We start from the raw sequence: 288358 nt of genomic DNA on the forward strand, positions 1-288358 counted from the left end.
ATAGAAACCCGATCTTACGTGGTTTCTGGTCTAATACACAGTCGAATATCACTGAAATAGTCCATCGCATGATAATTACAGAGGCCGCAAATCAGAGGTCCCTGTGATGTGGACGGTTAGCCAACCTCTAAGTGGTACAGCAGATCTCCCAAATATTAAACCACTACCTTGCTTTTCCATCCTGGGCTATCTGTGTGTAGTGATGGGAAACACAGTGTTGTATCAGTGTGACTCTCGCCTGCTCATGAAGAAGCCAACAAGCAGACTCACACTCTTCCACAGTTTAGCTCACCAAACACTCTCCATCTTCACTGATGTGGGGACAGGGATAATGATTATTAGACGTATAGAAATATAATGGCTGGTTGTATTTGTACCATACATTCCAAGAACGGGGGCAAAATGTACTGTAACCTCTAACAATCATGGAGAAGCACAGCCAAGCAGTGGTTGCATCTGAACTGAAAGTAATGGCTGCGTGTCCACAGATGTTAGCTGGAATATTAGGCTCTTGTCGAGGGCAAACTGTGACAGGAAAATTAATTTTGAATCTGTTGTGAGAATTTCCAGGCAAATGTTAATAGCTTTGTTGCTATTTTCCCAGAGTTTACTTAGAAGATGCATTAGTAAACGAAAGACGTGAGAATCGTTTTTTCCAGAGCTACAAATTGTCCAAATGAGTAAAATATCGTAACAAATGTTTTTATGTGGCATCAAGTCGAATTTTCCACTTTTATTTTCATTATGAAATGTAATTGGATTTAACAAATGTACCTTCTTGAACATATGTTTATAGTCAAATGCATTAATATTAATATTTAGTCTGATTGTTCTGAATGAGGCAGAAATCCATTGACTAGAATACTGTATATCTACAATGAACGGCCTATTTACATTCTTTTCAGTTCACCCTGCTTTACTCTCTAACAAATCTTCTCTGTCAAGGGTGAACTTGAATGATGAAACAAAGGTAAACATCTGTTTCAGTCTGAGCACTTTAACTGGATCTCACAGTACACTGTGAAGAGATGTTTTTTTTACTCCTTTTTGGCTGCTTGCACCTGTTTTACTGTTAAACTTACCATGCATAACATGGTATTTTGATCTTAAATTTCTGCCGTTGGATGTGTCATAGCTTCAGACCTCTTTTTCTAAGAACCGTAAGCATGCTTATATAGAAATGTCCCAGATTTATAGATATATTTCAGTTTAAATAAATGCGTTCAGGAAAAAACACATTTATAGATTTGGCAAACAAAAAGCAATTCCAGCGCATTCATGGTACAGTTTATCAGTGTGTTCCCTGTAAATCAGAAGACTTTGGACAATTGCTCCATTTCTTTTACTGTTATTCTTAAAAAACAGATGAGTGATCTCAATCTCATAAATAAATGACGTGTCCTTATATTTGACCTGTTTTGGGAGCCAAGTCACCCTGGAGTCCAGCAGACCGTTGAGTTATCACATTTTCAAAATTGCTCTTGACCAAAATCCAGCACCATTTCAAGTTTCACGTTGTTTTTCAAAAGCATACGTTTCTTTTTAAAGTAATTTTGATTGTTCTCACAATACTGCCTATCCCAAAATAATAATAATAATAATAATTGGTTGTTGTCGTTACCTATTTTGTCAGGGTTCTGCCCTGGCAGTCTTGTCTGTTTTGTCTTTGTTTAAAGGTGCCCTATGATGAAAAATTAAATTAACCTTGCCATAGTGAAATAATAAGAGTTCAGTACATGGACATCACATACTGTGAGTCTCAAACACCATTGCGTCCTACTTCATGTAAATCTTGTGCATGAAAAACGCCACGAAAAATAAATGAATCTCAACATCTCAATGTGATGCAATCGCTGGCGATCATTTATATGCACGCCCCCAACATTTGCATCTGCCCAAACATGTTCACTGTCAGGCGGAACTGACGGAGCCGAATCATCGGGATCTGCAGATAAACAAGTGACACTCGAGGATAGCAAAAACGGCAGCTCTCATGGACACACATCATGTACCAGGCTGTGCAGGGGACGTGAGGACTTTTCTACCCTTCCCACAGATAAAAAATGTCAACAGTCATGGTTGATGTTTATTATAATCGGATACCGCAACAATTTAATTCAAAATCGTTTGTTTTTTCGGCCCATTTCAAGCAAGCTTCGCTCATAGTCTTAAACTGAAGAAAGTGGCAATTACAACTGAATTCCTGCAAGCAGTAAGTAGTGATTTATCCACTTTGTTTAAACAATTTCTGATTAAATTGAACGTTTCTTAGAGACAGCTTTGTCTAGATAACGCAAGATGCTAGTACAGTAACAAAGTACCATATATAACCAAAACACCGGATAGTATACTGGTTTTGGTTTTGTCGGAGGGAAAGAAAAGCGTTTGTGCGGTTGCCAGATTTCAGTAATTTAAATCCCCCAATACCTGACATATTTACATGATTAGTTATTGTTACATTAAGTGTGTGTAAGCGACCTGCTTTCGTGTTGCAAACAGACTTCCATTCACTAAGCCACTGACGATACCACAGCGACGTGTCTTTTTTGGTTCATGACCAAATCATCAGACGGTTAACGACCAAGCAAGTAATTGTATTGTTTTTAAAATGTTTGAAACAGAGATATCCATTTGGGGATTGTGCTCCCTTCTGGAGCTTGTCCTGGGGACAGGTTGCCTGGGGGAGGTCGCTGCTTGTGCGTAACATGAGAGTGAACCTCATTGGTTCTCGCTGAAGCTCAAACGTTCTGTGTAACATGAGAGTGAACCTCATTGGTTCTCGCTGAAGCTCAAACGTTCTGTGTAACATGAGAGTGAACCTCATTGGTTCTCGCTGAAGCTCAAACGTTCTGTGTAACATGAGAATGAACCTCATTGGTTCTCACTGAAGCTGAAACGTTCTGTGTAACATGAGAATGAACCTCATTGGTTCTCGCTGAAGCTGAAACGTTCTGCGTAACACGAGAATGAACCTCATTGGTTCTCGCTGAAGCTGAAACGTTCTGTGTAACATAAGAATGAACCTCATTGGTTCTCGCTGAAGCTGAAACGTTCTGTGTAACATAAGAATGAACCTCATTGGTTCTCGCTGAAGCTCAAACGTTCTGTGTAACATGAGAATGAACCTCATTGGTTCTCGCTGAAGCTCAAACGTTCTGTGTAACATGAGAATGAACCTCATTGGTTCTCGCTGAAGCTCAAACGTTCTGCGTAACACGAGAATGAACCTCATTGGTTCTCGCTGAAGCTGAAACATTCTGTGTAACATGAGAATGAACCTCATTGGTTCTTGCTGAAGCTCAAACGTTCTGCGTAACACAAGAATGAACCTCATTGGTTCTCACACATCAAGCAAACATGCTTGATCTTCCGTTTACCACAACTGATGTGTAAGTTGATGAATATTTAAATGTGATCAAAAGCCTCAAATCAATCTGTTCAACATATAAAGTGATCAAGACTCTTCAGAAAATTTTTACTAAATCGCTTGATTTATATGGATTCGTTTTACGATCTCTTTATAAACTTTTTGAAGCGTTGAAATAGTAGTTGCTTGGACTGTCAATGGAGGGACAGAAAGCTTTTTGATTTCTGATTTTTCATTTGTGTTTTGAAGATGAATTAAAGTCTTAGGGGTTTACATGAGGGTGAGTAATTAATGACAGAATTTTCATTTTTGGTTGAACTAACCACTAACCAATAGTACTATAAAAGCAGCCTTATAATCACTATATGAGAATTTGAATCTAACAAGTGTTCATGTGCAGGACAGAGAAAACCCTCCATGCACTGTCCAACACAAATGTTCTTCACTTCTTTCAAGTTTTCCGTCCGAACAGATACTCTCACTGAGACTACCGCATGGATCACACATCCTTCCTGAAGTTCAAAGGCCAGGCATTACTGTCGGAAATGGATGAGCTGAATGATTTGGCCTCCTGCATGAACGGAAGCTCTAGCAGAATCATTTCCACCATTCTTGGGGTCGAAGGACAAACATCTTTATCACCGAGGCACAACAATCTGCATAACAATAAACAGGAAACAGGTGAGATAACCATTTGCGTATTTTCTGGCAAATGACCTTCCCATCTTTTTGAGTCATTCTTCATTTAAAGTGCCAAAGCTGAGAGAATGGCTGAGGTGGAGGATGACTTTAGCAATGCTGATTGCTTTTTCAGGAGATGCTAAAATCTCATTTATATGCCATAATGGCAAGAAAAGGCTCATAAAAGAGGGGAAATAAGGGCCCATGGAAATGACCCCTGCGTGTGACCTTGCAAGACCTTGTAGAGTCTGGATCTGCTTCTTTGTTTCACTCTTGGACTGATAAGAAGCGATTAATGCTGATAAGAAAAAAGCAACACAATACTAGAAGGGTGAGCTTTTAGCGTATGATGCCAAAACTGCATGCAGTCTTTGTGTTCACGATACACACATCCACCTCTTTGCTCACACACAATCCGTAATCCTGCCATCCCATCAACACACATTTCTCACACGCATACTGAACATGCACAAACATACACTCATACAGAATAATATGCTAGTCTGAAGCTGTGGTGCTTGTTCTAGCGTAATGTGGAGTGACTAGGCACAATGCAGAGGAAAGGCCAAGTGTTGTCCAGAGTTTCTTTCTTTCCCACGATGCTTTACACAGTCAGGGCACCACAAGGAAGGAAGCTGACGGTGAGGTTTGTCGCCTTGGCAGTGGCGGCCATGTTGTTCTCCTTAGGCACACTGTTGGACATAAAATAACTCATAGGAAGTTCTCAGGATTTTGCACTTCCTGTTTTCAAAAAGGCCGTTTTGACATACAATACAGGGCAGTACAGTGATTTCAAAGACTTGCTTACGAAATGCTTCACTAATTTAACATTTACATGCAAGTTGTGTACACTAAAAGTTTGTTTTTTCTTTTTAAAGAAATCAATACTTTTATTTAGCAAAGATGTGTTAAATTGATAAAAATGTAAAGAATTTCACATTATTATTATTCTTTTAATTTTTCAAATAAATATTTTTTTGTTGCTTTCTATTCATCAAATAATCCTAAAATATTAAACAGCTTAAAAATATTAAACAGCTCAACTGTTTTCAATAATGATAATAATAATAGATATTTATTGAGCACTGAAATTGAAATTTTTTAAATTGTAATAATATTTCACAATATATATTCAGAGAAAGAGAGCACGATAAAGAGAGTCAGAGAGAGATGTATATCATTTAGATATGATAAAATACTTAATCATAAAACCAATGTTTATGAAGTTAAACTTTAGCCACATGAAGAATCTCACATTATTCAATCCTCAAACCACAAACACCATAAACTATGAGTGGATACACACAACCATAACTACTTATCCATCAATATTTCTGCACAGGAGTGAGAAACGGATACAAATGAAATCCAAAGTCAATGCACAAATATCCGCAGTGTAGTGTATCTTGGACTGACAGAATCTCCCATGAGTATATCTCTTCAAGAGATCTGTGATTTAAAAGCTGCTGTTTAATAAAATCTGTCAGTATCTGCACAATGGAACAAATATCTTTACATTTTTTTCAACCCGAGCAAATCTGATCCACATTGTACACATCTATAAAAAGCCTACTGAATAACTGAACAATTGCTCGAGTATTATTTCTGGATTGTGAAGATGCTACATTGAATTCTTCATAAACCCTTTATGCTTACTGTAGTCTTTATTACATCAGACTCCTTTCGATCCCTTTAGACCTTGAACATCTTCTAGCGGTTAAAGGGGTCATGAACTGCACTGTTATTGTTTTATAATGTTTCATGTGCTGCACATATAATGGTATATATTTTTTTACCTAAAAAAATTCATCATTTTGAAATAAAGGCATTTTTCCAACCCTGATTTTAGTCTCTGATTTGAACGCTCTGTTTGAACATCTGACATCTTTGCAAATAAAATAGATAGCATTACACGCGGAACTCTCTCGAAAACAAGTTGGTGCCAGATGGGCCGGTCTGAGAATTTCATAATCTGAGGTCAGAGGAGAATGGGCCGACTCATTCAAGCTGATAGAAGAGCAACTTTGACTGAAATAACCACTCGTTACAACCGAGGTATGCAGCAAAACATTTGTGAATCCACAACACGCACAACCTTGAGGCGGATGGGCTACAACAGCAGAAGACCCCACCGGGTACAATTCATCTCTACTACAAATAGGAAAAAGAGGCTACAATTTGCACAAGCTCACCAAAATTGGACAGTTGAAGACTGGAAGAATGTTGCCTGGTCTGATGAGTCTCGATTTCTGTTGAGACATTTAGATGGTAGAGTAAGAACTTGCCGTAAACAGAATGAGAACATCGATCCATCATGCCTTGTCCACTGTGCAGGCTGGTGGTGGTGGTGTAATGGTGTGGTTTCTTGGCACAAGCCCCTTTTTTATGCCCCTTAGAGCCAATTGGGCATTGTTTAAATGCCACGGCCTACCTGAGCATTGTTTCTGACCATGTCCATCCCTTTATGACCACCATGTACCCATCCTCTGGTGGATATTTCCAGCAGGATAATGCACCATGTCACAAAGCTTGAATCATTTCAAATTGGTTTCTTGAACATGACAATGAGTTCACCGTACTAAAATGGCCCCCACAGTCACCAGATCTCAACCCAATAGAGCATCTTTGGGATGTGGTGGAACAGGAGCTTCATGCCCTGGATGTGCATCCCACAAATCTCCATCAACTGCAAGATGCTATCCTGTCAATATGGGCCAACATTTCTAAAGAATGCTTTCAGCACCTTGAATCAGTGCCAGGTAGAATTAAGGCAGTTCTGAAGGCAAAAGAGGGGCCAAATGCAATATTAGTATGGTGTTCCTAATAATCCTTTAGGTGAGTGTATATAGTTCTATGGCATTATATTTTGATCGTGGCATTAAAGGTTGAAGTGATGAACATTGTATCTGATCACACACTCAATTTCTACACACTAACTAATGCTTTCATCATAACTAGCAGTGCAATAACATTATAAGCCCATATATTCCATCCTGGTTAGTGTTATCTCACTAACACGCCAGTTATAAAGTTATAATGATGAAGTTTATAGTTCTGAAACTTACAGGATATTCTTGACGACCTCTCATAAGTCAAAAGCTCAAGGAAAATTGTATTTCTCAGTTCATGACCCCACACAGCCAAGCCCTAATTGCATCATATCTCCCAAATTATAAGCAATAAGAGAGAGAGAAAAAAACACCAATGAAGAGCTCATGCTTTGAATTTGATTCTTTTTATCAGCATATTCACACACACATCCACACAGATTCAAAACAATTTGCCCAAAGGCTGAAAAGACATTGTCAGAACTCAGATGAAAACCTATTCGAGTTGACAGATAAGACACAAATGTCTTCCTGATTTCCTGCCTGACATAGCCATGAAGTTTGCATAACATTGTGCTAAAATAAATCTTTCAGGATTTGATGAAAAACAACTGTCAAAGACTGAATTTATTGGACTTGTCAAAATCTGTGAAGCTGGTGAAATTCCAAGGTTTCGGGAACACACTAAATGTGCATATTAAACCCATTAATAGATTATGAGAAGTAAATGATAACATGTGGCGAGGCTACAGTAAAAGCCTTGAGTTTGTTATATTTTGCCAATCAAAAATAAACGCATACTCTGACTTGAGCTTAATGGTGCGTTCAGTTCCTTCTGGCGAGTTTGTATTAATGAGTCAGGACGTCCTACAATGTCATGTGCGTTCAATGAATAATGAATGAATGATGAATAAAGAATATGCATCAGGTTTTTATTCAATTTATGAAGTAAACTGAATCATATATTGTACAATTTTTGGGCATTGATTTACACGATAATAGCATTTAGGCGGCCTGATAATCTATTTTTTAAAAACTAAATGTTAAAATGGGGTAATGTTATGATAATGTTAAAATGGGATTCAAAGTAAATGTTTTTGAAAACAACACTTTTATCATCTCTGTGCATAAACTGCAAAAAATGGGAATTTGTGAAACAATCTGTAGGCGCTTAGTTTTTCTTTATAAAGAGACATCGCCAACTACTGGCCTATCATGCAAAATACAGCATTTGGAGTCGTTTTCGCTGATCTGTGAAACTCTCGCTGATCTGTGAAAAAGGAAAAACGTTTCTGTTTTTAGTACATCGTTGTCATGTACTGTGTGTGTGTGTGTGTGTGTGTGTGTGTGTAGGGGGGGGGGGGGGGTAGGCTTAAAGCCTATTCATTAAAAATTAAACTTGTAAATACAATCTCTCTATAACTTGAATGCACCATAACTTAAGGGACACTTAAAGTCCGATATCTGACCTGTAGTAGAGAATAACTCTAAAGGCTGTTATGACATCATTTCCTCTCCTAACATTTCGGAGAGTTACCTCATCCTTTATGTTTTAGGGAAGAAAGTGTGAACTGGAATTGTACCAGAGTTTTGGCAAGAGTAATGCTGATTGACAGAATAAGGAAGTTATTCAGAGTTTGAATAAATGTTTCCATAAAAACATACTGTTACTAAAATGTTTTAAATGTCCACAATTTCAAGTATCACATATATCAATAATGGCCAGTGAAAAGTCTGTTCGGACAGCCAAACTCAGCCTGTGTAAATGGTGCTGGCACCTTAGAAAGAAACCCTTATTAACTCTAAATGAGCCATGACAAAATGACCTCATATTGATTGGACTCACCATAGCTGGGACATTAAACTCAAAGATTAAGATGGTTTGAGCAGGGGGCTGTCACAAAGTTTCAGGTACTCGTGTCTCATTTCTCCAAAAGATAACAATAGCATTGGTGGGAAATCAGCAATGGAAAACTTCAAACGCAACATAGAGTACAGCTTCACATGCGTAGGTTTAATGCTGTGAGATTACATTAAAATGAGTGTGTGTGTTTAAGTTTGGCTGGGAATTTACATGCGTCTCTATTGGCGAAATTGGAATGCATCTAGATATAAAATCAGAGAAATATTAAGGGTGATATCTGAAGGTTATGAACAGAAGCCAAGTATATCCCAAACCTTGTGGGGAGCCTCTCCCCAAACGCTCGCACACGAGAAACGCAACTTCACCATCTGCTAACGCTTAGGAGCGTGTACCGTGAGTTCTGCGGTAAAGCTGTTTTACAACAGAATGGCACAGCAAAAAAAATTACATATAAGATTTCAACTCAAGGTTGATAAAGAACCTTAATATTTATGTACAATATTCAGATTATAACTGGAGAAAATTAATTATTCATTAATGGAGACCAATTAATGTGATATTTACAGTAACACTCATGGATAACACAAATTGCACCTTTTATATTCAAGGGTTTGAGTTGTTTAACACAGAAAGACTGTTCTCTTTTGTAGGTTTGTATTCAGGCAGCAACCTATCCTCTACTTAACGCTTGGGTGCAGTTGGAGGGGGGTTGACCTGAAACCCAGGTTGATAAATGACCTTGCTGTCACACCGATTCTCCTGGTGCTGGTGTGCACTTAAGACTCCATCGGTCTGCGGGGTGTACGCCCACGCTCCCTATACTACAAATAATGTCCAGCAAGGCATAGTAGACATTTTTTGATGTCTACTCACAGACATTAAATAATGTGCAATACTAATTCATTCTAAATCATTAAAAGAATCTCTACAACCATCAATGAATTGTAGGCTTTCACATTCCCAACGTTTTTTGTACGCCCACAGCCCCAAACCACAAACCAAACATGTTCCTAAATTGTGACCACTGACAGGTGAAGGGAATAACACTGATTATCTCTTTATCATGGCACCTGTTAGTGGGTGAGACATATTAGGCAGCAACTTTTGTCCTCAAAGTTGATGTGTTAGATGCAGGAAAATTGGCAAGCGTAAGAATTTGAGCAAGTCTGACAAGGGCCGAATTATGATGGCTAGTCGACTGGGTCAGAGCATCTCCAAAACTGCAGCTCTTGTGGGGTGTTCCCGGTCTGCAGTGGTCAAGATCTATCAAATTTCACACTGATTATAATGTGATAATATAATAATAATAATAATAATAATATATATATATATATATATATATATATATATATATATATATATATATATATATATATATATATAGATACCAATTAATTATTAAATAACAAAAAATACTAAGCTGTGTAAGTTATATCTTCCGTATTTAATTTTTATATTTCTATAACACTTAATATTCATACAAAATTGTATATGCAAACATATTTTGTAACTACACATAAGTCTTGAATCTGGTTCTTTGTCTTAAAACCACTTCTCCAAGGTATAGCATGGTGGCACTACAGTCTACACGAACTAGTCTGGTCTTTTCCTCAGTCCTCCTCTTTTCTTCCAGTGCTCCCCCTTTTGTACCGCTCCCCACGTGTCGAATATATTAGCAACCCAAATTAGGAGAGGCCGGGCCTGATGTGGGTGTCGGATTTCACTCGCGGAGGTGCGGTGTATCCACAGAGCGTCCAGTCCATGCAGCAGTGGATGCTGAGGTGACCGTTATACGGAGGTGCGCTTTACCGATAAAGACACAGAGGCGATCGTACGATATTCTGGTCCCGTTTGGCGAATGGAATAGTGAACGCGGACTCACACACACCTGAGAAGCTAGGCTATTATTTGCCGGTGAAAGCAAGGAGTATCTGCTTGAGAATTGAATCTATTTCCCATGGATTTAATGCTGAAGTATTTTTCTTAAACAATAAAACGATCCTCTCGCGGTTGGGAACGGGCTGGATACATCTGCATACAAATTGGATTTGAGTGAGACAACGGATGCTCACAGACAGCGGCGGAGCTCGTTCAGATGAATGTAAGAATCAATGTCGTTATCCTATCTCTCAACATGACTCAAGACAGTCTGCTTAACATTAATTCTGACACCTCAAGCATTTGCTGAGGAGAAAACGTTGGGGTGCTGCACGATTTAGCCACATTTTATTGATTATTTCACTCATTCATATCTGTGTCAGCAAAACCAATCGCTTCTTTGTGTGTGCAAGTGTGTGGTTTCATTCATTCTCTTTTACCCCGCTGAAGTGATTGTGTTCGTCCGCGTATTTCATATCAGCTGGTTAAAGCATGCATGCAGCCTGAAGGCGTTTACAGCAAGACCATTAATGGTTCCTAAATGGACCGACACGTAACTCATAAGAGACCGCCACTAGAAGCAATTTAAGAAGAAACCAAATTAGAACAAATTATCTAGAAATAATTAATGTTAAGAATTTAGAGTTGAGAATTCATGTTCTGTTCAGGTGTATTCTCGCAGGCAGGGGTAAATGGGGGGTGGGGTAGTTATGGTAATCGGGTATTTATAGGGGTGAATGTTGATTGGGACACATTTTTCCATTCATTTCATTGGCAAAAATTGTCCCAGTCAGCCCGAATTCACCCTACCTTTTTAAAGTAGGCCTATATTCGACAGTTAGACAGATATTTTTACTCCATAAGGATGACTTTTTCAAAAAACTTTCCATTAACAACAGAAATCAAATTTCCACCAGCAAAAAATACATAAAAAAAAAAAGTGTTGATACATAATTACAGTAGGTGTTTTTTGTTGTTGTTGTTGCTGCAAAGCAATTAGGTCTGCTGTAATGAATCACTTCATTAAACATGAACATATCACAGGATAGGTTATAGCCTTAAAACAAGACACGATTTGAATGATTGAGCTCCAAAACCCCTTGTCAAAAAATCCTTAAGGATTTTTAATGGAAATCTGTACAGGATTCCATTAAAAATTTCTATCATATTTTGGAACCGTTCCTATAGGATTCCGTTAGAAATAATCTTATAGGATAATTTATGTCTTGTCCTTTAAGATTCTTATCTGATTCCTATAGGATTCCGTTAGAAATAATCTTATAGGATAATTTATGTCTTGTCCTTTAAGATTCTTATCTGATTCCTATAGGATTTTTTGGGAATTGTCTTATAAGATAATACATAAATATCCCGTAGGATAAATCCTAAAGGATTCCAATAAGATTCCAAATGTAATCTGATTCCTACTGGATTCTGTGAGAATTGTCTTATAAGACAATACATTTATATTCTGTAGGACAATTTCAACAGGATTTTATTGGTTGGATCCAATTGGGTCTTTCTCTCTCTCTCTCGCTCTCACACACACACACACACACACACACACACACACACACACACACACACACACACACACACACACACACAAACAAACACACACACACACACACACACACGTGCGCACACACGTGCGCACACACAGACACGGTTTTGCTATCTTTGCTTTTTACATGGTAGGGAAGGCATATTCGGACACAGCAAAGATAGCAAAGTGTACCAAGGCTACTATGTCTGAATACTTGGTACACTGTAAGAAAGAAAGAAAAGTAGAATTAGACCCTTTTTACATTTTCGGGTTTCTCAGAGCGAAAGTCGTCATAGTTAGGTTAACTTCCCTTACGAAAAAGAACTATGGTTTTACTATAGTAAAACTGTAGTTTAACTATGACTGTAGTAACCATGGTATTTTGGTGCGAAACCATGGTTTTTAAAAAACATGGTTTTACTACAGTTATATTGTAGTAATACTATAGTAAAACTGTAGTTTGAATTACTGTAGTAACTGGTATTTTTAACAACCATGGTTTTAATACCATGGTTTTACTACAGTTATATTGTAGTAATACTACAGTAAAACCATTGTAACCATGACTGCAGCAACCATGGTTTTTGCAGTAAACATGGTTTTATAAAACATGGATCATATGCCATAAATTGGTTGTATTACCACAGTGCAGCCATGGTTTTACTAAATGATCTTGAAGTACATTTAAGTAATTAAGTTACAACAAACATCTAAATAATAACAACAGAAAGAAGTTACCATTCTATGATACAAACTTTATTACAGAAATTACATAATCTGAACAAAAATATAAACTTTCATGTGTTCTCATGTGACATAAAAAAGTGGTAAATTATGGGTGATAAAGTGGTGCTGTGCAATTGTTAAAACATTCAGTTGCTAATTTAAAAATAAAAAAATAGCAATTTGTTCCACTGTAATAATGATTTATATACAAAAATAACATTGTACAAATAAAAATGACTTAAAACACCTTTAAATACACAGCATCTTCCTCCTCTAAAATGTCTATAACCTGCAAACATGTGCCCAATACAAGCATACGTTTGCAGTTTATACTGTACATAAATTAACAGGATTATAACAACATTACTTAACAATTAATTACTTTATTACTTAAAAACATTACTAAAATGTTATTTTCTTTTTAAGAAAAAATACATATACTACACAATAAAAATGAGAAGAAATTAGTGTTTTTTTAAAATAATGTTTAAAATGATATCCACTCACAATAGATGAAGACATGAAGTCTCCTGGTGGGGGACGAATACATTCTAGGTGGAAAAATGTTCAAAAGCATGTGATGCAGCATCCATGCCAGCAGCTGTCAGTGTGAAGTCTGTCGTATAGGCCGGCAGGTTACAGGCCAGCTTTGGTTTGGTTCTGTCTTGACCTTCAGCCCAAAAGGATGTAGGATCTAAAATGAGAAGAATACACACCACATTAACACACGGCTTGCTGGAATTCTTAACTGTACTATCGAGTAGCCATTTAATAATGCCCAAGTGCAATGATGTCTATTCATTCAGTGTTTTCACAACCCATAAATTATTATGGCTCCAAAAGTAAAGCAGAAAGAATGTACATTAAAGGATTAGTTCACCCCAAAATGATAATTCCTATTCTTTTACTCACCCCAATGCCATCCAAGATGTTCATGTCTTTCTTCTTCAGTAGAAAATAAATAAACATGTATATATTTTTTAACCTCAAATGCTCGACTTTGATGATGTAAGGCTTTGTGGCGTCATTACGTTGGAAAGGTCAGGCGTGTGACGTATGTGGAAGTACCGTCCCAGTGTTAAAACCAACGTGCAAAGACTAAATCAAACACCCTTTACAAAAATAAAAGGTAAAACAACAATGTCGGACAATTTTAAAGTTAGAGGAGAACATGAGATGGAGTTTTTCGGCACTGGGTCAGCACTGACCTTTCCGGCGTAATACGCAGTGGGAAAACAACATCAAAGTCGTGCATTTGAGGTAAAAGGTATATAAATGCATTTTTTTTTTTTTTTAGAAAATGACCGATGGAAATTATCAGGAGATTTTAATTTTGGGGTGAACTAATTCTTTAACAATACAGAACACGATTTTAGATTAAAATTCAATTTCTATTTGTTATAAATCTGCCAGGTTCTCACACCAGCCAATCACAGCGCACTCCCTCTCCCGAATACTGATTACTCACACCTGAACCTCATCACACTCATCTCCACTATAGATAAAACTCAATAGTTTTGTGACCTGTTTTAATATAAACAGGGTTTGTGTTTTTAGGTTTACTTGTTAATTTAATATTGCTCATACAGTGTCACTTATGTTTTGAATGTCAAAGCCTTCTTAATATGTATAATTTTGTTAAAGAAAATAACTAAAATCATGCGGATATTATGTCAAATATTATGTGAAATACATGTATATAAAATTACCTTCCTCAGTTCACCCGTTTCTTACAGCTCTGTCAGCAGCTTCCTCCAGAAATGTTGGAATCTTCCCCTCTGTTGTAGATGGGTTATTTTGTCCCTCCTGAAATCACAGAACATTTTAACAATATTTGTTTACCAGTTTGCAGCTAATTTTCGCGCTCCATGTAACTGACATCATCGATGAACAGTAATGTTACAGTGTATACGTTTAGATTTTTGATACGTACCATTGACAAATTAGCAGCAAAACCTTAACAAAACTATCAAAACATTTAAGTTTCACATAAAGATTTATTTAAAAGCTCAAGTTCTCATAAACAAGGGCTCAATCGATCAAATCGATAGAGTTAGCTTAAGTTACCCTCTTGTGAAAACGGTTGAGATGACTTTTCCCGAAGACACTAAACCATTTCTATCAAGTAAATATTCAACAGAAGTGTGTCAGTTAACGTAAGAAAGGTGTCAGGAACAGTTGTGTGTATAATTTGTGTGGTTTTAGGGACTAAACTCACCTGAAACGAGTGAAAACAGCGTCTGAGGAAGTGCTGCTCGTTTGACTCCCCGTTTCCATGGCAACTCTGCTCCAGTGTGGTTTGAAGAACGCGAATCGAATGTCCAACGCGCATGCGCATTAAAACGCCACAGTCACACATTATTTACATGATAAATAACCATATAGATTTAAAACATTACATAAATAAAAATCTCATTGATATTAAATCATGAATTTAAAATTAATTTAGTCATATGAGCCATTCATAGGTGCAAAATGCCACCCCTGCACTAGATAGTGAGACAAAATGGCACTTTTATATATATTTTATATTATTTTGTATTATTATAGGAACACTCAACCTAATTATTTAATTTGAAAGTGTGATTGTTTTTCTATGCAAACGCTTTGCTTTGGTTATATAACAATATTAAGCCAATCTCTGTGTTTTTTCATTGAAAAGTGAAATTCCATTAAAATAAATCAGATTGTCCTATAGGATTCTAAGAATCCAAGAAGATCCAACAGGACAAAGTGAAATTCCATTAAAATAAATCAGATTGTCCTATAGGATTCTAAGAATCCAAGAAGATCCTACAGGACAAAGTGAAATTCCATTAAAATAAATCAGAATGTCCAATAGGATTCTAACAATCCAAGAAGATCCTATAGGACAAAGTGAAATTCCATTAAAATAAATCAGAATGTCCAATAGGATTCTAACAATCCAAGAAGATCCTACAGGACAAAGTGAAATTCCATTAAAATAAATCAGAATGTCCAATAGGATTCTAACAATCCAAGAAGATCCTACAGGACAAAGTGAAATACCATTAAAATAAATCAGATTGTCCTATAAGATTCTAAGAATCCAATAAGATCCTATAGGACAAAGTGAAATTCCAATAAAATAAATCAGATTGTCCTATAGGATTCTAAGAATCCAATAAGATCCTATAGGACAAAGTGAAAATCCAATAGGATTTTTTGACAAGGGACTTGTATACTGTAGGCCTATAGAAATGTGGCTAGGCATACTAGGAAATAGTTGACTCTGAAAGTCACTTTATAATTCACACTCAGCAGGTGTATCAACATCCACATTCATAGATGTTCATTGATTGTAGGCTACTGTGGGCACAGAATCGTTCCTACCTTCACCCAACCAAGGATCCTACACTGAGATACTTACATCTTCCCAAAGCATGATTGCCACTATCTATTCCTCTCAAAAACTGCACATACGGAGATCGGGTTCTTCTTAAGCGACAAGGCGTGCATTCTCTGAAAACAGACTCCCATTTTTAACAAGAGACATATGTTTGAGTTTTTGTAGGATTACCATATTTTTTGCTCTCTTTCATCGGCAACTGTGGCTACCGGACGCGTAGATAGTATGTGCCTGCACGCAACGTAACTGCACGCACCTCACAGCATCAGAGCATGCCTATTATTTAGGTCCCTCATTCAAACTACGGAGGCTGTAATTAAGTATCATGAGCATGCAGTTAAAAGAGAAGAGAGCAGTTCACTCACTCATGTGTGAAAGGCATAACAGTGGTGGAACTGACAGAAGTAGCTCTGAAGGGTTGTGTGCACTCCACAAGTACAGGGAAGTAGACGCTAGGCTACTGCAGATGTGTATGTGTAAGAACTTACCAATTGTGCTATGGGACCCTACTGTTGAGTTCTGTGGTGATTGCTTCAAGACTGCACTGCTTTAAAGTCCCCCAATGGAGAAAATCTAATTTGTAAAGTTGTGTATAGGTGTTTTTTTTAAATACGCTTTAAGATATCATAAGTCAACACCATTGCTAAGTTTTTCCTTTAGATCCGCAGTAAAGACAGTTTCAAAAACGCAGTTTAAAATTGCTGCACTGTAAAAAAATATTTAAAAAAAAGTAACATGGTCGCCTTAAAATTTCAAGTTAATTGAAATTAAAAACTTGAGTTAATACAATGAACATTTTTGAGAATCGACAACCTTTATTCAAATATTTTTAAAAGATTTTGTAAGTTGAGGAATTGTGTTTTTTTTTGTTTGTGATGATGCAGTGAAACGTGCTATTTTCATGATTTATGAAATTTTTTATGTGGTTCAGATAAATAATATTTTGAGTTTCTATTTATTAAACCAATTTCCTTCATTGTAGGGGTGACCCCGAATAGTCGAAGATTCAATGCATCGATATGCGGAGCCTGATTCGACCACCGTTCTCACGGTCAAATCTTCGCGGGTGTTATGAAACGAGGATCATACCATTTTGGCAATATGGGGGTGCTCAATATTTTAAAGACGTGTCGTGGCGCTGAGCTGAGCATCGGTGTGCGACCCCTTTAAGGGCGCTGAGCTTCGCACCGCGCCTTTAAAATTAGAACACGTTCAATGAGTGTACACACACCGGCGGCAGCATTCAGCGCCTGTCCGCGGCCACTCGGGAAGTTGTTTAAAATCCCGCTGCACCACAGAGCGCTTTCGTGCAGCTCATCTGTCAGTCAATTCAAAATTGAGCTCGTATGTATTTAATGTGCGCGTCAGGTGGCGGTGTGAGATCCTGAGGCGCGCGGACTGAGCTTCGCGTACGTCTTCACTCGCTTTAGGTACAATCGGCTTCAGAACGTGCATGTAAACGCACTCAAAGTGTTCTTTTCCTCTCTAGGCAGGTATTTTTTTAAGGTTTATTTATCAAAATGTTCTTTTATATATTTGTATGATGTTCTGTATTTCGATCACGGCTTTAACATGTTATGAGAAAACGGTTTATGAATGTTTATCCACCACATTACCTTTTAGGCTATTTAAACCTAAATAAGAAAGCCTTTGTCAGTTCGTCTGTCAGTTGGCAGGCAGTTTTGGTCGCTTTAAGTTGTTGCTGTGTGCGAGGTGTAAAGGAAAATAAAAATAGTTTTACCCTTCTGCTGACAAGTGTCGTGCCCCTCCCAACCCATTCACACACACATAGATGATTCGACTATCAGTCGACCATAGAGAGATTCGACAATTCTGATTCGATTGTCTAAATCCTTAGTCGAGGACAGCCCTACTTCATTGTTTCAATTTTTAATTTCAATAAACTCAAAATTTTAAGGCAACCAGGTTACTTACTTTTTTAAGTTAAACCAACAATTTTTTTTTTACAGTGTGGTGTTTCTTACGTCACAAACTACTTTCTAACCAATCATGTGAACCTGTGAGCGGGCTTTAGCATATCATTTACTATTGTGCGAAGCAGGGGAGTCTCAAGAGAAGACAGGTTATCCAGGTATATTTTTCTGTTGATATGAAAATTCGGGTAGACTATATAGCAGAATATAGCTGGTGTATGATGCATATTACGATGTTATAATGAACTATACCTTTCTCCATTGACATTTTAAGTTGTTCAAAGCATTTTTTTAGGATACTGATAGTTAGAAGGCAGTTGATTGATGCTGAGATGGAGAACGAGAAAATGGTTTGTTTTTACATTAGCCACACATGATTAGCTGTTTGATAACGCAGTCAAGCAAAAGGCTAATCATTAATTACAGTTATGTGTCTGACGTTGTGGAGACAATTACCATTGTGCAGCGTTTACTACAGTAACTTGAGTAAAAGTTGAGCGAGTGGATCTCTGAGCTGGTGTGAGTTAGTGGAGGCGGGGCTGATTTGCATATTAATGGTTCTGCATATAAATAAAGCAAAGGTGCAGAGTTACATTCAAGCTATTCAAGTTGTCAGATCTGTTCTAGTTACCAAAGCTGCAGCTACATGCGTTCCTGCTGATCCTGCAGCCTATCTGGCAACCTCGAGTCAGGGGGAGGGGGAAAGGGGATACACCGCTCTAGTCATTTGAAAGTGATTGCAGTACCAGTTTTTGGCCACAATCTTACATACACTTCCTTTAAGGCATGAATAATTTTTTTTCCCACCAGAAAAAAACATTAATATGCCATTTTGGTGATCAAAGATTGATTTTTAAGGGATAAAATGATTGACTACAGCGAGACTTTAAGTCCAATTTTTTGCAGTGCTTAAAGAGTGATGAGACAGAATACAGAACTGGGACTTTTTACTGTTTACTGTTTTAATGGAGCAAAGATTGATATTCAATGGACTTGGTTTCTAAAGCATATAGGTTTCCATTACATGTTTGCGCAAAACTTTTTGCAATATTTTCTGAATGGCGATAAACAACTAAAAATGAAATGAAAACGTTTCCATTAACTGATGTTATGTGATGTTATGCATCATCTTTAAAGAATGATTATGTGACTTTTACGTACGGCAGGTGACCCGTACATGCGAAAAAACGTTTGCAGTTTTGCCAAATATTCCTTTTTTGAAATGCCTGAAAAAGCCACCTCATGAGAGCGTAAAAACTTTCTTACGATATATGGGATTTTTTGCGAAATTGACGTTTCCATTGGCCTCATTTCAGTTTGCTCAATTTGAAGGGTAATGAAAACACAGCTACTGTTGTTTGGTACACTTGGATGCCGTGCATTCATAAGTGCTGTTTGTATTGTAAGAAACATTGGCCTGTCATCTTAATACAATTCTTTATCATTAGCAAAAAAATGAGAAAAGTGATCATGACTGCTCTGGAGCCTTTTTTCCTGCATCGCGGCTCATAGCTGATGTCGGGAGCGCAGGGCACATGTGCGGCCTCAGCGTGAGACGCGTTATAAGGCAATAAAAGAAAGCCATACCCAGTGAGGGGGAGTCTGTTCAAACTGTTGCCCATCAACACTTGGAAAGTGATCAGAGGGAACACATGGGGGGAGAGGAGCTGTTTGATTTAATTAGAATAAGCCAAGAGAATATGGTGCGTGTTTCTGTAGGAGGGGATTTAAAACCACTCGTGACCAGCACATATTGCTCGAGGATCATTTGTGCAGCTTATGTACTTTGTATTTTGTTGAATGATTGCTATTTAATGTGAATATGTATTTGCTACTCTTTTTTTTTGGAACTCTAAGATTAGAAGTAAGGTCTGACCTCTTTGTTGGTCTAGGGAAACCACGATTAATCTGTTTCCTGCAAACACCGCAGTCAGAAAGAGGAGAAATAGCCCCTTTGCTGAGTGATTTCCCTGTCTAGATGTAAGATCTCAAGGGTGTATATCCATTTCTCTTTCCTTATGCTCTTAATTGAAGCCTTGTAATCATCCCAGAATTGTTCTTTAGAGGAAACAGTTTGCGTATGATTTTATACACTTGCCATATCTAACATTGTATGAAAACATTTAATTTTTGAAGTTATTCTTGAATGTGCCACAGATCAAATCTCCCTCCCTCTTTTGAATGGACGACAAATATTCAACCCAGACTCATTGGAAATACACACCTCTACTTGCTATTTGATCAAAACTTCAAAAACACCTACAATTCATTACGTTTCCAGCTGAAATGAACTCTAGTTGAAGTAAAACTGCAATAACTTTATTCATTTTCATAGCAATTATGAATACAGGGGCAGATTATCAATTAATAAATATATTTTCATGCAGTTCCTTGCACAATAGTATGTTAAAGTCCCCCTATTATGCTATTACATTTTTCTCTCCTAAGTCTCCTACAGGTTAACATGCATCAAAGGTCAAAAAGGTTTAATTTTCTCATTATATACATTGCACATCACCACATTTTTAAATGCTTCTCAAACAAATCGTTTGATGAATCAGTCTCCCTAAATTGCTCCTTTTATAGAACTTACTCTTGTCTGATTGGTCAGACAGCCCTGTTACGATTGGTCTACTGCTTCGCAAGCTAAATATCCATTACCATAACTCAACTTCAGCTCGGGAGGCTTCATAAAGCTCAGAGATTGCACACACTGTAAAGACAGTAATGATGACGTTGATTTTACCATATCAACCCGAGCGGGAATTATTTAACCCGAATATTCATCGCAAGGACGACTTGAGCAGGATGTTTCTCAGTGATACGCTACTCATTTTGATGTACATTATAAGATGCTGCAACTGTATTTCCTCACCTTCACCATTAACAAGTGTGTTTAACAAACCCATGTGTATATTTCGACATTTATTGCGGTGCACATGCAGGAACTGTATCAACAACAGTGCATGCGTTAGCCTAGCACTAATTTGAATGACTAATGTGACAATCGTTTGTAAAACAAATCTTTCTCCATCATTCATCATTACTCAAAATAGCAAGAATGACTGAATCTGCATTAATAAAAAAAGTTTTAGGTAATAGTGTCCCACTGCTGATTTGCTGAAGAATTTCAGTTTGACATAATTGGAGGTAGCCAGTTAGCTGGAAACTTACACAATATAAAACACAAAATTATGAATTTTGAACACCTGGTAGAAAATTAGGAACATCAATAATGAATCATACTTACAGGTTGGGATTCTGAGGAGCTAGTTGGTGATGTAGAACAGTCACACAGTGGGTTCAGAGTTGATTCTTTCTTTTGGGAGACATTAACTTTACTGTAACTGCAGATTGTTTACATTCCCAAATAGCTATATTACACACTGCATGAAAGGGGATTTTCGAAAAACCATAATAGGGGCACTTGAAGACTTCTAAACGCTTAGTGCATGATTTGTAAACGAATACAAGTTTGCATCACATTACCCGCTCCAGTTGTACGGCTATTCTGACTTGGTAAACTTGCTCAGTAGCTCACCTGGTACAGCATCGCACTTGCGATGTGGAGCGTTGCTGTACAAGTCCTATGAAAAACGAGTCATGATTAAAAAGCTCAAAGACTTTTAAAAAATACTAATGGCATAGTTACTTCAGTAGACATTTTTTTTTTCCTTCTCACTTTTGCTTTTGTTAACTAATGGTTTATGTTATTTTCAAATGCAATTGAGCATGAACTTTTTAGCACTATAGATTTCATTTCCAAACTGCCGTGATGTGTACAACCACCAACGTAATAACATGTCACTAGATTCACATTTCAAATGAAACTGCACTTCTCACTCACTGGACTTTACACTGAAAGTGTTATAAAACTGGCAGGACGCATGGGTTGCAGATATTATAAAAACAAGACCTTTTTTCTTTTACATTTAAACGCTATTCTAACTTCTCTTACATTCTAAGATAAGTAACAAAATCTACCTAAAACACTTTGTGTCTGTGTGCAAATGTTCTGTTTTTAATTAGCTTACCTAACGGTCTCTATTGTTAAATTTTGGAATCGGCTCCCTGGCACTTTGGTTAGAGCCAAGCCATTACATCTAAGTGTTCCAGTGACTTTCTCCTGGGAAAGGTTTCTTTTTCCATCTATGGAGCATGTTCTTGCTAAGTCATTTGACCAGGTGTGACAGCATATTTATTCAGACTGCAAACTTCAGCATGGTGGCACTGTGGCTTTGTGCTGTTTTTTCCCCCACTCATGACCAGTAATGGTAGTTGTTCTCAAGCATCAGCACTGTCAAATGGACTGGAAACATGCATTTTTGTAGATAAGGTCCGAGTTTGGACAAGTCGGTGTACAATTCTACTGAGGCAGAGTTCCTTTTCCTTAATAGAAAGGTACCACAGCCGGTGGTGCTTGCTCTGGGTGTAGGCCCTCTGTAATTCTAATTTAGACAAGCATCTGTTTTATACATTTTAGCATTAACTACCCCATTAACGTCTAAGAAGTACAAATATTTTGGTAGTTTGTATTGGTCACGTAATTTCTTATGAAATTGACACATTTTAATATGTTATTAAATCTGGTATTAAAATATTCCATGCAAGCATACAGAATATTTTTTAAAACGGCAGTTATTTTTTCCTTTCTTTTCTTACTCATTTGGTTTTATTATCTGCATTAAGTTATACAAAAATACATAATTTCATATTTTAATTATTCACAAATGTTAAACTTTTTAGATTCAATTGATTTATTCTTCAATATTTATTAATTATTTATTTTTATGTGAATGTAAAATGGCAGTGCATATACAGGATAGTGTTACATTGATTTAACTAATATATGTCCGGAATAGATGTAATTTTTTTTTTTTTAAATGTCATAGACATTTTATCTCCAGAAGTCTAGTACCCAGTTTAGTGTGTATAGTGGGATAGTGTGCTGTAACCTGGGTGACATGGCACATGGGAACCTGAGATGTGGTATCTCAATGTTCAGCGTTTGTTAAACAGTTCGTCACTGCTTATTAATAATTCAGGGAGCTTGTCTCTCGCCCAATCTCTCTTTTCCTGTTACATCCCATTCCTCTGGAAAGAGCATGCCGTACACCCGACCCTGATCATAACAGGGAGACCGCAGCTTTCTCTTTCTTAGAGAACAGAGTGTGCTTGGCAGGAATAGGCACAAATAATGCTAATCTGATAATTTAATTTTAAATTTAAACATGGCAAATCACTCAGGGAAGTGGTAGCCTAAATAGCAATTTTTTATTTATTTTAACTTGTGTTGGCATAATATGGTCTCTTTTCTGAGAGTTAAAATCTTCATTAAAACTGAATGTCGTGATATATATACCTGAGTGAAACTTCTGGAATGAGAAAAAAAAAAATAGGGTGGGATTTGATAGAAAAGTATTAGATGACATCCATCCATCCATCCATCCATCCATCCATCCATCCATCCATCCATCCATCCATCCATCCATCCATCCATCCATCCATCCATCCATCCATCCATCCATCCATCCATCCATCCATCCATCCATCCATCCATCCATCCATCCATCCATCCATCCAAATTTCACTGCTTTAGCCCAAACCTTGTTTTTTCTGGACTTGCCTCTGATTGGAGAAGGACATTTGAAAAGTTGGACATTACTAACTGAATGGAGTAGGATCTGAATGTCAGTTTGCCATCAGTTGTGAAGGATACTCTGCCAAGACATGCGTAATGAAGAGAACAGATGGCACAGATAAATCATTTATAATAAACACTGAAACATTCTCCATCTATTACTGTACCATCCATCCATCCATCCATCCATCCATCCATCCATCCATCCATCCATCCATCCATCCATCCATCCATCCATCCATCCATCCATCCATCCATCCAAATGTTGTTAATTATACAATAATAATAAAATATAAGCTAATAATAAAATAAATAAAATGATAAATAATATGTAGTATTACTATATTATATATTAATTATATTAAATTATATATTTTCTCATATATTTATCCTATTATAATATGTAATTATACTGCATACATTTTTTAAAAATTGAAAATTGTGTAGCTTTCACTATAGGGTTTACTGATGAGGATGATGATGAAGGGAACCTGTGTGTTTCTGGGGTGGCTAGCATGAGATATGTTTCACCTGGACTTGTGTGGTCACTGCTTTAGCCCAAACCTTGTTTTTTCTGGACTTGCCTCTGATTGGAGAAGGAAATTTGGAAACATTTCTTCCTTGCATTTTTTTTTTTTTTTTTTTTTTTTTTTTTTTTTGCCATAGTGACAGACTCCATATTTCCAGTTACTTTCTCAGGAAACCACATATCCTATAAAACCTGTGCCACAGTGAGACCATAAAAAACCAAACTAGTTTTGTGTGGAGGGAAATGTCCAGAAAGCTATATTACACCAGTTTCTTAGGATTACATCATTGTTGTCCTAACTGGGGGACAAACTTTTCATTCACTCACCTGATGATGGAGGTTGATTTTACTCATGAGATCTTTCCTCAGCAGCCCATGTTAGTGTGAGAGATTTATCTTTTCCTGGGGCTGGCGAATTCTCTTTAAGATATTTAGAGTGGACATTGGTTTCAACCTTGAACTCACTCTTGATGTCTTAAGCTGTTTTGTTTAAGTGCTCTGAGGGTCTTTACACGCTGAAGAAATTAGCAGTAATTGCCCTCAGAAGTGTAATCTCTGCCTTTATTCAAACGCGGTACAGATGACAGCTAAAAAGCGTGTGTTGGCTACTATGATCTCAGTGAGTCACTGGTAAAGCACGCTGATAAGGGTTTTTATTGGATCTCATATCTTTAGGGTTCTGCAAATGTACTGTATGAATGGGTATCTTTGTAGAGAATTGAGTTCTCTTTGAGATATAGAGCTTTACAAGTCTAGTGTTTCTCAATCATGGTTTTCAACTGATTTGCTTTAGGATTTAACATTGGACATTTTATGGCAAAATATTTAATGCTTTTTCTCCTCCCTTTTTATTGATTGTATATATTAATCAGATCAAATTTATTATACTGCTCCAGTATTTTTGCTGTTTTTTTTCCTCCTCCAACTAGTCCAATAAGAAAATATGTTTTCATCCAAATAACCCCCATATTTATTTGACTAAATTACTTGGACCTTTTGGCAATGTTCTAAAGCATGAGCATCTGTATACTCATTGCTCAGTGACCTGATCCTTCTTTGCTCATCTGTCACCTGCTTCCTCAGTCGTAGCACAGCTCAACTGCCATAAAAACCAACTAAGCCAGTCTGGTATCAGTTGGGATCTTTTACTAAGACCCGCCTGCCACCTTCACCGTTAAATCAACCAACTCCAGCCTTTTGACGACAGCTGGACGGCTAAAAGCAGAAAGCCCAAGGAGGTCTGGCACTGTGGTTGTCTAAATACTGAAAACTGAGCGGGAGTGAATTCCATACCCATTTAGCCTGCGGAAACTGTGGCAACTGCTCATCCGCATTCAGTCATTTCAGAACCATCATAAGCATGGGTTTTGGTGGAAGATTCCTCATTCATCCCTCAAACAGAGCCAAGTCTCTTAAACTGATATATCCTACCCTGCAATGGTTTCTGCATCATTTTCACAGTGAAACATGAACGTAATCGCTCTCAGTTTGAGTGTTCCAGTGTCTAACTAAAGTAATTAGGCTATCAAATAAGTTTGAATCTACTAAGGAAGATTCTCAAATCTCTGCGGTCTAACATGGCGGTGAGCTTCGGCTCTGTGCTGCTGCAGAAACGTTGAATAGGACCGCCGGCCCCCCACAAGGTTCCCTCAGACGCCTCTGTCAATCACTCAGTCTGGCCTCTGTTTATTCAGAGAGACTGTGATGGAGAAACCGTCAGCTCCACCGGCCCCCTCGACAACCATTTTATGCTATGTATTTTAATAAGCCGTTAAATATAAAAATGAGACGCATTGTGTGGCAATGCATCGTTGGTCTCCATGATCTGTTTAAATTGGCTCAAAGTGGCCCCCAAGTGCCCCACAATCTCTGCTATTTTCATTATTGGGCCCACCACTCTCCACACAAATACCTATAGGGGGTCCTCTGGTCCTAGAATTGTAGGTTTGAGGTTTTAACCCCAGAGACAACAGTTTTTAAGTCTTATAATGATTGCTTAAATTGTTTCGATTCAATGTGTGTGACTCAAGATTTGCAAACAGAGGATCATTGCTGTGCTTGTCCTAGATGTCCTTGGACATGAGATTTGTGTGTTATTGTGCCTCTTTACACGTCAGGCTAAGGCCGTATTAGAAATCCCATATTAGTGAAGGTCTCAGATAGTTGATTAGGACAGACCGCATGGAGCCCTGTCAGTCAGCTGCATTTGTGAGGTTTGGAAATGCCTACCATTAGAGGAACAAAACCACTTGGATGTGTCATACACACAGGACAGTTGATTCAGACCAGGGTTGTAGCCATGCCTTGGACATTGGGGCAACCAACGTTGTTTTTTTTTTTTTTTTTTAAGGATTAAAATAGATTTAATGGAATAAATAAGGACTAAGAACAGTAAAATAAGTTATGGGTCTAATTATAGCTGATCTAGTTGTGGAGTAATCCAGTTAAACTCTTTGCAAATAATATTTTATTTAAAAAATATGCACTCATTCACTCTTGTTTGTATGTCTAATAGGTAAAAAATATTTAAAAATGTTTCTAGTCTTATTACATTTAGTTATGAATGACAATTTAGATAATTGCATATTTTAAAATCAAAATGGTGAAATTACATTAAAAAGGTTGAGTATTTTGCATAAATTTGTTACTGTGGGTCATTAAATATATATATTGTAAAACAGTTGTCAAATAATAAATGTTTAGATACTTATATTTTACCACACACACACTCTTTCACTGGAAAAACTAAAAGCGTGGTGTTGGAATTTACTCATCTTCATTGAACATTAAGCCCCGCCTTCTTTGACCGCTTTTACCTCTTAGGCAGACCAGCCTAACATTTTTATTTTTTAAACTGTCTGCCATCCTAACAACGAACTGGAGGCTGAGCTGGATTAAAAATATCAAATATTGGAGGGACAACATTTACAATTTCTGGTGGTGACATGTTCTCCTCAATGTCTATGCTGGTTACGGCTCTGGTTCAGACACTGTTAATATTTTTAATGAACAAAGGTAAAGCATTATTTTTCTTCTACCTCTTTCATAATCCTGTTGACTCATTGTGGCCACTAGAGGGAGCCTACTTGAAAAGCCTTGTAATGAATGAAAACATTCATGTGGTTTCATCTGGAGGGCTTCTTCCTTGTTAAAAAATGACACTGAAGTCCAGATTCAATATTTCTTTTCGTCCTTCAGTGAGTTCTGTGTATCTCACGGGAGAAAGCTTTAACAAAACTGACAAGGACAAATTGCATTTGTAATCCACTTATGTATAGAGACCACAACAGCCCGCAGTGATGATTTGCCATCATTATGGATTGAGGTTTGGATAATACAGACTTTACCAACAGATACTCTACTCAGCGCAAGTGCAAAGACTCCTGAGGTTTGTTGTGAGTCCAGCCAAAGTAGTATAATTTTCTAATTGTGCGAGAGTACTTCTTTAGCGGCGTATAAAATATCATCCCAATTCTGACCATCTGTAGCAGATTGCTTCACAGAGGACTCAGCCTTCACACATATGACAAGAGAAGAGATGCTTTCCAAACAAATGCTCCAAACTCCTGTCTGGCCTTTTTGTCTGAGTAATGTCTTTCTGTCTGCTCAAAATTAGTGGCTAACTTTTCCTCTTTAACATGGCTTTAAAAAAGACAAGCATTTTCTTAAAACACAACTACTTTAACGGCTTGTTTTAGCTTGAACAGACTGTATTTAAAGGATAAAGAACCTGCTAAATGAATAAATGTACTCAAAGAATATTATCTCAACATCCTAAACTAAATGTTCTTAAATGTGTTCACTAGGCGGCCATATTCGTAACATCCTGGGAAGCTATTTACCGTACAGTTATGCAAGTACAGCTATTACATTCCAAAAACATCTCAAATCTGGAATAAAGTATCATAAATTGTGCTTTTTTACCTAAGTTGTCATATAAAAAAAGTCTGATCCTGATCCTGCTAATGGTCATATGAGTTATAGTGGAAGCAAATGTGATTGGATCTTTTAATAGAAAGGCAGAACTACAGCCACCAGGTTAAGTGTAAATATCTGCTACAAGTTCTCCCACTCATCTTAATATGTTTGGAAAGAACATATTTTCCATTTATTATAGGAAGCAAAAAAGGATGTATTGCTCTTTTATGTAAAAACTATTTCACGAGTTCACACTTACATATAATTTATAGATAGTACATTTAAAATGCATATTTGGCGTGATGTCCGGGGGGGGGGATGGATGGGGGGGGGGGGGGGGGGCTTCGAGCTCGGACTTTGGCCCGAACTCAGAGTACCCCCCCGTATGTAAGTAGGGATTTGGAACTAAAAAGAGCAAAATGTAGAGAAGGGGTGGTGAAGGGATGATAAACTGTCAACAAAATGGAGGTAAGACAACAACGTATACACCTCTTTTGTTGATTAGCTGAGTACTCTCCACCTGTGTCAATTATCTGAACGAGGTCCTCCCAAACCTTGTTTAATAAAACATCATTTAAAAGCAATGTCTTGATTACAATAGTTATATTTTTTGACTTTTTTACATTATTAAAGCAGTTAGGACCATCTGACAGCATTTTACTGTAAATCAATGGGAAATATATGCATGTCGAGTGTATTTTGAAAAGGCATAGTGCATGAATAAGAGCATCTACAACGTCTGCGTATGTTTTTACTGTCCTGGTTGGGGAGCCTCTCCTTTTTGATGCAAACGCACCCCTTTCTCATGCATTCCAGCTGTTTGTGAGAGACACTGAGGGAATTTGCACTGATCTTGGTATCTATGTCATAGAGGTGTGACGAGACACTTAGCTCATGGGACGAGACACAAGATTAGGTTCACGAGAATGAGACAAAAATTTTGCACAGTATAAGAAAACTCATGACTGGAAAATGGTCCGCAGGTATATTTTACAATGATTTAACTAATCATCTTGTAATAAATGTCATTTCTGTTCTACTTTCTGACCATGAATTATCATATGCATTGAAAGTACAATATACAACTATTATACAACTACACAGCCTAGCCTCAGATAGGTTTGATATTGGGAGACTATTATATGTAGCCTAATTTGCGCGCATCAGGGAGCTCGCGGTTTACTCTTTTTCAAATTTGCAATCGCACATACTCTGTGTACAAGGAGCTACAGTGCGCATCCTACAAGACATTAGACATAAGACTAATTTCGACACTTAGGCTCTGTTGCTCAACGAATCCTCCACAATGGTCGTCAGTCATCTCACCTTACTCTTGTCATGTGATCAGTGAAATGTGATTCCTGCTGTACTGTGTGCAACTCTGCAGCGCATGCTGGATGAGCAGAGCAGACGTTTACAATAGTTTACAATCAAAGCGACTGTTATCCAAATGAATTATATCGTTTTTATCGCTATAAAAAACCAAAACGACGGTAGCGATGGTATAGTCTATGCTAATTTCACCCTCAAGCTCCATCATGGCGATATTGCGAGACGATTTTACTATATCTTGGCATGAGATCTCATCACACCCCTACTATGTCATAATATTGTGCAGTGTTGTGTTACTGTGATTGTGACAATCTGCTTCACTCCTGTTTTGCAGGTGTGAAGAAACCTTGGCACGATGACTCTGTTTAATGGCTTTGGGAAAAACACATGTAGACCATTCCGGATGTGGGTATTCTGGAGGCTAAGGGTGCTTTTGGTGCTTTGTGTAATAGTAGAACTATTAACAGTAATGGTCGGTGGAGAGGACACATCAAGTTTTTTAGAGCTCCAATTAGATGAGGAGCAACCGGCAGGGACGATAGTGGGTGACATTAGTGCTGGTTTACAACCTGGAGTTACAGCCTCTGTATACTTCATCTCTGATCACGGAGGTGTCTCCATTAGTAATGATCTCCGCATCGATGAAACCACAGGCATCATCAAGACCGCCAGGCGACTTGACCGAGAGGAAAGAGACCATTACAGTTTTACAGCTGTCACTATGACAGGGTTCACAATTACGGTCTCCATCATTGTAAATGATATCAATGACCATGCCCCTGCATTCCCCAAGAAGAAAGCCTCTTTGAAGATCCCAGAGCAAACAGCGGTGGGAACTAAGTTCTCTCTTGAGCCAGCCACCGATGCGGATAAGGATCAGCTTACCGTGCAAGGATATCAGATCAAAGAAGGCAATGTAGGACAAGTGTTCCGACTCGAGACCAAAAGAGCGGCAAACAAAGTCCTTTACCTCGACTTGGTGGTCAACGGAGTCTTGGACCGAGAGAAAAGGTCCTCCTACTCTTTGGTGTTGGAAGCCTTTGACGGTGGATCACCAAGGAAGACTGGACAAATGACACTTGACGTCTTGGTGCAGGATATCAATGATCACGCTCCGATTTTCAACCAGAGTCGTTATAATGCTATTATCTCTGAAAGCCTTCCTCAGGGCAGCAACATCCTGCAAGTTTTTGCATCCGATTCTGACGAAGGAGACAATGGCCTTGTATTGTATGAGATAAACCGACGGCAAAGCGACCCTGATCGCTACTTCGCCATCGACCCTCGCTCTGGAATCATTACACTCAATAAGCTTCTAGACTACGAGGTGAGGAAGGTTCATGAGCTGGTAGTGCAAGCCAGAGATAATGCGACCCATCCAGAGATCACCAATGCCTTTGTTACAATACACGTTAGAGACTACAACGATAACCAGCCAACAATGACCATCATTTTTCTCAGTGAGGACGGCTCACCCCAAATCTCTGAAGGTGCTCAGCCGGGCCAATACGTTGCAAGAATCTCTGTCTCGGACCCTGATTATGGGGAGTACTCCAATGTGAACGTGTCTCTTGAGGGAGGGGATGGGAAATTTGCCCTGACCACTAAAGACAGCATCATCTACCTCATCTACGTAGATCAGATTTTGGATCGGGAAGAGAGGGATTCTTATGAGCTTCGTGTCATGGCTACTGATTCTGGAACGCCGCCACTTCACGCAGAGTCCTCGTTTACGATTCACGTCACCGATGTAAATGACAACCCGCCTCTCTTTGACCAACAAGCATATAAGCAGACCATACCAGAAGTAGTCTACCCAGGTAGCTTTGTGCTGCAAGTGACCGCAAGGGACAAAGATCAAGGTCCCAATGGTGATGTCCGCTACAGCATCTTACCAGACAAGAAAACACATGCCAGTTGGTTCACCATTGACCCCATCACAGGTATCATAACCACTGCAAACAAGCTGGATTATGAGACAGACCCAAAGCCAAGTATCAAAGTAGTGGCCACTGATGGAGGACGACCCCCACTCTCCTCCACTGCTCTGGTAGAAATAGACCTCCAGGATGGTAACGATAATGGGCCAGTGTTTGAAAGCAGCATCTACAATGTTTCCATCAAGGAGAACACATCAGCAGGGACCTGCTTCCTTGAGGTAGGAATGATTATGTTTTCCTTTTATGTTTTGCACCTTGTTCACCTGCTACCAATTTCCTGATTCATTTGAATTCCAGTTCGATTGATGTGGATACATGTCAGTTATAATTACTATTTTGCTTTATATGTGATAGCTTCTAATGCTGTAAAATATACAGGTGAGTCATTTGTTGCGTGAATTTGGCTACGGTATTGGTCGCATATTTTTGATTTCAGCTGTTGTTGAGTTAATTTAATCTCACTCGAAAGATCTATGGTAGTTGTGGAGCAATAAAAACTTGTAATTTCACTCACCAAGACAATTTGTAATTATGACATATGATTAGCAGATGTTATCCTCTCATAGGGAATTGCAGAAAAAGCTGCTTGCCAGATACTAAAATTATGCTTTGTTGTTCTTTTGAAATGTTGGTTTTAGTCTGTTGCCATGATAATTGTTGTCACCATGTGGCAACTGTGTTCTCAAGCTGTAACCCCCCCGGAAAAGAAATGAAAATGGCTTTTTTCCTCAGATTTTTTTATATTTTTTTTGCCCAATAGTAAGCAGTTCCAGACTTCAAAAGACCTCCATAATGTCCATTTACAACAGAAGCATCTGTTTAAAAATACCCTCCAGAACAAACTTTTTAGATAAATACTGGAATTCCACATTGTTGCTGGTTCATTAAACATATATTTGGAAAGAGCTGCTGGTTGGTGTTCGAAGGAATTTGGTGGGTTTGCAGTATGAAGAAGAAGTAGGAGAGCGAGTGAAAGAGACGGAGAGAGAGAGAGAGAGAGAGAGAGAGAGAGAGAGAGAGAGAGAGAGAGAGAGAGAGAGAGAGAGAGAGAGAGAGAGAGAGAGAGAGAGAGAGAGAGAGAGAGAGAGAGAGAGAGCGGCTTTGCCACACACAGAGTGGAAGCTGGAAGTGAACAATATACTGATCTGTAAATCTCTGAATGAAGGGGTTCTCAAAGCATTATTTATCTATTTTTGTCACTCAACACAAATTACAAGAAAAAATGCAGCTGTTTTCTCATTAGTCAACATTCTTTTAACTCATTTCAGGGCACACATCAGCACAGTTAATTATTCAATACCCTTGTAGTAACTTTCATTCCAGCATAATTCCCTTGGGTCTTACTGGACCAGGTTAGGGCACTAGGATGGGTGCTATTTTTTATTCTTCCTCATGTATACCACCAAACCAGCAGTGGTCACTGGTTCTGATCCACTAAGAAAATAGACTTGGCTTGCCTTAGTGGTAGACTTTCAGTATTTTTATAAATCTTTATTTGTCCCATTCATATTTTTATACAATTTGGAACTTCAGAGTGGGCCACAAATCAGGTAGGCTAATTTATTAATAAGACAGAGGGGTGAAATCACTAAACAGTGATGTTTTTTTGCACAAAAATGTACATCTTTATTTACATACAGTCCAGCTTAACCAGGCACCAAATGCATTAAAATAACACTATCATCCTTCAGTGCAAAACCATCTCCTTTTTATGAAAATTAGGCTCATAATAGATTTTGCCTTAGCTCTAATTGTGTGGCACAGTTATAGTCATGCTATTAGGTGTTAAACCAAATTATCTCTTCGTGAATTTGCCTTTCACAAAGAAAGGATTTATTTTTAAGCAATGTTTGGATTACAAACTGCTGTTACATGAGACAATTTTAGCACACTTCAGAATAAACATGCATTTTAAGACACTGATTATTAGTCTTGAATGACAGATTGGATTGATTGAATGTATATTTTTAATAGTTTAAATTTCAACCACTATTCCCCAAACACAAACACTCACTGCTAGTCCAGTCATTTCCTCCGAAAACATGCCTGTTTTACTAAGCTTATCTATAGAATAGAATGGTGTATTATTTACACACTGCTGAAAGAGAAAGCTGCCTTTTATTTGTATTTCGGTTTCCTTTCTTCTCCCGAGAGTAATTTCTCATGGAAGCAGTCTGCTCTAGTTTTCTGTTCATTGTTCTAGTGATCCGACAGATTTCGTGAGTAGGGCGCTCAAACCAAACCCTGTTTGGGACAGTCCCTGTTATAGCATGTTTGGATAAAAATTACCATTGTATATGTACTGGAAAGAGGTCTCTCCACCCAATGCGCTCATTTATCGACCGCTGGGCTTTTCCATTAGTACCATTCCACTTGCACTTTTATGCTGATCTCAGAGCAGATTTTATTTCTGTTGTATGATTCCAAAGTGTAAGAATCTGATCCTAAGCCAGTGTACATCGTCCACCCGTTGCTAAGGCCAGAGATCAATTCCCTCCTGTTCACATCTGATAATAAGTCCGTCACTGTTTGGTCTGATGCATTTAAAGTGTCTCTTATACGGTGGTCTGGAACATATAAGTTTAATTCAGAACAAATGAGAGAGAAATGGTCTTACACCCACTCAGGACAAAATACAGACAAACAAATCTCAGAGTGTCATCAAGAGCATATCATTCTTTCAGTATTGGTTACTGTCACATTTAAGAGAAACCACAGTGGTTATATTCTCTTCGCAAAGCGAAAAAGATCTTTTCCTGAATCGTGCCTTGGCAGCTCAGGGTCATGTTGAACTGGACAGCTCATCAGTGCTTAAAAAACATTCATTTGTATAATATGGATTTATTGTGTAGTACGTATTTCTTTTTGGCAGGGTTGTGTGTTTATGTTCACAGGTGCAGCTAGTGTTACATCCCCCACATTAAACTGTAGAAAACGCTTTTCCTCACCTGTTGAAGCAATTGAACGCACCATGGCATTTTGTCCTAAAAACTAATCACATTTAATAAACCGGGCATTGGAGCACATCTGGACTGATGCTTGTAGAGGAAGCTACCTGGGGAACAACTTCCTGTAACATAAGAACGGCCCCCTGCTGGGGTCACATTATAAAGTGCCCCAACGGAAACAGGATCCAGACTGTGACTACCTACACATAATCTGTGTCATTTGCAGTAGAGCACACAACCCCTTTTTGTAGTCGGTAAATGATGATAAATGTTTTGAATAACCATGAGAGTTTCCTAAGCACTTGATAAATCCTCCTTAAAGGGTACATAACACACAGTTTCTCATGTTAATCTTGAGTACCTATAGGAGTATTGCATCCTTAATATCTCCGAAGAGTCTTTAGTTTTTATCCTATTTGTAAAGGACAGATACGCTGTACCGATTCTTTCCGAAAACAGCCGAACTCAAGGAGGCGTGCAGTGGGAGGAGCTAAAGAGTCACAAGCACACACACATCATCGCATTATCCCAACTTTCAATTCACTATACATTCGTGTTTTTAAATTTATATGCATTTTCGCGCTGACTACCACCTGTGGTTTTCGACTCGTGACCAAAACAAACTGCATCCACTGTTTCCTTAACTCTGGGTAATTTGGGAAGCCTCACAACCAGAAACACACATAGTTGATTTCGTGGTCTAAAAACAAAATGACAGCGCTGCCGACGGCTTCCGTTGAACTCAAACTCAAGCTCGTTGATAGGCGTGCTCTTGCTCTCGCTCTGGTTGATTTGCGCACGCGCTCATCCGTTATAAAGTGCCCATACAAGCAATTCCACCTTTTATGTCATACATGGCCATACTCGAGAAAGAACTTTGAATTCTGAAGGAGGGGATATGGCACAGAAATATTCTGTTAAATGTCCAATTAGTTTTTTGACATTTTGGCCATATTTAGCATGAGAATCTAAACTCCTTAACTGTACTCTTTGTAAGTCAGAATGCATGAAATAGCTTAACACCCCCCCCCATCTCAATAAAGGCACAAAATTTAGTAAAGTCATTAAACAAACAATTCACAAGTTTAAAAAATTTTCTTAATCTTAAATATGGTTTGAAATCTCAGTCTTATGAACGTGGGGTGCCAACATGCCTCATTTGTTTGAGTTCTCACCCCATATGGCCTGTGGCTGTAGCCTTTTCTTCATTTCCTCTACTCTGTTTTTCCAGCATTGCTTTGTATTATGCAATATTATGGTTCCCTTCACCCTCTTTTTAGTGAAATACTTGCATAATCCTGTTTATTTTTCTGCTCTTTGGGATGTTTGATTCTGATTGGTCAATTGCAGCATCCAGCAGGCAATGCTATCTGTTATCATATTGGTTATTGGCTGTTAATATTAGATATTTCATTGCCTTATGTTGGTTATTGGTTGCTAATAGTGTCCCACTGACAGCCTAGAGCTGGCATCTGCAAAAGGATCTGAACAAATTGTTAAACAGGTGCTATGTTTATATAAGTTTATATGAGTCACATATTTGAGGTCTCAATCTAAAAAACTACATTACGTGACACAATTGCAGTAGTATAGTACAAAAAAATATGGTGCCCGCAATGACAGTCGCTGCAAGCAAGTGATACGAATGGTGAAACGGTACCAGTGCTGATACTGGGAGAATATTGTAAGACTCTCAACCGATCAGATTTGAAAACCAGAAAGAACTGTTGTATAAGTAAGCATAATAGGATATACCTTTGAGTGTATGTATGTGTTGAGTATGTGTGCTCTGTTGAAACTTAAAATCCCTTTTTTTTTTAAACATTTAACACAATTTAGTGGTCATAAAAAAAAATATTTCTCTCCATATTGTTTGCATTTCCTACTACTCATGTGGCTGTTCGACCTTCTCTCGTTTGCGAGCCTGATGTCCACTGCTGTTGTCTCAGAGTAAAGCAGAGCAGCTGTGCCTGTATCTGGTGACAGTGTTGAGACTGGCAAGCTCAGAGGTTTCTGGGGGCAGTGATGCTGTTTAAGATCAGCTAATTGAATTTCATGATGTGTTGAGATGACTATTACCATGTATGAATCCTTAGGGTCCAAAACGTTGCTGTTGGGGAGTTGCTTCATGGGACAGCAGGTGGTTGATGGCTTTAGGTGATGGTTCCTTTGAGCGGTGAGCTCAGCACTGGGATCATTTTCCCAGAGTGTCATATCTGATATAATAAGAGATAAAGTTGAAAAGCAGAGATGGCCCAACATGACTGTAGGTACGTGGAGGCCATCTGGTCTTTATCTGTAGATGGTTAGATCCAGAATATTCTCATAAGATATTAAAGACATAAAGCTGTCATCTGAGAGAACAAACAAACACAGCAGTAACAGGATACACAAGTTTGTTTAGCGTCTCAAAAATGTAAATCTGTTTAAACACTCATATTTTTCCATTTCTCATTTGTCTCATCAGTATTACAAATGTTCACAAAATCTGAAATGTAGACAACCACAATTTTCCACTGTTGTGTCTTGGCCTCGTTTTGTCTCGCATGTATTATTCTTTGTGGTCAAAAGGAGATTTCAAAGCAGCATTTCTCAAAGTGTCAGGGCCACAAAGACCATATCAGACGAATGATTTCGATAATTTACCAAGTAAGAATATTTAAATGCAATTTCAAACTTGAATAAAAGCAGACTGCAATCCTAATAATGTTTTTCATGTTTCACATTAAGGAAATGGTTTAGAGTGGGGGATTTTTATTAAGTTTAGTTTAGTTTAAAATTGTAGATTCATTGCTTACCGGCAAAATGAAGAGAAAGTTCCTGTAGATTTAGCTTTAAACTTTGCAGTTTTTTCAGCTGTGAACTCCAACATTCATGAAGCAGTGCTCAAACAACATACTGTATATATATTGGACTATTTTGCAATAAACAATTCGTTTTTTACTGTAGCTTCATTTTTTTAATTTTTTTTTTTTTTACGTCATTCACATTGCTTTACGTGTAGTTAATTGCCTCATGAAATATGTCAAGTACACACTGTGATGTGTAGCCTACCTTTTGAGATTTTGAAAAATTTTAAGTATCCTGGAGAAAATTAATGAGAAAAATACTTTTGGAACCAAGATTTGCAGAATTTAGTTTTTGTTTGTCTATCAAACTGAAATCTGTTGATCAGAACTGATATACTTTTGAGTATTGTTAAGAGTATAATACTATTGATAATAAAACTAGAAGACACTGATAATGGTTAAAATTGTAAGAAGGGAGCAATACTGTCTAAAGGCCTGATCACACCAAGGGACAGATTTACTAAACGGGGCCAATTAGCTTGAGCGCAATTCTAGAAAACTGCCAATAGGAGTGGAAAGTTATGTGCGTGATCGACTAATGACGCGCAAATGAACGAACACAGACGCAGCCGGATCATTTCTATGATGACTAACACAATCTACCTGGAGCAGCGTAAATTATCATCTGGTTTAAGACTCACTTTTTTGGGTGGTAAATAATGGCGCAAATACCAGGAAATTGATGAGTGTGAACCTTGGTAAATCACCTTGCATGATTGATTTCAATACTCTCCTCCCATACATTTTTCATCTAAAAGGGAAACTCCTAAAATTGCGTATGCAATAAGGTTAGCCGCAAAAATACCTCTGCCCACGGCTTTTCAGCGTTAGTTTATCACTACGTGTCTTTAATAAATCCTGTCAGTAGTTTTTAACACCAAAAGGGGCATTAGCAATCGCTCCAGCCGCCTCATTCCTCCCCAACGGCTTTCAGCCCCACCCTGCTTCATACTACAGTAACAGTAATAAATCTTTAATACATTAGCTCATCCATGAATATGATTTCTGCCTGAGTCCCTTCGGCTTCCTTTCCACCGGCTGTAGAAGTGAAGACGACGACTTCCATGATTTCGCGAAATCAAGGCGTCATCAAGCTACGCCTTTGTTTTGAATAACCGACCTCTAGCGGGAAAAAATTACATATTGTGCCTTTAAAGGGTTAGTTCACCCAAAAATGAAATTTGTGTCATTAATGACTCACCCTAATGTCGTTCCACACCGTAAGACCTCCATTCATCTTCAGAACACAGTTTAAGATATTTTATATTTATTCAGAGAGCTTATCCAAGCGTATGCACACTATACTGTCCATGTCCAGAAAGGGAATGAAAACATCATCATGTGACATCAGTGGGTTAATTAGAATCTCTTAAAGCATCGCAAATACATTTTGGTCCAAAAATAGCAAAAACTACGACTTTAATCATCATTGTCTTCTCTTCCGCGTTTGTTTTCAACCCTCAAATAAAGATTAAAACGGTAATGAATCAGAGTATTGATTCATGATTCGGATCGCATGTCAAACTGCCAAACTGCTGAAATCATGTGACATTGGCGATCCGAATCATGAATCAATATGCTGATTCATGACAGTTTGAATCTTTACTTTGATGGTGTTTTTATTCACTTTCTGGACATGGACAGTATAGTGTGCATACACTTGGATACGCTCTTGGACTAAATATCTTAAACTGTGTTCCGAAGAGGAACGGAGGTCTTACGGGTGTGGAACGACATCAGGGTCATTAATGACATCAATTAAATTTTTGGGTGAACTAACCCTTTATACATGTTTTCAACAAACACCAGCTAGTGTAGATATCAGTGCTGTGCAGCACAGAGGCTAAACTGGATCCAGTCAAAGAGCCTAATGGGGCTTGAATAAAAGCGATTATAGTTTAGTGAAAGAGCAAATTAGGAGAGGTGACTAGAGATGGGTGATTGCACTCTTCTGCTCTTATTTCACACATTACTCACATTCACTTTTTTTCACCATGTGTCACTCCTTCCCCCTCAAACTTTACTTTCTATTTCAGACCTATTTCATTTCAGTGGTGTCCGTCCTCCAAAATAAGCACGTCTTTCCCTCCCTTTTTTTAAAGTTTTCCCATAAAAGTTAAATGAAATTTAATTACAAAGCTACTGTGTGCACCAGACGCAGCCAGTAATAATACCTGCTGTATTGATTTAATGAACAGTCCAATGCGGCGAACAGTCCATTAAAGCTGGCGGACCTTGAACCACAGCATGGCGGCTGTAATCTCTATAATCCTCTGCTCACTCCACCTTTACGTTTCTAAACAACTGCCTTTATAAGCCGATGTGCCAATAAACGGGGCACATATACACACTGTGCCATTAATTGCGGTCTTTCTATCCCATCCTTGCTTTTGCAGACTGTCAGGCACCTAGATTATCCCTCCAACACACCCAGTAATCTTGCCGTCACCCTGGTGGTCTCTTCTCTGACCTCCATCCCGCACGGTTGATGCTCTGCCAGCTCGCCTTTGTGAGATCTCGCCTCTTCCTGCTACTCATCGAACCCTCTGGCCTTCGCCCTCACTCGCAGGACTGTCATTTTCCTCCATGTGTTGCCATTACATAATGCCCTGTCAGTATTTTTAAGGTTTGTTTGCATTACTTTTAAGAGGCTGTACATTAACCTGAGGTTTCTGTTTGATGGGAAAAGGAGCTTACTGCATTTTTCCAAACCTCACGCTGAGTTGATTCATCTACCCTTGGCAGGGTTTGGGTAAACTTGTTTGAGTTGGCATCCGAGCGCGGTTCTGCGAGATTTAACTTCGTGGAACAGACTCTGCAAGCCGAGGAGAAAGATATGGAGGTGCTTCCACTCAAAATTCACACATTGGACTTGTTTTATTCCCCCTAAGCTGTCATACTTGCTTAGAGTGACTCATAATCAAGCCAAGGTCTTGTATTCAGGCCAAATCAACTCTTAAGTACAAGTGATTTAAGTGCAGTGACTATCCAAATGATCTTTTGTAAAGTTAATTGCTTCTTATTTTACTTGTCTCCTTCATAAAGCCATAGAAGCATAGAAATGTTTGGAAGTTCATCCATCTGTCAGTTTTTTTCAGCTGATTTGATGCTAAAGTATTTTTACACTGGCTACACTGGCTTTTTAATCCTTCTGTGGCCAATAAAGTTCTTGGACTGCTTGCATAGTCGTCCAAATTCGTAGTGTAGCGTAGCATACAGTATAAACTTTACTCAGAGTAGTGTGACACAAATGTTACAATGTGTTTCTTATCCCACTGTTCAAAGCATTTTCAGTTGGCATGGTCCCTTCTTTTCCAGTCCACGTTTGTTTCAGATCAAGAATGGACGGCCTCTGTTGGCCTATTGAAAATACCTTGGGCTGCAGAGCCTGGAAAAATAAGATTTCGACCTCACTGTCTCTGTCAGCCTGATCAAACATGTGCGGGACACTTAAAAGTATTATAGTGAATAGGGGAGTGAGTTTCAGTAGCTGCGATTGGTCTGTGTGCACCAGGCTTTGTGTCTTGAAGAGACATGCTTTTTAAAATGGAGCCCTTGATTCCTCTGGCAAGCCCTCTTGCAACTACTAACTAACTTACTAACTTAATGCAGGTTGTTCCAAAGGGATGTTGAAACTTAAAATGATATTGGGTTCAGTACAAGCATGAAATGAATGGTGAGGTGCTTGCATTTATGGGGCCAATTTTTGGATTTGTTTAAAAACAGAAAAGTGAAGTTTGCATTAGCCTTCAAAACGATGGGGTCAGTATGTTTAAGAAATTAATACTTTTATTTAACAACGGCACACTGAATTGATTAAATATGACAGTAAAGGGGTCATAGGTTTTTTTTTTTTTGTGCTAGTTTCAGCCTGACGACACAGTTATAATTTTCATGTCCAGCTATTTTTTTTTTTTTTTTTTTTTATGGCATTACATTATTTGGAGCATAAAAAACAAATGGATATTTAGACAAAAACATTTTTTTTTTGTTATGCTATATCCTCTGCTCTGTAGAGGACACCAGAACTATTTATTGAGAATATTAAAAGACATTAATAGACAAAAACAATGGGATTTATTTTCCATTCAACAATCAATTTTTATGCTTCAAGCTTTAAAAAAAAATCCAAACTATGCATAAAGATGGTTCTTAATGTTATGAATTACCATAAATGTAATTCCCATACTATGCAATGCATCTATATTTGCATATAAATGTGTTTTGGGACAATATGTCATGTAGACAACAAGACTTTTAATAACATTTTCATAAAAATGTGTCATATTTCATAAGAATATCCATACTCAAAACTGTGTTGTCAGAGAAATTTGCTAAATAGAGGCAAAACCTCTATTCTGGGTCAGGAAGTGCATTTATATTTAAATGTCAGTTCCGAAAGTTTGCAGCATGTAATTGGCATTCGGCCCTCTTAGCAACTATAGTTTTATAGTCGTTCTCCTAGTTTTAGGGTTCCAGGATTACGTTATCTTGGCAACAAAGCTGTAAAATTTGATATACTTTTAGAAGGTTAGTAAGTGTTTGTCCACACTAATATCATGTTGATGCACATATTGCATCTTGTGGCTGTATATTTGAAATAGTCCCATTGACTTCCATTTGTACTGTAGGTAGCTCACTGCAACCCAGATTTTTGCTCTTTTTTTTTTTTAAAGAATAGAAGGACAACTTGAAATTAGAATTTTTTTGTGAGCAACGCTAGCCTAGAAATCTAGACGCACTCTAGCAGCAGCAAATCGAATTTGCAGCCAGGGTTGTCTAGCAACTCTCTGTTGGCTTACGAGCTGGAACAACCAAAATCTGGTCAGGCCAATCACATTGTGTATAGAGTGGGTGGGCGGGCTTAACATAATGACAGCAAAGTTGCGATAGCTGAGAAGCTGGCGAACGGCGGTCTTTCGAATCAGCTTTGGCCGCGGCTCTGGAAGACTTGGAGTTAAGCTTTTGTCTGAGAAAAGAACAAAGAACGGCACTGAAGTCATTCTTAAAAAAAAGTTTTGCCGACCGGATACGGCAAAAGTTTGATCTGTCAACTAGCTCCGCTTCACCTTCTTAGTAGCTCTGATTGGTTGAAGCGCTATCCAATTACATGCAGAGGGACTTTGAAAGACAACCGTTCATCCCGCCCCCCGGATTAAGCCCCTGCAGCGGTGTGTTCCCAGACCCAACTTCATCTTGATGCGGGTCTGGCTTTTCAGGCAAGAGCAACACAACATTATCCCAAAATTGCTTTTGATTGAGTTTGTACAGAACCTGAAATATTCTTTTAACATGGTCTCATTCTGTGGAAAGACATTCCCCCAGCTGTAGTCTGATCACGATTGTCTTCTACACTCCAGGTGAGGATTTTGACCCTATAGTTCAATGTCGTCTATGCCGTGCAGAACCATTCATCATTGTTCCAGTAGCACGCACAGCTCTGAGCTCAAGTGTTTTGCCTCGGGATGAGTTTACCCCTGGAATGCAGTGCTCTCGTTGCTTACACAGAGAAAGCGGATATAAGGGCGCTCCGTGATTGCAGTAGAACTTGACCGGATCATCTGGCTCAACCTGCTCCACCTGCAAGCAGAGATTATTGACTTATAATAAAGAGGCCTGCACCCCTCATAATGAGGTGGGAGATGTTTCTTTTCTCCTAAAGATTGGGTAAATGGGCCAGTGCTGATCAAACAGAAACATCCGATAAGATCTCTGGACTCTTGAATGTTCAATAAAAGCTCTCAGCTGTCTTGCAGAGAGGCTCTGCCCTTATTGGATGGTTTCCAACTAATCAATTCATATACAGGAATCAAACATGGATCATTCAGATCCAGGTGCTGAAAAATAGCAGCAACGCGTCCCTGGATAACCCTGAATCTGCACCGACTGCCAGATGGTTGTCCCTGAGCTGTTCAAGAGTGTGCTCGTCTTATGAGAGCTCTTATGAGTAGAAGTAACCAGAAGAGCAATGATGCAGTTAAAGGCAACTGTTTGTGAGAGAAGTCGATCAGGGAGTTTTGTTTTGGTTGGCTGTTTACACTTTCGTACAGTTCGTACATGCACTTATACCCATGAATTACAACCCCATTATCGGCATAGTTGGATGTGTGTTTACAGCAACAAATAATGATAAATCAGACAATCTGGGAGGCTTTCACTCGTGGTTCAGATTTTCTGGGTCAATGACATTTAAGAGAATCTGCGGTTTAAAAAAAGATTTAAAAAATGTAGTGTAAAACACATGCATATTTCTTGAACTATTGTACTATTTGTATTGTCTAGCTATCACCAGACCAAGCTCAATTTAAAATTGAACATTGGTCCGGGGAGTCTGTTGTGTATTTTCTACAGCACAAGAGGCGTGATCAATGAGCATAATTCAAATGACTCTTTACCAAATTGGATTGTCCTTCAGCCAATCAGAGCACAAGAGGCGTTATCAACAGGCAACCACAATCTGACCCTAACTCTCTATCTGTCATCGTGTTAAACCCGCCAAAAGCACGCCAGTTGGATACGCCAGTCTGCGATTGGTTCCCACAGAAGTGTAACAGAAGCAGTAGAAATGAATGCACCGTTTTCCAGACTGAGCTCAAATCGCCGGCAGATCAGCCCTGGTTTACCCAGTCTACTATTTGTATTCATGTTGGTTTACAGTTTAATGGATCTAATTTCAAAATTAACATTTTCCTTACAAACTGAATATATGTGAGTGTACACTAAATTATTATTTTCCAAAATGTTTTTACTAATACATAAGTATACTTTTACAATCTGAACGAACCTTCATATAGATTATCTGATATATTAAGATCTTACAATTATTTCTGAGAAATAGTAATAAAAGTTTGTGCCAAGCTATTTAAAGATTTATTTTCAAGAATGTACTAATATAATATTTATATTATAATACCTTATAATTCCAGTCTTTTTAATCATTGTGATATTAGGACAGTTGTATCACCCTGACATTATGCTCCCCCACAAAAAATCTAAATTAATTTTAACTGATAAATTAAAAACATACTTAATATAGCAGTACTGCATGCATGTACATTATACATGTATGTGTGTATGAGAGAGAGAGATATATAGAGAGAGAAGGAAGGGAGATGTCAGCATGTGGTGTGAGTTATTAGCAAGGAATGGTGCCAGTAGTCATGGTTACCATGACAATCCGACGGCGAGGAGGAGGAGGGTGGTGGTGTATGTCTGTGGTGTGTGTGTGTGTGTGTGTGTGTGTGTGTGTGTGTGTGTGTGTGTGTGTGTGTGTGTGTGCGCGTGCGTGTCGGTTTGTGTGTAGGGGTAGTAATTTGCTTTCGGCTGATGGTCTGGTTGGCAATGGTCCCTTTTGTCCTTTTTTAGACATTTCTATGTTATATGCTTTTTTAAGTGTGTGTCTGCAGGTCTGCTTTATGTCTGCCCAGGCTCCCCTCAAGGACATGAGAAGTGGGTTAATAAATTATAAGTGTGATCCTTTGAAAGTAAAACTTGCGCACACACACACACACACACACACACACACACACACACACACACACACACACACACACACACACACACACACACACACACACACACACACAACAACGATAAATAGCCTTTCGGTGTGGAAACAAAACCACTCCCTACCCTCTAACATATCTTCTTGTGTACTCTGTCTCATAAAATACTACACACTCTTATCGGTCCGCCTAAACCAGAGAATTACTTGACAAAAGAGAGTAAAATGGAAGCAGACAGTCTGTGGGCAGTGAGCCATGCTGGTATCACACTGGTAAAGAATAACACCAGCTCTCCCCAGAGAGCTCCTCTCTACTAGAACAAAGAGCTGTCCCTTCCTCCAGAGCTCCTTCACACACAGCCCGCCTCTCCACTGCCCATCATCTGTCTCTCCTGATTTGAGGAATCATTTTGAGAAGAAAATAGATCTTTGGCTGGAATGTAAAACATTTAAAAATGCAATTCTGCACAAGTTAGTAATTTTGTGATGTTGAAATTCAAATTCCATAGCCATATGGTAATCTTTCATGTGGATATTCTTTTAAATGTTATGTTGCAATAGATATTGGTCATAATTGTGATTGGTGTCATGTTATTACACTGTGAGTCTACTGCAAATGTATAAATTGTGACATTATATAGGTGTGAAACTGACTTAATTGCGACTGTGCCTTACATAATTATTTATTGGCTCGACTCGTCAAGACTTTTTTCAAGATGGCTGCTGTACCTATACACGTAATGGACTGTCTTTATAAAGTATTTTCTTATTAAACTGTTTGTACACTTACAAAGTTCTCAATGCTTCGGTTTGCATGTAGGGACCCTCCGTGCTAGTGTGAGGCTATTTTGAGCCTTATTAGTGGTATTAACTAGCGATTTAATTTGGACTTACTCTGTGCCCCATAGACAAGCGTTAATGCTAATCTGTTTTTTAGAGATACAACTCTTTACATTCGATTTTCAAGAAAACGCATCCCAGAGGAGGATCTACTCGGTAACCATATGTTAATTACCCCTTGGTTCTTTTTTCATCGAAGTTGTCCTTTAAAATACTCCATGTGAATCCAGTGTTTCAACCTTAATGTTATGAAGAGATGAGAATACTTTTTGTGCACAAAACAAACAAACAAAACGACTCTGTTCAAATTTCAAATGTAAAAAACATGTACCTTAAATGCAATGTAAGTCGCTTTAGAAAAAAGTGTCTGCCAAACGCATAAATGTAATGTTCAACAGAATTTATCGGAATTATTTCATATTCGGTACAGGGCTTGATGTCCAAATTCAATCTTAAACAGTCGGCTTGTTTTTATGCGTGGAACATACTTCAGTCCGAGTTCCCACATGAAAATAATAAGTATTCTGTCCATTTTGTCACAAAATTCGAAATGATAAATACCGTTTTGACGCTCTTTAATGTTATGTGACAGATCACTGTATATGCACGTCAGTTCAAGCAGCGTCGCGCCAGGGGAGTGAACGTCATACTCTCTTCGAAGAATAAGCATGAATCAACATCTGAAGATATGTTGAGGATACATTACAACTTACTGAAACATCATATGTCATGTAATCGCTCAATCAGTGTTTCAACAGCGGAAAGACGTCAATAAAACAGCTTGTATACAATGTCATGTAGCATCTAATATACCTCAGAAGTCATTCAGTGTCCACAGCTGTTAGTTCACCAGCGAAATTCACTCTTGTGCTAAATTATACACTATATTAGCCCATTAGCCCATATATTCTCTACCTAACCTGTAACTGATATCTTGATTATTTATTATGTTTAAATAAATCTGTCATGATAATTAACTGTGTATAAAGGATTAGCCTATATTTCAACAATGAATTGGAGTAAAAACATAATTTCATAATTAGATTTAGAAGTTAATGTATAAGTTAATTTACATGTTTGCATACTATATGTTATATGAGTGTTGATGATTTTATCTAAAAGTAAATAGCAACTGAATTTAGGCTAGTTTGGGCTCTGATGTTAACCTTTAATATAGTAATAGGCTCCCTATATAGTATACACTTTACAGCATTAGCAGATATAATATTTTATCTTTAAGAAACTTTTTGTTATAAATGAATTAATTTAAAGGACAGACACAATTAGTTCCACCGTTTAATTTATATATAATTATGTAAATAGTTTTGATCGTACATATGTTCCTTTTAATACAATAAATATTTAATTTCTTAAAATATATTTTATTTTATGTACTAATATAACTATACTTAATATTACTAATATTTATTTGATATTATTAATTAATTATTTATATAAAACTTAAATATTTATAAAATCAAACGATGGAAAAATAAATCAAATGTACAATTTAAATCTGTACAACATTAGCTAGCATTTGCACCCTTGCTCTTCACATCTGTATCTGAAATGTATAACCCATATTGCAACCACTATTATCCAGAACTTCTAACTTCACATCTGTATGTTTCTGTAATGTCTTTATGCAATTCTCTCTGGTCATCATTCATAGACCATAGACAGCCCCTAGAGTCATTAACACTTTACTCCTGCATGCATTTTCACTGTATCAAGGTCATATTAAAATAGGCCGTGTTCCACCATCCTCTGGCTGCTAATGTGTCTCCTGATGATCAGACATATGATTGTGTTTTTGAGTAAAGTAAATGGGTGCCTTGTTAATTATTCTGGATTTGGTGTTGGTTTTGTTTGACAGCATGCGTCTGTTCCTCCGTGGATCTCATGGATTTTTGATCTGTAAGGGTAGCGGAGTGTAACGTCTGGGGTGATGTCTGTTGTCTACCAACCATTTTTGAATGAGTGGCTAGGAGAAAGAAGAAGGGGAAGGAAAAAAGGATAAATGGGACCATTAGCTAGGTTTAGCACCATTGTTTCTATGGTAACCGACACACATGGGATGGCAGGTGTAGGGAAAGAAAACTGATGCAAGCTTAGGACAAACAGGATGTCGGAATGAAGGGTGATGGACTGACGTGCATTTGTGTTGTTTTAGTAGACCTTCATCAAGAGCACCATCTGGACAAATGTGCACTTTTATTCAACTGTTTATGCATGTATGTCACCTCATGCACATGCATGCTATTTCATTGTTTATGAAACATCATGTCACATGGCGCCTGGAAGGTTTTTGATTGTTCATAATGATTTAAAGGGTTAGTTCACCTAAAAATGAAATTGATGTCATTAATGACTCACCCTAATGTCGTTCCACACCCGTAAGACCTCCGTTCATCTTCAGAACACAGTTTAAGATATTTTATATTTATTCAGAGAGCTTATCCAAGTGTATGCACACTATACTGTCCATGTCCAGAAAGGGAATGAAAACATCATCATGTGACATCAGTGGGTTAATTAGAATCTCTTGAAGCATCGCAAATACATTTTGGTCCAAAAATAACAAAAACTACGACTTTATTCAGCAGTTACTTCTCTTCCGCGTTTGTTTTCAAACCTCAAATAAAGATTTGAACGGTTATGAATGAGCTTATTGATTCATGATTCAGATCGCGTGTCAAACTGCTGAAATCACGTGACATTGGTGTTCAAATCTTTATTTGAGGATTGAAAACAAACAGGGAAGAGAAGACAATGCTGAATAAAGTCGTAGTTTTTGTTATTTTTGGACCAAAATGTATTTGCGATGCTTCAAGAGATTCTAATTAACCCACTGATGTCACATGATGATGTTTTCATTCCCTTTCTGGACATGGACAGTATAGTGTGCATACACTTAGATACACTCTCTGAATAAATATAAAATATCTTAAACTGTGTTCTGAAGATGAACGGAGGTCTTACGGGTGTGAAACGACATTAGGGTGAGTCATTAATGACATACATTTCATTTTTGGGTGAACTAACCCTTTAAAACTGGTTATTCAGACAACAACTCCTTTGCGTCAGCACCACTCTGTGATCCTACTTTTGGCGTAATCAAAACCCGTAGAAATTGTTCGACAAACTAAAGGAACCCATAAACCCATTTTTATTTACCACAAGGGAAATTGGTCTTAATCCTCGGCAGCCTTATTTTCCACCGTATGAAATCTACGGAGGGATCACTGTACCTCCTGCCACACAGATGCAAACCATTATGAACAGCTAAAGAGAGGGCAAATCACTCCACCGCAACCTGCAGCGCAAAAAAAAACAATGGAAGCATGTAGACACTCTGAGCGATACTACAGTAAGTCCCTCCACTTTCCATAATCAAAAGAAGTTTGAGTTAACAGTCATTCTGAGAGCAAAGCGCCTCATCTCTCCCACCCCACCCTGTCTCAGAGCTGTGACGTGATCTAATACAAAGCCCTTTGTCTGGGCGGATAATGATCAAACAGTCGGAGGGGATTTCTTACAGGATTGGTCTCTGTTATATTTTTACCCAGACCCAATTAAAACACACACGCTGTATGATCCGTGAGATGGTGTAATGGGAAAATCCAGTCTCCTGTTGGAGAACGCGACTTCCTTACTTTCATCTGAATGTTCGGTTCTTCAAAAAGCAGCCACTGAAGCTTCACTTGAATTTTCATCTGTTCTGACTGAACTATGTAGGGATGTCCAATACAGGGATACTCCTCAAAACATTCGTTTCATACACACTGCGGAGCTGTGCCGATGCACAACCCACGTAAAGATGGTAATGCTGCAAATAACTGCAGTTGCATGTATTAAACAGAGATGGTGACAAAGAGGCAAAACTTTCGGACTGCAGCTTTAAAGTATTCTTTATAATCACTAATAATTAAATTTAAATATTGCAATGCTATGTCATCTTTAGCTAAATTTTAATGAAATGTGCATTTTTAATACTGTATGATATAATGTTGATGATTTAGTGCTTTAAATGTGTTAAAATATATGTAAATGTTTATTATGAATGTATAAATGTAAAATATAAATATAAATATTTTACATATAAATGTAAAACTATGTATATATTATGTATATTATATTCATATTAAATAAGAATACAATTGAAAATTGTATAAAATGCATAAAAAATATAATACTTCTAAGTTTGAGTCTGGCAAGCTTAGAAGGTATTCAAAACGAAGGGAATGTAAAACTTTGTTGATTGCTAACATACTAAATCCCGATAGGAAAACGTACAGACTTTGATGTTTTTATCAACATATGTGTAATGGTTTCAGACTTTTAGCTTGTTCTAATCTGAATAATGGCTCTATCACAGCAAGGCTGATTCTAAATGGAGCGGTGGATGCCAGTGAAGTCAGATGGTGCCGTAATTTTCGAACTGTATTACCTCATCTGTTAAGGAATCACTTCCTTCCTATTGAGATCTCGGAGCAGGAAGCTAACACCTCATGCTGATCAGAGATATGCCGTCTGGACCACAGTGCTATTTCGATGCTTATCAGTAATCAAAAAAATTAGCATTCCTAATAGGAACATGCATTGTTATACCACAAACAACATAATACGGGAACTTATGAGGTGAAACTGGGAGCTCACCACCATCTGGATAGTGTTTGGTGGGAAAATATTTTTGTAGCTGTTCGAAATTTTATATTATGAGTGGATTAATTTTTTCCCGGCCTCTCCTGTAAAAGAAATCTGCAGATGGTTATTTTTGTATTTTTTTTACAGGCTGCCATTTTTATCTCTCTCAAATGCATTTGTCACTGTTGCGCTGCAGGGGAGAGAAATAGAGGAGACGAGACGGGAAGAGTGGCGAGGAGAAGAAAGAAAAGGGAATGAGGGGGATTGCAGTGTAATCGTTCATTTGTCTTTTGGTTTCTAACCTCCTGGCTCTGCAGATAATTGAGCTGAACAAAGGCGCAATATGAGGATGCACCATTAGAAATTTGTTGTTATTTTTTCAGTGCAACCAGATCCAGACTAAGACATTATGCTTCCCATAGGGAAAGGCATTATGAGCAACTAGTCCCTACTGGTTTCAACTAACAACAAGTTGATCATTGAGGTTAAGTAGTTTTAGATTTCCATCTCGGGAGTCCTGCATTAAGTTCTGTTCCGTTGCACTTCGTCCTGCTGTTTTTGAATGCAAGAACATTCTCTGCATTACATGCGATGTAATTATCCTTCAGTAATCAGATTGGGGGTCAACCGGACTGAAAAGCTTTCATGTAATCACCTCGGATCGGATTGGGCTTGGCCCGATCGGATTAAAAGGGGTGTAGAAGATCTGAAATAATCAGATGAATGGGAAAAATGAGGCATGTAAACTCTTAAATCTGACTATTTTCTCAATCATATTCAAAAATACTTGATGCATATGCTTAGTCCAGTGGTACTCCAATGCACTTCCACAGAAGTTTTGTTCTGAATGTATACAATGTACATTTATATGAATATTTGAATCGGATTGTTATGTTTATGGAACATAAACATATCTGCAATTGGAATGAATTCATTCAAATGGGTGCATATTAACATATTTATAGTCTAGTAAGGTGAACCCAAAACTAGCCTAATCATCCAGGGTTATCAGAAGACTGGTTATTCAGGCAACATTCTAACTAGTTGATTTTAAAAATGCCGTTTTGCCCTAGTTTTCTGACTCAGACACAGTCCGAGGTCACCTTTATGTGTTCCCATAAAGGTCTTGAGAGCAACTCCATGAGACTCTAATTCTAACCCCTAAACTGTTTATCCAGCCTTTTTTTTACAAAGTGATGACAGCAGCATCCAGAGTTGTTAGAATGAGTTTAACCCTGAGCCACTTTAGATCTTTGACCTCTGAAACGAAACTTCTGCTGGTTGAGTGTAGGGAACTTCAAACTGAATGTAGAGGTCAAACCAGAGCAGAGTCCCCGGGTATTTGCAGCTTTTTAAGTAGCAGTAATATGACCACTGACATAATATAGCAAGCGTTAGTAAAATGATGGATCAGGCTGCTGAGGAACTTGGGAAATATTGTATAGTCACACAATAGCCTCGCTCCCTGGAGTATATGCAGGTCTTAACAGAGTTGGTGAGGCAGCGAAATGCCAAATTGTCCTCTTATCCGTAGATTCGATAAATTGTGGGATAACATTAGTCGACAATAAAACGGCACATCATATCAAATCAATGTTATTCTCGGAATCTCCTCCAGACATTCTCCTCTTTCTTGAATCCTAATATATGTAGAACTATATTCATAAAGGGCCCTATGATTTTTGTGATGCGGAAAACATGGACAGAATCGCGGAATCCAGTCATTTTACTGTTTAAGGCGGAATCTCAGGGAATTTGTCAAATCATGGATAAATCAAAAGTAGGTCAGTACAATTAAATCAAATCACCGTATAGGCTAGTATCTGTTAATATTAATCTGCAAAAATACTATGTAAATATGAATCCGGCTTGTTCTGTGTGTGTAGAGGAATGGTGCGAGAAATGAAATGAAATAGTATTGATTTGTGAAATAATTGGTCAAATTAAATCAAATTGTTAAATCTTATTATCAAAAACCAGAAAACTTAAAACAGAAGACATAGAATTTGGTAAAAAATGAAAAAAATATTTGAGAATTTTTTTAAGTTAAATTGTATGCGTTTCATGATGTCATTGATTTAATCTAACCATTAAAATAGGTGCCAAAAAAAATGTAATGGGAAAAAAACAGAATCTGTTCAGAAATTTAAACTGAAAAGATGGAATTTGGAAAAAAGTAAAACTGAATTTGGGAGCAAAAAAAAACTGATTTTATAGGGCCCTAGTCATGGAAAAAAAGACTGTTCCAGACTGTTCCTGGCTGCTGTGAACCCTTGTGATATTTTTCTCACAAACCTCTCCCATCTCCAGCCTAAACAAGTCAGATCTATAGAGTCATTTGCGCCCTTTTTTAGCTCTTTGATGTCGCTGGGCACTTGTGATTTATTTTAGGCAGGGCTCTGAATTAGACAATTTCAACATCCCTTAAGCACATAATGTCTCCGGTGGGAAATCTGGCGAGAAATGCCTCCGACATAACACATCTTGAAGTGTCGCTCAGTCCCTACCCGCGCAGCACACGACGAACACCTGGATGTTAGTGAGACCGCTTTCATCAAGTAAACATCGCAACCTTTGTCTAAAACACTGCTGACGGTTAAACCCTCGTCATATGGTAACAATCTTTTCGCAAGCTGTTCACATGCCACCAAAGTCATATTCATCCTAAACTGTCTTTGAAATATTAAGAGGGTGGGTGGCTGCCCCGAGCTCAACGTTTCCCTAAAATGGAAAAATGCCACATGACCTTCTTTTCAAAGTAATTAGTCTTCTCTATTTATTTGCACAATGGACTACCAGGTCCATGGCAAATTTACGTTTTATACATCAGACTCCCCTTTTGTCTCATGGACGTGGGCTCCGGCGGGTTAGATTGAGTGCCGGACCCAAGCCCAGAACGCCTCTCGGATCCCTGGCCGTTACTCCACAATAGTGCTCTTGATGTCAACCGGTGAAAATGGCTCTTAAGTGGAATGGCTTTTTTGTTTGTTCTTAAACTGAATTCGTTTTTATGTTGAACTGAAAAGAGAACCGTTTCAAGTGTAATAGTGATTGTTCTGGTTTCGTGAAGTGATGTATGGAGCGAGGCTTCAGTGTGTGGCAGAGCTTAATTTATGTGCCCTGTCTGCTGGTAACAATGTGAGCTGGAAAGACTTCCATCCTTCACTTTCCCTTCCAGGGTCTGGGTTTAAAGATTAGGAGTAACATTCATCTAGGTGTTGAGGCAAAACTTTCTTCCTTGTTTTCTTTCTTGCTGGCTCGCCTCCTTATGTCCATCTGTCTTTCTGTCTGCCTTATTGTATCGGTCTGTCTGTCCTTATTCTGTCTTTTCTTTCTTTTCTTCCCATTGTTTTTCTTACAGATCTTATGTTTATTTCTCTGCTTGTGCGTCTGTTCTGACTGTCCTTTTGTTTGGCCTTCCCTTCATCTATCTTTCTTTGTCCTTCCTTCTATCCCTCCTCTTTCAGTTTGTCTATTTCTCTTTCTTTCTTGCTTTCTGTCTTTTCTTTCTGTCCTTTTCTCATTCTGTCCTGCTGCATGTTTCTTTCTTTTGGTTTGCCTGTCTGTCTTTTTTCTTTCTGTCCATCTATCCATCTGTCCGGTCATCTATTCTTCTTTCAGTCTTTTTGTTTTTCTTTCTGTTTTTCTTTCTTTGTCTGTGCGTCTTCGATTTCTCTTTTTCTCCTTCTGAATGTGCAGTTCTCCATCTGCCTATGTTTAATCCAATACTTCATAGTTTTGGTTTCGCGACCGGTGCCACTCCACATCTGGCCGTGAGGACGCTGGCCGTGGAAACGACAGTTTGGAGTAGGCCAGCGGGCCCCAGGGGATTGTGGGATGCTGAATGTCTCCCCTTAGCAGGAGGAAATGAGGAGTGTCTAAATAAAGCCAGTTTAAATGAGTCATTGAGTGTGGCATTGTGAGATATAGCCCCAGTAAACCCTGCAGATCAGACACAGGAGCACCATGGTTGCTCAGGAGTCCAGACAGACACTTTAAGACTTCCTTTATCTGTGTAAAATGAAAGTCCAGAAAGTTCTCTTCTCAACTCTAGCTGACGGTTAGGTGTAAACGTATGTTTCCGTGCATTAGTCTCCAGTGATCTAATCTGGCCTAATTCTTGGCATGATGGGTGAAAGGCAAAATATATTTGCTTTTGTTGGAATATATGTTTGAAACATATGCTGCAGTGATATTTAGGGTTTGCAGTACAGCGCTGTATGCATGTGCTGCCAAAACAGAGTCCTGGGATTTGAGTCAGGGACTATTTTAAGGTCAAACACTGGCGATGAAGAGAAGCTTGGCAGCTAGGCATTATCAGGTCAGCGTTTGATTTAGGAGGAAACTGTTGGGACTGGAGTTTTAACTTACCTGTTTGTGCACCAGCGGAAACATTTTCGGTCTCTAAATTACATAAATGTTACACTTTTAAATGCAATCTTAAAGGGATAGTTCCATGATTTACTAACCCTCAAGCTATCCTAGGTGCATAATAGCCACATTTCCACCGAAATTACAGTTTGTCCCAGGACCTTTTTCCCCCCCCCAGGCCTGTTGCTGTCTGCGTTTCCATCTCAATCTAAAGTACTGTGAAGATTAGGCAAATCAGTCAGGTGACCTAGGACTATGCTCGACTTTGCAGTTCCCGCTGGATTTCATCCTCTGCATATAAGCAGAGGTGGACAGTAAAAAATTTAATGACTCCAATTGAAAATCTTCTAGTGACTGATCACATCTAAATTTTTCAGTTGACCAAATTGAATTTCTGTGAGTTGATGCAATTTAATTCACAGAAATTCAATTTGGCCAACTGAAAAATGTAGATGTGATCAGTCACTAGAAATTTTCAATTGGAGACTTTTTTACAGTGTAAGTACATTTTACTGGAGTACCGTACTTAAGTACACTTTCTGAGTATCTGTACTTTACTGGAGTATTATTTTTTCTGGAAACTTATGATTTTAACTTCTACATTTGAAAGACAAATATTGTACTTTTTACTCCATTACATTTCTATCAAGGTCCTCAAAGTTGAAAGTCGTTGAAAGTTTGAAAGTCAGCGGAGGATATTTTTTTCTTCTTTAAAAGGTGTTTGGGTTTTTGCAGAAAGCCTATCAGGAATCACTCCTGTAGGGTCACGGGAAGTTCAATGATTTCCCAGCATTTTTTGAACACTGATTAGTTTATAGCAAAATGGAACAAGGCGGATGCCAAAATGCCAAAGTTGATTATGTCTAAAGTGAAGGTAAAAAATTGGGATAATATCTGATGTGTATCAGTGTATTGGATCTGTGCATTCTGCCTTAAAGTGAAAGCAGCTTTGTAAAGAGCTTTGTAACTTTTATACAAGTATTTAAATTAGCTTAAGACTTAAACCACGATGGGATAATGTGCATTTATACAACAATAATAAAATAATAATTCATTGACATAAAAAAAGGATTTTATTTTGATACTTAAGTACTTTTGAAGACAAATACTTCTGTACTTTTATTGTAAGTAAAAATCTGTTTGCAACTTTTACTTGTAATGGAGTAATATTTGACCAGTAGTACTTTTACTTTTACTCAAGTAATGAAATTGTGTACTTTGTCCATATAACTTAATAAAGCCTGAACCTCATTGTCTGTCCATCTGTAATTATTTTAAAGACAGATGTTGATTTGAATAACAACATGATGATGCACAGGGCAACTTTTGAGCAATTTTGCAGAGAGATGTTGCTGTGTGCCCTTTCTCATTTGGAATGGGCAATACATTTCTATCTGAATATCCAGATAGACATTTGATAGACATTCTCAATGGGAAAGTGCCCAAGCAACATTTCTTTGTATAATCACTTACTGCACGTAGTCTACCGCAAAATAATTTTAAAAATTGTGGTTGAGATAAAACGCTGCATGGAGTTAACCAATTAGCATGTTCAACGACCAAGTCCCACCCCTGAAAATTCTTGAAGTTTGAAAAAGTACTACCTCGTGAGTAGGGACTTTCTGAGGGGGAATTTATTTACCCATAAATTCATTTAAACCCTGGTCCCTGCGGTCCCAGTACCACCCCAAAGGCCATAGTTCCTGGAGAAAGTTGCTGTGGTGGAAAAGCGGCTTATGACTTATGAGTTATATTCAAAAAATATCATTGCTCTTCCAAGCTTTATAATGGCAGAATGTCTTATTGAAGTTTTGAAGTTCTGTTTTAAAGTTTTAAATATGGATATTTTTCTCACACAAACACATCGCTTCGGTTCAGAAGGCCTTTATGGAGTTACTTTTATGATGGATGGAACCCCCCTTCACTGCCATTATGAAGCTAGGAAGAGCCTTCTTGAAGAGAGATGTTCATCATTCATTTTTATAATGTTTTCAACTCTCTTCTAGCATTTGAAACTATTGAACTAGTGTTTTATTTTTCCTTTATTTTGATATGTTTTGAGTGTTTTAAAAGGAAACATGTTTCTATGGTGTAGACGCTCAGATCTTCTGAAACAAGAATATTATTCCTCGTTTTCCATGGTGTGGATGTTTTACTGGCGTTGTTTTAGGGAGGCAGATTGAAGAGATCTATACTGATCTGAAACTTTCTGGTTGAGTTGAGTTTGGCTCAGTTATCCTGGACAGACCACAGCTTTCAAGGTAGGAAAGGAGAAACGTTTCCAAGCGGTAACTGAGTATTTATGGAGCAACTCTTTCCCTTAATGTATCCTTAATGTAGTGAAGACTTTGTGTCTTTAGGCAAAGGACCGTTTTGGGATCGTTTCTTGAGTCTCTCTAACCATGCAACTTGTATTGACCATGGTGGTCCGAATCGGAAAGAGAGTGCTGAGTTACGTGTCAGTCAACACTGATGGGAATAAAAGTGAGCAATCCAAAATAGTGCCAAAAGTGGGAATATGGATTTTTTTCTTATAAAGCAGATCAATTACTTCTCTTTCTCTGTCATTACTCAAACACAAAAATAAGCTTATTTTGTTTTATATCAGCTCCACAACAGCTTCACATCACTGAAACATGCCACGACAGTCATTGCCTCAAGCATGGCATAGCAATCTCAGATTTCCTCTTTTGGGAAACGATTCCGATCGGTCCAGTTTGTCATCAGCAAAGAAGGAAAACTGGCCGTTAGACTGGACAGAGGCCAGGTGCCCAAGATCTGGGCAGTGTTACTCAAGACATTTAGCAGCCGGCTTTAAGTTATAACTCTACCTGACAGCTTTATCCTATGGGCCTCTTTCACTTTTTCCCCTCCACATCTCTCTTTTGCTCCACATACAGTGTTCATTTGTCTCTTTTTGTCTGTCAGGGAATTTCAGGTGTGATGGTTTCTTTGGCACACCATTGCTGGTGCTCCTTTTAATCAGTTCTTCCACTCCTCCTTTCTCCGGCCTCCTCATTCATTATTCCTTCGAGTGAGAATGAGTCAGGCAGCTGTTTCGGGGGTGGAAATAAGGCTTTGAGATCTGCGTGAAGGTGAGAAATGACTAAATGTTGTGCCTAGTTACTTCCCAGAGGGACTATCCTCTTTAAACTGAACCCTGCTCAGGGAGAGTGGTCAGTTTCTTTAGCCACAGGGAGTGTCTATCTTGTTCTCTCTCTCTTTTTCTCTCCCGTTATTTCTTTTTCACACAAGAGGATACCATGATGGTTGATTAGGACTGAAAAGAACTGAGCGTGACTATGGATTCTTTTTTTTCTTTTTCAGAGGTAACCTTAGAACTAAAGTATTCCATGAAAAGAGATCCTGCCTGCTTCAGTGCTTCATCAGTGTTGATCTGATTTGATTTCAAAGAGTTTTTATGGTGATTTACAATTCTCTACTGTGAAGCTATGGTTCTCTACTTATTTTTCTTCAGGATATTGATTTTACTCTTTTACAATGGGCAGAAAAGGGCAAATCTTCTGCCAAATCAATAAGCAGACTACTCTGTTTTCATAATGTCTACCTGATCAACAGATTGCTTTGAAAGCTGGATATTAATGCTGTTTAATACACCCGTTATTTTTGAACCATTGCAAGACATATGTGAGGTTTCTGTAATGAAATGCACATGCTAGTTCCTGACCTTTCAGCTTTTATGGGCCGTGCATCACGTGCAGCGTCTTACTAAATGATTTGACATGCAGGTCACAGCATTTCTTACATTAAGCAGATATTTGCTGGTGTAATCCAGCTGGTGACTGATACATTTAGATGGTTAGCTTATATTCATTTTGTAATCAGCCTGAGGAAAATAACAACAGACTGGTCACAAACATATTTTATACGTTGCCTAGCTTAAGATTTCTTGGTCAACCAGCTTCACCAACTAAGTTAACACAATAGCTATGCTGGTCCAGACTTGCACCAAATCAGCATGCATTGCAAACTTCACTTATACATATGCATAGTGAAGCATCTCAGTGTTGAGATGTTAAGACAAATCTGTTTAACATGTTAAATGTGTTCACCTGTTTGCAATATCCCGTGGATGTACTAAAAAGCACTAATATGCAATGTACCTGACAGGGATTGCATATCAAGGTTGTGATATAAATATATTATTATATTACATTACATTACATTTTTTGTACTAGACAACTGTACTAGAGCCTGACAGATATGTTTTTTGGGGGGCCATGGCCGATACTGATAGGGAGTAAAAAAAGTTAGATATCTATATATACTGGCCAATATTTTTATGTGTGTATTATAGTACAGCAATTTCCATTGGTGTTTCCAAACTTTAGACTTGTACTGTATATAGATGTTAGCCTGACAAGCCAGACCCACATCAAGTTGTTTGGTCTGGAAACTCACCATTGGCAGGGCTCAATCTGAGCGGTGGGATAAACGGTTGCCTTTCAAACTCCCTCTGCACGCGATAGGATAGCGCTACAACCAACCAGAGCAACGAAGGTGAAGCAGAGCTAGTTGACAGATTAAACTTTCGCCGTATCCGGTCGGCAAAACTCTGAACACATCTTCCCTTCTTAAGAATGACTTCAGTGCCGTTCTTTTCTCAGAGAAAAGCTTAACTCCAAGTCTTCCAGAGTCGCGGTCAAAGCTGATTCGAAAGACCGCCGTTCGGCAGTTTCTGTGTTTACTAGTAGCGCACAAGCGCAACTCTGCCGTCATCATGTTAAGCCCCACCCACCGACTCTATACACGATGTGATTGGCCCGACCAGAGTTTGGTGTTTACAGCTCAGAAGTGTATTGCGAGTTGCTAGACGACACTCGCGGCAGATTAGATTTGCTGCCGCTAGGGTGCGTCTATATTTCTAGGCTATATAGATGTTATACTATACTATGATGATACTCAACAAAACAGGCATTTTGACATAATTCTGTGTGAATATTCATGCGTTTTTGATCATTTTCACAAAAATGTCATGGCCCCCAGGATATTTTGTTGTATGAATATCTGAACATGCAATATATCAAACAAAATAACAGACCCTCTGCTTTTAAACAAACAATAAAACTCCATGAAATAGCTTCATGCATTCTTTCTTTTTTTTATCAACACTTGTATGTGGGTCTTTTTAATAATAAAAAAGCAACATTTTGAGAAAATCACACTTTTGTCAAAGACTGCATCTGCATCAGATTCAGAATGATAATCAAAACATAAATGGATTAGATAAATTCCATCAACACCTCCAAAGATTCACTGTCCCATACCTCGTCCTGGGTTGGCATTTTTATCCAGTAACATTAGGCAGTTTTGATTTATATGCTGTTTAATGTTGATGATCACGTTATTTTACACATGCATATTATTATATATGAGATTGCTTGTTTCTGCTTCTTCTTCACATGTGTTTTGATCAGGAGATTCAGTACTCTTTTAAAAGATGTGTAATAGCGCCCCTATCGTATAACAGTGAAAACACGAAAAGACAAATAAAATGTCAATGGCAGGCAAAGGGTTATTCAGGTTTTTTTTTCATCTTCAATTTGGACATATATACCTTAAATTATGTGCGGTTTACTGTAATTAAGTCCATTCATTTTTAGATTGAATGTCACGCCTTGCCTGTTGAATCTGATACTGTGAACATCACGGGTAGATTTTAGGTTATAATCTTGAAAAGTATACCCCATGCTTTACCTCCCTGTAGCAGGGCAGCTGTCACCCTGCCCTGCCTGAATTCTGTCACCCGCTTCAACACGCCAGGTGGAGAGATCCCTGTCTCTATCGAACACTTGGAGGTACATTTAGTGCTAGTGCAACTGCTGTCTGCCCAGCATGCTGAGCCAAAACTAATGACAATAGATTCAAATATCTAGAGGTATTTGAGTGCCTTCTTTTGTAATTGTAGGGTTCATAAATCCATAATCGCTGAAATGTAGATCCATTTGGCCCATTGGACCCATTCTCCTCAATCAAACGAAGGACATTTTCCATTAATTCTCCACTGGCAACATCACGTAATGGGAAAATGTGGATTATTAACAGCAATGATCTCATTCCAACAAGCTTTTTATGCATCTGGTCTATTGGTTAATTTGTTTTCTCTGGGATATTTGAGAAAATTGTTTTAATTGCTACCCTTGCTTAACGGAGTGAGAGCTTGAGAAACGCATGTTAAACAGAAAGGGAACAGGGGACGGGGTGAGGGGGGACTTCAGGGCCTCTACTGTTTCTCTAGAGAGGGTCTCTCTTGGCAGACATGTGTAAATATCTTTACGTGTCTGTTTTATCAATCTGAGGCTCTCCTCACGCGAGGCGCTGATTGGAGACCCAAGGCCATCTGTCAAGCCTGGATTTCAACAATTGGATTTTGTAAACAAGTCCGCTGGGCGCTAAACACTCTCGCTCCCAAACGTCAGGTACTGGTACATACGCAGAGATCTGTAGCTTAAACATAGCAAAGAAATGAGAATTCATCAAGAAAAATAGGTTAACTCCAAAAATTGATGGCCTGGGGTTTGATTTAGGGTTAAGTGTTTCACCTCTCGGGTCGGCAAATGGCAAGAGATAGCAGCTATACGCTCCTGTCTGCTGATCGAATTACAATCACAGTTTCAAGGTCAAAGGTTAGAGGTCAGAAAGTGAGCGCAGGAATGCAAAACTATGCCAAAAGAGTCAGTTTAACTTTACCCATTCCCAATACCAAGCCACAAATCAGTACCAAAGGCCTTTTTTTTGCTAAAAGCCTTTCAATCATTTAGTTAGCATGAGTTACACAGTATTCTTGGGTCAGAAGATGCCATTCAGAAATGTCTCCCTGCTGCTAACATGTCTTTTAACATGGCTAATCCTAATAAGGACCAATCTTTCAGCAAACAGTTTTGGCTTGGCTCAAACTCTCTCTGTCCCTATAACTGGGAATGGCAGAAGGAACTCAAGCCTGGCCTGAAATAAATCTGTTTTTGTTGCTTGTTCATGTACAGATGGCGTCTGGAAGCGATCCCTGTTTTGAAATATAAGATTTGAGTACTGGATTGACACTGCTGTCTTGTTTCTTTTATGTGCAGCGCTCATCTCTTTTTTTCATCCTCCGTATGGCATCATTATCATCCCATAGCGAAGGTTTTGCTCTTTAAGAGGGACCCATGAATCTTGGACGCGTCTTAAACGGAACAGTGTCGGGCTCAGCTGTCATAACTTTGTGACTAATGTAAACTGGAATGCCGCAGCTGAGCCATAAGCGAGTGGAGTGGAGAAAAAAACAAAAACAGAACAAAGTAAAAATTAAACAAACAGATGTAGAGAGAGACAGAGAGCATACAAATGCCGGCATCATCGGGCAGTCCCTGAAAATCAATCAAGACGTTTATGGCCCACATGAAATGATTTAATTTAATTAATGTGGAAGGTCATAAAAGGGTTCCTTGATGTCTATAGTGCTACTCCGAATGCATTTCAGCCTTTTAGCGTAGAAAGAATGTTTTCCTGCTGGTTTTAACATTATGTACAGTGAGAATGTTAGCAAAAGCAACCAAAAAAAAGAGAGAGCCATGGTACCCAAATGCTGAGATATAGGATTTTACAGTAACACTTTAGTATGGTGAACACATATTCACTATTAACTATGACATTTGCCTCAATAAACTCCTAATTTACTGCTTATTAATAGTTAGTGAGGCAGTTTTTGTAACATTTACGTTTAGGTATTGGGCAGGATTAAAGGATGTAGAATAAGGTCATGTAGAATAAGGCATTAATATGTGCTTTATAAGTACTAATAAAATGCCAATATCCTAGTAATATGCATGCTAATAAGCAACTAGTTAATAGTTATTAACTGAACCTTCGGAATATGAACTATTCGAACTATTCAGAATATGGATGGAGACTCGCTATAGATAGCTAATGATACTAATTTCTCAATCTTCCCAGTCGACCCAGTCAACGGCCTCATTGTGTGTTTGGCTTCTCACCTTTTGATGGGCCTTGACTGCTGACAGCTCAGACATCTTGTGTGAGTGTGACCGGGGCCTGGGAGGAAAATTAAAAAGCATGTGATTGATTAAACTTTATTCCTGGAAAGAGCCCTTCTCGGACAAATACACAGTCCACTGACTCGTTTTCAAGCTCGAGCGTTCCAGTCACTCCTTTTTTTCTCATTTTACTGCCTCTGTGAAGGCACCTCATCAGCAGAAACCTGAAGAGCTGTGCTGAGCTGATGTCATTGATTTAGCACTTCGAGTGCTGCCCGTGCACTTCTAAAACACATCCTCGATCAGTTTCTCGAGGTAACACGAGGATAGCGTTTGTTGTTTTTTGGGGGGTTGTTTGCGTTGGTGTTGTGGTGGTGGGTTTGGACTGAGGTGTTTGCTCAGAAAGTAATTTGAGGGCACATTTAACATCATGAAAACAAAGTAACCACAAATTGTCAAATGTAGAGAACCGTTATGAATGTTACACTATGGAAATGATGGCTTTGACCAGTCTATATTTTCCATCTATGGCTTTATTGACCACATTACAGGCTGATGTCATACATTCAATCACTCGTTTTCAAAGGTCTGCTTTCAGATGCCGCCACATCCACCCTTTAACCTCCAGAATTTGAAGGAAGCCAGATGTGTTTGCAGCGGCAGCTGCCGCATGACTTGCGCCATTACCTGTAGCACAAAGCACTGACTTTATTTGTCTCATCAGTTTCTCTATTCATGTTTGCAGTCTCCACGTCTCTGTGAACACAGTTTTTTTTTTTTTTTCCAACCATGTGAAGGTTATTTCCCCTCCCGCCATGTCAACACCATTACACAAAGGCGAGGCCTGGACATAAGATCAGCAGAAGGGTAAACATACTCAAAACTGCAGACTCTCTGGAAGCCCGAAGAGCTAAACAAATAGACTATACTCTTCAACACACCATCCCAGCCCTGCCTCTGCTCACGTGTCCTAGTGTGTTCTTGAGTCTGTGTACGTCTTCATTTATAAGCATGTATTAATCATCACGTGTGAATGTTTATGTGCAGAAAGTCTTGTGATGTATAATACACAAATTAATTTCTTTATCGCAGCACCTATCTTGATGCTGACATCATGCTTGGATAAGCAAGTATGTAAACTGTTTGGAGAAGTACTCTGATGGTTTAGCCTCATAGATTCTCTTCCCTCTTGGGACATTTTTTGCCGGTTTATCTGTCCACTATAAATGCAGTCAGGTTTGGGCATCACTGAGGCAGCACATTATGCTGCTGACGGTATCTGTTCATGGTATCCTGTCCGGGGATAACGGTCTCCTAGGGTACGGTTTCAGTCAAACACTTCAATAATTAATTGCTCTTCTTGAGAGCCAACGTTGAAACATTCAGGAGTCCATAGATTTTGTGTCTTGAGAATGCAAAAAATTGCTGTAATGAGCTTTGCCTTTACAGTTTGTTTCTACACTTTGTGAGCGGGTGATTTCATTGGAAGCCCATGATCTAATGCAGATCTGATTCTGTTGTGTATCTCTGTGGAGCCGAGTACATCCAAAATGCTTTTTACTGTAATGTGATTCTGCTTTGGACTGGATTAAAGGCAGGCCCCAGAATTTTCTAAAACTGGAAGGATGTTCGGTTATGACACCAACAAGCAAAACAATACCATATTTTCTGATCTTATCTCTAGTGTGTGGGTGAATCTCACAGAACCTGTCAAGAATGTGTCCAGGTCAGGTTTTACTTAAAAAGCAAAAGGATAGAGGGCCTAAAATTAACACTCGCAAAGCACCAAATATTAGTACAAATTGACGTTGGCGACTACATAAAGCAGTGCCAATCAACAGTCGGCTGGTAACATTTCGATCAATTCTAAGTTACCTTCTTAATATAATGTTGGTCCCCTATTTGCTGCAAAAACAGCCCTAACCATTTGAGGCTTGGACTCCACTAGACCCCTAAAGGTGTGCTTTGGCACCAAGATGTTAGCAGCAGATCCTCTAAGTCCTGTAAGTTGTGAGGTCAGGCCTCCATGGATCAGACTTGTTTGTTCAGCACATCCCACAGATGCTCGATTGGATTGAGATCTAGGGAATTTGGAGGCCAAGTCAACCCCTCAATCTTGTGCTCCTCAGATCCTTCTTGAACCATTTTTGCTTTGTGGCAGGGCACATTATCCTCCTGAAAGAGCCCACAGCCACCAGGGAATACCATTTCCATAAAAGGGTCTACATGGTCTGCAACAATGCTTAGATGGGTGGTACATGGGGTAACATGGATGGCAGGATCCAAGGTTTCCCAGCAGAACATTGCCCAAAGCATCACACTGCCTCCACTGGCTTGCCTTCTTCCCATAGTGCATCCTGGTGCCACGTGTTCCTCAGGTAAGCGACACACATGCACAAATGCATAAAAGAAAACCTGATTCCTCAGACCAGACCACCTTCTTCTATTGGTGGTCCAGTTCTGATGCTCACATGCCCACTGTTGACACTTTCGGCGGTGGACAGGGGTCAGCATGGGCACCCTGACTAGTCTGCGGCTACGCAGCCCCATATGCAACAAACTTCGATCCACCGTGTATTCTAGCACCTTTCTATCAGAACCAACCTTAACTTCAAGAGCATAATTTGAGCTTGTCTGATAGCTTGTAGCTTGTCTGTTCACACCACACAGGCTGGCCTTTGCTCCCCACGTGCATCAATGAGCCTTGGTCGCCCATGACCCTGCCGCCGGTTCACTGCCGGGCCTTCCTTGAACTATTTTTGATTGATACTGACACTGCAGACCGGGAACACCCCACAAGAGCTGCAGTTTTGGAGATGCTCTGACCCAGTCGTCTAGCCATCACAATTCGGCCCTTGTCAAGCTTACTGAAATTCTTATGCTTGCCCATTTTTCCTCCTTCTAACACATAAACTTTGAGGACAACATGTTTATGTACATGTACAAATAATTAAATTAAATTAAAACATTAATTGATCTGGACGTTTCTGAAACTAGATGTTTTCTTGAAATGTATGTGACAAAAACAAGCATGTTACTCATCAAGTTAGTTGCATTAACCTCTCATACTTGTGTGCCTGAATCCTTCTTGAGGTGTATGAACCCCATGTGCTGGTGATTAGGTATGAGATTGCACTCCGACCGAGGGTGAAGGGGTCAAGTGTGCTGCAGGAGTCATGGCTTAACTGCTGCATTCGTTCTGCTCTCCGGCAACTGATAAATCCAATAGCGCTGACCCTCAGCTAACGTGATTGATTGGAAAGTGTCATGCCGCGTGAAATGATCTTCCTTTGCAATGGCAATCTAGAGTTCCATCCTTCACGCTGATAGATGCATTTACACATCAACAGGCTCCGTAGGCATCTTGACACCACAGGTATAGGAATGCCGCACTCATATCAGTTTTGCTTTTACTACAATTTCACATCGCCCCCACTGATAAATTGTCAGATACTTTTACCTATTGCTCTTAGGTTGGTTGATGACCCAGCACATTTCAAATCCCTGCAGCGTAAAGAAAGGAATTAGTTGTTGAGGTGCTGTAAAGGGAACCCTAAGGTCACATTGAAAGGCTGTACTAGTACTGGAAGATCTCTCTGTAACATTCCAGTGACCTTAAAACTCACATTCTGGAAGCCATTACCTAAAATTACCTCAGTATCAAAGGCTTTTCTGTCTTTTTTTTTTGGTCTCTTGTCTGCTTTTTTTTTTTAGTGCTAACAGCACTCCCCAGTCGGCATAGACGCAGCACTGAAACTATCGCCTTTGGATCTTCTCTACTCAGTGCTCGGTTCAGTGATTCGAATCAAGTGCACAAACGCAAGTGGAAAGGAACAATAAGGGTGGTTAAGGTAATTAGGCTGTACGAAACAATAGTGCTTTTCCTGTTTTTGAAAGCCAAAAACTTCAATTGAACATGTTTTACTATTGCAAAGTGATGTATTTCCAATTATATAGGCTACTACAAGGCTAAAAACCTATCCACCTACACTCTTAAAAATAATGGTTCTTAAATGTTTTTTTGGCAGGGTGTATGGTTCCATGAAGAACCTTTAATTTCCAAAGAACATTTCCATTCCACAAAAGGTTCTTTGTAGTTCAAAAAGGTTCTTTAGAGTATTAAATGGTTAGGAAAAAAAGGGCTCTTTAAAGAACCTTTCACAAAACGGTTCTTTGGGGAACCAAAACTGGTTCTTCGATGGCATCACACCCCATTTTTGGTTCTTCCTGGCAGCTTTATTTTTTAAAACTACACTATTGTAACTTTTTTAGTTTATTCATAGCTAAAAACACTTAGTTCTTTCAAAAATATATGTGGTCATTAATGTATATTTACTTCTTTCAAGTAATAAGTTTATAATATGCCATTGAAAATACACACGGGTGAGGGGTTCGAATGCCGGTCGCCATGTTGCCCCTCCATCTTGAAAGTGCATTAGCCAAAGAGGGACATACCCGTAAATTCAGGCTTCGCCTTTCGCGTTTTAACACTCGATGGCACCGTGTCGAATGTTAAGAGGGGGATTGCCATGTTAATCTTGGACTAAATCGGCCACCGTAGGAGTTAAAATGGTGGTCCTTTATGTGAAGTTAATAAACGTAATTTCGGGAGGAGTACGCCCATCTAATCTTTCAATTAATACCAATGTATAAAACCAGCAGCTTACCTCTTCCCCTTTTTGGTTCCTGAAGCATCCCTCCTCCTCCCCTGCTCCTCCTTTTGTACACCACATTGGTGGTGGTTGAGGAGAGATCTCTGACACGAGTGTAAAGCGCTTTGGGTGTACAGTAGTACATATGAAAGCGCTATATAAATGACTCATTCATTCATTAGTTTATTCATTCAATTTGCCTGTTATAGGGGGGCAATCGGAGCTCGGGTAGAATATCCTCTCCGAGCCCCTCTATAGCAGACGGCAAGCCAAATCTGTTTACCACTTTCACTAAGATTATATGGGCACACACACTCGTGAAATACCTTTTCAACGCCAGATGGGGGAAAATATCACACAGTGTAGCTTTAAAGGTGTATTTTTAACACACCTATAGCATTCATATAGCGTACAGTAAAATTGTAAAATGTTACAATTTAAAAAACGATAATTTATAATATTTTCTATTTTAATATCCATAATATAGTTTATTCACGTGATGTCAAAGCTGAATTTTCAGCATCATTACTCCAGTCTTCAGTGTTAGATGATCCTTTAGAAATCATTCTAATATAATGATTTGCTGCTCAAGAAACGTTACTTTTATGTTTTTATAGATGATTAGAAAGTAAAAACAAAACAGTATTTATTTGAAATAAAAACTTTTGTTATATTATAAATCTCTTTACTGTCACCCTTCAACTATTTCTTGTGTCCTTAGTGAATACAATTATTAATTTCTTATTCACATTCAGATTTGTTTGTGGTTTCACTGGTTATTTTAATGCCTCTAAAAAGCAAAGTTCTTTTCTTTGTGAAGTTATGAAGTTTTTGGTATTCACAGTTTCAAAAATGCTTTTAAAGCTAGCACTCAGTGCTGTTAAAACTTGTTCAGTGAACTGCTCTGCTACATGTTGTATTAATTATAGACGTATTTAACATTTTATAACACATGGCAGGACGTTACTTCACAACACACTGAGAAATGTTGAGGTAAATTAAGTTTTGATAGATTTAGATTTCACTTTGGAAAAAAAGTTCAATCATGCAGACAGCATTCTTTGTTCGTTTGTGTTCTCGTGTCTAATATTTGATGTTCAGAGACAGTTCCTGTCATTCAAAGCAATGTGGTTTCATTGCCAGCCTCCACATGGATGTCGTCAAAACAAGTTATTGAAATCATTACTGTCAATCATCTCAGAGACACAGGCCAACACTGACACATATACGCACAGTCCTTAATACCATATTTACACCCTATCAAGAAATCAAAATTACATGAATTTTTAATCCCTCATTACGTTTTACTTCTTGTATTTAGATTTTCTGGTGCTGGTAATCATCTCTGACTCATTCACGTCAATCCTAGTGGCTTATCCAATCAAAGTGACACCCATAGTAGTAACAGCCTTAGCACTTGGCAAGCTCGCATGGAAGAAACCATAATATGCCAAACCCAGAGGAGAACAGTTGTGCTGTAAAACGTCCTTTCACCCACACAAAGCACTGTACTTACACCAATTACATGTTGCTTTTATACACTAGTCTGAAGCAGCAGATTGTAAAATAATTAGCATTTTTTAGTGAATATTCACGTCTACTCTGTGAATCTACTTGTGTGAATTTTTTTATGAAAAGACCATTGTGGGTTAAGACAAATTTCAAATATTCTTAAAAGATACATTTGCCCTGCCTTTTCTTTCAGTTTCTCTGAGCCATGGGTTTTTTTGTTAGTAAGTACGTTAACATTTACTCAAACATGGCCGTCGTGTTGATCCTAAAATGCCACTATATTTGCTTAAAAGTAATCACGTTAGCATCTACTTGTTGGTTGGTAAAGTCTGAAGTTTGAAGCTCCGGTTGCTATAGAAACAGGCAGTGTTCTGAGACGCACGTTTAGGATTGTGCATGTTTTTGCTTTGTCCAGGCTAAAAATGCAGTTCTCTTTCAGTCAGTCACTTTCTGTTACATCAGAACAACTGACGAATGGGCTCGTGAGAGAGACCCCATTCGTCAGTCTTTCTAACGTAACGTAGAACGTGACTGACTGAAAGGGAACGAGGTTTACATAGGCATAACCAGTCAGTCACCCTCAACGTTACGTCAGAGCGACTGACAAATGGGCAGTTCTTGTCATATTTCATTGGTTTCATTTCAAATATGCCCAAATATCCCCATTCAAATAAATAGGAGCTGCACTTGCATGCCCAAGAGGTGTTACAAAGATGGCCGCCCAGTGAAATGACTTGTCTTAAAGGGACTTTGACTGAGACCCACCTTTTCTGTGGTGCGGTTTGACTGAAATATGAGCGCAACATGGATCAAAGACGTCTATAAATGAGCCAAAAACAGGATGTTACAAGATAAAACTCTTAAAAGGACATAATGCTAAAGGATACGTTGCCCATCACAGTTCGGTGAAATACATTTCATAAAAGCTGTTTTTCGTTTTGTATCTTTAGGTTCGGTGTTAAAAATGACAGTAGGTGAACCAGGACTTAATGTATCGTTTTGTTTTTGGTCCAGACCAAAAGAACCAAGAGAACTGATCTACAAGTGGGAACACACCTTGAGGTTTTTAGGCAAGTAAAGCTTTGAAACAGTAATCTCAAACATATTGAGCCATGGTTGGCATGTTGTGATTATTTTTACAGCATCAAACGACGAAATTCCCGATATTATTCCGAGTTATGAGGAAAACTGACGTCTGGACACATTGTTTCTTTTGTTTTATGATACTTTTTTTGACTGGCAACAAACGTTGACGGTTTGCCACTCAGGTAATATGTCTTTGCCTTTGAAGTTTATTGTGTTCGCAACACATGAGCTCAGTGTTTCCGCATTGTTAAACTGATATTTGTAGGGAGCCAAACGTAATCTTGGCTATATTAACTGCATTACAACAATGATTTTGCCATCTGTGCTGTTTGCTCTTACAGAACAGCAGCTGTTCTTCGCTGCCAGGGGAAAATATGAAGAAGAAAAAAGAAGGGAAGCCTATTGCATTATGAGATAGTGTAACCTACCGGTTATTAAAAATAGATGTTGGAGAAGATATAAGTGAAAAGTTAATGTCTTCTCAGTACAGTATGGAAAGAAAACAGCCTTGGTGCTGCAAATGAAGCCAGTATCGCATTAGCAAAGCTTCCGTTCTCTCTCCACCAACAATAGACACCTTTTCCTGGTTTATTACAGAATTTCCTCCAAGGTCACAGACTGCATTTTTTCCCCTTCTTCAATGTTTCTGAAGTACCGGTTCTTGTGTTGTTGTAAAGAAGTCAATTTCTGCATTGCACTTTTAAAAGCAAAGGCTCCAGGGTGAATTCACACCTGGTGGCTCACTTTTATTTTGTAGAGATGTTTTATGTGCGATTCATTTTTTATTTCAGTTTTTTCGTCAATTTTATTTTCCATCAATTTTTTTTCCACCAGCATCCTTTTTTCAATCTTAAAATTAAAAACTGTCTATATTCAAAACAGAAAACATCAGAATAAAAAAAAATCTCAGGCTGTTTTCAGGGCATTGTCTGATACTGCTTATGTTGATCTGGAAGGAGGTATGCGTGTATATTTTGTTGGACAGACAGGAAGCGAGAGGTGGTAGAAGAGGTAGAGATATACTTTGCTGAGACGGAAACAGGAGAATGTCGCCTGGCGGCCCCACGTTCCTCTAGGACTCTCGCAATCACACTCCACAGGTCCTGGTAAAACACGCAGGAGTGATAAGTGAAACTCTGACACACATGGGTAGTGACTCACACTTAACAACTGGGTGGACAAACTGGCACCGTTGTACTCAGACTGAACTTCTTGCTTGTGCCAACGCGACAAATCGCTTAAGTATTCTGTAGTCGGTAATGAGCGGTGTTCAGAATCAATATATAGACTGAAAAAACAACACCAATTATCCCTCAAATTTCTCAAATAATTACAAAGAATCATCAAGTAACACACTGAATTAAATGAGACATTTAGAAGTAGATAGACTGAAATAATATTGTCTTGTAAAACATACTTTAATAATCTTTATTTTATTTACAACTTTTAAAAATCTGTTGTTCCCTTTCGGGGAACTCGAGCTGCGTCGAAACGCTGTGAGAACGCCTCTGCGTTAATGCGTCGTGAAGCGCCTGTAGAACCATTCCATCGGAAAAAAGATCGATCGTCGCCGACGTGATGACGTCGCCGACGTGATGACGTCATCAACCGGAGACTATAAAAGGTCCGCGAACACAAACAGGAACTAGCTTCTGTGCCTTCAGTAAGCGATCTGTGTGAACCTGTCTGTCTATTTGGTGTTTTTGTCTGTCTATTATCAGAGATTTTCCACCCTTTTGTTAAATATTTCATATATTAACAGAAAAAAGAGAAAATAAAATAGATAGAAATGGCGAGTGAAAGCAGCAATTTCAGAAAGTGTGTTCCTCCCTGCCCACGCTACATCACGGGCGGGGACACACATCTTCTCTGTGTTGCATGCTTGGGAGCGCAGCATGCCCAGGCAGCCCTCGAGGGGGCTGCTTGCGAGCACTGTGAGCGTATGCCACTGAGAACGCTGCGCTCCCGCCGGGCACTCTTCGAGGAGGGTGCCTCGGCTCGTGTTCCCCGCGGCTCTGGTCCCGCTGCTGCCGAGGCAGAGCGGAGGCTGCAGTCGTGGGGTTCACAATTGGATGTTGCAGAGGGGTTTGAGACGGGCACTGCCTTATCTCTGCCCTCACCTGCTCCATCCAGCGGTTCTTCTCGGGGCTTGGAAGCACGCATTGCGGTTTCTTCCCCCCCGAGAGAGCCGCCGGTGCTCCAACTATCCAGCTCCGAGGAGGTGGACGTTGAGAGCATCGCGACTGAAGATTCGCCACTTCAGTCCCCTGCGAGTGAAAAAGAGGGAGCTCGTTGAGGTTCTAACGCGAGCCGTGGCCAGATTAAATATTGACTGGCCCGTAGAGAGATCTGAGGCAGGAAAGAAAAGATCTAGTAAATTAGATGAGAGATTCCTGCCCGCTCGCGCTTCAGAACCTCAGCGGCGGGGCCTGCCATTCTTCCATGATTTGCACACCGAGGTGGCAACATCATGGAGGAGACCGGCATCATACCGTGTGAAAAAAAAAAAATTCAGCCCTCAGACTTCGGTCTATAGAAAAAAAAAAAAAAAAGTGGACTTTACAGAGGGGTTTGAGACGGGCCCAGCCTTATCTCAGCCCTCACCTGTATCGTCCAGTGTCTCGTCTCGGGGTTTGGAAGCCCGCTCTGCGGTCTCTTCCTCCCTGGGCGGGGCACCGGTGCTCCAACTATCCAGCTCTGAGGAGGTGGACGTTGAGAGCATCGCGACTGAAGACTCGCCACTTCAGTCACCCGCTAGTGAGTTGAGGTTCTCACGAGAGCTGTGGCCAGGTTAAATATAAAAATAAGAAATGACTGGCTGGCTGAAATATCTGAATCCCATCGAAATCAGAGAGAACGAAATTAGATGAGCGATTCCTGCCCTCTCGTGTAAAGCATCAACGTCCTGCCATTCTTCCCTGACCTGCACACCGAGGTGTCTAGGTCATGGAGGAAACAAGCGGTATCATATAGAGTGTTCAGCCCACATACATCTGCATATAGTAATATATTTGGGCTGAGACACTATGGTTATGGGGCGATGCCGAAGATCGAAGAGACGCTTGCGAGCTATCTCTCGCCTTCAGCTGCATCGTCCCTGGCATTTCCCCTCCGAAGGAAATCGGTGCTTACCTCAGCACACGGTACCCGTCTTCCTTCGGTGCCCACAGGGGGCCGCGCTGCTAACCCCGCCGCAATGTCAGGGCGCAGAGGGTCTCCGCGGGCCACCTGAGGGTGGTCCGCCCCCTCCTCGGAGGGCATGCGAGCAGTCAGGTCAGGTGTTCCCTGCCGGTTCGCCGTTTCAGGGCACTGCACTCGCTGCTCAAATTACACCAGAGGCCAGCCTCGAGAGGCTGGTTCCCTTAGTTTCCCCTCCGTGGGAAGACGGTGCTTACCTCAGCATACGGTACCCGTCTTCCTTCGGTACCCTCAAGGGGCCGCGCTGCCAACCCCGCCGCAATGTCGGGGCGCAGAGGGTCTCCGCGGGCCACCTGAGGGTGGTCCGCCCCCTCCTCGGAGGGCAGGGGAAACAAAAGGACGCTGAGGGTAGTCCCCTCCGAAGGGAAACGGTGTTTACCTCTGCCTACGGTACCCGTTGTCCTGCAGCGCCCTCTGGGGGCCGCGCTGCCAACCCCGCCGCAATGCCGGGGCGCAGACGGTCCCCGCGGGCCACTCGAGGGTGGTCCGCTCCCCCTTCGGGGGGCTCCCGAGCAGTCAAGTCAGTCGTTCCCTGCCGGTCCGCCGCTTCAGGGCACTGTGCTTGTTGCTCAAAATACACCAGAGGCCAGCCTCGAGAGGCTGGTTCCCTTAGTAGATTTTCTAGACGAGTGGAAACGTCTATCGAATATATCTCAGTGGGTCCTGCAGATAATAGAAAAGGGGTACGCCATTCAGTTCAGAAGTCGGCCACCTCCTTTCTGCGGTGTCCTACCTACAGAGGTGGGCCCGGAGCAGGCTCTGGTAATGGCACAGGAAGTAGAGACACTCCTGCAAAAAGGGGCTATAGAGAGGGTTCCCCCTCCCAGCAGGGAGTCTGGCTTTTATAGCCGTTACTTCATCGTGCCGAAGAAGGATGGGGGCTTACGCCCGATATTAGATCTGCGGCTATTGAATCGCTCGGTGGCCAAGCTCAAATTCAAGATGCTTACACTCAGACAGATTGTAGCGCAGGTCAAATCGGAGGATTGGTTTGTCACCATAGACCTCAAAGATGCGTATTTTCATGTCTCCATCCTTCCACATCACAGGAAGTTCCTGAGGTTTGCCTTCGGGGGAGAGGCATACCAATATCGTGTACTTCCCTTCGGTCTAGCACTGTCACCCCGCACGTTCACCAAGTGTGTGGATGCAGCTCTGGCGCCGCTGCGTCTACAGGGCATCCGCATACTGAACTATATCGACGACTGGCTGATTCTAGCGAATACAGAGCAGATGGCGGTTCAGCATCGAGATGCTGTTCTCGCCCATATGTCGAAGCTGGGGTTGAGGCTGAACGCCAAGAAGAGTGTGCTTTCTCCGGCTCAGAGAACCACTTTTCTAGGTGTGAACTGGGACTCGGTAATTATGCGGGCGCAATTATCGCCAACACGCATAGCATCGATCCTGGCAGCCGCCAAAGAACAGAAGCTAGGCCGAGCCGTCACTGTGAAACGGTTCCAGAAACTGTTAGGTCTCATGGCAGCAGCGTCCAACGTGATATCTTTTGGCCTACTGTACATGAGGCCACTGCAGTGGTGGCTCAAAACAAAAGGGTTCTCCCCGAGGGGAAATCCGCCCCGCACGATCAAAGTCACGCGGCGATGCCTACGTGCTCTGGTCATGTGGAAAAACCCGCTCAGGGTCCCGTGTTGGGGGCTCATGTTCGTCGCGTAACGCTAACGACAGATGCCTCTCTCACGGGCTGGGGGGGCGACCATGAGTGGTCGCTCATCCCAGGGTCTATGGCAGGAACATCAGCGGCACTGGCACGTAAATCGGCTAGAGATGCTCGCAGTGTTTCTTGCATTGAAACAGTTCCTGCCCGACCTCAAGGGGCCACCATGTGCAGACAACACATCGGTGGTCGTCTATATAAATCACCAGGGGGGTCTGAGGTCCCGTCCGTTGGACAATTGGCACATCGGATCCTCCTGTGGGCCCAAGGGAAATTGCTGTCAGTCAGAGCAGTATATATCCCGGGGGTCCTGAATCAGGAAGCAGACAGCCTGTCGAGGCAGGGGCCGAGGCCCGGGGAATGGAGACTCCACCCAGAAGTGGTGGAGCTCCTATGGAAGGTATATGGGAGCTATTTGCTTCGGCGGAGAGTTCTCACTGCCCGCAGTGGTTTCTCTGACCCATCCAGCCCCGCTGGGGTGGATGCCATGGTACAGGGGTGGCCGAGGCTACCTCTGTACGCCTTCCCCCCGATTGTCTTGCTTCCAGGAGTTCTGCCTGATATCTTTCCTGGAAGGCTCTCCGATGGAGATTCCGACCAGGAGGGATCTACTCTCTCAGGCGGGCGGGAGATTCCTGCACCCACGCCCAGAGATGTGGAAACTGTGGGCCTGGCCTCTGAGGGGGCTAGGCTCATAGAGGAAGGTCTCTCGGCCGAGGTCGTAGAGACCATCCTTCACTCCAGAGCTCCGTCCACGAGGAAACTGTACGCTCTGAAAGGGAAACTTTTCTCAGCATGGTGCAGAGAACGCCAGTGGGACCCAGTTAACTGCCCGGTTGGTACAGTGCTGGAGTTTCTGCAGGCAAGGTTCTCGGCAGGGTTGACCCCCTCCACAATAGAGGCGTACGTGGCGGCCTTGGGTGCCGTCCACGTCCCTTTGGGTGGAGTGTCTTGGGAAGACACCCTCTGATTACACGTTTCCTCCGTGGCACTTTAAGGTTGAGGCCTGTTATGCACTCATGTCTAGAGTTTGCGCCGGGGTTTTCTCATCCCAGGCCGGGTTATGTCCCCAAGGTTCCTACGAGCCCACGGGGCCCCATTACTCTTCAAGCATTCTGTCCTCCTCCTTTCACGACATCAGACCAGGAAGATTAATCTGCTGTGCCCTGTTAGAGCACTAGATACTATGTCCACAGAGCTGCTCTGTGGAGGAAAACTGATCAGCTGTTTGTCTGTTTCGGGCCCCCTAAGAAGGGGCCCCAGTATCTAAGCAGAGGATGAGCAAGTGAGTGGTCGAGGCCATCTCACTTGCTTATGAGGCGGCCGGGCAGCAGTCTCCACTGGCTGTCCGGACGCATTCAACCAGGGGTATGGCTGCTTCTTAAGCACTTTTGTCGGGGGCGTCCCTCCACGATATTTGTAAACGCGGCCGGATGGTCGTCTCCTTTTACTTTCGTCAGGTTCTATGAACTAGACCTGGCATCTACAGTTGGGGCACAGGTACTCTCGTAACCGTGTGCGCTTCGGCTTCACACATACGAGACACTTGGTCCTATGGCGATGTGGGTATAAGCGTTCTCACAGCGTTTCGACGCAGCTCGAGTTCCCCGAAAGGGAACGTCTCAGGTTACGTATGTAACCCTAGTTCCCTGAGGGAACGAGACGCTGCGTCGCTCTGCCATACTCCCGGCGTGTCCGTGATCACTTACTTCAGGCTTTATCAGAAGCTAGTTCCTGTTTGTGTTCGCGGACCTTTTATAGTCTCCGGTTGATGACGTCATCACGTCGGCGACGTCATCACGTCGGCGACGATCGATCTTTTTTCCGATGGAATGGTTCTACAGGCGCTTCACGACGCATTAACGCAGAGGCGTTCTCACAGCGTTTCGACGCAGCGTCTCGTTCCCTCAGGGAACTAGGGTTACATACGTAACCTGAGACGTTTTTTTACTGTCTAGTGCACTATATAAGTGTTGATCATTTTGAATTTTGTTGTCCGAATTCTGGATTTAAAAGTTTCTATATGTAGTTAATGCGCTTATTAAAAACAAAGGTGTAGCTTGATGACGCCTTGATTTCACGGAATCATGGGAGTTGTTGTCTTCATCTCTACAGCTGCTGGAAAAGAATCCGACGGGACTTGTGCAGAAATCATATTCATGGATGAGCTAATGTATTAAAGATTTATTAACATTACTGTAGTATGAAGCAGGGTGGGGCTGAAAGCCGCTGGAGCGGAACGAGGCGCTGGAGCGATTGCTTATGAGAGACAAACGCGACATGGCTTGAGAACAGCGCAGCTTTTATTATTATGATTTTATTATTAAGCTTCTGCTCATGTGTATGTGGGCTAACACAATGATGTTTTATCATATTAGATACATTTGAGTGTGTGGAAAGTTGTTATAATGATACTCTGATTTTGATTTTAGGCATTGTAAAACATGGTCATCGCTTTAAAACACCAGATGAACCCACTCTCGTTTCGTTTTAACTTAGTAATATTCTTTTATAAATGCCCAAGTTGTTTGAGTGACGTTTGTAGGGTAGATATGTTTGCGTCTTTTGCAAAACTGCTCCATGGATGTGTTTATTGTTCCATGAGAGAATGATGAATAACGCAAGTCTGTGATTCTGTCTCGGATAAGGAGAGGTCAGAGAGTTGCTTGGCCAAGGCTACACATGAGCTTAAACAAACTTGCTGTGTTGATCTGTTTATACCTTGACTGTTCATCTACAACACAAAGGTTGCTGGGTTGATAACGGACTGGGCCTGGCAGGAATATTGCGCCTCATTATGAGAGAAGTATTCCCAGAGTGCTCCGTGGAAAATACTTGGTAGAACACCAACAATTAAATACATTTTTGTGAAGAAAATGTAAGCCATTATTTGATAGAAATCTTTTCCTTTTGACATATGCATATATTCAAATATACCGCATGAAGACACATCAAGCCATGTTTGACATCAATTGTGCTGAATGTTATTGGGTCTAATGTGTCAAATGGCCAGCATTTATAATCATGACTTTTTTATCCACAAAAAAATTAAAAAGAGAGTGCATTTTGTGAGTTCAACAGGTAATTCTGCAACTATATACTTTAGCAAATGCGCTAACATCTTGGTTATTGAAAACTTATACTTATATTTGATTGCAGACACTGTTTATGGGCTAAGCCGTGTCAATATGTGCAAAATGAGAAAAAAGTGTGCGTGTGTTGTGCTTAGAGAGAGAGAAGATGGCTGGGGTATTAACTAACCTCATGCACATAGAGACCATTGTGCGCTCTGGATTTGGTGGATAACCCAATCTGACGGCCCGGTTTAGAATAGGCCTACAGGGAACCAAGTGTTTAAGGTAGAAATTTACAAGGCTGTGTTGTTTCTACATCCTATGCTAGCCCGTCTCTCTGGAGAGAGATGTTGAAGCTTCCCCTCCACACCCCCACCCCGTCTTCATAAACGTCAGTCTGCTCAATCTCACATCCACTGCAGTAAATGTAAAAGTTGTGAAGTTCACAGAAGTTGGCAGCTATTTCCTCAACATTGTTTTATTTGACTGTAGCGACGTGAGAGCCGACTGAAAGTGTCATTCAGAGTTAAATTATTGCTGAGATATATTGTTTTGAGCATTTCCTATTGAGATCAATGGATTAACTAGTGGAATGTGTTCACATTTATTGTCTTCAAAGGGATGGTGGTGTGTTCGACCCCCTCACGCTATCCTTTCTGGGACAGGTATGCATTAGTTAAACATGCATACTTATTGTCACCCTTCTCCAGAGGTCAGCAGGTCAGACCATGTAACTGGTAGCTATGCATCTTCAATTTCAGAAAGGTTTAGGGGTTCTGGGTAACTCCTTGCTTAAAATTAGTAATCTTTGCACATATTTAGTTGTGGAAATGTGATTAATAAGCCTGCAATAAGATGTAGTAAGCATCTTTTAATACATTAATGATTAGTGTTACTTAAAGGTGCAGTGTGTGAATTTTAGTGGCATCTAGTGGTAAGGTTGGGAATTGCAATCACCCAACGCTCACCCCTCCCCTTCGAAGCACATAGAGAGGCTAAGGAGGCTGACACAGGACAAAAATGTTGTCGTCTAGCGACTAGCGCTCCGTATAGAAGTTTGTCCGTTTAGGGCTACTGTAGAAACATGACAGCGCCAAATGGCGATTTCACTGTAAGGAGACTCGCGGTGTATGAAGAAAGAAATGACTCATTCTAAGGAAGAAAAAAATAACGGTTCATTACGGTTGTAAGGTCTTTATACTCCACTGAAAACATAGTTATGTATATTATGTATATTATAGTTATGTATATTACACTTAACAGTTTAATTTAGATTAGTCAATGTAATTATCATGAACAAATATATATAATTTTTTTATTGTAATACAACATTTATTAATCTAGTTTAATGCTAATTTAATTGTATATACATACGCACAACATTTAAATGTATTATGGGCAAACATGAATTAACAATGAACAATATTTATAAATCACCATTAATGTAGATTTATAAATGTTGTTATAAATGGTTGTTCATTGCTAGTTTGTGATATCTATGAATTAGCTGTATGTTAGCAAACTGAACCTTATTGTAAAGTGTTAGCAAATAATTCATTTAGAATTTTAATTCCTCATAAGTCAGATCTGTATGGGGTTGTGCCGGTATAGTACTTTGCTCAAGCTAAAGAAAGAACATTAGGGTGTCTCATCATAAATTATGTCTCTCTCACACACTTTTTTTCTGCCTTTTATCTCACACCCAGTGCTGAGCTGAGCTGAACATGACCCTGCAATAGACTGCCAGCTAAGCTTGATTATTGGATCTCTGTCTCTTATCTGGGGACTCTGTAGGATAAAGAGAGATGGCAGGAGTCAGAGAGAATGTATAAGAGTTTTGCAGTAATGTCCTTGTAGAGGTCAGAGAGCCGGTGTTTCAGAGAGCTGGTTTCTGCAGCGTGACAGACCGCAGAGGGTTTTGTTTGGGAATAGACAATTACAGAGTATCATTCTTAATCTTAAGAGAAAAATACATTAGCTTGATTATGACCGAAATCATTCAAGTGCAATTCATAAAAGTGAGGTAAATACCTAGACACGATTCACACGAACATGCTGACCAACACACGCAGACACTCCCAAAGGGTCATCCTAGGATTGAAATACGTGCTGCTTGGGAGTCAATGAAAGGGCAGACGGAACAGTCAATTCCGGGTTTTTTCCGGGGACAGGATAAGAGGTTCACAGAATGTACAGAGACACTCTTGGAAGGAAGCATTCATTTGAAACATGCTGCTTTGTATTCGGCTTTTAAGCTAAATATTAGGGAGACGCAGAGCTATTCCTATTCACAGTAGCTTTGTTTTCACAGGCGGAACACCGAGCCAAACAGCCATAACATGCAGTTTTGGAACAATACCATCAGAGCCATTTCTTATCACTCTGTATTTGGCCTGTGAGTGCAGATGCTGGGCTTAAAGACTAATAATGCCTTTTTACAACTTTTTATTTTGTTTAGCAGCAAGATTTAAGAAATGATACAAATCCAATATGTACAATCACTTGGTAATGAATGATTTGTTTCATTGATCTTGGACAGGAGTACGTTTGAATTTTTTTTAATAGCAATTGTTGCTGTGAATTACAAAAAAATCATTTTTCTTAAAGGTGTACTATGTAACTTTTCCATCCTCTAGAGGTCGCCTATTCAAAACAAAGGCGCAGCTTTATGACGCCAAGTTTGGGCTCAGAATCTTGGGACATGTGGTCTTCTCCTCACAGCCGGTGGAAAATAATCAGGATAGGACTCGGCAGGAAATCATGTTCATGGATGTGATTATTAACGTTACTGTAGTGTGAAGCAGAGCAGGACCGAGTGTTGTGGAGCTGAGCAAGGCCGCTGGAGCGAATGTTAACAAGATGAACGCAACAAGCAGCTCGCGAGCAGCGGGACTTTTATTATGCCACAGTCACTGGCGCCATTTCCTCTTTTCTGGTCATGAGTATGACTTAACGCAGCTCTGTTTATCATATCAGATATATCTGAGTGTGTTGAAAATGATGTCATGACGTTACTCTGTGCGTTCGCTCTGCGGCTGATGTGACACTTGTTACACAGTGCAGTGAGAGTAAAGCGAATTTTTGCATTGATTTAGTTAACATATTCATATATCGTTTTAAAAACAAGATTATTTTTTTTGAGAAGCAAAACAGCATGAGATATATAAAGACTTTTTTAAAGAAGGTATTTTTGTTTACTTAAACAAGAAACAACTATGGGCAATTAATAATTATTATTATTATTATTATATGTAATATTGTATGCCTTTATGATATAGTCTGCATGTCTGTATGTGAGTCTGTTTGAGACTGTATGATATTAATTATATACAGCTCTGGAAAAAATTAAGAAACCAAATATATGCAGGTCCTTCTAAAAAAAATTGCATATGTGATAAAAGTTCATTATTTTGCATAATGTAATGATAAAAATTAAACTTTCATATATTTTAGATTCATATATACTGAAGCATTGCACTTGAAGGTCCAGCTGATCTGTTCAGGGCCCACCCTGAAACCAAAATCCATTTTAGAGGGCTTTGATCAGCTAATCACCTTCCTGCTAGCCCCGTTTGACCGCACATATCATGTGATGAGAGCTTTGCACCCTGACTAGAAGTCTTTTATTTTGCTGGCACTTCAGAGGCCCAGAGGCCCAGTGATTTAAAGATAATCTCATCCTTCTCGGCTTATATTGGCACACAGAACAGCTCTACTCTCTCTCATTTTTCCAAAACATATTCCTTAACTCCTTGCATGTATCCCATGTGTGGGAATGTGTGTGAGATTTGTGTCAATCCATGCGCATCTCCTACCTCAATAACACGTCATCTCCTCTGTGAATGTCAGTAACGGGTTCAGTTAAACCGGCTGTGGCGGCGCTGCGGGGAGCCAGCAGGTGCGAGAAAGGAACATCCACCCAGTATGGGTCCCGTCCCGGGAGGTGACTGCAGAGGGGGTCCGTGTTATGTCTACAGGGTTTGAAGTGATGGCTGGCTCTGTTTGCAGTGTTGTAACAGATGTGTTTTGTTATAATGGGACTCATAAAGTAACAGTTTTGGGAAAGGATTAATTCTGAGGTAATTTAGTTCTGCTCTCTGTGCAAACCATATGAAGAAAAACTTCAGCGTGAAGAGGGTTTCAATGGAAACGACACGGGCAGCACTAACCCTAATGAGAGCAGGGGACGTTACACGTACTTCAGAACTGAAACAATATAGGACTTGTGGCGCCAATTATTCATGCCTGTCATACCACAAATATGGCAGTTAAATGCATAAGGTTATTTCAAATCTATAAGGAATTTATTGGTTCAGAATTGTGGGTGTGATGTACTGAGATGGTATCTTTTGAGTTAATCATAAATGTAAGAAAACAGACAGTGTGAGAGTCTCAAAGGCATCTCTTGTAATTGAGGTCATGATGATGTCATGCTCCTTGTCTCTTTTATGAGACACTGACTTTATAGACGGTCTACAGCTGGAGAATTTAAGAGCTCTTCTCTCATCTCCAACTTCCATTTTCCTTCATTGGTAAAAAACATCAAAAGACGATCAAATTCCCATTATGTAAAGAAAAAGAAATAAATGTTATATTTAAAGCACAAAAAAAAGCCTTTAATGTGGATAATTCACAAATGACATTCAAGCACGTTTTTACAAAATTTCTCATTTCAGTGATGAAAAACGTCATATTTCATTCTGTCTGAATATTTCAACACTATTTCTAAACACAGGCAGTTCATTTCGTCTGTAAAATAATTTATATAAATATGAAAATAATATATTATATAATATTGTGAGGACATCGGATGCCTGTCAGATCCAGGACCGTGCCATGTGCTTCAGATCTTAAAGTGACAGCAGCCTTATAAACCCACTGGAATGTCTGTCATTAAAGGTAGGGTAAGAGTTATTTCAAAACCGTTTTAGAAAAAGGACTCGGGCCGAGTGGAATAACAAACTTGTAGCCAATCAGCAGGTAAGGGGCGTGTCTATGGTGAGACGAGAGCCTCAGTGCGCGTCATTATTCAAAACACACGAGTCACACAGGACGGACAGTAGCCAAGACAGAACTAATATATGCTGGCTTTTGCTTGAATATGCTCGCGTGTTATGTTTGCTTGTTTGTCCATTCATGATCGTATTGTCGCTCACTTCAGCGATGATAAAGACCCGTTCAAATCCACACCGTATGGAGCATCTAAATCCCCTCAGTGTTTCAAGGTTTCAAGCGTCAGCTCACAAAATGTGTCCGACAGGTAAGATACTATACTCCTAATATATGTTTGTTTCCTTTTTTCATGATCGATATAACCCTTTTCCTTTCATAATTGTAATATGTCATCAGCTGGACTATCAAGCTTGTATACTAACGTTATCGAGTTGTTCATGAGAACGGTTTGTGTTTTTGTGATCGCTATAACTCTAATCTGGTCATAATTGTAATATGTCGTCCGTGTACTATCGAGTTGTTCATGAGAACGGTTTGTTTTTGTAATCGCTGTAACTCTAATCTGTTCATAATTGTAATATGTCATTAGTTGGACTGTCGTGCTCGTGTACTATCGAGTTGTTCATGAGAACGGTTTGTGTTTTTGTGTTTTTGTGATGGAAGGGATGACTTTTTCATTGAATATTCGACCTGGATTAGTTACACACAGATTCTGCCATAGTCGCTGTCTGGGTTACGTATATGTGGGGCGGAGCTATCAAAATAGGGACTCTTTTTGGGGGTAGGGTCATGTTTGTTTTGGTGATTTGAAATATTAACAACGGTTACCAGATAGCACTTACCCCACCTTTAATGTAACTTTAAGAACAAAAGAGAAAATTACTCACTACTCTTGACTGAACTTTTTTTTTTGCTTTAATAAGGAATAATCTATATTAAATTGATCATTTATGCAGTGAAGACCCACCTGTTACAATATAAAACAAATCTAAAAAACATTAATGTTATTTACGATTAATCGCGATTAATTGCAGAATGATGTGTGATCAAGTCAATTTTTTTTTCGAGTGACAGCACTAATATATATATATATATATGGTGTACATGTATGTGTTGTGAAACAAAATGTATATGTGGATTTATTATATGTGTTGAAAATGAAACTTCTGTAATGTATAGAAATGCATTCATTTCTTTGTGGGTTTTTGGTATTTCTTTGGTAATAAGAGTTGGCAGTCGAGGGATCACTTTGTGGTTGGGTCCTCAGGGGACGCTTCCAATTAGACTGATGTCAAACACTGGTCGGATAAAAGCTTCCTCTCTGGTCCTGATTTCTAATAACCATTTGCAAAGAGAGAAGACATCTCAATAAAACAAATCAGACTGCTTTAAAATAGTTGAGAATTACACCATTTATTTAGCTTGAATTACTCCCTGCAATATGCAGGCACCACTTGGATCAGTCCGCTTTAAGCTTGAGCGATCCTGTGAGGACAAGGCCTTGATTTAACGTTCCCTCGGACGTTTTGTGCACCCGCTCGCACATACAAACACACGTGCGCTTGTGCGTGCTACTCATCTATCCCGGCCCGACTCTCTACGTCCCAGCTGGAGCCTCACAACCTTTGACCCGTGCGCTATCTCGCGCTCAGCCGGCGTGTTTTTCTTGGCCATTCCCTGAGCGTTAGGTAGCCAAAAGTGAAGAAAATAGAGTGCAAGTGGGACCAAGCTGGTGTGCGCTGTCTGGAGGATGTTTGTGTGTGTAGGAGGGTGTGCGTCTATGCCTGCGAGTGCTTTATAATATGTGTGTGTACGTCTTGTAAGTTTTGCTATGGATGCATATGGGTGCGCAGGAAGTGCTGTACCATTCAGATAATTTATGAGCCGTTTTCCACAAGGGAGAGACTTAATTATCTGCTGAGCATGTGGTGTAAACCATCGTGGTTTGCTTTGATCGCGTCCGTCCGTGTCCAGAGGCTGTGACTAGGCTGGTTCTTCCTAGACGAGCGAGGTTGTAACGGTTACATCCGGACAGCGGGGATTCGCTGACAGCTTTATTTCGGTTTGTGTGTCCCTGCTAAGCTCCTCGGAAATCTTTTCTCAACAACAACAGGGCACCCCTGAGGTAACAGGTGCTAAAGTATGACTTCTCCCTCGAACCCCCCTTCGGAGCCTATAAGAGGAGCATGTGTGAGGAGGTGGGGATTGATTGGTGAGCATGTGTGCATTTGGGTGGGGTGGGGTTCTAAATGCTTAAATCTAATTATAATTTATAGCCAGAGAGAAAATGAGTTCACATTACTCTATAAAATCGATTGAGTGTAGAGAGAAAGTGATTTTACTGCTCAAAGGATTTAGGCCCGTGTGTCCACCAAAGCGTTTTTAGCCAGCTGAAAACACTAGGCGCTCTGCTGAAAACGCCTCGCTATAAGCGTGTCTTGGCAGGCAGCGTTTTTTTTCAGTTGAGACTCTTTGCTTGTTATGATACTAATTTCACAGGTAGTTTGTTTCTGTATTGATTCTATATAAAATTGCAGATACAATGTAAAGTATTTGCTCTGGCTCTTGTTTTAAATAATTTTGTTTCATTATTATTGCTTGTTGTCATCTGTTGACATTGTAGAATGCAGAATGTGGCAGTTGGTCTGCGTTGTAATTGTCCCGCCCCTCCTCCACTGTGATTGGACAGCTGGGTGAAGAGTGACAGTGATGAAAACAATTGAAAACGCCAGCCAGCAGCGTGAAAAAATTATTTAGTGGACACAGCCTTAATTCAGTTTTCAGTATTAGAGGTTTCTCCTGAAAAATTGACATGAATGAATCAATAGTTAACATACAGTAAAGGTCTGTTCAAAGAGCGGTAATTATAGATATTACTGAGTATACACCAGCGGATGATATTGTTCTGTTCATTCTAGGTGCTCACTGCAGTTTTGTTGTCTGCTGTTTTAAATGCTCGAGCTCTTTGAAACATTCATTCAGCGCGAAAAGTGATTCCAATCATATTGTTTCTCTGTGCCCTTATTGTATATATTTAGAATGATTTTTAGTATATTGATATAGTTATCATCCTTAGTGTGGATGGGCCTTGAGGGTATATAGATATAACATTGTTTAGCTAGGGAGAAACAGTATATTATTGGATTTTTTTTTAAAGTTTAATATGTAAAATAGGCTGATGTATTTAAGCAGCCTGCCTGTTTTTTTAAAACAAAACATACAATTATTATAAAATGTATAATATTACAAATAAAATATGAAATTAAAATAATTCTAACAATTTTGATATCAATTTTGATGAACTTAAAATTTCAAATTTAGAATAAAATAAAAAATAAATGCTATCATATATGTCCATCCATCCATTTAACCCTCATCCTTCCGAAGCCCTAAAATTATATATTTTTTTGTTGTTGTTGTCCAGAAAACTTATTTCATTTCATTTTTAAATTTGTTTGATGATTTTTATTATTTTATTTACCTTAAGATTACTACATTTTATCAACAAATAATAATTCTAGCACATTAGTCACATTCTTTCAACATAAATTCAAAAGAACGTCATGTATAACGCTTTAAAATCAGCTCAAAATATCTTACATTGGGTGCGTTGCAGCTGTTCTGCTGGATCCTAAAGTCATTTCTTGAGTTTATCTCTTCAATAATTATTTTTTGGTAAAGTGTTAGCATTTTTAGTTTTTTTTTTTAATTATTGTACTGAAGTATTCCTGTACCCTAGAAATCTAGAAGAAACCAAGCGACAGCAGAGTTGCGTGCTACTTGTAAACAACGAAGCTGGCGAATGGCGGTCTTTCGAATCAGCTTAGACCGCGACTCTGGAAGACTTGGAGTTAAGCTTTTCTTTGAGAAAAGAACAAAGACCGACGCTGAAGATTCTTAAAAAAGGAAGATGTGTTCTGAGTTTTGCCGATCAGATACGGCGAAAGTTTAATCTATCAACAAGCTCTTCACGTTGCTCTAGTTGGTTGTAGCGCTATCCCATCACGTGCAGAGGGAGTTTGAAAGGCAACCATTTATCCCGCCCCTCGGATTGAGCCCTGTCTATGGTGAGTTTCCAGACCAAACATCTTGATGTGGGTCTGGCTTGTCAGGCTAGTATTCTTGGCATACCATTCATTCCTATGGGGGTCAAATTGACCCGTGAGGGAAGGATTTGTTACTCTTGAATCTCAATCACAGAACTCCTCCAATCCAGTAAAAAAAAAGTTGTGTATTAGCGGTTCAGGTGCATCAAAAGTCCTGGAGTCTTGGACCACTCCGATGAACAATTCAAGTGAAATAACCCAAGGGAAGGATTTGTTCAATGATTGAAGAACAAGAGGATAAGACTTGCCTGAGTTCTAAATTCTCTTGACTGGGCTCTTGGCAAACACAAGCAGAACATTATTGGGACTACTGAAACTCTCCATTTAATCTTATTGCTCTCACTGAAAAACAGCTGATATTAGAAATCTATTTGTTTTGTTTTTCTTCTATCCTATGGGGAACCTTGACCTTCTTGGAATGTTCTCTAAATAAACTGCGTCTGGTTTTCTCTCGCCGTACCATCTCTGATTCCATAACTCTCTCTCTCTCTCCGTAACTCCTTTCTGGTATGAGATAGTTCGAATAAATAATGCCTTGTTCCACAATCAGTGCAATACCTTATAGTTTGACATTGTTTCAAGACATCTTCCATCTCTTCATCTGTCCTTCTCTCCTTTAATCACTGCACCCCAAACTGTCTGTCCTCCATTAATTCACGTCCTCCAGTTAATGTTCCCTGGGGTACTGATCATTGATTCCCATTCACACAGCTCCTTTGGGAACCTGACTGCGCTTTTTAACCCTTTAAATCATGCGTTATTATATACAGTATTACGATCGATAAGCTTGGCCCCTAGAATAAACAAACAGCTCTTTTATTTCCACACTCGCAAAGGTCTTGATCGGTCAGTGCAGTGTAAATCAGGTTATGGGAACTATATGGGAACTATAACAAAAACTAAATCTAGTTATTGTTCGACTGAGAGCAATATGTCACTTTAACCTTGGATTTTGGCGGCTTACACAGTTGTCAGCTATCAATTGGCGGCATTTATTGTGATTTCTGTGGTCATAAAAGTGTGTGTGAGTCACCTTCTACAATCTGCTGCATGTGTTCACCATGGCCTAATTCAATATGGCTTCCATTAGTCAGATTGGAGGGGTTCTGCTCTAGTGTTTTTCAAGGCCTTAACACTAAGCAGAACTCTCAAGGGAGGTGCTTTTTCTCTCCCTTCCCCCCATTTTAGCCTTCTAATCACCTTTTTTCTTCTACACCCCCCCCCCCCATTTCTCTCTCGCTTTCTTTCCTCCTCTCTAAATTTGTATGGAATAAGTGATACAAATCTTGAGCAGCATTTGTACCTGTGACCTTTTTCTCAACTTGCATTCACACAATTTAACATCTTCATCAAGTCTTATCACCCCCCCCCATATATATATTTCCTATAATAAATTTAATCTGTCACTTTAAGTGAATCAGTTCAATAATTAATTTGCATAATCACTCAGAACGTTCACCAAAGTCTCTGACATCTTGTAACCATATGTTGTTTTAACATTTTTATGTATACCATATTAAATTATATATATTACAATGAGTAAATGGAATTATTACATTTAGTGGTTGCTCAATATACATTTTTCTGTGTTGTTATATTGGTACATATAAATTAATATTATTTATGATTAATTATTAATAAGATTTTTACAAAATTATTTATATTATATTTGTATAATATTCTATATAATATATTAACATTGTAATTATCTATCTATCTATCTATCTATCTATCTATCTATCTATCTATCTATCTATCTATCTATCTATCTATCTATCTATCTATCTATCTATCTATCTATCTATCTATCTATCTATCTATCTATCTATCTATCTATCTATCTATCTATCCTTTTTAATTTCATTATATTAATTTAGAATGCCATCAAAGGTCTGAAAATTGTATCAACTTGTATCTTGCTCAACCTTACATAGTTCGAAGTACATTCATATCTTTAATATAAAATGTTTATATTTATTATTTCTGAATTATTCATTATTATATCATTAAGATGGTCTGTTCAGTAGGTCTCTATGTGGTAAGCTCACATCAAAGGGCATTTGGTGAAAGCAGAGCTTTGGCTTTGAAATTGTGTCGAGTTCCATATCGAGACTTATTAAAACAATTTCTGTCAAGGAGCAGAGAAGCAACCCACAATGTCTGGAAACCTAGGCACACTTGCAACTCAATGACCAGCCCTTGAACTGACCTCACAGGTTACAGTGGAGATCCCATGACTTCTAGAAACTTAAAGTTGTGTTGATGTATTAGAAAACCAAGAGGAATTCGAGGAATGAAGTGGGTATGAATCTCAAAAGTTTGTCGGTAGACGTTTTTCTTTTCTGTGGTGATACTATGGGAACAAGGTCAAGGGATGTGGTTTGAAATGATTTCCATCTCTCATGGGCCTCCGTCATGGAGTGGTGATAAGACTTGAGTCATTAGCTACATGAGATAGGAAAACGATGTAGAACTGACCTGCTCGCTCCATACTTTGGTCTGGGTTCTCTGGATTCGGGTGATTGATCTTAGGCCTCAGATGTTTGTATGTTTCTTATGGAGCTTACATTGGACTCTAACAAAAGTGTAGATGGGAAATAGTTATTGTTAGCATTATTCTTTAACTTTCACAAGGACTATTTAATATGTTTCTGAATTTTTTTGGCAATGAACATTCAGAAACATTAATTCCTCACCCTCATTTATTTCCAAACCCGTAAGACCTCCGTTCATCTTCAGAACACAAAGGAAGATATTTCTGATGAAATCCGAGAGCTCTCAGGCCACTCCATAGACAGCAATATAATTAACACATTCAAAGCCCAGAAAGGTATTAAAGGCATCGTTAAAATAGTCCATGTGACTCCAGTGGTCCAACCTTAATGTTACAAAGAGACAATAATACTTTTTTGTGTGCAAAAAACAAACAAAAATAATATGTCAGTCTCCTAGCAGTTACCATTGGCCAGCTCCTGCGTCAGCATCACACGCATTCGTCATGGCGCTGCACTGTGTTTACTGAGTCACCAGCGTAGGAGACTGACACAGTCGTGAAGAAATTGTTGAATAGAGTTGAATTGTTAAATAGAGTTGAGTGCACAAGTATTCTCATCACTTCATAATCACATTGCTGCCTATGGAGGGGTCTGAGAGCTCTCAGATTTCATCCAAAATATCTGTTCTGAACAAAGGTCTTGCGGGTTTGGAACGACATGAGAGGGAGTAATTAATGACAGAATTTTCATTTTTGGTGAACTAACCCTTTAGCAGATCATGTTTAATTGATTCATCCCAGTGAGTTGAATCTTTGCAGTCAGTTCAGTAAAATATGTTCACTGAATCATGCAGCGGCCCCCTGCTGGTTACATCACCAGTATGATTTTTTTAAACTTTTTTTTTTTTAACTGAAACAAATAATTATGTTGTCCTTTAATTTTTTTTTTTTGTCCCTACCAAATGGTTTATAGACTAAAGAAAAAAAAAGTTAGCCTCGAAATATATATATATATATATTCCTTTAACCCAATATGCTTTCAATTGCGTCTTTTGCCCATTCGTAATTTCTATGCCCGCTTTCTTCCCTTGTTTTGAACAAGACTGACTCACAAACTGACCAAACATCATGCTTCTTCTTGTTCAGAGAAATGGAATGAAAATGACTCATTCGCTCATAAAGATTCATTATGGATTCAAGAAAAGTAGGGGGAATTATTATTCACAGAAAAAGCACGTGATTGAAAATCATGCTCTGATCAGACGCTTTAGCGTTTATGTTCCCGAAATTCTCTTTCTCGTAAAAGGAATGCGAGTTGGCTACAGAGCATTGTTCAAATGATCCATAATCCATCATGACCTCCTTGATTCATAGGTGCCTTGCTAGAGTTTAGCACAACCACACAACTCACGTGGGTGGCGCTAAAGTCGGTTTGATGTTTCACCCCATACTTAGAAAGCAAGTGCGAGTTTGTATATATGGAGATGAAGCCAACGTGTTACAGCCATCCACAGTTTAATGAGGTCAGACAGAGCCCCTGACCCTCTGACTAAAGCAAGTGACATCATGCCTCAGGATATCCCCCTTCCTAATTGAATTTATTTGCTCCTATGAAAAGAGATAAGCGGAGGCCACAGAAGTTTGTGCATGTGTTGTATTTAAAGATAACAGGTGGTCTCTCATTGTCTGGCTATGTGGCATGTGTCACAGTCCAAATGAACAGCTCATTTTAGATGTAGTGAAAGGATTGGGTTTGCAGCTTAGCAGCCAGGGGTCAGGGGTCGACGCGGCGGCTGACAAAGAACTGGACGACATCTTGCTAACCTATGACCTTGACCCTTAAAAGATTCACGGGGCATGACCAGAGGCAGTGTGTGTACCTCTGCAGGTGGAGTATGTAAAGTTAGTCAGTGTTAGACACATTAGAATCAAAATTAGCAACAGATTTATGATAAAAAATGAAACGGTCACTTTTAAAAATAAAACTCAAAATCCCTGTTTACTTTCTGTGAATAATTCATCTGCGCACATTGTTCAAAGAAAAAAAAAAGGCATTTATAATGTTTAATCAATATAAACACTACCATTCAAAGGTTTTGGGGTTGGTTTGTGTTTGTATGTGTTTTTTTTACAAATCTGCCATTAACTGCCATTATAATGCTTGGATTCTTTTTTAATATATCTCTGGATTGTCATATACACCTAGGATGACTTAAGGGCAAGTAAATCATGGGGTTATTTTAATTTTGGCAGCGACTATTTGCACTAAGTGCAAATAGCGATAGATGCTATTTACACCGAGTGTTAATAGCTACTAGATTCTATTTACACCATATAAAAGTAGCAGTTCTTCGCCATACAAATAGTAATTACATTTATTTTGACAGATACGTACTATTTGCACCTCAGTATTGTTGTACACAGGATGCAATAATAACCGTCTAAATTATTATTTTTATTTAAATTATTAAATGGGATGCCGCCTTAAAAGGTCAATAAAAGCCCTTTATTAAACCTATCCCTAACCCAATAAATGTTTTTATTATTATTAAACATTTTTTTGGGCACTTTATTTACACAATTAGGACATTTTCTTAATTTGTATTGAAAATAAATGCCTTTCCGATGTGATGTGTGATAAGAAAAGAGATAAGAACAAGCTTTGCAAAAGGAGGATTTGAAGCTGTGTAGATCGCGACAAAAGATTGATCTTTTAGCCATGCTTACGCTTTACTGATTGCGCCACTGAGGACGTTGACCTATGGCCGTTTAAAAAAAAAATCTTGTTTGGCACAGCCTGGCATTGTTAGGCAGAGCTTGTGCGAATAGCACTTGCCAACAAGGCACTGTATTTGCACTTGAATAGAACTATTCCATTAAAGGTCCACTGAAATCAAAATTGAAGTTTTTTAGCTTTTAGGATGACTGTGTTAGCCTTAAATTTATGAATAAGCTGGTATGTTCCAAAACTATGACAAAATTTGCATTTAGGAGATATAAGCATTCAAAAGGTACAGTCTCTCATTTCCGTTAAAACGAATCTCACATTTTGGTGACATCATCGCAAACTTCACTTTCTCGTCAAATCTTTTGTCCAATCAAAATGCTGTCTAGAATCGAAAGCCCGCCCCCTACACTGCTGAAGCGGCGGCTGTAATCGGTCAGTTGTTAACACACATTTACTAATTTCTACATGGTGAAAGCATAGACTGTAAAAAAATATGGACGTAGTGTCCGTGACGTCACCCATAGGATTCTGATAAGCCGTTCTGAAGCTTAAAGTAGAGTCGAGCTGGGCGTTGCCATCTTGTGAGCGGGTCAACGCGTGTCACTCCCGGATAACAGAAAATGGGCAAAAAGGCGGTGATGCGCGGAGCTGAGGTGACGCAATAACTATAGACGGCGGATAAATGGCTATCCACTTGTAACCACGCCCTTAATTATGCAGAACCTTAAGGCTTTATATAACGGAAACGAATGAGTTATAAAAAAATTCACCCCCCTCAGAGTTGTCATGAAGATTAAAATTAGCCTTATAAGCCAAAACCACAATCTGTACCAGGCTGTAAACATGTTTTTTTCTGCTTTAAAGTTGAGAATTTTAACATGGGGCTCAATGAGATTCTGCTCCCATCTGGAGCCTGTCCCTAGAGGCCAGTTGAGGAATTGCAGTTTACATTACTTCCGTATTGGCTTCAAGAGAGATCGCGGGAGGTTGCCGCTTGGTTGAAAGGCACATAGCACACTATATATGTGATAGGAAACGATTCAGTGTAAATATGCTTTCATTTGAGGCGAATGAAGTCTGTTTTCACGTTAGTTTCACGCACCGCAGCAACACACACACACACACGCCAACGGCTCTGGTCTAAATTTAGACTAACGTGTTACAGACAAGAGCGCAGCGCGAATCATATGCACGAGTCGGCACAGACAACAAACATATCGACCCATTTTAATTCTGCACAGAATGCTGCATTTCAAAGCGATATGGAGGAAATTATGATGATAAACAGTGTTAGAGGAAACTGGCTTTACCAAACAGAAAGGTCCGCTCTTGCGCTCTAGTTAAACTGTATATTAACGAAACGCTTGGCTGTTTCAAAAAAGGGGAGGAGCTGCTTACAGCTGGATCCGTTTCAGGGGAAACGACGTCAACACATTGAATAATGCGGCGAGTTTCAAGGCACTTCAGTGGACCTTAAAGATGTGTTTTCGGTGGTGTTATGCCATCTCACAGAAATGGCTTTTTGCAGATTTGGATATCTGGATAATAAAATTAGGCTTTGTGACATCCAACCCATGTTTTTTATGTTTGAGGACGTATGCTGAAATCTAAACCATGTCAGATCAACTGTTTGTCAGCCATGGTTAAAATTTGTGACAGGAAAAGCAGGACTCTGCCGTAATCAATGCCAAATGTGACTGTCAGCGTACTTCCTCTCTCAAAGTGGCTTTATGCTTCATGGATACATGTATGTCATTTGTAAACTTACTTGCGAGTGTGTCTCCCATCATGATGTTTGTGATTTACCCTGTGGCAGAAATTGTTTATAACAGTCACATATCTTGCTGGGTGTTATGGAACAAGGTCACCAACAAGGCAGTTTACTAAAAACAAAAACAAAACATTTATTCACCCTCATGTCATTCCAAACATGTATTACGTTTGTTTTATGGAACAAAAATCATGTTTTGCATGTTTTGCAAAAAGCATGTTTTGTCTATAAATGAATGTCAATGTGGTCTAATGTTATTTGTTCTTTGACTTTCATTGTATGGATAAAAATGTTTGCAACATTCTTCAACATATCTTTGTGTGTGTGTGTGTGTGTGTGTGTGTGTGTGTGTGTGTGTGTGTGTGTGTGTGTGTGTGTGTGTGTGTGTGTGTGTGTGTGTGGCCCGGTAAACCCTATGTTATGGGGACAAAATGTCCCCACAAAGATGGCAATATCCGAAATCCTTGTCATTTGGGGGACATTTTTTAGTCCCCATGAGGAAAACATCTTATACATCATACTAAGTGATGTGCTGTGAAAATGTAAAAATGGAGAATGTTTCCTGTAATGGGTAGGTTTAGGGGTAGGGCAGTGTAGGGGGATAGATTATACGGTTTGTACAGTATAAAAACCATTACGCCTTTGGAAAGTCCCCATAAAACATGGAAACACTACGTGCGTGTGTGTGTGTGTGTGTGTGTGTGTGTGTGTGTGTGTTCCACAGAAGAAAAGAAAGTAAAACAGATTTGAAATGACATGAGGGTGAATGATGATGACAGTATTTGTATTTTTGTATCCCTTAAGAAGGGATACAAAAGAGAGTTGTGGTCCAGAAGATAATGCACTTGCTCTCTACAGTCCTGCAAATAAAGGCCAAAAACTCTTACAGCGGCTGTAATGCTACAAAACAACTGACATCCACATAAACTTTTTTCATTTCTTCTCTTGAGGTTCGGAATGATTTACCTGAGGCCTGCATACCTTAATAACTCAATAAGCTTAAAGACTCCTGGTGCTCTGTGCGTTTAAGTTAAAGTGATACCGTATGGAGCACAGGTCCATGTTTTGGGGGAAAGCACAGTTTGTCTGCCCATGTTTATGGGGCTTTGACAGCTCATGCTTATCCACTGAACTCCCCTAGAACGGAGATGATGTTGAGTTTTAGCTCCGCCCTTATGCTTCTCTTCTGCTCTTACTCGGTCCGTCCTCCCCCATCTAAAAGAGCTGCTGTGAGACGTATGACTGAGATACTGTCACAGTGGCGTCTGCATTGAAAGGCATTGTAGGTTATATATTATGGTCAGTTTACACTGCTCTAATGTTGTTTGGGTTTCGGGCGGCCTTGTAATCAAGACCACACCATCCGAGAGGAGACGGAGACTGGGGAAGTTGGGATGATGATGCCATGTTTCTTCTCTTCTTTCCTCCCCTCTCCCTTGTTTTCCCCCTCCATCCTCATTCCCTCTTCCGTAGGGCTGGGATCACTTAGTGTAAGAGTGTTGAGATGTGAGGTTTGTGCCATTCAAGGTCAGGGGTCGGGTACGTATGGAAAGAGGAGGCCGCGTTCTTCTAGTTTTTGGCCTGCACTTTGTCAGCATCACTGAGGTAATATTAATTAATCAACGGGCTTGTACTCATATTATGGGAAGGAAACGATTATAAACTACTGTGTGCTTCAAGTATAAAGTGACATTCATACTGTCGTAAGACATTTATATCATCCAATCAGTACATTAAAATCACAGGGCATTGACTGCTTGATAAGAATGTTATTGCAGGAACTAACTAAACTAGTGTTTAAATATAGGTACCTTGCTTGTTAGCTTAAACCGAGTTTCCACTGCGGGAACTTTCCCTGGGAACTGGGGACTTTGGGGTTGTACTTGGTCTGTTTCGACCACAGGAACAGGGATCTAAATAAAGTTTTGGGTAAAACTGTCCCCCTCAAAACAGCCCTGCTTGCGAGGTAGTACTTTTTCAAAGTTCAGGAACTTTTGGGGGTGGGACTTGGGCGCTGAACATGCTGATTGGTTCACGCACCATTTTATTATCAGTCTGTTGGGGTGCGTGCGGTAAGAGTTGTTTACTCTTCGAATCAACAATGGAGTTTTTAAAATACGACTGATTATCCGACAACTAGGTTCTGGCTTTATTAACTCTTTCCCCGCCAGCGTTTAAAAAAAAGTTGAATATGGGATAGGTTTCATAAAAATCAGCAGTTGATTGAGCAATTTTGAGTAAAAAGCTGAGAAAATCTAATTTTTGTGAAAGACTGTTTCCAGATCAGATTCAGAGATGATTAAACACAGATGGAGTAGATCGAGTCCGTTAACACCTCTAATGCTTACACAGTCCTGTAGCTCGTCCTGGGTCCACATTTCATTCAGTAACATTACATAGTTTTGATTCATATGCTGTTTAATGAGGATGATCACGCTATTTTTAATATGCATATGATTACATGCGATCGCTCGTTTCACTGCGTCTTCCTCACGTGTGTATTGATCAGGAGATTCAGTACTCTCATTCAGAAGACAGTGAAAACACAGAAACCCGGAAAATTCCGTTATTGGCCTGGAAGCGTTTTCTCACAAATAACGGAAATTTCTGTGTTTGGCGGGGCAAGAGTTAAGCTTCTATGCAGAGGACGAAATCCAATGGCAACTGTAAAGTCGCGCGCAGTCCTGTGTCACCGGACTGTTTTGGCTAATCTTCACGGTACTTTAGACCGCGATGGAAATACAGACAGCAGCAGGTCTGGGGGTAAATGAGTTACTGGGAAAAAAGTTCCAGGGACAAATTGTTCTGGGTAACTTCGGTAGAAAAGGGGCTTTAGTTTAATGAAAGCTACCGTTGACATTTTTGCTGTTGGATCAGTGACATATGCTATTGTTCAAAAGTTTGGGTTATGACTTTTTTTAATGGTTTTGGTTAATCAAATTAAATACATTAAAAACAGTAGTATTGTGAAATATTACTACGATTTAAATACCTGTTTTTGCCAAAGCTGAATTTTCAGCATCATTACTCCAGTTTTTAGTGTAATGTGATCCTTCAGAAATCATTCTAATATGTTAATTTGATACTCAAGAAACAATTCTTATTATTATCAAAGTCGTGCTTAATATTTTGTGGAAACATAATTTTTTTCAGGGTTTCATTCAAGACCCCCTATAGTCAATAATTTTATCCCTCAAAATTCAGCTTTAATCTCCGAAATGACATATTTAAATGTTATTTTTTTCCTGTGGAAAAAAAAGCTTCTTGCCTTAAAATAGCTCGAATGTAACTCTAGCTACCCTTGCTTCATTTAGGATTCATGAATATGCAAATTAGCCCCGGGTCCACTCACCCACGAGCTCAGCGACTGAGTCGGCAATCTTTTTCTCAAGTTATTGTAGTATGGTATCGCACTTTACAGCGTCAGGCACTTAACGGGAATTAATATGATTTTTCATATCAGCAGAAAAATATACTGGGGTAACCTGGCTTCTCTCATTGTTAATGATATGCTAAAGCCTTCCCGCACGTTGACGTGATTGGTTACAAGGTAATTTGTGATGTCAGAAACACCAGGGATTTGGCTCTTTGGTAAACTGCAGTTTTAAGGAGAGACTACTCAGCAATGGTGTTGACATGAATTGTAACATTTAATTTATAATGATCAATTTGATCAATGTAATGTGTCTTTGCTGAATAGAAGTATCAATTTATATAAAAAAATATGTTACTGAATATACAAAAAGTACTACATGTACCAAAAAGTCTTGTTTTGTCCTACACACTCATATTTGTCATTGACCCTGTTATAAAAATAATTTTCCTTGTTTATCCCTATACCATATAAGAAATATGTTTCTTGGGATTGCATTCTCCTCTCTTGAATAAGTGGTAATGTGATATTTTGGATTGCTATAATCAGTGTGCATGTATAGATGAGTGCGCGCGCTGTCCCGTCCAGACCCGATGAGGAGCCCTAGCCAGCTTTGGGAGAGCTCTCGCCTCTCTCACATCCATTAGAGGCCTAGCGGGGATGCTAATCAGCCTGCGTTTAACAGGATTGCTCCCCAGGCTCCATCAGAACAATCACATGAACCCACTTTACAACGCCTGGGAGAGTAAGGTAGATGTGATCTAGTGCATTTTAGGATTAACAATTCATACAAAAGAAAAGTGAATGTAAAAGATGAAAAAATCAAGTGTTTTCTTCCAATGAGTTCTGACTTTGCCAGAAAGTTGGAAAGGCAGAAAGTATCTTTTAAAAGGATACTGTGATGTTCCAATGAGGATAAACAGAGCTCACGACCATTTCCAAACCTCAGTTGCCAAAATTTAGGAATGAATTATGTATAACATGTTTGTGCTTTTCTCGTCTGTATACATATTTCTGCCATGAAATACAAATTGGAAGCAACCAACAAGCATTGCATACACTTCAAAAGCATACACAAGTCTGGAAGGAAGACCCAGGCCAGATCCCACAAACTTGTAAAAGGAAAATAAGACTCTTGTGGCATCTTGCAAAAGCTGTCGGGAGGGAAAACATCCCCACTGTACCCTTCCTTCATTGTAAAACCACTAAAATACAGCCCTTTATATTCTCTGTAGTGATGCATAGCTCAAGGCCTCGAAGCGAGATGCTTGCCCATAAATGTTCTTAAAGGTGCAGTGTGTTACACAAACAGCACTGAGTGGAGTTCGCCAGTGCGGTATGCAGTTGTGGAGGCATAGACCCATTGAGAAAGAGAAGTGGTTGGAATCTTTCTGCTCTCATCTGTTGCCAGTTTAGAGAACGTTCTGGATTGTCCCTTGTCCATCACTGTCCTGCTTAATTACAGCTGTCTTTACACATGGGAATTAAACTTGAATGCTAATGTGTTCTGGAAGTAATGAATTCTCATTCATAAAAGAGTCTGGAAGCATTTCTTTTTTGGGTTGTCTCTGGGTTATTTTGCATTCCTAATTTGCCAAGGCATTTTTACACTGGGCATGTTTGTTGTGGTCCGATTCCGAGCATTATTTTTCCCGCCGCCACCTCAGCGTTGGTCTGGTTTCACACTCAACTTAATTCTTTTGTACCCTTATGCATTTGCCTTCATCTTACATCATCACAAATGCACATAGAGCACGATAGAGACAGAACGGGTCAATATGTCAATATATCGTGTGTTTTATTAATTTGGTGCTATAAAGTCCACTTGCACTAATCAATGAATAGTCCATTTGGATTGCAGTCAGCTATTTAATAGTAAAGCATTAATGTTTTATGAACAGTGCCGTCTGCTGGCTTTTGCCTAGATCAAAGAACAACTACAGGTTTGCTGCAATATAACCACCTCACTTTCATCACTTCTTACAATAGACCTCATATTTTAGCAGTGGCTAAACAATTTTTTATATGAGTGCCAGATTAAGGTCCTCTTTGAACTGCCATTTGCCATAATGTGGGAGGTTCTGATTCCGTCTGGCTTTCATAACACCATATGTCATTCAAAGGCTCCCATTAATTAAGGGATAGTTCACCCAAAAATGAAATTTACTCAATTATTTACTCACCCTAAAGTCCTCCTAGGTGTATATGCCATTATTATTTCAGACGAATACAATCAGACAAACAGAGTTGTATTAAAAAGTCAGGGCTCTTCCAAGCTTTATAATGGCAGTGACTTGTTGGTTCATTTTTGAAGTCCACAAAAGTGCATCTATCCATCATATAACTGCTCCACAAGGCTTTGGGGGGTTAATAAAGGCCTGTTTGTGAATAAAGGCCAAGCAAAGTGGCATGTTTGTGTAATAAAAATATCCATATTTAAAACTTTATAGACCAAAATAGCTAGCTTCCAGCTGTCAAGGGTACACAAGTCGACTTACAGCAAATGAGTAACCCCTGATCCTTGAACCCTTGACACGTGTATTGACGAACACAGAAGCACAGAGGATAGAGCAAAACAAAACACTGGTCATGAATTAGAAGTCTAAAACAACATTTTAAAGAAAAAAGAGAAGAGGGGCTTGAGTTTGTTGCCAAGCCCTCTGCACGAGAGGCGTCAAAGCTTGCGATGCTCCTATCCAATGCTCTCCATTGACCTTGTATTGCGTGAAGTGGTCATCTTGTCATTTCTTACGTATAACAAAAAACAGAACAATGTCTAAAAGCTGATATGTGACAAGGTGTACAGCAAACGAGCTAAAAAACACATAATTGAGTTTTTATAAGCTGTCGACTCAAAGAAATAAAATAAAAATAAGCGTTTAATGAGATAAAAGTGGATGCAGGCAATAAGTCGTGAAGCTTCAGCAGGAAGAATGGGTACATTTTGGGATACTGACACTCAGTATGTCTCAGTATGCCTACGTGTGCAGTAAACATTTTGTCAAATATCCAAATGTCATGTGTCCAGTATAAATTTAGCTGTGTGTTGTTTTTCAGGGATTGGGCTTGGCCCCTTAGTTCCAGGGAAAGGAACTTTCACTGCTTCACCATGCCAAGACATTTTGGACAATTTCATGCTCCCAACATTGTGGGAACAGTTTTATATTTCCTGTCACTGATTAAGTTTCCCTCCAGTGGGCTTAGTTCTCAGTGTATTATAACATGCCTCGCTCTGTCTCAATTACCTGTGTGTCCACTTTTGTGCCCTTAAACGCTCATTTTTTGGGTCAGCAGCTTATAAACACTTCTGGGTTTTTTGGTTCTGGGTTTTTTGGTTCTGGGTTTTTAAGCTTGTTTTCTGTACACCTTGTCACATATCAGCTTTTAGACATTGTTCGTTTTTTTGTAATAAGTCAGAAATGACAAGGAGGCAGCTTCAAGCAATAGTCAATGGAGACGGTTGGTTTGTTTTCCCCTCCGGTGGGCGTGGCTTTCAGATTATGACGTGTGTCGCTCTGTCTCTGAGACTGTTTTTGTCCAAGCTATGGCATTGAGTGGTCTGGTTCTCCCTGGCCTTTATTATAAATTTATTATAAATATTATTTATTACACCATATGTCAAATTAAAGGCTCTCATTAATTAATAAGACTAGTGATGGCTGTGTTTTACATTCTCTCTGTGGTGGTACGGTTTTGATTTATGAGCTTTATTGATCTTGATCCATTATTCATGTTGCCAAGGGAACAGACTATTTAAAATATTTAAATGACCAAACCAATCCATATTTACAGAGTCCAGACCACTGAAGGGGGAAAACAACTTGTTAGATCTATGATGAATCATTACTTTTAGTAAATATATTTAAATATTGATCAAAATTGTCTAAAAGTATAAATTCTGCAAAGTAGCCCATTTTTAAGACCGTATGTGTCTCTCTAGAAGATTTTAAAGAATGTTTAAACTGTTTTTGTCTGTACAATGAAAGTCCAATGTTATTTTGGACCCTATTGAATGTCACAGTATGGAACCATATATAAATACCTTCACTCAAAACAAATCAAACTTTCACTGTTGTTAGTTGTACTCAAATCATCCTTGCTTACATTACCTACTTGTCATGTAACTACATGAACTTAAATTTACTGAGTTGTTTCTACTAAAAATGAATATTGACAGCTTTACTTAATAAGTGCTTGTTCAGTCAACTTAACATTGCTGAGTGAAACGAAAAAACTGGAAAGTGCATCTGTAGTTCCCAGCATGCTTTGCAAGGGACTGCATTAGGATATTGTTTTATGTTTATGATGTTAGTGTTTAATGTTCAGTTATGTTGGACATTTGAGTTTTTGTAAATTTGTGGTTACCATTATGCAGAAGAGTGGTGCCTGTGTTTAGGCTGTTGGCACTCATTTACACATATTTATTGGATGGAATTCCTGTCGACAATAAAATAGAGTCTGTCCAATAAGTTATGTTTGCATTTTGTTTATAAAAAATATGCTTGTTTTTTTAAGTTTTCCACTCACACTAGACCAAGAAGTTAATTTAATAAGGTAAATTAAATTGATAAATGTGTTCACCTAACATAATAAACTTTTATAAATTTAACATAACATTATTAAAGGGTTAACAAACTTAACTATAACAAAAACTATGACTTTAATCAGCGTTGCCTTCTCTTCCGCGTTTGTTTTCATTTCCTTAAATAAAGATTCAAACGGTCATGAATCAGCGTATTGATTCATGATTCGGATCGCCAATGTCACGTGATTTCAGCAGTTTGGCAGTTTGACACGCGATCTGAATCATGCATCTTTATTTGAGGTTTGAAAACAAACGCGGAAGAGAAGACAATGCTGAATAAAGTCGTAGTTTTTGCTATTTTTGGACCAAAATGTATTTTCGATACTTCAAGAGATTCTAATGAACTAACTGATGTCACATATGGATGACTTTGATGATGTTTTTATTCCCTTTCTGGACATGGACAGTATAGTGTGCATACACTTAGATACGCTCTCAGACTAAATATATAATATCTTAAACTGTGTTTTGAAGATTACCGGAGGTCTTACGGGTGTGGAACAACATTAGGGTGTCATTAATGACATAAATTTCATTTTTGGGTGACTAACTCTAAACTCTGCATATAAATATTAATGTAATTAAAAAATATTCAATATGGTTTGTATTTAAATTAATTTTGTTAGCTTTAATTGAATTTCTTTCGTTCATAACTAAATTCAATATAAATAAACTCAATATAGTTGCGTGGAACCTTCAAACAGTTCTCACTGATTCTTAATCCATAACTAATCACGGGTCTGGATACACAGGTATTAGGTTTAAACTGGGACATATACATGAGAGTGCTTGGAATCATCTTGAATCAAACATAATGCCACTCACAACCTCTTTGAAAAGGATCGGCAGAAAGGTCACGGTGAAGGAAAGGACATCTAGAGCTTAACTCTCAATTAATCACATCCAAAGCACTGCTGCTTATCTTGATATAGACCTGAGACCTTGTAGTAGTGGATTTCCTCCTCAGTTTCTTTTACTTATTCTAACCCCTGCGATTTTAAAAGAGACAGATTCCCTTGGGAGCGAACCGAGAAATCTGAGATTAAACAGGTGATCTCGAATTACAGATATCAATGTTGTGTGCATTAGTGAGAAACTCTATAAGTTTGCTGAGCCACGTAAAAATAACACAAATTTGACTGTTGGACAAGCAGTGACCTGTAATAGATCTATTGTCTTATCTGAACATGTTTGTACGAGCCTGTGTTTGGGTCAATGGGTTCACTTGCATTTGAAACGGATGTCTTGCCATCAGTGTTTAAAAAAAGAGAAAATGTTTCTTGTAAAAAATGCAGATAAATTACAGTATCAGCCTCTTGACATTGGATGCTAGCAAAAGATAAACTCAAAGATTAATAATTTAGACCACATGTTTGAGACTGTAAGCAATGTAATAACAAACCATTTACTGCACTTGTAAAAATGCAGTGACCCTGGAAAGACTTCAGGCCGTTTTGTCTCTGTAAAATTCACGTACAGACAAAAACTACTGGAATTTAGGAGGTTCAAAAAGGCTTGGCCATGCACAGTATAATGCAATCCCTCACCGGTGGTAATATATATATTTACATATATTTATAAATCTTGCTGCTGTACGTGTTTTGAAGTTTGTCCTTGTCCCGGATGTTATTTTTTGTACTTTTGGAGAGCAGTGGGGAGGCATCAGGTGAAAGAAGATATTGCACATAGGTTTCTGTGATAAATTCAGTTATGTAGTATGTCAAGATAAATATGAACTAAAATGAAACTGCTGTTTCATGACTCATGATTTATAGTTTTCGAGAGGTTTTAACAGAAAACATCTACTGTCTTCACACGATCACACAGTATGCAACTCTTTAGTTGCAGATTTTCTCCTCTAATCAGAGTTCATCTGGTTAGTTATGGCAGAGTTCAGCCTCATGAGAGGTCTGCAACCCAAGAAAGAGCATGAATTACGGCATATGGTGATAAGTCCTATTTTCCGGGAGCGCTTGTCCCACGAGTAGTCCTGAAAAGGGAATGGATGAGTCTCTTCGGCACGGCTTCATCCAGACAGAATTATTGCAATACTTTTGCAGAAGTCTCCGATTAAACAGTATTTGGTAATTCCAGAAAGACTAAGTGGTGTTTGAAAGTTTGCTTGTCGTAAGCTGAATGCGTCTCGACACTATTGATTTGCTGTGAAAAACATTGGGCGAGTTAGTGATTTGTTTCTTGTGACGTTGGGAAACCCTCAGTGTCTGTCGTTAGATTTATTGATGAATAAGGGGTGGAGTGTTGCAGATGGGATTTCTGGTCAGGACTGTCAGATTGATTGATGCCAGAGTGGAAGATGGATTCTTGCACGTGTGCAGAAATACTATACCGCTTTACATTTAATTGGCATTGATGAGTGTGCAGAAAATCTTGGCGGCCCACTTTCAGTCTGCAGACTCGCTGACCTTTTCCTCTCTTGTGATGCATTTTTAATTACAGTATTTTATATATATATATATATATATATATATATATATATATATATATATATATATATATATATATATATATATATATATATATATATAAAACAAAATTGTATAAAATAATTTCATTAATGTACAGTATTTTGTGTTTCTATATATACACACACACACACACACACACACACACACACACACACACACACACACACACACACACACACACACACACACACACACACACACACACAAAATATTATACATTGTGTATGTTGTGTTTGTAATAAATAAATAATAATAATCATACACAACATTTCTGTATTTTTATATTATGTGTATATTTTGTATGTGTGTAATGTAAACATACCTTTGTACAAAAATATTATACAAAGTAATTTAATTGATGAACAATATAGTGTTTGTGTAATAAGCATATATATATATATATATATATATATATATATATATATATATATATATATATATATATATATATATATATATATATATATACACACACACACATTAATAACATGCAAAGTATATTATTTGCTCATCATTTTAATACGTATTACACAAACACAAAATATTGTACATAAATAAAAAATGTTTGTATAATATTTTGTACAAAAGTATGTCTACACAATACACACATACAAAATATAAAAAATCATTTAATATATAAAAAATACAAATAATGAAATATGTCATTGAAATATATAAAATAATATTATAATAATTCACGCTTATTGACTATCAGATAATGTTCTATTTATATTTTTACTTACTAGGTTTATTTATAACACAAATAAAAATCTAAAGGAAAGAAAAGATGTGCTCGTAATTATCCCAGGAGAGAGAGTGAAGAATGGATGTGCTGCTTTCATTCCCCTGTCAGTATCAACTCTTTCCCTGCAGATAAGACCGACATCTCAGCGGGCCCCTTAATGCTTTTCTCACCTGCGCCCTGTTTATTGGAGAAGGTTTCTTTCACCCTCCCAACCTCACAAACACACACATCCAGTTGACCCCTCCAGACCTTCATGTCCCATTACCCCATACATCGGATCGAATCATCCACATCTTAAATGCAGTCTTTCTCTATGCTTGAATCTTATTGGATTCCGTTTCTTATTCTTTAATGCAGTATAAATGCTCTAGTCTGCTCTGAAAAACAGGGTGATGTAAAGGCCATGCTCACCAGGTGGCCTAGTCTTGTTTCTATCAGCACCCTGAGAGCGAGGGCTGGCTACCGCAGCGTCCCTGGACGAATCATTATCGCATGTGCATAATCCCGGTTGCTTTACCCAAGTATCCCAAGAACACAGCTAAACGTGGGGCTTTGATTTGTCTGAAAGATAGGATTTCACCACACGTAATCCCAACAGGAAATAACAGCGATAATGGTAAAAACAGATGGAAAAGAGTTGACCACTCCAGAGCAGAATGTGAGCAGTGGTGGTCTCATTTGGGTCGAGATCTGGCTCCATCGCTGTCAGGCTCTGGAGGACACATCAGCCATAACAGAAACACACCTGTCGGTCTATCGCTGGACACACGAGCCATTCCTGTCATACCAGAACACCACAGCGAGCTGCTACGGCCTTCCGTGGGAATGCATTGTGAAATGTGGACAGATGGAGCAATGGTACTCCGAGCAGGTGTTTTGATTTTGATTTTTTATAATAATTGCACCTCAATATGCAGTTTTCCCATATCAGATTTTAAAGTTGTCTTGCTCTTCCATGCCAATATCAAGCGACTGCAATGGGAAAAAAGGGGAGGGGGATCCATTCTTATTATCATAACGCATCCAGATCTTTCACTTTTTTGTAGTTTATACTCAATGGTGATTACTGGAATACTGCATTTTAAAATTTCTTTACTTAAAGTCAGTTCAGCAAAAACTATCATGACATACAAATATTGTACGATTTATATTATTTATGGAAATAAGCATACAATTTTTGCTTTACTACTGTAAAAAGTGATCAGTTGACTTAACTTAAAAAAAGTGAGGAAACCCGTTGACCTAAAATTGAAGTTCACATAACTTTTTTTTTTTCATTATGGAGTTTATTACTTAATCATTTTTAGTCAACGGTTTTCCTTACTTTTTTAAGTTACGTCAACTCATCCATTTTTACAGCGTTGTGAAATATAAGTTTTTATTTAAATATATTTATTTAAATTAGAGATAGTACAACAAACTATATCTTAATATAAACATACAATTTATATTATTTTTAGTAATAAAATTAGAGTTTTGTATTGCATTGATTTTTATTTTGAATATTTTGTTTTGTTTTAAATAGTTTTGTTCAATTACGACTATATCATTATATGAATAGTTTTATACAATTTATTTTTAGTTATGAGAAAAGGTAAAAAATATTCACATCTATTTATTTAAACAAATTAAGTGCAGTACAACAAAACCATCATGATAATCAAAATATTTTACAATTTATATTTTTTCATAATAACCAGAATAAGATTTTTTCCTCCCAGTACTGAATATTTAGGTAAAGTGTGCTTTTAACAGCTGGCAACCGGACAGGACAATCATCTTGCAGCTTAAATGCTTCCTGTTTTTACAAAATATTATTATTGGAAATGGATATGGGGGAAAAAAACATCAGGATCTATAAAGAAGTTGCCTGACCTTGTCGTTTTGGCCGGATTTCACATCCTCTAGTCTAGATTGCATTAAAAAGTTTTTGTAGTCCTCATAAATGGCAGCAAGCAACGTTATGAAACTTCTTCCGGAGCCAACCGTATTAAATATTTGCAGGCCCAGCAGAGTCAAAGGTCATTTCCCCTTAATGTTTTGCAAGGAGCCCTTTGTTGTGTTACAGGCACTAGGGTCTACAGGTCTTTATGGAGTTGATGAATGGGAAGTTTTGTGGACCACCAGAGTAATTTTGTTTACAGAGAGCGTCATGGTGGGAGAGGGGTCGCCGCATAAAGCAGAGTTGAAGGGTCGTGAACTTAACCTTTCCGGTAGCAGAGGAGCCCTGTTGAGTGAGAGCCTGAGATTTTAAGTTCTGTACTGCTTCTATCTCCTGCTTTAACCATGTCAGGGCTGTAATGTGAATCAGCTGTACAGCTGCACTTATACAGCCGTGACAATAAGAAGATTATCTGTGATGGTGTGTGTAAAAACACAAGTGCGGTTTCTTTTAACTATTCTGTGTTATGAGGTCAGCTGATTTACTAGCTTCAAAATAGCAATTTTCATAAACTATAATTCGTCATTTCACGGCTTACTAGATTGCTTGATTCTGATTGGTCAGTTGCTGTCAATATATATTTTTTTATAATGACCATTAAACTGTATAATAGTCTGTTTTACCAGACATCCATGTTTCGTGTCTCATGTATCATTCTGTAGTCTTTTTCTTCTACATAATGAAATAATGCCATAATAAATTGTATCTCATTTCATTTATTTACTTACAGTATTTGATAAGTAGCTGTGTAATAAGGAGGATAACACACAGTTAGCCGGTCATTATCACAAAATAAACCCCTTCAAGACTCCTGATCCCCGTCTGGGTTTATTTTGCGATAATGAACAGCTGACTGTATATTATCTTTTACTTAATATCTTCTTAATGATTATATGTAACTGTTGGAGTAGATTTTGGTAGGAAAGCATAAATTGAAAGAGACTTTTCCTGACATGCCCAGTTCATTTTAGTTACAACATGACCTCATCTGATTAAAAAATTACAAGGGTTTTCACAAGTTTGCCTTTATCTGCTTTTCCTTTTTTTAAGGCAGACTCTTCTCTAAAAATCAAGCTTGCACATGCAAAAAAAATCTTACTTTCCCCAAACATTTTAATGTTAATCCTGATTCCTCCTTTTGCACCCAAAAGATTGTGTTTGTCCTAATTCTCTTCTGGGAAGGCTTTCCATAAGGTTTAGGAGTGTGTTTATGGGATTTTTTACTATTCTTCTAGAAACACATTTGTGAGGTCAGGCACTTATGTTGGACGAGAAGGTCTGGCTCACAGTCTCCGCTCTAAGTTCGTCCCAAAGTTTTTCTGTCAGGTTGAGGTCAGGACTCAGGTCAGGTGCAGGCCATTCAAGTTCATCCACACCAAACTCGCTTATCCATGTCTTTATGGACCTTGCTTTGTGCACTGGTGCGCAGTCATGTTGGAACAGGAAGGGGCCATTCCTAAATGTTTCCACAAAGGTGGGAGCATGAAATTGTTCAAAAATATATTGGTACACTGAAACATTAAGAGTTTCTTTCACTGGAACTAAGAGGCCAAGCCCAACTCCTGAGGAACAACCCCACACCATAACCCCCCCCCCCCTCCACCAAACTTTACACTTGGCACAATGCAGTCAGGCAAGTACCGTTCTCCTGACAACCGCCAAACCCAGACTCGTCCAGTGGATTGCCAGACAGAGAAGCATGATTTGTCATTCCAGGGAACATGTCTTCGCTGTTCTAGAGACTAGGTGGCGAGCTTTCCACCACTGCATTCAACGCTTTGCATTGCACTTGGCCACGGAAACCCATTAGTTGAAGCTCCCTACACACTGTCCCTTAGCTAATCTAAAGGTCTTTAGATATTGTCTCTGTGCTCCTCAGCATGCGCTGACCCCGCTTTGATTTTACGTGGCCTATAACTTTGTTGCTGAGTTGCTGTTGTTTCCAATTGCTTCCACTTTGTTATAATGCCACAAAAAGTTGACTGTAGAATATTTAGAAATTTCACAAAATTACTTATTTGACAGGCGGCATCCTTTCACGGAACAACGCTTGAATTCACTGAGCTCCTGAGAGTGATCCATTCTTTCACAAATGTTTGTAGAAGCATGTCTTGTCTGCATGCCTAGGTGCTTGATTTTATACACCTGTGGCCATGGAAGTTATTGGAACTCATGAATTCAATGATTTGGAGGGGTGTCCCAATACTTTGGCAATATAGTGTATCACCAACATATCATTGAGGTGCTGTACAATAACCAGTACACAGAGAGGGCGGAATGCCCAGTAAAAAAACAAAGGCTTTTATGATTTGTGGAAGCAAAGAGGAGAGAGATCCAAGACGCTTTCCCTTTCCTTGCCTTCTGCAACTGCTGTAACAGTCCCTGAATTCTCCTGAGGATATTCAGAATTCTCTCAGTAACGTTTGTCCCTTGTGATTTTCAATACTGTATGGCTGCATATGGTATGTATTTGATGAACCTACTCTTCTGTCTTCACATTAATGTCGCGATAAATTGGCTAATGCCCTTCCCAAGCACAAGGCCAGATTTTTCCACCTGTCCTTCATTACGAGAAACCCAATAGCTTCAACCAGTTACCTCCACCTCATCACTCCTTGGAGTCTCCATCTCTCTCAGCAAGAGTGGCCCTCTTTCCATAGATACATTCAATTGTAGAGGGGAGACGCTTTTCATCCCGGCTGCTCTGTCTCCTTCTCTTTCTGCCTTCTCTTGTTTTCCCACTCCACTGTGAGAGATTGATGAGACAGGTGCGGCCAAGAACCGGCCGACTGGCAGTAAATCCATGGTACAATCAGCTAGAGGACAGAGAGAAAGAAATTACAAAGAGATGGGGATTTATGTATGGAGTGTCTTGGGTATTTAATGGGGCTATACCGAAGTCTCAGCATTTATTGATTAATTATTTTAATGAAAACATATTAAGAATTTGATCTTGTTGTGCTTGCTCTCTTTGGAGACGAGGGTTTATGACATCCATAATTCTGACAGCGTTCTCTGTGTTTGTGCTCCACAGGTAAAAGCAGATGATGCAGATGGTGGGTCATTTGGGGCCATCACATACTCGATTGGATCCGGGCCTGCTAGTGCTCCACCCAGCCAGTTCACCATCAATAAGGAGACCGGACAGATCTGCACCAGTGTGGCTTTGGATCGAGACGAAGGATCAGACAGTTTCGACTTCACTGTCACTGCAACGGACGGGGTGAGGGAATTTGTCTGTACCTGTTTGCTCTTATAGAAATATCCTGGGTTTAATACAAGTTATGCTAAATGAATGTAGATACCACAACAAATTATTTCAACTTTATGGTGAGGCACTTACAGTGGAAGTGAATGGAGCCAATTTTTTTGAGGGTTTAAGGCCTGAAATGTCAAAGCTTATTTTTTGAAAACGAGTTTATGGTCACTGAATAGGATTTTTTCTGAGGTAAATTTGACATTAGGAGGAGCATTTAATGACATGTTTCCGCGGTTAGATTTCAGTAAGTTGTACTGTATCTTACATACCTTCAGATGTTCTTTCATGTTTATTCCACGCTATAACTGGTATTAAAGCCTAATTCATACTTCTGCGTTGAGTGTATGCTGTCGCCACGTCGTAGGCTGTGTGTTGCACGCATAGCCAAAGACATACCCTGACGTGCACCTCTCCAAAAATGTAAGGTCTGCGCCGTTTCAGCGTGCCGATTCGACACAGACCGTGTTTTTTCTGTCTTTTTTTTATAGAAAAAGAGGAAAAAATAATGTACAAGTATTGAATTATTTTTGTGGTAATGCACATTGTGCCACTAGTGCTGTCGATTCAGCTCAACCTCAACCCGCAATAAGAGCCACATTGTATGTTAGTGTCCAAAACTGTGAGACCACTTGGAAAAATGCTGGTCATTAATACATTTAATATGCTTTTTAACTGTTTGGGAAACCTGATCCAGTTGGAAACCCTTTAAAACTCAACGCAGAAGCCTAAAGTTTGATTAAAAAGACCATTAGTTCTGTTGTGTAGCACCTAGATGCCCAGTCACTCAATTCCTTCTCTCTCAGTTGCCAGTGACGACAATCATGAGCTCTCTAAATAAAAAGGCAATAAACCGCAGTGTCTCAGGGGCACACTGCTGTACACACACACACACACACACACACACACACACACACACACACACACACACACACACACACACACACACACACACACACACAGACACACACACACACACACACACACAGACACACTCACACTATTTCACTTTAAAAGCGTATAGCGACGGCCTGCTTTGTTTACCATTTCAATTATTAATCCAGCCATAAAATGCTGCCTGTGAAGAGCGAGCAGGCCCACTACAGTACATACTATAGCTCACTGGCCCCGCTCATAACCTGGAAAGGCAATTATATCCCACTGCGAAGTATTCTTCTCCATTATTACACACAAGAAATCATCAAGATCGATTAGATAGTAGTGTGAGTATCCACAATCGTGTCGTTATTATCATCAGCAACATAAAATGCTTTTTTTCCCTGAAGGGAGGCCTTGCTTCCTCGGCCTATGTAAAGGTGTCACTGGTGGACATTAATGACAACAGGCCTGCATTCTACCCTGTGAACTATGCCGTCAGCTTGAGCACACAAAGCACACCCGGGACCTCCGTTGTCAGGGTAACGGCCCACGACCCAGATGCTGGTGCAAATGGTAAAGTGACATATCACACTGTCCCTGGTGGCGGATCCAATTTCTTTACCCTCAACAAGGACACAGGTATTTCAATTCAATTAATTTCAAGTAATTAAATGAATATTCAATAATATTAATAATTATTAATTTAACAAATTAAATGTATAATTAAACATCTATTAGACTAATATTACATGTGCATGCATATTTATTGTGTGTATATATCTATCTGTTTATTATGTTTTTGAAAGAAGTCTCTTATGCTCATCAAACCTGCATTTATTTGATCAAAAATACAGAAAAAACTGTAATATTATGAAATATTATTACAATTTAAAATGAGGCTTTTCAGTTTTAATATACTTTAAAATGTAATGCATTTCTGTGAGGGGAAGCTGAATTTTTTAGCATTATTCCTCCAGTCTTGAGTGTCACATGATCCTTCAGAAAACATTTTAATATGCTGATTTTATACTCACTTATCAATTTTGCTATATCATTTTTTGAAACTAGTGACACTTTTTTCAGGGTTCATTGATGAATAAAAAGTTTAAAGTTATAGTTTTTTTAAAATGTATAATGAGCAAGATGAGTAAAAGACTTTTATTATTATTATTATTATTATTATTATTATTATTATTATTATTATTTATGTTAAATGGAATATATTAAATTACTTTTATACTAAAGGAATAATTCAACCAATTCTATATGACTTTGAAGAGCATCATTTTGATTGTATGACTTTCTTCCATACCTGGAACAAAAAATATAATTTTTTTGAAGAATTCTTTTGTGGTGTATTTTAAATTTTAAGGTGAAATTGTGATTTTTGAGAATTCCAGTTAAAGTTTTTTTTTTCCAAGTTGTCGTTCATACCAATAATCTCTTGTCAGATTGGCTGAGCGAATTTGCTCATCTGTTTGTCCTTTTCACAATCTTCAGGACTGATTATAGCATGTATCTGGTTTTATTCCATTCTCACTGCATTTTTTCCCTGTTAGGTGTGATCTCTCTGTCACGCTCTCTACATGGAAAGGCCAACTCCGTCATCACCATGGTGATCACAGCACGGGACGGAGGCGGCCTCACAGCACCTGTCAATGCCAGAGTGAACATCAGCGTCGTGGCCGGCTCAGTTGCACCCCCAGTGTTCGAGCAAGCGCAGTACTTCTTCACCGTATCTGAGGACGTGCTCCGCGGTACAGAGGTTGGCGTAGTGAGAGCCAGCAGCAGGAATGGTTAGTTTCAGCATTTTCCATGTTTCAACTTCTTGGAATTGCCATCACACTGTCTAAAAACAAACTAAAATAAGTAGCCATGTGCTGCTGCATACTTTCACGTAGCTCTGCTTACCTCTCTGAACCATGAACTGGTGTCTGTGAGACAGTCAAGGGTGCTGAAAAGCCTGATAGGGAATATTTTTACTCTCGCTGAGCCAGTTGTGCAAATAGAGCAGCAGCTGCTGGGTGAACCTCATTAAACAGTCACATCCATCACAGATTCCACTCTACCTCATGTTGCTGGAAATTATTATTTGTTGATATATATTTTCTGATAGCACAGGCATGTTGGGATGTTTAATGAAAAGTAATGGGGGATTCTATAAGAAGTACCTGACTGCGCTAAGGATGCACTGATATTACAGTTCTGGCTGAGACTGATAAGCCAATTATTATTTTAACATGTTAGGACCAATAACTGATAAATGACTGATATTAAAAATACTATTTCGTCTGAACACATTTCAAAGTAAAACACATAAATCTAAAACCTACAAGTACATTTAGGCATCACATCATTATAATGTACAGTATGAAAAGTTTATATTTATTTTCAAATGATACATTTAACAATTTTAAAATGGTGTTAAATTAATACAATATTAAGTGAGTGTGAGATGATGGAATCATCTAAATGTAATAATTGGGGGAAATTTAGGGAAAATTTGCATGTACAATTAAAAAACAGTACTAGGTGATATATACAATATAATCTAAAGATAAAAAATCTCGCTATCTCGTGGCCAATTTGTACGTATTTTACGAAGTGGCTAATTGATCTGTTAGATTTGTCAAATCCCCAGTGATGGGGTGGTTTTTGGAGCTCCCCATGTGCATCAATGAGCCTTGGCCACCCTTGACCCTGACGCAAGTTCCCCACCGTTCCTTCCTTGGAGGAAAGTTCGGGGTCTGTAAAAATTATTCCACATTAAAACATTTTTAAAAGTGACACTAAATAAATTGTAACAAAAGAAAACTGTGCCTTTGAACTTTCATTCATCAAAGTAACCTGGTTGCACAAAAATAATTTCAGCAGAAAATCAGCATATTAGATAGCCTGACAAGCCAGACCCACATCAAGATGTTTGGTCTGGAAACTCACCATAGACAGGGCTCAATCCAAGGGGCGGGATAAACGGTTGTCTTTCAAACTCCCTCTGCACGCGATAGGATAGCGCTACACCAACCAGAGCAACGAAGGTGAAACAGAGCTCGTTGATAGATTAGACATTCAGCCGTATCCGGTTGGCTAAACTCCGAACACATCTTCCCTTTTTAAGAATGACTTCAGTGTCGTTCTTTGTTCTTTTCTCAGAGAAAAGCTTAACTCCAAGTCTTCCAGAATCGCAGTCAAAGCTGATTCGAAAGACCGCTGCCGTTCGCCAGTTTCTGTGTTTACTAGAAGCACGCAAACGCAACTCGGCCGTCATCATTATGGCCCCGCCCACCGACTCTATACACGATGTGATTGGCCCGTCCAGATTGTGAGGAATACAGCTCAGAAGGGTATTGAGAGTTCCTAGACGACACTTGCGGGCAGATTAAATTTGCTGCCGCTAGGGTGCGTCTAGATTTCTAGGCTACATATTAGAATGATTTCTGAAGTATCATGAAACACTGAAGACTGTAGTAATGCTGCTGATAATTCATCTTTGATCACAGGAATAAATTACATAAGAATAGATTTTTACTGTAGTTTTGATCAAATAAATGCAGCCTTCGTGAGCATAAGAACTTTTGAATGGTAGTGTATGGTATATGTTTTGCATCCCTAGTCTGTACCTTTCATACATTGTATTGCCCTATTTTCATTTTCATAGAGTAGTGTAATAGCTAAAGTTCTGGGTCTGTAACCAAAAGCTTGAATCACTGAAGAGTTGATGCATGAATCATCACCATTGCTTCCATTAAAACATTGTCCTTGTAATAAGTATACGAAGTTGTTTTAGATTAAATCTGCTAAATCACGGCTCACTTATCTTATCCCATCTCTCTCGCTCCAGGAGCCTCTAAGGATGTCACCTACACTATCTCTGCTGGGGATCCGGATGGCTTTTTCATGGTAGATCCGGAAACTGGAGCACTTAGAACAAGCCTTCCTCTGGACCATGAGTCGCGTCCCTCTTTTGACTTGGAAATTCAAGCGCGCAGCGGTTCCCCTCCGGCTTTTGGAGAGACGCGTGTTCGGGTCACCGTAGCGGATGTGAATGATAACGCTCCCATATTTTTCCCATCATCCTCGGAGTCTCTGCTCCTACCAGAGGCCACGAAAATGGGTACTGTTGTGTACCGCGTGCAGGCTGAGGACCGCGACTCAGGCCCTAATGGACAGCTGAGTTTTGACCTGATGACCGCTGTAGGGCAGCGCACTTTCGGGGTGGAGCGCAGCAGTGGGGAGGTCCGACTAATCGGGAGCCTGTCGTACGACAGCGTGCCTCGCTATGACCTCCAAGTGATCGCAAAAGACAGTGGTGTGCCTCAGCTTAGTGCTACGTTCAGCCTGGTGGTCCACATCCAGGCGGAAAATGACCAGGGTCCTGTGTTTGACACAATGACCTACCGTGTGGAGCTGAAGGAGAATACACCGCTCAACACCAACTTTTTACAGGTCCGGGCACTCAATAGAGATCCCAATGGAAATGGAGGGTCTTCCAGAGGTTCCACACCATCTTCCACACTGGCTTACCGTCTCCGGCCTGATGGGGACGCAGCAGGTTTTGGGATTGCCCCAGATAGTGGTTGGCTGTTTGTGAAGAGTGCTTTGGATCGAGAGGCCAAGGATATCTACCTGCTAACAGTGCTGGCCACGTCTGGAAGCGGGCAGATGGGGAAGACCGGCAGCGCGACCGTCAGAGTTTCCGTGACGGATGAAAATGATAACTCTCCTCGTTTCTCTCAGGAGAGGGTGTTCTTGGCAGTGAGGGAGAACTTGCCTGCGGGAACTGGTTTTGGGAGAGTTTCTGCTACCGACCGTGATGCTGGTCTTAACAGCCGTCTTGCGTACAGACTACTTCACACGGACCGATACTTCCAAATCAATTCACAGACCGGTGAGTTGGAACACAATCTCGAACCGTTAATGACATTTGACATTTAAAGAGATTGTTCACCCAAAAATGAACATTTGATGTCTATCTGCTTACCCCCAGTGCATCCAAGGTGTCTTTGTTTCTTCAGTAGAACATAAATGAAGATTTTTAACTCCAACCGTTGCTGTGTGACAGTCATATAATGTGAAAGTCTATGAGACCAAAGAAAAACATGCCTAGACAACATGCACAAAGAGCCCTGTGGCTCATGACGACACATTGATATCTTAAGACACAAAACGATCAGTTTGTGTGAGAAATCGAGTCGTATTTATATAATTTTTTACCTCAAATACAACGTTATATCCAACAGCCTGGAACACGCTTCACTTCCGGTAATGAAGGTCAATATACACGCTCTGGAGTGTAAAGACATCACTTCCGGTATACACGATCTGGCGTAGTTTATGCCAAGTGAATATTGTACACGAAATTGGATATAGCATTGTATTTGAGGTAAAATATTATATAAATACGGCTCGATTTCTCACACAAACTGATCGTTTTGTGTCTTAAGATATCAATATGTCGTCATGAGCCACATGGCTCTTTGTGCATGTTGTCTAGGCATGTTTTTCTTTGGTCTCATAGACTTGTTACCCATTCACATTATATGACTTTCACACAGCAACGGTTGGAGTTAAAAATCTTCATTTGTGTTCTACTGAAGAAACAAAGACACCTTGGATGCACCGGGGGTAAGCAGATAGACATCAAATTTTCATTTTTGGGTGAACTATCTCTTTAAGACATTTTGTAGATGAGGGTTTTTCAAACTTAGAAAACATGTTTATTAAAATGCATGTATGCTTGTTTCCGCCACAGAATAAAACATTTTAAAAGATAATTTGCAACTTTTTATCTCACAATTCTGAATTGCATGATATAAAGTCAGAATTGTGATATAAACTCACAATTCTGACATTTTTTTCACGCAATTGGGAGTTTATATCTCGCAATTCTGATTTTAAATCACGCAATTCAGAGAAGAAAATAAGGGAAATAAGTCAGAATTACCTTTATAATTGTTTTATTCTGTGGCAGAAACAAGCTTCGTATATGTATAAAGACCCATTCATACTGTGAAAAATTGAGGGAAATCTGAAAAATATTTACTTTCTAATATTTTTGTTTTTTAAAAAAATGTCTACTGTTAAATGAGTAAAGCTCTATAAATAGACTAAAATAATTAGGATTAGGAATAATCTCATTTTAGTAATTTCCAATGGAAAATATTTTGTTAGAAAGCTGTAGTGTTTTTATTATTTAGTATTAATAATAATTAAATATTACCCATATTTATTTATGGATCTCCCCCCCATTCTTTTTCTCAGAAGTTCTTTGTGGACTCCTTATAACCTTCTGGGTCTGTTTGAAAATCTCTGTTTTAGACTCTATGCTATAATTTGTTTACCATAAACTGAGTATTTATGAAGTCATTTTTGTATTTTAAGTTTTCCATTTTAATTTTAGTTTAGGTTTAAGTCATTTTGTTATGTGCTTTTTCCCCTTCTATTTAGATTTAATTTGCTTTATTTCAGCTTTAATTCAATTTATGAAAACCATTTTGAAGTTTTAGATTCAGTTAACAACAACACAGCATCGTTCTAGACTGAGTACTCTGACTAACTCCCGAATTTCATGTGTAGGTGAAATCAGTACCAGGGCAGCTTTGGATCGTGAGCACCAGTCCAGTTATCAGCTCATTGTGGTGGTACAGGACAGTGGTACCCCTCCACGTAGTGCCACCGGAACTGCCCATATAACGGTCCTAGATGAGAACGACAACGCACCAGCGTTCAGCCACACGCAGCCTGGCAGGGAGATTCTCATTCAGGCAAGAAACTGACTGGCATGGACTATATTCAAAGCCTTAAATCAGTGTCATAACATAGGTGCTTGTGTTTATTAAAGCACAGTTTACACATCATAAAAACGTCATTACGTCTGTACATAATATCTTTCAAAAATTGTTTATGTGACCTTGGATATTTTCCCACTCTTGAAGTTGTTTGTATCAAGTATAAGCAGCCAGACTGTGCTGTTTAAATCTCACGTGATGTTTTCCAGGTTCAGGAGGGTCTTCCTGCCGGTTCTTTATTAGGAACTCTTCACGCCAAAGACCCAGATGAGGGAGAGAACGGCACTATTTTCTACTCATTATCAGGTAAACAAAAGTCTAGAACATTTCCTACATGTTGGGTATTATAATTGCCAGAGGATGTTTATGCAAACTGGTAAAACTATAAAACATAAACATGTCCTTACAGTTATTTTGTGCCCAATATGATGTATTGTGAAGCTAATTATACTACCATATTTGTCTATATTTATGCTTCCATTTGTCCTTGCTTTTTAAGGCTCCAGAGCAGAACGTTTCTCCTTGAACCCAAATACCGGAGAGCTGCGCTCCTCTTCCCCCCTGAGGCGAGCTGAAAAGGCAGAGTACAGCTTCACTGTCACTGCCACGGACCGTGGAGCTCCATCTCAGAGCTCTTCAACTGCCTTACTTGTACAGGTGAGTCTATTATTTTATTTATTTTATTTTATTTTATTTTATTTTATTTTATTTTATTTTATTTTATTTATTTATTTATTTTATTTTATTTTATTTTATTTTATTTTATTTTATTTTATTTTATTTTATTTTATTTTATTTATTTTATTTTATTTTATGCTTACTAGCTCAAGTCAACTCAAGTTTATCCTTAATTCATGTTTATTCAGTTAATCTGCCAAAGTCTTAAAGAGGCCATAATATGCTCTTCAACAAAGGCTTAAGTTTGTTTTTGGGGTCTGTTAGAATAGGTTTTCATGCTTGATTGTTCAAAAACGTGATGTTTCACATATTTAAAAATTGTTGCAACACCTCTAAACACTCTGCGGTGAGTTTCCCAAAAGCATCATTAGCAGTCTAAGTTTCGTCATTATCAGCATATTTCAACGAGTCAGTGTTTCCTGAAACCATTGTTTCAACGGACATTCACAAACAGCATCGCAAAGTTGTGTGGTTGGAACGACAGCTCTCAACCTATGGTTAGAAGAATAGTTTCTTGTTTGCATGACATGGACTTAATAAATCCTTATCTTGAGCAAAATAAGAAAACTCACCCCTGCATATTTCCCGTCTCTATGAAGTCCCTCCTTCAAAAAAGCGAAATGTGCTCTGATTGATCAGCTTGACCAATGTGCTGTGATTGGTCATTAGTTTTGAGCATGTGTCTGAAATGTCACACGCCTTACCATAACTGCGAGTTTCAACATACTGGTACCGCAACTCAACCAGGCATTGGCCCTTTTTTTGCATATGGCTTTGGCGGGAATTATTTAAATGAGGAATATTATGAATTCACAAGAATACAATCGATGCATTTCTGGGAGAAACGGTGTTTACTGGTGTAGAGAATAAGTATTGGAGTCCAACAGCAACAACAACATACACACTAAAGAAAGTAAAAAATAATAATAGATTCTCTAAAATGCTGCATGAGAAGCAATATGGACAAGTCGCCATTCACTGTGCTAAACTGTCATCATGCTCACAGTCCCCTGAGCTGAGGTATCAATATTCAAGAAGGGAAATGAGTTGTGACCCGGAGGCCAGCTCCTTTCTACACAAACACCTCAAAAAACCCAGGATTACTTCCTGCTCCAGAGGAACATACTGTAACACAAAACCATGTATTAATCCCAATGCTAAGCATGAAACTGCATGAATCAGACATGCCAAACTGTATCTTGAACTATAGGATAATTTTCATGGCTTTTCATTTCAACGTAAAAGAATCCGGATTCTAAAGAGTTTATTCTTTGCGAAATGATTCTTGCTGGTTCTTTTTTGTTGCGAAATATACTTTAGTGCTTTTACAGATGTGATTTCAAAAAGGGAATTGGAGGCTAATTGTAGAGTGTGCGGTTGCATGCGATTTCTGTACTCCCTGTTTGTATGGGGTAGATATGAGAGTGAAGGAATGGAGAGAGAGAGAGAGAGAGAGAGAGAGAGAGAGAGAGAGAGAGAGAGAGAGAGAGAGAGAGAGAGAGAGAGAGAGAGAGAGAGAGAGAGAGAGAGAGAGAGAGAGAGAGAGAGAGAGAGAGAGAGAGAGAGAGAGAGAGAGAGAGAGAGAGAGAGAGAGAGAGAGAGAGAGAGACAGAGGGAGAATGCACCTTTGAATCAAGTGTTCCCAGATGGCTGTGATGAGGCCCAGCTGTGGTTCCCCATGATCAAACGGAAAGCTGCAAACTTCGGTCCCCCAACACGGTAGCGCTAACGCCGATACGCTCCCACCACAGAACTTTGCACCATAGCAATCTCAAGATAATATTTTACATACCATCAGTGATATCAGCTTCGTTTGGAAAGTCCAGTGTGCTTTGCACCTAAGAGAGAGAGCCCAGAAATGGATCAGCGTCAATCCTTCTGTTGCTTTCCTTCCTGTGATCTGGTATGCATGTAGTGTTTGGTTTTTTTCATGGGGATATTAGTATGAAAGGCTTCACCCGCCAACCATTTTCCAGCTTTACTGTACTTCAAGGACATGGGAAATGATATCACGCACCTTTAATGTGGCAGGCATTTTCATTCCATCTTGTTTCTTCAGTATTGTGCACTCTGTTGATATCCAAAACAATAAGGACACACCCATGCACTGTAAATTGTGGCATGCTGTATATTTGGCTCTGTTTTTATATTATATATGTGTACACTAACAATCAAATGTTTGATGAAAGAAGTGCACACCAAGGCTAGCCTGACAAGCCAGACCCACATCAAGATGTTTGGTCTGGAAACTCACCATTGACAGCTCAATCCGAGGGGCGGAATAAGCGGTTGTCTTTCAAACTCTCTCTGCACGCGATAGGATAGCGCTACAACCAACCAGAGCAACAAAGGTGAAGCAGAGCTCTCTGAAAGATTAAACTTTCACCGTATCCAGTTGGCAAAACTTAGAACACATCTTCCCTTCTTAAGAATGACTTCAGTGCCGATCTTTGTTCTTTTCTTAGAGAAAAGCTTAACTCCAAGTCTTCCAGAGTCGCGGTCAAAGCTGATTCGAAAGACCGCCGTTCGCCAGTTTCTGTGTTTACTAGAAGCACGAAAGCGCAACTCGGCCGTCATTATGTTAAGCCCCGCCCACAGACTCTATACTCGATGTGATTGGCCCGACCAGATTTTGGCGTTTACAGCTCAGAAGTGTATTGAGAGTTGCTAGACGACACTCGCGGCATTAGATTTCTTGATTTCTAGGCTACACCAAGGCTGCATTTATTTGATAAAAACACAGTAATTGTTAATACAGTAGTGTGAGATATACAAATTAAAATAGCTGTTAAAATGTAATTTATTTCTGAAATGGCAAAGCTGAATTTTCAGCATCATTACAGCATTCAGTCTTCAGTGTTACATAATACTACAGAAATATTTTTTATATGCTGATTGGTGCTCAAGAAAGATTTCTTATTAGCCTGGATGCCAGCCCAACTCAGCCCCGTCCACAACATTTGAGCTCGGGCAGTTTGGTCTGGACTTGATCCATAGAGGAGTAATTATGCCCAAACAGAAACTGTTCAGAATAATGAAATTGTCAGGGCGGGCTTTAGACGATGATGATAAACAGTAACGTAATCATCCACGTCATCAAAGACGCTTGGGTTGAATTTGATCTAATCCTAAACAGAGAACTTTTTCGTATACATTCACCTTCACTATTTCTCTCTGAAATGATGATCATGTTGGTAAGTACTCTGTGTATCCTTAAATATTTTTTTTTACAATAACGGCAAAGATCATTTACACTCATTCTTCTAACGTTACTTATTCCAGTGTGCGTGCAGACTGGGTTGCCAAGTTTTTACAACAAAACCTGTCAACTACTAGCCCAAAACTATAGCTTGTTTTGTTAGGGGAATGGTGTGTGGGGGGTAAAATGTGTGTTATTTTGGCAAGGTTGCCTGTTAAAATTCACATTCCTGGGTCTATATATCACATAATTGAGGTCGCTTAAACCCGCGGACATGAAAAACAACCCTCGGAAAAAATGCACACTTGGCAACACAGTGCAGTTGAGTTCTGTTAACATTTGACAACTAACGTTATGCGTCACTCCGTTGCTCTGATTGGTTGTAGGTCTGTCTTTCCTGGTTCGGTTGAAATAAACCCCATAATTACAGCCCAATTGAGCAGTATCAGACTCATATTCTGACTAGAATTGAGTATGACGACGTCAGGCTAATTTCTTATTATTATTAAATTGAAAACAATTGTGCCAGTGGGGCATAGGTCTGCTGAGATTATCTGGTTGACTTTTATGGCCTTTATATTTACATTTGTTTGTCATTTGTCCCTTAAATTAAAAACAAATATTTTGGGGACCTTCATGGTTCAGAAGGAATAGTAAAATATTCTAGTTGAGAGTAAAATGTAACTAACATTTCATGTCTTCTAAATTCTTTGTGTTCCTAATCTGTAGGTCATTGGCTCCATGAGGACCCCTCCAAACCCCAACACCCTATCCATGACCCTCAACTCAGTGGAGGGAGCCGAGCCAGGCTCTGTTATTGGCTCAGTTAGAGCACATGACCAACATGAAGTGACCTCAAATGGTCAGGTGACTTACCTCCTAGTGGGAGGCACAGATCATGAAGGAACCTTTATGGTCGACCGTTTGACAGGAGACGTTTACTTGGCTAGAGAGCTGGACTATGAAAAAGGGTCACGGTATACTCTACAGGTGGAGGTGGATGATTTCTCCAAGGCCTATCCGAACACTCACATGGTTCAGCTGGAAATCAACGTGCAGGATAGCAATGACCACGCACCACAGTTTCCAGAAGATCCAGTCACTATTGTTGTACCTGAGAACATACAAGCCGGTTCCTCCATTTATACCTTCCAAGCTGCTGACAAAGATGGTAGTGGCCCCAACAGTGAAGTACGTTATTCTATCCAACAGCGATGGCCTGACAACCCAGATCTCTTCAGTCTTGATCCTGTCACAGGAGTCTTGAAACTGGGTCAAGTGCTGGACCACGAGGAGACCTCCAGCATGTTCCTGGTGGTCCAGGCTATGGATTCAGCCTCAGACCCCAATCAGAGACTCTGGGGCACGGTGACGGCACGAGTTTTCGTTACTGATGAGAACGACAATGCTCCGATCTTCAGCTCCCCGACTGCTGTTAGTGTGATGGAGGATCAGCCGGTGGGCTTTGTGCTGCTTTACGTGATGGCACGGGATGCAGATCAGGGCGAAAATGGCCGAGTATCCTATAGGGTCCAGTCAGGAAACACAGCGGGACGGTTCAGCCTCAGCCCGAACAGTGGTAAGAATCATTACTTCTCTCTATTTGAACATCTCCTTCTCACACCACACTGCTTTATTGGGCCATTCACTCAAAGCTAAAAGTAATTTAGCAGAACAGTTCGATTTCTTGAAGGGTTTATTCGTGGGAGCACAGTTTTATTTGGGCCTGCACTTCTTTGATTTGACGTTGGAAATATGCATGTATATGAAAATCCTGTCAACTTCCAAGAATACCACCATTTAAAGCTCACGCAAAATTTGATAAAATAGACAAAGTCACCTAATCGACTGAACATCTGTATTTGATTTTCATTCCATTATTGTCAGATGTTTTATGATGTAGGTTGGTGTTTAAATTCTGTTCTAAACCAGCCGTATTCTCTATACTAACTATATATATATATTAAAGTTGGGTTAAAGCACACAATTAAGTCAAAGCTGATATTTACCAGACACTGAGGAGAAAGTCTTCACACGGTTTGGACTCTTTAAGGAGGAGGTCTAGAGATGGACGTTAAGCACAAAACCAGAGCTACTGTATTCAGAAGCAGAAGCCAGCTCAAACATCTCAATGATGTGTTTAAAGCTAGAGTGTGTTAGGTGGACTATAAATAAAAAAAAAAGAGGCCGCACACAGACTTCTCACAAACATACAATAATATTTCGCAGTCAGCAAGCAGTCAGGCTGCCATATCAACCGCAGGGGTGTGTTTATCCTGAGTGACCCTCGCTCGGGGTCTTGCTGATGACAGCATTGCAGGGAGGTAAAGCTGGAAAGGATCAAAAATGGATCCACGACAACAACTTTCTTCCCTTGTCTTCATACCAGCAAGTCAGCAAAAAGCTTCATTCTCAAATTCCTTGTCGAGAGTGCAGGAGCTAAACTGAGGAGAAAAACAGAGGATGAATAAAACTAAGATGAATGTCAGACTCTAGATGTGGATATTGTGTTCGACTTCTATGTTGTAAAAATAATTTTATGTTAACAAAGGACCGGAAAAGATAAATTATCCCTTGAAGCATGCAAAGAGATGCAGCATTATATTAAGCAAATCAGCCAATCTTTGTCCCTCAAATTACATTTTTCCATGTAATATTATGGGATCATTCAATATTATGATCTATACTATAGTATTTATTTTGGATATCATCCGTATTGTACAGCAACAGTACTTTTTCTAATTTTAATCTCCACATTTTTTGTTGTGGTGGGCTAATTTAAGTCATGGACAAACTCCTAACCAGGTAGCCTAGCAACATTCAGCTTAAGACAGTGTCTGGCATGATGAACTTAATGAAATATTACAAGTATGCATAGCATAAAACAGAACAGCTTTCTGACCTCAGTCACATGTTTCCAGCCACAGGTCATGCTGTGAAGTGTGCAGCAGATCTACAGATGTTTTTCTTTTCTCTAGGCTCTCTCTCCATCCTAAAACCTCTGGATCGCGAGGAGCAGGAGAACTACAATCTCACAATTGTCGCTGAGGATCATGGGATACCCCAACATTCCACCACTCAAGTTCTGTCTATCCAGGTGATTGACGTAAATGATGAAGCACCGTGGTTTGAACACAGCGAGTTTGAAGCCCAAATCAGAGAGAACCAGCCAACAGGAACAAGCATACTGAAGGTCTCCGCTTCAGACAGGGATCATGGTGAGTGTTTTTTTTTTTTTCTTCTCTTTTTTTGATCAGATTCTGCAGTTATCTATGTGGTAAATGTTCCTTTACTACTGAAAAGAATCACCTATATTGTTGGCTATTTCAACCTTTCAACCTGTGTCTGAAAACTTTGCCATCTGGCTTAAGCAGTTACGTTGAGTTGCAGTGAGGGCAGTGTTTTTTTTAACGCTTCCTGTGGAGGGTTTGTGGGACTCATTCTCAGCCTCCTGGGTTTAGTGAGAGAGTATGAAAGAGAGATTGTAAAGACATTTTTCAGGAAGCATTAATTGAGTAAGCAGGTGCTCGTGCCAAAGCTTGCTAACTTTGCACGCAATCTGGCACCCGTATGTCTTTAGTCCATGCTTAACACTTGTGTGGATCACGGAAGGAACTACTAATGAAACCGGTGTTGAATCCAAGATGAAAAGGTTTGAACCGGAATATTTTGACATTTGACATTGCACTTCTGTTTTAATTCAAATCAGGTTGTTCACAACTTCTTGTACACCTTCTAACTCAGAATGAAAAGAAAGAGGGTTTGGTTGACTGTTACCAGTCATGGCTGTGTTTGGAATAGCGTTCTTATATACTTCTCATAAACTGTAAGTAAGTAACATGGTTGCCTTAACATTTTGAGTTAAATGAAATAAAAAATTTAAGTTGATACAATGAAGGAAATGTGTTTAATAAATAGAAACTCAAAATATTATTGTATCTGAACCACATAAAAAATTTGATAAATCATGAAAATAGAACTATTTGCATGTTTCACTGCGTCATCAGAAAAAAACATACACAATTACCCAATATGCTTACAAAATCTTTTAATAATATTTTAATAAAGGTTGTCGAATTTCAAAAAATGTTATTTTATTAACTAAAATTTTTAATTTCAATGAACTCAAAATTTTAAGGCAACCAGGTAACTTTTTTTCAAAATAATTTATTACAGTGTACTAATAATTGATCTGAAAGATATTTTTTACACAAATTCTAAATAAAAATGTCAAAAATATTTAAATATTGTAATAATAATAAATAATTTAAAGGTATACTATGAAACTTTTTTGGTTCGAAATTAACAAAGTTTAAATAATAAGTAAATACATAATCAATCCTTTGCGTCTCATGTCTTATGTGAACATTTGGTTAACTGTTGGGGAAAACATTAGATGTATAGCATTATTTTTGATCTGTGCGGTATAGTAGGTTTTAATATATAGTCTGTCAGTTTCATTATTGTTAATCAAACAATTGTGGCATCATGGAAAAGTAATATATTATAAATAATAATATGATATAAAATATATATTTTTCCTATAGATATTTGTTTTTTTTCCTTGGTGTGTGTCAATTTTGGTAGTACCAGAGAGTTTAAGGTATGGTTGCTAGGTAATTTTGTTTAGGAACCTTCAAAAAACTTGAACTCAATTGTTCTCAAAATAATTGACTTTGTCATTTTTTGTCCGATTCAAACAAATCATACTGTTCATACATAATTTTGAAGGTTTTTTAAATGATGTGAAAATAATAAACTTTTGTAAAATTAGCTCATTGCGAATCATTTTGCCAGCATGGGTCACATATGATAGACCTAGCGGTTTGGCTTTGGCTGGAAATTGCACACATGCACCGCTCGTCCACGCGTGTCTCGTCATATCCATAAATACTTTGACACGTGGGAGTGGCATAGATTATTTGTCACAACAAGCAAGAGAGTCAACATGGAGAACATTAAATCTCGAATCTCACTGAACAGAGGAGAGTCTACTGGCAAAAAGAGATCACGACAGAGACTTAATGTCACTACACATTAAGAAATCATGTTAATTTCAATGCATATATCACTGACAACAGTAGTCCGGCCAGGATATTGTCATTTAAAAGTTGTTTTTGCAGCCCTTAACTGGTGTTGAAGTTGACATGTTGTGTTTTGGCCTGAAGCTCCGCCCTCCACCTATCTACCAATCACAAAGTCAGTTGTGTTTGGGCATCCGGGTTGCCAGATCTGCTCTAGTTACCACAGCTGCAGCGTCAAACGTTACTGCTGATCCTGCAGCCTATCTGGCAACCTCGAGTCAGGGGGAGGGGGAGAGGGGATACACCGCTCTACAGTTATTTGAAAGTGATTGCAGTACCAGTTTTGGCCACAATCTTACATACACTTCCTTTAAAGATAGTAGGCAGTATGCAGTGTTTATTGTGCAGTGTTCAGTAGGTAGTAAGCTAGTATTTGATTCAGATTTTTTGATTCAGAATTATTAATTTACATATTTCTGTTTTTGTTGCAGGCACTAATGGCTTAGTGACTTACGGTGGTGTGACTGAGGATGGATTCACAATTAATCCAGAGACGGGTGTGATATCTGTCACTCAAGTTCTAGATAGGGAACTAAAGGACCACTACACTGTAACAGGTACATAGACACAGAGAGGATCTGCACATAATATGGCTGAATACATGAGATTTTAGTATTATTTGTATACTATTATTTTTTTATTTGATTTAAATTTGTATTATTTTGTCCTGTGCTTTTATCTTTTTTTTTTATGAAAAGTTTTTAATAGTTTAGTTTTAGTTAACAATAACAACACTGGCCTGACAACGTATTACATGCTACTATAAAATATTATTTTAAATCAATATTTTAAATATTATTTTATATTATAATTATAATTTATATTATTATCAAAACTTAATAATCCACTTTATATCTTCTGCATGTGATAGTGTATGCAAAAGATGGAGGCATCCCCCCTAACTTTGCCAAGGCTAAAGTGCACATTACAGTGCTGGATGAGAATGATAATGCTCCTGCTTTCGTGCGGGAGCATTACAGTCTGGAAGTCCCTGAGAACCTAGAGCCCGTGGAGCTGTTCACCCTCAAAGCCACAGACCTGGACAGCGGAGAGAGTGGACGACTGGATTATAAGATCACTGGTAAAACTTTTTTTTTTGTACAGAGGAATGTGTAGAAGAAGAGCTTCTGCAGTGGATTACAAACCAGATTTAGAGTCTATAAGTTAAAACAACTTGCATATTTTAATTATCCCTGGTCAAGGTACGTTACTGTTTTTGTTCACATTGCTGGCTTGTTTCTTATAAAAAGAAGACCCACTCTCCTTGATTATTAACTAATTCTGTGTCTCTGTGTTGCTATTCCAGCTGGTGATCCAAAAGGTGACTTTCGACTTGACGGTTCCTCTGGAGCTCTGTCTACTTCAAGACCTCTGGACCGAGAGCAGAAGAACAGTTATTCCTTGATAGTGGTGGTTCAAGATCATGGCAGCCCCTCTTTGAGCAGCACCGCCACTGTGGAAATCTCAGTCCTTGATGTAAATGACAACAGCCCCAGGTTTAGCAGCCTTAGCTACACCGTCGATGTCTCAGAAGATGCCGCTGTAGGTTTAGTGGTGTTGGATGCGACAGCCACAGATGTGGATGAGGGTGAAAATGGGCAGATCTTATACTTCCTCAGCCAAGAAGCCAAAGGTGCATTTACAGTGAATCCAGACACGGGGCGGATCACTACCGCAGCGCTTCTGGACAGAGAGAAAAGAGCTTCTTACACCTTCCAAGTGTATGCTTGTGACCTATCACCCGCCGCACCCCGCAACGCCACAGCCCAGGTAACCGTTACCATCCTGGACGTCAATGACAATGCACCATTCTTCATCCAGGACCCGCTGATTATCAACGTATCCAGCGGTAGTGTGTCCACCAATCAGGTGGTGGCCACCATGAGAGCAGAAGATAAGGACTTTGGTGCCAATGGGTCAGTGTTCTATCGCTTTGCTATGCCAGTCCGAGGATTTTCTATTAACTCACTAACGGGAGCGATCCAGACCACAGAGAAGCTCCAGACCCTCACGCAAACCCAACGCACCCTCATAGTGGAGGCTATGGACCAGGGCAGCCCTCCTCAGTCTTCCCTAGGGGTGGTGATCGTCTATGTGAAGGAGGAAGATTACAAGGGCATTCGATTCTCTCGCTCCGCCAGAGATGTTAGCTTACAGGAGAATGCAGCTAAAGGTACGCAGAAAATGTATAGCACAAGATTTGGTGTGCTATTAGCCTGAAAGGTTCTGTACTTTTCTGTCCATTTCATGGAAAAAGGGAATTATATTTTTATGATAACATGATAATTATCATATTTTCATAGTTCAGTCAGCATAATTTGTTTTTTAATGTTGCTGGTGGTATTGTGCAATATTCTTCAATGAATGTTATTTACAAAGGAAATACAAAGTCTTTGTAATCTTTCATTAAAATGTAATCATTTTGTCATTACGGCCATGCACAGTTTTGACCAGGGAAAATAATGTTACATTTTTAGATTTTTTTAATTTATTTTTTTAATTTATTTAATATTTAAAAAAAGAAAAAGAAAAAAAATACAGTATTAAAGGGATAGTGGACCAAAACTAATATTAATACCAAATGATAGAAATGTTAAAAACAAAAAAACAAAAATAGTACCATTGGTAGACATAAAGATGCACCGTTTTCCATAATCCAGTTAATTCCAGATGGATAATACTAGGTCCAACCATACTTTTTATTTAATGTTTTATGTCATGTTTTGCTCAGAAACAAAACACATTAAATAAATAAAGTGGAAATTTCCTTTCATATTGCCTTACAGCGCATACAGTACATTGCGAAACTATACAGACCTCAGTTGTCTCTCTTTTATTATAAATCCTTCACTAAAAGTTAGTCTTTGTGGTGTTGTCATTTCAAAGCTCTGGGGTGAGGCAGATGAAAACTTTTGCAATGAACTGCATGATGAAATCTGCAGCATTGTATTTCAGTGCTCACAGGCACAGTTTTGTGAAGCATTGAAAGACAATCCATCAATTTAAGTTATTGTGGCAGAAGAGTATAGAGTTTATTTGTGTGTATTTTACCCCATAGGCACTGCGGTCGCCCAGGCTCAGGCTCAGCACCCTGATGGAACCCGCGATGACATCTCTTACAGCATCTTCAGTGGGAACAAATATCATTCCTTCACCATCAGCTCCAGTACAGGTCAGTTAGGAAATGTTTTACATGACATGTGAAAATGCCTTGATTTTGATAAGATGCATACATCAGCTCATCAGAAAGATGAAAAACAATATTTCTTATTCACAATGGCAGTCAGTTGACCTGCTTCACTGCATTATTGGTGCTTTTATAGGTGAAATCTGGGTACAGAGCTCAAATGGCCTGGATTTTGAGGACACTCCAAGACTCCGTCTAGTGGTGAAGGCTGAAACTACATCCTCAAGCTCTTTCATGGCTGTCAACCTGATTCTTCAGGATGTCAATGACAACCTGCCCCGATTCCAGCTGCAGAACTACGTGACTTATATGCATGAAGCACAGGGCTATGATTTTCCTATCATTCAGGCAAGGGTTCTCTTATTTTTTTGCACTTCCAAATGGTCAAATGTAATTGAAAACATACTGGGAAAAGTATTAAATGTGAATATTCTTCATAAAACTTTCTTTTACTTAGTAACTTTTTGCCATACTAGCCAATCGTGGGTAAGTTGACAAATGGCTCGTTTCTACTATTTTTAGCTGTTTCCACTGTCAGAAGTAGTGAATGGTACCCTAATTATGAACCATACTGTACCGCTTTTTTGGCACCCTTCCATTAGGGTACCTAGCTCAGTATTCCGGCACTAAAGTTGGAGCTAGACTCACTGCAGAATGTTGATTGTTTGACAGAAAATTGTTACTTGTGCATGCTTTTTTGGCTGTTTTTCCTTGCAATCTGCCATTTTATGGCAAATGTTCATTGTGTTTGACCAACCTGTTTTTGTATGCATTAGGTTATGGCAGAGGATGTTGACCAGGGCCAGAATGGTCAGGTGACTTATTCCATTGAGTCTTCGAGTCAAAGTGGGCTTTTCAAAATTGACCCTCTGACCGGCAGCATCACGACCGCAGCCATTATGGACAGGGAAATCTGGACACAGGCACAGTGAGTGTATATTATGTGTGCTGCGCTTGTTCGGCCAATGAAGTCATTGCTCTGCAGGTCTTTAATTTCCTTCTGTTCTGTGGAATGTAACTGTCCTCTCCAGCGTTATTTAGTTTGTGTGTGTGATGTGTTCAAGCCCTCGTAATTTTACCTCATGTGTTTTGTTTCTAAAATGTTCCCCGAACCATATAAAACTGTGTGTTTTTAATTTACTACATTTTTGGTCTGTTAGAGCTTTTGGATTGTTGTACAAATATTTTCTCCAAAAATAGAAGACCTCTTTTGTTCTCTCTAGATTTCCACAAAAAAACAAAAACGAACAGAACAGAACATATCTTACTTGATATAAGTTAGGAAAAATTTTTTATCTAACCCTTTATTTTCTCTCATTTGCATCAGGTTGGTGATAAAAGCCACTGATCGTGGTAGCCCCAAACTAGTAGGCACTGCCACCATCACAGTGATTATTGTCGACCTCAACGACAACAGTCCTACCATCCCAGTGCCACGGGAAGTTAGAGTGCCAGAGAGTGAGTGAACTAACTGGTCACCTTTATCCTGAAAGACTAGATTACAAGCGCCTAAAAGGCAAACACTTTTACTGAATATGATGTCCCTGTTTCCCTCTTCCAGACTCTCTTATCGGCACTGAGATCACCCTTGTTACTGGAAATGATGTGGATTCTGGCCCAGTGCTGTCTTACTCTTTGCAGCTGGACGCTCCATCACAGGGAAAATTTGATATCCATCGTTACAACGGCCGTGTGTCTTTGACAGCACCACTGGACTTTGAGGAGAGGACATGGTACACATTGACGATTCGAGCTTCAGATTCAAAGCATCAGAGTGAAGCCAATTTAACTGTGCGGGTGGAGGACATAAATGATAATGCACCTACTTTTACACAAGATCTATATCAGGTAACTCTTTTTTTCTACCATTTGAAGTATTTTAAAAGGAGTGACATAGTTTGTATCTTGTTTTATTAGGATTGATGAAGGTTTATTGGCTTTGTTCTTCTTTAGTTAACTTTTGTGAAAAAATTGTCATTGTGAGGAAGAGGGTTTGACTCTCATGGATTAGGATAATAAAATAATTTGGTTAATGTAAATTTATCCCAGAATAAATGTGCATGCTACCAGTAATAAGTATGCAGTCATTTATGTTTGTGTTTATTCATTTAGCAGATGCTTTTATTCAAAATGACATCACTCTGGATACAGGAGAAAACATGCCAAGTAACAGCTTTGTTGTTGCTTGTGGTTTCCAGGTAACACTTCCAGAACATTCCCCACCAGGCAGTCCTGTTATCACAGTAACAGCAACGGATCGAGATTCAAGAGAAAATGGAAAGGTCACCTATCGAGTGTTGTCTTCAACGAGGGACGGGTTTTACATTGATCCTAAAAATGGTATAAGCCTAATGTTTATACTATGTTTATAGTTAAAGAATTAACATTGTAGTAAAAGCACTTCCCATGTCTTTCTAGGTACACTTTTCATCAGACAGAAAGCAGAATTTGACCCGGAGCAGCCCTCTGTAAGCGTAGTCATCGAAGCTCGTGATGGAGGATCTCCACCGCTATCATCTTCTGCCACAGTCCAAGTTCAGCTAATGGACGTCAATGATAACGCCCCCATATTCCACCAGTTGGAGTACAAAGCCACAGTGTCTGAGGACCAGCTACCTGGAGCCACTATCCTGACCTTAGAGGCAGTAGATGGAGACCTATCTCAGGAAAACTCTGGTTTTGATTTTGCAATTGCCAGTGGGAATGTTGGAAATGCTTTCCAGATTGAGAGTAGCGTCCGTTTCATAGAGGGACATGGCTTCCAGACTGTAGGAACCCTGATCTTGGCGGAGCGACTGGATTTTGAGGCGTTATCACGCTATAACCTCACCATTGCGATCTCGGACCGTGGTGTTCCCCAACGTAGCTCCAGCGTGCCAGCCATCATCTCAGTCACTGATGTTAATGACAACCCTCCTGTCTTTGGCAGAGCTGAGTATATAGTGGCTTTGAGTGAAGGGGCAGCTGCTGGTACAGAATTCTTACGTGTGACTGCAACTGATCCTGATTCAGCTCCCTACGCAGAGGTCCAGTACAGCATCAGCTCTGGAGATGAGATGAAACTCTTCTCTGTGGATCAGTGGACTGGGGCACTGAGGCTTCAGAGACCTTTAGACAGAGAGAGCAGAACTTCCCATGTGGTTATAGTACAAGCTTCAGATGGCCATGGTCATTTTGCCTTGGCTCCTATTAATGTAGAGGTAAAGGACATTAATGACAACAGACCTTACTTCCCCATTGCTACGTTAACAGCTAGTATCCGTGAGAACCAGCCGCCGAACTCTGCTGTGACTGTGTTACATGCAATTGATTATGACACAGGAGTTTATGGACAGTTGAAGTATTTTTTGATGGACCACTCTGGCCTGGGAAAAGACCTTTTCCTGGTAGATCAGAACTCTGGAGAAGTTCGTACCAGGCAGATATTTGATTTTGAGAAGGTAAACTCCTTTAACTTCATTGCCTTGGCTGTGGATGCAGGCAACAACTCAGCTACAGTCACAGTGCAGGTCTACGTCACAGGGGAGGATGAGTATGACCCAGTTTTCACATCTTCAGACATGTCTTTTGAGGTACCAGAGGGAGCCAAGAAAGGCCAGAGCATTGGGCAAGTACAGGCCAAAGATGAGGATGGTGGGGTAGATGGGATTGTTCTGTACTCCTTCCCCAATTCCTCTCCTTACTTCGATGTGAATAAGACAACCGGTGTAATCTACCTAAAGATGGACAGCTCTGGCAGCTCAAGCGGTGGGAGTCGGTCGAAGAGGGAAACCCGCCTAATGACTATGGATGTTACCGCACACAGCCCCCTTGACACATCAAGAGTAGCTTCTACTCAGCTAACCATTGACGTCACCAACACATCCTTTGGTCTCGCAACAGACTTTAACATCCTCCTTGTGAGCATAATTGCTGCCTCCCTTGGAGTAATAGTCTTGTTAGTCATAATTGCTGTGGCTCTTTATCTAGTAAGATCAAAGCGCAAGAAGAAAGGACAAGACACAGGGAATAATACTGTATCTTCAGGCACAGCTTTGCAAAACCTGGATGAGTCAAAACCTGCAGGGGGCGACAGGATCTATCATCAGGCACTTCCTGGATATGCAGGTGATGAGGAAGGAACAGGTGGAGGCTCCTATACTCGAGGAGGATCCTTAGATCCTTCTCACTCCAGTGGACGGGGTTCTGCCGAAGCGGCAGAGGATGATGAAATCCGGATGATCAATGAGTACCCAAGAGTTGCAAGCATCACCTCCTCAATGCAAGAGCACATCTCCGCCAGGGGCCCTGATTCAGGTATCCAACAGGATGCGGACCAACTCTCTGATATTTCTTGTGAACCAGGGCCACTTGATGCAAGCCAGTGGTTCAAAAGTAAAAAACTGGGGAGCATCAGTGGGAGCCTCAGCGGTACCCTACTTTCTGGTCAGCTCCCAGTCTATAGAGATGAAGGTGGGGGCTACCTTGGAGTAGGTCGTGGGTTGAATATTTCCCATCCGAAAGATTATGCTTTCCCTGAGGATGGAAAACCTTCGGTTGATGGCTCCCTCACAGCCATAGTGGCAAGTGACGAGGAACTGCGAGGCAGCTACAACTGGGACTACCTTCTCAACTGGTGCCCTCAGTTTCAGCCCTTAGCCAGTGTCTTCACAGAGATTGCAAGGCTAAAAGATGAGAGCTTACCTCCCAACAACCCACGCAGACCTTTCCAACCCAAAGTCAAGACAGACCCCAAGCCAAGAATTGACCCTCCACCCCTCATTACCTCTGTGGCTCATCCAGGGGCCAAATCTGTCCCACCTAAACCCGCCATATCACGGACGTTCCACCACTTAGCATCGCTAAGGCGTTCACCTATAAGCCACGAGGGCTCCATCTCTTCAGCAGCAATGTCTCCCAGCTTCTCGCCTTCACTGTCCCCACTTGCTGCACGGTCCCCAGCCGTCTCCCCATTCGGGGTCACTCAAGGTCCCTCAGCCTCCATCATCAGCACCACAGAGCACTCTCTGGAGCACAGTGATGAGGCTGAGATGAGAATTTAATGCAATATTGCACTCCATTTTGTGGAGCCTGTTTTGTCTTTTGATAAGACATTATATTAGTCACTCTTAGCAATGTTGCTTACCTGAAAAGGCAGCATGAAGAATCAGCCGCTAAGCCATGATGGTGACGCAGGTGTCTGGTAACTGAATGGGTATAAACATTGTGCTGCGACGTTACCCTTCTTCAGAGCACCGCAGTGTTGATGTGAAGCGAGTTTTGTGTTGCTTTGTTTTGTCTCGCTGGCTGGCCAGAGAGGCAAGACATTGACTGCTCCTTTTGTTTGTTTCCTTTTATATTGATGACTCAAACAGCTTTGAAACTCCAGTGTTATTTTAAGTCCATCCAAAATAGCTGCTATTGTCATACTTTGTAGACCGCAATGAGAACTCCAAACTGATGTCACGATGTTTGTTTATTACTGGGAGATGTTATTTTGTCTTTCTTTTCTTTTGTATTATTTTATAGTGCTACTCAGTTTCATTTATATGTTTTTATTTTTATGAAGGACTTGCCATTGCTTTGAGTGAAGGAGTTCTTACATTTTAGTGACATTCTTTAAAATGTATATTTATATGTATGCTAGCCATAATAAGTGTATTATCATTGTATAGTGTCTAGGATCACCATACTGTGCGGTTGTGAAAATTGTGACACTTGTAATGTGAATGATTGGAAGATTGTTGTATTTTATTATTTATAAAGAGAAAAGCTGAGTGTTGAAACTTCTCATGTTGCATAGTGTTGTATTATAGGCCTTCTTAAGTTGTATTGTCCCTTGCCATTTGAACTAGAATGTTAGCATCTTAGCTAATTTATTGTAAAAAACAAAACAAAAAACAACAACAAAAAAAGACTGGGCCATACTTTTTTCCGGCTCATCTAGAGACCTTTCAAGAAATTGGTGAAACCTCAAAGACTCTTCTGTATATAAATGGGTTTCTTCCAAAACAGCAGCTATCTCTCACTGTTTCTATGCTGCTTTTTCTGACAATAAAAAAAGTTTTGTATTGTCTACAAAACTTACGGTTAAGTGAAAAATCACTGGACCTTCACAAATGGACCTTCTTTTGTAATACACAGTGGATGTTTTCTGTTTTGAAAAGATGCTTCTGAAGTGCCCTGCTTTTCTTTTCTTTTTTTTAATCTAACAATCTCCTCTGTGGAAAGAGATTTCAGCATCTGAGCGACCAGAGGGGCTGTTTTGCTACCTGGTGCATGCCTGATACCGCCACTGCCTCAAGTGTAACTGGCCCCTGTTTAGCACTCCGAACAAATGCAAGGCAAAGAGGGGCCTGATTTTTGAAGTCTGTCTTACACAATTCATTTTAAATAAAAGTTGACATTTAATTGTTTCAGTCTGGAAAACAACAGATTCCAAGACGGCTGCCTACATTCCAGCAGCAGTACAGTTTAAATCGTCTGTACATATTTAAATCAAATATTAAATTCCTACTGATTTCTTTTGTCAAACCTGAGTCTTCTTTCTTCCTTCCTTCAAGGTTTAAATCAAAACGTTGACTGAAGGGTAGCGAAAGGCCAATCATCTGGCTTTTAGAAAAAAAATACACAGGAGGGGTCAGAGTCAAATTTGTCCTTCATTAAAAAGCAATTTGAAAGGATACAGTTTGTTCCAAAAACCTAGAGTAGAGCCGAGCCTCAGGCTGTGTATAGCTAGACACAGGGTGTGCCTATTTTAAAATCAATTGCAGCTACGAAGAAACATTTCAAGAAATAAGTTTGTTCATTCAAAAATTACTTATATGTTGTTGTAAATTAACATTTATGCACTACACTTAAAACCTGAATAAGTTGGAAAAACTCAAAAATAATCGAGGCAATCGGTTACATCACTTTTTAGTTAAGAAATGTAAAGTTTAAATAAACAGAACATGCAGATTTTTATTTTGTACTCATACATTTGAATTGCTCTTAACTTCAAGTAACTGAGTAAGCTAATTCATACATTTAAATTAAAAGAAACAAGTTCAGAAAACTCAAAACTATAAAACCTCAGGTCAGATTACCTAATGTGTCAGTTTTGTGAAATCAAAAGAAAGTTCTTAATACTCCACAACAAAAAAAGTTAGTTCGATTTAACTAATTTGTTTAACTTGAGTTGGCTTTACTCAAACCATTTAATAATTTTGAGCATTGGAGTTTACAATGATGAATTAGCTGAGTCAAGAAACTATAATTATATTTGCTATTGCACAGAAAGCACTCATACTTACTCATGTCATCAGTTCATTTCATCAACCCATTTCTTTTTTTAAGCGCATACCTTTCCAGATGCAATGGACAAACAATATAGTATTTTCATACACTGTAACTGGGACAGCAGCCTTAAAATGTACACTTTTGCATCTTATTTACACCTAAAGGCTGCATATTATTACTTTTTGAGGATGCTGCCTAGTAACAAGCTGTCGTGTAGTTTTTTTATCTTTTAATTTTTTTACCATATGAAACCGATGCACACCTTACATGCTCTCACGTTTTGCCTTTTGTTTCTACCGTATTGAGTTTTCTCATCCCCTGTTGTGAAGCTGGTTTTGGCTGAGATTCAGCTCTCCTCCATCTCTGTGCTATGCATGTCTAACTGATTTACACCATCCCAGATATCACTAAAAAATAACAGTCTCGTTCGCTTGCACAGTCAGTGTTTTATAAACACTGCAATGAGTTGTGTGACCACACTGTTTAAACATGTTTTCTTTATCACTGATATTATTTTCAGGATGAGATTTAACCTTATTCTGATATAAGCATTGTGATCTGTGGCCATTTTCGCTTATCTATGTATCTCTGTTATCAAGTTACTACACAGTTTGCACATTATTGCGGTTTCTTTCAGTCATTACAAGTAAAAGTCTGTTAAAGGATTTGGGGCAATTTCTATTATGTCTTCCCATTTTTCCCATTTATTGCTAGTGCTGTGGAACATTGTTTGGAAGAGCAATATTTTTTAGCTTGCTTATTTTATAATATTAGCCTATTGTTATTTATTTTATTATATATGCAGTCACATCTATAACACGTTAATGATCCAGTCTGATCTAGAAGGAAGAAACAAACACAAAGGTAAACAGAAAGGATCTAAAACCAAAAAATAGCATATTAGCATAAAAAACTGAAAACAGAAAACTTTTAATGCATTCTGGCTGTTGGGTAAGGGTGCCTATTGTAATGTTCTGAGAATATGGTCTAAAGCGCATGGCGCAGGTGCACTTTGGGGCATGTCAGAATCCACTTTTGCTAGTTTAACGTAAAAAAAAAACAGTTGGTGTGACAGCCGCATGGTCCAAAAGGGACATAGTCTCTTAATGAGTCATGGGTGTGTTTTAGGCGTAACCTGCAACAAACCAATCAAAGCCTTGTCTCCCATTCCCTTTAAAAGCCAATTGCACTTGTGTAACCCATTCTGTTTTAAATTAGCCGCTCTAAGCAGGACTTGAACCCGGATTCGTCGGCATGAGAGTCGGGAGCTCTAACAAAAAGGCTAAAGGCTGCAACCTCTAATGTCAGTCATTAGAGAGCGTCTCTTGAGGACAGAGAAGTGAGGTTTACTTGCATAGTGACTACTGTTACACTCACCTCCTCCCATCCAGGTCAACGGCACCAATGTAACCCCTCCTGTTCAAACCGCCCGCTCTAAGGGGGACTTTAACCCCGGTCTGCCGGCATAAAAGTCAGACGCTCTAACAAGGAGGCTAAAGGCTGCAATGTCACTCGCCAGAGCATCTCTTGAGGACAGAGAGATGAGGTTTACTTGCACAGTGATAACCGTTACACTTGATGACAGATTCATTATTTACATGGCGGAAATTGCCAACAATGCGCCTGAACACATCTCGTTTTCAGACCTGCATTCCCATGTGCAAACAGATGGACGTGAGTGCATTTGCTATTTAAACAACGTGGCACTGGATGTGAAAATGATAAATGCGTCAAGCTGAAACTAGCAAAAAACACTTGCGTCACGCCTGACTTTGCATTGTGCCGGGTGTATGATAGGGCCTTACATGTGTATATTATAGGCATGCACGTTTAAATGCATATGTGCATAGGCGCATAGTCTTTTTTTACAAAGTGATGTCTCCAATTATTTGTCTGGCATGCTAATAGAGTGGTGCAGGTATGACGTCACTTTGTAGATCAACCAGCAGTTTGCATCACACTGGTTCCCTCGAGAAAAACCCAATACGGTACCATAGGCTTCTGGATCAACAAAGCTCTATGGTCAAAAAAAGTTTACAATACTTACACCTTTGTTTTATCAAGATAATTATCACAGATGAACACAACTTTTGTGAATTTTGAAGCCTAAATGCAATCGCTAGAAGTATTAACGCACTACACCACAGTCCCACAAATTCAGAGTCACCACCACTAAACACTTTTATTTTTTATCTAAAAACATTTTCCCAGAAATAGTTAGACTAGTTTATCAGAACACAATTATAAGCATAATGAGGCTGTATAAGAAGACTGAGTTTACCTGTTCGGCGTGATGACGTTTCATTGAGCCTCTGTAGTCCCATTTAGCCTCTTATTAGCAACCGCCTTTTTCAAAATGCGTAACAGCTTAAAAAATCACGAGTGGTACTGATTTATTTTATGTCGTAGAATTAAACATAAAAGTGTCCTGAGCTTGTGTTCACCACAGACTTTATATCATCCTTTCAACCAAAACCCCATTCAAAAACCCATTAACTTTGAGACGAGGGAATCGGATTTGTGCTAAAATGCTAACTGACTTCCACGTTTTAGCCTACAAAGTGATGACATACCTGCAGCACTCTATTTTTTTCTGTGGATATCACTTTGATAAGGTCTGTACAAAGGAAGAAACTAATAATTATTAGGAACACCTGTTCAATTTCTCATTAATGTAATTATCTAATCAACCAATCACATGGCAGTTGCTTCAATGCATTTAGGGGTGTGGTCCTGGTCAAGACAATCTCCTGAACTCCAAACTGAATGTCAGAAGAGGAAAGAAAGGTAATTTAAGCAATTTTGAGCGTGGCATGATTGTTGGTGCCAGACGGGCCGGTCTGAGTATTTCACAATCTGCTCCGTTACTGGGATTTTCACGGACAACCCTTTCTAGGGTTTACAAAGAATGGTGTGAAAAGGGAAAAACATCCGGTATGCAGCAGTCCTGTGGGCAAAAATGCCTTGTTGATGCTAGAGGTCAGAGGAGAATGGGCTGACTGATTTAAGCTGATAGAAGAGAAACTTTGACTGAAATAACCACTCGTTACAACCGAGGTATGCAGCAAAGCATTTGTGAAGCCACAACATGCACAACCTTGAGGTGGATGGGCTACAACAGCAGAAGACCCCACCGGGTATCACTTATCTCCACTACAAATAGGAAAAAGAGGCTACAATTTGCACAAGCTCAGCAAAATTGGACAGTTGAAGACTGGAAAAATGTTGCCTTGTCTGATGAGTCTCGATTTCTGTTGAGACATTCAGATTGTAGAGTCAGAATTTGGCGTAAACAGAATGAGACATGGATCCATCATGCCTTGTTACCACTGTGCAGGCTGGTGGTGGTGGTGTAATGGTGTGGGGATGTTTTCTTGGTACACTTTAGGCCCCTTAGAGCCAATTGGGCATGGTTTAAATGCCACGGCCTACCTGAGCATTGTTTCTGACCATGTCCATCCCTTTATGACCACCATGTACCCATCCTCTGATGGCTACTTCCAGCAGGATAATGCACCATGTCACAAAGCTTGAATCATTTTAAATTGGTTTCTTGAACATGACAATGAGTTCACTGTACTAAAATGGCCCCCACAGTCACCAGATCTCAATCAAATAGAGCATCTTTGGGATTTGGTGAAACAGGAGCTTTGTGCCCTGGATGTGCATCCCACAAATCTCCATCAACTGCAAGATGCTATCCTATCATTATTACACGGCTCTGTGAAATACTTGATTCTGATTGGTCAATCGTGCATTCCAGCGGTACGTTATTTCCAGATAACACCTGCTCATACGGGTACTACGAGTTATCTTGACCGGTACTATTGCTATGCTTAACGCCGGCGCCATCTTGTGGCTTAAACAGCCGTGGGTTACAATGGAAGACTTCAAGGCAGGTTTCCTTTATAACGTTTTTAATATGGATATTTTTCTTACACAAACGCATCGATTCGAATCAGAAGGCTCTATTAACCCATCGGAGTCGTGTGGAGCATGTTATTTGACGGACAGCTGCAGTTTTTATGGACTTCAAACACAACTACTGCTGGGATTAACGTTAGCCTGGACTTTTTAAATACATCTCCGATTGTATTTGTCAGAAAGAAGAATGTCATATACATCTATAATGACTTGAGGGTGAGTGAATCATAGGCTTGGTTTCATTTTTGGGTGAACTAACCCTTTCAGCATTCATTTTCAACATTTAGCAAGGGCATATGGCAAATCTTCAGCAATAGATAAAGGCTTAACGCAGGTTGGAACTGTTTTTCTTTGCGGAAGCTTTGCGTAAGAGCTGATAAAATATTTAATCTCAAGACGATATTTTGTGTCTAATAATTATTTATTTGAGACTAGTAGCCGTGTAATAAGTGGGATAATGTACACCCAGCCGGTTGTTATCGCAGAATAAACCCCTTCAGAGTGATTCAAGATCACCCCCATTCCTGATCACTCTGTCGGGGTTTATTCTGCGATAACAACTGGCTGGGTGTACATTATCCCTTACACATGGGCCTACATTTCTAAAGAATGCTTTCAGCACCTTGTTGAATCAGTGTCACGTAGAATTAAGGCAGTTCTGAAGGTGAAAGGGGGTTAAACACAGTATTAGTATGGTGTTCCTAATAATCCTTTAGGTGATTTAGGTGATTTTTATATATATAGATTGGATATATATATATATATATAGATTGGATATATATATATATATATATATATATATATATATATATATATGGATTTATTTATAAAGCTCGTCACACAGGGTGTGTGGGTCTCTGCTGCTGAAATGGATTTATCAGGTCATCAGACATCAGACATGTCAGACTTTTCCCATTGAAGATGATGAAGATAAGAACAATCGTAAATTTTCACCCTACATTCCAGTTACACCGTCCTCAAAAAGATACATATTCTGTTTGTGCGTCCAAGGGCAAACCTCTGGTTTTGATATTACACTGCAATGTGTTTTGATTAATAGCATGAGATAAATTAAAAAGTGTTTAGTGGGCAGTTTATGCAGTTTTAAGATTTATCATTTCTTAAACGCTGCAGTAGAAAAACAAGAGAAGTCTCCATAGCACCATTCATGTTGAAAATACACATCAAAGAAAGATTCCGCAGTCTTGGACTTGGCTATTAAAACAAGTCTGCTATTCCCATCAGGTCAGTAGTAAATTTAATGATCCCTGCATTCCTCATGGAAAAGAAGTAAGATGTATATTTCATTGATTAGAATCAATGAATCGCTCTGCAGAGTCAAAATTAGTTACGTAGAATAGAAACCAAACGGTAAATGCCTCTATGAAATCTGGGTTACTGTATGCCAAATATATATTTTAAATTACAGGATTGTCCTTTTGGCTCTTAGATGTTATCGTCCTGAGATGCTATAAATTGTTCTTGAAAAGTGCCTATAAAGAGGATCTGTTAATTAAGAGCAGATCTGGCTCAAGCAAAGGGAAGGTTTCTGCATTTTCTTAAATACAACCTCCCCTGTCCTCAATTTTATTAGTTCTGACTCAAAGTCACTCTCAAAATCTGTCAGTTTCAGTGAGGACTGCTCAGATTCAGTCCGTGAGACTGTGTTATGCTTTTTTAAACACTAGAAATGTTGTTTTGCTCTTATAGCATGTTTTTTGTGTAATCTATCCTGTCTTTCTAGTTAAGGTATGGGCATGTCTGATATGCCGGTTCATATTTGCTTTCTTGATTAACTTTAAGTTGTCTTCCGCCATCCTAATCACCAACCTGGAAACTCACCAAAATAAATATTATGTATGGTTATGAAATATGTATATTTTTAAAGGGTTAACCTGGTAGAAGTGCCAAAGTGAGGATTTTTTATTTGAAGAATAAGATAGATGGAAGAGGTCTAAGAAAGTTTATATCCGAAACAGCTTTATAATGCCACGACTGTTGTTTTACTTCGGAAATTCTTTCTTGATCTCACTGTTTACTTTGTGTATATGTAAAATTAGATTGTAACAACACTGTTGTAAGGAGTGCTTCCTCATTTAGGAGGAGATGTTTGTTGTCTTTCAGCAGTGGTGATCAATGGTGCTAACTGAGGAGAGTTGGTGGCGATTGCCCTCTCTCAGGGTCTGCGCATGAACCAGAGCTGAATGCGGAGGTGGACAAAACTATACCAGACACGGCTGATAGATCACATCAACAGCCCCTGATTTATGACAGTCCAGGCTTGAGAGAGAAGGAAATAGCTGCAGAAGTAAAATACAGTTTGACTTCAGCTCTGATTATGGTCAGCAGTCCCATGTCCTCTCATGTTTGAGCTAATATGATTCTTACTTTAACTTGCATGATTATTATAGATAAAATGTGTTTGTCTTAGTGCTAAAATGTGCTTGTCCATTTTTTTTATTGGACAAAAATCTTTGTAGTGTGTAACTGTCGTAGGCCAGTAAAAGCTGCATGTAAACCTCACTCCCCTGGTCTTATGAAACACTATAGTGACTGACGGTCTAGTGACACACCAGAGACCACAGTTCGAATCCCGCTCAAAGCAGGTTGATGTGGACCGTTTACAGTACGTTTAGTGCCGTTCACCCAGATGGGCATGAGGTACTTTTACAACCAGTATGTACCGGACCGAATCAGAACGTAGATTTCGATGCCACCATCGGTGCTTTCGCACTTTGGCTGGCGCTGAGCCAGAGACAGACGCGCTCAGCACTCGTCACATATCACAATGATTCAGTGTTTTCAACCACATCATGTTTATTTTAGGTTTCAGACATTTAAAAGTACATAAGTAGCAGCAAAAACATTTATAAGTTACACATTATATTAGTTACTATATAGTATACTCTATTCTTCTACGAGTTCACCGGTCACTTACTTTCATGTATTTCCTGAGAGGAGGATGAATTTACGTGATGTAAATCCGACAGATCCGTTTCTCTGAGGCGTAAATAACACGCGGTGCCCATCACGCATTATAGATCAACTAACATGATCATTATGACAAAACACATTCACTTACACATATTTGAAAATTTAAATATCAGATAGCTCATGACATAGTTGCATCCTACTGCATAAACTTCCATTTTTTTAGTGATATTTAGCGCCAGTTTATCAGGAAGTGACGACTTTGTTCTCTTTGGCTTGCTGGATGGAAACAGTACCTTCATTGGACTGATTTTTATTGGCAGCATAAATGTAAAATTTTCTGCCTTTGATGTCCCACAATCCTGTGTGTTCCATTCCATGGGTTATAAGCTAAAAAACAAAAATAGCATCTCAAAGTAGCAGTTAATGGCCAGTTTGTGTGTAAATGTACACTCACCTAAATGATTATTAGGGACATGATACTAAAACTGTGTTTAACCCCCTTTCACCTTCAGAACTGCCTTAATTCTAAGTGGCATTGATTCAACAAGGTGCTGAAAGCATTCTTTAGAAATGTTGGCCCATATTGATAGGATAGCATCTTGCAGTTGATGGAGATTTCTGGGATGCACATCCAGGGCACGAAGCTCCTGTTCCACCACATCCCAAAGATGCTCTATTGGGTTGAGATCTGGTGACTGTGGGGGCCATTTTAGTACAGTGAACTCATTGTCATGTTCAAGAAACCAATTTGAAATGATTCAAGCTTTGTGACATGGTGCATTATCCTGCTGGAAGTAGCCATCAGAGGATGGGTACATGGTGGTCATAAAGGGATGGACATGGTCAGAAACAATGCTCAGGTAGGCTGTGGCATTTAAACAATGGACAATTTGCACTAAGGGTCCTAAAGTGTGCAGAGAAAACATCCCCCACACCATTACACCACCACCACCAGCCTGCACAGTGGTAACAAGGCATGATGGATCCATGTTCTCATTCTGTTTACGCCAAATTCTGACTCTACCATCTGAATGTCTCAACAGAAATCGAGACTCATCAAACCAGGCAACATTTTTCCAGTCTTCAACTGTCCAATTTTGGAAATGGTTATGCGTGAAAATCCCAGTAACTGAGCAGATTGTGAAATACTCCGACCGGCCCGTCTGGCACCAACAACCATGCCACGCTCAAAATTGCTTAAATCACCTTTCTTTCCCATTCTGACATTCAGTTCAGGAGATTGTCTTGACCAGAACCACACCCCTAAATGCATTAAAGCAACTGACATGTGATTGGTTTATTAGATAATTGCATTAATGAGAAATTGAACAGGTGTTCCTAATAATCTTTTAGGTGAGTGTATGCATATTGCTTAGTTATTAACAAAGCTTACTATATTTTGTTGTAGGTCATTAAACCGGTATGCTGCATCTGTCAGAATTCAGTTTGGTAAGTCATTGCTTGGTAGTGCTGCGAGGCAACAAGTCAGCTGCCTAAGTTTTTAACATAGCCCAGGACGCTTTGATGAATAGAATGTTCAAAAGAACAGCATTTATTTGAAATATCTCTACTGTTAGCTTTAATCAATTAAATTCATCCTTGCTCAATATAATCTTTTGCACGGTTTTGTGTATATACATTTTTAGCCCTGTTAACACAAGGCGGAAGATTTTCTTAGCTCTTAATGCAACCCAAATCCATGTACCGTTCCTGTTTAGTGTCTTTTCTGTCCCCACTCTATTATTATAGCTTTCCATTTCTGCGGGTTGAAATCAAGGGAGAAGCCGTGAGAGTGAACTGTTGAATCAGTTACAGGTTGGCGTCACAGTGTTCAGTAAACAGCCTCTGTTTTTCCACTCTGTTGCTGAATCACTGCAGGTCTGCATTAGCACTGAGTCACAGGCCTGCGGCTTCTGCTCATGATTACATCTCTTCCCCAGAGCTCTCACATCTCTTGAGGTGTCTGGAGGAGATACACCCGAGAAAAGCATGGGAAGAAGTAGGGCGATGTGGTTTGGCTCTGGAGTCGCTTTTGGCAAGTAATTCAAATAAATGTAATTTTGTTTAAATAATAAAAAAGACTTGCACCATTCAGATTTCTGTTTGAGCTTTGCTGAATTAAATTTCTCAGCTGTTGTTTTGGATGCAGAGATGTTGAGTTACAAATGAAGATGATGAATGGACGTGCGGAAAACTAGGATGTTGTCAACGTCTTTGTGTTGTAATGTGGCTGTTCATAAACAATTCCCTCCAAAGCTCTGACAGATTTTTTCCATTCAAGTGAATAAATTGCAGCATTTAGAGTCGAGGTGAATGATGGATTATTTCTGAAGCTCTAATGAGCTAAACAGTGTGACAGTAACAGAATCCCACCTGGTTTTGATTTATCCACCCGCGCTGACGTGCATTTGTTAGTCGATTGTAACTGAAACTATCTTACATCAACCCTGAATCCAAATGTGGCTAATTCAGATATCAACCTTAATGTCGTGTGAGAGAACAATATAAATCGCAGCGTTCTTGTCACCTCTTATGCTTCAGCAGGAAACAGGCTTCATCCATATCCTCTGCAAAGAACTGCTTCCATTTTCAGAGCCCCATGTTGTCCCCTTTTTCCAGCACTCTCCCTCACAATACCGTGTTTGCTTTATTGTGCAAAAAATCTGTAAGGGATAAGATTTTTCATTCCCCTCCCCTTCCCTTGGTTGTCTATGGCATTGCAACTAAAAATAGAAAATAACCGAATTTTTTTCTCATTAACTGGGAAAAAAAGATAATGATAAATCTAAAACATGTCACCTAAAAATGTGTATCTAGTTCACATTATTTCGTCATCTATATTAAATTTACTTCTGTGGACCGAAGGAAATAACATTTTATTTTACCAGAATACACTGCCTGTGATTCTTTCTTTTTAATTTTTTTTTTTATTACAATTCCGTTCCAATTTAAATTCCAATTCAGCTTCCTGTTTGTTGTGGCCATTCCAAGCCCAATCCTGCATCGCGCTGATGTATAATTTTGTTTTTATTTATTTATTTATTTTAAAACAAAACAACTACAAAAACTTAAGACCAGTGACTGGACTCTCATAAGCCAATACAAAAAGTACAATACTTCAAACTGTGTGCTTAGATTGTTAAAATATGGCCCTTAGACACGGATTCAGCAATAGAGATCCAGCTCCTCCCTTCACTGACCTGTACCAAGAACGATGGAGTTTTTTTTAATCATGCTTCCGAATTGAGACTTAACATACTAAAAAAAGAATTTAAAAAAATCACCCAAGGGTATGGATCTGAATATTGACTTTTGACTAAGGAATTTTACTGCATTTACTGTATTTATGGTAAACATTAGGAATCATGTCTAGTTTTTGGTTTCAGGAAGTAAAAATGAATTGCATTAGTAGCTAGACAGATCTCATATAGGTCTTAATGGTTTGTCTCGGGATTTTCTGGTTCTCTCTGGTTCTGAAAACAGACAGTGTGTTTTTGCTTTGCATAAAGCACCTCAGGAAAGAAAAGACAAACCCTAAATATTACGTCTTGGACATGACTTTCTCAGACAAGAGTGGGGGTTCAGATTTAACTCTGGCTCTCTGTTTCCTCTTTCAGCACAGTAGTTGTACTTTTGGCAAGACACTGAGATTGTCAGTATTATGTTTATGGCAATGTTACATTACTGAAGGGGAACATTTTGTATTTGAGAAAAATACACTACGGTCAGTACAAGTAAAACTGAAGTGTTACTCCGAGTTTTTGAATATGGCAAAAGTGGTATGTTAAAAACTATTTTACTTGCTCAGTAGATTTTAACCCAACAAAGAGACAAATGAGGTGGAACCAAAGACTTATACCAATCAGGCATAACATAATGACCACCCTCTTAATATTGTGTTGGTCCTCCTTTTGCTGCCAAAATAGACCTATGCAGCTGTAGCCCCATACGCAAAAAAACTGTGATGCACTGTGTATTCTGATACCTATCTATCACAACCAGCATTAACTTTTTGAGTAATTTGAGTATTACAGACTACAGTAGCTTGTCTGTTTGATTGGACTACACAGGTCAGCCTTCGCTCCCCACAATGAGCCTTGGCCGTATATAATGTAAAAACCTTTTATATTAAAATAATATTATATAAAACCTGTATATTATATTATATTATATTATATTATATTATATTATATTATATTATATTATATTATATTATATTATATTATATTATATTATATTATATTATATTATAACCATACCAGATCCCACGGCTCCACTCACGATCACCAGAATTGTAATCATGTTCACCTGAAACTGTTTGTTGTCATCAAGGACCATTCAGAACCACCACACTCACTCCACTGGTACAGTGACTGTCTGGTCTCTTCAGTATACGAGTATAGACTTTACTAATGTTATTTATGTTTTCCTGTTGTCTTCTGTCCTCTGCCATTGGTCTTCATCCAGCCATCATCTGTGAAATACAAAGACTGTTCAGTAATAAGTTAAATTGTCTTCACTTACCTCTATATCTGATTAATTTAATGAAATAATAGATTTACCACTACGTTCTGAATTAGACTTGGTAAATGAAATTATTATCTGTCTAGATGTTTGTCTGTGTGTCACAGATCAGAGCCTTAAAAGTCCCGTCAGAACCGTTTGGAGACTTTGGACATCGAGGCAGAGCTGTCTGGACCCTGCCAGAGATATATGTCAATGCTCACACATGGACACAAAGCTTTGAGTGAATTCCAGAGCACTGCATTTTAAAGCTCCCCTTTAAATTCACAAAACAAACAGCAGATAAATCCAAATGAACTCTAAAGTATCCCTCAGCATCCATCTCAAACGTATGGTTAAACCAGATCTTGCCCATGCTTTGTTTTGTGTCTGTTTTATAGGTCTGCAGAAAATGACGTTACATCTAAACTAGTTTTCTGATCAAATACATTGTTTTGTAAATGACCTCATATTAACTGTGAACTGTATCTATACCAAATGCACTTGTCACAGCAGGTCCATTGAAATAAATTAGTGATTCAATTTGTGATTAGTCCTGGATCAGATTTTCAACTTTTTCGTGCATAGGACTAAATGCAGATCTCAAAATCTGTCTGAGCTCCAGAATCTGGGTTGTGTAGATCTGAAGTCGACTCAGAGTAGCTCAAACAAGAGCCACATACTTCAAATGGAAAGTATTCTAGACTATAGTACCATCTGCTTTCACTTTAGAGTCCAATTCCACACCTAAATAAAGATCCCTCCTGAACACTTTTATTGCTCTCCAACCCCCTCTTGTTCAGTTTTTCTTTTCTTTCTTTATTTTTCCTCCTTTCCCTCTGGCTATATTGCAGCCGGCAGGCTGTCAGACTGTGATGTGAGAGCTCACCTCGCTCTCCCACTGACCTGTATAAAACCTGCCCCGTGTCAGATCATATTGCTTGTGTGAAACATCAGGTTTGTTTTTTTATTGGTGTGTGAATCCATTGGATTGATTCTCTTTCCCGGCTACTCATTTGTTTCAATTGACTTATCTGTATTCCTCTCTTTTATGTACAGTAACTGACAGGTCCCAACTTAACAGCTACTATAAAAGGTCTTGAGGCAAAGCTTAGTAATATATAAAGTATATATTTTTTTCTCTCACTACATTTTATTGATAGAATCAAAGGATGTATATACAGGGGGAAATCTAAATGGTAGTTGAAACACTGCTTCACAAACTTAGAAACTGTTACAAATCTTGATGAAAATCTATGATAATCTCTATCGAACCAGTGTTTCAGTGTCACATGGTTTTAGCAAATGCAAACTTATTAACAAATATTAAATGTATGGCTCTTGTTCATAAACATGAATATTCAGAATCTTATATGAAAAAGAAATTTGTAGAGTATGTCTTTGATACATGGCTTTAACCGGCAGATGTCCAAAGTTTCTAAATTTCTGTGAAATGGAATTGGGACATGACAGCTCTGGACAGTCTTACCCATTATCATAAGATGTCCTCATTGACTCTATTTGCTGCCCTTGGCCTGATATCCACAAAGAGGGGAGGAAAGATGTAACATATGGTAAAAATGCATTGCCAAAATAATCTACATGTTATTATGATAGTAAGTAATTAAGTAAGTAAATTGTATTTATACAGTACATTTAAATTCAGCTTACACTGACCAAAGTGCAAAAATGAAAAGAGTCGATTTAAGTCTGGAATATTTCTCAATTGATAGTCGCTGTTTTTAACAATTAAACTAATTAATTTAAGACAAAACCCAAAGTCACTTATGGAGTGAGACTGTCTAAATATCTAGATATAGAGTTTTTGGTTTTAGTGGGACCAAATCACCTCACCTCAGTTATCTCACTGCTAAGCTGGAGGAAAAGCATTGCAATCCAGCATTTAATGTCGTCAAGACAGTCCAAAAGAGGCTTCAGAGAATCTCTAGATTTCAATGGAAGGTACAGCTTAGAATAATCAGCATAGAAATGAAAATAAATTTAATACTTATTTATGTTAACAAGTGGAAGCATTTATAAGTAAATTAAAGAGTCTAAATTAGCATTCAGATTGCAATTTTTATCATCAAACCAAAAGATACCGAACCTAAAGGCATAGAGATACTTTCACAAACTGATTGGTCGCTTTTATGACGTATTGTCTATTTTGAGATGGAACTCACTGAACATCCAAAACAATGCTGGGTGCTGTGAGGGTGCACCGTACATAGCCTGAATATAATGGTATTTTGACCAGCTGAAAACTCATGAAGAGCTTATAAAAATCTGTAAAACAGTGGCAGGAATCCCTCCATCACATACACAAACACAATACCTGTACTGAACTGTAGCCTAATGGGCAATATCACGACTACCAGCATGAGCATTCTTATTTTTTAGGGTCTCATCTTCCTGTTTTTGGTTCGCTTACATGTTTTTGGTCCGTGATGCTTCCATACATAATTGGAAACGCACAGTTCGTTTGGAAGCGGACCGGGGTTTGGCAGCTTACAAACGTTTAAATGAACTATAACCTGCTGTGCAGCATTAATTAGACAGACTCCAGACAATGCCTTCCCTTACGAAACAAAAATATATTGCAATATATTTGAAAATATCATGCAATATATTCACATATATGGGATTTAATATTTATATTTTCCAATATATTGCAATATATTGAAAGCGGCAATCATTTGTATATTTTGCAATTTATTGCATGAATATATAATATATTTTATAATACCATCAATATATTATTCCATAAAATATATTTCAAGAAAATATATTGGTAAATATATTTTCCTTTCGTAAGGGTTTGATTATGCTTTAAGCCTAGTTCAGACTGCACGATTTTCAAACTCGTCGGGTCACTGCTCTATTCACACTGCATGACTATCTGGGGTATCATTCAGTCACTGCTGTGTTCACACTGCACGATGGTTTGACGACAGAGGAGTTCACACTGCATGACTGAACAAGAGGAAGAATCGCCGACGCCGACAACTCTCCCAACTACACGTGAGATGTGACAAGTAAACAACGCGAGATCACACGTGCGTCAGACCGGAGTTCTCGCGCGAGACTTGGAATTGTTATTAAAAATTATAAACTGCACAAAGTTTGCTTCAAATTGTGGGCGCGCTGATTTGTGGAGAAAAAGAAAAAAGATTATGGCGGAAGAAATTGTTGGAGAGACAGAGGGAGCCAGGATTGTGTTCTCCAAAGACAGTTTGAGGTAATTAAACAATTTTGTAATGTGCTGCTGCTGTGGCTGTATGTGCAAATGTTTGGCCTTTGTTAATGTTTAATATAATTGTAAATATATCTATTAAAATACTGATATTCTGCTCTATAACTCCTCCATGAACCTCCTGCTGCCATATATCTCACTCTTTCATTGGCTGTCGGACATCGCCGATTTAATTTTCAGTCAGAACGCAGTTCACACAGCAGGAGTTTCAATCGCCGACAGGTCCAGATATTTTACATGCCAAATATCTCACGGGTGTCGGCGATTCTCTCTGAGCGCGTCATTCACACTGTGTGATTGTCACTCGCGTGCACGAGCACCGATTTGCCTGTGATCTCGGGCATTTGTCGGCGATTTTCACAAAACCTGTCGGTGACTCAAAATCGGGGCAAAAATCGGGCAGTGTGAACTAGGCTTTATGCAGCTGGCTCACACTACAGGAGTTTTAGGCCGATTTTCCCCTCCTGAGACTCAGAGAAAAAATCTTTTCCAGGACTCGATCGGTTCCGATGTTCGGCGCAGATTATCTGGTAATGTGAGGCGTTCACAGATCAAATCTTGCACCTCCCGATCTGCTCTCACGCAAATCAGGCTCGCCCCGATCATATCAAACATGTTTGATATTTATCGGGATGAGCAAGACTGTAATAACGTCAGTAGTGTCACAATAGCCAATAGGAAGTCTATGATGAACCAGACTTTTGAAATGGCGACCGCGAGTTGAGTTGCCGTAGTTTGCTGTAGCTCTCAGAGAGAGAGAGTGATAGAGAGAGAGAGAGAGAGAGAGAGAGAGAGAGAGTGATAGAGAGAGAGAGAGAGAGAGAGAGAGAGAGAGAGAGAGAGAGAGAGAGAATATCAGCATTTCTTGCTTTTCATTTGACAGCACAAATCTACACTGTAACAGGTGACGATCTCTTTTGAACTAGGCAACTGTAAACATAACGGTAAACATTCTAGCACACTAGTGTGACATAGCGTTCGTGCAGTGTTCGCCTCAAATACTCAGAAATAAGAAAACAATAAATGACAGTTTGAACGTTCCTTCACTTTATTCTTTCACACGCGTAATAACCGTAATAACCAGCCTGAAAAACCCGCTACACTCCAGTACAATAAGTGCGCATGCTCCACCTTTATACGGCAAGCCCAGAGGGAAAAAATACATTGCAAACACACACAACGAGCGCCAGAATGACAGGATCAAATAAGGTCAATAAAATTACCTTTTTGCTTTTTGTTTTTTTCCACAACAAATGATCATTATTTATACAGCAGGTTTTCATGTTACAGTAGGCCTTTCCATTTTGTTTTCCCGCTTACTATCTGCTGCGTAGATCATGTGACACACTCCCTCTGGCACGATAATCTTAATAATATTTTATAGTGTGTGATGCTCCTCGATTTTCAAATCTTGTAGTGTGAGCATGTCTAAGATTTGAGTTAAGAAAATCGGCAAAGATTCTCCTGAGGGGTGTGTGCTGCAACCAGACTTTACAATCGGAGAGGATTTTAAAACTCCTGTAGTGTGAGCCAGGCATTAGTAGAACACTAGAGATCTTATTCACAAGTCATAGTGTTTATAGGGGTCAAGAGTTTGACTGACTGAGGTGACGTCGATTAGGAGACGCTCTAGAAGAGGATAAATTTGTAGGCGTCGATCAGGAGACATCCCAGGTTAGGTGTGAAGGGGAATATCTACCACACCTTGCAAGCACTGATATTTCCTTGCGGATATTTATGATTATAAAGGCAAGTTTTGATGTGATTCTATCACAGGAACCCTTGACCTGGTCCACCTCTGACTCCCTAATATTACTCTATTTATGGCACTCCCTGGGACATGGTGTTAAGAGATGAAGTTACCTGAACACGAATAAAGGATAAACTGCAAACCTCGCATTTTTCCAAGGTGATGCTTTACCTCCTTATGCTGCCAATGGCTCTTCTCTTTAGAAGTGGGTGATTTATTTCACCATAAACATATTTATTTGTCTTTTTGGACCTTTTGTGAAATTGATTTCCCCCAGGAGAGTGCTGAATTTGACCTATTTAGTGGTTCCAGACAAGCCTTGTGTTCACTATCACTGACAGATCAGGTTGCTGGAGAGATCAGACCAGGCTTTATGCTCTGGAAGTCACAAGAGACTTATCCAGAGCCCTGCCAACCTGATCAGCTCGCAAATATGATAAACATTGAAGGAAGAAATGACTCCATGTTGGGCCGAATAGGGAGTTCAACACATTGCCTAAATCCATTCATTCATCTGAAGTCTGCAAGAGGTTTAAAGGGTGGGGTGATGGGGCTTAGGACTGAGCAGTACTGGATAATGCTTTGATAATGGATGTAAAGCATGCTGGGAAAGGTAAAGACAAAAAACGTTGCACACTTTTAAAGTCACGCAATCTTAAAGGCTGCACCTAGAATATTTTGAACTCTGTAATTTCATCCAAGTGCAAGTCACGCACCTTGGCAGTTTTATCCGCTAACAGTCATCGATGCAAAAGGCATGATTCAGCTCCAGGGAAATAAAGTCCATCTGTATGGTCACAAGACATCAGAGATTTAGTGTGAATCACTGACATGTTGCATGCTTTGATTTCAATTTCTCATGCCACTGCGTGCCAAACAGCCTCTTGTTTTTCAGCTGACATACAGGAAAGAGTTACTGACTTCCCAAAAGTGATGTGATTCTAGTCTGGCAGAGTATTCAGCAAAAAAATAACTCTGAACAAGCACAACAATGAGTTTTGTTCAAAACAAAGTAGAGAGTAAAGTAATGCTCTCACTCATTACAGCAGTGAAAGATTTATGGCCGGAGCACTTGTGATGTGTTACAGTAAAATCACGTGTTGGAGAACCAGATTAACAAAAACAATAGAAAATAAATTCAGACGAAACAGGAAACATTGTGACAAAATATAAACATCAAGAAAAAAGATTGATACACTCAAAATATCTTTTTTTTTTGTGTATGGGGATATTTTAGCCAAAATCATGGGTTGAGCTGTTTAGGTCATATTTTATTTTTTTTGTTACCCAGCTCCTGGGTCAGATGTAACAACCATGTGTTTGGGTAGTTTTTGTGTTAACCAGCTCCTGGGTCAGATGTAACAACCATGTGTTTGGGTAGTTTTTGTGTTAACCAGCTCCTGGGTCAGATGTAACCACCCAGTGTTTCGGGTAGTTTTTGTTACCCAGCTCCTGGGTCAGATGTAACAACCCAGTGTTTCGGGTAGTTTTTGTTACCCAGCTCCTGGGTCAGATGTAACAACCCAGTGTTCGGGTAGTTTTTGTTACCAAGCTCCTGGGTCAGATGTAACAACCCAGTGTTTGGGTAGTTTTTGTGTTACCCAGATCCTGGGTCAGATGTAACCACCTATTGTTTTGGTAGATTTTGTAGTTTTATGTTACACAACTTCTGGGTCAGATGTAACAACCCAGTGTTTGGGTAGTTCTTGTGTTACTCAGACATAACAACTCAGGGGTTATTTATCAGAGCCAGTTATGGAGCCAGTCAGAGCATATTTTGGCTATAAGTGAAAGGCAGGACGGCTGTCTGAAGTTAGAAGTTCTCCCGCTGAACATGATACAAGCTCTGGCACAAGATCCAGCCCCATTATGGTGGACAACAGAGACAGGTCGAATTACTTAATTGTTTAATTTTTACTTCTAATATTTTTTAAACAAGCATAAATGTAGGCAATATGACACCGGGCGCTTTTCCACTCAGAGTTGACTTTTTTTCAAATTCATGCGCTCGGAGCGCTCCTTCAAAAACGCAAGGCGCAGCAAGCGGTTAAAATGCGAGGCGCCCAGGGCGCATAAGCAGCGCGCATAACGCTCTCTTCCAACCGAAATCCATTCAAAAAAGGCGCCTCTTGCTGCAAAAACGCGTTCTGTGTGATCGGGGCCTTAATCATTGATCATTAGCCGGTGGATGAACTCGACGCTGCTGATCGCTTCTGGGGATTTACTTCACACAAAGCAATAGTTTAGCCTCAGGAGACTTGGAATATTTGTACTTTTTGAATAAATTGTTCCTGCAGTCATATCTGCCTGTTTTTATATATATATATATATATATATAAGACAAACGGGTAGGTTTAAGGAAGGGATTGGTTATGTGACAAATAGGAGTTAAATGCTTGCAGTAATAGATGAATTACCTATTTACACATTTCTATTGCAACAGGTGAAGAATAGCAGAATTTAATTTTCACATTTAATGTTACATTTGTTGTAGCAATCAATGAACGCATTTGTAACGGGTGAGAAATATCTACAAATGACGTGTAAAACATTTACAAGTGACAAATAGTCTAAACTTTAGATTAGGGGACGCAGAAAGCATTGTAAATGCTTTGTATACATGTACAGGTCATTTGTAACGGGGGATAAAGATTAGTAAATCATTTATTCATGCATTTACAACATCATCTCTAACAGGTGATGAACACTTTGTAGTGTGTAATGTAATGTAAATGCTGACTGGTGAGGGTATAGACAGCTGTCTTCTCTGACTCTTGCACCTTTACTGGAGGGTAAAAGCAATTCACATTATCACTAGACCCCACACAGAACACAAGTCTGCACCATTGTGTGCAGAGTGAAAGGATTTAACTTAACACTGCAATCCCCTGACTTTAAGTCATTCTAAAATGTTTATTAATTTGACAACTAGTAATTTATCATTCTTTAAAATATAAATGCATACATTTATAAATGCATTTTGTGGGTTTTAACAGACCAGCTTAAAAATTGTACGATGTATCAATAAATTATATATTCATTATCTACTAATGGTTTGATCATCATTTGTTCATGATTAACAATTGTTTATTGATATAATTGTACACTAACATTCCAGTGATCAATAATATATTAACTAGTAACTTAACCATTTACTAAGGATCTGTTTGATTATTTTGTGATATGCTATTTTTTAAAGATAACACCACAGATTTGCAAATTGTTAGCATATTATACTTATTCATTTATGAATGTATAATCATGATTTGTAAATGATTAATTTATCATTATCTAATAACTTGTAAATAATTTAAAACTAAATAATATACAAAAAAGTAACAATTCGGTAACATTTAGGAAGTGCATTGTCATGTTTTGTAAATCATTAGTTCATCATTAACTAATCAATTGTAAATTACTTTTAACCGAATCTACTAAATATATGTAATATAATTAACAAATCACTCATTAATCATATATGAATGCATAGTCATGTTTCATAAATCATTAGTTAATCATTTACTATTCACTTGTAAATAACTTGTAACGGAATTTACAAAACATTCATAAAATGTTAGCATATCACTTGATAATCATTAATGAATGTTTTGTAAATGATTAGTTCATCATTATCTAACCACTTATAAATGACTTACAACTGAACGTTATTATAAAGTGTTACCTATAATGTTTCTCTGGCTGTTTTGTGTTTGTGAGACACATTTGTGAAGGAACACAAAGTAAAGAGAAAATATCAAGTGATATTGTTTTATCATTGACGATGATAACATCATCATGTATTGGCAGAATCCCTGATCTCATTGCAGAGTCTAATGCTCTGGTTACCAAAGTTTTGAAATATTAATAAAAATATCCACGAGATTCTTTACTCTTGTGGTAATTAAACAATTTATTATTTTATTTTTTGTGCACAAAATGTTTAAATCTACAGTATTAGTTAGACATGCACAGACATCAAGAATCCGTGTATGAATCTCTGCAATGGTGCCGATTACATTTTGTTAAAAAATTGTTACATCCGATAAACAGATTAACTCTGAACATAAAACAAGCTACAAAAACAACAGAACAAAAGAGCAATAGTAAAAGCAAATAGTAAGAATCAAAGAAAATGTGTCACAATTCAGATGTATAATTTATTCATGCTGCAATGCATGTTGAAGTTTTGATTGGTTGTACCCAGCATGGTGTACTGAACTTCTGGTGTACCCAGTTTGGTGAACTTAACAATTTAAGTACAGTGAACGTAAGCACCAAGTTAAGTTAACTTAAATATACAAGTTTTGGGAGACTCCATTACTCAAATGATATGAGGGAATGAGTTTACTCAAATTAGTTGAGTTCAATCAACTTATTAGGGTTTTCAGTGTAATAACAATCAAGTGTTTCAAAAAACGGTCTTCAATTCACGATACATCCCGGCTAGACCACATTTAGTTTCAGTGAGGAGCCAGGATTTAGCCAACGGACTCTACAGTACAACAGATGTTTTCTGGCTTGATAAAATGGCAGCAAAATCTGAGGGGCTCAAAATGCCCCTTTAGAATGAGCTACCACCTGTATTGCATTACAGTGTCCTCAAACTATAGCAACTCTCTCCCACTTATTCTGCTAGTGTGATAACACCTATGGCCTCACTAAATAATCTTCCAATAACAATTGAGTTTTTTCCAAAAAGATCTCACTTTCATGTAACTACAATACAGGCCTGTGAGTAAACAACTAAGACTGGCCTACCTAAAGCATCCTCTAATAACAATCAAGTGTTTCAAAAACAGTCTCCAAATCAGGTTTGATCCTGGCAGGTTGTTATCATGGCTATCAAAATCCAGTGTTCTGTATTTTGCGTATGTGAGTTTTTGTTGTAGGTGGCTATTGTAGATGGCTATAAAAAAACAAAACAAAAAAAACAACTTGTGTACTGTGCTAATTAATTGAGACTTCTTACAGCTCTTACAGGTTGTTGGCCTTGTTTGTTTCGTTGCTTCTATTGCTCTCCCCTTTTTTGTAAGTCGCTTTGGATAAAAGCGTCTGCTAAATGATTAAATGTAAATGTAGAACCCATTTAGTTGTGGTGGGGAGCCCGGCTTTGGCCAACGGACTCCAAGGTAGAATAGATGTTTTCTGGCTTGATAAAACGGCCCATATGGAACGGCAGCAAAATCTGAGGGGCTCAAAATGCCCCTCAGAATGAGCTACCACCTGTATTGCATTACAGTGTCCTCAAACTATAGCAACTCTCTCCCACTAATTCTGCTAGTGTGAAAACACCTATGGCCTCACTTAATAATCTTCCGATAACAATTGAGTTTTTTTCCAAAAAGATCTCACTTTCATGTAACTACAATACAGGCCTGTGAGTAAACAACTAAGACTGGCCTACCTAAAGCATCCTCTAATAACAATCAAGTGTTTCAAAAAACAGTCTCGAAATCAGGTTAGATCCTGGCTAGAACACATTTAGTTGTGTAAGGGGGCCCGGCTTTGGCCAACAGACTCCACAGTACAACAGATGTTTTTTGGCTTAATAAAAAGGCCCATATGGAAAGGCAGCAAAATCTGAGGGGCTCAAAATGCCCCTCAGAATGAGCTACCACCTGTATTGCATTACAGTGTCCTCGAACTATAGCAACTCTCTCCCACTTATTCTGCTAGTGTGAAAACACCCTATGGCCTCACTTAATAATCTTCCTATAACAATTGAGTCTTTTCCAAAAAGATATCACTTTCATGTAACTGCAATACAGGCCACTGAGTAAACAATGGCCTACCTAAAGATTCCTTTAATAACAATCGAGTGTTTCAAAAAACAGTCTCCAAATCAGGTTAGATCCTGGCTAGAACCCATTTAGTTGTGTTGGGGGGCCCGGCTTTGGCCAACAGACTCCACAGTAGAACAGATGTTTTCTGGCTTGATAAAACGGCCCATATGGAAAGGCAGCAAAATCTGAGGGGCTCAAAATGCCCCTCAGAATGAGCTACCACCTGTATTGCATTACAGTGTCCTCGAACTATAGCAACTCTCTCCCACTTATTCTGCTAGTGTGAAAACACCCTATGGCCTCACTTAATAATCTTCCTATAACAATTGAGTCTTTTCCAAAAAGATATCACTTTCATGTAACTGCAATACAGGCCACTGAGTAAACAATGGCCTACCTAAAGATTCCTTTAATAACAATCGAGTGTTTCAAAAAACAGTCTCCAAATCAGGTTAGATCCTGGCTAGAACCCATTTAGTTGTGTTGGGGGGCCCGGCTTTGGCCAACAGACTCCACAGTAGAACAGATGTTTTCTGGCTTGATAAAACGGCCCATATGGAAAGGAAGCAAAATCTGAGGGGCTCAAAATGCCCCTCAGAATGAGCTACCACCTGTATTGCATTACAGTGTCCTCAAACTATAGCAACTCTCTCCCACTAATTCTGCTAGTGTGAAAACACCCTATGGCCTCACTAAAAACTTTCCAATAACAATTGAGTTTTTTCCAAAAAGATCTCACTTTCATGTAACGACAATAGAGGCCGGTGAGTAAACAACTAAGATTGGACTACCTAAAGCATCTTCTAATAACAATCAGGTTTTTCAAAAAACGGTCTCCAAATCAGGTTAGATCCTGGCTAGAACCCATTTAGTTGTGGTGGGGAGCCAGGCTTTGTCCAACAGACTCCACAGTAGAAAAGACGTTTACTGGCTTTAAAAACGGCCCATATGGAAAGGCAGCAAAATCTGAGGGGCTCAAAATGCCCCTCAGAATGAGCTACCACCTGTATTGCATTACAGTGTCCTCAAACTATAGCAACTCTCTCCCACTAATTCTGCTAGTGTGAAAACACCCTATGGCCTCACTAAAAACTTTCCAATAACAATTGAGTTTTTTCCAAAAAGATCTCACTTTCATGTAACGACAATACAGGCCGGTGAGTAAACAACTAAGACTGGACTACCTAAAGCATCTTCTAATAACAATCAGGTTTTTCAAAAAACAGGCTCCAAATCAGGTTAGATCCTGGCTAGAACCCATTTAGTTGTGGTGGGGAGCCAGGCTTTGTCCAACAGACTCCACAGTAGAACAGATGTTTTCTGGCTTTAAAAACGGCCCATATGGAAAGGCAGCAAAATCTGAGGGGCTCAAAATGCCCCTCAGAATGAGCTACCACCTGTATTGCATTACAGTGTCCACAAACTATAGCAACTCTCTCCCACTTATTCTGCTAGTGTGAAAACACCTATGGCCTCACTAAAAAATCTTCCAATAACAATTGAGTTTTTTTCCAAAAAGATCTCACTTTCATGTAACTACAATACAGGCCTGTGAGTAAACAACTAAGACTGGCTTACCTAAAGCATCCTCTAATAACAATCAAGTGTTTCAAAAAACGGTCTCCAAATCAGGTTAGATCCTGGCTAGAACCCATTTAGTTGTGTTGGGGGGCCCGGCTTTGGCCAACAGACCCAACAGTAGAACAGATGTTTTTTGGCTTTATAAAAAGGCCCATATGGAAAGGCAGCAAAATCTGAGGGGCTCAAAATGCCCCTCAGAATGAGCTACCACCTGTATTGCATTACAGTGTCCTTAAACTATAGCAACTCTCTTCCACTTATTCTGCTAGTGTGAAAACACCCTATTGCCTCACTTAATAATCTTCCAAAACAATTGAGTCTTTTCCAAAAAGATATCACTTTCATGTAACTGCAATACAGGCCACTGAGTAAACAATGGCCTACCTAAAGATTCCTTTAATAACAATCGAGTGTTTCAAAAAACAGTCTCCAAATCAGGTTAGATCCTGGCTAGAACCCATTTAGTTGTGTTAGGGGGCCGGCTTTGGCCAACAGACTCCACAGTAGAACAGATGTTTTTTGGCTTTATAAAAAGGCCCATATGGAAAGGCAGCAAAATCTGAGGGGCTCAAAATGCCCCTCAGAATGAGCTACCACCTGTATTGCATTACAGTGTCCTCAAACTATAGCAACTCTCTCCCACTTATTCTTCTAGTGTGAAAACACCCTATGGCCTCACTTAATAATCTTCCAATAACAATTGAGTCTTTTCCAAAAAGATATCACTTTCATGTAACTGCAATACAGGCCACTGAGTAAACAATGGCCTACCTAAAGATTCCTTTAATAACAATCGAGTGTTTCAAAAAACAGTCTCCAAATCAGGTTAGATCCTGGCTAGAACCCATTTAGTTGTGGTGGGGAGCCAGGCTTTGGCCAACAGACTCCACAGTAGAACATAAGTTTTCTGGCTTGATAAAACAGCCCATATGGAAAGGCAGCAAAATCTGAGGGGCTCAAAATGCCCCTCAGAATGAGCTACCACCTGTATTGCATTACAGTGTCCTAAAACTATAGCAACTCTCTCCCACTAATTCTGCTAGTGTGAAAACACCCTATGGCCTCACTAAAAACTCTTCCAATAACAATTGAGTTTTTTCCAAAAAGATCTCACTTTCATGTAACTACAATACAGGCCTGTGAGTAAACAACTAAGACTGGACTACCTAAAGCACCTTCTAATAACAATCAGGTTTTTCAAAAAACAGTCTCCAAATCAGGTTAGATCCTGGCTAGAACCCATTTAGTTGTGTTGGGGGGCCAGGCTTTGGCCAACAGACTCCACAGTAGAACAGATGTTTTTTGGCATTATAAAAAGGCCCATATGGAAAGGCAGCAAAATCTGAGGGGCTCAAAATGCCCCTCAGAATGAGCTACCACCTGTATTGCATTACAGTGTCCTCAAACTATAGAAAATCTCTCCCACTTATTCTGCTAGTGTGAAAACACCCTATGGCCTCACTTAATAATCTTCCAATAACAATTGAGTCTTTTCCAAAAATATATCACTTTCATGTAATTGCAATACAGGCCACTGAGTAAACAATGGCCTACCTAAAGATTCCTTTAATAACAATCGAGTGTTTCAAAAAACAGTCTCCAAATCAGATTAGATCCGGGATAGAACCCATTTAGTTGTGGTGGGGAGCCCGGCTTTGGCCAACAGACTCCACAGTACAACAGATGTTTTCTGACTTGATAAAACGGCCCATATGGAAAGGCAGCAAAATCTGAGGGGCTCAAAATGCCCCTCAGAATGAGCTACCACCTGTATTGCATTACAGTGTCCTCAAACTATAGCAACTCTCTCCCACTTATTCTGCTAGTGTGAAAACACCCTATGGCCTCACTTAATAATCTTCCAATAACAATTGAGTCTTTTCCAAAAAGATATCACTTTCATGTAACTGCAATACAGGCCTCTGAGTAAACAACTAAGACTGGCCTACCTAAAGCATCCTCTAAAAACAATCGAGTGTTTCAAAAACCGGTCTCCAAATCAGGTTAGATCCTGGCTAGAACCCATTTAGTTGTGGTGGGGAACCAGGCTTTGGCCAACAGACTCCACAGTAGAACATATATTTTCTGGCTTGATAAAACAGCCCATATGGAAAGGCAGCAAAATCTGAGGGGCTCAAAATGCCCCTCAGAATGAGCTACCACCTGTATTGCATTACAGTGTCCTCAAACTATAGCAACTCTCTCCCACTAATTCTGCTAGTGTGAAAACACCCTATGGCCTCACTAAAAACTCTTCCAATAACAATTGAGTTTTTTCCAAAAAGATCTCACTTTCATGTAACTACAATACAGGCCTGTCAGTAAACAACTAAGACTGGACTACCTAAAGCATCTTCTAATAACAATCAAGTTTTTCAAAAAACAGTCTCCAAATCAGGTTAGATCCTGGCTAGAACCCATTTAGTTGTGGTGGGGAGCCAGGCTTTGGCCAACAGACTCCACAGTAGAACAGATGTTTTCTGGCTTTAAAAAACGGCCCATATGGAAAGGCAGCAAAATCTGAGGGGCTCAAAATGCCCCTCAGAATGAGCTACCACCTGTATTGCATTACAGTGTCCTCAAACTATAGCAACTCTCTCCCACTTATTCTGCTAGTGTGAAAACACCCTATGGCCTCACTTAATAATCTTCCAATAACAATTGAGTCTTTTCCAAAAAGATATCACTTTCATGTAACTGCAATACAGGCCTCTGAGTAAACAACCAAGACTGGCCTACCTAAAGCATCCTCTAAAAACAATCGAGTGTTTCAAAAACCGGTCTCCAAATCAGGTTAGATCCTGGCTAGAACCCATTTAGTTGTGGTGGGGAACCAGGCTTTGGCCAACAGACTCCACAGTAGAACATATATATTCTGGCTTGATAAAACAGCCCATATGGAAAGGCAGCAAAATCTGAGGGGCTCAAAATGCCCCTCAGAATGAGCTACCACCTGTATTGCATTACAGTGTCCTCAAACTATAGCAACTCTCTCCCACTAATTCTGCTAGTGTGAAAACACCCTATGGCCTCACTAAAAACTCTTCCAATAACAATTGAGTTTTTTCCAAAAAGATCTCACTTTCATGTAACTACAATACAGGCCTGTCAGTAAACAACTAAGACTGGACTACCTAAAGCATCTTCTAATAACAATCAAGTTTTTCAAAAAACAGTCTCCAAATCAGGTTAGATCCTGGCTAGAACCCATTTAGTTGTGGTGGGGAGCCAGGCTTTGGCCAACAGACTCCACAGTAGAACAGATGTTTTCTGGCTTTAAAAAACGGCCCATATGGAAAGGCAGCAAAATCTGAGGGGCTCAAAATGCCCCTCAGAATGAGCTACCACCTGTATTGCATTACAGTGTCCTCAAACTATAGCAACTCTCTCCCACTTATTCTGCTAGTGTGAAAACACCTATGGCCTCACTAAAAAATCTTCCAATAACAATTGAGTTTTTTTCCAAAAGATCTCACTTTCATGTAACTACAATACAGGCCTGTGAGTAAACAACTAAGACTGGCCTACCTAAAGCATCCTCTAATAACAATCAAGTGTTTCAAAAAACAGTCTCCAAATCAGGTTAGATCCTGGCTAGAACCCATTTAGTTGTGTTGGGGGGCCGGCTTTGGCCAACAGACTCCACAGTAGAACAGATGTTTTTTTGGCTTTATAAAAAGGCCCATATGGAAAGGCAGCAAAATCTGAGGGGCTCAAAATGCCCCTCAGAATGAGCTACCACCTGTATTGCATTACAGTGTCCTCAAACTATAGCAACTCTCTCCCACTTATTCTGCTAGTGTGAAAACACCCTTTGGCCTCACTTAATAATCTTCCAATAACAATTGAGTCTTTTCCAAAAAGATATCACTTTCATGTAACTGCAATACAGGCCTCTGAGTAAACAATGGCCTACCTAAAGCATCCTCTAAAAACAATCGAGTGTTTCAAAAAACGGTCTCCAAATCAGGTTAGATCCTGGCTAGAACCCATTTAGTTGTGGTGGGGATACAGGCTTTGGCCAACGGACTCCAAGGTAGAATAGATGTTTTCTGGCTTAATAAAACGGCCCATATGGAAAGGCAGCAAATTCTGAGGGTCTCAAAATGCCCCTCAGAATGAGCTACCACCTGTATTGCATTACAGTGTCCTCAAACTATAGCAACTCTCTCCCACTAATTCTGCTAGTGTGAAAACACCCTATGGCCTCACTAAAAACTCTTCCAATAACAATTGAGTTTTTTTCCAAAAAGATCTCACTTTCATGTAACTACAATACAGGCCTGTGAGTAAACAACTAAGACTGGACTACCTAAAGCATCTTCTAATAACAATCAGGTTTTTCAAAAAACAGTCTCCAAATCAGGTTAGATCCTGGCTAGAACCCATTTAGTTGTGTTGGGGGGCCCGGCTTTGGCCAACAGACTCCACAGTAGAACAGATGTTTTTTGGCTTTATAAAAAGGCCCATATGGAAAGGCAGCAAAATCTGAGGGGCTCAAAATGCCCCTCAGAATGAGCTACCACCTGTATTGCATTAGTGTCCTCAAACTATAGCAAATCTCTCCCACTTATTCTGCTAGTGTGAAAACACCCTATGGCCTCACTTAATAATCTTCCAATAACAATTGAGTCTTTTCCAAAAAGATATCACTTTCATGTAACTGCAATACAGGCCACTGAGTAAACAATGGCCTACCAAAAGATTCCTTTAATAACAATCAAGTGTTTCAAAAAACAGTCTCCAAATCAGGTTAGATCCTGGCTAGAACCCATTTAGTTGTGGTGGGGAGCCCGGCTTTGGCCAACAGACTCCACAGTACAACAGATGTTTTCTGGCTTGATAAAACGGCCCATATGGAAAGGCAGCAAAATCTGAGGGGCTCAAAATGCCCCTCAGAATGAGCTACCACCTGTATTGCATTACAGTGTCCTCAAACTATAGCAACTCTCTCCCACTTATTCTGCTAGTGTGAAAACACCCTATGGCCTCACTTAATAATCTTCCAATAACAATTGAATCTTTTCAAAAAATAATATCACTTTCATGTAACTGCAATACAGGCCACTGAGTAAACAATGGCCTACCTAAAGATTCCTTTAATAACAATCGAGTGTTTCAAAAAACAGTCTCCAAATCAGGTTAGATCCTGGCTAGAACCCATTTAGTTGTGGTGGGGAGCCAGGCTTTGGGCAACAGACTGCACAGTAGAACATATGTTTTCTGGCTTGATAAAACAGCCCATATAGAAAGGCAGCAAATTCTGAGGGTCTCAAAATGCCCCTCAGAATGAGCTACCACCTGTATTGCATTACAGTGTCCTCAAACTATAGCAACTCTCTCCCACTAATTCTGCTAGTGTGAAAACACCCTATGGCCTCACTAAAAACTCTTCCAATAAAAAATTGAGTTTTTTTCCAAAAAGATATCACTTTCATGTAACTACAATACAGGCCTGTGAGTAAACAACTAAGACTGGACTACCTAAAGCATCTTCTAATAACAATCAAGTTTTTCAAAAAACAGTCTCCAAATCAGGTTAGATCCTGGCTAGAACCCATTTAGTTGTGGTGGGGGGCCGGCTTTGGCCAACAGACTCCACAGTAGAACAGATGTTTTTTGGCTTTATAAAAAGGCCCATATGGAAAGGCAGCAAAATCTGAGGGGCTCAAAATGCCCCTCAGAATGAGCTACCACCTAAATTGCATTACAGTGTCCTCAAACTATAGCAACTCTCTCCCACTTATTCTGCTAGTGTGAAAACACCCTATGGCCTCACTTAATAATCTTCCAATAACAATTGAATCTTTTCCAAAATGATATCACTTTCATGTAACTGCAATACAGGCCACTGAGTAAACAATGGCCTACCTAAAGATTCCTTTAATAACAATCGAGTGTTTCAAAAAACAGTCTCCAAATCAGGTTAGATCCTGGCTAGAACCCATTTAGTTGTGGTGGGGAGCCAGGCTTTGGCCAACAGACTCCACAGTAGAACAGATGTTTTCTGGCTCTATAAAACGGCCCATATGGAAAGGAAGCAAAATCTGAGGGGCTCAAAATGCCCCTCAGAATGTTCTACCACCTGTATTGCATTACAGTGTCCTCAAACTATAGCAACTCTCTCCCACTTATTCTGCTAGTGTGAAAACACCCTATGGCCTCACTTAATAATCTTCCAATATCAATTGAGTCTTTTCCAAAAAGATATCACTTTCATGTAACTGCAATACAGGCCTCTGAGTAAACAACTAAGACTGGCCTACCTAAAGCATCCTCTAAAAACAATCGAGTGTTTCAAAAACCGGTCTCCAAATCAGGTTAGATCCTGGCTAGAACCCATTTAGTTGTGGTGGGGAGCCAGGCTTTGGCCAACAGACTCCACAGTAGAACATATGCTTTCTGGCTTGATAAAACAGCCCATATGGAAAGGCAGCAAAATCTGAGGGGCTCAAAATGCCCCTCAGAATGAGCTACCACCTGTATTGCATTACAGTGTCCTCAAACTATAGCAACTCTCTCCCACTAATTCTGCTAGTGTGAAAACACCCTATGGCCTCACTAAAAACTCTTCCAATAACAATTGAGTTTTTTCCAAAAAGATCTCACCTTCATGTAACTACAATACAGGCCTGTGAGTAAACAACTAAGACTGGACTACCTAAAGCATCTTCTAATAACAATCAAGTTTTTCAAAAAACAGTCTCCAAATCAGGTTAGATCCTGGCTAGAACCCATTTAGTTGTGGTGGGGATCCAGGCTTTGGCCAACAGACTCCACAGTAGAACAGATGTTTTCTGGCTTTAAAAAACGGCCCATATGGAAAGGCAGCAAAATCTGAGGGGCTCAAAATGCCCCTCAGAATGAGCTACCACCTGTATTGCATTACAGTGTCCTCAAACTTCAGCAACTCTCTCCCACTTATTCTGCTAGTGTGAAAACACCTATGGCCTCACTAAAAAATCTTCCAATAACAATTGAGTTTTTTTCCAAAAAGATCTCACTTTCATGTAACTACAATACAGGCCTGTGAGTAAACAACTAAGACTGGCCTACCTAAAGCATCCTCTAATAACAATCAAGTGTTTCAAAAAACAGTCTCCAAATCAGGTTAGATCCTGGCTAGAACCCATTTAGTTGTGTTGGGGGGCCGGCTTTGGCCAACAGACTCCACAGTAGAACAGATGTTTTTTGGCTTTATAAAAAGGCCCATATGGAAAGGCAGCAAAATCTGAGGGGCTCAAAATGCCCCTCAGAATGAGCTACCACCTGTATTGCATTACAGTGTCCTCAAACTATAGCAACTCTCTCCCACTTATTCTGCTAGTGTGAAAACACCCTATGGCCTCACTTAATAATCTTCCAATAACAATTGAGTCTTTTCCAAAAAGATATCACTTTCATGTAACTGCAATACAGGCCTCTGAGTAAACAATGGCCTACCTAAAGCATCCTCTAAAAACAATCGAGTGTTTCAAAAAACGGTCTCCAAATCAGGTTAGATCCTGGCTAGAACCCATTTAGTTGTGGTGGGGATACAGGCTTTGGCCAACGGACTCCAAGGTAGAATAGATGTTTTCTGGCTTAATAAAACGGCCCATATGGAAAGGCAGCAAATTCTGAGGGTCTCAAAATGCCCCTCAGAATGAGCTACCACCTGTATTGCATTACAGTGTCCTCAAACTATAGCAACTCTCTCCCACTAATTCTGCTAGTGTGAAAACACCCTATGGCCTCACTAAAAACTCTTCCAATAACAATTGAGTTTTTTCCAAAAAGATCTCACTTTCATGTAACTACAATACAGGCCTGTGAGTAAACAACTAAGACTGGACTACCTAAAGCATCTTCTAATAACAATCAGGTTTTTCAAAAAACAGTCTCCAAATCAGGTTAGATCCTGGCTAGAACCCATTTAGTTGTGTTGGGGGGCCCGGCTTTGGCCAACAGACTCCACAGTAGAACAGATGTTTTTTGGCTTTATAAAAAGGCCCATATGGAAAGGCAGCAAAATCTGAGGGGCTCAAAATGCCCCTCAGAATGAGCTACCACCTGTATTGCATTAGTGTCCTCAAACTATAGCAAATCTCTCCCACTTATTCTGCTAGTGTGAAAACACCCTATGGCCTCACTTAATAATCTTCCAATAACAATTGAGTCTTTTCCAAAAAGATATCACTTTCATGTAACTGCAATACAGGCCACTGAGTTAACAATGGCCTACCTAAAGATTCCTTTAATAACAATCGAGTGTTTCAAAAAACAGTTTCCAAATCAGGTTAGATCCTGGCTAGAACCCATTTAGTTGTGGTGGGGAGCCCGGCTTTGGCCAACAGACTCCACAGTACAACAGATGTTTTCTGGCTTGATAAAACGGCCCATATGGAAAGGCAGCAAAATCTGAGGGTCTCAAAATGCCCCTCAGAATGAGCTACCACCTGTATTGCATTACAGTGTCCTCAAACTATAGCAACTCTCTCCCACTTATTCTGCTATTGTGAAAACTTCCTATGGCCTCACTTAATAATCTTCCAATAACAATTGAATCTTTTCAAAAAATAATATCACTTTCATGTAACTGCAATACAGGCCACTGAGTAAACAATGGCCTACCTAAAGATTCCTTTAATAACAATCGAGTGTTTCAAAAAACAGTCTCCAAATCAGGTTAGATCCTGGCTAGAACCCATTTAGTTGTGGTGGGGAGCCAGGCTTTGGCCAACAGACTCCACAGTAGAACATATGTTTTCTGGCTTGATAAAACAGCCCATATAGAAAGGCAGCAAATTCTGAGGGTCTCAAAATGCCCCTCAGAATGTTCTACCACCTGTATTGCATTACAGTGTCCTCAAACTATAGCAACTCTCTCCCACTAATTCTGCTAGTGTGAAAACACCCTATGGCCTCACTAAAAACTCTTCCAATAACAATTGAGTTTTTTTCCAAAAAGATCTCACTTTCATGTAACTACAATACAGGCCTGTGAGTAAACAACTAAGACTGGCCTACCTAAAGCATCCTCTAATAAAAATCAAGTGTTTCAAAAAACAGTCTCCAAATCAGGTTAGATCCTGGCTAGAACCCATTTAGTTGTGTTGGGGGGCCGGCTTTGGCCAACAGACTCCACAGTAGAACAGATGTTTTTTGGCTTTATAAAAAGGCCCATATGGAAAGGCAGCAAAATCTGAGGGGCTCAAAATGCCCCTCAGAATGAGCTACCACCTGTATTGCATTACAGTGTCCTCAAACTATAGCAACTCTCTCCCACTAATTCTGCTAGTGTGAAAACACCCTATGGCCTCACTAAAAACTCTTCCAATAACAATTGAGTTTTTTCCAAAAAGATCTCACTTTCATGTAACTACAATACAGGCCTGTGAGTAAACAACTAAGACTGGACTACCTAAAGCATCTTCTAATAACAATCAAGTTTTTCAAAAAACAGTCTCCAAATCAGGTTAGATCCTGGCTAGAACCCATTTAGTTGTGGTGGGGAGCCAGGCTTTGGCCAACAGACTCCACAGTAGAACAGATGTTTTCTGGCTTTAAAAAACGGCCCATATGGAAAGGCAGCAAAATCTGAGGGGCTCAAAATGCCCCTCAGAATGAGCTACCACCTGTATTGCATTACAGTGTCCTCAAACTATAGCAACTCTCTCCCACTTATTCTGCTAGTGTGAAAACACCTATGGCCTCACTAAAAAATCTTCCAATAACAATTGAGTTTTTTTCCAAAAAGATCTCACTTTCATGTAACTACAATACAGGCCTGTGAGTAAACAACTAAGACTGGCCTACCTAAAGCATCCTCTAATAACAATCAAGTGTTTCAAAAAACAGTCTCCAAATCAGGTTAGATCCTGGCTAGAACCCATTTAGTTGTGTTGGGGGGCCGGCTTTGGCCAACAGACTCCACAGTAGAACAGATGTTTTTTGGCTTTATAAAAAGGCCCATATGGAAAGGCAGCCAAATCTGAGGGGCTCAAAATGCCCCTCAGAATGAGCTACCACCTGTATTGCATTACAGTGTCCTCAAACTATAGCAACTCTCTCCCACTTATTCTGCTAGTGTGAAAACACCCTATGGCCTCACTTAATAATCTTCCAATAACAATTGAGTCTTTTCCAAAAAGATATCACTTTCATGTAACTGCAATACAGGCCTCTGAGTAAACAATGGCCTACCTAAAGCATCCTCTAAAAACAATCGAGTGTTTCAAAAAACGGTCTCCAAATCAGGTTAGATCCTGGCTAGAACCCATTTAGTTGTGGTGGGGATACAGGCTTTGGCCAACGGACTCCAAGGTAGAATAGATGTTTTCTGGCTTAATAAAACGGCCCATATGGAAAGGCAGCAAATTCTGAGGGTCTCAAAATGCCCCTCAGAATGAGCTACCACCTGTATTGCATTACAGTGTCCTCAAACTATAGCAAATCTCTCCCACTAATTTTGCTAGTGTGAAAACACCCTATGGCCTCACTAAAAACTCTTCCAATAACAATTGAGTTTTTTTCCAAAAAGATCTCACTTTCATGTAACTACAATACAGGCCTGTGAGTAAACAACTAAGACTGGCCTACGTAAAGCATCCTCTAATAACAATCAAGTGTTTCAAAAAACAGTCTCCAAATCAGGTTAGATCCTGGCTAGAACCCATTTAGTTGTGTTGGGGGGCCGGCTTTGCCCAACAGACTCCACAGTAGAACAGATGTTTTTTGGCTTTATAAAAAGGCCCATATGGAAAGGCAGCAAAATCTGAGGGGCTCAAAATGCCCCTCAGAATGAGCTACCACCTATATTTCATTACAGTGTCCTCAAACTATAGCAACTCTCTCCCACTTATTCTGCTATTGTGAAAACTTCCTATGGCCTCACTTAATAATCTTCCAATAACAATTGAATCTTTTCCAAAATGATATCACTTTCATGTAACTGCAATACAGGCCACTGAGTAAACAATAGCCTACCTAAAGATTCCTTTAATAACAATCGAGTGTTTCAAAAAACAGTCTCCAAACCAGGTTAGATCCTGGCTAGAACCCATTTAGTTGTGGTGGGGAGCCCGGCTTTGGCCAACAGACTGCACAGTAGAACAGATGTTTTCTGGCTTGATAAAATGGCCCATATGGAAAGGAAGCAAAATCTGAGGGGCTCAAAATGCCCCTCAGAATGTTCTACCACCTGTATTGCATTACAGTGTCCTCAAACTATAGCAACTCTCTCCCACTTATTCTGCTAGTGTGAAAACACCCTATGGCCTCACTTAATAATCTTCCAATATCAATTGAGTCTTTTCCAAAAAGATATCACTTTCATGTAACTGCAATACAGGCCTCTGAGTAAACAACTAAGACTGGCCTACCTAAAGCATCCTCTAAAAACAATCGAGTGTTTCAAAAACCGGTCTCCAAATCAGGTTAGATCCTGGCTAGAACCCATTTAGTTGTGGTGGGGAGCCAGGCTTTGGCCAACAGACTCCACAGTAGAACATATGCTTTCTGGCTTGATAAAACAGCCCATATGGAAAGGCAGCAAAATCTGAGGGGCTCAAAATGCCCCTCAGAATGAGCTACCACCTGTATTGCATTACAGTGTCCTCAAACTATAGCAACTCTCTCCCACTAATTCTGCTAGTGTGAAAACACCCTATGGCCTCACTAAAAACTCTTCCAATAACAATTGAGTTTTTTCCAAAAAGATCTCACTTTCATGTAACTACAATACAGGCCTGTGAGTAAACAACTAAGACTGGACTACCTAAAGCATCTTCTAATAACAATCAAGTTTTTCAAAAAACAGTCTCCAAATCAGGTTAGATCCTGGCTAGAACCCATTTAGTTGTGGTGGGGATCCAGGCTTTGGCCAACAGACTCCACAGTAGAACAGATGTTTTCTGGCTTTAAAAAACGGCCCATATGGAAAGGCAGCAAAATCTGAGGGGCTCAAAATGCCCCTCAGAATGAGCTACCACCTGTATTGCATTACAGTGTCCTCAAACTTCAGCAACTCTCTCCCACTTATTCTGCTAGTGTGAAAACACCTATGGCCTCACTAAAAAATCTTCCAATAACAATTGAGTTTTTTTCCAAAAAGATCTCACTTTCATGTAACTACAATACAGGCCTGTGAGTAAACAACTAAGACTGGCCTACCTAAAGCATCCTCTAATAACAATCAAGTGTTTCAAAAAACAGTCTCCAAATCAGGTTAGATCCTGGCTAGAACCCATTTAGTTGTGTTGGGGGGCCGGCTTTGGCCAACAGACTCCACAGTAGAACAGATGTTTTTTGGCTTTATAAAAAGGCCCATATGGAAAGGCAGCCAAATCTGAGGGGCTCAAAATGCCCCTCAGAATGAGCTACCACCTGTATTGCATTACAGTGTCCTCAAACTATAGCAACTCTCTCCCACTTATTCTGCTAGTGTGAAAACACCCTATGGCCTCACTTAATAATCTTCCAATAACAATTGAGTCTTTTCCAAAAAGATATCACTTTCATGTAACTGCAATACAGGCCTCTGAGTAAACAATGGCCTACCTAAAGCATCCTCTAAAAACAATCGAGTGTTTCAAAAAACGGTCTCCAAATCAGGTTAGATCCTGGCTAGAACCCATTTAGTTGTGGTGGGGATACAGGCTTTGGCCAACGGACTCCAAGGTAGAATAGATGTTTTCTGGCTTAATAAAACGGCCCATATGGAAAGGCAGCAAATTCTGAGGGTCTCAAAATGCCCCTCAGAATGAGCTACCACCTGTATTGCATTACAGTGTCCTCAAACTATAGCAAATCTCTCCCACTAATTTTGCTAGTGTGAAAACACCCTATGGCCTCACTAAAAACTCTTCCAATAACAATTGAGTTTTTTTCCAAAAAGATCTCACTTTCATGTAACTACAATACAGGCCTGTGAGTAAACAACTAAGACTGGCCTACGTAAAGCATCCTCTAATAACAATCAAGTGTTTCAAAAAACAGTCTCCAAATCAGGTTAGATCCTGGCTAGAACCCATTTAGTTGTGTTGGGGGGCCGGCTTTGCCCAACAGACTCCACAGTAGAACAGATGTTTTTTGGCTTTATAAAAAGGCCCATATGGAAAGGCAGCAAAATCTGAGGGGCTCAAAATGCCCCTCAGAATGAGCTACCACCTATATTTCATTACAGTGTCCTCAAACTATAGCAACTCTCTCCCACTTATTCTGCTATTGTGAAAACTTCCTATGGCCTCACTTAATAATCTTCCAATAACAATTGAATCTTTTCCAAAATGATATCACTTTCATGTAACTGCAATACAGGCCACTGAGTAAACAATAGCCTACCTAAAGATTCCTTTAATAACAATCGAGTGGTTCAAAAAACAGTCTCCAAACCAGGTTAGATCCTGGCTAGAACCCATTTAGTTGTGGTGGGGAGCCCGGCTTTGGCCAACAGACTGCACAGTAGAACAGATGTTTTCTGGCTTGATAAAATGGCCCATATGGAAAGGAAGCAAAATCTGAGGGGCTCAAAATGCCCCTCAGAATGAGCTGCCACCTGTATTGCATTACAGTGTCCTCAAACTATAGCAACTCTCTCCCACTTATTCTGCTAGTGTGAAAACACCCTATGGCCTCACTTAATAATCTTCCAATAACAATTGAGTCTTTTCCAAAAAGATATCACTTTCATGTAACTGCAATACAGGCCTCTGAGTAAACAATGGCCTACCTAAAGCATCCTCTAAAAACAACCGAGTGTTTCAAAAAACGGTCTTCAAATCAGGTTAGATCCTGGCTAGAACCCATTTAGTTGTGGTGGGGATACAGGCTTTGGCCAACAGACTCCAAGGTAGAATAGATGTTTTCTGGCTTGATAAAACGGCCCATATGGAAAGGCAGCTATTTCTGAGGGGCTCAAAATGCCCCTCAAAATGAGCTACCACCTGTATTGCATTACAGTGTCCTCAAACTATAGCAACTCTCTCCCACGAATTCTGCTAGTGTGAAAACACCCTATGGCCTCACTAAAAACTCTTCCAATAACAATTGAGTTTTTTCCAAAAAGATCTCACTTTCATGTAACTACAATACAGGCCTGTGAGTAAACAACTAAGACTGGACTACCTAAAGCATCTTCTAATAACAATCAGGTTTTTCAAAAAACAGTCTCCAAATCAGGTTAGATCCTGGCTAGAACCCATTTAGTTGTGTTGGGGGGCCCGGCTTCGGCAAACAGACTCCACAGTAGAACAGATGTTTTTTGGCTTTATAAAACGGCCCATATGGAAAGGCAGCAAAATCTGAGGGGCTCAAAATGCCCCTCAGAATGAGCTACCACCTGTATTGCATTACAGTGTCCTCAAACTATAGCAACTCTCTCCCACTTATTCTGCTAGTGTGAAAACACCCTATGGCCTCACTTAATAATCTTCCAATAACAATTGAGTCTTTTCCAAAAAGATATCACTTTCATGTAACTGCAATACAGGCCACTGAGTAAACAATTGCCTACCTAAAGATTCCTTTAATAACAATCGAGTGTTTCAAAAAACAGTCTCCAAATCAGGTTAGATCCTGGCTAGAACCCATTTAGTTGTGGTGGGGAGCCAGGCTTTGGCCATTAGACTCCACAGTAGAACAGATGTTTTCTGGCTTGAAAAAACGGCCCATATGGAAAGGCAGCAAAATCTGAGGGGCTCAAAATGCCCCTCAGAATGAGCTACCACCTGTATTGCATTACAGTGTCCTCAAACTATAGCAACTCTCTCCCACTTATTCTGCTAGTGTGAAAACACCCTTTGGTCTCACTTAATAATCTTCCAATAACAATTGAGTCTTTTCCAAAAAGATATCACTTTCATGTAACTGCAATACAGGCCTCTGAGTAAACAATGGCCTACCTAAAGCATCCTCTAAAAACAATCGAGTGTTTCAAAAAACGGTCTCCAAATCAGGTTAGATCCTGGCTAGAACCCATTTAGTTGTGGTGGGGATACAGGCTTTGGCCAACGGACTCCAAGGTAGAATAGATGTTTTCTGGCTTAATAAAACGGCCCATATGGAAAGGCAGCAAATTCTGAGGGTCTCAAAATGCCCCTCAGAATGAGCTACCACCTGTATTGCATTACAGTGTCCTCAAACTATAGCAACTCTCTCCCACTAATTCTGCTAGTGTGAAAACACCCTATGGCCTCACTAAAAACTCTTCCAATAACAATTGAGTTTTTTTCCAAAAAGATCTCACTTTCATGTAACTACAATACAGGCCTGTGAGTAAACAACTAAGACTGGACTACTTAAAGCATCTTCTAATAACAATCAGGTTTTTCAAAAAACAGTCTCCAAATCAGGTTAGATCCTGGCTAGAACCCATTTAGTTGTGTTGGGGGGCCCGGCTTTGGCCAACAGACTCCACAGTAGAACAGATTTTTTTTGGCTTTATAAAAAGGCCCATATGGAAAGGCAGCAAAATCTGAGGGGCTCAAAATGCCCCTCAGAATGAGCTACCACCTGTATTGCATTAGTGTCCTCAAACTATAGCAAATCTCTCCCACTTATTCTGCTAGTGTGAAAACACCCTATGGCCTCACTTAATAATCTTCCAATAACAATTGAGTCTTTTCCAAAAAGATATCACTTTCATGTAACTGCAATACAGGCCACTGAGTAAACGATGGCCTACCTAAAGATTCCTTTAATAACAATCGAGTGTTTCAAAAAACAGTCTCCAAATCAGGTTAGATCCTGGCTAGAACCCATTTAGTTGTGGTGGGGAGCCCGGCTTTGGCCAACAGACTCCACAGTACAACAGATGTTTTCTGGCTTGATAAAACGGCCCATATGGAAAGGCAGCAAAATCTGAGGGGCTCAAAATGCCCCTCAGAATGAGCTACCACCTGTATTGCATTACAGTGTCCTCAAACTATAGCAACTCTCTCCCACTTATTCTGCTAGTGTGAAAACACCCTATGGCCTCACTTAATAATCTTCCAATAACAATTGAATCTTTTCAAAAAATAATATCACTTTCATGTAACTGCAATACAGGCCACTGAGTAAACAATGGCCTACCTAAAGATTCCTTTAATAACAATCGAGTGTTTCAAAAAACAGTCTCCAAATCAGGTTAGATCCTGGCTAGAACCCATTTAGTTGTGGTGGGGAGCCAGGCTTTGGGCAACAGACTGCACAGTAGAACATATGTTTTCTGGCTTGATAAAACAGCCCATATAGAAAGGCAGCAAATTCTGAGGGTCTCAAAATGCCCCTCAGAATGAGCTACCACCTGTATTGCATTACAGTGTCCTCAAACTATAGCAACTCTCTCCCACTAATTCTGTTAGTGTGAAAACACCCTATGGCCTCACTAAAAACTCTTCCAATAAAAAATTGAGTTTTTTTCCAAAAAGATATCACTTTCATGTAACTACAATACAGGCCTGTGAGTAAACAACTAAGACTGGACTACCTAAAGCATCTTCTAATAACAATCAAGTTTTTCAAAAAACAGTTTACAAATCAGGTTAGATCCTGGCTAGAACCCATTTAGTTGTGGTGGGGGGCCGGCTTTGGCCAACAGACTCCACAGTAGAACAGATGTTTTTTGGCTTTATAAAAAGGCCCATATGGAAAGGCAGCAAAATCTGAGGGGCTCAAAATGCCCCTCAGAATGAGCTACCACCTAAATTGCATTACAGTGTCCTCAAACTATAGCAACTCTCTCCCACTTATTCTGCTAGTGTGAAAACACCCTATGGCCTCACTTAATAATCTTCCAATAACAATTGAATCTTTTCCAAAATGATATCACTTTCATGTAACTGCAATACAGGCCACTGAGTAAACAATGGCCTACCTAAAGATTCCTTTAATAACAATCGAGTGTTTCAAAAAACAGTCTCCAAATCAGGTTAGATCCTGGCTAGAACCCATTTAGTTGTGGTGGGGAGCCAGGCTTTGGCCAACAGACTCCACAGTAGAACAGATGTTTTCTGGCTCTATAAAACGGCCCATATGGAAAGGAAGCAAAATCTGAGGGGCTCAAAATGCCCCTCAGAATGTTCTACCACCTGTATTGCATTACAGTGTCCTCAAACTATAGCAACTCTCTCCCACTTATTCTGCTAGTGTGAAAACACCCTATGGCCTCACTTAATAATCTTCCAATATCAATTGAGTCTTTTCCAAAAAGATATCACTTTCATGTAACTGCAATACAGGCCTCTGAGTAAACAACTAAGACTGGCCTACCTAAAGCATCCTCTAAAAACAATCGAGTGTTTCAAAAACCGGTCTCCAAATCAGGTTAGACCCTGGCTAGAACCCATTTAGTTGTGGTGGGGAGCCAGGCTTTGGCCAACAGACTCCACAGTAGAACATATGCTTTCTGGCTTGATAAAACAGCCCATATGGAAAGGCAGCAAAATCTGAGGGGCTCAAAATGCCCCTCAGAATGAGCTACCACCTGTATTGCATTACAGTGTCCTCAAACTATAGCAACTCTCTCCCACTAATTCTGCTAGTGTGAAAACACCCTATGGCCTCACTAAAAACTCTTCCAATAACAATTGAGTTTTTTCCAAAAAGATCTCACTTTCATGTAACTACAATACAGGCCTGTGAGTAAACAACTAAGACTGGACTACCTAAAGCATCTTCTAATAACAATCAAGTTTTTCAAAAAACAGTCTCCAAATCAGGTTAGATCCTGGCTAGAACCCATTTAGTTGTGGTGGGGATCCAGGCTTTGGCCAACAGACTCCACAGTAGAACAGATGTTTTCTGGCTTTAAAAAACGGCCCATATGGAAAGGCAGCAAAATCTGAGGGGCTCAAAATGCCCCTCAGAATGAGCTACCACCTGTATTGCATTACAGTGTCCTCAAACTTCAGCAACTCTCTCCCACTTATTCTGCTAGTGTGAAAACACCTATGGCCTCACTAAAAAATCTTCCAATAACAATTGAGTTTTTTTCCAAAAAGATCTCACTTTCATGTAACTACAATACAGGCCTGTGAGTAAACAACTAAGACTGGCCTACCTAAAGCATCCTCTAATAACAATCAAGTGTTTCAAAAAACAGTCTCCAAATCAGGTTAGATCCTGGCTAGAACCCATTTAGTTGTGTTGGGGGGCCGGCTTTGGCCAACAGACTCCACAGTAGAACAGATGTTTTTTGGCTTTATAAAAAGGCCCATATGGAAAGGCAGCAAAATCTGAGGGGCTCAAAATGCCCCTCAGAATGAGCTACCACCTGTATTGCATTACAGTGTCCTCAAACTATAGCAACTCTCTCCCACTTATTCTGCTAGTGTGAAAACACCCTATGGCCTCACTTAATAATCTTCCAATAACAATTGAGTCTTTTCCAAAAAGATATCACTTTCATGTAACTGCAATACAGGCCTCTGAGTAAACAATGGCCTACCTAAAGCATCCTCTAAAAACAATCGAGTGTTTCAAAAAACGGTCTCCAAATCAGGTTAGATCCTGGCTAGAACCCATTTAGTTGTGGTGGGGATACAGGCTTTGGCCAACGGACTCCAAGGTAGAATAGATGTTTTCTGGCTTAATAAAACGGCCCATATGGAAAGGCAGCAAATTCTGAGGGTCTCAAAATGCCCCTCAGAATGAGCTACCACCTGTATTGCATTACAGTGTCCTCAAACTATAGCAACTCTCTCCCACTAATTCTGCTAGTGTGAAAACACCCTATGGCCTCACTAAAAACTCTTCCAATAACAATTGAGTTTTTTCCAAAAAGATCTCACTTTCATGTAACTACAATACAGGCCTGTGAGTAAACAACTAAGACTGGACTACCTAAAGCATCTTCTAATAACAATCAGGTTTTTCAAAAAACAGTCTCCAAATCAGGTTAGATCCTGGCTAGAACCCATTTAGTTGTGTTGGGGGGCCCGGCTTTGGCCAACAGACTCCACAGTAGAACAGATGTTTTTTGCCTTTATAAAAAGGCCCATATGGAAAGGCAGCAAAATCTGAGGGGCTCAAAAAGCCCCTCAGAATGAGCTACCACCTGTATTGCATTAGTGTCCTCAAACTATAGCAAATCTCTCCCACTTATTCTGCTAGTGTGAAAACACCCTATGGCCTCACTTAATAATCTTCCAATAACAATTGAGTCTTTTCCAAAAAGATATCACTTTCATGTAACTGCAATACAGGCCACTGAGTAAACAATGGCCTACCTAAAGATTCCTTTAATAACAATCGAGTGTTTCAAAAAACAGTCTCCAAATCAGGTTAGATCCTGGCTAGAACCCATTTAGTTGTGGTGGGGAGCCTGGCTTTGGCCAACAGACTCCACAGTACAACAGATGTTTTCTGGCTTGATAAAACGGCCCATATGGAAAGGCAGCAAAATCTGAGGGTCTCAAAATGCCCCTCAGAATGAGCTACCACCTGTATTGCATTACAGTGTCCTCAAACTATAGCAACTCTCTCCCACTTATTCTGCTAATGTGAAAACACCCTATGGCCTCACTTAATAATCTTCCAATAACAATTGAATCTTTTCAAAAAATAATATCACTTTCATGTAACTGCAATACAGGCCACTGAGTAAACAATGGCCTACCTAAAGATTCCTTTAATAACAATCGAGTGTTTCAAAAAACAGTCTCCAAATCAGGTTAGATCCTGGCTAGAACCCATTTAGTTGTGGTGGGGAGCCAGGCTTTGGCCAACAGACTCCACAGTAGAACATATGTTTTCTGGCTTGATAAAACAGCCCATATAGAAAGGCAGCAAATTCTGAGGGTCTCAAAATGCCCCTCAGAATGTTCTACCACCTGTATTGCATTACAGTGTCCTCAAACTATAGCAACTCTCTCCCACTAATTCTGCTAGTGTGAAAACACCCTATGGCCTCACTAAAAACTCTTCCAATAACAATTGAGTTGTTTTCCAAAAAGATCTCACTTTCATGTAACTACAATACAGGCCTGTGAGTAAACAACTAAGACTGGCCTACCTAAAGCATCCTCTAATAAAAATCAAGTGTTTCAAAAAACAGTCTCCAAATCAGGTTAGATCCTGGCTAGAACCCATTTAGTTGTGTTGGGGGGCCGGCTTTGGCCAACAGACTCCACAGTAGAACAGATGTTTTTTGGCTTTATAAAAAGGCCCATATGGAAAGGCAGCAAAATCTGAGGGGCTCAAAATGCCCCTCAGAATGAGCTACCACCTGTATTGCATTACAGTGTCCTCAAACTATAGCAACTCTCTCCCACTTATTCTGCTAGTGTGAAAACACCTATGGCCTCACTAAAAAATCTTCCAATAACAATTGAGTTTTTTTCCAAAAAGATCTCACTTTCATGTAACTACAATACAGGCCTGTGAGTAAACAACTAAGACTGGCCTACCTAAAGCATCCTCTAATAACAATCAAGTGTTTCAAAAAACAGTCTCCAAATCAGGTTAGATCCTGGCTAGAACCCATTTAGTTGTGTTGGGGGGCCGGCTTTGGCCAACAGACTCCACAGTAGAACAGATGTTTTTTGGCTTTATAAAAAGGCCCATATGGAAAGGCAGCCAAATCTGAGGGGCTCAAAATGCCCCTCAGAATGAGCTACCACCTGTATTGCATTACAGTGTCCTCAAACTATAGCAACTCTCTCCCACTTATTCTGCTAGTGTGAAAACACCCTATGGCCTCACTTAATAATCTTCCAATAACAATTGAGTCTTTTCCAAAAAGATATCACTTTCATGTAACTGCAATACAGGCCTCTGAGTAAACAATGGCCTACCTAAAGCATCCTCTAAAAACAATCGAGTGTTTCAAAAAACGGTCTCCAAATCAGGTTAGATCCTGGCTAGAACCCATTTAGTTGTGGTGGGGATACAGGCTTTGGCCAACGGACTCCAAGGTAGAATAGATGTTTTCTGGCTTAATAAAACGGCCCATATGGAAAGGCAGCAAATTCTGAGGGTCTCAAAATGCCCCTCAGAATGAGCTACCACCTGTATTGCATTACAGTGTCCTCAAACTATAGCAAATCTCTCCCACTAATTTTGCTAGTGTGAAAACACCCTATGGCCTCACTAAAAACTCTTCCAATAACAATTGAGTTTTTTTCCAAAAAGATCTCACTTTCATGTAACTACAATACAGGCCTGTGAGTAAACAACTAAGACTGGCCTACGTAAAGCATCCTCTAATAACAATCAAGTGTTTCAAAAAACAGTCTCCAAATCAGGTTAGATCCTGGCTAGAACCCATTTAGTTGTGTTGGGGGGCCGGCTTTGCCCAACAGACTCCACAGTAGAACAGATGTTTTTTGGCTTTATAAAAAGGCCCATATGGAAAGGCAGCAAAATCTGAGGGGCTCAAAATGCCCCTCAGAATGAGCTACCACCTATATTTCATTACAGTGTCCTCAAACTATAGCAACTCTCTCCCACTTATTCTGCTATTGTGAAAACTTCCTATGGCCTCACTTAATAATCTTCCAATAACAATTGAATCTTTTCCAAAATGATATCACTTTCATGTAACTGCAATACAGGCCACTGAGTAAACAATAGCCTACCTAAAGATTCCTTTAATAACAATCGAGTGTTTCAAAAAACAGTCTCCAAACCAGGTTAGATCCTGGCTAGAACCCATTTAGTTGTGGTGGGGAGCCCGGCTTTGGCCAACAGACTGCACAGTAGAACAGATGTTTTCTGGCTTGATAAAATGGCCCATATGGAAAGGAAGCAAAATCTGAGGGGCTCAAAATGCCCCTCAGAATGAGCTGCCACCTGTATTGCATTACAGTGTCCTCAAACTATAGCAACTCTCTCCCACTTATTCTGCTAGTGTGAAAACACCCTATGGCCTCACTTAATAATCTTCCAATAACAATTGAGTCTTTTCCAAAAAGATATCACTTTCATGTAACTGCAATACAGGCCTCTGAGTAAACAATGGCCTACCTAAAGCATCCTCTAAAAACAACCGAGTGTTTCAAAAAACGGTCTTCAAATCAGGTTAGATCCTGGCTAGAACCCATTTAGTTGTGGTGGGGATACAGGCTTTGGCCAACAGACTCCAAGGTAGAATAGATGTTTTCTGGCTTGATAAAACGGCCCATATGGAAAGGCAGCTATTTCTGAGGGGCTCAAAATGCCCCTCAAAATGAGCTACCACCTGTATTGCATTACAGTGTCCTCAAACTATAGCAACTCTCTCCCACGAATTCTGCTAGTGTGAAAACACCCTATGGCCTCACTAAAAACTCTTCCAATAACAATTGAGTTTTTTCCAAAAAGATCTCACTTTCATGTAACTACAATACAGGCCTGTGAGTAAACAACTAAGACTGGACTACCTAAAGCATCTTCTAATAACAATCAGGTTTTTCAAAAAACAGTCTCCAAATCAGGTTAGATCCTGGCTAGAACCCATTTAGTTGTGTTGGGGGGCCCGGCTTCGGCAAACAGACTCCACAGTAGAACAGATGTTTTTTGGCTTTATAAAACGGCCCATATGGAAAGGCAGCAAAATCTGAGGGGCTCAAAATGCCCCTCAGAATGAGCTACCACCTGTATTGCATTACAGTGTCCTCAAACTATAGCAACTCTCTCCCACTTATTCTGCTAGTGTGAAAACACCCTATGGCCTCACTTAATAATCTTCCAATAACAATTGAGTCTTTTCCAAAAAGATATCACTTTCATGTAACTGCAATACAGGCCACTGAGTAAACAATTGCCTACCTAAAGATTCCTTTAATAACAATCGAGTGTTTCAAAAAACAGTCTCCAAATCAGGTTAGATCCTGGCCAGAACCCATTTAGTTGTGGTGGGGATACAGGCTTTGGCCAACGGACTCCAAGGTAGAATAGATGTTTTCTGGATTAATAAAACGGCCTCCAAATCAGGTTAGATCCTGGCTAGAACCCATTTAGTTGTGGTGGGGATACAGGCTTTGGCCAACGGACTCCAAGGTAGAATAGACGTTTACTGGCTGAATTAAACGGCCCATATGGAAAGGCAGCAAATTCTGAGGGTCTCAAAATGCCCCTCAGAATGAGCTACCACCTGTATTGCATTACAGTGTCCTCAAACTATAGCAACTCTCTCCCACTAATTCTGCTAGTGTGAAAACACCCTATGGCCTCACTAAAAACTCTTCCAATAACAATTGAGTTTTTTCCAAAAAGATCTCACTTTCATGTAACTACAATACAGGCCTGTGAGTAAACAACTAAGACTGGCCTACCTAAAGCACCTTCTAATCACAATCAGGTTTTTCAAAAAACAGTCTCCAAATCAGGTTAGATCCTGGCCAGAACCCATTTAGTTGTGTTGGGGGGCCCAGCTTTGGCCAACAGACTCCACAGTAGAACAGATGTTTTTTGGCTTTATAAAAAGGCCCATATGGAAAGGCAGCAAAATCTGAGGGGCTCAAAATGCCCCTCAGAATGAGCTACCACCTGTATTGCATTACAGTGTCCTCAAACTATAGCAACTCTCTCCCACTTATTCTGCTAGTGTGAAAACACCCTATGGCCTCACTTAATAATCTTCCAATAACAATTGAGTCTTTTCCAAAAAGATATCACTTTCATGTAACTGCAATACAGGCCACTGAGTAAACAATGGCCTACCTAAAGATTCCTTTAATAACAATCGAGTGTTTCAAAAAACAGTCTCCAAATCTGATTAGATCCCGGCTAGAACCCATTTAGTTGTGGTGGGGAGCCCGGCTTTGGCCAACAGACTCCACAGTACAACAGATGTTTTCTGACTTGATAAAACGGCCCATATGGAAAGGCAGCAAAATCTGAGGGGCTCAAAATGCCCCTCAGAATGAGCTACCACCTGTATTGCATTACATTGTCCTCAAACTATAGCAACTCTCTCGCACTTATTCTGCTAGTGTGAAAACACCCTATGGCCTCACTTAATAATCTTCCAATAACAATTGAGTCTTTTCCAAAAAGATATCACTTTCATGTAACTGCAATACAGGCCTCTGAGTAAACAACTAAGACTGGCCTACCTAAAGCATCCTCTAAAAACAATCGAGTGTTTCAAAAAACAGTCTCCAAATCAGGTTAGATCCTGGCTAGAACCCATTTAGTTGTGGTGGGGAGCCAGGCTTTGGCCAACAGACTCCACAGTAGAACATATATTTTCTGGCTTGATAAAACAGCCCATATGGAAAGGCAGCAAAATCTGAGGGGCTCAAAATGCCCCTCAGAATGAGCTACCACCTGTATTGCATTACAGTGTCCTCAAACTATAGCAACTCTCTCCCACTAATTCTGCTAGTGTGAAAACACCCTATGGCCTCACTAAAAACTCTTCAATTAACAATTGAGTTTTTTTCCAAAAAGATCTCACTTTCATGTAACTACAATACAGGCCTGTGAGTAAACAACTAAGACTGACCTGCCTAAAGCATCCTCTAATAACAATCAAGTGTTTCAAAAAACAGTCTCCAAATCAGGTTAGATCCTGGCTAGAACCCATTTAGTTGTGTTGGGGGGCCGGCTTTGGCCAACAGACTCCACAGTAGAACAGATGTTTTTTGGCTTTATAAAAAGCCCCATATGGAAAGGCAGCAAAATCTGAGGGGCTCAAAATGCCCCTCAGAATGAGCTACCACCTGTATTGCATTACAGTGTCCTCAAACTATAGCAACTCTCTACCACTTATTCTGCTAGTGTGAAAACACCCTATGGCCTCACTTAATAATCTTCCAATAACAATTGAGTCTTTTCCAAAAAAGATATCACTTTTTTGTAACTGCAATACAGGCCTCTGAGTAAACAACTAAGAATGGCCTACCTAAATCATCCTCTAAAAACAATTGAGTGTTTCAAAAAACGGTCTCCAAATCAGGTTAGATCCTGGCTAGAACCCATTTAGTTGTGGTGGGGAGCCAGGCTTTGGCCAACAGACTCCACAGTAGAACATATGTTTTCTAGCTTGATAAAACGGCCCATATGGAAAGGCAGCAAATTCTGAGGGGCTCAAAATGCCCCTCAGAATGAGCTACCACCTGTATTGCATTACAGTGTCCTCAAACTATAGCAACTCTCTCCCACTAATTCTGCTAGTGTGAAAACACCCTATGGCCTCACTAAAAACTCTTCAATTAACAATTGAGTTTTTTTCCAAAAAGATCTCACTTTCATGTAACTACAATACAGGCCTATGAGTAAACAACTAAGACTGACCTACCTAAAGCATCCTCTAATAACAACAAGTGTTTCAAAAAACAGTCTCCAAATCAGGTTAGATCCTGGCTAGAACCCATTTAGTTGTGTTGGGGGGCCGGCTTTGGCCAACAGACTCCACAGTAGAACAGATGTTTTTTGGCTTTATAAAAAGGCCCATATGGAAAGGCAGCAAAATCTGAGGGGCTCAAAATGCCCCTCAGAATGAGCTACCACCTGTATTGCATTACAGTGTCCTCAAACTATAGCAACTCTCTCCCACTTATTCTGCTAGTGTGAAAACACCCTATGGCCTCACTTAATAATCTTCCAATGACAATTGAGTCTTTTCCAAAAAGATATCACTTTCATGTAACTGCAATACAGGCCTCTGAGTAAACAATGGCCTACCTAAAGCATCTTCTAATAACAATCAGGTTTTTCAAAATACAGTCTCCAAATCAGGTTAGATCCTGGCTAGAACCCATTTAGTTGTGGTGGGGAGCCCGGCTTTGGCCAACAGACTCCACAGTACAACAGATGTTTTCTGACTTGATAAAACGGCCCATATGGAAAGGCAGCAAAATCTGAGGGGCTCAAAATGCCCCTCAGAATGAGCTACCACCTGTATTGCATTACATTGTCCTCAAACTATAGCAACTCTCTCGCACTTATTCTGCTAGTGTGAAAACACCCTATGGCCTCACTTAATAATCTTCCAATAACAATTGAGTCTTTTCCAAAAAGATATCACTTTCATGTAACTGCAATACAGGCCTCTGAGTAAACAACTAAGACTGGCCTACCTAAAGAATCCTCTAAAAACAATCGAGTGTTTCAAAAAACAGTCTCCAAATCAGGTTAGATCCTGGCTAGAACCCATTTAGTTGTGGTGGGGAGCCAGGCTTTGGCCAACAGACTCCACAGTAGAACATATATTTTCTGGCTTGATAAAACAGCCCATATGGAAAGGCAGCAAAATCTGAGGGGCTCAAAATGCCCCTCAGAATGAGCTACCACCTGTATTGCATTACAGTGTCCTCAAACTATAGCAACTCTCTCCCACTAATTCTGCTAGTGTGAAAACACCCTATGGCCTCACTTAATAATCTTCCAATAACAATTGAGTCTTTTCCAAAAAGATATCACTTTCATGTAACTGCAATACAGGCCTCTGAGTAAACAATGGCCTACCTAAAGCATCCTCTAAAAACAACCGAGTGTTTCAAAAAACAGTCTCCAAATCAGGTTAGATCCTGGCTAGAACCCATTTAGTTGTGGTGGGGAGCCAGGCTTTGGCCAACAGACTCCACAGTAGAACATATATTTTCTGGCTTGATAAAACAGCCCATATGGAAAGGCAGCAAAATCTGAGGGGCTCAAAATGCCCCTCAGAATGAGCTACCACCTGTATTGCATTACAGTGTCCTCAAACTATAGCAACTCTCTCCCACTAATTCTGCTAGTGTGAAAACACCCTATGGCCTCACTAAAAACTCTTCCAATAAAAAATTGAGTTTTTTTCCAAAAAGATATCACTTTCATGTAACTACAATACAGGCCTGTGAGTAAACAACTAAGACTGGACTACCTAAAGCATCTTCTAATAACAATCAAGTTTTTCAAAAAACAGTCTCCAAATCAGGTTAGATCCTGGCTAGAACCCATTTAGTTGTGGTGGGGGGTCGGCTTTGGCCAACAGACTCCACAGTAGAACAGATGTTTTTTGGCTTTATAAAAAGGCCCATATGGAAAGGCAGCAAAATCTGAGGGGCTCAAAATGCCCCTCAGAATGAGCTACCACCTGTATTGCATTACAGTGTCCTCAAACTATAGCAACTCTCTCCCACTTATTCTGCTAGTGTGAAAACACCCTATGGCCTCACTTAATAATCTTCCAATAACAATTGAATCTTTTCCAAAATGATATCACTTTCATGTAACTGCAATACAGGCCACTGAGTAAACAATGGCCTACCTAAAGATTCCTTTAATAACAATCGAGTGTTTCAAAAAACAGTCTCCAAATCAGGTTAGATCCTGGCTAGAACCCATTTAGTTGTGGTGGGGAGCCAGGCTTTGGCCAACAGACTCCACAGTAGAACAGATGTTTTCTGGCTTGATAAAACGGCCCATATGGAAAGGAAGCAAAATCTGAGGGGCTCAAAATGCCCCTCAGAATGTTCTACCACCTGTATTGCATTACAGTGTCCTCAAACTATAGCAACTCTCTCCCACTTATTCTGCTAGTGTGAAAACACCCTATGGCCTCACTTAATAATCTTCCAATAACAATTGAGTCTTTTCCAAAAAGATATCACTTTCATGTAACTGCAATACAGGCCTCTGAGTAAACAACTAAGACTGGCCTACCTAAAGCATCCTCTAAAAACAATCGAGTGTTTCAAAAACCGGTCTCCAAATCAGGTTAGATCCTGGCTAGAACCCATTTAGTTGTGGTGGGGAGCCAGGCTTTGGCCAACAGACTCCACAGTAGAACATATGCTTTCTGGCTTGATAAAACAGCCCATATGGAAAGGCAGCAAAATCTGAGGGGCTCAAAATGCCCCTCAGAATGAGCTACCACCTGTATTGCATTACAGTGTCCTCAAACTATAGCAACTCTCTCCCACTAATTCTGCTAGTGTGAAAACACCCTATGGCCTCACTAAAAACTCTTCCAATAACAATTGAGTTTTTTCCAAAAAGATCTCACTTTCATGTAACTACAATACAGGCCTGTGAGTAAACAACTAAGACTGGACTACCTAAAGCATCTTCTAATAACAATCAAGTTTTTCAAAAAACAGTCTCCAAATCAGGTTAGATCCTGGCTAGAACCCATTTAGTTGTGGTGGGGATCCAGGCTTTGGCCAACAGACTCCACAGTAGAACAGATGTTTTCTGGCTTTAAAAAACGGCCCATATGGAAAGGCAGCAAAATCTGAGGGGCTCAAAATGCCCCTCAGAATGAGCTACCACCTGTATTGCATTACAGTGTCCTCAAACTTCAGCAACTCTCTCCCACTTATTCTGCTAGTGTGAAAACACCTATGGCCTCACTAAAAAATCTTCCAATAACAATTGAGTTTTTTTCCAAAAAGATCTCACTTTCATGTAACTACAATATAGGCCTGTGAGTAAACAACTAAGACTGGCCTACCTAAAGCATCCTCTAATAACAATCAAGTGTTTCAAAAAACAGTCTCCAAATCAGGTTAGATCCTGGCTAGAACCCATTTAGTTGTGTTGGGGGGCCGGCTTTGGCCAACAGACTCCACAGTAGAACAGATGTTTTTTGGCTTTATAAAAAGGCCCATATGGAAAGGCAGCAAAATCTGAGGGGCTCAAAATGCCCCTCAGAATGAGCTACCACCTGTATTGCATTACAGTGTCCTCAAACTATAGCAACTCTCTCCCACTTATTCTGCTAGTGTGAAAACACCCTATGGCCTCACTTAATAATCTTCCAATAACAATTGAGTCTTTTCCAAAAAGATATCACTTTCATGTAACTGCAATACAGGCCTCTGAGTAAACAATGGCCTACCTAAAGCATCCTCTAAAAACAATCGAGTGTTTCAAAAAACGGTCTCCAAATCAGGTTAGATCCTGGCTAGAACCCATTTAGTTGTGGTGGGGATACAGGCTTTGGCCAACGGACTCCAAGGTAGAATAGATGTTTTCTGGCTTAATAAAACGGCCCATATGGAAAGGCAGCAAATTCTGAGGGTCTCAAAATGCCCCTCAGAATGAGCTACCACCTGTATTGCATTACAGTGTCCTCAAACTATAGCAACTCTCTCCCACTAATTCTGCTAGTGTGAAAACACCCTATGGCCTCACTAAAAACTCTTCCAATAACAATTGAGTTTTTTCCAAAAAGATCTCACTTTCATGTAACTACAATACAGGCCTGTGAGTAAACAACTAAGACTGGACTACCTAAAGCATCTTCTAATAACAATCAGGTTTTTCAAAAAACAGTCTCCAAATCAGGTTAGATCCTGGCTAGAACCCATTTAGTTGTGTTGGGGGGCCCGGCTTTGGCCAACAGACTCCACAGTAGAACAGATGTTTTTTGGCTTTATAAAAAGGCCCATATGGAAAGGCAGCAAAATCTGAGGGGCTCAAAATGCCCCTCAGAATGAGCTACCACCTGTATTGCATTAGTGTCCTCAAACTATAGCAAATCTCTCCCACTTATTCTGCTAGTGTGAAAACACCCTATGGCCTCACTTAATAATCTTCCAATAACAATTGAGTCTTTTCCAAAAAGATATCACTTTCATGTAACTGCAATACAGGCCACTGAGTAAACAATGGCCTACCTAAAGATTCCTTTAATAACAATCGAGTGTTTCAAAAAACAGTCTCCAAATCAGGTTAGATCCTGGCTAGAACCCATTTAGTTGTGGTGGGGAGCCCGGCTTTGGCCAACAGACTCCACAGTACAACAGATGTTTTCTGGCTTGATAAAACGGCCCATATGGAAAGGCAGCAAAATCTGAGGGTCTCAAAATGCCCCTCAGAATGAGCTACCACCTGTATTGCATTACAGTGTCCTCAAACTATAGCAACTCTCTCCCACTTATTCTGCTAATGTGAAAACACCCTATGGCCTCACTTAATAATCTTCCAATAACAATTGAATCTTTTCAAAAAATAATATCACTTTCATGTAACTGCAATACAGGCCACTGAGTAAACAATGGCCTACCTAAAGATTCCTTTAATAACAATCGAGTGTTTCAAAAAACAGTCTCCAAATCAGGTTAGATCCTGGCTAGAACCCATTTAGTTGTGGTGGGGAGCCAGGCTTTGGCCAACAGACTCCACAGTAGAACATATGTTTTCTGGCTTGATAAAACAGCCCATATAGAAAGGCAGCAAATTCTGAGGGTCTCAAAATGCCCCTCAGAATGAGCTACCACCTGTATTGCATTACAGTGTCCTCAAACTATAGCAACTCTCTCCCACTAATTCTGCTAGTGTGAAAACACCCTATGGCCTCACTAAAAACTCTTCCAATAACAATTGAGTTTTTTTCCAAAAAGATCTCACTTTCATGTAACTACAATACAGGCCTGTGAGTAAACAACTAAGACTGGCCTACCTAAAGCATCCTCTAATAAAAATCAAGTGTTTCAAAAAACAGTCTCCAAATCAGGTTAGATCCTGGCTAGAACCCATTTAGTTGTGTTGGGGGGCCGGCTTTGGCCAACAGACTCCACAGTAGAACAGATGTTTTTTGGCTTTATAAAAAGGCCCATATGGAAAGGCAGCAAAATCTGAGGGGCTCAAAATGCCCCTCAGAATGAGCTACCACCTGTATTGCATTACAGTGTCCTCAAACTATAGCAACTCTCTCCCACTAATTCTGCTAGTGTGAAAACACCCTATGGCCTCACTAAAAACTCTTCCAATAACAATTGAGTTTTTTCCAAAAAGATCTCACTTTCATGTAACTACAATACAGGCCTGTGAGTAAACAACTAAGACTGGACTACCTAAAGCATCTTCTAATAACAATCAAGTTTTTCAAAAAACAGTCTCCAAATCAGGTTAGATCCTGGCTAGAACCCATTTAGTTGTGGTGGGGAGCCAGGCTTTGGCCAACAGACTCCACAGTAGAACAGATGTTTTCTGGCTTTAAAAAACGGCCCATATGGAAAGGCAGCAAAATCTGAGGGGCTCAAAATGCCCCTCAGAATGAGCTACCACCTGTATTGCATTACAGTGTCCTCAAACTATAGCAACTCTCTCCCACTTATTCTGCTAGTGTGAAAACACCTATGGCCTCACTAAAAAATCTTCCAATAACAATTGAGTTTTTTTCCAAAAAGATCTCACTTTCATGTAACTACAATACAGGCCTGTGAGTAAACAACTAAGACTGGCCTACCTAAAGCATCCTCTAATAACAATCAAGTGTTTCAAAAAACAGTCTCCAAATCAGGTTAGATCCTGGCTAGAACCCATTTAGTTGTGTTGGGGGGCCGGCTTTGGCCAACAGACTCCACAGTAGAACAGATGTTTTTTGGCTTTATAAAAAGGCCCATATGGAAAGGCAGCAAAATCTGAGGGGCTCAAAATGCCCCTCAGAATGAGCTACCACCTGTATTGCATTACAGTGTCCTCAAACTATAGCAACTCTCTCCCACTTATTCTGCTAGTGTGAAAACACCCTATGGCCTCACTTAATAATCTTCCAATAACAATTGAGTCTTTTCCAAAAAGATATCACTTTCATGTAACTGCAATACAGGCCTCTGAGTAAACAATGGCCTACCTAAAGCATCCTCTAAAAACAATCGAGTGTTTCAAAAAACGGTCTCCAAATCAGGTTAGATCCTGGCTAGAACCCATTTAGTTGTGGTGGGTATACAGGCTTTGGCCAACGGACTCCAAGGTAGAATAGATGTTTTCTGGCTTAATAAAACGGCCCATATGGAAAGGCAGCAAATTCTGAGGGTCTCAAAATGCCCCTCAGAATGAGCTACCACCTGTATTGCATTACAGTGTCCTCAAACTATAGCAAATCTCTCCCACTAATTTTGCTAGTGTGAAAACACCCTATGGCCTCACTAAAAACTCTTCCAATAACAATTGAGTTTTTTTCCAAAAAGATCTCACTTTCATGTAACTACAATACAGGCCTGTGAGTAAACAACTAAGACTGGCCTACGTAAAGCATCCTCTAATAACAATCAAGTGTTTCAAAAAACAGTCTCCAAATCAGGTTAGATCCTGGCTAGAACCCATTTAGTTGTGTTGGGGGGCCGGCTTTGCCCAACAGACTCCACAGTAGAACAGATGTTTTTTGGCTTTATAAAAAGGCCCATATGGAAAGGCAGCAAAATCTGAGGGGCTCAAAATGCCCCTCAGAATGAGCTACCACCTATATTTCATTACAGTGTCCTCAAACTATAGCAAATCTCTCCCACTTATTCTGCTATTGTGAAAACTTCCTATGGCCTCACTTAATAATCTTCCAATAACAATTGAATCTTTTCCAAAATGATATCACTTTCATGTAACTGCAATACAGGCCACTGAGTAAACAATAGCCTACCTAAAGATTCCTTTAATAACAATCGAGTGTTTCAAAAAACAGTCTCCAAACCAGGTTAGATCCTGGCTAGAACCCATTTAGTTGTGGTGGGGAGCCCGGCTTTGGCCAACAGACTGCACAGTAGAACAGATGTTTTCTGGCTTGATAAAATGGCCCATATGGAAAGGAAGCAAAATCTGAGGGGCTCAAAATGCCCCTCAGAATGAGCTGCCACCTGTATTGCATTACAGTGTCCTCAAACTATAGCAACTCTCTCCCACTTATTCTGCTAGTGTGAAAACACCCTATGGCCTCACTTAATAATCTTCCAATAACAATTGAGTCTTTTCCAAAAAGATATCACTTTCATGTAACTGCAATACAGGCCTCTGAGTAAACAATGGCCTACCTAAAGCATCCTCTAAAAACAACCGAGTGTTTCAAAAAACAGTCTTCAAATCAGGTTAGATCCTGGCTAGAACCCATTTAGTTGTGGTGGGGATACAGGCTTTGGCCAACAGACTCCAAGGTAGAATAGATGTTTTCTGGCTTGATAAAACGGCCCATATGGAAAGGCAGCTAATTCTGAGGGGCTCAAAATGCCCCTCAAAATGAGCTACCACCTGTATTGCATTACAGTGTCCTCAAACTATAGCAACTCTCTCCCACGAATTCTGATAGTGTGAAAACACCCTATGGCCTCACTAAAAACTCTTCCAATAACAATTGAGTTTTTTCCAAAAAGATCTCACTTTCATGTAACTACAATACAGGCCTGTGAGTAAACAACTAAGACTGGACTACCTAAAGCATCTTCTAATAACAATCAGGTTTTTCAAAAAACAGTCTCCAAATCAGGTTAGATCCTGGCTAGAACCCATTTAGTTGTGTTGGGGGGCCTGGCTTCGGCAAACAGACTCCACAGTAGAACAGATGTTTTTTGGCTTTATAAAACGGCCCATATGGAAAGGCAGCAAAATCTGAGGGGCTCAAAATGCCCCTCAGAATGAGCTACCACCTGTATTGCATTACAGTGTCCTCAAACTATAGCAACTCTCTCCCACTTATTCTGCTAGTGTGAAAACACCCTATGGCCTCACTTAATAATCTTCCAATAACAATTGAGTCTTTTCCAAAAAGATATCACTTTCATGTAACTGCAATACAGGCCACTGAGTAAACAATTGCCTACCTAAAGATTCCTTTAATAACAATCGAGTGTTTCAAAAAACAGTCTCCAAATCAGGTTAGATCCTGGCTAGAACCCATTTAGTTGTGGTGGGGAGCCAGGCTTTGGCCATTAGACTCCACAGTAGAACAGATGTTTTCTGGCTTGAAAAAACGGCCCATATGGAAAGGCAGCAAAATCTGAGGGGCTCAAAATGCCCCTCAGAATGAGCTACCACCTGTATTGCATTACAGTGTCCTCAAACTATAGCAACTCTCTCCCACTTATTCTGCTAGTTTGAAAACACCCTATGGCCTCACTTAATAATCTTCCAATAACAATTGAGTCTTTTCCAAAAAGATATCACTTTCATGTAACTGCAATACAGGCCACTGAGTAAACAATGGCCTACCTAAAGATTTCTTTAATAACAATCGAGTGTTTCAAAAAACAGTCTCCAAATCAGGTTAGATCCTGGCTAGAACCCATTTAGTTGTGGTGGGGAGCCAGGCTTTGGCCAACAGACTCCACAGTAGAACAGATGTTTTCTGGCTTGATAAAACGGCCCATATGGAAAGGAAGCAAAATCTGAGGGGCTCAAAATGCCCCTCAGAATGTTCTACCACCTGTATTGCATTACAGTGTCCTCAAACTATAGCAACTCTCTCCCACTTATTCTGCTAGTGTGAAAACACCCTATGGCCTCACTTAATAATCTTCCAATAACAATTGAGTCTTTTCCAAAAAGATATCACTTTCATGTAACTGCAATACAGGCCTCTGAGTAAACAATGGCCTACCTAAAGCATCCTCTAAAAACAATCGAGTGTTTCAAAAAACGGTCTCCAAATCAGGTTAGATCCTGGCTAGAACCCATTTAGTTGTGGTGGGGATACAGGCTTTGGCCAACGGACTCCAAGGTAGAATAGATGTTTTCTGGCTTAATAAAACGGCCTCCAAATCAGGTTAGATCCTGGCTAGAACCCATTTAGTTGTGGTGGGGATACAGGCTTTGGCCAACGGACTCCAAGGTAGAATAGACGTTTACTGGCTGAATTAAACGGCCCATATGGAAAGGCAGCAAATTCTGAGGGTCTCAAAATGCCCCTCAGAATGAGCTACCACCTGTATTGCATTACAGTGTCCTCAAACTATAGCAACTCTCTCCCACTAATTCTGCTAGTGTGAAAACACCCTATGGCCTCACTAAAAACTCTTCCAATAACAATTGAGTTTTTTCCAAAAAGATCTCACTTTCATGTAACTACAATACAGGCCTGTGAGTAAACAACTAAGACTGGACTACTTAAAGCACCTTCTAATCACAATCAGGTTTTTCAAAAAACAGTCTCCAAATCAGGTTAGATCCTGGCCAGAACCCATTTAGTTGTGTTGGGGGGCCCGGCAATGGCCAACAGACTCCACAGTAGAACAGATATTTTTTGGCTTTATAAAAAGGCCCATATGGAAAGGCAGCAAAATCTGAGGGGCTCAAAATGCCCCTCAGAATGAGCTACCACCTGTATTGCATTACAGTGTCCTCAAACTATAGCAACTCTCTCCCACTTATTCTGCTAGTGTGAAAACACCCTATAGCCTCACTTAATAATCTTCCAATAACAATTGAGTCTTTTCCAAAAAGATATCACTTTCATGTAACTGCAATACAGGCCTCTGAGTAAACAATGGCCTACCTAAAGCATCTTCTAATAACAATCAGGTTTTTCAAAATACAGTCTCCAAATCAGGTTAGATCCTGGCTAGAACCCATTTAGTTGTGGGGGGGAGCCCGGCTTTGGCCAACAGACTCCACAGTACAACAGATGTTTTCTGACTTGATAAAACGGCCCATATGGAAAGGCAGCCAAATCTGAGGGGCTCAAAATGCCCCTCAGAATGAGCTACCACCTGTATTGCATTACATTGTCCTCAAACTATAGCAACTCTCTCGCACTTATTCTGCTAGTGTGAAAACACCCTATGGCCTCACTTAATAATCTTCCAATAACAATTGAGTCTTTTCCAAAAAGATATCACTTTCATGTAACTGCAATACAGGCCTCTGAGTAAAAAACTAAGACTGGCCTACCTAAAGCATCCTCTAAAAACAATCGAGTGTTTCAAAAAACAGTCTCCAAATCAGGTTAGATCCTGGCTAGAACCCATTTAGTTGTGGTGGGGAGCCAGGCTTTGGCCAACAGACTCCACAGTAGAACATATATTTTCTGGCTTGATAAAACAGCCCATATGGAAAGGCAGCAAAATCTGAGGGGCTCAAAATGCCCCTCAGAATGAGCTACCACCTGTATTGCATTACAGTGTCCTCAAACTATAGCAACTCTCTCCCACTAATTCTGCTAGTGTGAAAACACCCTATGGCCTCACTAAAAACTCTTCAATTAACAATTGAGTTTTTTTCCAAAAAGATCTCACTTTCATGTAACTACAATACAGGCCTGTGAGTAAACAACTAAGACTGACCTGCCTAAAGCATCCTCTAATAACAATCAAGTGTTTCAAAAAATAGTCTCCAAATCAGGTTAGATCCTGGCTAGAACCCATTTAGTTGTGTTGGGGGGCCGGCTTTGGCCAACAGACTCCACAGTAGAACAGATGTTTTTTGGCTTTATAAAAAGCCCCATATGGAAAGGCAGCAAAATCTGAGGGGCTCAAAATGCCCCTCAGAATGAGCTACCACCTGTATTGCATTACAGTGTCCTCAAACTATAGCAACTCTCTCCCACTTATTCTGCTAGTGTGAAAACACCCTATGGCCTCACTTAATAATCTTCCAATAACAATTGAGTCTTTTCCAAAAAGATATCACTTTCATGTAACTGCAATACAGGCCTCTAAGTAAACAATGGCCTACCTAAAGCATCCTCTAAAAACAATCGAGTGTTTCAAAAAACGGTCTCCAAATCAGGTTAGATCCTGGCTAGAACCCATTTAGTTGTGGTGGGGATACAGGCTTTGGCCAACAGACTCCAAGGTAGAATAGATGTTTTTTGGCTTGATAAAACGGCCCATATGGAAAGGCAGCAAATTCTGAGGGTCTCAAAATGCCCCTCAGAATGAGCTACCACCTGTATTGCATTACAGTGTCCTCAAACTATAGCAACTCTCTCCCACTAATTCTGCTAGTGTGAAAACACCCTATGGCCTCACTAAAAACTCTTCCAATAACAATTGAGTTTTTTTCAAAAAGATCTCACTTTCATGTAACTACAATACAGGCCTGTGAGTAAACAACTACGACTGGACTACCTAAAGCATCTTCTAATAACAATCAGGTTTTTCAAAAAACAGTCTCCAAATCAGGTTAGATCCTGGCTAGAACCCATTTAGTTGTGTTGGGGGGCCCGGCTTTGGCAAACAGACTCCACAGTAGAACAGATGTTTTTTGGCTTTATAAAAAGGCCCATATGGAAAGGCAGCAAAATCTGAGGGGCTCAAAATTCCCCTCAGAATGAGCTACCACCTGTATTGCATTACAGTGTCCTCAAACTATAGCAACTCTCTCCCACTTATTCTGCTAGTTTGAAAACACCCTATGGCCTCACTTAATAATCTTCCAATAACAATTGAGTCTTTTCCAAAAAGATATCACTTTCATGTAACTGCAATACAGGCCACTGAGTAAACAATGGCCTACCTAAAGATTCCTTTAATAACAATCAAGTGTTTCAAAAAACAGTCTCCAAATCAGGTTAGATCCTGGCTAGAACCCATTTAGTTGTGGTGGGGAGCCCGGCTTTGGCCAACAGACTCCACAGTACAACAGAAGTTTTTTGGCTTGATAAAACGGCCCATATGGAAAGGCAGCAAAATCTGAGGGGCTCAAAATGCCCCTCAGAATGAGCTACCACCTGTATTGCATTACAGTGTCCTCAAACTATAGCAACTCTCTCCCACTTATTCTGCTAGTGTGAAAACACCTATGGCCTCACTAAAAAAATCTTCCAATAACAATTGAGTTTTTTTCCAAAAAGATCTCACTTTCATGTAACTACAATACAGGCCTGTGAGTAAACAACTAAGACTGGCCTACCTAAAGCATCCTCTAAAAACAATCGAGTGTTTCAAAAAACAGTCTCCAAATCAGGTTAGATCCTGGCTAGAACCCATTTAGTTGTGGTGGGGAGCCAGGCTTTGGCCAACAGACTCCACAGTAGAACAGATGTTTTTTGGCTTTATAAAAAGGCCCATATGGAAAGGCAGCAAAATCTGAGGGGCTCAAAATGCCCCTCAGAATGAGCTACCACCTGTATTGCATTACAGTGTCCTCAAACTATAGCAACTCTCTCCTACTTATTCTGCTAGTGTGAAAACACCCTATGGCCTCACTTAATAATCTTCCAATAACAATTGAGTCTTTTCCAAAAAGATATCACTTTCATGTAACTGCAATACAGGCCTCTGAGTAAACAATGGCCTACCTAAAGCATCCTCTAAAAACAATCGAGTGTTTCAAAAAACGGTCTCCAAATCAGGTTAGATCCTGGCTAGAACCCATTTAGTTGTGGTGGGGATACAGGCTTTGGCCAACAGACTCCAAGGTAGAATAGATGTTTTTTGGCTTGATAAAACGGCCCATATGGAAAGGCAGCAAATTCTGAGGGTCTCAAAATGCCCCTCAGAATGAGCTACCACCTGTATTGCATTACAGTGTCCTCAAACTATAGCAACTCTCTCCCACTAATTCTGCTAGTGTGAAAACACCCTATGGCCTCACTAAAAACTCTTCCAATAACAATTGAGTTTTTTCCAAAAAGATCTCACTTTCATGTAACTACAATACAGGCCTGTGAGTAAACAACTACGACTGGACTACCTAAAGCATCTTCTAATAACAATCAGGTTTTTCAAAAAACAGTCTCCAAATCAGGTTAGATCCTGGCTAGAACCCATTTAGTTGTGTTGGGGGGCCCGGCTTTGGCAAACAGACTCCACAGTAGAACAGATGTTGTTTGGCTTTATAAAAAGGCCCATATGGAAAGGCAGCAAAATCTGAGGGGCTCAAAATGCCCCTCAGAATGAGCTACCACCTGTATTGCATTACAGTGTCCTCAAACTATAGCAACTCTCTCCCACTTATTCTGCTAGTTTGAAAACACCCTATGGCCTCACTTAATAATCTTCCAATAACAATTGAGTCTTTTCCAAAAAGATATCACTTTCATGTAACTGCAATACAGGCCACTGAGTAAACAATGGCCTACCTAAAGATTCCTTTAATAACAATCGAGTGTTTCAAAAAACAGTCTCCAAATCAGGTTAGATCCTGGCTAGAACCCATTTAGTTGTGGTGGGGAGCCCGGCTTTGGCCAACAGACTCCACAGTACAACAGATGTTTTTTGGCTTGATAAAACGGCCCATATAGAAAGGCAGCAAAATCTGAGGGGCTCAAAATGCCCCTCAGAATGAGCTACCACCTGTATTGCATTACAGTGTCCTCAAACTATAGCAACTCTCTCCCACTTATTCTGCTAGTGTGAAAACACCCTATGGCCTCACTTAATAATCTTCCAATAACAATTGAGTCTTTTCCAAAAAGATATCACTTTCATGTAACTGCAATACAGGCCTCTGAGTAAACAACTAAGAATGGCCTACCTAAATCATCCTCTAAAAACAATCGAGTGTTTCAAAAAACGGTCTCCAAATCAGGTTAGATCCTGGCTAGAACCCATTTAGTTGTGGTGGGGAGCCAGGCTTTGGCCAACAGACTCCACAGTAGAACATATGTTTTCTGGCTTGATAAAACGGCCCATATGGAAAGGCGGCAAAATCTGAGGGGCTCAAAATGCCCCTCAGAATGAGCTACCACCTGTATTGCATTACAGTGTCCTCAAACTATAGCAACTCTCTCCCACTAATTCTGCTAGTGTGAAAACACCCTATGGCCTCACTAAAAACTCTTCCAATAACAATTGAGTTTTTTCCAAAAAGATCTCACTTTCATGTAACTACAATACAGGCCTGTGAGTAAACAACTAAGACTGGACTACCTAAAGCATCTTCTAATAACAATCAGGTTTTTCAAAAAACAGTCTCCAAATCAGGTTAGACCCTGGCTAGAACCCATTTAGTTGTGTTGGGGGGCCCGATTTTGGCCAACAGACTCCACAGTAGAACAGATGTTTTCTGGCTTGATAAAACGGCCCATATGGAAAGGAAGCAAAATCTGAGGGGCTCAAAATGCCCCTCAGAATGAGCTGCCACCTGTATTGCATTACAGTGTCCTCAAACTATAGCAACTCTCTCCCACTTATTCTGCTAGTGTGAAAACACCCTATGGCCTCACTTAATAATCTTCCAATAAAAATTGAGTCTTTTCCAAAAAGATATCACTTTCATGTAACTGCAATACAGGCCTCTGAGTAAACAATGGCCTACCTAAAGCATCCTCTAAAAACAACCGAGTGTTTTTAAAAACGGTCTCCAAATCAGGTTAGATCCTGGCTAGAACCCATTTAGTTGTGGTGGGGATACAGGCTTTGGCCAACGGACTCCAAGGTAGAATAGATGTTTTCTGGCTTGATAAAACGGCCCATATGGAAAGGCAGCTAATTCTGAGGGGCTCAAAATGCCCCTCAGAATGAGCTACCACCTGTATTGCATTACAGTGTCCTCAAACTATAGCAACTCTCTCCCACGAATTCTGCTAGTGTGAAAACACCCTATGGCCTCACTAAAAACTCTTCCAATAACAATTGAGTTTTTTCCAAAAAGATCTCACTTTCATGTAACTACAATACAGGCCTGTGAGTAAACAACTACGACTGGACTACCTAAAGCATCTTCTAATAACAATCAGGTTTTTCAAAAAACAGTCTCCAAATCAGGTTAGATCCTGGCTAGAACCCATTTAGTTGTGTTGGGGGGCCCGGCTTTGGCAAACAGACTCCACAGTAGAGCAGATGTTTTTTGGCTTTATAAAACGGCCCATATGGAAAGGCAGCAAAATCTGAGGGGCTCAAAATGCCCCTCAGAATGAGCTACCACCTGTATTGCATTACAGTGTCCTCAAACTATAGCAACCCTTTCCCACTTATTCTGCTAGTGTGAAAACACCCTATGGCCTCACTTAATAATCTTCCAATAACAATTGAGTCTTTTCCAAAAAGATATCACTTTCATGTAACTGCAATACAGGCCTCTGAGTAAACAATGGCCTACCTAAAGATTCCTTTAATAACAATCGAGTGTTTCAAAAAACAGTCTCCAAATCAGGTTAGATCCTGGCTAGAACCCATTTAGTTGTGGTGGGGAGCCAGGCTTTGGCCAACAGACTCCACAGTAGAACAGATGTTTTCTGGCTTGATAAAACGGCCCATATGGAAAGGAAGCAAAATCTGAGGGGCTCAAAATGCCCCTCAGAATGAGCTACCACCTGTATTGCATTACAGTGTCCTCAAACTATAGCAACTCTCTCCCACTAATTCTGCTAGTGTGAAAACACCCTATGGCCTCACTAAAAACTGTTCAATTAACAATTGAGTTTTTTTCCAAAAAGATCTCACTTTCATGTAACTACAATACAGGCCTGTGAGTAAACAACTAAGACTGACCTACCTAAAGCATCCTCTAATAACAATCAAGTGTTTCAAAAAACAGTCTCCAAATCAGGTTAGATCCTGGCTAGAACCCATTTAGTTGTGTTGGGGGGCCGGCTTTGGACAACAGACTCCACAGTAGAACAGATGTTTTTTGGCTTTATAAAAAGGCCCATATGGAAAGGCAGCAAAATCTGAGGGGCTCAAAATGCCACTCAGAATGAGCTACCACCTGTATTGCATTACAGTGTCCTCAAACTATAGCAACTCTCTCCCACTTATTCTGCTAGTGTAAAAACACCCTATGGCCTCACTTAATAATCTTCCAATAACAATTGAGTCTTTTCCAAAAAGATATCACTTTCATGTAACTGCAATACAGGCCTCTGAGTAAACAATGGCCTACCTAAAGCATCCTCTAAAAACAATTGTGTGTTTCAAAAAACGGTCTCCAAATCAGGTTAGATCCTGGCTAGAACCCATTTAGTTGTGGTGGGGATACAGGCTTTGGCCAACAGACTCCACAGTACAACAGATGTTTTCTGGCTTGATAAAACGGCCCATATGGAAAGGCAGCAAAATCTGAGGGGCTCAAAATGCCCCTCAGAATGAGCTACCACCTGTATTGCATTACAGTGTCCTCAAACTATAGCAACTCTCTCCCACTTATTCTGCTAGTGTGAAAACACCCTATGGCCTCACTTAATAATCTTCCAATAACAATTGAGTCTTTTCCAAAAAGATATCACTTTCATGTAACTGCAATACAGGCCTCTGAGTAAACAACTAAGAATGGCCTACCCAAAGCATCCTCTAAAAACAATCGAGTGTTTCAAAAAACGGTCTCCAAATCAGGTTAGATCCTGGCTAGAACCCATTTAGTTGTGGTGGGGAGCCAGGCTTTGGCCAACAGACTCCACAGTAGAACATATGTTTACTGGCTTGATAAAACGGCCCATATGGAAAGGCAGCAAAATCTGAGGGGCTCAAAATGCCCCTCAGAATGAGCTACCACCTGTATTGCATTACAGTGTCCTCAAACTATAGCAACTCTCTCCCACTTATTCTGCTAGTGTGAAAACACCCTATGGCCTCACTTAATAATCTTCCAATAACAATTGAGTTTTTTTCCAAAAAGATCTCACTTTTTTGTAACTGCAATACAGGCCTCTGAGTAAACAACTAAGAATGGCCTACCTAAATCATCCTCTAAAAACAATTGAGTGTTTCAAAAAACGGTCTCCAAATCAGGTTAGATCCTGGCTAGAACCCATTTAGTTGTGGTGGGGAGCCAGGCTTTGGCCAACAGACTCCACAGTCGAACATATGTTTTCTAGCTTGATAAAACGGCCCATATGGAAAGGCAGCAAAATCTGAGGGGCTCAAAATGCCCCTCAGAATGAGCTACCACCTGTATTGCATTACAGTGTCCTCAAACTATAGCAACTCTCTCCCACTTATTCTGCTAGTGTGAAAACACCTATGGCCTCACTAAAAAATCTTCCAATAACAATTGAGTTTTTTTCCAAAAAGATCTCACTTTCATGTAACTACAATACAGGCCTGTGAGTAAACAACTAAGACTGGCCTACCTAAAGCATCCTCTAAAAACAATCGAGTGTTTAAAAAAACAGTCTCCAAATCAGGTTAGATCCTGGCTAGAACCCATTTAGTTGTGGTGGGGAGCCAGGCTTTGGCCAACAGACTCCACAGTAGAACAGATGTTTTTTGGCTTTATAAAAAGGCCCATATGGAAAGGCAGCAAAATCTGAGGGGCTCAAAATGCCCCTCAGAATGAGCTACCACCTGTATTGCATTAGAGTGTCCTCAAACAATAGCAACTCTCTCCCACTTATTCTGCTAGTGTGAAAACACCCTATGGCCTCACTTAATAATCTTCCAATAACAATTGAGTCTTTTCCAAAAAGATATCACTTTCATGTAACTGCAATACAGGCCTCTGAGTAAACAATGGCCTACCTAAAGCATCCTCTAAAAACAATCGAGTGTTTCAAAAAACGGTCTCCAAATCAGGTTAGATCCTGGCTAGAACCCATTTAGTTGTGGTGGGGATACAGGCTTTGGCCAACAGACTCGAAGGTAGAATAGATGTTTTTTGGCTTGATAAAACGGCCCATATGGAAAGGCAGCAAATTCTGAGGGTCTCAAAATGCCCCTCAGAATGAGCTACCACCTGTATTGCATTACAGTGTCCTCAAACTATAGCAACTCTCTCCCACTAATTCTGCTAGTGTGAAAACACCCTATGGCCTCACTAAAAACTCTTCCAATAACAATTGAGTTTTTTCCAAAAAGATCTCACTTTCATGTAACTACAATACAGGCCTGTGAGTAAACAACTACGACTGGACTACCTAAAGCATCTTCTAATAACAATCAGGTTTTTCAAAAAACAGTCTCCAAATCAGGTTAGATCCTGGCTAGAACCCATTTAGTTGTGTTGGGGGGCCCGGCTTTGGCAAACAGACTCCACAGTAGAACAGATGTTGTTTGGCTTTATAAAAAGGCCCATATGGAAAGGCAGCAAAATCTGAGGGGCTCAAAATGCCCCTCAGAATGAGCTACCACCTGTATTGCATTACAGTGTCCTCAAACTATAGCAACTCTCTCCCACTTATTCTGCTAGTGTGAAAACACCCTATGGCCTCACTTAATAATCTTCCAATAACAATTGAGTCTTTTCCAAAAAGATATCACTTTCATGTAACTGCAATACAGGCCTCTAAGTAAACAATGGCCTACCTAAAGCATCCTCTAAAAACAATCGAGTGTTTCAAAAAACGGTCTCCAAATCAGGTTAGATCCTGGCTAGAACCCATTTAGTTGTGGTGGGGATACAGGCTTTGGCCAACAGACTCCAAGGTAGAATAGATGTTTTTTCGCTTGATAAAACGGCCCATATGGAAAGGCAGCAAATTCTGAGGGTCTCAAAATGCCCCTCAGAATGAGCTACCACCTGTATTGCATTACAGTGTCCTCAAACTATAGCAACTCTCTCCCACTAATTCTGCTAGTGTGAAAACACCCTATGGCCTCACTAAAAACTCTTCCAATAACAATTGAGTTTTTTTCAAAAAGATCTCACTTTCATGTAACTACAATACAGGCCTGTGAGTAAACAACTACGACTGGACTACCTAAAGCATCTTCTAATAACAATCAGGTTTTTCAAAAAACAGTCTCCAAATCAGGTTAGATCCTGGCTAGAACCCATTTAGTTGTGTTGGGGGGCCCGGCTTTGGCAAACAGACTCCACAGTAGAACAGATGTTTTTTGGCTTTATAAAAAGGCCCATATGGAAAGGCAGCAAAATCTGAGGGGCTCAAAATTCCCCTCAGAATGAGCTACCACCTGTATTGCATTACAGTGTCCTCAAACTATAGCAACTCTCTCCCACTTATTCTGCTAGTTTGAAAACACCCTATGGCCTCACTTAATAATCTTCCAATAACAATTGAGTCTTTTCCAAAAAGATATCACTTTCATGTAACTGCAATACAGGCCACTGAGTAAACAATGGCCTACCTAAAGATTCCTTTAATAACAATCAAGTGTTTCAAAAAACAGTCTCCAAATCAGGTTAGATCCTGGCTAGAACCCATTTAGTTGTGGTGGGGAGCCCGGCTTTGGCCAACAGACTCCACAGTACAACAGAAGTTTTTTGGCTTGATAAAACGGCCCATATGGAAAGGCAGCAAAATCTGAGGGGCTCAAAATGCCCCTCAGAATGAGCTACCACCTGTATTGCATTACAGTGTCCTCAAACTATAGCAACTCTCTCCCACTTATTCTGCTAGTGTGAAAACACCTATGGCCTCACTAAAAAATCTTCCAATAACAATTGAGTTTTTTTCCAAAAAGATCTCACTTTCATGTAACTACAATACAGGCCTCTGAGTAAACAACTAAGACTGGCCTACCTAAAGCATCCTCTAAAAACAATCGAGTGTTTCAAAAAACAGTCTCCAAATCAGGTTAGATCCTGGCTAGAACCCATTTAGTTGTGGTGGGGAGCCAGGCTTTGGCCAACAGACTCCACAGTAGAACAGATGTTTTTTGGCTTTATAAAAAGGCCCATATGGAAAGGCAGCAAAATCTGAGGGGCTCAAAATGCCCCTCAGAATGAGCTACCACCTGTATTGCATTACAGTGTCCTCAAACTATAGCAACTCTCTCCCACTTATTCTGCTAGTGTGAAAACACCCTATGGCCTCACTTAATAATCTTCCAATAACAATTGAGTCTTTTCCAAAAAGATATCACTTTCATGTAACTGCAATACAGGCCTCTGAGTAAACAATGGCCTACCTAAAGCATCCTCTAAAAACAATCGAGTGTTTCAAAAAACGGTCTCCAAATCAGGTTAGATCCTGGCTAGAACCCATTTAGTTGTGGTGGGGATACAGGCTTTGGCCAACAGACTCCAAGGTAGAATAGATGTTTTTTGGCTTGATAAAACGGCCCATATGGAAAGGCAGCAAATTCTGAGGGTCTCAAAATGCCCCTCAGAATGAGCTACCACCTGTATTGCATTACAGTGTCCTCAAACTATAGCAACTCTCTCCCACTAATTCTGCTAGTGTGAAAACACCCTATGGCCTCACTAAAAACTCTTCCAATAACAATTGAGTTTTTTCCAAAAAGATCTCACTTTCATGTAACTACAATACAGGCCTGTGAGTAAACAACTACGACTGGACTACCTAAAGCATCTTCTAATAACAATCAGGTTTTTCAAAAAACAGTCTCCAAATCAGGTTAGATCCTGGCTAGAACCCATTTAGTTGTGTTGGGGGGCCCGGCTTTGGCAAACATACTCCACAGTAGAACAGATGTTGTTTGGCTTTATAAAAAGGCCCATATGGAAAGGCAGCAAAATCTGAGGGGCTCAAAATGCCCCTCAGAATGAGCTACCACCTGTATTGCATTACAGTGTCCTCAAACTATAGCAACTCTCTCCCACTTATTCTGCTAAATTGAAAACACCCTATGGCCTCACTTAATAATCTTCCAATAACAATTGAGTCTTTTCCAAAAAGATATCACTTTCATGTAACTGCAATACAGGCCACTGAGTAAACAATGGCCTACCTAAAGATTCCATTAATAACAATCGAGTGTTTCAAAAAACAGTCTCCAAATCAGGTTAGATCCTGGCTAGAACCCATTTAGTTGTGGTGGGGAGCCCGGCTTTGGCCAACAGACTCCACAGTACAACAGATGTTTTTTGGCTTGATAAAACGGCCCATATGGAAAGGCAGCAAAATCTGAGGGGCTCAAAATGCCCCTCAGAATGAGCTACCACCTGTATTGCATTACAGTGTCCTCAAACTATAGCAACTCTCTCCCACTTATTCTGCTAGTGTGAAAACACCCTATGGCCTCACTTAATAATCTTCCAATAACAATTGAGTCTTTTCCAAAAAGATATCACTTTCATGTAACTGCAATACAGGCCTCTGAGTAAACAACTAAGAATGGCCTACCTAAATCATCCTCTAAAAACAATCGAGTGTTTCAAAAAACGGTCTCCAAATCAGGTTAGATCCTGGCTAGAACCCATTTAGTTGTGGTGGGGAGCCAGGCTTTGGCCAACAGACTCCACAGTAGAACATATGTTTTCTGGCTTGATAAAACGGCCCATATGGAAAGGCGGCAAAATCTGAGGGGCTCAAAATGCCCCTCAGAATGAGCTACCACCTGTATTGCATTACAGTGTCCTCAAACTATAGCAACTCTCTCCCACTAATTCTGCTAGTGTGAAAACACCCTATGGCCTCACTAAAAACTCTTCCAATAACAATTGAGTTTTTTCCAAAAAGATCTCACTTTCATGTAACTACAATACAGGCCTGTGAGTAAACAACTAAGACTGGACTACCTAAAGCATCTTCTAATAACAATCAGGTTTTTCAAAAAACAGTCTCCAAATCAGGTTAGACCCTGGCTAGAACCCATTTAGTTGTGTTGGGGGGCCCGATTTTGGCCAACAGACTCCACAGTAGAACAGATGTTTTCTGGCTTGATAAAACGGCCCATATGGAAAGGAAGCAAAATCTGAGGGGCTCAAAATGCCCCTCAGAATGAGCTGCCACCTGTATTGCATTACAGTGTCCTCAAACTATAGCAACTCTCTCCCACTTATTCTGCTAGTGTGAAAACACCCTATGGCCTCACTTAATAATCTTCCAATAAAAATTGAGTCTTTTCCAAAAAGATATCACTTTCATGTAACTGCAATACAGGCCTCTGAGTAAACAATGGCCTACCTAAAGCATCCTCTAAAAACAACCGAGTGTTTTTAAAAACGGTCTCCAAATCAGGTTAGATCCTGGCTAGAACCCATTTAGTTGTGGTGGGGATACAGGCTTTGGCCAACGGACTCCAAGGTAGAATAGATGTTTTCTGGCTTGATAAAACGGCCCATATGGAAAGGCAGCTAATTCTGAGGGGCTCAAAATGCCCCTCAGAATGAGCTACCACCTGTATTGCATTACAGTGTCCTCAAACTATAGCAACTCTCTCCCACGAATTCTGCTAGTGTGAAAACACCCTATGGCCTCACTAAAAACTCTTCCAATAACAATTGAGTTTTTTCCAAAAAGATCTCACTTTCATGTAACTACAATACAGGCCTGTGAGTAAACAACTACGACTGGACTACCTAAAGCATCTTCTAATAACAATCAGGTTTTTCAAAAAACAGTCTCCAAATCAGGTTAGATCCTGGCTAGAACCCATTTAGTTGTGTTGGGGGGCCCGGCTTTGGCAAACAGACTCCACAGTAGAACAGATGTTTTTTGGCTTTATAAAACGGCCCATATGGAAAGGCAGCAAAATCTGAGGGGCTCAAAATGCCCCTCAGAATGAGCTATCACCTGTATTGCATTACAGTGTCCTCAAACTATAGCAACCCTTTCCCACTTATTCTGCTAGTGTGAAAACACCCTATGGCCTCACTTAATAATCTTCCAATAACAATTGAGTCTTTTCCAAAAAGATATCACTTTCATGTAACTGCAATACAGGCCTCTGAGTAAACAATGGCCTACCTAAAGATTCCTTTAATAACAATCGAGTGTTTCAAAAAACAGTCTCCAAATCAGGTTAGATCCTGGCTAGAACCCATTTAGTTGTGGTGGGGAGCCAGGCTTTGGCCAACAGACTCCACAGTAGAACAGATGTTTTCTGGCTTGATAAAACGGCCCATATGGAAAGGAAGCAAAATCTGAGGGGCTCAAAATGCCCCTCAGAATGAGCTACCACCTGTATTGCATTACAGCGTCCTCAAACTATAGCAACTCTCTCCCACTAATTCTGCTAGTGTGAAAACACCCTATGGCCTCACTAAAAACTGTTCAATTAACAATTGAGTTTTTTTCCAAAAAGATCTCACTTTCATGTAACTACAATACAGGCCTGTGAGTAAACAACTAAGACTGACCTACCTAAAGCATCCTCTAATAACAATCAAGTGTTTCAAAAAACAGTCTCCAAATCAGGTTAGATCCTGGCTAGAACCCATTTAGTTGTGTTGGGGGGCCGGCTTTGGACAACAGACTCCACAGTAGAACAGATGTTTTTTGGCTTTATAAAAAGGCCCATATGGAAAGGCAGCAAAATCTGAGGGGCTCAAAATGCCACTCAGAATGAGCTACCACCTGTATTGCATTACAGTGTCCTCAAACTATAGCAACTCTCTCCCACTTATTCTGCTAGTGTAAAAACACCCTATGGCCTCACTTAATAATCTTCCAATAACAATTGAGTCTTTTCCAAAAAGATATCACTTTCATGTAACTGCAATACAGGCCTCTGAGTAAACAATGGCCTACCTAAAGCATCCTCTAAAAACAATTGTGTGTTTCAAAAAACGGTCTCCAAATCAGGTTAGATCCTGGCTAGAACCCATTTAGTTGTGGTGGGGATACAGGCTTTGGCCAACAGACTCCACAGTACAACAGATGTTTTCTGGCTTGATAAAACGGCCCATATGGAAAGGCAGCAAAATCTGAGGGGCTCAAAATGCCCCTCAGAATGAGCTACCACCTGTATTGCATTACAGTGTCCTCAAACTATAGCAACTCTCTCCCACTTATTCTGCTAGTGTGAAAACACCCTATGGCCTCACTTAATAATCTTCCAATAACAATTGAGTCTTTTCCAAAAAGATATCACTTTCATGTAACTGCAATACAGGCCTCTGAGTAAACAACTAAGAATGGCCTACCCAAAGCATCCTCTAAAAACAATCGAGTGTTTCAAAAAACGGTCTCCAAATCAGGTTAGATCCTGGCTAGAACCCATTTAGTTGTGGTGGGGAGCCAGGCTTTGGCCAACAGACTCCACAGTAGAACATATGTTTACTGGCTTGATAAAACGGCCCATATGGAAAGGCAGCAAAATCTGAGGGGCTCAAAATGCCCCTCAGAATGAGCTACCACCTGTATTGCATTACAGTGTCCTCAAACTATAGCAACTCTCTCCCACTTATTCTGCTAGTGTGAAAACACCCTATGGCCTCACTTAATAATCTTCCAATAACAATTGAGTTTTTTTCCAAAAAGATCTCACTTTTTTGTAACTGCAATACAGGCCTCTGAGTAAACAACTAAGAATGGCCTACCTAAATCATCCTCTAAAAACAATTGAGTGTTTCAAAAAACGGTCTCCAAATCAGGTTAGATCCTGGCTAGAACCCATTTAGTTGTGGTGGGGAGCCAGGCTTTGGCCAACAGACTCCACAGTCGAACATATGTTTTCTAGCTTGATAAAACGGCCCATATGGAAAGGCAGCAAAATCTGAGGGGCTCAAAATGCCCCTCAGAATGAGCTACCACCTGTATTGCATTACAGTGTCCTCAAACTATAGCAACTCTCTCCCACTTATTCTGCTAGTGTGAAAACACCTATGGCCTCACTAAAAACTCTTCCAATAACAATTGAGTTTTTTTCCAAAAAGATCTCACTTTCATGTAACTACAATACAGGCCTGTGAGTAAACAACTAAGACTGGCCTACCTAAAGCATCCTCTAAAAACAATCGAGTGTTTAAAAAAACAGTCTCCAAATCAGGTTAGATCCTGGCTAGAACCCATTTAGTTGTGGTGGGGAGCCAGGCTTTGGCCAACAGACTCCACAGTAGAACAGATGTTTTTTGGCTTTATAAAAAGGCCCATATGGAAAGGCAGCAAAATCTGAGGGGCTCAAAATGCCCCTCAGAATGAGCTACCACCTGTATTGCATTAGAGTGTCCTCAAACTATAGCAACTCTCTCCCACTTATTCTGCTAGTGTGAAAACACCCTATGGCCTCACTTAATAATCTTCCAATAACAATTGAGTCTTTTCCAAAAAGATATCACTTTCATGTAACTGCAATACAGGCCTCTGAGTAAACAATGGCCTACCTAAAGCATCCTCTAAAAACAATCGAGTGTTTCAAAAAACGGTCTCCAAATCAGGTTAGATCCTGGCTAGAACCCATTTAGTTGTGGTGGGGATACAGGCTTTGGCCAACAGACTCCAAGGTAGAATAGATGTTTTTTCGCTTGATAAAACGGCCCATATGGAAAGGCAGCAAATTCTGAGGGTCTCAAAATGCCCCTCAGAATGAGCTACCACCTGTATTGCATTACAGTGTCCTCAAACTATAGCAACTCTCTCCCACTAATTCTGCTAGTGTGAAAACACCCTATGGCCTCACTAAAAACTCTTCCAATAACAATTGAGTTTTTTTCAAAAAGATCTCACTTTCATGTAACTACAATACAGGCCTGTGAGTAAACAACTACGACTGGACTACCTAAAGCATCTTCTAATAACAATCAGGTTTTTCAAAAAACAGTCTCCAAATCAGGTTAGATCCTGGCTAGAACCCATTTAGTTGTGTTGGGGGGCCCGGCTTTGGCAAACAGACTCCACAGTAGAACAGATGTTTTTTGGCTTTATAAAAAGGCCCATATGGAAAGGCAGCAAAATCTGAGGGGCTCAAAATTCCCCTCAGAATGAGCTACCACCTGTATTGCATTACAGTGTCCTCAAACTATAGCAACTCTCTCCCACTTATTCTGCTAGTTTGAAAACACCCTATGGCCTCACTTAATAATCTTCCAATAACAATTGAGTCTTTTCCAAAAAGATATCACTTTCATGTAACTGCAATACAGGCCACTGAGTAAACAATGGCCTACCTAAAGATTCCTTTAATAACAATCAAGTGTTTCAAAAAACAGTCTCCAAATCAGGTTAGATCCTGGCTAGAACCCATTTAGTTGTGGTGGGGAGCCCGGCTTTGGCCAACAGACTCCACAGTACAACAGAAGTTTTTTGGCTTGATAAAACGGCCCATATGGAAAGGCAGCAAAATCTGAGGGGCTCAAAATGCCCCTCAGAATGAGCTACCACCTGTATTGCATTACAGTGTCCTCAAACTATAGCAACTCTCTCCCACTTATTCTGCTAGTGTGAAAACACCTATGGCCTCACTAAAAAATCTTCCAATAACAATTGAGTTTTTTTCCAAAAAGATCTCACTTTCATGTAACTACAATACAGGCCTCTGAGTAAACAACTAAGACTGGCCTACCTAAAGCATCCTCTAAAAACAATCGAGTGTTTCAAAAAACAGTCTCCAAATCAGGTTAGATCCTGGCTAGAACCCATTTAGTTGTGGTGGGGAGCCAGGCTTTGGCCAACAGACTCCACAGTAGAACAGATGTTTTTTGGCTTTATAAAAAGGCCCATATGGAAAGGCAGCAAAATCTGAGGGGCTCAAAATGCCCCTCAGAATGAGCTACCACCTGTATTGCATTACAGTGTCCTCAAACTATAGCAACTCTCTCCCACTTATTCTGCTAGTGTGAAAACACCCTATGGCCTCACTTAATAATCTTCCAATAACAATTGAGTCTTTTCCAAAAAGATATCACTTTCATGTAACTGCAATACAGGCCTCTGAGTAAACAATGGCCTACCTAAAGCATCCTCTAAAAACAATCGAGTGTTTCAAAAAACGGTCTCCAAATCAGGTTAGATCCTGGCTAGAACCCATTTAGTTGTGGTGGGGATACAGGCTTTGGCCAACAGACTCCAAGGTAGAATAGATGTTTTTTGGCTTGATAAAACGGCCCATATGGAAAGGCAGCAAATTCTGAGGGTCTCAAAATGCCCCTCAGAATGAGCTACCACCTGTATTGCATTACAGTGTCCTCAAACTATAGCAACTCTCTCCCACTAATTCTGCTAGTGTGAAAACACCCTATGGCCTCACTAAAAACTCTTCCAATAACAATTGAGTTTTTTCCAAAAAGATCTCACTTTCATGTAACTACAATACAGGCCTGTGAGTAAACAACTACGACTGGACTACCTAAAGCATCTTCTAATAACAATCAGGTTTTTCAAAAAACAGTCTCCAAATCAGGTTAGATCCTGGCTAGAACCCATTTAGTTGTGTTGGGGGGCCCGGCTTTGGCAAACAGACTCCACAGTAGAACAGATGTTGTTTGGCTTTATAAAAAGGCCCATATGGAAAGGCAGCAAAATCTGAGGGGCTCAAAATGCCCCTCAGAATGAGCTACCACCTGTATTGCATTACAGTGTCCTCAAACTATAGCAACTCTCTCCCACTTATTCTGCTAGTTTGAAAACACCCTATGGCCTCACTTAATAATCTTCCAATAACAATTGAGTCTTTTCCAAAAAGATATCACTTTCATGTAACTGCAATACAGGCCACTGAGTAAACAATGGCCTACCTAAAGATTCCTTTAATAACAATCGAGTGTTTCAAAAAACAGTCTCCAAATCAGGTTAGATCCTGGCTAGAACCCATTTAGTTGTGGTGGGGAGCCCGGCTTTGGCCAACAGACTCCACAGTACAACAGATGTTTTTTGGCTTGATAAAACGGCCCATATAGAAAGGCAGCAAAATCTGAGGGGCTCAAAATGCCCCTCAGAATGAGCTACCACCTGTATTGCATTACAGTGTCCTCAAACTATAGCAACTCTCTCCCACTAATTCTGCTAGTGTGAAAACACCCTATGGCCTCACTAAAAACTCTTCCAATAACAATTGAGTTTTTTCCAAAAAGATCTCACTTTCATGTAACTACAATACAGGCCTGTGAGTAAACAACTAAGACTGGACTACCTAAAGCATCTTCTAATAACAATCAGGTTTTTCAAAAAACAGTCTCCAAATCAGGTTAGACCCTGGCTAGAACCCATTTAGTTGTGTTGGGGGGCCCGATTTTGGCCAACAGACTCCACAGTAGAACAGATGTTTTCTGGCTTGATAAAACGGCCCATATGGAAAGGAAGCAAAATCTGAGGGGCTCAAAATGCCCCTCAGAATGAGCTGCCACCTGTATTGCATTACAGTGTCCTCAAACTATAGCAACTCTCTCCCACTTATTCTGCTAGTGTGAAAACACCCTATGGCCTCACTTAATAATCTTCCAATAAAAATTGAGTCTTTTCCAAAAAGATATCACTTTCATTTAACTGCAATACAGGCCTCTGAGTAAACAATGGCCTACCTAAAGCATCCTCTAAAAACAACCGAGTGTTTTTAAAAACGGTCTCCAAATCAGGTTAGATCCTGGCTAGAACCCATTTAGTTGTGGTGGGGATACAGGCTTTGGCCAACGGACTCCAAGGTAGAATAGATGTTTTCTGGCTTGATAAAACGGCCCATATGGAAAGGCAGCTAATTCTGAGGGGCTCAAAATGCCCCTCAGAATGAGCTACCACCTGTATTGCATTACAGTGTCCTCAAACTATAGCAACTCTCTCCCACGAATTCTGCTAGTGTGAAAACACCCTATGGCCTCACTAAAAACTCTTCCAATAACAATTGAGTTTTTTCCAAAAAGATCTCACTTTCATGTAACTACAATACAGGCCTGTGAGTAAACAACTACGACTGGACTACCTAAAGCATCTTCTAATAACAATCAGGTTTTTCAAAAAACAGTCTCCAAATCAGGTTAGATCCTGGCTAGAACCCATTTAGTTGTGTTGGGGGGCCCGGCTTTGGCAAACAGACTCCACAGTAGAGCAGATGTTTTTTGGCTTTATAAAACGGCCCATATGGAAAGGCAGCAAAATCTGAGGGGCTCAAAATGCCCCTCAGAATGAGCTACCACCTGTATTGCATTACAGTGTCCTCAAACTATAGCAACCCTTTCCCACTTATTCTGCTAGTGTGAAAACACCCTATGGCCTCACTTAATAATCTTCCAATAACAATTGAGTCTTTTCCAAAAAGATATCACTTTCATGTAACTGCAATACAGGCCTCTGAGTAAACAATGGCCTACCTAAAGATTCCTTTAATAACAATCGAGTGTTTCAAAAAACAGTCTCCAAATCAGGTTAGATCCTGGCTAGAACCCATTTAGTTGTGGTGGGGAGCCAGGCTTTGGCCAACAGACTCCACAGTAGAACAGATGTTTTCTGGCTTGATAAAACGGCCCATATGGAAAGGAAGCAAAATCTGAGGGGCTCAAAATGCCCCTCAGAATGAGCTACCACCTGTATTGCATTACAGTGTCCTCAAACTATAGCAACTCTCTCCCACTAATTCTGCTAGTGTGAAAACACCCTATGGCCTCACTAAAAACTGTTCAATTAACAATTGAGTTTTTTTCCAAAAAGATCTCACTTTCATGTAACTACAATACAGGCCTGTGAGTAAACAACTAAGACTGACCTACCTAAAGCATCCTCTAATAACAATCAAGTGTTTCAAAAAACAGTCTCGAAATCAGGTTAGATCCTGGCTAGAACCCATTTAGTTGTGTTGGGGGGCCGGCTTTGGACAACAGACTCCACAGTAGAACAGATGTTTTTTGGCTTTATAAAAAGGCCCATATGGAAAGGCAGCAAAATCTGAGGGGCTCAAAATGCCACTCAGAATGAGCTACCACCTGTATTGCATTACAGTGTCCTCAAACTATAGCAACTCTCTCCCACTTATTCTGCTAGTGTAAAAACACCCTATGGCCTCACTTAATAATCTTCCAATAACAATTGAGTCTTTTCCAAAAAGATATCACTTTCATGTAACTGCAATACAGGCCTCTGAGTAAACAATGGCCTACCTAAAGCATCCTCTAAAAACAATTGTGTGTTTCAAAAAACGGTCTCCAAATCAGGTTAGATCCTGGCTAGAACCCATTTAGTTGTGGTGGGGATACAGGCTTTGGCCAACAGACTCCACAGTACAACAGATGTTTTCTGGCTTGATAAAACGGCCCATATGGAAAGGCAGCAAAATCTGAGGGGCTCAAAATGCCCCTCAGAATGAGCTACCACCTGTATTGCATTACAGTGTCCTCAAACTATAGCAACTCTCTCCCACTTATTCTGCTAGTGTGAAAACACCCTATGGCCTCACTTAATAATCTTCCAATAACAATTGAGTCTTTTCCAAAAAGATATCACTTTCATGTAACTGCAATACAGGCCTCTGAGTAAACAACTAAGAATGGCCTACCCAAAGCATCCTCTAAAAACAATCGAGTGTTTCAAAAAACGGTCTCCAAATCAGGTTAGATCCTGGCTAGAACCCATTTAGTTGTGGTGGGGAGCCAGGCTTTGGCCAACAGACTCCACAGTAGAACATATGTTTACTGGCTTGATAAAACGGCCCATATGGAAAGGCAGCAAAATCTGAGGGGCTCAAAATGCCCCTCAGAATGAGCTACCACCTGTATTGCATTACAGTGTCCTCAAACTATAGCAACTCTCTCCCACTTATTCTGCTAGTGTGAAAACACCCTATGGCCTCACTTAATAATCTTCCAATAACAATTGAGTTTTTTTCCAAAAAGATCTCACTTTTTTGTAACTGCAATACAGGCCTCTGAGTAAACAACTAAGAATGGCCTACCTAAATCATCCTCTAAAAACAATTGAGTGTTTCAAAAAACGGTCTCCAAATCAGGTTAGATCCTGGCTAGAACCCATTTAGTTGTGGTGGGGAGCCAGGCTTTGGCCAACAGACTCCACAGTCGAACATATGTTTTCTAGCTTGATAAAACGGCCCATATGGAAAGGCAGCAAAATCTGAGGGGCTCAAAATGCCCCTCAGAATGAGCTACCACCTGTATTGCATTACAGTGTCCTCAAACTATAGCAACTCTCTCCCACTTATTCTGCTAGTGTGAAAACACCTATGGCCTCACTAAAAAATCTTCCAATAACAATTGAGTTTTTTTCCAAAAAGATCTCACTTTCATGTAACTACAATACAGGCCTGTGAGTAAACAACTAAGACTGGCCTACCTAAAGCATCCTCTAAAAACAATCGAGTGTTTAAAAAAACAGTCTCCAAATCAGGTTAGATCCTGGCTAGAACCCATTTAGTTGTGGTGGGGAGCCAGGCTTTGGCCAACAGACTCCACAGTAGAACAGATGTTTTTTGGCTTTATAAAAAGGCCCATATGGAAAGGCAGCAAAATCTGAGGGGCTCAAAATGCCCCTCAGAATGAGCTACCACCTGTATTGCATTAGAGTGTCCTCAAACAATAGTAACTCTCTCCCACTTATTCTGCTAGTGTGAAAACACCCTATGGCCTCACTTAATAATCTTCCAATAACAATTGAGTCTTTTCCAAAAAGATATCACTTTCATGTAACTGCAATACAGGCCTCTGAGTAAACAATGGCCTACCTAAAGCATCCTCTAAAAACAATCGAGTGTTTCAAAAAACGGTCTCCAAATCAGGTTAGATCCTGGCTAGAACCCATTTAGTTGTGGTGGGGATACAGGCTTTGGCCAACAGACTCGAAGGTAGAATAGATGTTTTTTGGCTTGATAAAACGGCCCATATGGAAAGGCAGCAAATTCTGAGGGTCTCAAAATGCCCCTCAGAATGAGCTACCACCTGTATTGCATTACAGTGTCCTCAAACTATAGCAACTCTCTCCCACTAATTCTGCTAGTGTGAAAACACCCTATGGCCTCACTAAAAACTCTTCCAATAACAATTGAGTTTTTTCCAAAAAGATCTCACTTTCATGTAACTACAATACAGGCCTGTGAGTAAACAACTACGACTGGACTACCTAAAGCATCTTCTAATAACAATCAGGTTTTTCAAAAAACAGTCTCCAAATCAGGTTAGATCCTGGCTAGAACCCATTTAGTTGTGTTGGGGGGCCCGGCTTTGGCAAACAGACTCCACAGTAGAACAGATGTTGTTTGGCTTTATAAAAAGGCCCATATGGAAAGGCAGCAAAATCTGAGGGGCTCAAAATGCCCCTCAGAATGAGCTACCACCTGTATTGCATTACAGTGTCCTCAAACTATAGCAACTCTCTCCCACTTATTCTGCTAGTGTGAAAACACCCTATGGCCTCACTTAATAATCTTCCAATAACAATTGAGTCTTTTCCAAAAAGATATCACTTTCATGTAACTGCAATACAGGCCTCTAAGTAAACAATGGCCTACCTAAAGCATCCTCTAAAAACAATCGAGTGTTTCAAAAAACGGTCTCCAAATCAGGTTAGATCCTGGCTAGAACCCATTTAGTTGTGGTGGGGATACAGGCTTTGGCCAACAGACTCCAAGGTAGAATAGATGTTTTTTCGCTTGATAAAACGGCCCATATGGAAAGGCAGCAAATTCTGAGGGTCTCAAAATGCCCCTCAGAATGAGCTACCACCTGTACTGCATTACAGTGTCCTCAAACTATAGCAACTCTCTCCCACTAATTCTGCTAGTGTGAAAACACCCTATGGCCTCACTAAAAACTCTTCCAATAACAATTGAGTTTTTTTCAAAAAGATCTCACTTTCATGTAACTACAATACAGGCCTGTGAGTAAACAACTACGACTGGACTACCTAAAGCATCTTCTAATAACAATCAGGTTTTTCAAAAAACAGTCTCCAAATCAGGTTAGATCCTGGCTAGAACCCATTTAGTTGTGTTGGGGGGCCCGGCTTTGGCAAACAGACTCCACAGTAGAACAGATGTTTTTTGGCTTTATAAAAAGGCCCATATGGAAAGGCAGCAAAATCTGAGGGGCTCAAAATTCCCCTCAGAATGAGCTACCACCTGTATTGCATTACAGTGTCCTCAAACTATAGCAACTCTCTCCCACTTATTCTGCTAGTTTGAAAACACCCTATGGCCTCACTTAATAATCTTCCAATAACAATTGAGTCTTTTCCAAAAAGATATCACTTTCATGTAACTGCAATACAGGCCACTGAGTAAACAATGGCCTACCTAAAGATTCCTTTAATAACAATCAAGTGTTTCAAAAAACAGTCTCCAAATCAGGTTAGATCCTGGCTAGAACCCATTTAGTTGTGGTGGGGAGCCCGGCTTTGGCCAACAGACTCCACAGTACAACAGAAGTTTTTTGGCTTGATAAAACGGCCCATATGGAAAGGCAGCAAAATCTGAGGGGCTCAAAATGCCCCTCAGAATGAGCTACCACCTGTATTGCATTACAGTGTCCTCAAACTATAGCAACTCTCTCCCACTTATTCTGCTAGTGTGAAAACACCTATGGCCTCACTAAAAAATCTTCCAATAACAATTGAGTTTTTTTCCAAAAAGATCTCACTTTCATGTAACTACAATACAGGCCTCTGAGTAAACAACTAAGACTGGCCTACCTAAAGCATCCTCTAAAAACAATCGAGTGTTTCAAAAAACAGTCTCCAAATCAGGTTAGATCCTGGCTAGAACCCATTTAGTTGTGGTGGGGAGCCAGGCTTTGGCCAACAGACTCCACAGTAGAACAGATGTTTTTTGGCTTTATAAAAAGGCCCATATGGAAAGGCAGCAAAATCTGAGGGGCTCAAAATGCCCCTCAGAATGAGCTACCACCTGTATTGCATTACAGTGTCCTCAAACTATAGCAACTCTCTCCCACTTATTCTGCTAGTGTGAAAACACCCTATGGCCTCACTTAATAATCTTCCAATAACAATTGAGTCTTTTCCAAAAAGATATCACTTTCATGTAACTGCAATACAGGCCTCTGAGTAAACAATGGCCTACCTAAAGCATCCTCTAAAAACAATCGAGTGTTTCAAAAAACGGTCTCCAAATCAGGTTAGATCCTGGCTAGAACCCATTTAGTTGTGGTGGGGATACAGGCTTTGGCCAACAGACTCCAAGGTAGAATAGATGTTTTTTGGCTTGATAAAACGGCCCATATGGAAAGGCAGCAAATTCTGAGGGTCTCAAAATGCCCCTCAGAATGAGCTACCACCTGTATTGCATTACAGTGTCCTCAAACTATAGCAACTCTCTCCCACTAATTCTGCTAGTGTGAAAACACCCTATGGCCTCACTAAAAACTCTTCCAATAACAATTGAGTTTTTTCCAAAAAGATCTCACTTTCATGTAACTACAATACAGGCCTGTGAGTAAACAACTACGACTGGACTACCTAAAGCATCTTCTAATAACAATCAGGTTTTTCAAAAAACAGTCTCCAAATCAGGTTAGATCCTGGCTAGAACCCATTTAGTTGTGTTGGGGGGCCCGGCTTTGGCAAACATACTCCACAGTAGAACAGATGTTGTTTGGCTTTATAAAAAGGCCCATATGGAAAGGCAGCAAAATCTGAGGGGCTCAAAATGCCCCTCAGAATGAGCTACCACCTGTATTGCATTACAGTGTCCTCAAACTATAGCAACTCTCTCCCACTTATTCTGCTAAATTGAAAACACCCTATGGCCTCACTTAATAATCTTCCAATAACAATTGAGTCTTTTCCAAAAAGATATCACTTTCATGTAACTGCAATACAGGCCACTGAGTAAACAATGGCCTACCTAAAGATTCCATTAATAACAATCGAGTGTTTCAAAAAACAGTCTCCAAATCAGGTTAGATCCTGGCTAGAACCCATTTAGTTGTGGTGGGGAGCCCGGCTTTGGCCAACAGACTCCACAGTACAACAGATGTTTTTTGGCTTGATAAAACGGCCCATATGGAAAGGCAGCAAAATCTGAGGGGCTCAAAATGCCCCTCAGAATGAGCTACCACCTGTATTGCATTACAGTGTCCTCAAACTATAGCAACTCTCTCCCACTTATTCTGCTAGTGTGAAAACACCCTATGGCCTCACTTAATAATCTTCCAATAACAATTGAGTCTTTTCCAAAAAGATATCACTTTCATGTAACTGCAATACAGGCCTCTGAGTAAACAACTAAGAATGGCCTACCTAAATCATCCTCTAAAAACAATCGAGTGTTTCAAAAAACGGTCTCCAAATCAGGTTAGATCCTGGCTAGAACCCATTTAGTTGTGGTGGGGAGCCAGGCTTTGGCCAACAGACTCCACAGTAGAACATATGTTTTCTGGCTTGATAAAACGGCCCATATGGAAAGGCGGCAAAATCTGAGGGGCTCAAAATGCCCCTCAGAATGAGCTACCACCTGTATTGCATTACAGTGTCCTCAAACTATAGCAACTCTCTCCCACTAATTCTGCTAGTGTGAAAACACCCTATGGCCTCACTAAAAACTCTTCCAATAACAATTGAGTTTTTTCCAAAAAGATCTCACTTTCATGTAACTACAATACAGGCCTGTGAGTAAACAACTAAGACTGGACTACCTAAAGCATCTTCTAATAACAATCAGGTTTTTCAAAAAACAGTCTCCAAATCAGGTTAGACCCTGGCTAGAACCCATTTAGTTGTGTTGGGGGGCCCGATTTTGGCCAACAGACTCCACAGTAGAACAGATGTTTTCTGGCTTGATAAAACGGCCCATATGGAAAGGAAGCAAAATCTGAGGGGCTCAAAATGCCCCTCAGAATGAGCTGCCACCTGTATTGCATTACAGTGTCCTCAAACTATAGCAACTCTCTCCCACTTATTCTGCTAGTGTGAAAACACCCTATGGCCTCACTTAATAATCTTCCAATAAAAATTGAGTCTTTTCCAAAAAGATATCACTTTCATGTAACTGCAATACAGGCCTCTGAGTAAACAATGGCCTACCTAAAGCATCCTCTAAAAACAACCGAGTGTTTTTAAAAACGGTCTCCAAATCAGGTTAGATCCTGGCTAGAACCCATTTAGTTGTGGTGGGGATACAGGCTTTGGCCAACGGACTCCAAGGTAGAATAGATGTTTTCTGGCTTGATAAAACGGCCCATATGGAAAGGCAGCTAATTCTGAGGGGCTCAAAATGCCCCTCAGAATGAGCTACCACCTGTATTGCATTACAGTGTCCTCAAACTATAGCAACTCTCTCCCACGAATTCTGCTAGTGTGAAAACACCCTATGGCCTCACTAAAAACTCTTCCAATAACAATTGAGTTTTTTCCAAAAAGATCTCACTTTCATGTAACTACAATACAGGCCTGTGAGTAAACAACTACGACTGGACTACCTAAAGCATCTTCTAATAACAATCAGGTTTTTCAAAAAACAGTCTCCAAATCAGGTTAGATCCTGGCTAGAACCCATTTAGTTGTGTTGGGGGGCCCGGCTTTGGCAAACAGACTCCACAGTAGAACAGATGTTTTTTGGCTTTATAAAACGGCCCATATGGAAAGGCAGCAAAATCTGAGGGGCTCAAAATGCCCCTCAGAATGAGCTATCACCTGTATTGCATTACAGTGTCCTCAAACTATAGCAACCCTTTCCCACTTATTCTGCTAGTGTGAAAACACCCTATGGCCTCACTTAATAATCTTCCAATAACAATTGAGTCTTTTCCAAAAAGATATCACTTTCATGTAACTGCAATACAGGCCTCTGAGTAAACAATGGCCTACCTAAAGATTCCTTTAATAACAATCGAGTGTTTCAAAAAACAGTCTCCAAATCAGGTTAGATCCTGGCTAGAACCCATTTAGTTGTGGTGGGGAGCCAGGCTTTGGCCAACAGACTCCACAGTAGAACAGATGTTTTCTGGCTTGATAAAACGGCCCATATGGAAAGGAAGCAAAATCTGAGGGGCTCAAAATGCCCCTCAGAATGAGCTACCACCTGTATTGCATTACAGCGTCCTCAAACTATAGCAACTCTCTCCCACTAATTCTGCTAGTGTGAAAACACCCTATGGCCTCACTAAAAACTGTTCAATTAACAATTGAGTTTTTTTCCAAAAAGATCTCACTTTCATGTAACTACAATACAGGCCTGTGAGTAAACAACTAAGACTGACCTACCTAAAGCATCCTCTAATAACAATCAAGTGTTTCAAAAAACAGTCTCCAAATCAGGTTAGATCCTGGCTAGAACCCATTTAGTTGTGTTGGGGGGCCGGCTTTGGACAACAGACTCCACAGTAGAACAGATGTTTTTTGGCTTTATAAAAAGGCCCATATGGAAAGGCAGCAAAATCTGAGGGGCTCAAAATGCCACTCAGAATGAGCTACCACCTGTATTGCATTACAGTGTCCTCAAACTATAGCAACTCTCTCCCACTTATTCTGCTAGTGTAAAAACACCCTATGGCCTCACTTAATAATCTTCCAATAACAATTGAGTCTTTTCCAAAAAGATATCACTTTCATGTAACTGCAATACAGGCCTCTGAGTAAACAATGGCCTACCTAAAGCATCCTCTAAAAACAATTGTGTGTTTCAAAAAACGGTCTCCAAATCAGGTTAGATCCTGGCTAGAACCCATTTAGTTGTGGTGGGGATACAGGCTTTGGCCAACAGACTCCACAGTACAACAGATGTTTTCTGGCTTGATAAAACGGCCCATATGGAAAGGCAGCAAAATCTGAGGGGCTCAAAATGCCCCTCAGAATGAGCTACCACCTGTATTGCATTACAGTGTCCTCAAACTATAGCAACTCTCTCCCACTTATTCTGCTAGTGTGAAAACACCCTATGGCCTCACTTAATAATCTTCCAATAACAATTGAGTCTTTTCCAAAAAGATATCACTTTCATGTAACTGCAATACAGGCCTCTGAGTAAACAACTAAGAATGGCCTACCCAAAGCATCCTCTAAAAACAATCGAGTGTTTCAAAAAACGGTCTCCAAATCAGGTTAGATCCTGGCTAGAACCCATTTAGTTGTGGTGGGGAGCCAGGCTTTGGCCAACAGACTCCACAGTAGAACATATGTTTACTGGCTTGATAAAACGGCCCATATGGAAAGGCAGCAAAATCTGAGGGGCTCAAAATGCCCCTCAGAATGAGCTACCACCTGTATTGCATTACAGTGTCCTCAAACTATAGCAACTCTCTCCCACTTATTCTGCTAGTGTGAAAACACCCTATGGCCTCACTTAATAATCTTCCAATAACAATTGAGTTTTTTTCCAAAAAGATCTCACTTTTTTGTAACTGCAATACAGGCCTCTGAGTAAACAACTAAGAATGGCCTACCTAAATCATCCTCTAAAAACAATTGAGTGTTTCAAAAAACGGTCTCCAAATCAGGTTAGATCCTGGCTAGAACCCATTTAGTTGTGGTGGGGAGCCAGGCTTTGGCCAACAGACTCCACAGTCGAACATATGTTTTCTATCTTGATAAAACGGCCCATATGGAAAGGCAGCAAAATCTGAGGGGCTCAAAATGCCCCTCAGAATGAGCTACCACCTGTATTGCATTACAGTGTCCTCAAACTATAGCAACTCTCTCCCACTTATTCTGCTAGTGTGAAAACACCTATGGCCTCACTAAAAACTCTTCCAATAACAATTGAGTTTTTTTCCAAAAAGATCTCACTTTCATGTAACTACAATACAGGCCTGTGAGTAAACAACTAAGACTGGCCTACCTAAAGCATCCTCTAAAAACAATCGAGTGTTTAAAAAAACAGTCTCCAAATCAGGTTAGATCCTGGCTAGAACCCATTTAGTTGTGGTGGGGAGCCAGGCTTTGGCCAACAGACTCCACAGTAGAACAGATGTTTTTTGGCTTTATAAAAAGGCCCATATGGAAAGGCAGCAAAATCTGAGGGGCTCAAAATGCCCCTCAGAATGAGCTACCACCTGTATTGCATTAGAGTGTCCTCAAACTATAGCAACTCTCTCCCACTTATTCTGCTAGTGTGAAAACACCCTATGGCCTCACTTAATAATCTTCCAATAACAATTGAGTCTTTTCCAAAAAGATATCACTTTCATGTAACTGCAATACAGGCCTCTGAGTAAACAATGGCCTACCTAAAGCATCCTCTAAAAACAATCGAGTGTTTCAAAAAACGGTCTCCAAATCAGGTTAGATCCTGGCTAGAACCCATTTAGTTGTGGTGGGGATACAGGCTTTGGCCAACAGACTCCAAGGTAGAATAGATGTTTTTTCGCTTGATAAAACGGCCCATATGGAAAGGCAGCAAATTCTGAGGGTCTCAAAATGCCCCTCAGAATGAGCTACCACCTGTATTGCATTACAGTGTCCTCAAACTATAGCAACTCTCTCCCACTAATTCGGCTAGTGTGAAAACACCCTATGGCCTCACTAAAAACTCTTCCAATAACAATTGAGTTTTTTTCAAAAAGATCTCACTTTCATGTAACTACAATACAGGCCTGTGAGTAAACAACTACGACTGGACTACCTAAAGCATCTTCTAATAACAATCAGGTTTTTCAAAAAACAGTCTCCAAATCAGGTTAGATCCTGGCTAGAACCCATTTAGTTGTGTTGGGGGGCCCGGCTTTGGCAAACAGACTCCACAGTAGAACAGATGTTTTTTGGCTTTATAAAAAGGCCCATATGGAAAGGCAGCAAAATCTGAGGGGCTCAAAATTCCCCTCAGAATGAGCTACCACCTGTATTGCATTACAGTGTCCTCAAACTATAGCAACTCTCTCCCACTTATTCTGCTAGTTTGAAAACACCCTATGGCCTCACTTAATAATCTTCCAATAACAATTGAGTCTTTTCCAAAAAGATATCACTTTCATGTAACTGCAATACAGGCCACTGAGTAAACAATGGCCTACCTAAAGACTCCTTTAATAACAATCAAGTGTTTCAAAAAACAGTCTCCAAATCAGGTTAGATCGTGGCTAGAACCCATTTAGTTGTGGTGGGGAGCCCGGCTTTGGCCAACAGACTCCACAGTACAACAGAAGTTTTTTGGCTTGATAAAACGGCCCATATGGAAAGGCAGCAAAATCTGAGGGGCTCAAAATGCCCCTCAGAATGAGCTACCACCTGTATTGCATTACAGTGTCCTCAAACTATAGCAACTCTCTCCCACTTATTCTGCTAGTGTGAAAACACCTATGGCCTCACTAAAAAATCTTCCAATAACAATTGAGTTTTTTTCCAAAAAGATCTCACTTTCATGTAACTACAATACAGGCCTCTGAGTAAACAACTAAGACTGGCCTACCTAAAGCATCCTCTAAAAACAATCGAGTGTTTCAAAAAACAGTCTCCAAATCAGGTTAGATCCTGGCTAGAACCCATTTAGTTGTGGTGGGGAGCCAGGCTTTGGCCAACAGACTCCACAGTAGAACAGATGTTTTTTGGCTTTATAAAAAGGCCCATATGGAAAGGCAGCAAAATCTGAGGGGCTCAAAATGCCCCTCAGAATGAGCTACCACCTGTATTGCATTACAGTGTCCTCAAACTATAGCAACTCTCTCCCACTTATTCTGCTAGTGTGAAAACACCCTATGGCCTCACTTAATAATCTTCCAATAACAATTGAGTCTTTTCCAAAAAGATATCACTTTCATGTAACTGCAATACAGGCCTCTGAGTAAACAATGGCCTACCTAAAGCATCCTCTAAAAACAATCGAGTGTTTCAAAAAACGGTCTCCAAATCAGGTTAGATCCTGGCTAGAACCCATTTAGTTGTGGTGGGGATACAGGCTTTGGCCAACAGACTCCAAGGTAGAATAGATGTTTTTTGGCTTGATAAAACGGCCCATATGGAAAGGCAGCAAATTCTGAGGGTCTCAAAATGCCCCTCAGAATGAGCTACCACCTGTATTGCATTACAGTGTCCTCAAACTATAGCAACTCTCTCCCACTAATTCTGCTAGTGTGAAAACACCCTATGGCCTCACTAAAAACTCTTCCAATAACAATTGAGTTTTTTCCAAAAAGATCTCACTTTCATGTAACTACAATACAGGCCTGTGAGTAAACAACTACGACTGGACTACCTAAAGCATCTTCTAATAACAATCAGGTTTTTCAAAAAACAGTCTCCAAATCAGGTTAGATCCTGGCTAGAACCCATTTAGTTGTGTTGGGGGGCCCGGCTTTGGCAAACAGACTCCACAGTAGAACAGATGTTGTTTGGCTTTATAAAAAGGCCCATATGGAAAGGCAGCAAAATCTGAGGGGCTCAAAATGCCCCTCAGAATGAGCTACCACCTGTATTGCATTACAGTGTCCTCAAACTATAGCAACTCTCTCCCACTTATTCTGCTAGTTTGAAAACACCCTATGGCCTCACTTAATAATCTTCCAATAACAATTGAGTCTTTTCCAAAAAGATATCACTTTCATGTAACTGCAATACAGGCCACTGAGTAAACAATGGCCTACCTAAAGATTCCATTAATATTAATCGAGTGTTTCAAAAAACAGTCTCCAAATCAGGTTAGATCCTGGCTAGAACCCATTTAGTTGTGGTGGGGAGCCCGGCTTTGGCCAACAGACTCCACAGTACAACAGATGTTTTTTGGCTTGATAAAACGGCCCATATGGAAAGGCAGCAAAATCTGAGGGGCTCAAAATGCCCCTCAGAATGAGCTACCACCTGTATTGCATTACAGTGTCCTCAAACTATAGCAACTCTCTCCCACTTATTCTGCTAGTGTGAAAACACCCTATGGCCTCACTTAATAATCTTCCAATAACAATTGAGTCTTTTCCAAAAAGATATCACTTTCATGTAACTGCAATACAGGCCTCTGAGTAAACAACTAAGAATGGCCTACCTAAATCATCCTCTAAAAACAATCGAGTGTTTCAAAAAACGGTCTCCAAATCAGGTTAGATCCTGGCTAGAACCCATTTAGTTGTGGTGGGGAGCCAGGCTTTGGCCAACAGACTCCACAGTAGAACATATGTTTTCTGGCTTGATAAAACGGCCCATATGGAAAGGCGGCAAAATCTGAGGGGCTCAAAATGCCCCTCAGAATGAGCTACCACCTGTATTGCATTACAGTGTCCTCAAACTATAGCAACTCTCTCCCACTAATTCTGCTAGTGTGAAAACACCCTATGGCCTCACTAAAAACTCTTCCAATAACAATTGAGTTTTTTCCAAAAAGATCTCACTTTCATGTAACTACAATACAGGCCTGTGAGTAAACAACTAAGACTGGACTACCTAAAGCATCTTCTAATAACAATCAGGTTTTTCAAAAAACAGTCTCCAAATCAGGTTAGACCCTGGCTAGAACCCATTTAGTTGTGTTGGGGGGCCCGATTTTGGCCAACAGACTCCACAGTAGAACAGATGTTTTCTGGCTTGATAAAACGGCCCATATGGAAAGGAAGCAAAATCTGAGGGGCTCAAAATGCCCCTCAGAATGAGCTGCCACCTGTATTGCATTACAGTGTCCTCAAACTATAGCAACTCTCTCCCACTTATTCTGCTAGTGTGAAAACACCCTATGGCCTCACTTAATAATCTTCCAATAACAATTGAGTCTTTTCCAAAAAGATATCACTTTCATGTAACTGCAATACAGGCCTCTGAGTAAACAATGGCCTACCTAAAGATTCCTTTAATAACAATCGAGTGTTTCAAAAAACAGTCTCCAAATCAGGTTAGATCCTGGCTAGAACCCATTTAGTTGTGGTGGGGAGGCAGGCTTTGGCCAACAGACTCCACAGTAGAACAGATGTTTTCTGGCTTGATAAAACGGCCCATATGGAAAGGAAGCAAAATCTGAGGGGCTCAAAATGCCCCTCAGAATGAGCTACCACCTGTATTGCATTACAGCGTCCTCAAACTATAGCAACTCTCTCCCACTAATTCTGCTAGTGTGAAAACACCCTATGGCCTCACTAAAAACTGTTCAATTAACAATTGAGTTTTTTTCCAAAAAGATCTCACTTTCATGTAACTACAATACAGGCCTGTGAGTAAACAACTAAGACTGACCTACCTAAAGCATCCTCTAATAACAATCAAGTGTTTCAAAAAACAGTCTCCAAATCAGGTTAGATCCTGGCTAGAACCCATTTAGTTGTGTTGGGGGGCCGGCTTTGGACAACAGACTCCACAGTAGAACAGATGTTTTTTGGCTTTATAAAAAGGCCCATATGGAAAGGCAGCAAAATCTGAGGGGCTCAAAATGCCACTCAGAATGAGCTACCACCTGTATTGCATTACAGTGTCCTCAAACTATAGCAACTCTCTCCCACTTATTCTGCTAGTGTAAAAACACCCTATGGCCTCACTTAATAATCTTCCAATAACAATTGAGTCTTTTCCAAAAAGATATCACTTTCATGTCACTGCAATACAGGCCTCTGAGTAAACAATGGCCTACCTAAAGCATCCTCTAAAAACAATTGTGTGTTTCAAAAAACGGTCTCCAAATCAGGTTAGATCCTGGCTAGAACCCATTTAGTTGTGGTGGGGATACAGGCTTTGGCCAACAGACTCCACAGTACAACAGATGTTTTCTGGCTTGATAAAACGGCCCATATGGAAAGGCAGCAAAATCTGAGGGGCTCAAAATGCCCCTCAGAATGAGCTACCACCTGTATTGCATTACAGTGTCCTCAAACTATAGCAACTCTCTCCCACTTATTCTGCTAGTGTGAAAACACCCTATGGCCTCACTTAATAATCTTCCAATAACAATTGAGTTTTTTTCCAAAAAGATCTCACTTTTTTGTAACTACAATACAGGCCTCTGAGTAAACAACTAAGAATGGCCTACCTAAATCATCCTCTAAAAACAATTGAGTGTTTCAAAAAACGGTCTCCAAATCAGGTTAGATCCTGGCTAGAACCCATTTAGTTGTGGTGGGGAGCCAGGCTTTGGCCAACAGACTCCACAGTCGAACATATGTTTTCTAGCTTGATAAAACGGCCCATATGGAAAGGCAGCAAAATCTGAGGGGCTCAAAATGCCCCTCAGAATGAGCTACCACCTGTATTGCATTACAGTGTCCTCAAACTATAGCAACTCTCTCCCACTTATTCTGCTAGTGTGAAAACACCTATGGCCTCACTAAAAAATCTTCCAATAACAATTGAGTTTTTTTCCAAAAAGATCTCACTTTCATGTAACTACAATACAGGCGTGTGAGTAAACAACTAAGACTGGCCTACCTAAAGCATCCTCTAAAAACAATCGAGTGTTTAAAAAAACAGTCTCCAAATCAGGTTAGATCCTGGCTAGAACCCATTTAGTTGTGGTGGGGAGCCAGGCTTTGGCCAACAGACTCCACAGTAGAACAGATGTTTTTTGGCTTTATAAAAAGGCCCATATGGAAAGGCAGCAAAATCTGAGGGGCTCAAAATGCCCCTCAGAATGAGCTACCACCTGTATTGCATTAGAGTGTCCTCAAACTATAGCAACTCTCTCCCACTTATTCTGCTAGTGTGAAAACACCCTATGGCCTCACTTAATAATCTTCCAATAACAATTGAGTCTTTTCCAAAAAGATATCACTTTCATGTAACTGCAATACAGGCCTCTGAGTAAACAATGGCCTACCTAAAGCATCCTCTAAAAACAATCGAGTGTTTCAAAAAACGGTCTCCAAATCAGGTTAGATCCTGGCTAGAACCCATTTAGTTGTGGTGGGGATACAGGCTTTGGCCAACAGACTCCAAGGTAGAATAGATGTTTTTTGGCTTGATAAAACGGCCCATATGGAAAGGCAGCAAATTCTGAGGGTCTCAAAATGCCCCTCAGAATGAGCTACCACCTGTATTGCATTACAGTGTCCTCAAACTATAGCAACTCTCTCCCACTAATTCTGCTAGTGTGAAAACACCCTATGGCCTCACTAAAAACTCTTCCAATAACAATTGAGTTTTTTCCAAAAAGATCTCACTTTCATGTAACTACAATACAGGCCTGTGAGTAAACAACTACGACTGGACTACCTAAAGCATCTTCTAATAACAATCAGGTTTTTCAAAAAACGGTCTCCAAATCAGGTTAGATCCTGGCTAGAACCCATTTAGTTGTGTTGGGGGGCCCGGCTTTGGCAAACAGACTCCACAGTAGAACAGATGTTGTTTGGCTTTATAAAAAGGCCCATATGGAAAGGCAGCAAAATCTGAGGGGCTCAAAATGCCCCTCAGAATGAGCTACCACCTGTATTGCATTACAGTGTCCTCAAACTATAGCAACTCTCTCCCACTTATTCTGCTAGTTTGAAAACACCCTATGGCCTCACTTAATAATCTTCCAATAACAATTGAGTCTTTTCCAAAAAGATATCACTTTCATGTAACTGCAATACAGGCCACTGAGTAAACAATGGCCTACCTAAAGATTCCTTTAATAACAATCGAGTGTTTCAAAAAACAGTCTCCAAATCAGGTTAGATCCTGGCTAGAACCCATTTAGTTGTGGTGGGGAGCCCGGCTTTGGCCAACAGACTCCACAGTACAACAGATATTTTTTGGCTTGATAAAACGGCCCATATGGAAAGGCAGCAAAATCTGAGGGGCTCAAAATGCCCCTCAGAATGAGCTACCACCTGTATTGCATTACAGTGTCCTCAAACTATAGCAACTCTCTCCCACTTATTCTGCTAGTGTGAAAACACCCTATGGCCTCACTTAATAATCTTCCAATAACAATTGAGTCTTTTCCAAAAATATATCACTTTCATGTAACTGCAATACAGGCCTCTGAGTAAACAACTAAGACTGGCCTACCTAAAGCATCCTCTAAAAACAATCGAGTGTTTCAAAAAACAGTCTCCGAATCAGGTTAGATCCTGGCTAGAACCCATTTAGTTGTGGTGGGGAGCCAGGCTTTGGCCAACAGACTCCACAGTAGAACATATATTTTCTGGCTTGATAAAACAGCCCATATGGAAAGGCAGCAAAATCTGAGGGGCTCAAAATGCCCCTCAGAATGAGCTACCACCTGTATTGCATTACAGTGTCCTCAAACTATAGCAACTCTCTCCCACTAATTCTGCTAGTGTGAAAACACCCTATGGCCTCACTAAAAACTCTTCAATTAACAATTGAGTTTTTTTCCAAAAAGATCTCACTTTCATGTAACTACAATACAGGCCTGTGAGTAAACAACTAAGACTGACCTACCTAAAGCATCCTCTAATAACAATCAAGTGTTTCAAAAAACAGTCTCCAAATCAGGTTAGATCCTGGCTAGAACCCATTTAGTTGTGTTGGGGGGCCGGCTTTGGCCAACAGACTCCACAGTAGAACAGATGTTTTTTGGCTTTATAAAAAGGACCATATGGAAAGGCAGCAAAATCTGAGGGGCTCAAAATGCCACTCAGAATGAGCTACCACCTGTATTGCATTACAGTGTCCTCAAACTATAGCAACTCTCTCCCACTTATTCTGCTAGTGTGAAAACACCCTATGGCCTCACTAAAAAATCTTCCAATAACAATTGAGTTTTTTTCCAAAAAGATCTCACTTTCATGTAACTACAATACAGGCCTGTGAGTAAACAACTAAGACTGGCCTACCTAAAGCATCCTCTAATAACAATCAAGTGTTTCAAAAAACAGTCTCCAAATCAGGTTAGATCCTGGCTAGAACCCATTTAGTTGTGTTGGGGGGCCCGGCTTTGGCCAACAGACTCCACAGTAGAACAGATGTTTTTTGGCTTTATAAAAAGGCCCATATGGAAAGGCAGCAAAATCTGAGGGGCTCAAAATGCCCCTCAGAATGAGCTACCACCTGTATTGCATTACAGTGTCCTCAAACTATAGCAAATCTCTCCCACTTATTCTGCTAGTGTGAAAACACCCTATGGCCTCAACTAATAATCTTCCAATAACAATTGAGTCTTTTCCAAAAAGATATCACTTTCATGTAACTGCAATACAGGCCACTGAGTAAACAATGGCCTGCCTAAAGATTCCTTTAATAACAATCGAGTGTTTCAAAAAACAGTCTCCAAATCAGGTTAGATCCTGGCTAGAACCCATTTAGTTGTGGTGGGGAGCCCGGCTTTGGCCAACAGACTCCACAGTACAACAGATGTTTTCTGGCTTGATAAAACGGCCCATATGGAAAGGCAGCAAAATCTAAGGGGCTCAAAATGCCCCTCAGAATGAGCTACCACCTGTATTGCATTACAGTGTCCTCAAACTATAGCAACTCTCTCCCACTTATTCTGCTAGTGTGAAAACACCCTATGGCCTCACTTAATAATCTTCCAATAACAATTGAGTCTTTTCCAAAAAGATATCACTTTCATGTAACTGCAATACAGGCCTCTGAGTAAACAACTAAGAATGGCCTACCTAAAGCATCCTCTAAAAACAATCGAGTGTTTCAAAAAACGGTCTCCAAATCAGGTTAGATCCTGGCTAGAACCCATTTAGTTGTGGTGGGGAGGCAGGCTTTCGCCAACAGACTCCACAGTAGAACATATGTTTACTGGCTTGATAAAACGGCCCATATGGAAAGGCAGCAAAATCTGAGGGGCTCAAAATGCCCCTCAGAATGAGCTACCACCTGTATTGCATTACAGTGTCCTCAAACTATAGCAACTCTCTCCCACTTATTCTGCTAGTGTGAAAACACCCTATGGCCTCACTTAATAATCTTCCAATAACAATTGAATCTTTTCCAAAATGATATCACTTTCATGTAACTGCAATACAGGCCACTGAGTAAACAATGGCCTACCTAAAGATTCTTTTAATAACAATCGAGTGTTTCAAAAAACAGTCTCCAAATCAGGTTAGATCCTGGCTAGAACCCATTTAGTTGTGGTGGGGAGCCAGGCTTTGGCCAACAGACTCCACAGTAGAACAGATGTTTTCTGGCTTGATAAAACGGCCCATATGAAAAGGAAGCAAAATCTGAGGGGCTCAAAATGCCCCTCAGAATGTTCTACCACCTGTATTGCATTACAGTGTCCTCAAACTATAGCAACTCTCTCCCACTTATTCTGCTAGTGTGAAAACACCCTATGGCCTCACTTAATAATCTTCCAATAACAATTGAGTCTTTTCCAAAAAGATATCACTTTCATGTAATTGCAATACAGGCCTCTGAGTAAACAATGGCCTACCTAAAGCATCCTCTAAAAACAATCGAGTGTTTCAAAAAACGGTCTCCAAATCAGGTTAGATCCTGGCTAGAACCCATTTAGTTGTGGTGGGGATACAGGCTTTGGCCAACGGACTCCAAGGTAGAATAGATGTTTTCTAGCTTAATAAAACGGCCCATATGGAAAGGCAGCAAATTCTGAGGGTCTCAAAATGCCCCTCAGAATGAGCTACCACCTGTATTGCATTACAGTGTCCTCAAACTATAGCAACTCTCTCCCACTTATTCTGCTAGTGTGAAAACACCCTATGGCCTCACTTAATAATCTTCCAATAACAATTGAGTCTTTTCCAAAAAGATATCACTTTCATGTAACTGCAATACAGGCCTCTGAGTAAACAATGGCCTACCTAAAGCATCCTCTAAAAACAATCGAGTGTTTCAAAAAACGGTCTCCAAATCAGGTTAGATCCTGGCTAGAACCCATTTAGTTGTGGTGGGGATACAGGCTTTGGCCAACAGACTCCACAGTACAACAGATGTTTTTTGGCTTGATAAAACGGCCCATATGGAAAGGCAGCAAAATCTGAGGGGCTCAAAATGCCCCTCAGAATGAGCTACCACCTGTATTGCATTACAGTGTCCTCAAACTATAGCAACTCTCTCCCACTTATTCTGCTAGTGTGAAAACACCCTATGGCCTCACTTAATAATCTTCCAATAACAATTGAGTCTTTTCCAAAAAGATATCACTTTCATGTAACTGCAATACAGGCCTCTGAGTAAACAACTAAGAATGGCCTACCTAAATCATCCTCTAAAAACAATTGAGTGTTTCAAAAAACGGTCTCCAAATCAGGTTAGATCATGGCTAGAACCCATTTAGTTGTGGTGGGGAGCCAGGCTTTGGCCAACAGACTCCACAGTAGAACATATGTTTTCTGGCTTGATAAAACGGCCCATATGGAAAGGCAGCAAAATCTGAGGGGCTCAAAATGCCCCTCAGAATGAGCTACCACCTGTATTGCATTACAGTGTCCTCAAACTATAGCAACTCTCTCCCACTTATTCTGCTAGTGTGAAAACACCCTATGGCCTCACTTAATAATCTTCCAATAACAATTGAGTTTTTTTCCAAAAAGATCTCACTTTCATGTAACTACAATACAGGCCTGTGAGTAAACAACTAAGACTGGCCTACCTAAAGATTCCTTTAATAACAATCGAGTGTTTCAAAATACAGTCTCCAAATCAGGTTAGATCCTGGCTAGAACCCATTTAGTTGTGGTGGGGAGCCAGGCTTTGGCCAACAGACTCCACAGTAGAACAGATGTTTCCTGGCTTGATAAAACGGCCCATATGGAAAGGCAGCAAAATCTGAGGGTCTCAAAATGGCCCTCAGAATGAGCTACCACCTGTATTGCATTACAGTGTCCTCAAACTATATCAACTCTCTCCCACTTATTCTGCTAGTGTGAAAACACCCTATGGCCTCAATAAAAACTCTTCCAATAACAATTGAGTTTTTTTCCAAAAAGATCCCACTTTCATGTAACTACAATACAGGCCTGTGAGTAAAAAGCTAAGACTAGCCTACCTAAAGCATCCTCTAATAACAATCAAGTGTTTCAAAAAAATGGTCTCCAATTCAGGTTACATCCTGGCTAGAACACATTTAGTTGTGGTGGGGAGCCAGGCTTTGGCCTAACGACTCCATGGTAGAACAGATGTTTTCTTGCTTGATAAAACGGCCCATATGGAAAGGCAGCAAGATCTGAGGGGCTCAAAATGCCTCCTCAGAATGACCTACCACCTGTATTGCATTACAGTGTCCTCAAACTATAGCAACTCTCTCCCACTCATTCTGCTAGTGTGATAACACCCTATGGCCTCACTAAATAATCTTCCAATAACAATTGAGTCTTTTCCAAAAAGATATAACTTTCATGTAACTACAATACAGTCTTCTGAGTAAACAATGGCCTACCTAAAGCATCCTCTAATAACAATCGAGTGTTTCAAAAAACGGTCTCCAAATCAGGTTAGATCCTGGCTAGAACCCATTTAGTTGTGGTGGGGATACAGGCTTTGGCCAACGGACTCCAAGGTAGAATAGATGTTTTCTGGCTTGATAAAACGGCCCATATGGAAAGGCAGCAAATTCTGAGGGTCTCAAAATGCCCCTCAGAATGAGCTACCACCTGTATTGCATTACAGTGTCCTCAAACTATAGCAACTCTCTCCCACTTATTCTGCTAGTGTGAAAACACCCTATGGCCTCACTTAATAATCTTCCAATAACAATTGAATCTTTTCCAAAATGATATCACTTTCATGTAACTGCAATACAGGCCACTGAGTAAACAATGGCCTACCTAAAGATTCCTTTAATAACAATCGAGTGTTTCAAAATACAGTCTCCAAATCAGGTTAGATCCTGGCTAGAACCCATTTAGTTGTGGTGGGGAGCCAGGCTTTGGCCAACAGACTGCACAGTAGAACAGATATTTCCTGGCTTGATAAAACGGCCCATATGGAAAGGCAGCAAAATCTGAGGGTCTCAAAATGCCCCTCAGAATGAGCTACCACCTGTATTGCATTACAGTGTCCTCAAACTATATCAACTCTCTCCCACTTATTCTGCTAGTGTGAAAACACCCTATGGCCTCAATAAAAACTCTTCCAATAACAATTGAGTTTTTTTCCAAAAAGATCCCACTTTCATGTAACTACAATACAGGCCTGTGAGTAAAAAGCTAAGACTAGCCTACCTAAAGCATCCTCTAATAACAATCAAGTGTTTCAAAAAAATGGTCTCCAATTCAGGTTACATCCTGGCTAGAACACATTTAGTTGTGGTGGGGAGCCAGGCTTTGGCCTAACGACTCCATGGTAGAACAGATGTTTTCTTGCTTGATAAAACAGCCCATATGGAAAGGCAGCAAGATCTGAGGGGCTCAAAATGCCTCCTCAGAATGACCTACCACCTGTATTGCATTACAGTGTCCTCAAACTATAGCAACTCTCTCCCACTCATTCTGCTAGTGTGATAACACCCTATGGCCTCACTAAATAATCTTCCAATAACAATTGAGTCTTTTCCAAAAAGATATAACTTTCATGTAACTACAATACAGTCTTCTGAGTAAACAATGGCCTACCTAAAGCATCCTCTAATAACAATCGAGTGTTTCAAAAAACAGTCTCCAAATCAGGGTAGATCCTGGCTAGAACCCATTAAGTTGTGGTGGGGATCCAGGCTTTGGCCAACAGACTCCAAGGTAGAATAGATGTTTTCTGGCTTGATAAAACGGCCCATATGGAAAGGCAGCGAATTCTGAGGGGCTCAAAATGCCCCCTCAGAATGAGCTACCACCTGTATTGCATTACAGTGTCCTCAAACTATAGCAACTCTCTCCCACTCATTCTGCTAGTGTGATAACACCCTATGGCCTCACTAAATAATCTTCCAATTACAATTGAGTCTTTTCCAAGAAGATATCACTTTCATGTAACTACAATACAGGCCTGTGAGTAAACAACTAAGACTGGCCTACCTAAAGCATCCTCTAATAACAATCGAGTGTTTCCAAAAACAGTATCCAATTCAGGTTACATCCTGGCTAGATACATTTAGTTTCATTGGGGAGCCAGGGTTTGGCCAACGGACTCCACCGTAGAACAGATGTTTTCTGGCTTGATAAAACGGCCCATAAGGAAAGACAGCAGATTCTGAGGGGCTCAAAATACCTGTATTGTGTAGTGATTTTTACTTTTGTCCACCCAAGGACACTAAGTAAGGTAATTATTGGTACTCACGTCACTGTTGACTTTGTGATTTTTGGATCACAGGTCACTTAAGTTTTGGTTATGAGTACATCAGATGATCACCTTCCCCCCTCTTAGTTTGGGACACTAGTCAAGGTCTTTTACCTTGGCTGTATGAGAACACTCCAAACAGGAGGCTGCCCAGTCATTTATAATGAATGTAAAGGGGGGAGAGTTGGTCAGCTGATTTATCTGAAAGATTGGTGAGATTTCTAACTTGTAGAGCCTTTTCTGTTTTATCATCATAAGGAAGACAAAATTGTAATAAAATAGATTTTATTAACAAAAGATAAACAGAACAATTAACACAACTACTAAATGAATACAATGAATGATAACGGAATAAAGTGCGTAAAATGCATAAAATACATGTGAGTGAGTTAAGTGTGGCTATAGAAGAGTTACGTTATCTTATGGAAAGATAAACTGTTGTTTCTCTGAAATTAAGGTGAAGAACCTTATTATGTATCAAACAAATAAACGAAAGATTATTTGTTATTAACTAGCATCAGTTATATTACTTTTAATGTAAATTACAAAATCATATACTGATAATATACAACAATGCCAAGGTCTCTAGAAAGAGGTTTGGTTAAGTGATATTTACGTTCCAGGTGTTTGAGTAAGCAGTCCGATGGTGATGACTTCTTCCACTGGTTTTGCTGGGAGACAGTGCAGTGAAGAAAGGAGCTGGAATCTGTTTCAACAGCCTTGAACACGAAGATCTGTGGGATGCTGATCTCCTGGGGCACCAAAGGGTCCTAAAATCTGGAACACGCAGATGAGGCCCTGAAGTAGGTGCAGAAGGTCCTTAATCTGGAACACGCAGACGAAGGAACCTTGAAGTGAAGGTTTGCTCTCCTGAGCTTAACCTTGTTGCAAATGTCTCTGTGTGTCTTCTGCCTCTTTGGACCAGACACTCAGAAGTTAGTCAATCTGCTCTGATCTCTTTAGCATGGAGACTTGGGACATGCTGTAGTCATCTCGCTGGACTAAAACGCTGAACGTAGTGTTGGTTAATGTCTCTTTCCTCACAGGCTGGAGGCTCAGAACGTTGTCGTATCTGTTGCTGCCTCACAAGCTGTAGATTCAGATCCTCGGATCTTGTGTTGTCTCTCTGGTTAAACCTGAGGCTCAGAACTTGGTTGCTCTGTCACAGTCTAATCCTAGGCAGACAGACTCAGAACCTGGTGAACTGTTTGTCTCTCGGATGTGGAGACTAAGAACCTGGTTGCTCTGTCACAGTCTAATCCCCGGCGGACAGACTCAGAACCTGGTTGCTCTGTCACAGTCTAATCCTAGGCAGACAGACTCAGAACCTGGTTGCTCTGTCACAGTCTAATCCTCGGCGGACAGACTCAGAACTGGTGAACTGTTTGACTCTCGCGTGGAGACTCAGAACAAGGAGTGTCTATTGAAAGGGTACCTTTATCCTTTTCCGAAAAGGAGGAGATTGCAATTTGGCACTTCTCCATTCCAGCGTTGCTATTGGCGGCTGGCATCAGAGAGGGCACACAGTGTGGCCCACCCTTCTTTCCCCTATGGAACACATTTGCATACTGTACACAGTTAGAAGTCTTTAAAGTGTCTTTAAAGTTTTTCAATGCATTTCTCATTTTCCAAACCACCATCAGAATACCCTTGGCAATATACTAAACAAATAGACACCAAACATGATGGAAAATTATTGAACTGTTATGCGTTCATTCATTTGTTTATTAACAGCTGAATTTGTCTAAGATGTTGCATTACAAATAGTCACAGAGAATACTTATTTCTCTGAATAAGTATGAGATGGATATATGTAGTTTACATCAGTCTTAAGGTTTCCAAACATAGCTGTGAATGGATTTGGATGGATCAGTTTTGGTCTTTCTTTGTTTCACCCACTACTGCTAAGGTCCTGAGGAATCAGGACATTACATCAGTCTCTAGGTGGGTGAAGGGCAGAAACTGCATGTGGACCAATGAGAAGTCCTGTCCTTCCTGGGCTTGATGTCTGGCTGTTGTCCAAGCGTCCAACAAGATCCAATCAAAATGTAGCAAACCTTTGTCCACTGTTACGGGCAAAGAGGGGCCCGGCCATAAACTGGTCCCTGGAATGTGATGTCCACTACAATTGCATTACAGTGTCCTCAAACTATAGCAACGCTCTCCCACTCATTCTGCTAGTGTGAAAACACCCTATTGCCTCCCTAAAATATCTTCCAATAACAATTGAGCTTTTTCCAAAAAGGTCTAATTTTCATGTAACTGCAATACAGGCCTGTAAGTAAAAAACTAACAATGGCCTACCTAAAGCATCCATATGCTATACTATAATACTGAATACATATGATACGGAAATAAAACTGGTATTATAGTAAAAATGTTTCCACACATTATGCAGGTTTCAATAACCGGCATAATGGGATGTTCTGCCCTATATTTGCCCTCTTTGGTTAAAACAACCCAAATTGTGTTTTGTAGAGTGTATGTGGGGTGTTGTTAAAATATCAGCTGTAGATAGTTGAGGTTTAACTTCTCTAAACTTTACCTATTTGATATTTTTGGCATATAAAAAAAGGCAATAAATAATTCTAATAAGTGAGCACCACTACGCACCGCCAGGCACAGTGCTGATTAGTAATAACGAGAGTAATCGTAAACACCTGTGAATAGCCATCGATGGCTCAGAGCCTTCAACAAACATGCACAAATAATCAAAAAGCATCAGAAACAAAAATATATCTATGACCTTTTCTCACAGAATAAGCAAACATTATGGCAGAGTTTGTTCAGCAGCTCAGATCTGTATACAAGTATCAAATGTAATCATTAATAAGGCAAGGAAAGGTAAGAAATATTGCTGATTTAATGGAAGAAATCAGATTAAATTTAGACATTCAATTTTAAATATTTTCTTTTTAATATTTGAGTTCAACCAAAATGTTTCTCTAAAATGTGTTATATTAAAAAGTTAAAGTTTACATTTTGCATTTTTACAAAAATGCATAAATAAAGTAATTCAGGTTTAAAAATATCATAAGGGTGAGTAAATAAAAAAATGAACTATTTGAAAGTTACTTCGTTTTAATCAGACACTTAAAAAAAATGCCCTCATTTATAAATACATTAATACTGACCGTGATGTTCAGTAGTCTTTTTCTCCCACTGTCTCCTCTTAGCCTTTTTTGAGGCGGCATTATCAGTTGGCAGAAGAGGAGAGAAAATGATGGAATTCAAAAAGAGCATGGATGCTGGGTCAGGGAGACAAGCATAAACCAAACACACTCAGTACCCTTATAAGGGCATCACCATTGTGATTATAGCTTTGCTGACACATTCGCTCAAGATATGAGCTGAGCTGGGTTTTGTCAGGATGGATTCCTCATGTGGAGTGCTGCATAATGAGAGACTGTGTCTTGACGGTTTATGAAAGCTGAACACTAGAACGTTCTGGTGGTTTATTGTTTGGGATTGGTCACAGCTCACACATTACAGCTATTTCTGCATGTGCTGGACATGTGTGTGGAGACTCAAACACAGAGCTCTCGCTCTCATAGTATGATGTTAACTTCAGATCTGAACATAATCACTTAAAAAAGTATTGTTGAAAAAATCTGGCAACATTTTAAAAATCTGACAGAGCGACTAAACTGACATTTAGTCAGTTTGTATTTTTTCATCCACTAAATGCTGCTCAGCTAATAAATAATTAATAAATAACAAAGTGGAAGCAATTGGGAACAACAGCAACTCAACCATAAAAGTGGTAGGCCACGTAAAATCAAAGAGCAGGGTCGTCAACTTTCTGCAGAGTCAATAGCTACAGACCGTCAAAAACTTTGTGTGGCCTTCAGATTAGCTCAAGAACAGTGTGCAGAGAGCTTCATGGAATGGGTTTCCGTGGCTGACCAGCTGCATCCAAGCCTTACATTTGGTAAGTGCAATGTGAATCGCTGGATGCAGTGGTGTAAAGTACGCCGCCACTGGACTCTAGAGTAGTGGAGACGTGTTCTCTGGACTGTCAATCTGTTGGACGAGTCTGGGTTTGCTGGTTGCCAGGAGAACTAGGCTTGTCCCCTTAGTTCCATTGAAAAAAACTCTTAATGCTTCAGCATACCAAGACATTTTGGACAATTTCATGCTCCCAACTTTGTGGGAACAGTTTGAGGATGGACCTGTTCTGTTCCAACATGACTGCGCACCAGTGCACAAAACAAGTTCCATAAAGACATGGATGAGCGAGTTTGGTGTGGATGAACTTGACTGGCCTGCACAGAGTCCTGACCTCAACTTGATAGAACACCTTTGGGATAAATTAGAGCAGAGACAGCGAGCCAGGCATTCTCGTCCAACATCAGTGCCTGATCTTTTAGACCTGGCTTCTAAAAGAATCATCAATTTCTTATAAACACACCCCTAAATCTTATGGAAAGACTTCCCAGAAGAGTTGAAGCTGGTATAGCTGCAGAGAGCCAACTCCATATTAAACCCTACGGATTAAGAATAGGATGTCATTAAAGTACATGTGCATGTAAAGGTAGGCATCCCAAAACTTTTGGCAATATAGTGAATCTCTCTCTCTCTCTCTCTCTCTCTCTCTCTCTCTCTCTCTCTCTCTCTCTCTCTCTCTCTCTCTCTCTCTCTCTCTCTCTCTCTCTCTCTCTCTCTCTCTTTCTCTTTCTCTTTTTATATATATATTATTATTATATCATATATCATTATGCTTTCAGTGTCAAGCCACAGTTTCTAGCTGTATTTGTTGCTCTAGACAAGGACAAATAATCCTAAAAAAACATCAACAGCCTGGGTGAATAAATCTGAAGATATGTGAAGCATTCAAAGTCCTTTTAGATATACAGTACAGTAACCCGAATATAAACAGAAGGTCTATTATAAATGATCTTTCTACAAACCTGTGGCCTATAAAACTAAACTTAGTGGCTGCTCTTTTTATCATTGTCCATAAAGCAAGAGCAGGTGAGTTTAGGCAATGGCCAGTCTGGAGGTGAAGTGTATGCTAAATCCAGATGATTTATATACTCTGTGTTTAGCCGAGTAGCTGTGGGTGCAAATAACTAAGGAAGCAAATCACTATTCACTTACAGGTGTTCACACATTATAAGAGACTGACCTCAAGTGGTACCTCCCTTCAATTCTCAAACTACTGAGGCCCCCTGTACCTATATGACCCCCTCATGGGTCAAAGTTCACCCCTTGCATTTATTTATCAGTACATTTTTCAGAAAGCAGTTCCGGATCAGATGACATCGGAGAGGAGCGTTCTGGAAACGTTATTTGTTTTCGTGCGGCTACGTGTTTTATTTAGAGAGAAAGGCTTGTCGTTTTAAGAGGGGCTAAGGGAGTGTTTGTTCACCCTCTTAATGACTTAGTTGAGGAAGACCATCCATCTTTCTCTCTGAGCATTACAGGACTGAACTCCAGGAGGTGACCGCCTGGCAGATACACACGGTTTACATGGAGCTGTGCTGGAGACAATGCTATGGGAAACACAACGTCACAAGGATGTTTTGGAATGATAAATATTAGCAGATTTTGAATATTAGTACACAAACACTTAAATCTGGCCCTACAGGCCTGAACATGAGCTATTCATAATTGATGAATCGGATTGATTAATTTAAAATGAAACAAAATGAGTTAGGCATGGTCATCCGGCACACTTTGACATTTTAGCATGCTAGCATTGAAGCAAGATTTAATTGAAAGCCCTTAGTGTGACAAATTCTGACAGAAGAGAGTGATATTTCAGCAAATACAGCAGGATTGAGATCACCTATACAAATGTCTTGTTGTGATTCAACTACAGTCTGGGACGCTGCCTTAAAGGAGTCCTATTATGCCTTTTATGTTTAAACCGGAGTCTGACAATGATGGAGAGACTCAAGAAGAAGTGATAACATGTAGAATGCTACAGGTCGTTTCTGAATTAGTTTCTGGTTAGTTGATTAATTTATGTATTATCATAATCAATCATAATCATGATAATCTATAAATCATTTGTGTGGGAATGTATGATGCATGAAGATAGAACAGATATGGTTTAGGTTCATCTTGCTTTTATGACATGCTATTGCATTTGTGTTATGTGTATTGCAGAACATGTGAAAAGATGGATGCTACAGCATGAGCAGACTCCTAAATGTGCTCTACTACAACATCTCTTCCTGTACTCAACATGGCCTTTGATGTGTGTTCCTGAAGGAAGGGTTTATGTGAATTTTAAGGTTAGTGATGTCACTAACCCATGAATAAGCTTGTTGTAATATAGTCCCACCAGCCATTTGTTGTAGTCCTTAAAAAGCAATTTCTTTAAAAGAAAGATCACCCTTTGCTTTGAATTTTGAGCGTTGTAACTTTGCAGATGTTATGCGCAAACAGCAACATTACAAACTAACTAAAGTTAAAAAAGTGAAATTATAATCAAGGACCTCTTTAAGCAAACAGATTTGATTCCTGTTAGGTTTCAGCCCTATGGTTTTGATTGAATGTGAAATGGTAAAGCGGTGTCAAAAGATATCCTGATATTAACAGACCAATCTTGCTTTCACTCTTGCTTTTCACGCTTGAGTGTGTTGAGAGATAATTTATTGATGGATCTCACAGGACATACCTGTGTTCACAGCTGTAAATCTGTTCTTTCCTCCTCTCTCGCCCACGTAGTATAAACAAATAACGTCTACCATGTGAATTCTTTCTTAATTTAGTGTGCATTGAAGCAAATGAATTACAGATCTCTAATAATAAAGGCTTAGATAAATTAAGTCATTTTGGTTCTCCTTGGTTTGGTCCTGAGATATGGTTAGGTGATTTAAAGGGAACATTTAGATTCCTTCTCTGTCGAGAAAACAAGCATGATTTCTGCAGCTGGCCATTGAGTTGCGTGTGAACACTTTGTCACAAAGTAATCTCCCACAAACACAGATGCACACTCACATGCGCAAATACTCACATACTCTCTCCTGCTGCTCACAGAGAAAAACTCCAAACTGTGGAGGGCAAAGCCACATAGAGATTTTTACCTCATGGTGTTTGGAACGAGCGAGAGTTCAGTGCTTCTAAAATACAACAGCCCTGTTACTCGTTTAACTTTGCGGTTAAGACGACTTGGCAATGTATTTATGGACTTTGGGCAGCAGTTAGGCAACCATGTATTGTTAAATGGGTGAAAGTGAAAGCTTATCAAGCCATCATTGACAGTTGAAATAATTTACGAAAGGTGCTATTAAGCAATTGCATAGTAGCTGGTGTTAATTATTTAGATACTGTAAATTAAGTTTCTAAGAGAAAAAAATGATAAAATGCTATTTTAATCTATATAAATTAACATTATAAATGAAAATTATATAAAAAAACTAACATTTTAGACACAATAGGCTTTCCTGTAGCTCAACCAGTAGAGCAGGGTGCTTACAACGCCAAGGTCATGGGTTCGATTCCCAGGGGAAAAGAGATTTGACACAAAAATGTAAAATGAGTACCTTAAAAATGCAATGTAAGTGCGTCTGCCAAATGCATAAATGTAAATGTAAATGTAGAATATTGCCAGTCTAAATTTGTTCCACCAGTGAAATTAGTTCCATAAGAATCAAAGTAGAATTGAGCATCTCCAAGAAACATATATTTGTCCCAATTTGCGTACATATGCTCTATTCAACGATGCTTTTAAGTATAAATAGTCCGTTCACACTAAAAATTCCAAACAAAAAAAGTGCACTTTAAATACCCGGATGATGCACTAAATTAATGGAAAAAAATTAAGTGTGGAATGTTAGAAGCAGGAAAAATAGGCATGTGTAAGGACTTAAGAAAGTTTTACAAAGGCCAAATTGTAATTCTAGAGTATCTCAACTGCATCTCTTGTGGGGTGTTCCCGGTCTGCAGTGGTCAGTATCTCTCAAAAGTGGTCCAAGGAAGAAACAGCAGTGAGCCGGGTCAGGGTCAGGGGAGCGAAGGCTGGCCCGTGTGGTCCGATCAAACAGACAAGCTACTGGAGCTCAAATTGCTCAAGAAGTTAATGATGGTTCTGATAGAAAGGTGTGTCAGAATACACAGTGCATCAGTTTTTTTGCATATGGGAGGGTGCTCATGCTGACCCCTGTCCACCACCGAAAGCACCAAAAGTGGGCATGTGAACTGGCACCAACAAGACCCACACTGAGGGAGAGCAAGTACACACACAAGGTGTGATGTGTCTTCTTGTTGTTGAACTGGGCCACGGAGCAATGGAAGAAGGTGGCCTGGTCTGATGAATCACGTTTTCTTTTACATCACGTGGATGGCCGGGTGCATGTGTTAAATTAAGTTTTTCATTTAAATGTTAGTTTTATTAATTTTGATGTGCTTTTTTTACTTAGATTTGTTTTTATTCCACCTTTAATTTTAGAAATTTTAGTCCTTAATCACTTATTTTATTGTATTTCAGTTTTATTAAAATCAACCAAAATGATAATACATTTTTTTAGTATTAGTTCTAGTTAATAACAACAACAAAACTGACTACTGTAAAATAATGTGTATTCCTTAATTAATTAATTGACATAATTTTATCAGCATATTTTGCACATAACTTTTTGATTTAACTTTCAACAAAGTGTTTCAACAATGGCCGGCTTTGACATACGAAGACAAACTGGTGCTGTTTGTCTCCTGGGAGCTGGTTTGAATCAGTCAGCAGCCTCTGATGTACCATGTCTCTGTGCTCTCTGGAGGGTGATTTGGGGCGAGAGCTTTGGGCCGAGAGCAAGGGGCTCCAGCAGCTGCTTTTAGTTGTGCTTCTTTGTGGAAATACACACATATAAACATACATATGTCCATGGTCATACACACACAGCCTTTCAAAATGGCATCTGGTTCCTCATGAAAGATATCGAGGTGGGATGTTAGGGTCATCCGTTGAGCCGGGAGTGCAGTTTGGTACTTAATCTCATAAACATGAATTCTTCACAAGTAATGGCGGCATTCCAGAGCAGATCCCACAGGCCACCGTAGCGCTCAGCATTCAGGAATCAGTCATCTGCGCTTTGGTCCGGACCCAAGTAACAAGAACCACACTGAGGGGAGAGCAAGTACACAAGGTGTGATGTGTCTTCTTGTTGTTGAAGCTCAGCTGTTAGAGCATGGCACTAGTGACTCCAAGGTCATGGGTTCAATTCACAGGAACAAATACACTGCCGGATATAATTTTGGAATAATTAAGAATGGTTTTGAAAGAATTCGCTTCTGCTCATGTCTGAATTTAGTTGTTTAAAAATACAGCAAAAATAGTAATATGAAATATTATTATTACAATTCCAAAAAAATAACTGTTTTCTATTTTAATATATACTATATTGCCAAAAGTATTGGGACACCCCTCTAAATAAATGAGTTCAGGTGTTACAATCACTTCCATGGCCACAGGTGTATAAAATCAAGCACCTAGTAATGACACTTCTACAAACATTTGTGAAAGAATGATTCGCTCTCAGGAGCTCAGTGAATTCAAGCGTAATACCGTGATGGGTTGGTACCGTGATGGTACCGTGGTGGGTCCTCACTACTAAATATTCCACGGTCAGCTGTTATTGGTATAATAACAAAGTGGAACCAATTGGGAACAACAGCAACTCAGCCACGAAGTGATAGGCCATGTAAAATCACAGCAGGGTCAGCGCATTCTGAGGTGGACAGTGTGCATAAGTCGCCAACTTTCTACAGAGTCAATAGCTAAAGACCTCCAAACTTCAAGCAAAGATTAGTTTGAGAACAGTGTGTAGGGAGCTTCATGGAATGGGTTTTCATGGCCAAGCAGCTGCATCCAAGCCCTACATCACCAAGTACAATGCAAAGTGTTCAGATACAGTGGTGTAAAGCACGCTTCCACTTGACTCTAGAGCAGTAGAGACATGTTCTCAGGAGTGACAAATCACGCTTCTCTGTCTGGCAATCCGATGGACAAGTCTGGGTTTGGCGGTTGCCAGGAGAACCACATTGTGGCAAGTGTAAAGTTCGGTGGAGGTGGGATTATGGTGTGGGGTTGTTTTTCAGGCGTTTGGCTTGGTCCCTTAGTTCCAGTGAAAGGAACTCTTAATGCTTCAGCATACCATGATATTTGGGACAATTTCATGCTTCCAACTTTGTGGGAACAGTTTGGGGATGGGCCCCGTCCTGTTTCAACATGACTGCGCACCAACTCCTTATTAAACCCTTCAAATTAACAATTGCATGTGAAGGCAGATGTCCCAGAATTTTGGCAATATAGTGTTTATTAAATTTAATTTATTCATGTGATGTCAAAGCTGTATTTTCAGCATCATTACTCTAGTCTTCAGTGTCACATGATCCTTCACAAATCATTCTAATATGATTCTAATTATGATTTGCTGCTCAATTATCATATTATTTTTGTGGAAATCATAAATGTTTTCAGAATTCTTTAACAAATAGAGCAATAGAAAATAGAAATAGAAAAGAAATAAAAAACAATAGAAAAACTCCATTTATATGAAATATTATCATATTATCATATCTTAATTGCATTGCACAATTTATATAAAATGTAGTGCCTGCATCAAATTGATGAAAGCTTTGTGCAAGTAACAATTGGGTTTTCCAATCACAAGCTCAAATAATAATTTTGCAATTTCTGTTTATTCGCAGTAAACAAATACATGAATTATTTTAAACATGATGTCTAAAAAATGTTTAAATAATGCTCAAATAACAGTTAAAAAAACTGTTAAATAACATAAATATAATCAGCTGATGTCAACAATAAATCTTTTCACATAGACATGTGTGCTGTCCAGTCTCTTCCGTGACCGACCTTACAACTGTTTTTCATTGATGAGAGAGTAAGTCAAAACCAGATTGTATTCAGAGCCAGAGGATGAACAGCGCTATGTTTATCGGGATCCCATTAGTGACATTATTGGAGTTTTATGATGAGACACATGAAAAATTTGGCAGTGTGAGAAGTACAAATTGTGCTGTGCTGATGTGTGGCAGCTGTACAGTTGTTGTAGCGTGCATTCGACTGTAAACTACCAAAAGTCACACTTACAAACATGTCACACATCTTAAGACGAATGTAGTCATTTAAGGTTACAAAGAGGTGATGGCTAGTTCTCAAATCATACGTTCTCATGTAATCACTCATGTATGTAGGTTACAGCGCCACCAAGTGGTTCAGCAAGTGTGTTCAAATGCATGTGACAAGTTCTTACTTCAAAATTCAGAAATTGAAACCATGTTCATAATTAAATCTTTATCTGTAAATGTTCCAAAAGATTAAGAATCTCTTTGACCATTAAGTTCAGGTCAACAAATAGTAAATTTAGTAATCTGAGGCAGGCAAATAAAATAATTGGATTTCCTTTAAACTGCTTATATATTTGTTGCCTAAAGTGAGCTTTTCTTTGTGGAACTTGTTTTATGTGTAATGACTGTGAGTATTCAGTTGGTGTGTGGGGAAGGTTTACAACATCACTGTACGTGCAAATCACTCGTTAAACAAAAAGTCATACGTGCAAGCTCCACATTACAGTGCTGTTGCAGTTCGGTGAAATATAAACCAACAAAAACAGTAAAAGCTCAGTGTTGGCAGCTGAGGGAAACTTCTGAAACACCTCTAAAGAATGACAGGTTGTCCTGTTAACAGCCTTCACCTGCCAAATTAAGGGAGCTGCTTTACAAAACTATGTGCATTCACACATGGTTGAGAAGGCCAACAATTGCATATTGCATTAATAACCATAAAACTATCCCTTTATGTTTTGGATGGTTGTTTGCTTGATTCTATCAGAGAGGTTAACATGAAATGCAGAGCACCCCTGCTGAGATACTGAAGCACCAAGCACCCACCACATCGCTGCTAACCTAAAGTTTGGAGACAAACTCTTCTCTCGGATCGGTTATAAAGACAATCTCATGGCACTTTGAGTGAGAAGCTGTTCTTCTGTTATTGCATGTTGCTGGAACCGTATAGCAGTGAATCTTCAAGTATTAGCGAGAAAGAAAGGAGCAAAAGTCAGAATGGGATAAAGGAGCCTGGCATGACCTGAAAGACAGAGAAAACATTAGCTACATGGTTCAACCACTTTAAAATAACAGGCCTTGTCGCCTTGCATCATGGTAAATTTTGCTGCCCTAAGGTAAGCGACTCTAAAGAGTTAGAGGTAAGCGTTCTGCAGCATTTCAATACTTTTGTGGGTGAAGATGGTTGAGACAAAAAGGAAACAATAGTCCTATTATATCTTTCTAGAGAAAATAACTTAATTGTATGTTTCTATGTTTTTCCTGTTTAAAGTGACTCATTAAGCTTTTTTTAAAGACTCCTAATTTTGTTTTGGAGGTCTCCTACAAAAGGGTTGCATGCATCAAAGGTCAAAAAACATTTTCTCATATACATTGCACATCACCACCTACTCTGCTCTGATTGGCCAGATGGCCCAGTTTGTTACAAATGGTCTACTGCTTACAGCATGTGTTGGAAGCTAAACACTCATTAGCATAACTGACCTCCAGCTCTGGAGGCTTCCTAAAGCTCAAGAGATTGTACACACTGTAAAGACAGTAATGATGACGTTGATTTTACCATATCAATCCGAGCCTGAGTCCAGCGATGAAACATTGGAAGAACTAGATATTCAACCCGAACCTCCAACGCAAGGACTTGAGCAGGAAGTTTCTCAGTGATACGCTACTCATTTTGAGGTATATTGTGAGATATGCAAACTGTAATTCCTCACCATCAGCATTAACAAGTGTATGTCCATCAATAAACTCATGTGTATATTAGCAATAACACCGCATATGTAATGTAAATTATGCAAATGTCTTTACTAGTGACGTCAATCACGTAGTGAGATTCGAAATACAAATGACTCATATAGGCGTTTCAGAGTTGACTCATTCTTTTGGGAGACAATAATACATTTAGTTCACATTTATTTTGTATGTTTTTTCACAATACATATTATTTTAAAGCAGCGTTACAGAAAAATGTTGAAATTAGACACAACAATGATTGGCTCTTTTTATTTAGAAGTTTCTCCTATAACATTTTTGGACTGATGTTAGTTCTTTTATTTTTGCCCCAAGAATTATGTTAATTATAAAGTATCTCTAAAAGATGTTATGTTCTTTCACACACAGAAGAAAAATGTTTGAATATGTGGTACATTTCTACATTTTGCATGGTAAATATTACATCCATAAACATTTGCAAAATGCATACCTTGTAACCTAATGTATAGAGATGGAATTGCTGAGTCATTAAAGTTGATTAATAACAAAAAGAATGACATTTTGTTCCACTTAATGAAGAAATTCTTTATAATGTAATATCCCCGCTATGCTTCACAAAATTCTGTGAATCTTGAGTCCCTAGAAAGAAAAAAAAAAACTCCTATTCTTTGCTTATACTGCCACCCTCTGATTTGCAGATGATGTTACTGGTTGCTGGATAGTTGTTCTCTTATATTTCTATATGGTCTTACCCAAGTTGTTGTTATCAATAAACATAAAACATAGTTTTGAGTAGACTAAATAGTTGTTAAAAATCCACACCAAGTATAGGCTACTGAAGAAATGTGTTGTTTGTAGGTTATTACTAGGCTATAGTATTTCAGTAGATATATTAAAAACAATTTAAGATCGGTAAACACTTTGTTTATCAATTTAAGATTGATAAACAATTATCCATATCTTTTTACTGTCTTATGATATTCTTTACATAGGTCATACAGTGCTGTGCATCTTCTCTCTTCCCTTCTCATCATGGCTTCTTCCTCGCGCTATCTGCTTATTCCTGCTCATTCCACGCATTCCACGTCTGCTAAAGGAAGGTCGGCGGCTGTCGTCAGATCCGCAATGCATTTCGGGCTACTGGAGGCTGATTCGCCCAATAATACAAACAAGCCGCCGGACATAGTGGGGTCGGTTGAACATGCGAAAAACCGCCTGCTTATGAATTAACATAAATTCAGCCTCCATGAGTGCATGCTTTTATAATTTTCTCACTCTTTTGGAAGTGTCAGTGTTTAATTGCGCATGAACTGGGATAAAATATTCAGCACGCGTGTCAAATAGCTAATCCTAAAATAGGAGACACACAGGTAAGATAATATTTATGAATTGATCTTTATTCGTGCAGTCCTTATCGCACTAAGCAGACAGACAGACAGGCATTGAATTCGCGTTGGTGTGTAGTGTATTGTTGTGAAATATATGACGACAGCAATTCATATTTGGCTTTATCTAGCGGTTCAAGTGTGTTATAGCCTCTGTCTTGATGCGTGAAAAGCGGTTTCTTTTAATGAAAGGCCCTTAGGGCGACAAGGACCGTCACTTGGGCATTGAATGCTTGAGCCAGCCGACTGACTGTAGGCTACCTGACACATCAGACCATGATGCGTTACGAGGAATAAAATGCTTGACTGTTTCACGGTTGAACGAGCCATAAGGTCGATATGATGTAAGAATAGAACTGATGGATAGATGGATTTAAGGCATTATTTGTTTCTCGAGGTGAATGGTGTGGTAAAATCAATGGCATGAACACTGTCAACGTTCACCTGTCCCACCTGTTCGCCCAGGTTGTTGACCACTAACGTTATAGGGTTTAGCAAGCAGACCAAATAGTTAAGACTTAAAGCGGTTAGTTCACTTAACGTAAACTTCTGTCATTAGTATTGTCATTTTGTGGGTCCAACCCCGTAAAACCGTCGTTCATCTTCGGAACACAAATTAGGATTTTTAAAAAATGAAATCTGAGAGATCTCTAACCTCTTGAAAGAGGGCAATTTAATTTATACTTAATTAATTAATAGCTGTAGTACCTCATTTTGGGCACTGGGTACAAACCTTCTTGCTGGGCCCCGTACCAAATACCATAGTGATACCAATGGGTGGGGTATTGCATTTTTATAATTAAAAACATTTAAAATGGAAACAAAATAACCCATTTGTACATAAATTCTATACAAATGTTAGTGCATGTATATAGAAAACTGACTCCCACGCCCCTGGCTGCACTGTATAGAGTGGTGCAGGTATGATGTTTATTTGTAGGCCAACCAGGAATTAGCATCAGATTTTCATGTTGCGATTTAATTGCTGAAGCTTTTATCACGGTATACGGTATTAACATGGTATTGAAATAAGTTGCAAAAAAGTGTTGCCATAGAACAGGTTTAATAACAATAACAAAAATAACAATATCGTGCATCTACCGTGTGCATCTACCGTGTACATTGTCTACCATGTACCATGTCTACATTGGTTTCCTCAGAAAAACCTAATTGGATTTTCCCATATGCTTTTGGATTATCGCAAAAGCTCTATGATCAACACAAGTTTATGATACTTACAGGTTTTGACCATCAAGATAATTATCACAGATAACCACAACTTTTATTAATTTTGAAGTCTAAATGCAGTCGCCAGAAGTAAAAGGCTAAAGGTAGACTATAAATGGACTACACCACGATCCTGTGATTTCAACATCACTATCACTAAGCTTCTGACAACTCTTTCAGTTTTTATCTAAATACAGTTCCCCTGAATTTCTGAGTTAGACTAGTTTACAAGAACACAATTATAAGCATAATGAGGCTGTAAAATTTGTGATGTGATTTTTGAATCTGCCCGACAGCCTCTAGTCCCATTTAGCCACTTGTTAGCAACTGCCTTTTTCAAAAACATGTAACTGCTTCTTAGAATAGTTTCATAGTCTAGGGTTTTGAGCCTGTGTTCACCACAGACCTTATTTCAGCCGTTTAATCACAAACCCATTTAAACAAATCCATTGATTTCGGGACGAGGGAACCAGAAATGCTAAAATGCTATTGCTTGCTTGCTTGCGATTTATGAAGCGATGGCTGTGTCTCATCGCTTCAAAAAATGAACAAAGTTCTTACGGGTTTGGAACGACATGAGGGTGAGTAATTAACGACAGAATTTAAATTTTTGGGTGAAACTAACCCTTGAAATGTTAAAAATGTGACGCTTCGAGCACTGTTGAGCTGTAATCGTGAACACCTCTGACTGGCCATTTTGCCAATGCGCTCATCGGATGTGGCTGTGATTGGCTACAATGATCAACGCACGGCAGCGGTTTGAAAGAACATGGAAGTGTTTTGAAAGTGGGCGTAAACCAGCGGACCGATAGCTGATAGACACCTGCGTTCAAACGTTCTGTGTGTATCTGTGAAAAGCGTTAAAGGGTTAGTTCACCCAAAAATAAATTATTTCATTAATTACTCACCCTCATGACTTTCGACACCCGTAAGACCTTCGTTCATCTTCGGAACACAAATGAAGATATTTTTGTTGAAAGCTGACGGCTGAGAAAGGCTTCAGAAAGGCCTCCCTTGGCTTTCAGTACATTTCCACTGACCCACTCACAAGACCCATAAAGGCACTAAAAACAAAGTCCATCTCACTACAGTGGCTGAACAATAATTTTACAATGCGACGGAAATAGTTATTGTGCACAAAAAACTAAATAACAACTTTATCCACCAAGTTATTGACGTGAACTCGACGCATGCGCAAGAATATGACGCAGCTCCACCGTTCGAATACATGACCCGGAAGAGGAGGAGTTCACTATCGCACGAGTTCACGTCAGAGACCTTCACAGAAGACAATAACTTGGTGGATAAAGTCATTATTTAGATTTTTTTTGCGCACAAAAACTATTCTTGTCACTTGGTAAAATTATTGTACAGCCACTGTAGTGAGATGGACTTTGTAGCGACGTCTTTAGAGCCTTAATGGGTCTTGTGAGTGGGTCAGTGGAAATGTACTGAATGCTAATGGAGGCCTTTCTGAAGCCTTTCTCAGCCATCAGCTTTCAACAAAAATATCTTAATTTGTGTGGGTCCAATGACATGAGGGTGAGTAATTATTGAAAAATTTTTCATTTTTGGGTGAACTAACCCTTTAATGTATTTTTACAACATGTTTGTGAAGGGCTGATCGTAGTAGCCAATCACAGATATATTTGATGAGCGTGTGAGCACGATGGCCATTCAGAGGTGTTTACGATTCCGCTCAACAGCGCTCAAAGTATCACATTTTTTAAATTTTGATACCGATTTGGTATCGCAGTCTGTACTTTTGACAACACTATTGCAAACAAATTGGTTGAGGGAATGATTTAATGACTCTTCATAACACACTTGTAGCTGCCTATTGACATAATGCAGAGCTGGCAAAGAGAAAAAATAGTTTTAGTAAATAGATTAGAATTCACTAGGCTAAATTAAAATCCCCACCACTAGTCTAGAATTGGAACATGTCTTGTTTTGTTATAAAGAGCCTCGTGTTACCGTGTTGGTCCCTTGAGACGTTGTTTTAGGAAAGTGCTTAATGAGGCAACATCACCTAAGCCAGCTAGCTTGAGTCATGTCCTGTCCTGTTGTGGTTGTCATAGATGCAGCCTTGGGTAGATGGCATACTGCATCCACAAATCCAGTGGCAAATCACTGGAAAAAAGGCCAAAGTCATTGATGCATGTTGAAATATTACCGTAGCTGTCAAATTACAGGCCTATCTGGTTTTATTCCAGGATATTTTAAAGATCTTTGAAGCAATTGCAAAGTTCTCCATAAATTCACTGTCCACTTAGCAAGGTAGAGCAACATAATTACATTCCATGCATGTATCCATCACATCAGATGTGCTGCAATTGAGAGTTTGCATGTTTGACAATAGGTTGCTGTCATCATGTCAACCAAATTGATCCCAGATGTCCTTCTAAATAAAAGCCACAAATTGATTAATTGTTTTCTGGCGTAATGACATCGCCACCATTTCATTACGCTAAGTAAATGGTGCTTATTTTAATGTCTTCAGTAAGGTCACAGCATCCCACTTCCCATGACCACGGCCCTATTTCCTCCATTCTATCATTATAGTAAAGGAGCACTTGCATTGGCTTACCGCCATCACAACTGCTCACTGATTGCAAATTTATTACTGCTAGTTTTCCATTCCTGTGGTTTACAGATAAGACCTGAACCATTAGCTTTTATCCTGCCTAAATTTCATGCTCGAGCACTCAGGAGAATTAGATGGCTCTTATGTGAAGGCAGGCTATGATGCCTCTGCTCAGATCGGTCCTCTGAGCGCCTGTCTAAAGCTGAAGCTTAGACGAACTTGCATGAGTCACATGATTGTTACATAGCTCCCTGCATTCCTATATTTTCCTCTGCCCATTGAGAAGGCCGAGCTTGGGTGCTTTATGCGAGCTAACAATGAAAGCCTGCTTGAGAAGTTGCTCATTCGTTGCGGTGAAGCCCCTCCCGCAGGTGTGAGAGGATGGAGCGCTGAAGGAGTAACCAAAGCAAATATCAATGGAAATATCACTGAGGTAAAGAAACTCACAGGGGTTTTTAACCGGGTTAATTAGTTTGAAGGGAAAAATCTAGTCCTTGAACTCCATGGCAGTTCCCTTTGTGGTAATGACTGGGTTGGGCCCTGTCAGATCTGATAAGTGCTTTTAAACAGAACATTCCCGAGTAAACTCTTTTTTATGTTTCTACCAAACGCATGTGGAGATGCCCTTGTAGATTTTACAGTTAAAGGGATTTTTCACCCACATTGTCATCATTTATTCAGCCTCACGGTTTTTTACAAAAGAATGTGTTATGTTGAATGACAGCCAGCCTGGGTTGCATTCACTTTAACCTTGTGAGCTAGACTGGAATAATCTACTCTAGAGCTCGTTGTCTGAAGTGAGATCTGCTCTACATTGTTAATTAGCAGCTGTGAATCATGAATATATTATTCTGAAATGTCAACCTTTTGTAATATATCGAAGAGCTCTCTCTCTCTCTGTTTAATTTTCTTATCTTTCCTTATCTCACTCTTTCTTTCAGCAACACTCCAGTATGGCGGACAGTATGATGAGTAAAGCAGCCACTATGGAGATTCCTATTAACAGTAATGGGGACTCTAGGAATTTGGCAGAAGATGACAGCCTGGAGCAGGTGAGTGATGTACGGCGATTCCGCTACATTGGGCCACTTTTTAAAGGGATAGTTCACCCAAAAATGAAACTGTGATGTTTATCTGCTTACCCCCAGGGCATCCAAGATGTACGTGACTTTGTTTCTTCAGTAGAACACAAATGAAGATTTTTCACTCCAACCGTTGCTCGTATAATGGATGTCAATGGGGTGTTTTCTCTGAGAGTCACTATGAGAGTAAAAAACACACATGTACAAATCCATATTAAACCTTGTGGCTCATGGCGACACATTGATGTCTTAAGATACGAAACAATCGGTTTCTGCGAGAAGCCCAATAGTATTTGCGTTATTTGTTTTCCCTAATATCAGACGAATCTCATCTAGTATTGCCAATGCCATTACTTCCATCATGTAAGGTCAAAAACACAGTGTGATCATAGATATATATTTACATAGATGTCTTGTTCGACCGATCCGCACAGTCACTAATGATGAATGAATATATGATCGTGCCGGGTTTTTGACCTTCTTTGTTGGAAGTACTGGTGAGATGAGATTTGTCTGATATGAGGTAAAAAAAAAAAAACGCGCATACTGTTGGGTTTCTCGCAGAAACCAGTCGTTTCGTGTCTTAAGACATCAATGTGTCGCCATGATCCACAGGGTTTAATGTGGATTGGTATGTCTGTGTTTTTTACTCTAATAGAATACACCCCATTGACATGCGTTATACGGCAATGGTTGGAGTTAAACATTTTCATTTGTGTTCTACTGAAGAAGAAAAAAACACACCTACATCTTGGATACCCTGGGGGTAAGCAGATAAACATTTTCATTTTTGGTTGAACTATCCCTTTAACAGTGATTGTAAAAAAAATTCCAGTTTACCTGCATAGGTTTTACACATCTTTGGAGTCTGAGATCTAGCTGTTTAATTTTGTTTCACAATATCAGCCATGAGAAAAAAACACAAGGTAGCAGGTGGTGCAAACATTGCAGTTCATAATCGTTCAGCATTTTCTTGGAAATCTGAGATCTGTTACAAATGAAGGTTGAAAATGAATAGTAAAAGGCATTTGTTTCATAAAAATGACGTGGCGACACATCAGTGGAAGTCTTGTTTTTGTGTTTCAGTAGTAACAGGAAAATGCAGCCAAGCACAGTGTTCAAATCTCCTTATTGTTCAAGCCACTGTAAATAAAAGGTAAAGTGGTAATGTTGTCACAAGACACACCTCTGTAAGAAAACTAAGCTGTGGCACTGGATCCGGGAGAAGACGTGTTGGGCAAACACAAGCGAGATATTTGCTAAGAGGTTGATTCATTCCTTCAGGGGAACTAAAGGTTATTTGTTTAAATGTGTTTAAAACGGGTATATATTTCTTTTTTGTCATTTTCATGTTATGTACATTTTAAAAAGCTCATCCCAGGAGGACTTTTCACATTTGCAATAATGGCATAGCTAAAGGCAGATGGCACATTGGCGTTACATTGTATCTTTAAATAGATCAGGAGCATCAGGCCAGAATGTGAAAACTGATTTTTTTTTTTTTAAAGTGTTCTTGTGGAGAGAGAGGGAGAGAGAGGCTCTTTCTATCTTTCTTAAAGGGGTGGTTGCATGCGATTTCACTTTTTTAACTTTAGTTATTGTGTAATGTTGCTGCTTTAGCATAAGCAGTATCTGCAAAGTTACAGCGCTGAAAGTTCAATGAGATATTGTCTTTTAAAGTTATGGCAGTTTATTTGCCTACAAAAACGGCCAGTTTGGACTACAACAAGCTTCTTCTTCCCAGGTTGGTGACATCATAAACCATTGCTAGTCACCGCAGATGTGACTTCTCCCTGTAATGGTGAGGCATTGGCGTTTCCAGACAACCTATGCTTGCCACTTCAGCCAATAAAAATACATGAAACTACATTTGGCCATCTAACCAATTTAAGACCATTGCGTTTTTCGGAGGGAAAGGCTTCATAGAAGCAGGAAGCAAACGAGTATATAAAGGTAAAATATAAGAAAAATATGGCATTTAAAAAAAAGAGGAAGTATTAAGATGTTATACTGAGCCCCATAAACACAACCAAGCCTAGAAAAAAACCATGGAACCACCCTTTAAATTTCCATCCTGTTCTTGGAGTGACAAGGATCTCAGCAACCCACTTTATGAAGAGTTTATTCATTGCTCAATGAGGGCTGAAATTATACAAACTAATGTAACTCAGTGTGTTTCTTTTTTCGTAAAGCCTTGAAGTCTGTCATTATTGTATTACCAGTAAATATGGCTTCCACTGTGTTTAATGGATTATTTTATCATCACTTTTTTCAAGTTTGTTTTTGTTTTACATTGTGCTTCATTTTTGGTTTCTTTTCTTTCTTTTGTCTTTTTTGTTGTCATGTTCTTCCCTGATGTCTGTGCAGGCTGCAAAGATTCAGTGGAGCTTAAGAGAGAAGGTAGGGAGTCCCGCAGGCCTCAGGGTGAGAAGGAACTCTGGGAAGGGTGGCAGTGTGTGTGTATGTGTGTGTGTGTGTGTTTGCTTGCTCGTGTATGTCTTTTTCCAGCAGAAAATGGTTTTAGCTCTTCCCATAATCTTGTCTCAAACAGGATGTTTTTCAAATCACGTGCATAATTTTTTTGGCTGTCATTTCATATTAATCAGTGTTTGGGCTTTGAGGTTAGATAAAAAAATCCAAATGATACAGATATCGTTTGTTTTGAAAAACATCCCGTTTTGTCCCTTTGTGGTATTAACCAATGGCTAGTGACCGTTTAGTACCTATTAACTCTTTACATTATGTTAGTGGATTTTGTATTAACCTTTATAATAATTGTTTAATTATTTAAAGGGGCTACTGCATACAGTACAGAGCATAATGTATACCAACATGTGTCCATTGAGTCTGTTTATGCAAAAACAACACGTTCATTTGACATTTCTTTTACAATGGAAATGAATGAAATGTTCATTGTATCAGTGAAAGTATACAGTCTATACAGTATACAGTCATATACTTGTACATTACATTTCAAATGGACTTTGTTCCTCCCTTATTAAAGTGTATAATGATTAGTGCTGTCAATCAATTAAAAAGGAACTAATTATTTGCACATTTGTCTAATTAATCACCGCTATCATTAAAGTTGTTAATAGATTTTATATTGTAATTTTAACTTCACATTCAATCTCCAAATGAATGTAGAAAGAAACAACATGAAGTCAGTATATTTTAAATATTTGATCTAATAGGTAGGAATAGATTACAATAATCAAACACTTCACAATTTTAACTGCATACGTTCTAAATTAAATATAGATTATTTTTAAATAAAACTACAAACATTTTTCAGACTTAATGTGGACTCAGTGCGGCCGGCGCCAATACCACACTGAGTTTGTGTTGTCGTGCTTGAGTGGTTTAAAAGCATTTACATTAATAAGAGCGTGCGTATATAATGTAAGTCAGGAGTTTTCAAACATTATAATGATGCCACGGACCCCCCAAATATGATTCATCTTTTATGAGGGACCCTCTTCCCTATTCTTCTTTTTTTAATGTAAGAAAAACATTTAAACTTTTAGATAAATTGTGTGACATTATAAATACTGTTGACATTATAAAAAATATTGTTTCCAAATGTAATAAATTGGCTATACTTAATGTTGTATGCATACAGCAAGAAAGCAAAGAAACATTTAGATATGAAACAGAATATTCAGTAAACTTTATCCATATTTGCTTTTACTTGTCTTTTTATTTTCTGAAAATTTCTGGGGACCCGTTAGGACCTTCTGGAGGTCCCCAACCCCAGTTTGAAAACCCCTGATGTAAGTAACGCTAGCGAAAGGAGGACAGGGAAAAAATTATAATTTTTAATGTGTTAAACTAAAGAGAACAATGAATCGAAAGTGCTACTAATGATACATTTACATAAACTTTCTTCAACTATTTAAAGGTACAGTATGTAACTTTTGGCCCTCTAGCGGTTAAAAAACATTAGTGCATGTATTTCGTGGAAGAACATTGTTTTTGTTGTGCTTTGGCTCTGCTTGTCTGCGGATGAATATGGTTATACTGCTCATAAAACATTCACTACTAGGGCACATAAAAACAATTGTTTAATCAAATAAATGTGGATTTGCTTTTTTTTCTTGGTAGGGGGTTATGGTCTCAGATAACATACCTCATTGGTGTGGGTTACTGACTGTTTTATAGTCACTAATGTGACTTGTTTCAGATAAGTGTTTAGACTGTTTCCTTCCTTGTGCTGTAATTGCCTGGTAAGATTTGGTGTCAAATTCCTGTACTACATCAAGGAAACGCATGGATACTTTGTTTTCACAGGAAGTCAAATATAAAAATAAAAATATATATATGTATATATATATATATATATATATATATATATATATATATATATATATATATATATATATATATATATATATATATATATGTATATGTATATGTATATGTATGTTCACGGACACGATTCTCATTCATTCTATATCTAATGTGATTCTAAGCCTAAAATGTTCCTTCTAACAATTAACAACTTGTGTCAATGTTTGTGTGTTTAGAACACAAATGGCTCACTATAGGAAAAATTATGTTTAGGTCACAATTTTGAATTATTAAGGTCTCTTTCTGTCTCTTCCTCTTTCTGTAGGACTTGCAGCAGGTCATGGTGTCAGGGCCTAACCTAAATGAAACCAGCATCGTATCAGGTGGTTATGGAGGTACGACGGAAGGCATCATTCCGACCAGCTCTATCAAAGGTATAAGAAACTCTGTCATTCTCTAACTCTTCACTGTTTTTCACATCTTCTTCCAAAACCCAATTTTAGATTCACTTTACCCTAAACATACATTTACTTTTTTTAATTGGTGGTATTTGCCATGTATAAAAATGACTTTGCTGACATTTGTACTTTCAGACAGAAACACATGCGTATGTGACCTGTACTAGCAAAACAAGTGAAAAATGTACAGTTTGTTAAGCCCTCGTCTAGCGATTCCAATGCTTCAAATATCAACTATTTACAATATACACATATACACAGAATTACAGTATTTCAAATGATCGGTAATGGCGAGTATTCACACAAACATTATATGTCTTGTGTGAGCATTTTTTTCTTTCTCTTTTTTCTATAAATATTTGGTTTTGACTTTGTGCATGCCAATTTTGATGTTATGGCCAGGGATTTTAAGGTATGGTTGCTAGGTTATTTTGTTTTGGAATCTAATATCGACTTAAAACGTGTAGCCCAGTCATCTTTTGTCAGATTTAAACAAATGCTACGCCAAGTTTTTTTTTAATAGAGAATGAAAATAACATTAAGTAATTTTTGAAGAGTTATTGCTCATTGTGACTCAATTTGCCAGCATAGGTCACATATGTTTTGTGGAGATGCAGTTGGAATTGTACAATATGGTTTGCATCATTTTTTTTCTGGGTTTTCCACTCCTTTCTTTCCTATGGTGTAACCCAAATGAGAGCCAGGGCCTCCAGCATTGGTCATTGTGTGTAAAGGTAGTGTGTGAGTCATGCTTTATGGCTTTATAGTTTGACATTAACCAGAGTGAAAATGGCCACAGATCCTCAGGGATCCTTTAGGTTTGTGTGTGTTTTTTGTTTTTTAAGGATGTCCTCTGTAATGAAAAATTAGGCTAACTTTTTTGCAAAGTATACCAACCACTACATACTGCTTTTGATTTTAATTTAGTTTCATGTATCTAACAAAATGACTTTTTGTCTAGACGGGATATGTTGTAGAACTGATTGTAAGGTGATCATCCTGGGGCCTTAATATCGGTTAAATGTATTCCCTTCTGATTCAGTGAGGACCTTGTGTCTCTTTTACCATTTCTCAGGCCCTGCGATCCGTCTTAACACTGACTTTCTTGGCAACAGACACATTCCAAACGAAGGGCAAGGTCATTCATCCTTCATTCGTACCCCATCTCATTTCTCTTTCTCCACCTTCCCATGATGCCTTGAATTATTGTCCTTTTAAAAACCGTTTTGTCTCTTCCTAGGGCATAGGATGCTGTTCTGCAGGAATACATTTAATCACTTCTGTCTTTCTGGCTGTTATTTTCTCTCTAAGCAGATTGGAATGGGTGGCATTTTTCCTTCTCTTCTTTCTTCCAGGGTTAAGGTTCTTTGTAATAAGTAATCTTTTGTCATTTGGCTTCAGAAATCAGTCTGAAAATTTAATCCGTCTTTAATCTTGCTGACTTTGTTAAAGAAATATTTAGAAATGGCTGGGTGCAAAATGGCTGGGTGCAAAGTATGTATAAATTATTTTTCCCCCAGGACAGTTACTATCTGATACTCCTAGTCATACTGTTCTATAAAAATAAATGATCAGACATATTGGGGTTTAAAATAAGTGTTTTTAAGTGAACTGCAAATTTTCTTCATCTGTTTGTCATGAGGCAGCAGATGTAACAAAATATCAGTCATGTGCTTTCCCATGTTCATTTCATCTCATTACATTATCACCTTCTTCTCTTTCTCACCCTCCCTTTTTTCCCCTTTCCCCTTCTTCCAACTTCCTGCTCTTCCTTCACATTCACACACATACGCACTGACATTATTCCATACACCTCACTGTCATGTGGTGCAATCCATAACCATTGTAAAACGTAATTTTCCCAATTTCCTAAAAAATTTTTTTTAATTCTTAACATATCCAACACCCACTCCCTCTTTCCCATGACCCTATATACCTCCAACATCCCCTGCCATTCCTGGCCATGACCCCTCCAGACCTGCGAATGAAGTCCAGGGGTGTTAGCATTGTCCCAAGCCAGATTGCAGCCTGCCGAATAGCCAGCCAATCAGATGACATCCCCTGTATCCCAGGTATCCCAAAGAGTGCTGGATCATTTAAGTGCTCTTTGGCAACATTTTCCTCCCCCTATTTAGTAAAACACATTCATTTATTCTCTCATCTCATCTGTTTCACATACAGCTATCTGTATGATCTCTGTCTGTCTGTCTCTGATGCAATTAATGATGGCCACGATATCTGAAAATGTGTATATTATCATGAAACTGTAGACATTTGTCCAGTGTATGTTTTTGTAATTGGAGACTTAATGCAATCATTTTCTGTGTATCAGGGTCCAACATGCATCACGCCAGTAACAATTCCTCCATGTCAGCAGAAGAGGCCACAAAAGGCATTGCTGTGGAGAAATTTGACATCATGAAGAAATGGGGCCTGAACACATACAAGGCTTGTCAATTAACTGTTTTGTCTTTTCTAATTAGTTGTTCTGTGATGTTACCCACTCCTATTTTGAAGCCTTTTGTATTTATGGGTCTCTCCCATAGTGCACCAAACAGATGATCTCAGAGAGGTTTGGCCGAGGCTCACGTACTGTGGATTTGGAGCTGGAGGCTCAGATCGAGGTTCTGCGGGAAACCAAACGGAAGTACGAGAGTGTTCTGCATTTAGCGCGAGCGCTAACCAACCACTTTTACAGCATGGTGCAGACGCAGCACGCCCTTGGAGACACTTTTGCCGACCTCAGTCAGAAGTCTCCAGAACTTCGGGTGAGACGGCATGTCCATCTTCAGAGTTATGACATTTGTTGTGACTGCCATGCAAAATTATGGGACTGGTGTAAACCTACTCATGTATTTTAAGTTGTTTCTTAATGTATAATTCTAACTAACAGTGTTAAAAATAACTACTGTTTACACAGAGAAAAAAACTGTAATCAAGCACTAAAAGGCCACAGTTGTTTTTGAGTTTACTTGAGCCTTTGTGTTTTGCTACTTGTACACCAGACCTGTCAAGAATGTCTGTATCATTTGCTGGATGGATTATTTTAAACTAGCTTGAGCAGTCAACACTCTACAGACATACTGTTCAAAAAAATTATAATAAATTCCCACCAGATTTGTGAGAGACATAATCTAAAAAAAAATCCAGAAATCACAATGTATGATTTTTTTTTAAACTATTTATTTGTATGTTACAGCTGCAAATAAGTATTTGTACACCAATCAATGTTAAAATCAATGTTAATATTTGGTAAAATACAAAAAAACAAACAATGTTTATATATATATATATATATATATATATATATATATATATATAATATATATATATAATGTATTTCAAGATGCAGCATTCATATGATATTCTTTCAAAGCGTAGCAACTAAACTGATATAACTAAAGCATAGCAAACATTTATTAATGAAAATGTAGTAATGTCATATTAAACAGAACTTACAGAATGATTTTAGTTGAGACATTGATATTTATTCATCTTTTGAATTATTTTTAGTATTTTGTCATTTCTATTAGTTTTTATTTCTCCCCCTCCCCCCCCCCAGTTTTTGCCAAGTTTGCCAAGCACACACACATTTTTTTTCCAATTAATTAAAAAAAAATGTTTTAAATGTTTGTTAAAATAACACTTCAATAGAGTCAAATGGTCATACTTACAATAGTGTATTCTACAATATATAGAGGTTTGTGGAATTGTGTACACACAGGATGAGTTTGGATACAATGCAGAAACACAGAAGTTGTTGTGCAAGAATGGAGAGACTCTGCTCGGTGCCATCAACTTCTTTGTGTCCAGTATCAACACACTGGTGAACAAAACGATGGAAGACACACTGATGACTATCAAGATGTATGAGAATGCCAGGTAAAAGCTACTTCAGCAAAAAAATCATTCTTTAAGGTGCTTAAAGTGTTCCACTTCTTTGCAATATGAAGAGGCACTGGGCCCTACTTTTTGTCAGGACTTGAAATTCAAGCACTTGAATTGTGTTTTAAGTTAATTAGCCTCTGATGCTACTGGCCGTTTGAGAGGGTCATTCTACGTTACAGTTGTCTGGGTTAGTATCGAATATTGCTGCACGTGCAGACGTGGCGGTATTGAATGAACTCCGAGTGAGGCACCTGCAGGCACTGACACTGGCTGGCCCTCTTACTCAGGTTTTAGATTGAAAAGGAAGAAGCATATCTGTTATCACAGTTATTTATTTCATGCGGTACATGCTGAGACCTTTGAGAAACCTTTGATACTTTTGTGCTGTTATCTGATTTACCTGGGTCCATATGTAACACTAGAGAGAACATTGTGCTTGATACGTTTTCCAAACTTCAGAGTTTAAATCCTGTCTGGCTCTTCCCATAATGTTCACTTATTAGGTCTGTTGGTGGAGAGTAGGTGGTCTTTTATGGCTGTTCGAATGCATTTGACTACATGAGTGTTTACAGTACACTATGAAAGCAATCAGGTCAAATGTGTTTTTGACTACCTCTGTTTAGACCCCATTTACACCTGTATTTAGTGTTGTTCACTTGTGATCCAATCATAGAACGTATTAATACCAGGTGTAAACGGCCAGATTGTGTCAGATGTCACATTTCACCATAAATAAGTAACTTTCATCTCTGGGCATCACAGTGTATAAAAACTAATAATTGTTGTATGTGCCTTTTTTAAATATTTTTTTTTCTTTCCTGTAGGCTGGAGTTTGATGCGTACAGAGCAGATCTAGAGGAGTTGAACATGGGCCCGCGGGACGCTGTCACCATGGCTCGTATCGAGGCTGCTCAGCAGCAGTACCAGATCCACAAGGACAAATATGAACGTCTTCGCAATGATGTCACCATCAAGCTCAAGTTCCTGGAAGAAAATAAGGTCCGTGGCCATCCACATAACTTCCTCTTTAATTCACTTAAGCACCCGTTGATCTATCTGTCGTCTCTATCTTGTCATCTAACATGGTGTGCGTGTATCCCTCTCACAGGTAAAAGTGATGCACAAGCAACTTCTGCTGTTCCATAATGCTATCTCTGCCTACTTTGCTGGAAACCAGCAGCAGCTGGAACAGACCCTCAAGCAGTTCAACATTAAACTCAAACCACCAGGGGCCGACAAACCGTCTTGGCTGGAAGAACAGTGAAAGTGCCCATTCTCCCTTGATATCCTGTCTTTAGCCACACAGTAGGACCACAAGAGACCAGCAATCTGAGATGCTAGCAGAGACAGGGCTACAACAGAGCCTCTTTCAACTAACTCTCTATACTTCTCTTCCTTGATTCTTCTCATCCTCCTATTCTTACTCAGACACTTTCAAGTGTCTGAATAGTCCCCTCTGGTATATAACCAGTCCCAAAGGGTCCAATCAAATGTCAAAGGTATCCGTTTAAGCTACATCCCTATAAATATCATTAAACAGACTGAAACAATCTTCGAAAATGTCAGTCAGAACAGTAGTTTTTCTCCCAAGACTATTCTCAATATTACACACACTCACACACACTCTCTCTCTCTGTCAGTGAACACATTTTGAGAAACCTTTTCCTTTTGTTTTTCTGTGAAAAGCATTTTATTTTTCCTGTGTTGTAGATTTGGTATTGTAGCTGATGGGGGATACATATCATTCCTATCACAGAGCTTTCAGTGTTCAGTGTCTGATTTTTAACTAAAAGTGATATTTATTTGGATAAAATCCAGATTGAGTTTCTGATATTGGTATTGCATCCTTGTATGTTTACTAGGCCATGAGAGTACTGTTGAGTAAATGCTTGTCCAGTTGTCTCTCTTTGAAATATTGCATTCAATGTCTCAAAATGAACCACTCCTTTTAAGCTATTTAGCGTGAAATGAATAATTCTTTGACATATGTTATGGATTGAATTTCATAGGGTGCATGGTTTCCTGCACATTTTAACAAAGCCCAGAATGGAAGATGAATTTAAATATCACTGTCACTCTCAATATTGTTTCATTTGCTTTACAGCTTTGAATAGATGATCGTTTTCTCAAAGGGAGAGAAGTGTAAATAATTTGATTTGTTTTATTTTGACAATTATAGTTTATTTTAGTATTATGTACCAATGCATAATACTGTAGAATGTTCATAGTTTTATTACAATCGTTTTAAGTTAATAATCAGAAGGTAATCAAGGAAGTTTATGAATGAATTGTATTTGATTTAACATGGGCCAGTGATTAAGGCCCACTATTATCTGCCTCTTAATCTGCCGAAGTGTGCACTAGAGTTTATGTACGGAGTTGTTCTGTTCGCATCAGCAAAGCCCTAATATTCTCCCATTATGCATTCGAAAGCCGCCTTAGCAATTGGTTTTGATGCGCCATGTGTTTGATGCTTTTATTTGCCTTTGTTAGCCAAACATATTTTTTTCCCAATGAAAGATTTATATACTGATTAATATCATAGTAGCACTTTTTTCTTTCTTTGTCATAGTACTACTAATATATTATTAATTTAACCCTCAAAATGTTAACAAAATATACTACAAAATCAAGTGTTTATAATATGAACATTTCAAAATGTTTTTTTTTTTTTTATTATTTGTGATGAGATGGTATAATCAGATGAGTCTTATGTTCTCACTACATAATTGTTCAACTAAAATATCTACAGTATGCTCTTTGTGATATTCTTTTTTTCTATTCATTAGAAAGGGTTTTTTTTTTGGTTTTTTTTCCAGTAAGCTTGAACTACTCTTGGAAATATGTTGCTTATGTGTTGCAGTGATAATGGGGTTAAATGCAGGATGTCGGATTAGGTTATGTCAGTCTAGTTTTATTTTTTATTTCATTACATAAGACTGAAATAACAACTATGATCTAATGTTCAGTACGTTTGAACATTGCACTAAATCTTTCTAAGCTTGAGATGAAGCAATACTTAAGATGTTTCTAGAAATTGTATTTTCATGTATGCCTGTATTGGCTGTTCCCTGTGTTTTTGCATGGCAGGTCTGAAGTTGTACATCTCCATGCATTGTGATTCATTCCTGTTCAATGCTACAGTAAAACACTTCATGGGTAGTAGTGCAGGAAAATAATGTTTCTAGGAAAAAAAAGAGAAGGGTTTCTCATGAATGTTGAAGAATGCTTGAAATTTAGTTTGAATGTCATGTAACCTAGTTTTTTTTTTTTTATTGTCTTTTACATTTTTGTTTTGTAAGGACCACTGTCACCCCAGAAGATTTTTTTAAATCATATATACATCCTGTACAGTTGTGAGGCAGCAGAGATGGTACTGTGTGTTATTTTTTTATTTTCTTATTTCTTTCGAGCTGGAGAAAAGGATTCCATCTTGAGCCGTAGAGACTGAACTGATCCATGAAGTGATGGACATTTGTTTCAGCGCAATAGGATGTTAAATTTACACCTCCTCAACACTAAATCTGGATAATATTTTTCCATGGGGATTATTATTGTTGCTTTTATTTTGATTTCTGTTAACAGAGGTGTTTGCCATTGAAATGGTCACTCTATTAGTAGGACTAGTTTAGCATATCAGAATGAAAGGGTTATAAATATTACCATATTTATGTACAATCAACATTTTAGGCTGCTCTGTAGTATTGTAGTGAATGGATGATTGTAAATATGTAAAGATAATTAAGACAGATTTTGAAACTGGAAACCCATGATGTTAGCCTTTGCTCCTGGCTTTGACCAAACCTTTGACCAACAAATGTACAAGAACCCACCAGATAAAATTTGAAAAGTTTGCAAAATTAGCCTCTTTGTGTCATTTATGCTTTGCTGTCTACTAACCCTGTTTGTCTCCTAAATTGAATAAACACATCCAAGAGAAGAACAGAAGTTAGGCCATGCAAAATTAATGCTGACCATTAATGTTGAATATGAATATCAAATAGGTACAGTGCTTCAGTGACCTTTAAATCAATGGATTATTGATAAAACTTAATAAAAACAATTAACTTTTACACCACTTGACTGAATAAATAACCAACCATTTCTACCAGAAACCTTTACATATGTTTCTGAAGTAGAAGAAATTTAACTTCACTATATTGTTTATTGGTTGTACAGTAAAATTGATTTTAGAATCTTAAGTGGATTCAAACGACGAATTCTGACTTTGTCTATGTTGGACTTGTTGAATAAAGCCGATAGAGGGTATTACAACTTCATTTTTGTAGAAGTATACCATTTTATCCAGCGCAATTTTACATGACATACCTTTAAGCTTCTCAGTTACGTTTCTAAAGAAGAAGTATTTTTAAGTAGCAAAGGTGAGAGAGGCCGAAGCGAGGGGAGGATGTACTCGTGCGTGAGGGGTGTGGCTACTCTCATCCATTAAAGTGCTCGTGCTGGAGTTTGATGGCGTTTGACATGAGGATTGTCCTGTTGCTGTTGACTTTCTTCAGCAATGGACGTCAGTTGATGAAGCTTCATCAGCAGTGATCTGGTATTTACTTACCGGTACGTACATCCAAAATGAAATTAATGTTCTGTCACTTTGTTGTTTTTACCGTGGTTTACCGATAACCGGTGATTGACTGACTTTTAATTATTTACTTGTTTGGGAGTTAAACGTTTCAGAGCTTTATAACCGTTAGTATATTTCATATATTTTGTCTTAAACGTCAGAACCCGAATAATATTTGTTTGCTCTGACTATTTTTGAAAACAGCCTAGTGGAATTGCTTTGCGTTAAAAAAGTAATGTATAACATCTTTTTTGCTTGTCTAAGGTTATGAAAAATAATGCTTTCATTAAAAATGTAGGTTATATATAAATTATATTGTTATATTAATTATATTAATATTTATATGTAAATTGCATAATGACCCACTGTGTAGGATATATATATATATATATATATATATAATTAGCCATGTCAAAAGCATTAGGTTACTTTATTTGTTGGGATAATTGAAGCTCCTTTCACACCTGAAAAGTAGATCAAGCAGCCAGTAGCTAGAGTTTAAAAGTAGAGACCAAAGTATGTATGATATGCAAAATTTTCTTTATGACTGATAATGTTAATCAAATGGTTTGTTTAACTGGTTCCTGGGCAAATTGGTCTTGTAAAGTATTATCTGTCTTTGTGGTTAGCTCACAGGCTTTTTCAAATAAGCAACTTGCTCTTCCAGTCGAAGTGTTGTCACTGGAAATTCATATGTTTGCTATTTTTAATTTGGGATATTTGGTTGCATCCACTGTATCCAACAAACAGGCTTAACAGTCCACCATCTGGTCCTAAATTGTGGCTTAAATTGTTACTTATGCTATTGATGATGCACATTTTGGATTGCTAAAGTGAATTTCTTTCCAAGCCAAAACATTCAATTAAATGTTACTTCTGTAGGAATTCTGGACCAATATAACACATCATTTGCCTTTCATTGTTTCGGCAGATCCCTCTAGCCAGTGAACTGGATTTGAGGCCATTAGATGTCAACCCTGTGTCCTCCAATGGATGGAGCTCCAGTTCCAACCACGGCACCTCTTCTTCCTGATTCCTTTAGGAGGAATGAGACTTCACCCTTCAGATGTACAGCCCAGCCCCCTCGCCTGGGCCTTCCACCTCCTCCTCCGCCACTACCACCCCCACCGCCTCCACCACCTTCTATCGGGGACCCCTTCACCCGCACTGTCCAACGGCGCTCGAAAATGCGCAACTTCAACTGGGATGCCATCCCCAGGCACAGCGTGTTGGGTAAGCGCAACGTGTGGACAGCCCAACGCAACTTTGAAAACTTTGAACTGGACACTAAGCGCATGGAGGAACTTTTCAGCCAGAATGAGCACCATGGCTTGGTCCATAAGGGTGGGCCGATCAGAAAAAGTGTGTGGGACCTTTCGCAAATCATAACAGAATCAGAGAACGTAAGTGGACCTTAAGTACTTAAAATTTAACTTATTAACTGTTACCTCCTTATTGAGCATAGATGTGGAAACGCAAATTAACTTAATTCTAAACTTAAATGGTTTGAATTTGTGACTGCTTTGTAATACAGACCTAAGGTTTTGTTTTTTGTTTTTTTTAAGAAGATGATTAGAAGATTTTAGGCAGGTTGCTGGTTATTATCAAGGGGGTAATCTAGCACCAGGAAAGCTTACCTTCCATAGGGGCAGCCATTGCTAACCAAGCCTGCTGTTAGCATCCCATTGACTCCCATTCGTTTTTGCGTCACTTTGACAGCAAATAACTTTACATCTGAGGCGTTTAAAGACTCCATTTGTCTATTATTTATTTCTAAAGAAACACGACAATGTATAAAATGCTTCATTACCTTGTATCTTACACTATCGCCCCGTAAAAGCTGTTTTTGTAAAAATAGACTAACGATTGCGTCTTAACCACGCGACTCTCTGTCGCAGAATTTAAAAATAAATAAATACTACACAAAGTGACAAAATAAATAATTAGAATACTGAACAAAAGTTGATCTTGCTCACGCTCTCCATCTCTGCAAGATTCGGTGATTCAGATTTCACTCTGCACAACTACTGTCAGACCGTTTACTTGCGTCTCATCTACGTCGTCAGGCTCAGTCTGAGGCTGCGCAGTACGCTCAGCCATCAGGAAGTGAGTGCTTCTAATTGACTTCACTTTTCCCCATTGAAGTCTGTGGGTCCATTTGTTTTACTGTCTATGGTTATTATGCTGGTTGAGTCTCTTCACATCCTGATAGTAATCAATTACTTAATTGAACTAAATGTATCATCTGTAGAAGGTGTAGGACCATAAAATGTTTGTCCAGTCATTGCATTGCAATGCGGTCAGTGCGTTTTACATGTCCTCTTGAACCAAAACGGCGAGTGTATGCTGCATTCACACCATAACTAATATAATTTGAAAGAGATAGAAGAAACCTGTGATATTACACCCAGAACACTTCATGACTTGAATTTCTGAATTTCAATGGCAACACTTTCAATGCCGAAATGAAACCAAAACAGTCAGGTGGTAGAGGTCAGTGCTCTTTAAGTTATGTTCATTATTATTGTAATGTTATGTGCTTTGAGACAGTTCAAGAGTAGTTTAACACCGTCTCTCGTGACTCCTTTGTTTGCTCCCTGCTGTACGCGTTCATTCTTTTTGAAGGAAACATGACTTTGGAGACACTCTGAAGGCAGTGTGGGTTCTTAAAGGGATACTTCACTGCCTTTTCATATTAAACTATGTTATTCCCTTAACTAAAACGAGTTGATACATACATCTCTCGTCTCAGTGCGTGCACTTAATCTCTCTGACGGGCAGTGACGATCTGATAGCATTTAGCTTAGCCCACTAAGCCCAGTTCATTCACTATGGAACCAAACAGAGATCAAGTTAGAAGTACCAAACACCTCCACGTTTCTCCTATTTAAATACACAAATAGTTGAACGATCAAGTATGGTGACAAAATAAAACGTGGCACGTTTCTAATCGGATTAAAAAGGAGAACTATAATGTATGGCGGAATAGCACTTCTGAGAGTACTTCGACTCGGCGCAGTAAAAAGTCCCGGCCGAAACATCTTTCCTCAAATCTCCCTATTGACAGAAATGAGAGGGTGAGGGGGAGATGCGAGGAAAGATGTTTCGGCCGGGACTTTTACTGCGCCGAGCCGAAGTACTCTCAGAAGTGCTATTCCGCCATACATTATAGTTCTCCTTTTTAATCCGATTAGAAACGCGCCACGTTTTATTTTGTCACCATACTTGATCGTTCAACTATTTGTGTATTTAAATAGGGGAAACGTGGAGGTGTTTGGTACTTCTAACTTGATCTCTGTTTGGTTCCATAGTGAATGAACTGGGCTTAGTGGGCTAAGCTAAATGCTATCAGATCGTCACTGCACATCAGAGAGATTAAGTGCACGCACTGAGACGAGAGGGGTATGTAATCAACTCGTTTTAGTTTAGGGAAAAACATAGTTTAATATGAAAAAGCGGTGAAGTAACCCTTTAAGCTTTCATAGCTAGCTCGCTATTGCTAGCCTCTCTGAAAATTGCCTACTCTACCTTTCAAAACCAAAGTGGAAGTAGCACTTAAAAAAATTAAGATATTTAAGTTTAAGAAGTTTAATTTTCCTATAAAGCAAATGTAGCCTACTGAACAAAATAAAAGTAAAATGGGCGGGTAATGGAATAAATGTATAGCGAGCCCCTACCTCTACTTAACTGTTGTAAAGCTTAAGGATTTGTCATTGAAAACTAGTCATGTATACCTGCTGTACTTTCCATTAAGGTCCTTTGGCTGGGGCAGCACTGCAGAGTTGAAAGACAGCTCAGATGCCATCTCTTGTGTATCAAGATTCAAAGTTTAGTAGCAAGTGGGTAAATTAAACATGACATGTAGTACTCGTTTGGGGCCTACATTACCCCAATCTATCACTCACTTATGTCTCTCATGTTTAAAGTTCTGGAGAGGTGACTCCAGTCTTTATGCTCTGATTAAGTTTCAGTATTGGACATACAGTCTTCTAAAACTCATTTAGGTGGAAGCACAACAAGATTATTAGACATGCTTGTTTATTTTCCAGTGGATTCTTGTTTAATCAACTTGTCCCCGAGGTGATTTCAATAGCTCAAACAACATACTTAACATTGAAGTATGAACAGATAAAATAAAAATAAAATACAAGCTTCATTAGTACATTTATATTATATAGGTTTATCACATTTTCATAATCATAATTTTGAAATTTAAATTAATCTTTTATTATAGTGTATTCTAGAACTCCAAACATTAAAATAAAAAGCAACTCATGTAGTATACGTTTAAAAAGGTAATTGTCACGTGTATTTTTAGCTTACATTTCTGGCACTGACGGTCAATCATAATAAATATTATTTACCAATTCAAGTTCAGGAAGACACCTTATCTTTTATATTTTACTGTTTGCACATAAACCTAAGTGTGACCAGGGGGTTTAAGTGCTCGTCTGCCCCGTTGCACTATTGTTACACATCTATTTAAGGAACATGTACTGTTTGTGAGGAAGTTACACTCAGAAATGTTGAACTTTTCGCTACAATGTAGGCTCATGTATGTTTGATTCCACTTCCATATTTTCTTATACAATAAATGATGCACATTTAACATAATCCTTCTTAGATAAATTTTATTCACTGAATATAATACATGCTATTTTCAGGGAAGAATTTTCCAGATTATGGTAAATTGACACCATGCATCTGTTTTTTTCATTTTAGGTATCAATTCTCAACTCTAAGAAAAGTATGAATATTGGGATTTTGCTAAAACAGTTTAAAAGGTAAGGTATGTACTATGATTTCCTGGATAGCATGGCAATCTAAGTTGAGTGTATAGAAGAACATTTACACTCAATTACATCCATTAAAAGAATTGTGTGATGAGTTACTGAGAGCTCACAATATAACTCTCAAGTAAACAATTTAAAAACATTTCTCTGTGGTTCGGTGCACTTTTCAGGCCACCGCAGGACATTGTAGAGGCTGTCAGACATGGTAACCTGTGCTTTGCTACTGGGAAACTGAGGGAACTCAACAAGCTGTTGCCTGATGACATTGAGGTAACCGGCTTTCTCTATATGACTACTTTGTGTATGTGGGGTAATGCATTGCTGGTTTATCATATTAGATACATTTGAGTGTGTTAAAAGTTATGTTAATGCTGCTACTGTGTGTTTGCTCGGCGGGTACAAGACACTTGTTGCACACTGCTGTAAGATGGATCCATATTAGACATGGTAAAACATGGTGCTCGCTAAAACTATTTAAACAATAAGACTATCTTTCTTGAGCCATATAAATATAGCTTTGTTTACATGAGTGCTTTTTGCTTCAATCTGATTAAATTCATTCCAATTGATGAAACTGAATGTAGTATTTACATGAACGCTAAATAAAGCGATTGGGTTGATGTGCACGTTCATGTCACAATCTTCTGATCTGATTTAATCTTTTGACATGCGCACACTGCAGGAATATACATTTAAGAATAGTGTTTCCTGCTGTTGTTCCATACTTACCATCCTCATTTTCTTTTTGAAAAGCAGGCTTAAATATTTATCCATTTCGGATCCTTATTAGTAGATGAACATATGAACCTTTGTCGTGCTATTTGTTTTTATCAAACATTAAAAACACTCTTTCCCACACCTAAAACCAGTCGTCTGTGGAAGAGTCCGAAACAAGGAAAGGTGGAATGATGTCCTGCTCCTCCACTTCCTATACGATGAGTGGAAATAGAATTTTAGAATGACAGGACAAATCCTTTATGACACTTTATTCAACAGAAAGAACAGCTCGTTCCACTCGTCATGCGTCTATACAGTATTTCTACGTCACTGCACAAGCGCAGTAGTCTGGAATAAAAGGATTACACCCTTTCAAACTGAATGAAATTTTAATCAGATCTGGCCAATGAATTCCGATTGAGGTGGTTACATGTGACTTAAAAAAAAAAAAAAAAGTTATTCAGATTGTGCTACTCATCTGGTTATGATTATTAGGGGATTATTAGGGTCCATGACATGAATGCAGCTAATGATTAGTTTTCTGTCGATGAATGTATCCAAACATCTTTGGTGTTTCCATGTTTTAGTGTAACGTGGGTTTCATGTCATTGATAGGCGACAAGACATTTGGGATGATCTAAGTACACAAGTCAACAAAATGTATTATATTGTTTTAGTGTTTTTTGGATATTTGAATCCCAAAAATGTACATATTGAGCCTTTAAGGGTGAGAGAATGATGACAATGATGATTTTGGGTAAATTATCCCATAAACACTGCTTATGTATTGAAACATTCCAGACAAAGAAGCTGATGTCATTTAATGGAGATGTATCTTCGCTAAATGATGCTGACCGTTTTATGGTGATGCTGGTTCAAGTGCCAGGGTGAGTTTTTCTTTCCTGGTTCAAAGCATCTGAAAGACCAATTTCTGTGCATTTTTTTTCTTTCTTTTTTTCCAAATGTGTTAAGTTAAACAGGTAATTGAAATGGGCTTTAGCTAAAAAGCTGCTAATAATACTGTGAATTTTTTTTTTTTTTTTTTCAGGTATAAAGTGAGATTAAAGAGCCTGCTCCTCAGAGAGGAGTTTTTTCTCTTTATAGAGGAGATCAAACACTCCATTGCTGTCATGACAACCGCTGCTAACGGTACTTCAAAAAAGTCTAAGACCGACCACTACTGAAAATACTTTTTCAAAAACAAAAAAAAATCATACTGACCCCAAACTTTTGTTCACATACTAGAGTTGCTGGCATGTGATGACCTACATTCAATCATCAGACTGGTGCTGAAGGCTGGAAACTACATGAATGCTGTGAGTGTCACATGGTCTGTTATTTGCTGCGTTTCTCAAAACAAAAGCATTGTACACTAAGGTTAATCGTAGAGACCATTGCTGGTAATGGTTCTACGATCAACTTAGACTTATGATGCTTTTTGGAAACGCAAACCTGTGTGTTAAAAATACTCTATTCCTGAATGTGAACTAGAGCTAGAGCAGATAAATGACTTTAGCTGCATCTTGTTCAGGGTGGCTATGCAGGTAGTGCCATTGGCTTCAGGATGACGTCGTTGCTCAAACTGGTGGACACCAAAGCAAATAAACCTGGCATGAACCTTATGCACTATGTATCCATGGTAAATTAAGTGATCACAGTTTTTTTTTCAGGACAATTGAATATATTTAACTTTTTTTTGATACAGTGACTGTTTATTTTTTTCTATTTTTTGCAGCAAGCTCAACAGATTGATGAAGTTTTGCTGCATTTCCCTGAACAGCTTCAGCACATTGGAATTGCTGCAAGGTAGGTCAAATACATTTTTTGTAATGTATAGAAGATGCATTTAGGGGTAAAATGGCACATTGTTCATAAATTCAATACAGGATCCAAAAGCAGGAGGTGGAGATGGACTTTCAAAGGGAGTTGGAGAAAATTCGGGAAGCAAAGATGGACGCTAGAAAACAGCCGGATTTATTCCATCAGATGGAAGCATTTCTTCTTGTAAGATATTTCGATTTTTCCATGAAACAAATGCATTGAAATTGCAGCTTAATGTCATTTGATTTGTTTTGTAATTACCGAAATAGGCAAAACAGAATGGTTTATCAGTATTCTGGGAATAATACATTTCTGCTCTTGTACAGATGGCAGACATTCGGCTTGCGGACGTGGAGGCCTCCCTTCAGGAACTGGACAACATCAGTACTTCAGTGGCAGAGTACTTCTGTGAAGACCCAGCTGCATTTAAACTAGAGGAGTGTTGCTCTATCTTTCATTCCTTCTGTGAGAGGTTTGAGAGAGCTACACAGGTAAAATGTCATCTTGACTGTCTTATAAAGGCATTGTGCAGGGGAAACAAAATGCTTCAAGTACTTGCATTGCATCCAATTTCTGTTGCATATTTTTTTTACAAAATGTATTCTGGTTTCAGATATAAAATCTTTAGGTATTATTTGTTAGCCTAGAATGAATTAAAATTGATTGCACTACATGGTTACCACAATGTTTTTCATAGATTTGTTCACACGTTATATTTTCTCTCAGTCATGTTCTTCACTGACACTGTTGACATTGTAGACAAGAATAAAGCCTGGGACTGGGATAGAACAATAAAAATCTGTTTACAATAAGGCATAGCACAAATAAATAAAGAAATGTCCTGTCCTGCAGGAAAACCGTGAGCGAGAGGCGGCCGAGGCTCGCATGCGACGGCAGAAAGAAAGAGAAATGCTGAACAGAACAGCCAAGCGGCGATCCACCGCCACATGCTCTGATCGGGATCCGAGCGATGAAGCCTCAGCTCTAGAATCTGTCCTGGCCAGTTTTTTCAACCAACGTCCTTCTCGCAGAAGGCACGGTGGCTTCAGGCCTGTCAAAAACAGGCCCATCAAGAACATCCGCCCTCAGGTTGAGGAGCGTGAGAGCAGAGGGGATCTGGACAGCCCCGCTGAAACCAACGAGGAGAAATTTGAGATCTTGAGGGTGCAAGAACCAGAGGACATCTGCCAGAAGGAGGAGCTTCTACCCTGCGCCATTAATGATGTTCAGCGGGCACGTGCTGCATCCAAAAGAGGACAGTGCATTGTTGATGAACTGATTCTTGAAAGCATCAACCATAAAGAAGGTGGGTGTAGCAACACCTCGACCAAACAAGAGCATGTGGCAACTGAAGATGGAGCGATGGCTAAAGAAGTGGAGGAGATTGGAGACCTGGCTAAAGAAGTGGAGGAGATTGGAGACCTGGCTAAAGAAGTGGAGGAGATTGGAGACCTGGCTAAAGAAGTGGAGGAGATTGGAGACCTGGCTAAAGAAGTGGAGGAGATTGGAGACCTGGCTAAAGAAGTGGAGGAGATTGGAGACCTGGCTAAAGAAGTGGAGGAGATTGGATTCCTGGCTAAAGAAGTGGAGGAGACTGGAGACCTGGACAAAGAAGTGGAGGAGACTCGAGACTTTGACAAAGAAGTGGAGGAGACTGGAGATCTGGACAAAGAAATGGAGGAGACTGGAGACATGGATAAAGGAGGAGGAAGAAATGTGACTGAGATAACAGAGGAGGCAGACAAAATGCCTGAGATCTCTGGCAAGATTTTCCGCTTTCAGGATTGTGAGGGCCTGAATGGAGCCATTACACCAGAACATTCCCGAGGCCATGGCGTGTGCAGCTCTACCCCTCGGCAGAGGAATATAAAAGAGGTGGATCTGGCTTTGCAGAATGGACTGGGAGGTCTAGGCTCGCCGTGGACCATCCTCAGCCCTCGTGTATCTCCCCGTAACACGCCCAACCGCAGACACTCCTTCTCCATCTCCAGGGTGGACATCCTTGATGATGGGGTGTGGGCGTTGCCTGACACACCTGTACGGGACAAGCCCTGTTTCTCACATAAATCAGGTAAAGAGGCTTCCTCATTACCAGACTGTCCTTCAAAGCGAACTCCAGCACACACAAGGTCTGCATCACTTAATGATGAAAAAGAGCCGGTTAACTTCAAACTGGGACAGATCTTTCAGAGACGTAATGGACAAGAGCTTCCTCCAGATAAGAGATCGGAAAGCTCAGGACTTGTATCTTTCTTTAGACGCTTCGGGGAAAGAAACAGGGCAGGAACTGTTGGTTAAGAAGACGTGGCATGTCCTGAAGAGTTTTATTCTTTTTAAGGATTTTTGAAGGTAGACAATTGGGGACTTGTCTTACAACATTTTTTATGTATTTTATGTTCTTATACAAAACTAATTTTGATGTCTTAATATTACTTTTTAGTTCAAGTTTTCATTGTATAAGCCGATTGTACTGGTTCACAACACTGAATTTTAGGGACATTTTTTGCTCTTTGTCTTTTAATGTCCGTCTTATTTTTTTGTAATAAATTGTGGATTCCACCTTTTTAAAGCCTTTGTTGTGTGTGCCTTCCCACTTCTACTAGTAACAACAGTGGTCCCAAAAGTTTGGACTATAAAGCCACATTTAATGTATCAAAGTGTTCTTTAGACAATGATGCAAATTACAGCAAAGAAGTATTCATTAAAGCACTGTTCTCAACAACAGGGCCTCAGCCTACAAGATGACTTAAAATAAGTTATTTAAAAAAAAAATTAGGCTAAATGTAAAAAACAATAGACTTTACTCAGTGCAGTGCTATGACATGTATAAAAGCAGAGCTATGGGTAGAGTCACTGTGTTTTCAATGACATGTGCTGTAATAAGCTGTATAAATCTCTGAGATAACTTATTTTCCACCGCTCATGTTTTCTGTAGTTTTTGTTTTTTGTTTGTTTGTTTTTTATCTACTGAAATGTCTTGGAAATATTTTTTTTGCTGTGCTTTGCAGCAGAAAAATTCATAAAATAAAGGGATGTGTATGTCTACCCCTCACAGCCTCAGCTGATGTCATTCACGTTTAAAATCAAAGATGGCGCTGCTGTGTCTATGGGGGCATTCTAGTCAAGAAGTTTGAAAACAATTGTATTCAAGGGTTAGTTCACCACAATAAAAAATATTGTCATACATTTCTCATCCTTATGTTCTTCCAATCCTGTATGAGTTTCTTTCTTCTGTTAAACACAAAAGATGTTGTTTTGAAGAATGTTGTTAACCAGTTGACAATATAGCCATTGACTTCCATACATTGACTAGCCATTGAGTTTTCCCTACTATGAGAGTCAATGGCTACTGAAATTAACACATCAATTAATGACAAAATGTAAAATTTTGCGTGAACTATCCCTTTAATGAAATGAAGCATAAATGCAGTTTTCAAGTAAAATATTTTAAAAAGAGAGGTTTGTTTAATTGCTAAAAGAATAGCTATAGCCTGCTATTCAAAATGTTGGGCTAGTTTGGATTACTATTAATATACTACTACTATACTATTAGGTTAGTAACGACAGAGAAAGCAATAAGAAGTTTCCACTGTAGCATGAAGGACTGTGGCAGAGCTGGACAGAATGGTGATGTCACTATTCAGTCATGTATTTGTATTTTTGTGTGCTTCTCTTCTGCATTCTTAATACATTCTCTCTCCCTGCTCTTCTTCATCAAGATGTAAATGGAAATAAGGAGAATTTGCCATGTTGTCTAGGTAATGGTGTATGTTTACAGTGTGATCTCACTTGGCTGGTGTCTCGGTGAAATAATACCCCCTGGAAAAAACTGCAGAGCACAGAGTCTTCTTTCATACAGTCCTCAGCTCTCTCACAACAAAGGCTGATTTTGTTCATGAAAATCTAGAACTTCTATAAAAATATCTTGGTATAGAATACATTTGTATGCTTTTAAGAACTTGTTTCCCCATGTACAGTAAATGTAAACAGTGTTGTGTGTTTTGCTCAACTAGTGTATCCCACCTTTTAGGAAAGAATGGGCTGCTTTCCGTTTTCATAAAATGTCTGTCATATAATACTGCACAAGGACACAAGTAGGCTAAAGCTATCTTGCATGTAGAAAATGCTTGATGATTGTGTGTGTGTGTGTGTGTGTGTGTGTGTGTGTGTGTGTGTGTGAGAGAGAGAGAGAGAGAGAGAGAGAGAGAGAGAGAGAGAGAGAGAGAGAGAGAGAGAGAGAGAGAGAGAGAGAGAGAGGACATGATCAGTTGTGGACTGAGAATTTTCTCTGCAGACTAAATACTACCAACGTTATATTTTGTGTCATCTAACGTAAGTAGCCTACATTATTTTAACAAACATTTTAATAATAGAAAGGGAAAGAAATAAGTACGCATCGTGCATGACTACTACAACTGAAAAATATACATTAAAAAGGTAATTTTATTATTAGTAGTTAATTAAATTTTACTCAGTAGCCTACGTGAGTTTGTGAGTCAGCAAAAGGGAGCAAATTCGCCGAGATGAACCTGAAATCATGTCTATGCGAGGACAAGCCAACGGTGTGGGCTGTTATTTAAATCCATTACAATACATTTAAAATAGCATAAATATATTGATATTGTGACGGAATGTAAACATCATTTTGACATGCAATTATCCAAATGTCTCGCTGTAAGCAGCTATGGAACGAGTTATACAAGAAAAGTGAGTTCGCTCAAACATCCCTTCCCTTTGGGTTACACATCATTTCTGTTTACGTTTGTAATTAAATGTTGTCTACTTAGTGGGCTCGGTTTCCCCACACCTAGTAATTCACTGTGGTATCAAAAGTGGCCAAGAGATGTCGCTATATTTTAGTAAACGAGTTGACTGTATTCTGTACGTGCGAAACAGCGACGTCATCACGCTAACATAAATTTTCTTTTTTTGTGAGAACTTTTTATATAACATAAAATGTTGCATAATAATAATAATAATAATAATAATAATAATAATAATAATAAAAGCTTGATCTCCTGAGGTTTGCAAGCAATAAATATTTTCTTAAGTTAACTTTCCGCATTTCGTGCTCATTGAAATTGCTAGATTGCACAGGGAAATTAATACTACTTATTTTTACCACAAAAACGTTCATAGTACTAACTTCCATATTTGTACTCTAAGGTAGGCCTACTAATATGCACCTTTTAGGAGTAAAAAGGTACAAACTGCCCCATTGACAAGCTGTTGTACCTCTAAGGTATACAATTTGACACCCTTTTTTTCTGTGTGTAATAGACTTATACTTACTTTCAAAACCTAGAGATTTATAACTCTATATTTTTTTTGTCACATTGTGTTTTATCCTTATTTATAGAACGATGAATTCAGCTTGATCACTGAAAGCAGCAATATGTTGAGGTAAGTTGTTTAACTCCATTATAATGGTTTGTGTTGTTGAGAAATGATTCCTCAAGAATCAAAAATGTTGCATTTTGGTATTAAAATTTGTGATTGTGATTATCACATTTTGCTTTTCTCAATAACTCTTTTGTTGTAGCTCAGCATAAATAGTCCAATAGTCATGCATGGGAGGAAGCTGAGTAAGGTTGCAACTGATATCGGGACAATGAAGGGCATTCACAGTCATTTCCAGGCTTATGTTTGCCGGAAAAGTGTGAAAATGGATGTGACCCTGTGAAGCCATTCACTGATGTACCGTGTCAGCCATGAGTAACACTGGATTTCACCTGTATTTGACCTCCCAAGCCATTAAAAACAGGCTTACAAACAACAGTGAACAAATGATTCACATTCAATACCGTTCAATAAGCATCAGAATGAATGAGTAGAGATATTGAGAAACACTTGCTTTGCGGTGACATGCTTTCATCACTCCAGATTTATCCTCTACACACGTAGCTGAGTAAGTAAAGTAGGACTATTATAGGTGAACTTTGTTCCTCAGTTGATTAAGAAAGACTGAGATTTAAAATGGTTTTAATCCCTGTGGTTCATTCTCAGTACAATGCACTCATTAGTGCAGACAGCAGCTGAGAGTTAAACCTTTTTGACTCTAGTGAATATTAAAGTTCTCTTAATACCAGGCAGTTATTGAGTAATTAAGCGCTGGTGTTCCCTGTTTGCACATATTAAAATATTACATATAATAAGACCCTGATAAATGCTGATGCATACAGCTGTGTTTTAATGTTGTCTTGCATTGCTCACAAACATCATACATGCAATTAGTTGGTTATCTATGCATCAGATCAACCTTTTATTGGTTCGCAACCTTTTTGATTCCCTTTCTCCAAGGCTCCACATCAAAGCTGATATATGTACTTCTGGTGCTTATGTTGCACTACAAATTAATAAGCTTAAGATTATGATGTCATGAGAGCAGGGAGCAGGTGGAGGAAAGTCTAGAGAGGTGGAGGTTTGCTCTGAAAGGAGAAGAGGAATGAACGTTAGTCGCAGCAAGAAAGAATACATGTGTGAATGAGAGGGAACCAAGTGGAACAGAGAGGTTACAGGGAGAAGAGGTAAAGAAGGTGCAGGATTTTAAGTACTTCGGGTCAACAGTCCAGAGCAATGGGGAGTGTGGGAAAGAGGTGAAGAAGCGTGTGCAGGCAGGTTGGAATGGGTGGAGAAAAGTGTCAGGTGTGTTAAAAGAGTACCAGCGAGAATGAAAGGAAAGGTGTACAGGGCAGTAGTGAGATCAGCGATGTTGTATGGTTTGGAGACAGTTGCACTGAGGAAAAAGAGGAGGAAGAGCTAGAGGTAGCAGAGCTGAAGATGTTGAGGTTCTCTTTGGGAGGGATGAGGGTGGATAGGATCAGGAATGAGTACATCAGAGGGACAGCACATGTGAGATGTTTTGGAGACAAAGTTAGAGAGGCCAGGTTGAGATGGCTTGGACATGTTCAGAGGAAGGAGAATATTGGTAAAAGGATTCTGAGGTTAGAGCTGCCAGGCAGGAGGTCGAGAAGACCAAAGAGGAGGTTTATGGATGTAGTGAAGGAGGACATGAAGGTAGTCGGTCTGAGAGAAGAGGATACAGATGATAGGACTAGATGGAGGCAGATGATTCACATTTGATTCAGGATTATGTTAATATAACTCATTTGAAATCATTTTAAGACTTATTGGGTCCCCTGGTTGAGAAGAAATTTTGACAAGAAGGAAAGGAAAGAAGGACAAATGTTTAACCTGGAAAGAATGTTTGTGGTGCACAAATATTAGAAATATATAAATATTTGTTGTGTTTTTAATAGGTGTTTCTTTGACTGCGGGCACTTTTATGTCTCAGGGGTTGATTTCAAGTCTTGATAACGTACTATCATGCCTTTGTAACAGTTTGTTGTTATGGGAAGAAGGAGACGGGAGTCTTCATCATTTATTTACTCTTCTTTCAATAGATTTTATTGTTTTACATACTGCACCTCATTTTAGATGCCCTCGCATTCTTAAACTATAAAAACCCCATCATAAAAATACTTCATAAATCATAAATAATTTCCTGTGAAACCATGATGATAATCTCTATATTTTTTATATTTATTGTGTGTAAAACTCAAAAGTTGTAATAATTATTGTGGGGGAAAAAAAAAGATTTATATATATTACATCCCTTGGGTACCAGTGTCTTTCCATCAACAATTTTTTCCACTAACACAGTTTTTTTCACTAGTTAGTTTACTCTGAAATAAAAGACCCATAAAATAAAGAAAATCAAGCTCAACATCATGTAATATTTACATTTAGTGTCGTTTCTGAGTATGCAAGAATGCAAAACCTGAAAATATGAAATTATTTTATTAGCCTGAGTAAGACAAAAGATTATTATATTAAATACACACACACACACACACACACACACACACGTGCGTGCGCGCCCACACACACACACACACACACACACACACACACACACACACACACACACACACACACACACACACACACACACACACACACACACACACACATAACCTACACAGACTGCTAATACAAATCAGAAAAAAATGTAGTGTATATTTAATAAATTACATCAACGCCAAATTAAAGAATAGTGATAGCATTAAAAGTGTGTTTAAATTTGTTTATTTTCTAAAAGTCCACAGGGCCAAAAGCATCTATGATGGAACGCCCCACTCAATAGTATAAAAAATGTGTGCATATCTGCAGTTCATTATGTAATATAAGAGCAGACTGCAGTGTTGTCCAGAGTTTTTGTAAGTGCTCTTTTGGAGAGTCTATTTACAAAACCCCGACATGGGAATCTGCAGCATCACATGTTATGGCATCACCACCCTCAGGCTTCCTGAAGAGGTCTGCCTTCATACCCCTAATAGAGCACACAAATACACACTGTGCTGAGTGCTGGCTTTGTGTTGCAGTCGCATGCAATTTACACTAGTGTGGGTCCTGCAGGTCTGTGCTCTTCCTCTATGAGTTTACTCCAGGCTGCTGAGAAAGAGAGAGAGAGGCGAGGAGGAGGAGGGGGAACGAGGCAGCCTGCCATCTGGGTTCTGCTGCGCTGGATGCAGTCTCCATGGTAACATCGCTCTCTCATGCAATCAAATCAAGGCATGAGATCAGGCCCAGCCCACCCCACTCAGCGTGGATGCAGTTGTTGCTTTTATCAACTAAGCCATGCCTTCAGCTGTTTGTCTCCACCCATTCTATCCCTTTAGTTGGGACTTGGTGATGAATTGGACTCAATTTGTCACTTTAGATGTCGGTGATATTAGTTCTCGAAGTTTGTGTAAGGGTTGTCTTTGTCCTTCAGTTGACAGATATTTTTAGCTTGTCTTCACTGATGTGACTTAAGTGACCCCTGCTGCCAAAGCTGGGCTTTCTACACTATAATATGCTTGGGTTTTATGTTTAGTGTGGAGATCTTCTGCGGTGGCATGTCTCTCTCTTTCTCTATTTGCCACTGTAGTCATTTATCTTCATTAGCTCACATGCAGTTACTATCATTATCTTGATAGGAACTGAGTCATTATCTTGTCCCCTCGATTTTTCTCCTATATCATGTTGTTCCTGCTATCTCTTCGTTTCCCCTTATTTCTCCTGATTGTGAATGCAAATAAGCCCTCCCCCTTACAGCATGCTGGGAACCCGAAATAAAAGGGCTTTTCAGAGTCATGCCCATGCCATGTGCCAGCAAAAAAAGATGTCATTGTGCAATTTCATCACACAGGATGAAAATCCACCCATCATTTTCTTGCATTCTTTGAACTTGGGGACTCTCAAAGGCTTGAGGACTTTCTCGCAGTCAAAAATGTGATACTTTGCATCAAAAAAAAAAAAAAAATGCATGCAAAATATTAGTAGTATTTTGTCTTGTTTTTCCAGTAATATCTAAACATAATCAAAATGTAAAATTTTCAGAATGGACAGCACCGAGTATATATGAGTGTCACAGCAAATGGTCTGAATACTTAGAATACGTGATATTTCAGTTTTTCTTTTTTAATAAATCTGCAAAAATGTCAACAATTCTGTGTATTTCTGTCAATATGGGGTGCTGTGTGTACATTAATGAGAGAAAAAAGAGAACTTAAATGATTTTAGCAAACGGCTGCAATATAAAATTAAGGGGGTCTGAATACTTTCCGTACCCACTGTATATATATTACCCTGGACCACAAAACAATAGGACCATAAGACATATTATGAGCAATATAAGGGTCAGTTTTATTTTAGATTTAGATTAATACATAATCTGAAAGCCAAATACATAAGCTTTCCCAAAATACCCAAAATTTGGAATATTCCTATCTAATATGATTTATGACCTGCAAGGTTGCCAGAGTAATAATTATACACTGTTTAATAATAGGCCAGAGGAGAACTGGCACCCCGACTGAGTCTAGTTTCTCCCAAGGTTTATTTTTCTCCATCATGCCCTGATGGAGTTTTGGTTCCTTACCACTGCCGCCTTTGGCTTGGCTTGCTCAGCTGGGGACACTAAAATTATGATCCAAGTTATTCAACTAAATATATAAATAAAATTTATTAATTTGGTCATATTTAATTCTATAAACTAGCCAAATTAAATTTTGTTGCAATGTTGTCCTGTTTAACACTGTGAAGCTGCTTTGAAACAATCGTCATTGTAAAAGCGCCTTATGAATAAAGTTGATAGATTGATTGAAATACAACTATTTGGAAATCTGCACTGTAATAAATTATTTAGAATTTTTTTTACCTGGTTGCCTTAAAATTTTGCGTTCATTGAAATTAAAAATTTGAGTTAATACAATCAACATTTTTTTGAGATTCGACAGTCTTTATTAAAATATTATTAAAAGATTTTGTAAGCATATTGTGTAATTGTGTGTGTTTTATTTCTGATGAGGCAGTGAAACATGCCAAATAGTCCTATTTTCACGGTTTAATATTTTTTTTATGTGGTTCAGATACAATAATTTGAGATAAAATAATTTTGAGTTTCTATTTATTAAACAAATTTCCTTCATTGTATCAACTCAAATTTTTAATTTCAATAAACTCAACATTTTAAGGCAACCAGGTTACTTACTTTTTTAAGTTAAACACATTTTTTTACAGTGTGGATTCTGAGGCTGCAAAAACAATAATTATAATCTAAATATTGAGGAAATCACTTTTAATGTTGTCCAAATGAAACCCTTAGAGAGAGTAAGAGAGATTCCCCTGTATCTAAAGGATGTGTTCTCTCTCTGCCATTTTCCCGTTGCCTTGCACCTTCACTCAG

The 288358-nt window shown here is 39.5% G+C and overlaps 4 protein-coding genes and 1 long non-coding RNA gene across 18 annotated transcripts in view; 4 read left to right on the forward strand and 1 right to left on the reverse strand.

The window, feature by feature from the left end:
* The first annotated feature begins 10398 nt into the window (after positions 1 to 10398).
* Positions 10399 to 136645, forward strand: dchs1b (dachsous cadherin-related 1b). Of its 2 annotated transcripts, XM_067432688.1 has the most exons (21): positions 10399 to 10841; positions 29949 to 31772; positions 110122 to 110310; positions 111630 to 111861; positions 112782 to 113018; positions 115064 to 116110; positions 117799 to 117986; positions 118220 to 118316; positions 118510 to 118667; positions 122617 to 123466; positions 124866 to 125105; positions 127403 to 127528; positions 127843 to 128052; positions 128278 to 129144; positions 130030 to 130143; positions 130295 to 130506; positions 130935 to 131086; positions 131486 to 131616; positions 131720 to 132006; positions 132357 to 132498; positions 132577 to 136645. In XM_067432688.1, exons 2-21 carry the CDS (start codon positions 29970 to 29972, stop codon positions 135198 to 135200), a joined length of 9906 nt encoding a protein of 3301 aa, XP_067288789.1. In that variant the 5' UTR covers positions 10399 to 10841; positions 29949 to 29969; the 3' UTR covers positions 135201 to 136645. The 2 variants fall into 2 exon arrangements, with proteins under 2 accessions (XP_067288789.1, XP_067288790.1); XM_067432689.1 differs by lacking the exon at positions 29949 to 31772 and having other exon boundaries at positions 10403 to 10841; positions 132577 to 136644.
* On the reverse strand, positions 13434 to 15157 carry LOC137062919 (uncharacterized). Its single transcript, XR_010901311.1, has 3 exons — positions 15109 to 15157; positions 14600 to 14696; positions 13434 to 13584 (listed from the first exon to the last, which is right to left on the reverse strand). It is a non-coding gene; the product is annotated as an uncharacterized lncRNA (long non-coding RNA).
* A 15248-nt stretch (positions 136646 to 151893) lies between the features above and the next one.
* arfip2b (ADP-ribosylation factor interacting protein 2b) lies at positions 151894 to 269576 on the forward strand. 12 transcript variants are annotated; one of them, XM_067432660.1, is made up of 12 exons: positions 151894 to 152017; positions 153809 to 153941; positions 244170 to 244297; positions 256940 to 257050; positions 259448 to 259504; positions 261696 to 261804; positions 263805 to 263900; positions 264161 to 264276; positions 264375 to 264596; positions 265553 to 265710; positions 266541 to 266715; positions 266825 to 269576. In XM_067432660.1, exons 3-12 carry the CDS (start codon positions 244187 to 244189, stop codon positions 266978 to 266980), a joined length of 1311 nt encoding a protein of 436 aa, XP_067288761.1. In that variant the 5' UTR covers positions 151894 to 152017; positions 153809 to 153941; positions 244170 to 244186; the 3' UTR covers positions 266981 to 269576. The 12 variants fall into 12 exon arrangements, with proteins under 12 accessions (XP_067288761.1, XP_067288750.1, XP_067288752.1 ...); XM_067432649.1 differs by lacking the exon at positions 263805 to 263900 and adding an exon at positions 262904 to 262966 and having other exon boundaries at positions 151895 to 152017; XM_067432651.1 differs by lacking the exon at positions 263805 to 263900 and adding an exon at positions 262904 to 262966 and having other exon boundaries at positions 151896 to 152017; positions 259448 to 259480.
* Positions 269577 to 270148: 572 nt separating this feature from the next.
* fhdc3 (FH2 domain containing 3) lies at positions 270149 to 280411 on the forward strand. 2 transcript variants are annotated; one of them, XM_067433150.1, is made up of 12 exons: positions 270149 to 270288; positions 271227 to 271698; positions 275018 to 275079; positions 275259 to 275358; positions 276607 to 276692; positions 276854 to 276954; positions 277051 to 277121; positions 277337 to 277444; positions 277541 to 277611; positions 277692 to 277809; positions 277953 to 278117; positions 278479 to 280411. In XM_067433150.1, exons 2-12 carry the CDS (start codon positions 271264 to 271266, stop codon positions 279922 to 279924), a joined length of 2763 nt encoding a protein of 920 aa, XP_067289251.1. In that variant the 5' UTR covers positions 270149 to 270288; positions 271227 to 271263; the 3' UTR covers positions 279925 to 280411. The 2 variants fall into 2 exon arrangements, with proteins under 2 accessions (XP_067289251.1, XP_067289252.1); XM_067433151.1 differs by lacking the exon at positions 277337 to 277444.
* A 2574-nt stretch (positions 280412 to 282985) lies between these two features.
* The window catches only part of trim3b (tripartite motif containing 3b), a 34605-nt gene continuing 29232 nt past the window's right edge, over positions 282986 to 288358 (forward strand). Inside the window, exon 1 of the mRNA XM_067433893.1 lies at positions 282986 to 283029. The gene's annotated coding sequence lies outside the window, so the exon portion shown is untranslated. The remainder of the gene's footprint in view (positions 283030 to 288358) is intronic.

Source organism: Pseudorasbora parva, chromosome 23 (assembly GCF_024679245.1).
Source record: "Pseudorasbora parva isolate DD20220531a chromosome 23, ASM2467924v1, whole genome shotgun sequence".
NCBI classification, from domain to species: Eukaryota; Metazoa; Chordata; class Actinopteri; order Cypriniformes; family Gobionidae; genus Pseudorasbora; species Pseudorasbora parva.

Excerpts from the sequence above, each read along its gene's own strand:
- dchs1b (XM_067432688.1), top strand. The coding sequence starts at position 29,970 with ATGACTCTGTTTAATGGCTTTGGGAAAAACACATGTAGACCATTCCGG. Across the intron at positions 116,111-117,798 it reads CCAAATCAATTCACAGACCG|GTGAAATCAGTACCAGGGCA; the intron begins GTGAGTTGGAAC and ends TTTCATGTGTAG. Across the intron at positions 125,106-127,402 it reads CGCTTCAGACAGGGATCATG|GCACTAATGGCTTAGTGACT; the intron begins GTGAGTGTTTTT and ends TTTTTGTTGCAG.
- arfip2b (XM_067432660.1), top strand. The coding sequence starts at position 244,187 with ATGCTACAGCATGAGCAGACTCCTAAATGTGCTCTACTACAACATCTC. Across the intron at positions 265,711-266,540 it reads AAGATGTATGAGAATGCCAG|GCTGGAGTTTGATGCGTACA; the intron begins GTAAAAGCTACT and ends TCTTTCCTGTAG. Across the intron at positions 266,716-266,824 it reads AGTTCCTGGAAGAAAATAAG|GTAAAAGTGATGCACAAGCA; the intron begins GTCCGTGGCCAT and ends TCCCTCTCACAG.
- fhdc3 (XM_067433150.1), top strand. The coding sequence starts at position 271,264 with ATGTCAACCCTGTGTCCTCCAATGGATGGAGCTCCAGTTCCAACCACG. Across the intron at positions 275,080-275,258 it reads TTGCTAAAACAGTTTAAAAG|GCCACCGCAGGACATTGTAG; the intron begins GTAAGGTATGTA and ends TGCACTTTTCAG. Across the intron at positions 277,122-277,336 it reads CTGGAAACTACATGAATGCT|GGTGGCTATGCAGGTAGTGC; the intron begins GTGAGTGTCACA and ends CATCTTGTTCAG.